This window comes from Leuciscus leuciscus (genome assembly GCF_965113295.1).
Source record: "Leuciscus leuciscus genome assembly, chromosome: 7".
In the NCBI taxonomy this organism is placed as follows: Eukaryota; Metazoa; Chordata; class Actinopteri; order Cypriniformes; family Leuciscidae; genus Leuciscus; species Leuciscus leuciscus.
In genome coordinates, this window is record NC_138731.1 from 38,399,891 (window position 1) to 38,605,685 (window position 205,795).

Here is a 205,795-nt window from a genome sequence, read left to right on the forward strand (position 1 = left end):
TTTCTAATAAAAAAAAGTATGAAATATTATTAGTAAGGAAGCAAAACAGAAGCATTTTCACCAGTGGTTTAAAAATAATGTGTGTATATAATATATATATATATATATATATATATATATATATATATATATATATATATATATATATATATATATATATATATATATATATATATACATATACATACACATACACACACACACACTGTGCAAGTCCCACTATACACGGGACTGTGCAAACAGAGAACTGAGATATGACCATGTTTATATTATTAGCAAATAAGACCTGAATGAGTCATTCATCACAGAGATGAATGCACATGAAAAACACTGGGGAATATGAAAAACATAAAACTAATAATCAAATTACACAACACTGAACTGAAGGATTTAATCAAATTTAGCAAACAAATCTCCTGCACAAATATACAGTAGAAACAGCGTAATTAAAAAAATACCTGAAAATAAATAAAATGATTCATGTAATATTGATGCATATAGTGTTTTTTTTTACTAAACATTTAATAATGAACAATAAAGATTCATGAAAAGAAATATACAGTATAAATTAATGAAGAAATCATTTAAATATATTATTTTATTGAAAATGTAGTATCTTTATGTACAGCCTCTCATACATATATACTATGGACTTAAAGAATTCTCAGTGAATGGAAACGGTTCTCTCTCGATCTCTAAAAATAAATGTACCAAATAACATACCTAGTTCTCCTCCAGCTCATAAAATACAACTAGTATTGCAACCTGGAAGGTAAACATTAAATACACAATGGAGAATATCAATATTAATGATCTATACATTATTGCATCATCAGAGAGCTGCAGATGAGTACAGTCTCGTGACAAATAAGGATATCACAGAGAGATGAAAGGCCCACGGTTTTCCTATTACACAAAAGAGAGTTTGAATCATGATGAAAACAGGCTGAACCTACTTATATGACAAAAAGAGGAACCCGAACACATGGAGAAGAGAAATGCTGTGTTTCCTGTCAGATGAAAGGATAAGAGTGAACTGGTGATTGAGCTTATTGACTACACGATACAAGACAGCACACAGGCCAAAAACTGCATCACAGGCTCCCTGACAACATCAAGCCGTTGACTGAACACGGTGAGATTTGGGGTTGTTTCTGACAGCGCCTCCAGCATGTGCTTGTCCGGGGTTGGTTGAGTCGAAAAGGAAGACCATGATAATTCAAGTCTTTCAGGAAGCAGTTCAATACTTTATCTGAAGTGTTTTCAAATGCAAAAGTCCTCACTGAGACGGAATATCCTTCCTGGGTTTTGCGATGGTGAGGACAGTTGAGGATAAAGTTTCAATAAACACACCATTGTTTCAAGATCTGAACTTGGTGTGGCATAGTTCGAGAAACGTCTCAGTAAGGCGCAAACAGGATGGAGCCTGCGGTGTGTCGGATCGGTCCCGGAGCGGCGCGGAGAAAGGAGGCCGGGAGCGAGGCCGTCTGAAAGATGGAGGTGTTGGGACGAGGGTGGAGGGAGATGGACGGGACTGTGGTGGGGGCGAAGGGTGTGTGGAGGAAAGCCTGTGAAATGGGCTTCACCAAGTCATTCTGCAGGGCGAGTTTGGCCTGGAGGAAAAGGAAAAAATAAACACTGAATCAATTTGGTGAAGGAGAAAGAACAGTGTCTACATCAATAAAGAAACGAGGACTGCACAATTAATCGAAAGGACATTGATTATAAGGCCTAGTGTGATTATTGAACCTCAAAAGCCTGTGATGTAATTAAATATATACTCTGGTCTGCATGCACCATACACATCTGAGGTTTTATGAAATTGTTTTTAGATTTGGAATGTAAAAATAGTCAATTATAAGCAGAAATTAAAACGTCTTCCTTCGGTTCATTAATCTACAAATAATAATAATTACTATTAAACATAATACTTAATTGTATACATGAAATACTCCTACTACTTATAATAATTATTATTATGATTAATATCATTATTAGGTTAAATACTTTATGAATAATATAAAAAAGAAGAATAATTGAAGGTGTTATTATTATTATTATTATTTAACACTTTACAAATAATAATAATATTGTTGTTATAATTATTACTGATAATAATAATAATATAAAATATGTTAATGCTTTACTGATAATAATAATAATAATAATACTTTATGTTATTTTACAAATTATTCTTATCATTACTATTATTATTAATTTATTTATGATGATGAGGATATAATAATAGCAAGTTTAATAATAAATAGTAATAACAACAACTATAATGATAATCATATTTAATATTTTACTACTAATATTGTTTTAGTTGTTATAATTATTCCTGATAATAATAATAATAATATTAAATATTTTAATGCTTTATTGGTAATAATAATATTTTTTTTGTTAGTCTAATACTTTACAAATGATTATTATTTCTATTATAATTATTACTATTATAATTATTAATAATACTTTATTGATGATGATATAATAATAATAATAATAATAATAATTATTATTATTATTAAGTTTTAATACTTTATGTATAATATTATAATAGTAATAACAACAACTATAATGATGATAATAATATTATATAATACTTTACAAATAATAATAATAATATTGTTTTTGTGATAATTACTACTACGACTACTACCACTACTACTAATAATAATTTAAAATATTGTAATGCTTTACTGGAAATAATAATAATAAAATACAAAATAATAAAAATACAAAAATATTAATATTATTATTCTTTTTGTTGTTGTTATTAGTAATTATTAAAATATTACAGTTCTTTTCTAATGCAAGTCTATAGACTGTAGGATCTGTGCATTTGGATACTTTCATATGCGATTTACAGAAATCCTCAAATATTTAAAAAAAAAAAAAAAAAAAAAAAAAAAAACATTAATTCTTATGTGACATTCTGTAAAGCTCGTCTGAGCTAGCAACAGTAACCAAGGGAGGTGGAGCTTAGCGAAGGGCCAACTGTACTACAATAAATAGTAAGTTGTTTCAAGCATATTTTGCATATCATTTGAAAAAATGACAGGTGAGCATTAAGCCCTTGTGATGCATTAGCATCCCAGAGAAGTATTTGTCAGCCTAGAAAGTGTGGAACAAACTCCTCACAGCACTGACACTTGAGATGCGAGAAACACTTGATGAAAGCGCTTGATTATAAAGAGAATAAATAATGCATTACAGCCAGAGAGCTGGAGCTGCGCTGCTGCTTGTTGTACGGGCTGTATTTGGGTTTGGTGGGTTTTCCAGCCACTCTGTCCTTGTGCCGCCTACTGGAAATATGCTGTGAAGAAAACAGACTTAATTAACCTTGTTATGCAAGTGATACACATTTGTGACCAAACTTAACACTGAACCGAACTATCAAAAACAGCATAATAGGAAGTACAACTCCATTTTACCCGCATGCAAATTTGGTAAGATCAAGCCACAGAATCACATTACTATTTATAGTGCTTTCATTATTCATCACTGCACACGTTATGTTTTGTTGTAACTGCATAAGTAATGATCATGCCAAATGCAACCAAAGACACATGCTAACAAGAATACATCCTCTCACACTGAAACTGAGCTGAATACCTGTTTAAGCTGGATTTCTGAGTTGACATGGACATCACAGATTTCACAATGAAACGTCTTGTTCTGTAAGCCTGAGCCTTTGTTAAGTTGTGTGGCCTGAACTTTGAGTTTGGACCCGGGTCTGGGGTACGCTTTAATGGGGCCAGCTCCATTTCGTGCCTCCAGCATCGTTTTATGCTTTGAACCTGGTGAAACAGACAAAGTAGAAGGTTTTCTCTGGCTTAAAGGGAAAAAAAAAGAAACAAATCTGTTTATTCAGTGCAGCTGTAAGGCTGTTGGCAGCATTGATCGAACTTTATATAATTTCGAACTCTGAATATTTCAATTAAGTCAGATGAGAACTTGAACTAACTTATGCTTAAATTTACGGCCTAAGGTTGTGGAATATACTAGTACACTGTGATTTTGTTGAAGGTATAATATTAAGCAAGACTGCATGTGTATTTTAAGTTTCCTAAAGACTCACTAACTCATTTTGTGATACGCCCTTGTCTCACGACTTGCAAGTATGAAAATGTCAGGACAATCTCTGATTTAAGTACTAAGTTTTATTTATTTAATTGAATCAGTTCAAACTGTCTTTAAGTGAATCAATTAAAAAATTGGGATCAGTAAGATTTTATTTTAGAAATTATTAATAAGAAATTAATACTTTTATTACATGCATTAAATTAATCAAAATTTACAATAAAAACATTTATAATGTTACAAAAGATTTCTATTTCAAATAAATGCTGTTCTTTTAAACCTTCTATTAATCAAAGAATCCTGAAAAAAACATCAGTTTCCACAAGTTTTCAACTGATAATAATAAGAAAGAGCAGCAAAGCTGCATATTAGAATGATATCTGAAGAATCATGTGACACTGAAGACTCTTTTAAACTCACTGAAATAAAAAAATATATATACACAGACTTTTAAACAGTTGTGTATATACTGAATATTGTCAAAAGGCTGGAAAATATCAAGACATTTTGTAGCTTTATCACCCGCCCGACTCTGAACACATTCTTCTATAGTACGTCTGGATAATGTTTTCTAAGCATAAAAAAGCTATTTCTTGCATATTAAATATTTTAAAGCTGAGCATAACTAGAAAAAAATGTATATCGACTACATAAATGTTCATGTCTTTTTAATATTTGATTAGTCTCAATGACTTTTCCAGGCTTTTTTAAAATCCAATACGTCCAGGTTTTCCATGACTGTGGGAAATCCGTCTACATTTTCCAGTTCTTCATACATTATCAATGATGAGCCTCACATCGCTACACTGGTTTTGATTTATGTTTTAACTGCAAGTACATTTCCACACTCCCAAGCCTCAGAGGGTCACTTCATGAAACATTTATGATAAAGAAGAAGGTATAATGGCGAGGGAGCGTGGGAAAGCCAGTGTGATGCGGAGGCAGATGTTGGCCACACCTGTGTTGTGTGCCTCCAGCTGTGAGAGAGAGTTGACAGCCACTTTACACAGCGAACAGTACAGGAGCTTCTTGGCTTTCTCGTCCTCGGACTCCACGCTGGGCTCTGACGGGGCCGTTGGCACCGCTGCTGGTTTGGAGGTGTTCTTTAGGGCTGCCGCGTGCCCTGTCGGCTCGGTGGGTGGGCTGGCATGCGCGGGTGCCGTCTTGCATGGGCTGGGCACTAATGCCACCGCGGGCGCAGCGGGAGCTGGCACAAAGGCTTGCGGGGAGGCAGGGACTTTGTGCGCAGCCAACGGCTCTGCACTTTTCTCTGGGAACATAGAGAGAGAGAGAGAGAGAGAGAGAGAGAGAGAGAGAGAGAGAGAGAAACAAGAAAAGAGCAAATCTGACAGTTAGTGGTGAAGAATGTTGTATTATGCGCTGTCACATTTTCAAATCCTTCCTTTTTTCCATTATTTTGTGTGTTAGGGTTTGATATAAGGTCTTCGCTGCAGGCGAGCACTCTAGTTTCTGTCAAATGAGTTACAACCAGTGATACCATATTTTAGGTAATGCATTCTGACTATTTGTTTGATTACTTTTGACCTAACACATATAAAATAAAAAATACATAAAAAAATACATAACAAATAATGGTTTTCTGTTTTACTATACTTTAAATATAACTTATTTCTGTGCTGCAAAGCTGAATTTTCAGCATCATAACGTCAGTCTTCAGTGTCACATGGTGCTTCAGAAATCATTCTAATCTGCTGATATATTATCAATGTTGGAAATACTGTAGTTGTGCTGCTTAACATTTTTTTAATAATTGTGATCCTTTTCTTTTCTTAAAATATAAATATTTTGTAACGCACTATCGTTCAAAAGTTTGTGGTCAGTAATTTTTTTATATAATTTAGAATTTTTATATAATTTTTCTATTTTGAATAAAAGCTGTTCTTTTGACTTTTTATTCATCAATGAATTCTGAAAAAAAATATCACAGGTTCCAAAAAAATATTAAGCAGCACAACTGTTTGCAACATTGATAATAACTAGTATCAAATCACTGAAGACTGGAGTAAGGGCTGATGAAAATTCAGCTTTGCATTACAGAAATAAATTATATTAGTATATTAAAAGAGAAAACCATTATTTTAAATTGTAATAATATTTCAATCACAATATTAATTTTTATTTTCTGTATTTTTGATCAAATAAATGTAGGCTTGATAAGCATAAGAATGTTTAAAAATAGTAATGTTTTCAAACTTTTGACCGGTACTGTATATCCAATTACAAGTCCGCCATCTTTTGGAATCTGATTACGTAATCCGGATTTTACATATAATCAGTTACTAGCCAGCACTGGTTACAACGGCTTCCTTCAAACACCAGTGACTGCTCGGGTCCCGCGTGCTGTAATGTGATAGGACGTGACCCCTGGATCGCCCACCACCCTTACGCCCTTGTCATAGCGTTACATGCCGCGGGAGGATGCCTGTACTCTCCACCCACTCGAACAGGCTTCTGAGGGAATATTCCTCTGGTTTATATGAATGTTGCTTTCTGCTCTTGCTTTTTTTTCTCTCCCCGAGGACTCAAAGCAGCCAGAACAGTCTAATGTTCCCCTATACAGTGACATTACACCCACTGACACTAACCTGAACCTCTAGGCTGGAACTGCTGCTCTTTTGCATTTTTTTTTCTCTCTCCCAGTTTCAGTTTATATATCAAATCTTCCAAAGCGTGGTAGGTGGAGACATATGCCTCTTTGTTCTTGTTCTCACTATTTTTTGCGGTGAGTCATAAAGAGCGTATTGTAACCGAATAAGAAGACAGATCAGAGATAAAGTACTTTTTGGAAAACTTTTCAAAACTAACAGAAATCATAGACACTGTAACAAATCCAAGTAACCTGCCTCACTGTCTCTACATTGGCAGCTGCTAATTTGAAATACCCAACATAGGCAGTAAAAAATCTAAAACACACTGACTCGAGTTAGAGTTGCTGCTAAGCTAACAGTGTGATACTTTAATAAGCATAAAAACATGCAGCACACACAAATAGGTCATTTTTAATTAGATTAAACTTTTATAATCAAAGTTTTTGGTTTCAGATGATTTATAGGAATATTCTACAGTAGCTCAAACAGCAGTAAGTGGTGTCAAGGTAATGGATTTGATTCCCATGGAATGCATTAACTAATAAAAATGTCTTGGATATACCTCATAATAAAATGCATATGTGTAAACTGCTGCAATAAATATTTATCTAGCTTTTTTCAGATGCAGTGCATTATGAGATTGCCTACTTTCTGAAGGACAGTTGAAAAGGTTGGGGTCGGCAAAGCAGCATTTATTTACAGTAAAAAATAAAATAAAAAATAGGGTAAATCAGTAATATTGTGAAATATTTGTACAATTTAAAAGTAACCGTTTTCTATTTTAATATATTGTAAAATGTAGTTTATTCCTGTGATGTCAAAGCTGAATTATCAGCATCATTACTCCAGTCTTCAGTGTCACATGATTCATAAATCATTCTAATATTCTGATTTGGTGTTCAAGAAACATTTCTTGTTATTACCGTTGAAAACAGTTGCTTAATTTTTGTGTGGAAACTCTGATAATTTTTTTTTACCAGATGAATAGAAAGTTTAAAAGAACAGCATTTATTTGAAACAGAAATCTTTGTAACAATGTAAAAGTCTTTACTGGCACTTTTGATACATTTTAAATGTAATATTGCTGAAATTTTTTATTTCTTTACAAAAAAATAAAAAAATCTTACTCACCCCAAACTTTTGAATGGTATAAAACAATACCAACTTAAAATTTGGCTAAACGAAGCAATCCACCCTTTGAAACAAAAGTGTTTATGATGCCTTAAAATACAGTAGGCAGCTCCCTAGGTCTTGGAACAGAGACACAGTGATAATAACTGGCACTTCTTGTTTAAATGCAGATCAAGCAGTGAACGCAATGTTGAAACGACCTTGCTATATCCTTTCTGAAAAAGTCTGGATCTTAAGAAAACAAAAAACAAAACAAAAAACAAAAAAACAGAGCAATTACCGTGCACACACATCCCAGAATAATCCAACACATGGAGTTCTAAAAAATTACATAAAGCAAGCTCTTACGTAAAGCACTGGCGCTAGCAATTTTAATGATTTAGTGCTTGAAGTTTTCCCATGTAAACTAAAACTGACTGAATTGTGTGTTGCCAGGGTTTGGTTGAGACGGAAACAGCAGCCCCCCTCCCGAGCCTCAGTCCGAGATCAACACCGCACTAATACGACGGCATGACAGTGAGGACCCATAAGCCATCTGTGAATCAGGCTGACATTCATTTGGCCTGATTTGTGCAAAGACACTGCATATCAATGAGGACCACCACTGCCTAATAAACGAGGCGCACCCAAATCTGTCTCAGAGACTGTAGCTAGAGAACGAGCGAATTCGGAAAGTATGCACTGGCTCTGATTTGCACCCCGTAGGGCATGTGTCTTGGTACATCCCAGTCTTAATTCTTAATCAGACACAAGGGCCTGGAATTGAGTGGGTCACAGCGTGAAGCAAAGATCAGATGATTATGTTCTTTGAAATGTAACACAAAACTAATTCAGTCAAATCAAAGGCCAGAGAGGATGAAAAAAAGAAAATAACAGCATCCCAGCACGCATCCTACCGCCTGTTCCAATTCTGTAAGCGTTTTCCAAAATTAAACATTTAAACGCAACACAAAAAGAGACAAAAAGGTCATGTGCATGAAACTCAATATGCAGGTAATGATGAAAGAAGCAAACAGAGCTGCAGGAAAAGTGTTCTGTTGTTAGCATGATAAAGCATATGGCGTATTACTGCCACAGCAGGGCTGCTGCTTACCTCGGCACATGAACAACCAGAACGCCCTTGGTCACCCTAAAGTAGACTAGATGCTTTTATGAGGAACTACGTACAGTGCACACAAACACAAGCACATGGAGTGTGTAAACAGTGGCAAGGGTTTAGGGTTAGAGCGGCGGGAAGAAAAGCATGGAGTTAAACGCACATGGAGAGGGAAGGACAGGAGAAAGAGGATGGGACAGGTGATGTGGAGCAAGAACAAAAGGAGCTATTAACCTGGTTGGTCAGAGCAGCTGGCAGTGACTGCAGTGCAGGAGGAAGTGGTGGTGGTGTTGGTGGTGGTGATTGTCTTAGCACCGCTGTCCTGGGCGGCTGCACTTTTCTGCTTATTTTTCGTGGACTCCTGTGCTTTGAGCTTCTTGGCATGTTTACTGCCTTTGTAGTGCGCCTCGGCTTGGCTCTACAAAGGAGAACAAATGAACCATCCAATCAGGCTCATTTCTAACAACTAGCATCTACCATCATGGACCGCAATCACACACACACACATTTCAGACATGCTTTCAATAGCAGGCACTGTTCAAATCAAGGTAAGGATGAGAGGATGAGATTTGGGTGAGCACATTTTCCAGAGCCTAAGAAATAGAGACGATGCCGTGTTTAGAGGGGATTGATTCTCAATAGAAAAAACTAAATGGACATCGATAGCTGGCACTCATTGAGGTTGTTAATGGAGAGTTTACTCGTATCTTTAGTTGTTCAACTTTCAAGTGGAGATTTAAAGGGAAAATGACTACTTCACACTTAAATAGAATGAGAGGGAGTGAGAGAGAAAGAGCTTATGATGGATTTGGATCCCTTTGAATATCTGACTGCTAAGAATTAGGGGCTTAATTTCTCAATTTTATGACATCAAAAGTGACAAAGTCCCAAAAGACCTATGGATTTCCTCTCCAAATGCTGATACTCTGTCACATTCACTAACTGCAAGTTTAAGGGATTTCTGACAGTGCAGGAAGAAGCCAGACAACACCGCTCACTGATGTTTTTCCTGCAGATTATTCAGAGGAAGCCTGCAGTTTCCAGTTTTCAAAGGTGTTGAAATAGCAATTACAGGAATGTAAGGACTTGTCACTGCTTTGTTCTTGTATTCATTATTGTCCCTCCATAATGAGATATAAATAATAGCATTACATTTAAATCATTAGGATTTCCATCACAAATCAAACAACAAGCATTTCAGGAAAGGGCCATTCACACTGACAGAGATTGTTCTCAACAAGTGCTGCTAATCTTTTTATAAATCTTTCTTTTATCTTGTAATTGTATAACATTTATAATTATATATTTCATATTTTAAATAAATATGTACATATATAAAATTATATTTAACTATAAAATCATAATATATTATTACATTATTCTATTACATATATATATATATATATATATATATATATATATATATATATATATATAGTAAAAAAAAAAAAAAAAAAAAAAAAAATTCACTCTCAGTGTGAACCTTCACCAAACCTGTATTTGGGGACTTGGATATAGGGACGAGTTTTATAAATTCAGTGATTGCAGAACAGTATTGGATGTGCCTCTATTGAAAGAAACATATTAACTTTACTAGTTAATACATATATACATTTGATCAAAACAAACACACGAACAGACAGACAAAAGAATATCTATTACAAAGCATGCGGCTAACATCATGTAGTAAAGGTGCTGGGATTAAAGAGGGGTCAAAGTTCTTTTGTTTCTTTTTTCTGTCATAAAGACAAAATGGCTGCCGTTCACTTGTGATCTTGTGAATGTGTGTTGAACCATCTGAGTCAGAGCTGAAAAAACATGAAATATGATAAGAGAGAAGAAAGACAGAGACAGACCAAGCGAAAATGAGGTGCGTAACATCCATCGCACCAACAGCACAGATTGCTTGTTCAAGTGACAGGCATGACAGTCATAATGACACACAGGACGCTCCTGCAGACAGTGACAGGAGAGAATGATGTGACGACCTGGGGTGTTTTGTCTTCTCTGCACTGTGCAAATGTTAGCAGCGTCTGTGACCTGGATTAAGTGCACTTGACATTCATAAATTGACTTTCTCCCAAGCTAAGTGTGAGCCCATTTCAATATTTACAAAAACATTAACAACCGGACCATAATTTCAGTCTTTATAACATCAAGTGTCTTCCAGCTTAGTTCCAGCAATCACAGGGCCTCATTCTTGGAACACGATCAGCAGAAATTTCTCTGTAAATTGTTTTAAACATAGAACGGGCTTACAAACCCGTTTATGTTTTGTGAACATTAAAGGTATAGTTCACCCAGAAATGAACATTTTTTCATAATTTACTCACCCTCATGTTGTTCCAAACCTGTACGCATATTTCTTTCTTCTGCAAAACACAAAAGAGGATATTTTGAAGAATGTTGGGGTCCAAACAACATTGGACTCCATTGACTGTAACTGTATGGAACTGTATGGGGAGGGGGAAACACTGAGGCATTTTTTTTTGTTTTTTTTTTAAATGATCTTCTTTTGTGTTCCACAGAAGAAAGTCACCAATAAATTCACATTTCCAGATTTTAAAAGCACAGTAGCTAAACAATATCTTAACATCCATATCAATCATAAGAGTAAAGTATATATTGCACTGTTTATTTTAAGTCCTCACTTCACTCCCCTATGAATTGAGAAAATGAGTCTGGAATTGCAATTTGGAAATTAGCTCCATTGATTAAAAAAAATCTGGAATTGGAATCAAAGCTGATTCCAAAAAATTCTGGAATCAAACAGCCCTTCGATTTAGTCTACCATTCAAAAGTGGTATCTGTAAGATTTTTTGAAGTCTCTTATGCTCACCAAAGCTGTATTTACTGTATTTGATCAAATATATAATTACAATTATTTTAATATTTTAATATATTTAAAAATGTAATTTATTCCTGTGGTCAAAGCTGAATTTTTAGCATCATTACTCCAGTCTTCAGTGTCACACGATCCTTCAGAAATCATTCTAATATACTGATTTGATGCTCATTAAACTTTTCTTATTATTATCTATGCTGAAAACAGTTGTGTTGCTTCATATTTTTGTGGAAACCGTAGTACATTTAGAAAATACAAATGCATCCTTGCTAAATAAAAGTATTAATTTCTTTAAAAAAATCTTAATGACCCCAAACTTTTGAACAGTAACGTACACAGATTATCAAAATCAACCATCAATTTATGCGAGAATGGTTTGCACAACGATTTAATATACAAATTCATTCTGCTTGTCTTGAATGAAGTCACAATGCTGCAATTTATTTGAGAATATTTTTTCACTCACACAGAAATTCGTTCCGTTCGTGTATTATCAATGAGGACCATTGAGCGTATATGGCATTCTTCAGTGAACAGTCAGGCACATACACACTTTATTAATAGCTATGTTGCAAAAAACGTCTTTGCAACAAGAGCAGGACACGAACGAGCAAACATAAAAAGACTTGCATAGGCAATAAGCACCAGTAAGCCTTTCTGCTGATATTTGCAAATACGAGCTGCCAGCAATATCAGTGCATTACCCTACAGCTGTCTCTGTATCCTCCCGTTCAGCGCTCATGTACTGTACAAGAAACCTGTCAAACACATACACACCTACACATTGTAACAGCTTGATGTATGAAAGTACACAGTTGATCTTTTAGGGAGTCTATTTTCTCATGCATACAGGCTTTGACTTTGTGGTTTTCACAGGCCTGGCTGATGCAATACACAGACCGGCCTCAGATGGGGCATCACTGTCAGAAATGTATTTGATTTCCTATTTCTCATATGTTTTGTTATCTTCTGTTCCCACTACAATGTGTCTTATAAAAGTGGCTTGTACATATTTATTCTATGTTAAAAGTCCTAGTTGCAGAATGCAACTGAAATGCCTATCCTATCTGAGCCATCTGCAATACTTTAAACATAGCTCCTTTTTTAGTAGGACTACCTGTTTTTCCAAACAACTGCAGATGGATGGAAAATATGTAGGTCGTTATATGTCATATTCTTGGTTTGGTGCTGCTAATGGCACAGAAATTACACACTCCACCTTTAAACGCATGTGTGCTTGCTAAGTTGTGCATGCAACAAATTTAGTCTTACAATGACAATCTCAAATGATAGCCAATTATGCAATACAAGCATTATTAGTGCCAACTTCTGTTGTTTTTCTGAGGCCACAGGTCCCTGCCACAAAACATCTGCTCACAAAAGTCACACAGCAATTATTACCTATTCTTTTCCCTCACCCCTCATTTCAGCCTTTTAAATAATTTTTAAGCACAATAACAGCCTTAATTTGATGAAAAATACAAGCCAAACGTTAAGGCCTGATTATTAGCCAATTTCCAGACTCCAGATTTTTATTTTTTTTATTTTTTTATCATCTCAGAGCAGATAAAAGTGTTTTAGTCCAGCTTATAATAAATCTTTTTTTTTTTTTCATTTCCACCTCCTACTCAAAGCTCAAGACATCAGAAGATTCCTTACATGTGTGAACCTTCAGATTAATCTTTTGGCAGAACAGACCCTGATCTGAACTCCCTCTGGTAATAACTTCCAAATAACTACTTTTAAAAAGACAAAAGAATTAGCTCTTAAATAGAGATTGGAATTGCAATACTTGATTCCAGTTCCTTAACGATTCCATTATCGAAGATAAACGAAGAACACCCATCCTCATAATTAGTCCTAACTGTAAAACATTAAAATATGAATGTTTTAGTTTAATATTTTTGTTTGTTTCTTATTTATAATTAACTCTTTCCCAGCCAGTGTTTTTTTTACGAGTTAAAAAGTTTTTGACCATTTTCACAAAAAATGCATAGCCCCCAGAATATTTTGTTTTATGAATATCTGAACATGCTATTTTTAAACAAAGGTCTGCTTTTAAACAACAACAACGACAACAACAACAACAACAACAAATTATATTTTTTTATCCACACTTGAATGTAGGTAAGTGTAATAAAAAAGCAACATTTTTAGCAAAAAGCTCAGTCCTGTAGCAGATCCTGGGTCCTAATCTGTAACATTAGGCAGTTTTGATTTATATGCTGTTTAGTGTTGATGATCGCATTATTTTTCATATGCATATGATTATTAAAGCCTGAGAATTCCATCAATAGTGGGGGAGCAGTTTCTCACAAATGACAGATATTTTCATCAATGGTGGGGAAAGAGTTAAAGAGCTTACAACTAAATTCAACATTATTAATTTTGCCGTGATGCTGGATTCAATAACAACACCTGTGAAGATATGATGCCAACCCCTGCGTGGACTTCAGATGATGCCAACTCTGAATCAACAAACACAACTGCCAAATTTTCAGATCATATGATTATAACTTGTAATAACTGCTTCAGTGAGATTATTTTTTTCAGCCTAAATGAATACATGATGCTAGCTAACTGTGTGATTTGTATTATCTTAGAACTGTACATTTCTGAAATATGGACATTACATGGACACAGTCACCTCTGATGTAGAAACATGCATTTTCTGTAAAGCTGCTTTGAAATGATATGTATTGTGAAAAGCGCTATACAAATAAATGTCAACTGAATTGAATGCAGCCCTGTTTTTACAGTACTAGTAGCATATTTTATTCTCAGAAATGCAGATTAAAAATAAATAGATTATTTAGTAACAGTATTAAATGGAACTGATTCTGACCCACACAAAGTTCACAAGAACTGCTCCAGATCTCAAAGTATAGTGAAGGATTCCAATTTCCAGTTTTTTTATATTTTTATCTCCTCACATGTACTGTAAGGCCGATATACACCAGGTATTAAGATCTGTCTCAGTGATCTGATCAGTCATCCCAAAAATATCACTGTGTACACCTTTTAGTACGGATTAAATTGAGGTTTTGAAGGTGGAAAAACCCTAAAATCTGGCAGGTAATCTGATGCCCTTCGACTCGACATGATACCATGACGACGTACAAAAAACAAACAAAAAACAAAACAAATTATACTCTTCAAAAGCATGGGGTCAGTAAGAACTGCACTAAGGCTGCAATTATTTGACCAAAATACAGTAAAAACAAACTGTACTGTGATACTGTGAAATCTACAATTACAATTTAAAATGAATCTTTTCTATTTTAATATATTTGAAAATGTAATTTATTTGCTGCATTTTCAGCATAATTACTCCAGTCTTCAGTGTCACATGGTCCCTCAGAAATCATTCTAATATGCTGATTTGCTGCTCAAAAAACATTCCCTATTATTATCAATGTTGAAAACAGTTGTGCTGCTTAATATTTTTGTAACTTTTTGATGGATGGATGGATGGATAGATAGATAGATAATTGTTCACCATCTTAATAGCAGGTGTAAATGTTGACTAAGTTGTGTTGAAATTTGAAACCAAGCTCGCCTTATGCCACTGAGTAACGTTAGTCAAGCAACGACACAACAGTTCAACAGAGACACGTGTTGCGGGGGTGTGATGGCAGTAATGACACAGCATGTATAAGCGACCATAAAGCTTTAATGAGATATGCTGGTTATCTGCCATATAGGCTTGTTCTCACATAAGGGCTGTTGGTCTCTGGGGGGAAGCCTCCACTTCACCTAATGTCACATCACAGCAGGACACACACCTTTAGATCAGGTAACTTCAAATGAAATTGCCGGGGCTTCTCTGTTACACTAAGCGCAAATGGAGATAAAACAGCTCATTTACAGAAGATAAGGGAAACCTAAGAGCGTACTCCAGCCATTATTCTCATTTCTTTAATGCAGTCTTCAAAAGAACAACACACGGCTGATTCACCTTCAAAACAAACCCCTTACGAAGGAAAAAAAAAATCAGACAATGTAATGTAGCTGACAAAAGACAAAGCCGATGGGAGGAAAAAGTATAAACAGTTTATAAGTTTTTGAAACAGCCAGTGGAGTAAAAAGCTTAAAAATTCAGCAGCGATTTTCCCACAATCGCAGAGTTTATTCAGGCCACATCTGCAAAAAATTATTTTAACAGCTAAACCGAGGGCCAAGATTTCTGAGACAAAATATAAAATAAAAAAACCATATCAAACCAAAAACAGTTTATAGAACTGTCAGCTGCCTGTAGGCCTTGCCTGAAGTGTAATTACGGCATTAAAAAAGTTGCATTCTACAGAAAATGGGAGCATGTTTAGTTTGTGGAAAGAACATAAAATATAATGCAGAACACATTAATGGTAAGGTCATTTATATGAGGCATTTCAGAGGCTGGAGTTGAACTGTAAAGTCGCACGGGGTCAGTAAATTGCGTGATGGATTTGAATGGTTAAAGACCGTAATTATACGCCTGGCAAAGTTTCATAATGGACATAAATGCCATTTAAGGTTTGGCTTTTACACACATTGATCTGAGCCATTAATTAGAGCTAATCTATAGTGATTCAGGGAACATGTACTGCGTGTGATCGGTCTGTCCATTTGAACACATTAGCCTAACAGCATTGGTGACGCTCACCAGTCAAATGCTCAGTGTGACAGCAGTTACACGACGTACTGTTCAAAAATATCTTATGCTCACCAGGGCTGCATTTATTTGATCAAAAATACAGCAGAAACAGTGAAATTGTGTAACATTATTACAATTTAAAAGAACTGTTTTATATTCAAATATATTTAAAAATGTAATGATGGCAAAGCTGGCAGTCATGTGGATTCTTTGTGGAAACGGTAATATATTTTAATGATGAATAGAAACGCATTTATATGAAATAGAAATTTTGTGTAAAACTGTAAATGTCTTTACTGTCTCTTCTGATCAATTTAATGCATCCTTGCTGAATAAAAGTACTAATTTCTTTTAAAAAAATGACCGCAAACATTTGAATGGTGGTGTAAATTGTTTGTATTTTGTATACATTTATATTTAATACAAAATTTTTAAAATATTGGTAGCAAAACACGCACAAAACACCTGGAATTCCCTAAAAACCACATAGCAACAGTTTGGAAACCACCTTAAAGTTTTGCACAAGCAAGCACCACTTAATCAATTTATTCATAACATGCATTCATAAAATGTAAAAATATATGCAGAAATAATAGAAATAGCAGAAACGTACAACTAAATATAAATACATTCTAATATTCTAGAAAATATGTAGAGAATTACATAAACATGCACTGTTAAAAAAAACAACAAGTCGCTAGACAGCATTTTTTGAAAACCACTGATCTGAACGAATCTGAATATCATTGTTATTTTACGCTACTATGGGAATATTTTACAGTACAAGAAGGGAGGTATATCACACCCTATTTATCTCATCTGTTCATGTTTCATAAAATGCCCATTAGATACTTCACAGCGACACACTTGCACTAATTATGGAAAGAAACGCACTTAGTGGAACTGCTTCCCTCGAAACTTCATTCGAGCTTGGCCGAGGATGTGTTCAACCTTTAGCCTAGTTGCACAATGATTTTTTCCCCTCTGGCAACAGGATTGGATGACACAGTGAGTCCAGAGCGTGCGCTAAAGTATGGGATTAAATTACATCGCAGGACTGTGGCAAAATGAAGAGGTGTTTATTTAAAGCTTTAATAAAGTCGAGGATAAAGTTGGTAGCTTCCGAGAGTGAAGGCTAATCTACACGAGCAAGCTGCGAGACCAATACGAGCCATTTTGCCTGTGTATAATGTGTGCAGATCTCTGTTCTCCTGGAACATGAAATAGTAACAGCACAGCGCTTGACAAACAAGGCATCTTCAGGCCTGCGGAGAACGAAGGTAAACAGGGGACACGGGCTGATTCCTTCTGACACGCAAACCAGAGCATCACTTCCACTTAAGCAAGATGTGCTCTGGACTGGGCCTGCAGATGAGCATCTCCAGGGAGCGCAGAGAGCAGGAGAGACAGCTCTATCGGTGGAGATCACAACGTGGCAACACATGCACCCCGAATTAGCATCAAAGCGCTTGGCAGTCTGGGGAACATCCGTTGACACTTCTGCTCGCCCCATGCTAGCTCAGATACGCCGCTTAATCTTAAAAGCATTGCTCAAATGGCCGATTGCGAGAGAAAACTGTTTTAAATTATCGCAAGAAGGGCAATCACACTTTCCGCTTTTATTGTGCTTGTTTGGAGCACGTGAGAGAAAGAGAGACAAAAGGGGCAAAACGATAACAGCCAAGACAAGTTAATCTCTAGCAGTCGCTTCAATTCAGAAGCACATAGGCTGTGTTGGAAAACAAGGGTTTCAAACTCGATAGCAATTACGCACCGCGGGAGGGAAGAACAGGCCGGCTGGGACACCCAGCGGCCGCCCCACAGAGACAACAGAACCACATCTGCCTTTGCTCAAAAGTCCAAAGGGGTTCCCCGGGTTCCTGTGCTGCATTCCTGCCTGTTTGTCATGAAAAAGATGAAAAAGACCTGAAGGAGACAAAACAGATGCACAATGGTGTTCCTGCGTCTGTTTTCAACTCTGAGAGAAACCTTTTCTCAATTACCGCTCGCAGTGGGAGCCCTCTGTCATCCAGGGCTTATTGCCACCCTGCGCCATTCATCTTGAATTAAATGGCTTAATCAATGCCAAGACAGAGTGGAACAACATGGCTGTACAGTAAGTAATTACCCCTCTCCCATAGAGAACAACACAACACAAGCCTCTGCCAGCTAACTCTGCGCAGAGCCCCACACCTGTGTGTGCACTCGTAAACACAACGGTACTGTTTAGTGCAACCGCTGGGATTTTACTGCTCTGCCAGTGAGTAAACAACGCCACATTTTATTTGGGACATTATGCATGAAAATCTATTACTATAGGTTACAAAATGTAAGGGAACACATAACTAGCAGCTAAGTGATATACCAAAACAATCTGATAAAACTGATGTAAACTGTGCAATAAAAAATAAATACATTTTTAAGCTCACCAAATTATTTGATTATAAATACAGTAAAAACAGTAACATTGCAATATACAATATAGAGTGGTACAAACGGTAAACAGTGCTGATATTGGTGGAATATCTCAGTCTTTCTCTTTCATAATATTCAATATACTGCAAGCTCACACCCAGAGTTATGCAAAATTCAGAATGAAGAGGATTGGCTGACTTTTAAAATTCATGAGTGTGAATATTAAAGGGATATTTCACTGCTGGAAAGATGAATGTGTATTTAAATTGGGTCATTTATGTAGTAGAAATGTGTAATTATTTTAGAAGTTGGTGCATTCTAGACTGAGAAAAGCCAGAAAATGTATTTTTGGCTCATGTGGATGAAAGACAACAACTCCCAGAATGCACTTGCTTCGCTGTATTTTTAAAACGCAAAGTTGAACACCAAGATTTGTATTTGAACTGTACACCAAATGCTGCGCAAAAAAATAAATATTGCTGTATTTTAGATTTTTGTTTAAGACCCTTTGCCCCTTTATTAAAAATGTATATATTCACAAATTAATATGGAGAAAATGTCGATTTTACTGGTTTTCTAAGGCCAAATTAGAACCCGGAAAATATATATTTCCCCACAGTGCTGAATGAGAAGAGCCATCTCTGGAACCATACAGAGAGGTGAGTTATAGGTGATTTATAGGCTAATGATAATAAATGTGTCTGAAAAAATAAGGCATTTTAATTGTTTTTTAATAAACTAGTGTTTTCTAAATCAGTGTCGGCTGCAAACATATCTCCATCCCCGCTGTAAAGCGGATGCGCCTTTAGAGAGAAATGCACCTTTCATACAGATTACATAATCAGACGGTATTTGCTTTCGATGATAGAGTTTTGTTTCCACTGTTGATAGGAAAATGCAAGTGTTTGCGCCGGCGCCTCCGTGCCATGCAGTGCGCGCTACACACTGCACAAACCCTTGGATATGAGTCAAAATATTGTGTTTATTTGTGATAATCTTAGCCCTGTATTAATATTGTCTAACCTGCATTATGACAGACATTTGACGAATTGCTTTGTTCCTTTTTTGGATAAAAGTGTATTCTAAATATGTAGCCTAAATGTAATAATAATAATGATAATTATTATTATTATTTGCGTTTATAACTATAAACAAGTTCACTTAAGACAGTAATATGTTTAAAATAAAATAATTTATGAATGTTTTATTTTTATTTAACCTAACCTTTTACAGTTTTGGAAATGTGTTTGTGTTATATATTTTTTTATTTATAATATGTGAAGTCTTTTTTTGCTTATTCTATTATACTGAGCTTTTTCCTCCCAAAAAATGGACTTTAAAGAAGTAAAAGTCGTTTTTTAGAAAATTCTAGAAATTATCCATTTAAAAAAATTAAGTTTAAACACAATGCAATGCAACCCGCGATGAATCAGCCGGCACAGACTAGGGGAGGGGCCACACATCCGTGAGTACAGTTTACAAACCCGTGGGAATGGATTGCGAAAGCATGAGCATGATTTATGAATTTGTTGGTACAGATTGCAAAAACTGAAGGCACGGTTTACAAATCTGAGAGCACGGATTAGGAACTCGTGGGTATGGTTTATTAACCCGTGGGCACGATTTGTTAAACTGAGGGAACAGTTTAAGAATTCGTGAGTACGGTTCATAAACTGAGGGGACAGATTGCAAAACCGCCACCACGGATTTTTATTTTATTTTTTTCACAGGTGACTTCCCGGGCTCCGTATTATCTAAATGTTCCGGGTCAACGCAAATAAAAAGCAGAAATCAAATTTTGCATTTTTGTAAAACAGAAAAAAAGTTGGATGTCAATCATTTGATTTTCAATTAAATAAGCATTCTATATAAGGAAAATAAGCTTGTATGTGAATATTTTTTCACCAGTCTAAAAACGAATAAAGAAGAAAGCATGTTTTTCGTTTTTCAATTACGAGTTAAAAAGGGAAAAAGGAATGGACGCAAAAGTACAAGGACCAATCAGGCACACAACCCTGTTCACAACTTAGTTAAAACATAATTTATTTTGCCATGGTTTTTATTTGGCCATAATTCATTATGCAGAAATCAAGAAGAATTAATAGGACCGAACATCAAGAACCTAATTTGGATTTTCATTTTCATTCATTCCAGTTTATTTTTTTTATTTTTTTACATAATTCAGTTCTGAATAAGAAAGATTCTTGATTCCCAACCCTATGTAAACCCTTAGGCTTTGTGTATACAACTAACAACATCAACAATTGATTACAAAGGCGTACTTTAGTCTCTGTGCTAAATTACAGTGTTTATTATGGGCTCAATGTCTTAGCGTGCAATAAACACAGGTAAAAGAAGTGAATAAGATAGAGCACTGAAAAACAGCAAACATAACAATTGATTTAATGAAACGATTTAATTGATCCAGTATGCGTCTTGTCGAAAATGGCTGAGAAGTGGTTCATTAAAAGCTGGCTGAGTGAACTGGCAGCATCACGTCTGCTAAAATTACCATACATTAGCGCACTTACCTTGTTTTGTATGATTAATGAAGAGCGCTGCCACTTGCACCCTAAACGGCTGTACTGGGGCTAGTTTTAATCAGCCATCAGCGTGCACAGCGAAACACAGCACTATATACCACTTTTACACAGGCAGGACTGGAATGGGCTATGATAACTCCTCTTTCCATATTTAAGAGAAAAGGGAGATGCAGAAGGAGATGCAGCACATGCACACACCAAAGACAAACATTTACACGCCTTCATATAAACATTACACATAAATAACCAGAGAGAGTTTTTGTACTCACATCTGAATTAAAGCGAAGCTGACAGATGTTGCAAGAAATAACTAGCTTTTTCTTGGGAGGAATGGAGACTCCAAATGTGTGGTTGATTACAGCTTTCTGGACAGGGTCCATCTGGAAGACAAAGAGCAGAGGAACATTTAGGGTGCTTTCACACATTGTGGTGTGGACCAGAGTCTGTTTGTCGTCAGAGTGTGAATCGTTTGGCTGATGTCAAAACACATAGATTTATTTGAATAAAACTTACAAAAATATATTAAAAAGTTGGTTTGGGGTACAGTTTGCAATTGGCATATAAAGGTAATATGTCCAATTTGTGGATATGAAATGCTATTAATAATGTTGAATTTGCATATTTTCATGCTTCTGGTCATATTTACTATCATACATTGCTCATAACCAGCAAGTATGCAATAAATTGATCAAAAGTGACAGTAAGTACATTTCTAAAAAAATAAATAATAATAATTAAGAAAAACTCTATTCAAGTCAAGTCAAGTCAAGTATATTTGTATAGCGCTTTTTCATAATACAGATTGTATCAAAGCAGCTTCACAGTATTAAATTAAAATAATACAACAAGGTTTGTTTCAAGTGGAATTTATTGATTGATAAAATTAAATTAAATATCCCCAAAATATCCCCAATTCATCAAGGAATTCTGAAAAAAAAAATGTTTACTGAAAATTATTAAGCAGCACAACTCTTTTCAACATTGATAACACAAAAAAAAGGTTTCTTGATCACTAATACTGCTGAAAAATTCAGATGTGCCATCACAGAAATAAATTTGTATAAATATATATGAATATTAAAATACAGTTATTTAATAATATTTTACAAAATTAGTTTTTACTGTATTTCTCATCAAATAAATACAGCCTTGGTGAGTGCAAGAGACATTTAAAAACATTACAAAATATTACCAACCCCCAAAATGTAATTATATATAAATAAATAAATAAATAAATAATAATTCTCCTTGTAAACCTAAAGACTCTAATTAGGAGCCCAAGTCAATTGCCTAAGTTGATAAGTCACAAGTCAATTTTGTGAAAAGCGCCACTAAATTTAACTTTCCATCTCTGCTCAGGAAGCAGAGCACCTGTGTATGTGAACGTAAAGTTTCGTAACAGTGAAGCTGGCATCTTCTTGTCCAGAGTCATTACGTAGTTACAGTGGTACACAGCTGCTGCTAGTACTCACAATGCTCTTACACCGATGAACGTCTGGACCAAAAAGTATAATTTGCAAAGAGACAAAGAAAATGAAGTAAGTATGAAAACAGCATTAGAATGAAAGTTAGAGAGACGTGAATCAGACACACACAGTGTCCTCTGCATTAGTCAGTGTCCACGGCCCTGAACGCTAGGTGGAAATGAGAGCAATAAGGATCCCAAGCTGAAGGCAAGACAGCTGTTTAACGGTGAGAATCAATGACAGCCTTGCTGGGCTCTTGGGCTCAAACTGATAGAAATAGATACTCTGATTATAAGGAGAATGAAGTCAGGAAAGCAATATGAACATCAGCACAGGAGAGCAACCAAGCACATTTGTGGCCTTGATCGATTGCAGCTCCTGAAGTTATGCCAGCTTGTTATCCTTTAATCAAACAAATAATTTGAAATCCAAGCAAACAAAACCCTTTAATAAACCTTTACAAATATGCACTCATTTTCTCCAATTAAGTCCTGAATGCTCATAATATGACAGCAAAAAAGCAATGGAGCAAACTGCAAGAAAACACGAAAAGCTTAGAGTAGGTTTGGTTTTAACATTCGCATGCATGTTTTAAAATCAAACAAACACATTATTCTCATAAAAAAACATCCTGTTCAAACTCAGAACAGTTGTTATTTTTATATTTTGTCTTCAGGAACTTGTATGTTGAATAAAAACCTCCAAACAAGCCCCACCAAAATATTCATCCAAAACAGAGGCCTCTAGCCTATATAAACTCAATCAGTAATAAATTGTTAATGTGTTCAGCATTCTGCAACAATTAGTATTAAGATTTTCTAGATTATTTTAAGTCAAAAAGGGAGCTGATTTGGTGCTCAAAAAACATTTCTTATTATTATCAATGTTGAAAACTGTAGTGCTGCTTAATATTTTTGTGGAAACTGATACATCAGGATTCTTTGATGAATAGAAAGGATACAACATTTATTTGAAACGGAAACATTATAAGCATTATAAATGTATATACTGCCACATAATAAAAAATAAAAAATTCTGTGAATAACGACTGTAAAAGCAAATAGAGTAATTTATACATAAAATACTCTTATTCAACAAATAAAAATATGCCAAAAAACATTCAATGCTTAAAAGCAGAAATGATCAGAAATATTGGTAAGGATTATTCAGTAGTTTCTAACTATGGTAGCGACACGTTCCCATTCTGTCCCAAATCTATGCTCATGGATCTGAGAATTTAATGAGACAAGAAAATAAACGGACAAAATTTAACAAGCTCTAAAAAATGTGCTGTGCAGCATCCAATAGGATTACGCACAGTGTTTCACGACTTCTCGAAGCCATGCATGAAACCCTGGCACGAGAGAGCTGACTTCTGAGTTTGCCTCCAAGTCATTTAACCATTTCACACACTCACTACAGCCGTCTCTCTCTTAGCAGGAAGGCATTTCATAGCTTACTTGAAATACAGACAAAAGGACAAAAAAAAAAAAAAAAAACTATTCAACTTGAGACACAATTCTGGCATATTTTACCTGGAGCAAATGGAGAGTGTCCATAACGCACTTTTGTGTGAAATCACAACTGAGAGAGGAGTCCAGTGGAGAGAGAGACGGACAGAGATGTGGTGTGGCTTGCACTCCGGCAGAGATGCACTGGAGGTCTGTTCTCACGGCAACACCTCTCTCTCTCTCTCTCTCTCTCTCTCTCCCCATCTCTCAAAAACACACACACGCACGCTCGCTCGCTCACTGTCACCCTGCCTGCCTGCTGATCCTCGCATCTCAGGCTGATTAGCTCTGAATAACTGATGAGCTTGGGTAAACAGGAGTCAACTCTACACAGCCAATTCTGTTCACTCCTGATAAGAGTTCGCATGAACTCGGTCCATTAAGAATTTATGACAGTCACCCTTCGAGTCGGATGGATTGCACCCAAAGCCTTGACTTTATTTAACTAAAATGGATTTTTTGAATTCCGCCTTAACTAGCTAGCTGTTTAGCTCAATGTCTCAAGCCCCGTTTACCGTGAGAGCAATGAAATCACTGAATCACTGGAGGTCTGCAAGTGTCTGTGCTACTAGTTTCCAGTATTGACAGCTTTGCCAATGTATAGAAATCAATATCTGCATTTTTTTTCAGGAAGTTATTTAGAATCTTATTCAGAAACTTATTTGCAGTCATTAAAATATTAACATACATACATACATACACATTTGAGTAAATACCCTTTTTTCATATGATTAATTATTTTATTTTATTACAATTATTTCAACGTATATAATTGAACACATAAATGTATATATTGATAAATTAATTTATTACTACATTTAAAATTTTATATAACTTTTATATTGTTTATGTGACATGAAAAAACGGACAAAACCTTGACCGGATGACCGGAAACATGCAAATGATGTCATCAGTAGCAGTTCACCTCTGTGAGTCAGGAGAGGTTGCTTTTACAGTAATTGTGAGTTCACATAAATAGGACCCCAGACTACAATTTCAAGCGGACTTGGGTGCATTTTGCTGATGCCATTTTCTCCTTGGGTAAGAGTATAGTGCTCTCTATTTGATTAGGAGACGGTACAGTGGACTAGCAGCCATCCATTCATGCCCTCTGCGGGTCACTAATGCAGTTCCTCACCGCTCCGCTGCTAACTCTCCAAACCACAGTACAGAAACCTCCCCATGTCATTTTTTTAAAGAATCCAAAGTCCAAAGTTGCAGTCTGTCAGTTCTCTGACACGCTACCTGTTGTGCATGATGCTGAACAGCAGTAATCTGTAATTAAAATCTCGCTCTCCCACCACAGCAAGCACAACTGCTATCAGTGCAAGGAAGTTACAGGCTAAAGATATAATGACTGTGGGAGATGGAGGGGTCAGGAGAGAAGATACAGCTGGTGGGGTGTCTGTGCTCTTCCACAGCATGTGGCTGGAGCGTCCTGATGTGTAATCAAAATCTGGTGTATGGGACACCGCTCGGCCTGCAGTGTTGGAACAAGTTCTACAGAGGGGGGAAACTGAAGACGGATGGGTTGCAACGTCCCTACGTGGCCAAAAAAAAAAAGAGCTCATGAATATTAATTAGTCTGCACTGACATTGCTCAGAGATTTCAAAACTGAAATGTCAACAATATGATTTCACATTAAATGGTCAATCAACTTTTAAATGTCAAACGTCAAAATACTATGAGATCAGAAATAACAAAATAATAAATAAATGTAAATAAAGGCTAAACCATCAGAACTGTAAACTGAATTGCTTTTTAATTAATAAGTTCATTTCATTCAATTCAAGGCATCAAATGAACATGACCATTTCATTTTATTCCATTTGTTGATTTCATTATTTTTTTTCCATCTTTACACCAATCAAAATAAGCAAATTCAAATGTAAAGGTTGCTTTCTTGTATTTGATCTGTCAAGATTTAACACATTTTGTTTTGGTTAATGTTAATGGTTAGAGAGTCAGACTGGTAACCTAAAGGTTGTGAGTTTGATTCTCAATACTGACAGGAAATGACTAAGGTGCCCTTGAGCAAGGCACCTAACCCCCAATCACTCCCCGGGCGCCACATCAAAAATGTCTGCCCACTGCTCCGGGCGTGTGTGTGTGTGTGTTCACTACTCACTGCTCCTAATGTGTGTGCACTAACTTTGATGGGTTAAATGCAGAGGACAAATTCAGAGTATGGGTAACTATCACTTTACTTTCATTGGAAATGGACCGCCCGGAGGCCATCTGACTGACATTTAAAGATCCAATCAAAGTTTGCTTTGTTCAGCATCATGTTTAGGGGCGTAAAAATGTAAACTCGATGTCCCTACAACGTCACATACTTTTGGAAATCCAACGTTTAGTTGATCCTGATAAGCACTCATTGTCAAAGATATAAACATGACCGTTTTCTTCTTCCATGAAGGGGTTTGGCGTCACAACAGATTTGTTTCCAGGTGGACCGTTAAAGAACGCAACGCACACATCTCCAAGAAAACCTGTAAAATTCAACCAATCAGATGATGACTTTGAAACACCTGAAGAGTTTCCAGTTTTGTGTGCCATTTGCATTAGACGTTCAGCCAATGGTCTGTAGGCATGATGCCTGAAGCTGAGACTACATCCAGAGGCTGCAAAGACACATGAGCACCCTTCAAATCATTTGAAATTGCCCAGATCAACATGACTGTCTCAATCAGTAACAGTTTACCTCCTATACAAAAATATACAATGATATCACAATGTGTAGGCGGAAACCAATCTCTTGAAAGCTACCTGTCAATCAAGCATTGTTAATCACATTATCTTGAGTGGATGAGACCCCAGTCAGTCACTGTCGAATCAATTTAAATTTACGCTTCTCTGTCATTCTGATATAATTAAAAATCTATCAAGTAAACAAACATGAAATTTGATATCAAAATATTGATAGAAAAAACATTCTCTGTTCTTCCTTTCCTTGTTTCTCTTCCACTGTCTGTAAACCTATTTACGAGCTCCCTCAATGATATCTGTAGCTCTGTAATAGCAAGAATATCTTAAAGTGAGCCGATATCTGTGACCTTGCCAAGGCTGGAGACTGTCTCTGAAGAACAGAAAGCACAGCAGATGGATAATGTGGTGATTCTCTTCATGGCTGAGAACACCTGGCTGAGCACAAACCGGCCTCAGTCTGTTGTGACTCTGGCAGCATTGATTTCAGTCATAGAGAGAGAGAGCCGTGACTATGCACTCGCTGTAATCACACTGGGATCCTTCATCGGGCGCAGTCTTCTCAAGCACATAAACACAATCACACTGATGACTAACTCCTCTTTATCCAATGTTGCCTCAACTGCCGCAATCGCAGATATTTATTTTCAATATATTTCACAAATCATGAGGCAAATTAGTCCATTTCCACTTTCTGTTGTTATCATTTGTGTTCATTAACTCAGAATCAGGTTCTTGTTCTGAACTGGTTTGAAAAGCCAAACTGTATGATTTTGGTGACAATGGGGTCTGTTAACATTTCTTAAACGTTTATTCTGCCAATGTGGTACAATAAAACATTGGGGGGGGGGGGGGGGGGGGGGGGGAAATCACTAATACATCACATCAGTACATCTTGCATGCAAAAAAATGCAGTTTGATTCGTAAATGAATATGGCTCCTATGAGTCGGGTCAGTTAAAAAAACTGATCAAAACTATTTACATTTAAGTCACAGCAGACAAACATGTTTTTACATTACTTAAAGGGATGGTTCGGAGTAAAATCAACCTAGGGTCCTTTGCACTATGACCTCGAGCCAAACACACCCCCAGAAGCCTTTTTTCCCTTGGTCGAACATTATTAAAGTTAATCCTGGCAGAAAGCCAGTAAATCCAACATTTATGGTTTTCCCCCCCCCGAAGTGTTGACAACTTAGTGTTAACTAGTAATTGTAGCAAACTGGTACTACCAACAAAATATTAGTGCATTCCTGGAACTGGGCGTCGTTACACTACATCCTTATGCATCGCTTTCTGCCAGGACTTTTACGTGCTTTTCCCAAATCACTGAAGTAACCTCGACGTCCGGGTTAGCAGTAGCATTAGCCATCAGGCAAGTGTTATTTAAATAAACTCCTGATGTACTTTCAAACTTTCCAATGCCTCGTTTTATGAGTACAGAACCTATTTGTACTACTGTAGAAGTTTGGTCCCATTCCGGGCATTATTAGTGGGGTAATTTACGAGATACAGCCTAGGATCCATTAGCGCCTGCACTAAGCCATTCGGCTGATATCTCTAAATAAGCTCTAACTTTAATAATGTTCGATCAAGGGAAAAAAGGCTTCTGGGGGGATGTTTGGCTCAAGGTCATGGTGCAAAAGACCCTAGGTTGATTTTACTCCGAACCATCCCTTTAACTTACATCAAAATATATTAAAGAGGGAGGTCAGGTGGGGCAAATGAACCAATAATCAGATAACAAGCAGGGTGAGGTTAGACAATAGGCATGAGAGCACGCTCACCATGACAAGACATGACAAAAGGAGTCTCAGAGCTCCGTCACCAAACCAGGAATAAACAGACCGAAGTGACAGAATCCTGACAAAAGGATTTTAGCTGAATAAAACTATTATTCTTTAAAAATTCTCACTAACCCCGAACATTTGAACAGAAGTGTATTTAAACAAAATATAGTAAATGGAATAATAATTGTGATGATTTTTTTGTGCTTTTAAATAGTTAATGGAACCATTGAGTATATTTGGAATTAAAATTATTAAATTTGCCATGATTCCCATCTCTAGTGTAAATCATTTTGTTATCACTTCCAAAAGGCAGAATATGTGTGTGTTTTTTTGAAAGATATCGTGTTCAGTAAGAAGGTGGCCTTGTGTTAATAGCAGCTTGGGAGGACTTGCAGGCTTCTCTGCATGTGGAGTGGAGGAAGCACTAATTATACATAAGGACACCTGCTCATAATGTTCCACAAACAGTCGGCTCTGACGGTGTGCCAGGAGAGGCATATGTCAGGGCACACACACACACACAACTCTTTGTTATTATGACACAATGGCAGTTCTCTTTTCTCTAACTCTCTTCGTTGAGGTTATACAGTACTTTCAAAACTCTGTAACTTAAAATAATAATAAAAATATTTATGCTAGAATTTAAAGAAATGTAAAAAAAAAAAAAAAGATATACTAAACATTCAGAAATATGCCTTGTTGAAAAGATGAGGCTGAGAAGCATAACACTGAATAAAGAGCTAAAGTTGGGGAAAAACGGAAGGACTCACTTTGATATTTTGTAACTTTCAAAAGGATGACATACCAATTTCTGTGATTTTATCAAACAGGATAGAATTTTTTAGATAAAACAATTAATCTCACAAAATAGTTTCTGGAGTGACAACTGCATTTAAATACAGGAGTGAATCTTGTTCTTGTTCACTGTTTTTCCAGCAAGATCTGGCAACACAAATGAGTCAACGCTCTGACCACTTGTGGTTTTCCCAGTGGTTTTCTTGCACCGCACACATAAGAGAGACACATCTCTGATGTGTGTTTAAATACGCCATTAACAACTAGTTGTTTAGTTTGGTTCTGTAAACACTGTGTATAATTTTTTGTAAATGCGGTTGTCACTACTTGCATTTTTAGGTTGCAGTTAATTCAGTTGTAGAATGCGGATGTCACTCTCGAGAATTACTGAACTGTGTGTGTATAGAAAGGAATTAAGCACTAAAAAGCTTATTTGTAACAACATTACAGATATGCCTAGTTTGAAATATTTCAATTAGAATGTTAGGGTTAGGTAAATGTTTTATTCACTTATGGAAAAATGGTAATATACGCTCAAACCAAACTGGTGAAACTGATTAAAATTTAAATCTAGATTTAATTAATTGTGATATTTATGGAGCTAGAATTGTGTCTTTATTACATGCGAGAAAATAAATGATCTGAGAGAAAAAAAAAGTTTGAGAGAAAAAGTTATCACACTGATAGCAAAAAAGCATTTCATGAGTGAAAAAAGAATACTTGAGAGAAAAAGTTTTCATACCAATAGCAAAAAATAATCATATTTGAGACTAAAAAAAGTTTTGAGAGAAAGTATTTTCTCATAGAACATAAAAAAATATAAATGTGACATTTTTAAAATTATTTCTGAGAAATTTTTTTTTTCTCAAAATACTTTGAAAAAAAAACTCTCAAATATATATTTTTTGCTATCAGTGTGAAAACATTTTCTCAAAAAAAAAACATTTTCTCTCAAAACGCTTTTCTTTGCTCTCGATGCAATTTCTTGCTCTCATGTCAGGATTTTGCTTTCGCTGTGAAAATTGTGTCATGGGCGGGGCCACGTTCCTATTGGCCAGTCGGGTGAGCATCGTCTTGTCTTGGGAGTCGAACTGAATCATTACACCATTGTTCGGTTCACCGGCATAGATGCCGCCTCTGCCTTAGTTGAGCACGGACACTCCAATGTTTTTGGAGTGTCCAAAACTCCAAAAAATGTTAATGAGATGGGCATGAAAATGTACTGCATAGTAGGAATGACGCAGCTGAGAACCTTAGATGTTGATTGGAGGGGAGTCAGCATGACAAGAGGTAGAAGAGGTGAAATCAGTATAAGAGATAAACAAACAACAGCGCTGATCAAGTGATACCTCCGAAAATACACGCAAATCGTGTGCACCACCAACTATCATTAGCCTATGCAGTTCCTGGGAAGCTCAACAGAGACTACAGTGATTAGCTTCATTAGGAGAAAATAATTCATTTGATGGCCTTGTAGGGAGACGGTATAATTACGCTAATTTTGCGGTGGCGTGATTGCAGCCTGGAGAACCTCTTGATTTGCACCAACAGTCAAGCAGTAATTATGACAGCTTCTGCCGTGTTTATTTGTTTATTTTTGGAGCAATCCATTGGGTGCTGGGCCATAAAAACAGTGCGGTCAACTGCAGACAGATCTGTGAGAATTCAACTCAAAAGCTGGAATTAGAATTGAATTAGCAACACCACACAGGAAGTTCTCCAGGCTGCAATGACAGGAAGAAGAATTTACTGACTTCCAATTCAATATTATATAACTACAATATATATTTACTTTCTGTAGGATGATGGGATTAAGGAAGTGCCTTTTGTTATGTATAAAATTGAAATACTGCATCCTGTTTGGTATCTAAAATGAAATCGAATTTAAGAATTGAACTGACATTTAAAAGACATTGTAATTTAATTCTAAATGGCACACCACCCTCGTGTCCCACTGACCCAAGCCTTAGCCTCCAGTAACCGCTTTAAAGAGCACTGTCACTTTGAATCAGGGCAGGACAGTGCACAGCAGAGAGTGAGAAGAGTGACAAGAAAGTGAAAGAGACAGAGGGAGAAAGTGAAAAGAAAGAAGAAGAAGGTTTTGAGTGGCACAATAAAACAGCGGTGGTTAAACAAGCCCCAAATTCAGACTGAATTTCTTTCTATTTCAGATCCCATCAGCCTCTCTCTCTCTGTCTCCCTTCATTGCAATCACCACAACAGTCTGGGTTAGGGGAGATAAAAGCACAAATCGATTTTACTCCTTCATTTTGGGGGTTGGATCAGGGGCTAGAATCAATGCGTGAGGGGTCGACACGTCTGCAGACTTTCCCTCAAACACACTGGTGACTTTCAGAATGGAATATACTGCAAAGAAGGGCTGCATACTTTGATAAAAAACAATAATCACTAATTAAACTGCCATTAACTGATATGATAAGCTGAACATATGATACTGCTACATTTTTTAATATCAAGGTAACAAGAACAAAAGGCAGATAATAAAACTGAAGCAGCAGATCTCGTGTTGAATAGAGTGAGCAAATATGACCAACTTGCCTGCAATGCTTTTTGTCATTTTTGCCCACGCGCTAGGAATAGAAAGAGTCACTGCTTAAGGATGTTTAAACAAACATAGACCACTAACAGTTGATCCAGAAGTGAACTAACACTGTGTCTACCTTGGATGCGACAAAGCGATCGCTGCAAATCTATTTGTTCTTCGTGTCAGAAATAATGCTAGTGCTTGGAATTAGCACGTTTGCTGAAAAAGAACCCAAATGGCATTGAATTCTCACTGAAATTTATTAATATTGCCACTAACTGCATAGGTCCAACAATACTCAATTCTGTCAGGACCACTATCGTCAAATACGACTGACCATTTGCATATAGTTAGGATTGGCGGTATGGTTCTGTTCAGGGCAAGAACTCCCTGCGCATCCATGCAGCCTAGCATGGATAAGAGCAGGGAGAGCAGCAATAACCCCCCTTAGGGTTAACAGAACAGAACCAACATGAATGTATTGCAGATGTCATTAATGTCAATATTTTAATGAACAATATCATTTGAGAATTTAGTCTGATTCAAAGGGGAATCAGAAGGCCAAATCCTGACTGGACGAGAGGAGTTGGGGATGGAGGAGGGTAATAAGCTCCTGAGAATGTGATGGCTGCTGATAATACTGAAGGAGCTTATATATGAACACAGTGATAGGTGTCATATTCCTATAGGTAGACGTGGATCAGCTGAGAGTCTTGATTGACTGGCAAGTTTCTAAGTTTCTGCAAGCCACAAAATTAAAAATGGCAAAATACCCTTTAAACATCGAAAAGCCAGTTTATTTTGCTGTCCTAACTATGCATGGTTTATATGACTAGTTGAATTTTGCTATTTGCATTCAGCATTGTTTTTCCCCTGCTGTATGCTAACCTCATTTTTGGCTGAGGCTCCAGTGTAGTATGCCATTCTAAATAGCCGCTAGCACACAATTATTGGACTCTCTTCCAAACAACCTCACAAGCTGCAGTTTGTGAGGAACGATATACATTTAACATGAAAAACATTATCTACCCATACTCAATGTTATTCTGAATCTTCAGAGAAGGTTTTAATTCCATCAGTGTCAACCCACACAGGAACGAGGCCAACATTAAAGAGGCAGGCGGCCAAAAGAAAGGAGATGAAAGCAGGCTTGCTTACCGTATTGAAATTAGGGAACAGGCCGACCGGAGAGGAGCTCTCCACAGGGAAGGTCATGAAAGGCTTCATGTCCAGACCGGACTGCATCATTAGAGAAGGAGTCCGAACCAACGCGGGGAGCGTGTTGCTATGACAGGAACTTCCTGGAGTGGAAAAAGAAGCAGAGGGTCAAGACAAAGAAAAGACAAAACTTTCAAAGCTGTAGGGACTTTTTCCTGCACTCACTCATGCACAGATGAGGAGAGCAAGAGAAGGTACGTTAGAGAGCGGGAAACTATTGGAGGAAACTAACTCATCATCGTCGGCCAAAGAAGCAGAATACCTGAGCGCTCTGGGGAGGAAGACTGGTACAAAAGAGATAGAAATGAGTGAGAGGGCGATGAGAAACATATCAGGAAAGTTCTGAACCTAGCTAGTTCACTCAAAAATTAAAATTATGTCATCATTGACTCTCCTTCATTTTTGGGTGTACTATCCCTTTAAGACATCATAGGCACATATATTATTTGCGAGAAACCTATCCCATAATAAACTCTAACAAACGTAATGCAAAAAATGCATTTAATAATGTGGATTATAAAAATGCTTAAAATATAATATACTTATTTCATTCTATACAACATTGTATTAATAAAATTAAATATTTTACCCAATATTTGTGTGTGCTAAGCATTTGTTTATTAGAGTGTGCTAACACCAAAACAGTGTTGTTATTGTTAACTGAAACAAAAACTATTACAAAACGTTTTTATTAATTAAAATAAGGCTGAAACAAAATTAGTTGAAGTGTTAAGATTACTAAAACAAATTTTAAAAAACTAAATAGAAATGCATTAAAAACAAATAAAATGACAGAAGAATATAAAATGTAAAAATAAAAGTTAATTCAAGACATTATTAAATACTTTAATAGATAATAATAACACTTAATAGATAAAAATAACACTTTACCAAACTCTATTAAGATTAATTGTAATTCGTTTCTCCTCATGTAAGGAGTACTAGTTGTACAATTTGGTGTCGTGACGTAGTGGATAATGAATACACATTTGTTATAAGTAAGATCATTCATTTAAGTAGTTTTTAATTCAAGACGGGTGTACACGGTACGACTTTTGTTGTCGTACAAGCTTGCAGGAGATTTGATTCTCTCAGGAGAAATCGTGTGGAAATCGTTGATGCTCGTATGGTCGCGGCTCAAACTGTGTGAGAGGAATTACGAACCAAGCCAAGTTATGAGCACCTCTAGACAATTTTTAAACATGTTAGCTGTCCCCAAATCATGCACAACCTTGTCACATACACTAGATCTATGAATATTATGAATATTATTATAGCCCAGTGAGTGACACACATACAAATAGACTCTCTAGTTGTCTTTCATTTTCTTTCTTTTTTCTGTCTGAAGCTATAGCAGAAACATTGAAAGCTCCAGTCTCCGTGTTTAGCATGAATTGCCGCCGTGCAGTACAGTAGTGCCATGTACCTTTGACACAATTATCTGTTAACTGATTATCAATGGCTCACGACCTCCCGAGTGTCTGTACTCGCACAGTGTACGCCCGCCTTAACTTAGTCTCTATTCATTTACTCACAGTTATTCATCCTGACTGGAGATCTGGATCACATACTTCTTCTATAATAAAACCGAGTCGTAATGTTAGTGAGACATTGCTGAATAAATTGGCCCCTGATATGATTTGATAAGCGTGAGCAGTAGCATGTCCATTTATATGACACAATGACAGCTCCAATCGGACATGTAATGAAGAAGGATCTCGTGTAATGTGCCACGGAGATATCTAATCATGTATGTGACGAAAGGAAAAGGGTCATTTCCAGTTCGCTGCTCAATTAAGAGAGATCCGAGATCCTTCGTTGCATGAATCAGAGGTCAAGCTGAGAAACATAATCAGCCTGAGTGCGGCCAAAAAACTGCAGACCATGGCTGTGTCGACTTAGTCTTGAATTTCTTTATGTAATGGTTAACAAATCCTTGTAATGCTGGTAAAAATGATGGCAACAGTAAAGCAAACATGCTTTTAGCATGGCAGAGGAACATCTAAAGCTGTTGCACGGCACTCCGGGAGGTATAATGCACACTAAAGCTGCTTTAATCATAAGCTAGTGTGGCACATTTGTGCTCTTTGCAGGAAAAAGAAAAAAACATGCTGCAAATGTGCTTTTTCTCTTGTCATTTGGTCTGTCTGAACAAAAGTACGAAAAATAAAACAAGGAATCAAAGGCTGTCAGTGTGAGCTAAACAGCAAAACAGCAAAAGGAGAAAGGCAGAGTACTTTGGCTCCCTTTTTAGATGCCATTCAACAAGTCAAGGCTGACTAGACAAGCTCAATGAGGCGTCTTGTAGTATGTTTTGTGGCTGCCTCTCAAACATTGTTTGGTTATATAAAACTGCATTTGTGGTTGTAAAACAAAATCCAATTATGGAGATGAAAAAAAAGCATGGTTACAGTGTGTTCAAAACAGTGTTTTTGACACTATCAAAGTCAACATTTTCAAGAAAATCTCTTCTAATTTAGGCTACGTGTAAAAGATGTTTTTTTTTTGTTTTTTTTTAAACATCACTGACTGCAATGCACAGGCCAGAACAAGTCCACTTCGTTTCATTACAAATGCACACACTCCATCGCTAGACAGATGTCTCCCTCTCCACCTGTACATCTGAGCGCTGAAACAGACATATTTTATTCCCATTTGCCGAGTTTAATGAGAACCACATGTAATAACTGAACTTGGCCCTCCGACTGGCATCAAAATTCATAGCCGTGATTTGAAGCTCTGTGGCCCGACCAGAACATTCAGTTTAATAAAACAAGTGTGTTTTCATGGTTTCAGATGAGGCAAAACGCTGCATATTTCAAAGCTTAATGAAACCATCAGAGATGTGCTGATTCAGATGGGTAATGATGGTCCTCATCATTAAGGTTTTGACACACTGAATTAGTTTAACCGCTTTGATGCATGAATTGTCTAATCACAAAGTAAAATTTTCTCAGGGATTATTTTGACTTCCAAATAAGCCAATAATCATTAGCAATATGTTTTTTTTTTCCTGCCAAAATGATTCATTTTAAGAGTTATACATCTGGCCACTGCAATAAAATACAAACGCATTATCACGTTTGTCAGCAGTTTGTATGTTGTCATAAAAACAGACTGCATCCGAAATAACATACTTCCCTACTTGCACTGTATGTGAAAAGAGTAGTATGTCCGAATTCACAGTATTCATTAAACATAACTGTGCATCTGATGGACACTTTACTATCACGCAATGCTGCAGCTAAACTGGTAGACAACATGACAAATGTAATATGACCGGATTACTGCACCCATTCATACAATATAGAACATACTTTTTTAACAGTCACAAAGTAATTACTTATTAAAAAGCAGTACTTAAGAGAATGCGATTTCAGACACAGCCACTGTGATATAAGAAAGACAACAGTCATAAAATTATGGCTAAGGGTCAAAGGTCAACATCCATGGTGGTTAGGAAGTAATATTATGCTGCCTTCGTGTGCTCTCAGAAATTTCCTACTTCCCACTTCTGAAGTCTGGATTACGAGCTTATCGCATTCAAGTGCTTTGTTGTAGGAAAGAGCAGGAATCATGGAGGACACCAGGTTTATTCTTGCCTATTTATTGGGAAAATCTTTTTAAAGCCAAAATGATATTTAATGTCCCATTCATTGACAGCTATATGAACATTTGCTGCACTATCTAGAATAGTCAGCTTGCTGACAATTCTGGAATTTCTGTCAAATACATGCTATTTTCGCTGTGTATAAAACATACAATACGCTTCATAATAATATAGGCTACGTAAAATATATTAACACCAAGACAAGGTGATGTAGCTGTTATGGAAAAAAATTAAAACTAATAAAGAATACCAGTCACAGAAGCAATCATTCTCCAGTCAGACATGTTTAAAGTTTATGGCACGACCAACTCGCGATCTCAGGCATCAAAATTCTCACTGAGATTCCCTGTGGTAAATATGACTTGAGTTAATTTTTTAACTATGAAACTTGTGAATTTCCTGTATTTCCTGTGGATTGTTAAATTGGCTTTGAAAAGATCTGGATTCCATGCATCAAAAAAACAAAGTAAATGTATTTCCTTAACAGTTTCTCTTTTTCTCTGTACTTATTTAACCACTCTTATACTCTACCTCGACACCAGGCTAAATTGCAGGGAATAATACTAGCGAACCATTACAAAAAGACAAGATGTTGTGATGCAGGGCAGACATGACTGTGGTCAGGGCCAATCATTAAAACCAATGACAGGATAAACTGTGTGTGTGAAATGGGCTACAGTAATAACTGTTCTTCATTATGCACTCTGCAGCCAAATAGCTGTGTTTGGCCAGATCAGGTGTAATGAAGCAGACAAGCACATACAGAGCATGGGAGAAAACAGAAACAGAGGCAGTGATTATTTATGATGTGCATTGTAAAAAAAACATTTATAAAAAAAAAAAAATATATAAAACAATAAAAACACTAAATAATATAATGGGCACCTTACATTTAAAATTCACTGGAATATCCAATATAAGCATTACCACTTTGTTATCTAATATAAATTAAATATAAACCACATCTTTATGATTCAAACAAAAAGCAACACGAGCAATCATTGTTGTTCTGATTATTCAGAGCATTCGGTATTGCCGTGGTGAAACCACTTTTATATAAAAAAACCCCCACAATAGGCGAAAAAACATATTCAGTAACATACACACACAAAACTGTATTTTTGTTCTGCCAATGAAAACAAACTCCATACTACGGCATTGCGCGTCCACAGTGTGACGTGTACTTCCTGAATGAAACATAGAACGAATCTCTTGAGTGAATGATTCAATGACTCACTAGTTAAGGCAGTGAGTCACTTAAAAACATAGTAATTTGTCGCCAACTACTGGCATTACTATGTTACTTGCAGAAAGATTAATTAAAAATCCTATAAAAAGGTAGCCTGGGTTTCCCTATGCTGCCGTGCGCGCAGCGCGATTTTATTCACGCTGCTAGGCAGCCTGGATTCCATGGACCAGATTTTCGCCTCAGCGAGGGGACCAATCACAGAACGGGGAGGGAGCAGCAAGACGATGACGATGTCTATGCGACACACCGAAGCAGTTTGTTTATATCCATATATACCTTCTACCCTCATGTTTGTCTTGCACAAACGGCAATAGTCGCTGAACACCATCGCGTACACATAAATCTCTGACCCATCGTCTTCTTCCTCGTCGAATTTCTGTCGCTCTACATACGTTATCTGGTATAATTGAAACGATTGGCTATGAGCTACGTACAGGCACATTTGATAGGCATTCGTAGCGCCCAATAAACGGCATTCGAAAACCACGCCTCAAATACGAGAAAATGAACATGTGGTTCCCCGACCACGTCTCAATGAGAAGAGGTCTGATGTTAGCCAGGCTAATAAAAAGGCTGAAAATAAATACAAAAATATAATAATGAATAATGATTATGAATAATTACCATATTGATATTTCCATGTCCAAAAACACTTAGTAGTTATTTGAAGGCTAAAATACAAAATGTTCATTCTCTTTACTCTGTTCAAGAAGATTATAGAATTAGAATATGAATTGGCAGTGAGCTTCTGCTGTGATTTGTTTATCAATTGCAACAGTTATCAGGAGTATCAGAGACTTGAATGTATGTGTCATTCAAATAGATTCACCATCTCTTAAACAACATCAGCATCCCGAGAATGAAACCGATGAAAGTAATGACTGTTACCTGGGAAACGGCGGTGACAGCCAGAGAGCATGTTGTGAGAAGAGATAGAGTTCAGTGTAATTTACATGGATTCCAGGTATGCGATTTGAACAAGGCCGTATCAGGATTTGCATTTACCTTGATAATGGAGAGGGTAAAAATAAACTCTTCATTTCCCTTTTTTAATCCATTTTGTTTTTGCTTATGCTGATAGTAATTCAATCTGAGGATAGGGAATGTTTTAATTTAGAGGTTAAAAAACAGGTAAAATGGGGTAAAAGCTATCAAATGTTTTTTTATATTATGCATCCGGTTCTGCTGGAATATAATGAACCTCTTAAAATGGAAAAACATCACCAAACCCTCTCCAATCAGCCACCAACAGGCTATAGAGCCTTGAACACTCACACAGAGCTCTCCAACATCTACTGCAGTCAGTTGTTGATGCAGGTAATGATCATGCTGGTTAGCTGTTTCCAAGGTTAGCTCCTCCTAACAATGCTGAAGAAATCAGCTGCAACCCCAAAGCTTGTGAGCTGCATGTCATTAGTAAAGGTAAATGGAAGGTTAAAATCATTTTCAGCATATAATCCTGAGCTGAAATACCGCAGCCAGGTAAACAACAGGTGGTTTTTAACACACACACACAAAAAAAATGTTTTCAGACTCCTGTCTGACGGCTTGTTAGCAAAGCTGAGAATTTTTCAGCAGGTAGTCTTCAGGTTCCTCAGAAAACATTTCCTTTTTTCCTTTCAACACACATTATTGTATCATGTTTTGTAAATTCATCAATTTATTGTTATATACACTTTCTAAAAGGTTAATTTGTCATTTAGCTGCAACCTGCTGGCTGGAAAAAAACTGTATTTATGGTAAATGTGAAGGGTTGAAAGGTTAACGGTTTGAGAAGATATGAGGTTTGATGTTTCAGCTTAAAAATTGTGATTATCTATGATACTGTTCAAAAGAAACATTACATTTATAATGTCACAAAAAAATATATATAAAAAAAAAAAAAAAATGCTGTTCTTTTGAACTCTTTATTCATAAAACATGCAGTTTCCACAACAACTGATTTCAACATTGATCCCATCCCAAATCATGTGACCCTGGATCACAAAACCAGTCACAAGTAGCACGGGTATATTTGTGGCAATGGCCAAAAATACATTGTATGGGTCAAAATTATCGATTTTTCTTTTATGCCAAAAATCATTAGGATTTTAAGTAAAGATCCTGTTCCATGAAGATAATTTGTAAATTTCCAACCGTAAATATATAAAACATTTATTTTTGTGAGTGAATGCAGCACAATCGCGAACATAAATGAACAACTTTAAAGGCGATGACCCAAGTTTCTCTTTCAACTCCGTTTCATCATCTAGCCATGTGTTTCTATACGATTCGAGAAATGAAACGCCTGAGCAACATCTGGTAGCGGCACTTGTCTCTCAGAGGTTCTCTTACGAGAGGTACTCTCGTACTGCGTAAATCTTACGCTAGGGGAAAATCTCTTTTCCGCGAGATACTGAAGCCAAAAAATTATCCTTAATTTTGAAATAATGTAAAACGCGTTGCGGCAGCATGCAGACACAGGCGAGACGGCTTGTGCGCCTATTGGCTGCCCTGCGGCAACTGCAGCAGCCTATCGATAAGGCCCACTCGTGACGTCAGCTCCAATGGGGGCGCTTCGCGCCCAATACGTCACGTCCCGCCAGAATGGGCGTGGTCTAGGGCTATAAACATAGCTTCGAGAGGCTAGCTCACTGATTTTTCATCTCTTCAGCGAAGCTCTCGCATCGCTGGACCCGGAGAGAAGCCGCGCCGTCTGAAAAAGCCTTTCAGCGGGACGAGTCGACACTCTGAAGCCGCTGGCCGCGCCGCCTTCAGTCGCCTTCCTGCTGCGCTATCCGGCGTTATATCCTTTCTCTGCTACTGTGTTTTGTGTATGTGTGTGTGCTCGCCGCCGCGACACACACTCTCATTGCACTAAAAGAGCCGGGCGTCTTTTTCAAGACGCCCCTTTCCTGAGGATCACGCAGCTCTCGCGCTCGCGCTCGCTGACGGCGACCGCCCTCACTGCGAGCCAGTTACTGCCTGGTGACTCTGAGGACTCACCTGGCATCCTTCTCCGAGACTGCTCCTCCGCCCCCCCCAACCCGCAAAGCTCGCCGGTGCGCCCGCTTGCCTTGCCTGCTTGGGGGATGATACCTGCTCTCCCTCTGTTCGAGCCGCGCAAACCGCGCCGTTCACAGGGGATGTCAGGAGCGGACGGTCACGGGGCTAGCTTTCTCTCTCCCTCTGTTCGAGCCGCGCAAACTGCGCCGTTCACAAGGGAGGCTGGAAGCGGACGATCGGGGTTAGTTTTTCTTTACGTTACAAGAAAGCTACCCTGCCCTTGCGCCCCATTCACGCGTCACTCACCGGCGAAAAGACAACTCAGTTCCCTGATTAGGCGACTGGAAATATCAATATTGCAGCAAACGAGCCTGTTGTAACACGCACGCTTGCAAGCAAACGCCGAAGAAAACATGTTGACGCTCTTTTATATGCTCATGCATCTATTCACCTTTGTGTTCCCCCCCTGTGGCTCAGTGGCGGAATCTTAGGTTTTTCACACGAGGGACCGGGGTTCGAATCCCGGTCTAACGGCAGATATTTTATGCCGCCAATGCTTCGCTCTGTCAGTTCCCTGAAAGGCGACTGCAGATGTGCATTTTGCAGCCAACGAGCGCGCTGTACAACCCGCTCGCCTGCACCCAAACACCGTTTCTATGGTTCCCGTGCGTCACTGGCGAAAGGAGAAAAGGGTGTTTTTTTAGCCCCGCTGCGGCCGGGCCGACCTCCACTCCTGACACATTTCTCATTCCCCTCTTAAGTTCAGGTGACTGGAAATGTCAATATTGCAGTGAGCGAGCCTGTTGTTTTGCACGCACGCCTGCAAACAAACGCCAGCATGTTGACGCTCTTTGATAATACTCGCGCTACTGATTATCTATGTGTCTTCCTCTGTGGTCCAGTGGTAGATCGTCAGATTTTCACGCGAGAGACCCGCGATCGAATCCCGGGTCTACCGGCAAAACACACTTTTTGCCGTCAATTCTCGCTCTGGCAGTTCCCTGAAAAGGCGACTGCAGATGTGTATTTTGCAGCCAACGAGCGCGTGGTACAACCCGTTCGCCTGCACCCAAACTCTGTTTCTATGGTTTCCGCCTCTGAAGTTCAGACGACTGGAAATGTCAATATTGCAGTGAACAAGCCTGCTGTAATACACGCACGCCTGCAAACAAACGCCAGCATGTTGACGCTTTCTGTTTCTATGGCAACTTCTCGCTCGTTCAGTTCCAGTAAATGCGACTGTTCCAGTGTATTCTGCAGTAAACAAGTCGGCGAAATAGCCCGCTTGCCTGCACACAAACGCCGCTTTTACGGCTACCCAGATAAATCCCATAAGAGTGTATTTTCTGGTGTCCCGGCCACGGCCGATGGTGTTACGAATGTAGACGAAATTCCTACACAGAAACACAGCCCGTCACACAGGGCTCGCGCACATGAAATCGACCCAGGTCGATTGCGCATTAAACGTGGTAAATGTGCCCACTGCCCAGTGCCCACAAACACTACGTTCCGCATATCTCAAGGTTTCTGTAAAAACAAAACCAACGTGCATTCGCTCTGCTCAGGCGAACAATGCTCTCAGTGTTGTAAATGTGCCCGCTATCCCGCGCCCACATTCACACATAGACATGACAGGTCCTACGGGACTCGCCCAGCCCTCCCCTCTCGGTTGACCACCGCAAAGGAGTCGAGCGCGGGCAATCTGCCCGCCGTTATCAGCGCGCCCCCTGCCTCGAAGCGCGACGCTTATGTTACAGCACACCGAAGCCCCTCTGTCGCTGAGCGACCAGAGCGCGCTCCGCATTCAGCCCCTAGCCATTCGTGCAGATGCATGGGCAAGGCTACCCGGGGGTTTTGAAGTGGGTGCTAGACATTATAGAAAGAGGCTATTCGCTACAGTTTCGCCGACGCCCTCGCCGCTATGTGACGCGCGTCGAAGCTACGGTAAAAACAGAAGTAGCACCACCTACTTCGAGCCGAAATTTTGAAACTGTTGAGCAAAGGGGCCATAGAGCCTTTATCTCAAGCTCAGAGTGAAGGAGGGCTATACAGCAGATACTTCCTGGTACTGAAAAAAGACGGGGGTCTCAGACCCATACTAGATCTAAGGCAACTGAACAGAGTGCTTGCAAAGCAACAGTTCGGAATGCTCACGACCAGAAAAACCCTCACGCACATTCGCCGAGGAGATTGGTTTGTGTCAATAGATCTGAAAGACGCATATTTTCAAATACAAATAGCGTCACGTCACAGGCGACGTTTGAGATTCGCCTTCGAGGGCCAGGCATATCAGTGCTCAGTCCTACCGTTCGGCTTGTCTCTAGCCGCTCGCACCCCTCAGACTACAGGGCATGCGAGTATTGAACTACTTGGACGATTGGCTGATTCTAGCTCAATCTCACTCGGTGCTCATAGAGCACAGGACCATTTTGCTCGATCACCTCGAGAATCTGGGTCAATTGGGCGAAGAGTTCTCTGTCTCCCAGACAGATAATATCTTTTCTGGGCACAGAACTGGACTCGCTGTCTATGATAGCGCGACTGTCACCAGAGCGCGTACTAGACATTCAGCGCGCAGCGAGCTCTTTCCGCTGCGGCGCATCTGTCCCGCTCAAGAAATTTCAGAGGATGCTAGGTCTCATGGCCTCAGCATCATCAGTACTTCAGTTGGGCTTGCTTCGCATGCGCCCGCTACAGTTCTGGCTGAAAGCGCGAGTACCGCGCCGAGCGTGGGCTTCCGGTCTGCTTCGTCTCAAGGTCAATCAGAAATGCATCGCAGCTCTGAAACCTGGGAAAGCAAACGACTTGTACCAATCAGGTGTTAGCCTGGGGACTTCCTCGAGTGTGAAGGTAGTGTCTACGGACGCCTCCACCTTGGGATGGGGAGCACTGCTCAAGGGCAGACCGTTCTTCGGCCAATGGTCAGAACGGGAGAAGCTTCTACACATAAACTGCCTCGAAATGTTGGCAGTAGACAACGCACTGACGCGTTTTTGTCCCTAAATACGAGGACACCACGTCCTGGTCCGCTCGGACAACATGTCAGTGGTGTCCTACATAAATCGCCAGGGCGGCCTCAGGTCCCGAAACCTGCACAGGCTGACAGAACGCCTCCTGGTGTGGGCTCAGCGCAACCTGCTCTCGCCGAGAGCAGCGCATGTGCCAGGGCTCCTGAACGTAGGACCGGACAGACTGTCCAGAAACAATGTTCCGACAGGCGAATGGCCTCTACACCCACAGACAGTCCAGCTGCTGTGGAAGAAATTCGGCAGAGCGGAAGTAGACCTGTTCGCGTCTCAAGAAAACGCTCACTGTCTGGAATTTTTCTCCAAGAGCAGGGACGCGCTGGCTCACGTATGGCCCCGCCGCCCGCTCTATGCCTTTCCTCCCGTCTTTCTCCTGCCTCAGGTGATAGAACGGATCAGAGAAGGATGCTCAGTGCTACTCGTAGCGCCGTTCTGGAAAAACCAACCCTGGTTCCCAGTTCTGATGCAGCTAGCAAGCACTGCCCCATGGCCAGTGCCAGTGAGGAGGGACCTCCTCTCTCAGGCCAAGGGCTCGTTTTGGCATCCGCGCCCAGAGCTGTGGTCCCTTCATGTTTGGGCCATCAACGGGTACCCGCTGACCTCCCCAAGCGGAGTGTTAAACACGATCACGCAGGCTAGAGCTCCGTCTATGCGACGTCTCTATTCCTCGAAATGGTCAGTGTTCTCCAGCTGATGCACAGCTCGTGGCGTGTCGCCCCTAGACTGTGGGGTGACGGAGGTTCTCTCCTTCCTACAAGAGCTGTTGGACAAGGGCAGGACCCCTTCCACGCTCAAAGTGTATGTGGCGGCCATAGCAGCGTTCTCAAAAACAACGCTGGGTCAGTCAGTAGGAAGGAACGATTTAGTCATCGTCTTCCTTAGAGGAGCTAAGAGACTGAATCCTCCCAGGCCCCCCTCAGTCCCTGTATGGAACCTTTCTACAGTGCTGGAAGCCATGAAAGGTGACCCATTCGAGCCTTTACAGACGATTGATCTTAAACACCTGTCTTTCAAGACAGTGTTTCTTCTGGCTCTCGCTTCAGTGAAGCGCACAGGGGACTTACACGCGCTCTCAGTAAGCGCGACGTGTATGGAGTTTGGGCCTAATGACTCAAGAGTTATACTCAAACCTAAGCACGGTTATGTTCCAAAATCCCTCAACACACCGTTTAGGGCGCAGGTCATTCCCTGTCAGCCTTACCGGTCTCTGACGAGGAAGGAGACGCAAGCTTCCTTTGCCCAGTCAGAGCATTAAGAGCTTATGTGTCTCGCACGTCTGTTTTCAGACAGACAGAGCAGCTCTTTGTTTTCACTCTACGGACGTTCTAAGGGACTTGCCGTGTCGAAACAGAGCCTATCCAGTTGGATAGTTGATGCTATAGCGCTGGCTTATACCTCTAAGGGCTTACAGTGCCCATTTGGAGTCAGAGCACACTCCACGAGAGGCGTGGCCTCGTCGTGGGCTTGGTCTAGTGGGATTGCCTTGCAAGATATCTGTATGGCGGCAGGCTGGGCCTCCCCGTCTACATTTATAAGGTTTTATAACCTAGAGGTTCCCGCCTTGCAGGCTAAGCTGCTTTCGGTCTAAAATCGGTACTGTCTGCCCTGATGTGTTCGGGCCAGAATACTGAAACTGCTTGAGCAAATGCTCGCTGTTGGATCGCGCAGCTCTATGGGCAGTGTGTAAGACCCACTATATTCGTCAGTCCAGGCCGGGGGTCGCCCTGACTGTACGACACATCATCAGTATAACTGCTCCTTATAAGATGTTATATTATTACAGGAATGATGCTATTCTAGCCACTCTTTCCTGGGCTCTCTGTGAGTCCATTATGATCATGTACTATATGAGCCCGGGCACTTGCCCTTGGGACTTTGGTGCTGGATCTTAGCATGCACGGCGTTTTACACTGTTTCCCCTAGCGTAAGATTTACGCAGTACGAGAGTACCTCTCGTAAGAGAACGTACTCGGTTACTAACGTAACCTCGGTTCTCTCTAGAGAGGAAACGAGTACTGCGTATCTTGCCGTGCCTGCACACGCTCTGGTTCGCTTCGGCGATGAAAAACCAGTGAGCTAGCCTCTCGAAGCTATGTTTATAGCCCTAGACCACGCCCATTCTGGCGGGACGTGACGTATTGGGCGCGAAGCGCCCCCATTGGAGCTGACGTCACGAGTGGGCCTTATCGATAGGCTGCTGCAGTTGCCGCAGGGCAGCCAATAGGCGCACAAGCCGTCTCGCCTGTGTCTGCATGCTGCCGCAACGCGTTTTACATTATTTCAAAATTAAGGATAATTTTTTGGCTTCAGTATCTCGCGGAAAAGAGATTTTCCCCTAGCGTAAGATTTACGCAGTACTCGTTTCCTCTCTAGAGAGAACCGAGGTTACGTTAGTAACCGAGTACGTTTCCTCTTTGTGCAAACGGCCAGCAGACTTTCGCTCCATTAATACAATTGCAACATACAGTAGCCAAAAAACATTTTGACACATCAGCAACACTCAAAAATGTTTGAACATCACTGCACTGTATCGTAAAAATATCAAAGATAGACAGCACAAGCAGGGTTTTAAATGATAAAACAATAGATATACTGCATGTGCAAAATGAAAACAAAGGGTAATTGGAAACTTTCTGGTTGAAAAGGACACATATGTGAATATACATCCACTAAAAATTATCTTCAAACCAGATAAGTCAAAAATAGTGAAAGTTGTCTGCAAATACTTTCCTATTTTGTTATCTAACACAGTGCCATTTGTCCAGTTATAAGTGTGCCTTAAGTGCCCAAATCCTTTTTGGAGCGATTGTAGATCAGGACCAGAGTGCTTATCAGTACTTTGCCTTGTCGGATGGGGCGCCGTGACATTTGCAGTGTTGATGGAGCGAGAGGTTGGACCCTCCCGCAGAGCAGGAACGAGAGCTGGCGAGAGCCCCTTGGCTCACCTTCACCCTTTTGCAATTTTGAGTCCCTCCGTCTGATTGTATTTGACAACGCCATATCAAATAGTGTGCTGTGTGAGGCTGCTTTTTCCCCAAAGGTTAGCCTTACCTCACAGGGGCACTCTGGGAGATAAAAATAAGTGGAGAAAACATCAGGAATAGAGACTTCATTCTGAATTTAGCCATCTTAAGAGTTCGGCAAAGGGATTTTCTACAGCAACTTTATTTTCAAAAGAGTGTTGCATGCTATCTATAAAACTTGTAAAGTTACAATTTCACAAAGTTTCACGAAACTGTATTTACAGAGAAATGATTAACTTGAAAAGCAATGTATGAAAAGATTAAAACACAAAGTTTTCCACACACAAATCTTAAATATTTCACCTGAAATAGACTGGTGAACCAAATCCAAATTATCCTCCAAAGCACACAATGCAAGAAATATGATACAAATACCTTCTGATGAATCAAAGAAATATGACAGCGTAAAGAACCCTGCAGCACAAAACACAGGATATGTGTCCTTGAACAAAGTCCAAACAATAATTCAGTGGATACAGAACTGCCAAAAATTCACACTCCATAATCACGATGACTGAATTGTAACACTTTGGAACAACTCATGGAATCAAGCAGAGCTTATGGAGTCAAAAGTCTAAGTTTAGGTAACCTTTCTGCATGTGTTAAATTTGGAGCCTACTAGACAATTTTGTGAATAATAATCACAGCTATACATGAACATCCGTTGTCAGTGATGGGAATTCTGACTCGCTGCAAATCAGTGGCCGGTTGCATAAACTTCTTAGACTAGTCTTAAAAGTTAGCCATCTAATTTTTTTCTTCAAGACATTTTAAAGTCAGTTACATCAAAAGGCAGAATGATGTGTACTGAAAGCTGGCTATTATTAAACCTCTAAAAAAATGCAACTTGATCCTAAAGAATTAGTCAATTACAGGCCGATCTCAAATCTACCCTTTCTGTAAAAAATACTAAAGGCAGTATTCCTCACAACTATGTTCCTTTTTAGAAAGAAATGGAATCTGCGAGGATTTCAAGTCAGGATTTAGACATTATCATAGTACTACTGAGACTGCTCTCCTTAAAGTTACATGATTTGCTCTTATCATCCGATCGTGGTTGTATCTCTATTAGTGTTACTGGATCTTAGTGCTGCATTTGATACCATCGACCACAACATTCTTTTGAATAGACTTGAAAATGATGTTGGCATTAGTGGAATTGCATTAGCATGGTTTAAATCATACTTATCTGACCGTTATCAGTTTATAGCAGTAAAGTCCTAAAATTCACAAGTTCAGTATGGAGTCCCACAAGGCTCAGTACTAGGACCGTTGCTTTTCACCCTGTACATGCTACCCTTGGAAGATATCATTAGGAAGCATGGCATTAGTTTTCACTATTATGCTGATGATACTCAGCTCTATATTTCTTCATGCCCCAACCAAACTTACCAATTCACAAAATTAATGGAATGCATAGCTGATTTAAAAAAACTGGATGACTTGTAATTTCCTACTACTTAATTCTGGAAAAATTGGACAAAAAACCTCCGCACGTAGTAACCTAGAATACTGTCTAACTGTCTACTGCTCTGTCAAGACTTCGTCGTCAGTTAGGATCCTTTTCCTATTTAGCACCTAAACTTTGGAATAGTCTTCCTAGCATTGTTCGAGAAGCAGACACACACTGTCAGTTTAAATTTAGACTAAAAACACATCTCTTAAACCTGGCATACACATAGAACATTATACATTTCTATTATTCAAATCAGTTAAATGATTGTTAGGCTGCAAAAACTAGGTCAGCTGGAACCGGGAACACTTCCTATAACACCTGATGTACTCGTTAAATCATAAGAAGAATGGCATCTACTGTACGCTAATGTTAGTCTTTCTGTTTATTCTGAGGTTTACTATAGTCAGCCAGATCTGGGCCGTATCAAGATCAGATGGTGGACCAGCTCCTAGACATGACCACAACACATGATGTAGTCAGCTGGATCCCGGCCGTATCCAGATCAGATGGTGGACCAGCTCCTAGACATGACCACAACACATGATGTAGTCAGCTGGATCCCGGCCGTATCCAGATCAGATGGTTGACCTGCACCTAGACACGACCACAACGCATCCCTGAAGTGTCAGCAGAGATTCTGTCAACTAGATTCTCCCCTGTGAAGGCCTCATCGACATGACAGCCATCGGCACTGATCCTAAACAAACCTGTCTCCATACCGGTGTGATGACTCCAATCTTCAACCAGATGGAACTGGATAAATATTCGGAATGTTCTGATCCAATCTGACTTCCGACCTATAATGCTGCCTGAATCATAATTATACACCTCCTTTTCGTTGGTCAGAGGAGGACTGAGCATGGTTTCTCCCAAGGTTTTTTTTTCTCCATTCTGCTACCTGATGGAGTTTTGGTTCCTTGTCACTGTCGCCTTTGGCTTTTGGCTTGCTTAGTTGGCGACACTTAATATTCAACAATATTATTGATCTGCCTGCATTGACACCATTAAATGAAAACTGAAATGAGCTGGACAATGACATCACGTTTTTTTCCAGAGCGGCTAAATATATCTATAAATGAACTAAATTAATAACTTTTTTACAACAAAAATGAACCATCACTGAACTTACTTAAGCTGGAGTTACTTTGTTGCATTATTTTCCTGTTATCACTGTAAAGCTGCTCTGAAACAATCTGTATTGTAAAAAGCGCTATATAAGTAAAGGTGACTTGACTTGAACAGTCTCATTTAAATTGAAACGTAAGACTGATCATCTCTTGTCTTACTGCTAGTTGGTCAAACTAGTTCTTAAGACACAGTCTTAACAAAGTGGCTAAGTTTATGCAACTGGCCCCAGTTCTTTTGAACAGTTTGTTTCAATGAACTGTCTCAAAAAAGGAAAAAGGAAAAAAAGAAATGTTTCTCGAGGGATAAGGAATAAATTACATTTTTAAATGGTAAATATATTACAATAGCGAACAGTTATATTAAATTGTAATAATATTTAACAATAGTAATGCTTTTACTGTATTTTTGATCAAATAAATGCAGCCTTGATGAGCATAAGATACTTCTTTCAAAAACTTTAAAAAAATCTTACCAACCCCAAACTTTTGAACGCTAGTGTTCATTAAACAAAGTTAATTTTTTTTAACTAAAATTAATGATGATCTCTTGGCTGAAAATGTTTTGGCACATTAATAAATAAATACAATAAATAAAAAATAATAAAACTGAAATTAATTGAAACAAATATAAATGTGCATCATACAGTCAGGTCATATTTCCTGTATATTTTATTGGTAAAATTTCAGCTATTAAAAAAAATGTGCTTTGTGAATGATTCATGAAAGAATTATTTAAATCCACAAACTGATTCAACCGATTCAAGTCAAGTCAAAAGGAACATTTCATTAACAATACTGTGTGGTCTCCGAGTTCAGGCTGTTTGTTGGGTCTGGATTTTCGCTCCATCTCTCCCAGGTGGGAATGGAAATGTTGAGGTAGTTTACCTGGAAGGGGGTCTCTGTGGCAGGTGGGATTTAATCAGTTTAATCCTTGTACTGGAAGCAAGAAACCAAGCTGAGAAAGAGAGATAGAGAGAGCGAGGGAGATCTTGAGTTGTGGTCACTCACTTGCACCCTGCAGGTCTCTAGCCACCTGCTGCAACAAATGAGCAGCATAGAGAAATCATGTTGAACCTGCACAGGCTCAGATGTCATTTGAAACCTAATCTAAACCAAGCTGCAATGAAAAACCACATCTTTTCACTACAGTAAACACTACAGCAGGGGCATTCCTAGAGATCATAAACATAGCATCTGTTTTTCTACTTAGTACTGCCTTGATTTGGCAGATATTCACATCCACAAGACATAATAACAGCTGAATTTATGCAATTATAGTATAGTACAGTAAATGAGGGTGGTGGTGAAGCTTTTCAGATCAAGTTGGAAAAACAAGCAAGACCAGTACTTTGAGTAAATTAAGCCCTCCCAAATTTTGATGGCGTTCCAAACCCAACTGTGAGAGTGACTTTTCCTTTTAAATGGCCATCAGAGAATGATTTCATCACTAATTCCTAAAAAAGGCCTTTCCAAAGAGTGTACGTTATTAGACTGGGGTAATGTTGCTTAAGCTTTTGTACAGGGGAAAACAGATACTGTGGTTATGACTTCATATTTTTTCTGGCTGTTACCATTGGAAGCATAGAAACCCACTGAACGGGAAACTGAAAAAAGGCTGCGGTGATGCAGCTTGCAGAATTAAACAACAGGAGAACGCTCTGAATCACAGAAACACTCATTGCTGACAGTTTGAGGACAATTTCCTACGCCAACAAAGGAAAATGTTTGGGATTAAATGAGCACGCATCATGCCCGGTATAAATGGGGTTTTTCATTCTTGCCATAAACGATGAACATTCATTTTTGCAGAGCACAGACGAAACCCACACACATGAATTTAATTCTGCTCGAATACAGGAGATCTCGAAGGAGTGAAAATAATTCAGCCCAACATCAGACTGTCTCTGTGATCTACAGTGTTTAGAATATTCACGAGCAGGTGCACGATTAAACTCAATGGTGGTTTGCTTATGCTGTTTAAAGGAGTAATTCAGACAGAAATGAAAATCCTGTCATCATTTACTCACCCTCATGTCATTCCAAACCTGTATGATTTTAGTCCAACCATGGAGTTACAAAATTATTCATCAGAATATCAAAGCGGTTCTTTTCCATACAGTAAAAGAGAATAGATATAAAAGTGGTCCATTAGACTGACACACTTTAGCATTTTTTTATATATATTTTTTTTCAAATCAGTGGAATTATGGCTTAAATTTCAGTCTGTTTCTCACAAAAATCTATCATGACTTCAGAAGCCTTGGAATTTAGTGCACAAGCCACACTTTTATGGTATATTTTTATAGTGCTATTTTGTCCTTTTTGGAGCTTGACAGTCCCAGTTCACTTTCATTGTATGGAAAAGGTCAGCCTAGCACCTCCTTTTTTTTTTTGCATTTCACAGAAGAAATGAAATTGTATGGGTTTGGAACAACATAAGATAATGATGTTTTAATTTTTGGGTGAACCTTTAATATTTTGTGATGGCCACTGTCACCTTTGGCTTGTTTAGTTTTAAAAGACACTTAACATTCAGTAATATTATCAATTTGACTGTACTGACACTATTGGATGAGAACAAACTTGTACTAAATTGAACTGGAAAATGACAATTATCTTCTCTTGAGCTGCTTTGTAGCTGAATCCCATTTTTCCTTCACCTTTCTGTATGGGTTTCTTTCTTCAGTGTAACACACAAAAATATATTTAGAAACTTAAAAGGGTCCAATATTTCAAAATATCTTCTTTTGTGTTTACAGAAGAAAGCCATACAGGTTCAGAAAGACATGAGGAAGAGCAAAGGATTAAAGTCCCTGTAAAGGCAAAAAAAAAAAAAAAATCTAAACACATTATAAATGTTAGAAATGTATTGCTAAAACATATTACAAAGACTTTACAAAGTTAGACCGTTAAACAGTTTTTCACCATTGCTGTGTTCCGGATTTTTTGGGCGGGGCTAAAACGGGGGCTTGATGATGCACTGGAGCCCCTGAGCTCCTGGACACGCCCCTACTTGATGACACACTGGAGCCACTGAGGCTGGCCCCTCCCCTAACAATATAAATAGAGCACATTCACATCAGTTTGCTGATCGCGAGTTACTGTCAGTACTATTAGTTACTACAGCCTACAGTTTGCTAGCTAGCTATGCCTTCGTCACGGAAATGCGTACTACCTGGATGCGATCACGTACAAAGCAGATCGGTGTCCTTATTTAAATTTCCGAAAAACGATCACATCAAGAAGAGGTGGATTAATTTTGTGAAGAGCCACCTTGATGGAGAGCTGAGGATCACCGCTCAAACCCCTCCTCTGTAGTGATCATTTTACACGGGATAGTTTTATAAGCTTTCGTCGGAGACAACTGGGATTCACTGATAATCCGCTGTTACTGGTGAATGGGGCCGAACCGACTATCTCCCGCCTCGGCCTTCATCCTCCCATCGCGCCGACAACTGGTGCCATCATCGGCAGTGTGTGCCAATGAGTGTAAGTTGCCTTGTGTGCTTATGTTATAATTATAGTAGGTAGTCCACAGTAACTCTACTAAATTCTGCAACCCTCTAACGTGATTTATTTGTTTGTTTATATGCATCAATATGATTCCTTAGACAAGTAATTTCAACTATGACCTGTTCACAAAGCAGTCCCTTCCAACCACAAGAGAGACAGAGTGCCAGTGTGACAACATACAGAAAGTCACCCGAGAAGTTGAAGTCAGACCAATTGAGCTGCTGGGAGCATCCATTCCGGCTGTAGCGGTGACAGTTGAGTGTGGCGACGACAGCTTTCCCACGAGTGGGCGTGGTTTCAGCACGGCCAGCGGACACGCCCCCAGCGTTTGAGAGCAGCGACTACTGCTCATTTTTTAAAGATTTTATTAGCTTATTTTATGTACTTGCCGGCTTATCATTCAAATTTGGCTGGGTGGCTAATAACACATTTTTCTGTGGTGTGACAAACTCACAACACATACTTAATTTTGACTTTACAGGGACTTTAAAATAGGATCGGACTTACTAAAACCAAGGTTGCAGGCTGAAGAGTTACTGAGCGCACAATCCTATTCATTCATCAATGAGCCTTTTGAGGGCAGCACTTAACCCTGAGTTTCTCCAGAGGGATTGTCCGTGTAATTAGTGCACCATAAGTCACTATGGATGGGAAGTGTCTGCTAAGGAGAGCAACTTCCTTCCATCACTAAGATATTCATTAGAAAGACGACAGCAGGTCAATGATATTAGCTTCAGCTGATGTGAATCCATGCAGAGGAGAGTCTAAGAGAGCGACAGAAACATCCCAGTGTGAAATGTACTGAACTGAACAAAAAGAGCATAAAGACACAGTGCTATTATATTGGCGTTCAGCTCTCGATCCACCACCACACAACAAGTTTACATGTTAAAAAACTAGCTGATGCACTGAGTGTCTAAAAACACTTTTTCATAGTTTAATTATATTAAAAGAGAACTATGTGTTAGAGCACTGCACTATACAAATATGTTTAAATGAATTATTTACTTGCTGCAAAACTGCTCACTGATGCAAAAAGAGTATTTTATTTTATAATTGGCAAAGGCAAATATCAGGTCAATAAATAAAACAATAACTGAGATGCTCTGAAATCACATACACATTATCTATTTTTATGGATAGTGGAAAGATCAGTAAATGTTGCAAGTCAGATTCAAGATTGTGCACTAGGTCTGCTAGGTCACAGCTTCAACGACTATGTTAAAGTCAACATAAAATGCAATTTGCAACCCGTTTACTTCCATAATCTGAAATTTCTAAATGATAAGAACATGCAATATGAAAAAATAAATAAATAAATTCATATGGATACTGCCTTACTGAGATTTGAGAAAAAGGCACACTGTGACATTTAAAGTAACAACTGTCTAAATTTGTAAGATATAGACTACCATTCGAAAGGTTTTTTATTTATTTTTATTTACATTTTATTCAGCAAGGAAGCATTTAATCAAAAGCGACCCTAATGACATTTATAATGTTACAAGAGATTTCTATTTGATTTTCTATTTAGTGAGATATAATGCCACATTGTGAGATTACAACAATGAGTTACAATTGTGTGAGATATAAATTACATAATGACAAAGTTGCAATGGTGCTATATAAACAAAAAGGTAAATAGTATCAATTTTGATTTCACGTTGACTTCACAAACATATTTTGGGATTTAATAAGTCTGGCCTTGATATTGCCTGACTGTCTAGTGTAAATTGATATGATACTGGAATAGACTAACAATTAGCCGGCTTACATGGCTTTATGAAGTCAGTCATGGATCATAAGTGGTGCTGAAAAGTAAACAGAGGCCATAATTCTGGCACATTCTCTGTCAAGGCAGATGACACAAAGAGTGATATTGCAGGCTGTCCATCGCAGCTAGAAGCAGGTATGATGAGTGACCACAGTCGGATGAAACTACTTAATGTGACACAGCTGCTCAAAAGTGTGTGTGTGTTTTTGTGTAGAGCCGGTCACATGTAGACAACGCACGCGAAGCCTTCACTATTTCAGGCAAATCTAATAATGTCCTAAATTCAATTTAAATGCAGATTTACAAGCCAGTGCTTCAGGTCCGCATCAGAGCGAGACAGAACGGGCTCAGTCTGTGCCTTTAAACACAATTTGTGAAAACGAAGTTGGTGTGGCTTCTAATAAAAATCTCCTGACAACGGGGTAAATGAAATCATGCCTCACTGCGAGCGTGTGTCCTTGTGCTACAGGGAATGATTACATTGCCAGAAATTGGCAGGTGATGCAATGAACAGCTTGGAATTACAAGAGCATCCACAGGTCACAATGCAGCATTCTCACGAGGCACTGTTTTTCTCACCATCTTTCCGTGAATACACAACCAATGGTTTTGGAAATAGATTGAATAGTTTGTGGGAAGATCTCTAAAAAACTTTAACTAGCTACAGGAATAACAATTCATCCGGTATCTCATTAGCTTAATGGCCATTCTGTTTTTTGCCAATCAGTATTAGGGCTGCAACCACTTATCATTATGATAATTGATTAATTTGTCAATTATTTCTTCTATTAATCTGAAATATATTTGTACTGATGTTTAAAGTTTTGGGGTCAGTAAGATTTGCCCTTTTAAAATAAATTGTAACTTTTTTTCAGCATGAATGCCTAAAAAGTTACAGTAAAGACTTTTACATTGTTACAGAAAAACAAACAAACAATCAAATGAATGCTATTTGTTTGAACTTTCTATTCATCAAAGAATCCTGTATCCAGTCAGTCACATTTGTCTTTGCATTCTAAAAATGTTTTCGGCTTTAGTTGAATGAAAACAAAGATAATGTAACAAAACCCATTCTTGAATTGTCTACCATCTGTCCGTTTAGTGCACTCAAAGGGTACTTCACAATTAAATGGGTTCACTTATCTCAAATACAGTTTTTTGAGTAATAAAAACACAAAAACCAGACCGCTACAGATTGTTTTGTAACACATAGCTGTGAGAGATGATGGTAAAGTTTCGCCCCCTCCTTCAGTTGTAAGCGCACATTTGTGTGCGAGAAGAAGCTTGGTGTTTGTTCTCCTGAGAGGGGGCGGACATACTAAAAGTGAGCGTGCAAATGGAAGCGAGGTCCTCGAGTGAAAGTGCAAATAAGCAGATGTATTTCAGCTATAGCTTGGAAGGTTACTCTCGCTCTCTCAATCACCCCGTGGAATAGTGGGTGGTGAATCTTTTACTCTTATTTTACTCTGTATATGTACACAGGAGTGACTCATCGAGATTGACTCAATCCACCTGCAAGAGATGACGGATGGAAAGAGAGATAAAGGCTAGAAGAAACAGAGGAGGAGGAGGAAGAGGAGGAGGAAGAATCATAGGGCAAAATCTGAAGCCAACTTCTTGTGTTTGGATGCTTAGAAGATGCATTGTATCCCACTGCCAGAATCCACAGTTGTCAGACCCTCACCATCAGAATGAAGTGCAGGAGATCTGCGTGTCCAGGGATTGATCGTTCAGTGAGATATACTTTTGTGTTGACAGAAGGATTAGAGGTTCTCGGGAGGATAATAACTGGAGACAATGCACTGGGAACGTTCAAGAGATCCATCACCTGCTTTCTGGACACCTGTGAACTCAATGCACTGAGACGTGCCAGCAAAGGGACCGCAGCTAAATCTGTGTTCACTCTGGGGAGGTTGGGAAAGGAAATATTCAGCCTGGTGAGAGACATGAATCAGCTACGCAATGTTGGCGAAAAACAGCATGAAAGAAATACCACCAACAATATTAGTCCCATGGTCTTCACTTCACAGAACAATAAAGCATGGCACACCAAAGCAAAACCACCAGAAAGATAGAAAGGAAGAAAGAAAGAGAGAGTGAGAGAGATAAAGGAGACGTTGTACAGTTATTCAGCCACAACACTTCAACAGAGAATGTCTGATATGTTGGCTGCTTGTCAATAATATGATTACTAGTTTCCCTAGGCATTCTCGGAAGACTGTATATCTAGACAAAAAACATTAATTCCTCCCAATATCACAGTAAACTGTTAAAAGCTGTGATGAAGAAAGGGGAAGAGTAAAATTGAACCACATGTTTACACTTCCAAAAGAAAATGTGAGTGGTTTTGCTTTTGCAAAATTTCCTGCCGCAATCCAAACGTCTTCTGGTTGTTTGTTGCTATGTGATTGATTGCTATAGTGCGCTGAGTGGAGTTTAACATGGTCGAGTGTTCTACATGGGAATGGTTGAGTGTTCAAGGGTGTTGCCACTGAGCGGCCCAAGTCATTAGAGCCCACCCCCCAGGACCCACTTTCAATTTAAACCCATGGTCACACAAGACCTTACTCCACTCAATTTTATTCATGTCATATGCATATGTATGGGTATACTGGAAACGCAAGATTTTTTATCTTCCAAAAGAGGATCGAAACAACAACAGAACAGACAAACTCAGAAGCTTTGGAGCCCACGTGATTTATAAACCCAGAATGACCCAGCAAAATTCTATGGGATCATACCATATCGGATAAGCTACAACCTGAATAAAAAAACAAACAACAGAAAAACCTAAAACTAAACCTTAAGTATGAGCAACAATAACGGTATTTTTTGGCTTAGCAAGCAGCTATGATAATTAAAAGCTTACACAAATGCAAATAGATGCAGCGCAAATCAAACACAGAGATTTACGGGGACGGTAATGCTTGGAAAAAGGGGGATCAAAAAACGTGAACAACGGTTAAGTCACCAACATCTGTTCTGCAAAGAACAATAACAAGATCATTAAAGCGTGCTGTCACAGGATCTCTGGCACATGACAGGGGGAGCTTGTTTCATTATTCACACTAAGAACGAAATATGTCAGATTCAGTGTGTGACACAAGGCCCCCTGAAAACTGATCTGCATTTGCAAACCTCCCGTAAAGTGCGAGCGATAGAATAAAAAATAAGCATGTTCACCTGATTGCCATATAAAAGCATCAGCCAGCTGGGATTAAATGACACACATTTGCTCTTTTCATGTGGCTTGGCGTAAGTTAATGCGGTATCCAAGTGGGCTGTCTTTGTATTTAACACGCAAGAATGGTCAAAAAAAGGAAACGTAAATATCACCCTCTTAAGAGTACGCTCATGTTTGCAGCCATTAACGTGGTTGTATCCGAACGCATCACTCTTGCTGTGCAAATTACTTTCATAAAGTGATTTTACCAGCGGCAGTACTTGTTGTTTCAGCTCTGTGGTTTCCATGGAGACTAAGGAACAGTAGGAACAGTAGAACCTCTTGTCACGCTTGAGCCCAAACTCCGTCCCTAATGCTTGTTTCCAAGCGAGGCTCTCTCTGGTAACAACATCCCTTGAGCAGACAGACATAGACAGACAGACCGCCCCCTCCGGCCACCCGTGCTAATGTGCTTTAGGCTCTTTTTTTTTTTGGTCAAAGAATCTCAAATGTTTGCTAAAAGCCAGCTCTTAGCGTTGGCAACATGGCACGCCGCTACAAACCCCCAGGGCTGGTTTGAAACGTACCTTGCATCGGCCCCGGAAGGTTTGCTCTCGCGACGCGTGGGCCGATGCTCTAAGTGACTGCTCTCTCTCTCCCCAATGTATTCTCTGATTTTACTTTATCAAACAGTATTGGGCATTAATATTCAGTGCAGTGTGAAGCATACGAGGGCATGCAAATCAAATCCTGTTGAGAGGATTATTGCATCGCTCAAAGCTACGGCTGACATATTGGCTGTGTACGTCTGCCGTGCCGTTCCTCCTGGACAGGAGATACACTTTTGCATCAGTTAAAACCAAAACGGTGGCTGTATTAACCTAAGGTCAATGAGAGAGGCCTGTAGATTTATCACTGTACTGCTGACAGAGTTGTTTGCTATAACAAATGTTTGCAATTACGATTACTTCGCAGTGAAGCGTGGAAGAGCGCTTCGACTCTAATTAAAGATAAGAGACGAGAGGATCAGGTCCACAAATGGTGACCAGGGTAATTGTCATGCATATCAGTGCAGTCTACCATGGCAACACAAGACAATTGGTACCTGCAAACTTATTTCCCTTAATGATTTGGAAATATTTTAAAACAATGGACCTCAAAGTCTCACTCGTTTTGCATACTGATAGATCTGAGCTTAAAGGGATATTACACCCAAAAATGGTTCTGTCATCATTTACTCACCCTCATTTCGTTTCAAAACTGTATGACTGTATTTCTTTCTCCTATGTTGGAGCTCAAAACAACATTGGACCCCATTGACTTTCATTGTATGGCATTTTTCAAAATAGAAGAAATAGAAGAAATTAAGTCATACAGGTTTGGAACGACATGAAGGTAAGTAAAGGTTATTTAAAAAAAAAAATTGTACAGAGTGCTAAATATGGAGTATGAATTTGTAAATTTCTGTTCTCAGTAAATGCGTCTCACCAAAGTAATTTAAATAAGTCATACAGTCAAACCTTTTTGGAAGAAATTATTTACTGTATCTGACAACAGAATAGTATTTCCAAGTATTCCAGAGACCCGTGTCATCAAGTTAAAATTGTTTACAGCATCGGTCAAAAGAAAACAATGTGATCACAGCAATAGTACGGTGGGATGTACGAAACTAAACACTTGTCATTAGCCTTTATTTATGGTTATTGTTCAATTATTGTCCACTTAATTTTGATTTGTTAATCTTTGGTCACTTTCCTACTCAAAAAAAAGAAAAAAGTTTTATACTTGGCATGTATTAAATTGATCAAAAGTGACAATAAAAACTTTTACAGACTTTAAATAAATGCTGTTCTTCTGATTAAATAATCAAATAATCTTGAAAAAATTGTATTACATATTCCAAAAAAATTAAATAAAAAATAAATAAAAATAAGCAGCACAACTGTTTTCAACATTGATAATAATAAGAAATGTTTCTTGAGCACCTTCATTGAAATAAGCATATTAGAATGATTTCTGAAGGATCGTGTGACACTGAAGACTGGAGTAATGATGCTGAAAATCAGCTTTGCATCACAGGAATAAATTACATTTTAAATCATAACAATATTTCAGAATATTATTGTTTTAATGAAGTTTTGATCAAATAAATGCAGCCTTGGTAAAAAATAAGAGACTTCTTTCGAAAACATTAAAAATAGTACCGACCTCAAACTTTTGAATGTAAGTGTACATGTAGATAAGCGATTATGAAAACACATCTTTCCACTGTGTACCAATGAATCTTTCTTTTCACGTTCTTTATGCAAAATACTTATACAGTAAGTCAGAACAGGAACATTCAGAACAGGAACATTCCTGAACATGCACATGCATTTTTTATGATTTTAAAGCATAACATAATTGTGCAACTGGTCAAGTGGGAAGCACAACTGGATTGGAGAGTATGAATCATAATTAAGATGGTCTCAAGAAGGCAAGTATAGCAACCCAAAGAGCATTCCTTAAGCTCGGCTTCTAACACTCAACTATCAGATTCCTCTGTCAGAAAGAGAAAACGGTGAGAGAAAAAGAGAGCAAGGGAGTGAGAGACCGAGGGAGCGAGAGAAAGAAAGAGCGCTTTTAGCTTTTCCCTAAATCAACAAAACCTCATTTGCTCACAGGGGATGATGCTCAAATACAGTGCTTAAATATTTTATCACATACACACCAATTTAAGAAACCTGATTATGCAAATGCCTCCTCAATGAAGACATTACGTTCTGAAATCAAATGATGCAGAATCTGCTTTGGAACATTATTTTGGGCATGTGTAATGTCGTGAATGTTTAAATATATCTGTGTGGGCATAAATACTACTAAAAATGGTAGTAGTGGGTGAGGAAGAACATTCCTGGAGGACAAACTAAACCAATTTTCGATTAGTATTCCGTATCGAGCTACTGACGAGATCAGAAGTCATGTACTACACCTCCACACTGTGAACAGAACATGATGCACTTGTCAGAAAGAGAGAAAAAGAAACAACATAATCAATAATAGAAATAATAATAATAATAATAATCAGGGCTTGACATTAACACCTGCCAAATGTGAGTGTATTTCAGCAGTGATATGTAACGCAGTCACTCAGTTTTATATATAATACATACATTTCACAGTTTTAGTCTTTTAAAAAGGCATCTGAAATAATAAACTGCAATGTAAACTAAAGTGCAATGTAGTGTTGTCAAATATATAGATTTTTCGATAAATATCGATACTAAAATATATCTGAAACGCTTACTCATTATCCGCAGAATAGACACACGATACCAGCTGCGGTTTCTCACTCTCTCATCTCTCTGACAGTGAGTTGACCCACAAACCCGCCTCCCCTCACTCACTTCTTTCATTGGCTCCGGATGAATATTGTTGGTGTTACAGGGCTTGAATTTCGGCGTGGGATTGTGCGTATTGCGCATCATTTTACTCATTCCCGCAGATTTTGTGCTCACTGCTTATTGCGCTTAAACAGTCAAATACATCCAAAATAATGTAAAAATTACGGTCTTAGCGAGTATTCACGTAAACACAGTCAATTATGTTTTAAATGAACATAAACAGTTGAGAAAGAAAATGCATGTGTACAGGGCTGCCAACTCTCACGCATTGAGCGTGAGACTCACGCAATTGACACTTTTCACACGCTCTCACGCCACACATCCATTTTCTCACGCACAGAAAAATTGCGGAGCAAAGAGGTACTTTTAATATTAAACTAATTATCAGCTCTTAGATTCCGTCAATTTTATTACGAAATTCAGACAAAAATACGTTTGGCGCTTGTAAATGTGACGTGAACCGATCATCTGTTACTTTTTTATTTAAAGATGCAGTACAACTTACCGAAAGTATACATAAATAATATCGACCAATTCGTGTTTTTCAACCACGGAAAGAGGTCAATATATAATAGCAGGAGAACAATTATGTCACATAACGTTACATTTACCTCTGGAAAGCCATTTAATGACCATAGCATGTTAATTGAATAGAAAAAATAGCTAGAGAGGAGATTTTGCAGAGCACTATATTACATATTTATTATATTTTTACTTATGTCATTAAATAATTGTTATTATAACAAAAACTGCATTATATTTAATTTCATTTGTTATTTTTAACCTTTAATAATACCAGCAGATTGGGCCCTCTATGTTTACAGCATTAGGTGAGATTATTTTTTTAAATAAAATGTAAAATAAACATGTATCCAAAGTAGTCAATATTGAATCAAAATCGGAATCAAATCATAAGAATGGAATTGAAATCTTGACATTTTTGTCAAGCAATAATAAAAACTGTATCCTACCAGTCATTGAACAATGTAAACATTGTAACATGTTGTCACTAAACTTCATAAAATTCTATTTAGTTACCAAATGTTTTGACAATCACAATTACACTTATTGTGATGCAATATTTGTATATAATACCCTGCCCTGATAATAATAATAATAATAATAACAATAGATAAAATAAACAATGTATTAAAAGTTTTATTTTTATTAAAGTAAAGTAAATTAAAATTAAAATGATTTCTGTGCCACTATCGTCAAATATTTATGTTTTCCCTGAGTACTCCCACCTTCGTTATCCAACGGATAGTCTCGCCCCAATCTCAAGCCATGCTATGTCGGGATCCTTAAACAGGACAATGTTTTGATATACCCACAGAGCCACAGTGTTTACTCTTTTCGGTCAAATCACCCCACTTATAGTCACTTACTTATAGGCTCACTTATAGAACAAACTGGGGCGGAAAAATATTTTTATATAAAAAATTAATCTTGCACTGAACTCATTTCCTTAAATCACTCCATTAGTGCAAAGGAGCTGCAAGCTTAACGAAGCTGCTAAAGTTCTGGCAAAGGCTGAGCCCCCCAGGTCTTCTCCACGGGGGGCTTCGGGAGACTGGCAGACGGCCGCGCAGCAACCATCAACAGCAATTTCAAACCTCCGTTCCCCACAGACACGCCTGATTATTCCAAGTCGCACTCCTCTGGAATCTGACACTGCATTAGTACTTCATCGAACGAGACGCTCCTGAGAGAGGCTTTCCATCTCGCTCGTATCAATGAGCTTTTGAAGGAGCCCGATTGAACACGAACACCCACACGTAAGCAGCAATGTCACGCTACGAGGGCGATCAGCACACGCACTCAGCGGGTAGGTGTGGGTTACGTGAGCAAATTCTAGATACAATATGTTCAGAGTGAAAATAATATAGGAAAAAGTCAAGTGCTTAATCTGTTTAGTAACAATTCAAGACTTTAAAATGTAAAAAGAGATAATTAAATGCCTTTTGTCAAAGACAAAGCTATTAATAGAAACATCTGGTCATACTGTAAGCCATCAGGTACAGTATAATATCACATTTCTGATCTTTAACTGAGCTATCGATTGTCTTTAATGCTATAAGGATTCAGCCAGTCTGTTCAGTGAAGTTGGTGTCAGGCGCACTGTATTAGTATTGGAACAAACTTAACCCACATAAACAAAACAATGGTGCTGACAGGATCTCTTACATAAATCCAGAGCACAGTCGTATTTCAAAGCTCAGCTCCCCTGGCAAACACACAGAGCAAAGCGAAACAGAACAAATCACAAGCTGCTTTCAACTATATATCTGGAATCACGGCAGGTCCAGTCCGACACATTCTTTAAGATGTTCACCGCTGTATTGCATGGGAAAAGAAGCGTGCAGACAAATCGATGCCGCTACCCTGAGTGTAAACCGTACTCACCTAAGAGCATGGCTGAAGCACGCTGTGTGTTTAGTTCTTCTGGTGAGGGTTTCTGTGCCGGTCAAGCTCAGTGATGAAGCACTCGTGCAGGAGCAGTCCGTGCGGTACAGCGCTGACAGAGAGAGAATGCACTCTGAACGCGTGCTGCTCTCAGCTGAGATGAAGCGGAGAGGAGAGAGAGAGAGAGAGAGAGAGAGAGAGAGAGAGAGAGAGAGAGAGAGAGAGAGAGTCTACCCAGAGACGGATTCGGCAGATGCGGCTCCCACAGTCCCTCTGAGTGTGGAGAATAAGGGAAAATCTGGGTCGCTGCGCTGTGGATGTGGCACGAGAATCTGTGTAAAATCAGCGAAGCAGCTGATCGGACGGGTTTTTGGATGATGTGCTTTGGAAATCGTGCACCTGGCTGTGATTCAGCTCATAGGAATCTGGATCTCGTAAATCAGGGGCAATCCCAGGCTCACTTTGTGAACGCTGGAACACAGACTGGTCACTCAAATAATATAGAAAGATTCAGCGTTGGAGAGTGAGTCCTATAAAGGCTACACTTAAGATTTGAAAAGAAATGTTAAGCAAAATGTCCTTTACAAAAGTATGGTGAGGTGGTGCACTAATAAGTAGAGAAATTAGTTTCTGTTGCATATTAATATGATTCTCATAATATTAAACTTTTTTTCAGTCTGAATTGAATGTGATGATATAAAAAGACTTTGGGGCTGTGTACACGACAGTTTTTTAACTAAACAACTTGTAACTTTTTTTTTAACTTTTTTTTGCGTTTTGGCCATTCATTTACATGAGAATGGCGTTTTCGGGGCCTGAAAATGCAAACTTTTGAAAACAGTTTTCAAAGTGCATTTTTTTTAAACGATAACACTAAAGTCTCAGTGTAAACTACAAAAACGCGAATTTGTGAAAACTGTGACATCATGAGCATGCGTATTACATGTTCAGTCTGTAGGCGCATAGCGTTTCTTTACGAAGTCACCGACAAATAATGGACTAGCAACATAATGCAGTGTTTTTAGTCGTTTTCGCAGATCCGTGTGAATGGCGATCGAAAAACACAAAGGATAAACGTTTAAGTTTTTAGTACATTGTTGTCATGTAAACGTATACTCTTAAAATAAACACGCCTGTCTATTGAGTGGTCCAATTAATTTGAGGGTGAAAACAAACACACTGACCAGTGCAGTTCGATTCATGAACAAATGACTCTAATGAGTTGGTTGTAATAACTCTTTCAAGTTACTGGTTTAAATTGGTTTGACGAGTCCTTCAATGAATTAGTTACCGAATCAACATCTGACTTGAACTGAACTAAAAATTATTACAACTGACTAGTTGTTCATATGACAATGCATAGTTCATTATTTGCAATTATTTATAAAGCTACAAGATTCTAAGATATACTGTGGCAGAACACCTGTCCTCTGTGTACAAAAGAAAACCAGGAACCTTGACAAAGTAAAATAGACACAGTAAATAAAACCAAACAACAGAAACCTTTGAACAGATCTGCACATCATCCACCAAGATAAGCGACAGTGCCAACAATGAAAACAAAACAAAATCGTGACTGAGCTGCAGCGATGTGCCGCATATGCAGAGAAATCATAATGTGATTCTGTCACAGCAGACCCTGCGTGTGCAAATATGCCAGGAGCGTTAACAAAACCAGATCCACTCGCTGAGAAAACAACTGACCACAGAGTGACTTCATAAAGGAAACTCTCTGATGGTGTATATATAAAGACACAGGTGGAGAGGAGGTGCAAATCTAGGGGTGAAACATCTGTGCATGGGCTTTTTTTTTTTAGGTCTCAAAGCCCTTCATCTGGTGTTGGGTTTCCCATGGAACATTTTGAAAGAAATTACACAGAATGCTCTAGGATCAAGTTACTCTTCTGGCTAGCGATGAGTGCAAGACCCCACATCCAAGAATACAACAGTTCACGACATGTAAATCCGACGGCTTACAAAGGAGAGATACACTATGCGCCCAATGCGTCATGGGTGCAGTTGAGGAAGGGCAGAGAACAAAACGGCAAAATGTAATTACATTCAACCACTCCTCCTTTCACACAACCTCCTTTTTGAAGTGTCCATGTAATGCCTAGATCTGGTTTCCAACCTACACGTTCGGCCTGAATGGAACTCGTAATCACAGCCCACTCGGACATACCATAAGTATTACTTTAGTGTCTTAGATTAGGTTGCAGAGTCCATAAAAGTTACAATGAGATGACAAACCTGTCATAGCAGAGGCAATTTCCGTCTCATTTTCTGCGGAAATCCGCTTCGGAAAACAAGAGTTTGCACAACAACGCTTCGCGCTTCTCTCAGCGCCGCAGTCCCGATCATCTCGACAAATATTCCAGTCCAGTCGGTGCCCGCGGAGCCTAGGAGGTTATAAAGGGTTATCGCACCCTCCCCACCAGGAGGTGCTGATGTGATTTACAGGGACAGGGACAGCGGCATCTGTTTGCAACATTTCAGCAACTGAAAGTTTGTCTCCTTCTCTGGTTACAGTGTTGGATAGAGAGGCCTTACAAGCGCTGATCACTTAGCAGACTGCCTCCATTGCGTGCCGAATACTACTCTAACCTTTCTCTGTTTACAACAACATGCAAAGCTAAGGGGGAACTATAAATATATGAAGCATATCAAGGATTCTTTCCGATGACAAAACAATGCAGTAAGTGCGCCAATTCTGCCCCAAAATTTTTATTACTTAAAGGGATAGTTCACCCAAAAATGAAAGTGCGGTCATCATTTTTCTACCTCACGCCATTCCAAACCCATAAGACTTACATTTTCTAAACAAATCTTCAATTTGTATGTCAAAAAATGTCATAGGCGTCGTAAAATGAATCCATATGAATTGAGCAGTCATATAATCCAAGTTTTGTTAGAGATACAATCGCTTTATATGAAGGACAGATTTAATTTAGATCTAAACAAAGACCGCCACACGCACTTAAAGCACATCACATATGGTAAACATGGAAGCTCAGACATGCTCAAGCACAAGCTTTAATGTTTACCATATGTGATGCGCTCTAGTTATGCATGTTTGTGTCAATAAAAAGAATAAATTAAATCTGTTCATCATATAAAGTGATTGTATCTATTCTCAAAACTTGTATTAAACGGTTCAATTCATATGGATTCATTTTTACAACCTTTTGGACATAAAGGTGTCATCAAAGGATACAGGATCTGGACCTTTTGGATTTTTGGTTGCCTGAACTTTCAATGGTGGGACAGAAACTCTCAGGTTTCATTAAAACTTGCATCTTAATCTGTTTCGAATTTGTGTTAACCAAAGTCTTATGGGTTTGGAATGACATGATGGTGAGCAAAACATGACAGATTGGTCACAGTTGGTTTAAAAAAAAATGTAAATGGCACACTTCACTGTTGAAGGTGCAGTAAGCGATTTCTGAGAAACGCTGTTGAAAGTGGATCAGACCAAGCACCAAAACACACTTGTAGCCAATCAGCAGTAGGGGCATACACTTTCATGATGAGGGAGAAGAGAGAATGAGCAAGAGAAATATGAAGAAAAAAATGTATCCAAGAAATATGTGAAAAATGTCAGTGGTGCCCAAAGTTGTTTTGGACCCAATTAACTTTCAACAGCCCATGCGGCAAAGTATAGGAGAGTGAACACTGAGGGTGCCATTTGGGACATTTCGTAAACTGCTCCATTTCACCTTGGTGCTGTCAAAGACATTAATTTGAGAACTGATGCCCTAAGCGGTTGTTTGGCCTGCTGTCATTGTCTAAGATAATATAGCATGTGTGAACAGTCTGGAATTACAGTAAATAATGGCGTCCTCTATAAAGATGCTGTCAGGCTCAAAGAGTTGTAAATAATCTTTTTTTTTCTGGCAAGCACGAAAGGTAAAGGCACGGAGCAGTTTGTGTCTTCTAACAGGGAGTCAAGTGCTTCAGATGGACATAATCTGTTTTATAATATCCAGATATCAGCTGCCATTTCTCAGGAGACATATCAGTATGCTTTCAAAAAAAGAACATATATACACACATATATATATATATATATATATATATATATATATATATATATATATATATATATATATATATATATATATATATATATATATATATATATATATATATATATATAAATAAGGAATGAGATGGAAAAATGCTAGCCAGGCAAAATAATAAAAAATAAAAATAAAAAAAGTCTTTCAGAAGTATCCAGGAATTTTTTTCACTCATGCATAAGAGACTCTTTATTTTTAACGTGAGGAAAAGAAACAGCAGCCATAAAGCAAAAAAGTTACATTTAGTTTTAGTCTGAAAAAAAAACTAAACTTTTCACTCAGAAATTGCTAGCTAATTTCACAAATAATTACAAAGAAACGACAAGTAACACATTTAATTAAACATGAAATGTTGAAGTAGAACGTTTGAAATAGTATATGTAGTATACACACACACACACACACACACAAACAAATAGGCTATACTACGCAGTTAACTTACACAGCACTCATGGTATAATGCAAGTTTACCCACAATGTTTCAGAGCATACTTAATAAAACATCATACAGCTGTGAGAGCCATACAGTGTGTCTGTATTTCATTAAGATATCATTAAGCAGACGGGAGGATGCCAGACCTTTATAGGTGGTGAAAAACACAAACAAATAGAGCCTGTGGCAACGTTTCGCTAATGAGTTAGAAGAAGACATGTAGAGATCCCCAGTTTGTTACTATTGTAAAGGCAGAGCACAGATAAGGGGTAGAATTGAGTCAGTCACACGAACATTATGGTTAGATTAGGTTCAGAGTGCACTGAGCCTTGAGACAATGGCACACTGCGCAAGTTAATAGACTAAAAGGGGGTTTGTGTGCAGCAGATGCCAGACAAGCACACAAGGACAAACCTGTGATGATGAATGCATGTAGCTTTTTATGATTTTTTTTTTTAGCTGATATGAAAATGAAAGGTCCACTTCACCCAAAAATTACAATTCTGTAATTATTTATAATACAAAGCAATGGATTGTATGGAATACAGTTAGTTTATTTTTTGCTTTTTTATTCCACTGAAAAAGAATTGGCAAAAAAGTTAGGAAACTGTGCTGCGATTTACAATCAAATCATGAAAAATGTATCCAAGAAAAAATGATCTATGAAATATTGATTTTATGGCTTACACAAACAACTGTCTAATTTGCTTCCATTTGTTTTTTATTTCCCCTAAATCAATTTAGAAGAAACACTAGAGACAAAGAGGAACATCTGAGCAATGGTCTTTCTGGAAGTGCAGTGATTGTGTTTCTGCAGTGAAAATTCTTCTCTCCAGAAAGCATAATTCTTCAATGCATGTTTTTAATAATAATAATAATCATAATAATAAATGCTAAAAATATTATTATTAATAATTCTAATTTATTATTATTTAACAGAGGAGAAGAAAGTAATGAATACATAAATATAATATTACTACTATTATTAAAAATGTAAAACAATAACAATAACAAAATGCACAGAGGAATTACGCACATTAAGACAAAGCATGTTAAAATAGTAAGCAGATTCAATTATGATTTCATGTCGACTTTATGGATGGTTGTGATCGAGTATGAGGTGGTTCTCATTAAAAGAAAAGCTGTAGAGAGACAAGGTAAAACTTGTGCATGCCATCCTGTGAGTCAGCGAATTAGCAAAATCAGAGGCGATCTGGTGTCTGACATGTCACATTTCTGGAACACACATGGAAAACCCTTTAGGCCTTCCAATTTCACACTGTTCAGAATTAAACAATATTTTATCGTTTTCTCACCAGGCATTAGATCAGGATGACAACCATTACAAAGATTCCACTTGTGGAAGTTCACTTTTTCCCAATTTGTAGATTTATTCCCTGCTGTCTTCACGCTCTTGGACACATTGCACGCTGCGAATCTCTGCAGCGGGACACAAATACTTCACTCAACACGGCTGGCCGCCTCTACCAGACCGTAAATCAAATAAGCTCGCGAGACAATATAAAACCTGCTTAAGAGAGTCCAAATGAAAGATATTAGACACATCGCACTAATGAACTCCGGAGTGAATTGTGTACCTTGACGGGAAAGCCCAATCCCAGGATCACTCGATGCTGTCGTTGGCTCTAACAGGATTCTTCTGCACATTAGTCATCAAAACACGTTGGAATGTGAACCGCCTGTTCTGTCTCAAACCCGGTCCTCTTTCATTTTATTTCAGCCCTCCCCTCGGGCCTGTCTCTCACTCTATCTATCTTTATCTGTTCTCTTGACCCCCTCCACAATCCTTCACCTCCCTTTGTTTCTCCTTAAATATCTTTATGTTAGGACTTCCGAGGAGGACCTTATCAAAGGTCCCGGGCCAATCTCGCTGTGAGAGCTCCTTCTCATGCCGGTAGAGTGCTGATTGAATTACCGCTCGAGTTCTGGTTGTTTGTCATCGCCATCTGAGCTGCAGCCCCATGGTGACTGGAATGATCACTCGTGTGAGGTGTGGCACAACTGCTTAATCCTGCTGTGACTTCTTCAGGCTGGGGCCAGGGCCAAATACAATCCCAATCGTGCCCTTCAGGCAGTGGAAACAAGGGGCATGAGAATAGAAAAGGCATTCAAGGAGGAATTGACAATTTGCAGAATTGCCATGGCTGCGTGATACTGTAAAATCTCTCTTCTAGTCTATTGATGAATATAATTATTCATTTTTTTGTGCAAGATTTGGGTGTTCACTGACATTTAAAGTGGTCGTATCATGCATTTTTAATCATTAATTAAAAATGCATGATATGAAATACACTTACAATAATCTCGCGTGCAGATCTCAACAATGTCTCACCGATTGCCAAGATCAGAAGTCTAAAAGCAAAAGTCGAATCAAGTCAAATAGCAAGTTATCAAGAGTTACAAAAACATGTTAAAGACATATGTAAATAAATAAATGTTAGTCTTGTTTTGATAGTTTTAAGTCTTGATAAATTGGTCTGTCTCTGTTGAATTAAAATAACTAAATAACTAAATAAATATTAGTCTTGTTAAACAGGCTTTTTTTTTTCTTTTTCTTTTTTTGCTGTGTCTTTCAGACTTTTGTAAACACTCTATTCGCATGTGAATTGAGAAACGCTCTGCTGCATTCAATCACAAAAGAGCAGGTTGGTCCCAACAGCCCCATCCTTCAATATTAGCCTCTTTTCATAGCCTGACTTACACAGTGAAAGATCTAAGGCATGAAATTATCAGTTGCTTAGCTTCTCACATCAACAAATATGAGAATTGGCAGGTGCTTAATACAGTCAGGAATATCACAAGGTTTGACAACTTTCCTATATGTGTTATATTATTACATACAATATATTACATACAACATTTATCACTGTGGAGAAAGTTTTGAGATCTGAAAGTTTCAGTGTTTTCGTAGTACAATGAACTCTTTTATCTCAAAAGATCAAGGAAAATTTGATCCCTCATGATATGACCACTTATAGATTCTCATCTGATTGCTGAGCTCCAAAAATAATTATTGGTGGCTTTTTGAAAATAATGACTTGCTGCATTATAGTATATTTGTATTCATACTGAATACCGCCTGTCAAAATCTAAATGAGGTTAAGGAGAAGTCTCCGAGTCTCAAAGTTAAGCTTTATTGACAGCATCTGTGGCATACACTACAATTCAACAGTTTAGGGTCAGCAAGATTTTTAAGAAGTCTTTTATGTTAATATGTTAGTGTACACGAACTGCATCTTCAAAGTAAGTCTTAGTGGCAAGGTTTTCACGAGAGTTTAAATGCAGAAATGCACTGCAACATTTGAGCTGGTTTAAATCATCCTTTAACGGTGAAACTACTATTCTAGGAGGATGAACATCTGTGTTACAGTTGTTCTTTTCTGGCATCTTTGTGCTATTGTGAAAGTTACTGGGTTAAACCGCTCACCGCTTTAGGTTATGAAGTGATTTTAAAACATTTTAATCACATTTGTTTTATGTGTAATGTCTTTTACATTTCAACATTTACCCTAGTTCCACAGCTCTCAATTTTATGTTAATTACTGCAAACACATTTTTGTTTGTTTTTGCAAACTAAGGAATGAGTTGAAATTATTTGCCGTGGTAAATATAGCTTAACTTGTATTGCACCCGGAACGTTCCTTTCATCAGTTGAAAACGGAATAATACAGCTCTAATAGTGTACACATTTGAAGCTTTTGAAGTAAGAATATCAAATACTTTTAAACGCCTCGCTACATCACTGCTTATGTGTACCAGAGGCCTGCTGGGAAATTCCCTGAAGAACAGTAGCAACAGGCCCATATTGATACACCACAAAAATACCTCAAGAGTGAATGGTGCTCAACTCACCGCAATTTACCCATCTGACTGCATTTGATTACGCTTGTATAGTTAACTTATTCAATAATTGCCTCTCAAAACTGTCAGTCTACCCAGCTGCTACCTAGAGGTTTCTCAGGGAGAATTCCGTCTGATGTTGGAGGGGCGACACCATCACAGCATCAGAGGAAGCTCATCAAAAATAGATGACAGGGTCTTCAGATCAAGTCTTTTCCAAATAAAGGCTCAAGTACGCCTTGAAGAGTCTAGCACAGTCATTCCCTAAGAGCAGAGTACGTCTTATTCTGCATTGCCAGTTTCAAAAATTAGGTTGCAACTCTCAGGGGAATTTGCATATACTTATCTTCGCTCACAGCATTGAGAAACGGGTAATGAGCGGCGTATGTGGCCAGTCATAGTCTGGAGGAGCATACGAGGCCGGCCAATCAAAGTCGAGGATTTATCTTCTGCTTGTGAAGAACTGGGTGTACTTCACTGCACAATGGACAGACCAAGCTGTCACTTTCCATCTGGACTTTCCTTCTGCTGAAGCTTCTAGCAAGATGTCCTTCATGCTAATCCTCTACCCCTTCAAAATCCCCTCCTCGAGTCAACCACGCCATTCCACCCCATATGCCATACCCCTGCTGAAACTCTGTAATTGGCAACTACTGGCAGGTTCATAAAAGTTCTTACGGTCATGTTTACAGGTTTTTATAGAGGTTTCCTGATTTGTGTCCTCTTTGCTCCTAGGGATCCAACAGCTAAATCACATCCTTAAAGGGACACTTAGTGAAATATTGTCAGCGTTGCGTCAGAATGAATTAGTTTGGCAATGTGGACGAGTCGGGCCCTTTAGAAGTTAAAAGTACAATGACTGGGCCTACCTACAAAGGACTTCCACTGACCTCTTATAAAACTACATGCAATTCCCAGTTTTAAGGACCGCAGAGCAATAAAGGCTAAATTGCAACCTGTAATGAACAGGCAGCTCATTAAAAGAGCTAATAAAAGGAGCTTCCAAGATCAATTTACAATAATGACGACAATATGATTTCATTTGAAACATTTTCCAATTCAAATCATGGCTTCTGTGAATCAATGGTCAAAATAGTACAGGGCTCAACAACAAGATTTTTTTTTACATTTTTAAAACATGTTCAGAAAGTAATACAAATATAAATACATACGCACTTCTGAAATATGAATGTATATAATTTAGAAATTGTTCTTATTTTAATTATAGTTGTTACTATATTGTTTATATGCAAAGTGTGTTTGAATTACCGCTCGGTTACTGGCTGACTGATGTGTTTATACAAGGAACAACTTTTCCACAATCATTAAAATCTACAATGCACAATATTTCAAAAATCTAATTTGTTAAATTTTTATCAGTGAATACATACCACAAAACGTGGGGAGCTATTCACCTTGCATATTCAAAAGTTAAAAGCACAAGTATTTTCAAGCATTTAAGAAACTCTAGAAATAAATGATTGATTGATTGATTGATTGACATGATCAACAAAAGTATGATTGTTGTAATGTAGGAACATACAATCGGACCAGAAAGAGCATCTTTATTGTTAAACCCCATAGTCTTCATCTAAAAAATAAGTGTAACATCTCTAACCTGCCACAGTTGGAAAACTCATGTCTCAGTGGGATATGCGCATAGACACAATCCTAAACATTAAAGAGATGTCAAATCAAAATGACACAAAAGAAGACAAACTGTGAGGAAGTTCAGAGGCAATTGCCTTTGATGCCCTGTGCTGAGAAAGAAAATATGTGCACAGACAAACTCTGACTTGCTACGTGGCTCTGAGAGAGGACTTGCATATGGAGCGTATCTGTTATTTAAAGAGCAATGAAAATGACAGTCTGGGGGCTGCATGATGCGGTGCTAAGAGAGGAAATATGCAGTATGCACATTTTAACAGCAGTAACGTAACTCTCATTAAAGGAACACTTCAGCCAAAAATGAACATTTTGAACTTTTTCAATTTGAAAATGAACTTTCTTCAGTGGAGCACAAAAGGGACATGTTTTGTACATGCGTATATATTTAAAAAGTTCAATAAATGGAGTTATTCTCTGCCTGAAACCAATCATTGCATAATGCCAGGCTATTTATTGGCTGCTCGTGAACAACGTCTAGTTTGACCCGCCCCCAAACACTGTATTTGTAGCTGTATCATGGAAGAGTTTGGTTTATGTTGTTGAAACGTAGAGAAGGTGCTGTTTTCTGCGCTGCAAAAGCAAATCCACCATGCACTTCCAAAGGATATGGACTCAGTCTTGAAATGATATGGTAAAACCAGAGCCATAGAGAGAGAGAGTTGAGACACTCCCATAGACCTCCGTTGTAAATAATGGCGGCGCTTTTAACCGCCTACTTCCGGGATATGAAGATCGGAATAGTTCCAAACACTGTCATTTGGGCGTTGGACACCATTCACTTACATTGCTGCGCGTCGAGTTGTTCCAGAGTTAAGTTGCCGAAATATCGACCTCTTTTGAATTGTCAACTGTCTATATTGTATCAGAGGCCCTTTGCGATGCTTATACTGGTCTTCATTTGTACATGCACAGCGTAATTATTTATATTTTATGTTGGTTGTTTCAACCAATTTTCAAGCACTGCCTGCTAGCTAACGTTAGTTAGCTAGCGCGACTTCGTCAGCTAAGAGTTCGGTAATGAATCGCTACCACCTTTATAGCAACTTTTATTTAATTTAATTTTTTGGGATATACTAACTTTTCATTATGTTATTATTGTCTTGAGTGAAGCGGCTTGTGAGAACAATGCTGGACCTTTAGGATTGTTATGGCCATCACCAGTCCTGTCTGTTTCATGGATCATCTGCCCCTGGTTTTTGTTTTTCTTGTTCACACACAAGCACACATTTTTGTTGTCTGTCATTGTTTAATAAAAAATATTTTATTTGAAAACCTTCATTTGTATCAGCCATGCTTAAATTCGTTTTTAATCTGTTATAGTTTTGATAATGTGTATGGCCTTAGTCTTAAAATAATATTCTTAGTCTTAACATGATCATGTTTCACGTTGTGGTCCTGGGGATGGCCACTTTCATCAGAAGAAGTGAGCTAGCTTCTAAGCGAATTCTGAACGGACCGCCACGGCAGACCTCTTTGCGTGATCATGAAGGTAGGCTAATGGCTGAATCAAAATTTATAAGCAAAATCACGGGAATCAATAGCCTAATACAGCCCAGTTGTGCTAAAATAAATATCATGAGACGTCCATCATCAGATGAATGATATGGAAAAGTTAAGTTAGAGCCGCTAAAGCCAGTGCTACTACCCATGCGAACATGAACACTAAGCTTTTCCCTCCAAAAATATAGCTTAAAACTTATCTCCAAATGCAAAACTGACATTAACAAAATGCAATAATGCAATAACAGCTGAAAAAGTACTTGGGTGTGTGTTTTATTTTATATTTACCGTTCAATAATGCAATCGCTGCTGTCTGTCCCATAGAAGAACATGACAGCCAGCGTACGTTTTGGAACTATTGGGGCTTACATGAACCACGTGACAGCCATAGCGGCGACATCAAAGAGTGTCGCAACTCTCTCTCTCTATGGCTCTGGGTAAAACCAATGCCATACTGTTTGGATCACTGTGTATCAAGTGCTGAGGAAGATCCAGAGCTGACATTTAGATATGGCAATGGGCGTTTCATTTCACAACAGACTGGGCAGTCTGACCAATCAGAGCACAGTAGGCTCTCGGAAAGGAGGGGTTTACAGAGAATGGATCCTTTATCGAACCATTTCAGATACTGTGAGAGAAGAGGTGTTGCTGCAATGTATATCATGAGAAAATTCTGGATGCATGTAAACTTATTATAGGAGACCTCCAAAATAAAACAAGAAGCCTTTAAAATAGCATAACTTTGACACTTTGAAGTATCACAAAGTCTATGACTTCTGAAATGATGCCAATAGTTTCATTTTTGGCTAAACTATCCCTTAAAAAACCCAACTCTATTGTTTCTATTAAACAGCAGATCATGGGAAATATGTTAATGCTATACCACAAAAGTATAACCATATACTAAGTGATTTTATATTTAGGCTGCAAAGCTACAAAGGAAATCAATCGCAGTGGACGGACACATTCCCCGGAGAGTCAGACGTTTCATTAGACTAATGGTACAATAATTACTTCCCACTTGAATCCAGCAAGTTGCAGAGGAAAGCTTGGAGACCAAACAGCAATGGATGGAAAACAGGTGCCGATTTGGTGGGCTTTTGTCTTCTTTTTCTATTACCATCTCCCAATTCTTCAGCTAACCTAATCCATGTGTAACACTTATTGGAAGGATGAAAATGAGTTTTGACGTGAGGCTTGGAAATTTGATTCAGAGCCAAAAGGTACAATTCTCTGAACTCCAGAGTCCAGCTGCAGGTTTTCACCATGACATCATCTCCGAATAACATCGTTTTAGGAAAATTGATTCCAGATAACCCTTGGAGTGAGTTTCCAAGGGAAACCACAACTATTGGCTTTCTCTTGTGGACTTTGATTGGAATTTACATCCAAGAATTTATTATACACCTCTCCAGCATTCCAGAGAGTCAACCACTTATTCTCAGAAACATTCAGCATTCAAGAGCATTTAAAACTGGATTAAGGGTCAGGCACCTATTTTTGAGGGGTTTACCAGTGGCAAACTGGTAAAACTGTACCTCACTTGGTTCCATAGACTAGACTTTACCAACAACTTTATAACTTTAATATCCTTGCAGTTTATTACTTAAATGTGCTCTAGGAACTTTGGCCTCCCTGTTGCCATCTGTAATTGAAATGTGTTATGTCGTTCCAAACCTTTTTGACTTTCTTTCTTCCCTGGAACACAAAGATGAAATAAAAAAAAATAACAAGGAAAGTCAATTGTTTGGACCCCATTGTGAACCATCCCTTTAAGAATAAGCATAGTCTAGTCATGCCTGCTAAATCATGCATCTATATTTGCAATCATGCAGAAAGCTCATGCAAAATGGTATTACTCTGGAAGAACTCAAGCTCTGGTTCAGTGAACTGCAACTTCCGGCTACATTCAAATTCACCGTAGGGAATCTGAAGTCGACACAGTCTGACAGCCAGAGCTTCTAATCTAGATGCTCAGATGGCGCTTAACTCATTTTGGATGGCCACTCCTGGTAAGCAGTAACACAGAGAAGCAGAATATGCGAGTCTCAATAGATATTGATATAGTAATTTTGCAAGTTATATGCACATTATCCTTTCTTCCTGCCTCCAGTCTTCATGTAGGCTATTCAGCATTACAACAGAGGCGCTTAAAATGTTCATTTTATGAAAATGATAAAACAGTACAGCTGCAGTGCTCATAATGCCAATGTATAAAAAAGTATTAGATCTGCATATAATGTACATGATTAAAGGCAGGGTGGGTGATTTGCGCCGGATTTGTTTTTTGTTATGCTAGTTGAAAGTCTCTTCACATCCCGATAGCAATCACTAAATTAAGTGGTCTTAATGTGATTATATGTATTTATATCGTCTGTCGAAGGTGTAGGACCATGAAATGTTCGTCCAATCATAGACTTCGTTCCAAGGGCTACGATAGGATGTCCTACCTGCCTGTCAACGTTTTTACATACCCTCACATCACACGTCATCAGCAAGATACACAGATGTCAGCGTCAGCACCGCAACTGCAACCGCAACCGCAGCCACCTTTTACAGTTCCTCCTGAACCAAAACAACATGTTGACGCTCTGTTCATGCCATAACTACTGTAATTTGAAAGAGGTGGAAACCCGTGAGGTTATACTCGGAGCGGTTCGTGACTCGAATTTATGCGTTTCAATGGCAACACTATCAACGCCGAAATGAATCTCCAGCAGTCAGGTGGTACAGGTCAGTGCTCTTTAAGTTATGTATGTTCATAGTTATTTTAATGTTATTGCTTTGAGACATGAGGTAGTTTAACACCGCCTCTCGTGACGCTTTTCTTTGCTCCCTGCTGTACGCGTTCATGCGTTTTGAAGGAGGCATGGCTTTGGAGACGTTCTGAAGGGAGGGTGGGATCTCATGCTTTCATCTCGCTATTGCTAGCCTCTCTGAAAATTACATACCCTACCTTTAAGTCAGAAATTTCTGATTGATTTATTTATTTTACAGAATAAAGTTTATTTCATAAATAACATGTTACTTAGAGACTGATATGTTTGGCTTGTCAAAAATGTTTACATTCAGCTGTCACAAATTCGTTGACTTTTAAAAGTCAAGTTAATTTTTTTAACATGGTTTTGATGCACAAAGTTTTTTTTTTTATTGTCTCGTATAACCTTCTTTTATTTAAACCCATGCAAATGCAGATACTGCTGTAAATAATAGTGAAATTCCTTCTGATTGGCTGATGATCTTCTGATTGACTAAATCCATAGAGGTTATAAAAGGTGACAGTAAGTGTTATGAATAGACCCAATCTATTGTATCTGTCAGCTGAGCAGCCTATTATTCAAAGCAGCTGGTCAGGCAGCAAAATCCTTTATTATTAATTCACCAAAAAAAAGAAGACATTATCAGCTGTTCACATCTATTTCTGAAATTAAGCCTTTTAAATTGAATACATCCAATTTAAGAACATGAATATCCTTTCTTTGCATCTGAGTTTTATCGCTTTCTCTTGAGGGTGAAAGTGAAGGAAACTCATTAACAAAAGAGGTTCATTTCTCACAGTGATTTCAACAGGAACAGTCACTGCTGCAGCACCAATCAAATATTCAACTTAAACTTTTGTTGGAGGATTATGACTGAAGTTGACTTTTATAAGATTAACTATTCCAGTAGTGCAAACTGTTTAACTTGGAATTTACCTCAGAATTTAGTTCCAGGTTTTGGAGTCTAAACAAAGGTCTTAAGCATAATAGGATTGCAGGGGTAAGCAGTGCGTCACCAAAGCACACTTGAACAATGCTTTAGAGGGGAAAATGAATTACATGAGCCAAGACTTGCATAACAGCACACTAAATGAGAGAGAATGAGCTCTTCTAGATCATAACACACATTTTGACTCCTGAAAGGGATGCAGACAATCACTGAGAGCTTAATTATCTCAGCAAACCAACACAACTACTGAAAATCCCCACAAATCAGAGAAATCTTCTGGAAATGTTTAGAAAAAAATCTAATTTAAACTAATTCTAATGAAAAACATAATGTGTTTTTAGTTTACTAGTAGCTACAATTTTTTTTTATCATTATTACTGGCCACATTTTCCAATAAGGCTATTCATTACAGCGATACTACCACAGTTAAATCATGTCATGGTAGCTTTTTCACAAAGGAGACAAACTGAAAACCATGTTAACACAAGCTTTGAAATGACATGAATCAAATGTGATTCTCTAATCCAAGGGCATCACAGGCTCTTTCAGGCATCTTGTAGAGTAAAAGCTGACAGTAATGGCTCGCATATGGCGGAGGTCTCTTTTGACCAAGAACAAACCACACAAAAGCTTGGCAAAGTGCATGTGAATGAGCCACCAGCTGTTTCTCACCATAATTCCACAATCAGGCATCAAGAGAAGACATTTGTGGTGAGGATCAAGCCATAATGCCTATAATAAAACGCAGAGAGGATGTTCATCACACGCAGGTCTCAACCTCCATGCTGTGGTGAAAAGATTCATGTCAGATTTAACAGTTTATTAAGTATTCTTCAAATAGCACAAGACCAACATTGCAGTGTCACTGTGACATAGGCTGCCTTCATGTGCCATCGGAATTAACTCGTAAATATGAGTTTCCTGTAGGGGTGGAACGGTACATGTATTCGTATTGAACCGAGACGGTACGGGCGTCACGGTTCGGCGCATGAATACACACGGAGAATACACGGTATAAAAATAAATAAAACTCGCGTGCAAATTAATTAATGTAATGCGGAACTACTGTTAAATACGCAGGTTCTTTAGGGACACCTAATCTGTAGCTCCGCCTTAGCTCTGAAGCTCCGTGGCTATAACTTATGGGCTATAATCATAGACATAATATCTATGGCTATAATCATAGACAGGCTATAATGGACAGGCTGCGATGTCAAGTTTGCAATGCTGGAATATGTTGTGTGTGTGCCTGCGTGCGTGCGCGCGTGTGTGCGCACGTGTGTGTGTGTGTGTGTGTGTGTGTGTGTGTGTGTGTGTGTGTGTGTGTGTGTGTGTGTGTTCAGAGAGGCGCGGGCGCGATCGAACAGTGGAAACATAAAAACATACTCATTTTGTTCATTGGACATCATTCAAACTGCAAAGTGTTTACTTATATTTGTGTACACTCGTAATAAAACACAACATTGTGCTTTTGTCAAACTGTAAACTCTTGTCAAACTGTAACCTACAACTGTCACCCAACATAGCAAGTTACACATTCTACATTGATTAAAAGAAAATCAAATTTGTTTTTAATGGTAGTATTATTTTATACAGAAATAAATTATTTATAATTCAGATATGAATAAAGTTAGTGTTATTAAAATTTTAAGGAAAACAAATATATTGATCTGAAATATAGCAAATGAATTTTAAATTCATTCAGGTACAATTACCAATCATATCTCAAGGTCTTTTTGTCTTTTTATTAATTTAATTAATAAACTAATTATATAAAACTATTGGCAATGCACTACAAATAAACTGGTTCTATGCCTTTACTTTATTAATAAAACTTATTTTAAAAAACATTAAAACTTAAAACATTTATTTTCCTTTGGTGGAACAGCCTACAGACATGCACAATAAAAAAAAAATTGCCTTCTACATTTTTGTTTTGCTTTTCCCTCCATTGTACCGAACTCGTACCGAACCGTGATGTCTGAACCGAGGTATGAACCGAACCGTGACTTCTGTGTACCGTTCCACCCCTAAAGAAAATTGGATATGAAGGAACTCTCATGTCGTATTTACCACTGGAAAGCTCGGGATAATTTTGATACCGGAGTTCCCGAGTTGGGCGTGCCATAAACTTTAAACATGGCGGAGGGGCGAACGATCGCTTCTGTGACTGGTATTCGTATTTCCACAACAGCTACATCGCCTTGTCTCGTCAATGGCTGTCAATGAATGGGGTGCTAAATATAATTTTGGCTTTAATAAGATTTGCCAGTAACCCTTTACAATAAGGTTTTATTAGTTAACATTAATAACTACATTAGTTAACATGAATTAATAATGAACTCCACTTCTACAGCATTTATTAATCTTTGTTAGTGTTAATTTCAACGTTTACTAATACATTATTAAAATTAGTTAATGCACTGTGAACTAACATGAACAAACAAAGAACAGCTGTATTCTTATTAACTAACGTTAACAAAGATGAACAAATACAGTAACAAATGTATTGCTCATGGTTGGTTCATGTTAGTTAATACATTAATGTTAAAAAATGAAACATTATTATAAAGTGTTTCATCGATTCTCTTAATAAATAGGCAAGAATAAACCTGGTGTCCTCCATGATTCCTGTTCTTTCTGACAACAAACCTTTAATGCGACAATCTCATAAAACACAACTTCAGAAATGGGAGATAGGAAATTTCCGATAGCAGCAATAATACACAGCTCATTGAACTCTGGGTAAATCCTCACATTTGACCATTTATGTCAATCATAAAGTCACCATGAAACCAAACATTGACTATTCTTATTTTTTATGGAATATTGCAGCATTTATTATAAATGATTTATCAATACACATCATTCTAAAAAATATATATAAATGAATGTGCCCTCTTAATATTTAATCAAAATAACTCATCAAATCATCTATTCTCTTCTGATGACGTGTGTCTGTCATGAGATCACAGCATTAGCAAACCAGAACAATTCAATGATCTAATCAATTTCTGATGGACAAAATCAAGTCCCGTCCTACATTAAAAAAAAAATCTTGTTCGAGAAGCTGTTTAACTCAGATAAAAAAAAATAAAATAAAAATATTGCAGCTTACATTTCATGCCGACTTTAAACGTCTTTCTCAGTCAAACCTAAATACAGACATTGAATTATAAAACGAATAGTTCTGGTTCTGCAATCTGATTCACATACAGAAAATCAAACCGGTTTCTGACACCTTATATAATAAACTCTTTTTAACCACCAATGTATTTTACCATATTGCTGTTGCCGCCATTTAAGCAATAAGTCAATAAGGATATTTGTTACAGTGATTTTACCACAATAAGTCGATTTTAGGTGTATTTGTGGTAAAAAAAAAAAAAAATAATCACTATAATTTATGCCCTCAAGCGTATTGAAACATGTTTACACATGTTTGTAAATTCTTAATAATCAAGAGACCGTTATATTTGCTCACATTTATAATGAATGGTGGAAATCTCGATCGGTACTCCATCGGTAATGTGCATGTGTGCAAATGTCCAAATCAATTAACATCAGCTGTGATCTGAGACGACTGAGACTGCGTGCAGAGCGGCTTAGAGTAATGCATCAGTAACACTGGTGCAGCATCTGTGTTTGCCGACTATCAATGCTGAAATCTTAATTGCTGCAGCACTACTGCAGCAATGATGAAGTAACAACATTAGAGATAGTTTTCTCCAGAGACTCTGCAGATGAAAAGACAGAGATACGAGCTGACAGGGGCCTCGTAGGACCGTGTGGCAAACAGATCACAGCGAAAATAGAAAAGCCCTGTAGAAATTCGACATGCTGGGGAAATCATATCTCGCCATTATTTTCTAAGTTGAGGATATGTGAAATGAAGTGATTTCAATTGATGAGGCTAATCCAATTTAATGAAACTGAAAAGGTGGATAAAGGCTGCTTTGAAAATAAATGGAAGTAGAAAGTTGAAGTGAATCATCAAAGAACCATTCTTACATGAGCCACTATTGGATTAGGGCGATAGATGAACTACTGCATATTTACTTTTTTCGGCAGCATTAATGGCTATATTGACTCACATTTTATCTCATGGCCAGGGTGCTTTTTTAATGATATTTCTTCTTACAACTGCTGATAAGATGAAAAGAAGCAATTATAGTGGAAATAAATCGTATGAATGAGTCTACAGAAAGGTCATGGGAAAAAACTGCCCAGCTTGGAGCTAAAACATTTGAATTTGATTCACATGAAGCAGCTGAAATTTATCTTAAATCAACTCACTCTATATTCCTCTCTATATTCCATATCTACTCGTAACGAGTACTTTTCTCAGTGAAGATTCATGAGCCGGACAGAAAACAAATTAAAGAGCAAAAAGGGATAAAAACACCTGCCACTGTCCTTTCAAAACCAATCTCTTTGAACTTTTAAAAAGAACAATTCTCTACAAAAGTTGTCCTGGGTGAACCACATTTCATTTGCATTTCACAAGACTTTATATATAGTTCGGAAGCCATGCAGACTGTATTTTTTAGTTTTGCTTTATAGATTTTTATGGACCAACATTTTTAATGTTTAAATGGCTGATAACCAATTTCCACAAACATTTTTAACATATTATTATTATTATTATTATCTATTATTATTAATGTAAGGAATAATTGACAACAGGCCGTTGAATTATTAGAAAAATAATGCACACCCGAGGTGGTAATGCGGTCACGACGCGAAGCGGAGTGGCCGTTACACCTCGGGTGTGCATTATTTTTCTAATAATTCAACGGCCTGAAGTCAATTATTCCGCTTATACTACAGTTACCACACCTCGAAACATTGTTCAGATTATGTATTTCAAGACGTTTGTAAAGTTTTTGTCATTAAAACGCTCTTGTATGTAGGACAAATTTCTTACGCATCTAATCCCATGCCTCCGTTACTAATTCCAAAACGTCATTTCAGAGTTAGTAACGGAGGTTTGAGCCGCTGATAGCAGACTAATGCTGGGGACACACGACTCGCTGACACATTCTCTGACTGTTTTCATCGACTGCAGCAGATTTTAAACACCGACTTTGAACACAGACTGAACGCGCTGAACACGCGTTTGGTCATGATCAGTCATAAGTATCAAATTACATTCATAACCGGCCTTAAAGTGTGTCCCCGGCTTTATGCAGTTATTAATGCAGTTATTAGAGAGAGATGTTGCAATAATGAGACAGAAAAGCATGTGCGTCAATATTATTATTTATTCATTAATTCAATTCGTTTGAATTAATTCGTTAATTCTTTTTTTTTTTCTATTATTGACAGATGACAGTAGACTAGCAAAATAAATGAAACCCAAAGCCCTTTTAACAAGTAGGCCTATCAATAATTATTTATTTGTTAAATTATCTGCAATAAATATCCGTGCTGCAGGACTATCCATTTATTTAGCCTATATTCAGGTTAATTTTCTATTGATTATAGATAGGACTTTATAGTTTATTTATTCAAATTAAACTGCATGTTTCTATTGATTGTGAAGCTAGACATTGAAAATTGCAGATCAAGCGCAGGGGGCGAAATGCTTTTTCTTGTTATGAATTGTATCCTATTTTCCGTTATTACAGTGGACTACGCGAAGTGATATGGAACTGTAATGCGGTCAAGACCTGCCTGGAACTACTTTAGCCGTGCGTTTCCCTGAAAATAATGCACACCTTAGAACGTTCGTCAACCAATCAGATTCAAGCATTCAACGGCCCTGTAGTATAAGCAATAATACTAAATGGTCCCAAGTTTATTGCCATCTTTGTTTTGAGCTAACTGTTCAAAAACAGTAAAGACATTTATAATTCAACCCTGGTTAAAAAAAACACAAAAAAACCCCGATTTCAAATAAATTGTGGTACTTCAATCATCAAATAATCCTGAAAAAAAGTATACTTGTTTTCAAAAAATATTAAGCAGAACAATTAAGCACTCCAAAATGAATAGATGTAAAAAGGCTAAAAAGCAGTTTATGCTAAAGGTACAGTATATTAAATAAGCAAGGGCCGCAAAACACCAAGCCAATGGTCGGCCTTGGGCCAACGTTGGGCCATCGGTGAGCGTCTGTCGGGCTAGTTTGTTCCACACTTCAGCTCTAGTCGTGCTCACATCAGTGTGTTGAATCGGCGTCGGGGCCATCAGTGAGACAGATCGCTCTGATTGACTGCTCAGTTTAACAAACAAGTCAGTGCACAAGAATAAAAGCGAAAGTGAACTAAGAAGTCAAGACGGCACAGACAGAAGGCTGTTCTAATGTTACGTCATCTTAACGGAGCACTCCAATATGCAAATATATTCATGACAACATGGGCCGCCTGGAATGAAGAAAGTGAACAGCATGATTGATATTCAAAATGCAGAGGACAAGGATTGAGGACACGCAACAGGAACGAGCGCAACTGACAATGAAAGCACACTGTAAGTGATTAGTTGATTTATCAGCGTTTTAATATGCTCTCGTTCATAGAGATTTTTAGACGGATACCGAGGCTTTTTAGGTTGGGTAGAATCTGCAATCTCTGACCCAGTTTGTTTGCTGGCTGCAATACGCTGTGTTTCCTGCCAAATGTCATCCCGGGGTGTCGAAATACTATTGGGTGAACTGGCAGTGGGCGAGATCACACAGACCAAAACAAAAACAGACCTTCCAACACGGAACGCACATTTCAAAGTAAAATAACTGGCTGTAGAAATGTTTTTCAGAGAAACGAGTATGTGAACTCAGCATGTTTCCTAAATATCTGCAAACATATTATGGTATTTTTATGCTTTAGTCGAGTGAAAAAGTTACATACAGTACCTTTAAGTTACTTTGGTTTACGCAAGAACCATTTTCAGGTATAGAAACGTACCTGTTGAATACAGTCGTTGGACACTTCCCTAGATGGTGCTAATCATAACCTTTAGACATTTTACATAACTGATTTAGTACAGTATAAAAGTATGAATATGGGTGAAAACGATTATCGGACAAGCTCTATTTGACAGCTGTAATGACTATGAAACGTCCTTGAATTCTTTTTGTGTTCTACAAAATATAACAACATACAAGATTGGAACAATATGAGGGTGAAAGTAAATAATGACATGATTTTCATTCTTGAAAGTGTCCTTCAGTCAGCTGGGGATCAGAGTTCTTGTGAAGGGGAAAAACATAAGGACTCAGCGTGCCAAGCGATTACGGAGGAAAAGAGGCAGAGATCGGTTTGAGGCGGCTGTGCGGTCTGAAGGGAGAAATCGATTAGTGGAGCTAATAAAATCATGCTCTAAAAGCCGGCCGACTCACCGCGGCTCTGCTGACAGACAGCACCTTTACGCGGAGTGCTTATTGATCTGCCAAGGAAGTTAAACTTCATGTGCATTGTCAGCCACACACACTCACGTGATGGTTGTAAAACACTCTCACACATAACAGCGGTGCATTTCAGAGACAAGTGCACACACATTCATGCTGTGTGTTTCCCACATAAATACAAAACTGTGCACGAAAAGCCATTATATGAAATTAGATGGCGGTAATGAATCGTGCATTTCTCAGCACTGACAGTGATTCCAGAGAATTAATGCAATAATGCCCTTGGTGTCTCGGTTGGATGGTTAGCCCGCTCTCTGGTTGTCATTGTGGTGTTTTATCTCACACAGACACCTTGGCTTTTCCGATACTGCATCAGGGCTAGAGAAAGAAAGCAGCCAATCCTGGCAGTGAACCACAAACTGACCATTGCAATAAAAGAGCCTGTAAACAGGGGAAAGAGAGCAGGGATCAAATGCAATTTCATGCCTTCAAAGCACACTTCAAAAACCAAGAAGAGCTGTTTGGAGTCCAAGAGTCTGATAGGGAAAACTTATTTATTTCTGTGACACTCGTTTGATCGTGCCATCAATAAACTAACCTTTTGAAAGAGATTCTGATTTTTCTCCATTCATCCGTGTGCCAACATGAGCGGCCTGAAACTTGATTGACCACTACAAATGCAACCTACAACTGGACATCTTTTAATTCAGAAGCAGGAGCTTCAATAAAATCAGATACAACCATTTCTGCTTAAATCGAAGTGGGAAGAAAAGTAAATTTTTTTGTGGTAGTTGTGGTTCAAATCGTACGCTCTTATCCTTTCAAAAGCAGGTAGATAAAACACAACTAAATGTTTTTAACAGTTGAACTTGATTTAACTAGCCATCTTAAATGTGATTCTCAAGACATGAGAATCTAAAAAAAGTAAGAAACAATGCAACAATTAAAGACTTATATGTAAATATACTAAGAATAAAAAACAGATATATACCAGAGGTTAATTAATTTGCAAAATATACAAAAGTATTCAAAATGTTTTGATTTCCCAGGGAAATCAAACCCATTACTTTGAATTGGAATTGTTAAAGCCCTGCTCGCTACAGATATAAAATATTATAATGATAAAATATTATATTATAATATGTAAATACAATATAATATTATCAGGGAAGTCAGGCTGTACCACCATGTGCCAAACATACACCACAAGTCTCCAAATACCACTTTCTCTTGCCATTTAAAGGAGGGAAAAATCTGTGGACTGGATTACCAACATTTGGCTGGTTAGCATGGTTAGTAATACCATTCTAGCTGCGAAAATCATCTTACTCCATTGAGAATCATTAAAAAGTACAATAGTTGAGTATTGTGATGAAAAAAAATATTTTGCACACAACATACAAATTTCATATATTTCATTATATTATAGTAGATGTTTGACCAGCGAAAATGTTTTCCCCTAAAAGTGTGAAATAAAAGAATATAATAATAATAACAATAATTTCTGTCTTTTAACGTCACAACTCAAAGGGGAAAAAAGGGTTTCAAACTGTGTGTGTTACCCAGTTCCAAAAACTAGTTAGCATTATCCTGCCACTTCAAAGTGGTTAGTCACATGGCATTCACAGCTCAGATGATTGGCTCAAAGATGCCACCGAGATGGCAATGCTAACTGAAATCTTCCTCCATGGTATTATAAACCTCTTCTTGTGGATTACCTCCTCATCTGCATGAAGTGAATTGTACTATAATCTGCCTCAAATCCATGATTTGCTTCATATTGAGCGAAACAAGCTGAATTCTCTCTCTCCCGTTTCACCTGATCCCAGCATCCTTCTCTCCATGTCACACTCCATTGCCTCACACACACACGCACAAGAGTGTGTCTGCTATGCCTTCCAGATACAGACAGAGACATGGAAAACTCCTGCCCCCTCCCTCGTCTAGTCCCCACGCTGCCCTGCCACTGACCTGAAGGATGGAGATGACTTATGGATGAATACGCAAAAGCATCCACAACTCTGTCACGATGCTGTGTTAAAAACAGGGCTTCCGATTTAATTAAACAAACTTGCCTTAAAACATTATTTACTACATTAGAAATGCCACAACCAATAATCAAGAGCAGAAATAAAATGCTACACTGTCACTTACCCATGTTTAGGTTTCATTTAGGTATCAACTTTGTCTCAGATGCCTAAAATTCCATCAGCTCAGATAATGCTGTCTTATTCAGTAAGTCAGTAAGTCCATATTGAGATTCCTCAACTTAGATGGGGACTTTTAGTGTCTGGTGACAAATCTGATCTTTTCTGAAACTCTAAAGACGACAAATATGAGATTACTGGGGAGAAGAGAAACATCTGAGACACAAAAGACGTGTGCAAAGTCTCCATTTGCTCTCCATTTAATCTCACTGCGGTCTAGGAGAAACAATTGAGACATTAGAGAGATCTCCTTTGCATTTTTCTTTGGCACACATCCTGCTGCTAGAAATCATTAAGATTAATCTCAAAGTACTTTGTCTACAAACAACATCCAAATGTGACCACAATGTCATCTTTTATTTATTCTGCAAGTGATAAGAACATTAATACGTGAAAAAACACTGCAAATTTGTAACGCAAACTGGATTGCTCACCTCTGTTGAGAAAGCTGGTCCACATTTTCACAAACAGTGATGTATTCAAATGACGACAGTCAAAAAACAAAACAAAACCGTGAGCGTGAATCCCACAGATTGTGCGGTGCTTTGAGACCTGCTACAGCGCCTCAGTCTCGTGTCTTATAATCTGTGTGACAATAGTCTTTAAGATCAATAGTCCCCCTCTCAGTGGACTCCCAGAGTCTCTGGCACACAAAACACACACAGGTTCATACACCCATGAGGTGGAGGGGAAGAGAGAAAAACTGTGTCAGCCGGCTAATTACCTCGGGTCATTGATGCTCATTCACTGTAAAGGTGCAGACCACATATTTTTCACCATAAGGCATAACACATGAGAAAACACATAATTTTTCAGTATATTTTCTTCCTTTAGACTAGCAGAGGCAGCAGTATGAATAATGCTAAATTACTATTTCTTCATATATGTAATGAATAACTCATTTACATGGGTCAATGGTTGGTTAAAAAGCCACCAAGTTCTTAGAAGTGTAATATTTCATTTTCAACAAAAAGTGATTTAATGAAAAATGTAAATATGCATATGTAAACTCGATTAATCATTAAAAGATTGCAATCTTGATTCAAACACACACGCGCTCTTATTCCTAAATGACAATAATGATTCCGCTATGTCTGTGTGTGATCCGCATTGTCTGGGTGTGATTGTAATTTCATAGGTTTAAATATGTGGTGCTTCTCATCCAGTGTCCAAGTTCTTCAAACCACTTTTAGAACCCCCACCACAATCACCTCAAATAGGTATGTTCCACGCTCCATGCATTATAATATATGAATACATTAAAACAAAAGCAAATAAAAACAACAACTGAAACAATGTCACAGCACTGAAACTATCTAAGGAGCAATGACAGGCTTCTGCTGATGACTGTACTAAACCAAATGACACTTTCATCTCATCCCTGTCCCTCAGAAAGGGCCTTGTCACAAATCAGAATGATTGGCGATCTGAAAGGACCCGGGACGTGAGAGAGAGAGAATCAGATGGACGGGCCCTGCCATTGGAGGTGACAAAATGAATGGAGAAGTGGCTAGCACAACCTGACACTCGTGAGTAAACGGCCATGCTGGCTAAGATAAATGTGTGAGTATATGTCACCGGATGAGCCCCGTTACCCCACGGCTCAGAAAGCTTCAAGCAGCTGCCAAACGACATTCTAACACAGCATGTAACTGAATATTTCAGCCCTGTTACACGAGCCACCAGTAATGTCACACTGGGCTATCACGGTTACATCTAGTCATCGTTTCCAAAGGCTAGCATCACCTGTTTGTGTGTGCTTGTGTGTTAATTACAGAACAGTGACTATGTGTTCCACTGATGACCACTGGCTGAATGAGATGGATGTGGAAATAATCTTTATTTAAGCCGCACAACTACAGAGAATTTGATGCAAAACATATTGAGTACATGAACAGGCTCTGTTCCAAAACAAAGTGGACTGCATTGATGTATACTGTCTTCTAAGACAGCATGCTTTACTATAACTGAAATAGAAACAACTCTGTGGAAGCTCCTCGGTTTCACTAACTGTTTGTGTTAGCGTATTGTTAAGCAAATTATGTGGTATACTAATAAACACAAAAACACACAAAAGACAAAACATATTTTTAGAGTTTTTGAATCACGAATAAGGAAGTCTTCTTGGGGTTATTATATTTGAGAAAACATAAATTAATGTTACCATGTCAATTAAAATGAAAAAAACATTTGATCACCTGTGATATAATTTGCTGTTATAATTTCCAATTATGTATTCAAAGTATTCCATAGAGTATATTTCTGGCTTTATTCCTGAACTGCACATACTCCAGCTCAAGAGCTCCACATAATCTAAACAATGAACTGCCTAACAACCCAACTCATAGACAAATCTGCCGGAGCATAAGAGGAAATTATTCATGCAATCATCCGGTGAAATGCCGAGGGTAAAGCCATTAGGCTTAAATCCATTGTTAATGAAATGTCACACCTCTGGTGTGGAGTCCTGCTGTGTTCCTCATTTACGTTCCTCTCCATCTCTTCTGTATCTGTGCTCAGGTCAGGCCAGCTCACTGCGACAGGAGTCAGACAGGAATACTGAAAGGGTCTGTCGTTTTATTTACAACGCAATAGAAACCCCAGGAAAAATAATGATTCAATAAACATTCATCAACGCACACATCGGTTATGGTAAACGGAAGCTCGAGCATGCTTGCGAGAACCAATGAGGTCCATTCTTGTGTTACGCAGCACGCTTGAGCTTCTGCAAGAACCAATGAGGTTCATTCTCGTGTTACGCAGCACGCTTGAGCTTCTGCAAGAACCAATGAGGTTCATTCTTGTGTTACGCAGCACGCTTGAGCTTCTGCAAGAACCAATGAGGTTCATTCTTGTGTTACGCAGCACGCTTGAGCTTCTGCAAGAACCAATGAGGTTCATTTTCGTGTTACGCAGCACGCTTGAGCTTCTGCAAGAACCAATGAGGTTCATTCTTGTGTTACGCAGCACGCTTGAGCTTCTGCAAGAACCAATGAGGTTCATTCTCGTGTTACGCAGCACGCTTGAGCTTCTGCAAGAACCAATGAGGTTCATTCTCGTGTTACGCAGCACGCTTGAGCTTCTGCAAGAACCAATGAGGTTCATTCTTGTGTTACGCAGCACGCTTGAGCTTCTGCAAGAACCAATGAGGTTCATTTTCGTGTTACGCAGCACGCTTGAGCTTCTGCAAGAACCAATGAGGTTCATTCTTGTGTTACGCAGCACGCTTGAGATTCTGCAAGAACCAATGAGGTTAATTATTGTGTTACGCAGCACACTTGAGCTTTTGCAAGAACCAATGAGGTTTGTTCTCACGTGTCAAGCAAATACGGCTGCGCTTCTGTTTATGTGCGCTTATCGATGTCTATATGTGAAAAAAAGCCTTAATTCAATCTGTTCATAATATAAAGCGATCGTGGACTGTCAATGGAGGGACAGAAATCTCTCAGATTGCATTAAACATATCTTAATTTGTGGTTCTAAGATTAATGAAAGTCTTATGAGTTTGGAACGGCATGAGGGTGAGTAACTGATGAAAATTTTTCCATTTTTGAGTGAAATAACTAACAAAGTTATAGTACAAAAGAGTTCTCTGTTTCTCTCGTCCAGTTTGTGAAATGGTGCTTGCTTTTAGATGTAATCACACAAAACAGATTTAAGCATAACGATGAGCATGCATCTGAATAACAAACAACAATGAAAATAATTTAAATATCTTTTGTTTACCTCCAAACATATGGGCCAATTTTTCTGCTTCAAAGGGAGAGTAAAGGCTGTTTTCAAGAACAAGGCACAGCATATTCAAAGAAAAAAAAACACACCAAACTAATCCCAGGCTACTTATTTTACAATGCAGAGCATCAGGTCATGGCGGCAAATGAAGATAAGGTGCCTGCAGCATATAAACAAACAGAAAGCAAGAAATTCATGCAGCACACACACTCTCAACAACCTCACAGCCATAAATAACTTTTCAAACTGTGTGTGTGACCCAAACAATTTCTCTCCAGGATATATTTTGAAGGTTAATCTAAAGGAGCTGGACGGGGCAGGCAAGTTCGTTCACGGACACACAGACAAATGTAAACCCACATGGAAAACAGGCCGACGGGAAGGACGGGCCATCTGCTGGGAGGCGTGCACTGGCCGTCCTAGACTCATCAAACGCCTGTTGGGTGGGTTGTCTCACCCTCTGTCTTTGTGACAGAAACATGTTTGATGGAGTTTGAATAGCAAATCGTCCGTGCAGAGTTGCACTCACATGGAAAATTGGATCTGAACATTTGCATAATTTTTCTTGCTCAAACAGGAGGTGATTATTATTTTTTTGCGTTGTTTGTTTGCAACTGGATGCTTTTCTCATATGTATGACCTACTCTACACCTGGAATTATGCATGCTTCACAATCGGATAGAGCTTTACCACATTAAAGCCAGGTGTAAATGCACTTTAAGTAAGATGCATTGCAGTTAGACCACTGAATTCAAATGTGGTCAGTGATGGATTCTAAATTCAATGAAGAAGGTTAAGAAGGAAGAGAAGAAGAAGAAGAAAAAGAAGAAGAAGAAGGAGGTGAAGAATAAGAAAAAGAAGAAGATGGAGGAGGAGGAGGAGGAGAAGAAGGAGGTGAAGAAGAAGAAGGAGATGTATACGTTTTTTTATCATTATTTTGTGCGGGGAAGTTAGATCAGGTCTTTATCCAATGGACATGCATTGGATTCTAAGGTACACTTAAGAAAATCCACATACTGTACTATCCGGAAACATGATGCATGTTAATGGTATGTGTAAAACGCATATGTTCATGAGGGAAGCCCCCAGGGCGACAAGCTCTCACAGCTTAACTCTGAGAGCCTAATTTTCCCAGGTTGAGGTGAGGGCCGTATTCAAAACATCATGTGAGAACGCCGCCTCACACCCCTGCTGCTCTAAATAGTATAAATCTTTCAACAGGGACCATTAAAGTTTCATTCTGGCGATGGTCGTACCTCACGAACACGTCATGACTCATCAACTGAGACTACATCACTGTGAGGCGCCCGCATTTCACCAGACGGCAGACGACTCTCAAATGATTTATGGCATTTATTCATCAACACGCTGCATAATTCAAGCAGTTTCACAAATGAGTTTATTTACAACAACAAAAAAACGTACATTTTTGTCTAAAATCTAATGTTCTTTTGTGAGGTTGTTTACATTACCTTTTAAATGTGGCCTATAACACCAGTTTGAACAGATGACCTAAACTGACCCGCCTGCATAAAATACCTTACACTGACACTTTCATTGGAGGTAAACAAATACAGTGAGGCAATGCCCGTGAAGCTTATGTGCACATTGTGCAGTGGAGGTTGGTGTCAAATTGCATGCTGATTAATTATGAGGGCGGGAGGCAAAAAAGGGGCAAAATTTAAATAATACATTCTATGGAGCCTCAAAAGTACAGGATGGATGGAAGCGTGATCTGAACCAGGAAAAGTGGGACGATGTAAAAGCATTCACACACAATGAATTTTACAATTTGACTATGTATGTCAGCATCTTTCTGCAAGGCTTATGAATCATGAAAATGTTCAAGTTAAACTGACATAAAATGCAAACAAATTTCAGCCTGACTGTTTGCATGAGTGATAATTTGGCTTGTCTAAACAAGCAACACTTCTACTGTTCACTGGTGAAAGGTTTGGGGTCAGTTCTGTTTTTTTTTAAATATACTTTAATTCAACAAGGATACATTAAATTGATTATAAACGACAGTAAAGACATTAAGGCCTGGTTTCACATACAGGGATTAGATTAAACCAGGATTAGGTCTTAATTCAATTATAGGATACTTAAGTAGCTTTTATAAAAATATTATTTTTTGCAGCCTTGGTGAGACTTTCAAAACATTCATGATCTAAAACTTTTAAACAGTTAAGTATATATGTAAAATTATTGCATTCAGAATGAAGTACTGGCACTAACTGTTTTATAATTAAATGTTCATCATGTTAATCTACAAATACTGTACATTTTGCACCATTCTGTGTAATAAAAAATTAAAATTGAATTGATCAAAATTGAAAAAGTCAGACTGAAGGCAAACATTTTGCCTTTAAGGTTACAACAGCTTGTCACTAAGGCAGTAATCTTAAAAGGGACATATTTGTACCATAATTACTTCTAAAAGGTTCATAGTAGTACCTTAATGGTACATACTAATATGCACCTTTTAGGGGTAAATAAGGTACAAAGATGACAAGTAACCAGTGGCAAGCTAGTACCCCTAAAGGAACAAATTGTGCACATTTTCTTTTTCTGACAGTGATCCACAATATCATCAGAAAAAGCCCCCGGATCTGTGACACATATGATGAGGGAAAAACACATTTGAACCGCACTCGGCTGCGCTGTGAATGTAGCTTATGTTTGTTTTAATCTGAGGTAGTTCTGACAGAATCAGAGTAGACAGGCGTGAGCTATGATGATTCAAAGAACAGGAAGAGGGAATTTGTCTGGCTTATTCATGTCATTAGTCATTATACTTTTTGGCCACTTTATCAGTGGGAGTGTCAAGAGTGGAACGGAAATGATGGTGAAAGGGAACAGAAATTGGAAATATAACTCTGCAAGACTTTGACAGGTTATTATGTTTACAAATATCATTAATCTTAGTTAAAAATATGATCATCTTCACCTGCAATGAACTCTGCAGGCCATAATGATGAAAACGTTTTCAAGATGATAGCACTGCCATCTAGTGGTCACTAGTGCTCTGACCACAACAAGAGCATGATACATGGTCACACACATGCACAGACTACAGAAATGTACTCAGTATGTAGTGAGTAAATGAGGTGCCACGTTGGCAGAAATGCTCTCAATAATCCATCAAAGTCAGCGCACAGATGTGAGGAGCGAGCTGAGCTTCTTTCTTCAACAGACCTGATCTACTGTCAGTCAACAGGACACCACAGTAAAGCGCAGCACATCCTCCCTGCTGTAATTACATATGTCCGGCTCAGACTACAGCAAATAATGAGCAGCCTGCTTAAAGATTCAGAGCCACTGACACCAGTGTCCAACTCAAACGGGCTCAATCAATCACAAACACAGACGCTCTTCTGACTTCATTTTACAAACACAGAAGCTATTCAACAGATAAAGTGAGCATGAGAGATTTATGCAGGATTCCTTCACATTTTCCATTTAAAAACTCCATACTTTTTCAGACTCAAATTTTGACACATCAGTTTGATACTGTAAACGTGGTTTAGTGTTGCACGATCACCAAATAGCAAAGTACAGTCTGATTTAGATGACTGTTTGCTCCCTTATCTATTGCTGGTTTGAGTGGCACGAGCACAATCGTTTTAGTGAAGTTTAAGAGAGACTTGCTCAAGGTAAAGACAAACAGTTTTGGGTAATGAAAATGTGCGCTTGGAATTCATTCATTCTGATTCTAAAATCACTAAAGGATCACAACATTTTTGCCACGAAAACACACTGCTTGTATGATCAATTTATTTTTTAGAAATTCCTCATTTTATATTTTAGAAAACCGAATATGTGCAATAGTCTTGAAACACATTTTTTTCCCATACTGTTTTTACCCCCATGCTTATCCAGGCCTGGAAATTACTTTTCCAAACTGCGTAGGAACCATGTTTATGTTATGTTAGTATGATAAATAATATAATATAATATAATATAATATAATATAATATAATATAATATAATATAATATAATATAATATAATATAATATAATATAATATAATATAATATAATATAATATACACACACATAACTATTTATACATAAAGGGATACTCCACCGTTTTTTCATATTAAACTATGTTATTCCCTTAACTAAGACGAGTTGATACATACCTCTCTCGTCTCAGTGTGTGCACTCAATCGCTCTGGTGCGCGGCGACACTTTCATAGTACTTAGCTTAGCCCAGTATATTCAATGGTATCTAACAGCAATGAATTTAGAAGTGACCAAACACATCAACGTTTTCCCTATTTAAAAACAGTTACATGAGTAGTTATACGACCAAGTATGGTGATACAAAATAAAACGTGCCGCTTTTCTAAGCGGGTTAAAAAGGATAACTATAATGTATGGCAGAATAGCACTTTTGGGAGTAATTCGACTCGGCGCAGTAAAAAGTCACGCCTGATCCTCTTCCTCTCACTTCTGTCAATAGTGTCACCATACTTGGTCGTATAACTACTCGTGTAACTTTTTAAATAGGGAAAACGTTGATGTGTTTGGTCACTTCTAAATTCATTGCTGTTAGATACCATTGAATATACTGGGCTAAGCTGAGTGCTATCAGAGTGTCACCGCGCACCAGAGCGATTAAGTGCACGCACTGAGATGAGAGAGGTATGTATCAACTCGTCTTAGTTAAGGGAATAACATAGTTTAATATGAAAAAACGGTGGAGTATCCCTTTAAGATTGTTACATTGTTTTCCTACAAAAAAAAAAAAAGCATAAAAAAAAGGAATATATTGCATATTGGGGGGAAGGGTGCAGGGGAGTACTCAGTTGTTATAAAACAATGTCTAATAATGTCTAAATAATGCTAAAAATAGCAATTGTCCTACAAAGCTTCATTTTCTTTATGCAACATGCAAATTCTTTTGAAATATTCAAAATACATTCAATATGATCTGTGTGCAACATAAAAATGTAGAAAATGTTTTCATTATTTTAAATGTGCTTCACGACAATTATATATTTTTTTGTCCAAATTATGGCTTTACGGGCAAAACAAGAACAAAAATATTTTTAAGGTTTTAAGAAACACATTAAGGTTCTTTGGCACAGTACTAGCTAACCTATTATTTTAAATAGCAGTTGAGGCGTTTACAGATGACTGCTTTAAATACACCAGCCCCTGCAGCTCTTATTGCTGTTTATTGAAGCTCCATGGAACACTAGAGATGCTCCCAGAGAGAGAGAGAGAGAGATGAAAACACGTGACATCCCCTGAGCAGCAGCTGTGTGGGGAAGATCAAACATCACCTCTGCTTTTCACACACCCATATATTTAAAAAGATAATCTAAATAAATCACTATTACATTCACACGCACATATGGGCTGACGTACAGTACATAACACCAGCTAAAAGTATTAGCTGACAAACGAAAATTGATGACACACTTACAAACACAGGCAAACTACGCACTTGCATCAAGTTATACATGACAATCTCCTCATTTCGAGAGAAACGTGATGGCCATATTCACACTGCTGATAAATATGCTTGTAAAACCCCTTCTGAGTGCTTAATCGTGTTCTGTTCACACAGAGTTTGGTTATGAGTTTATTTATTTACAGGAGTGGAAATTGCATTTGATAACCAAATTCATTACAGAAAAATTGAAAACTGCATATTAAATCTGAACAGAATTTCACTATACAGCTACTTGCAAATGCATTGATCGCACTCTCTTTTGGACAGTTTCTGGAAAATCAAAGAAACTGAGGGGTGTGTCTTGACTCATTCACAATTTGATATCAGACTCCACCATAGGTTCTTCCACCAGCAATAACAGCAACCCATACATCATAGTTGACAGAGTGTATGCAGCTTAAAAGCATAAACAAAACACATTGCCTATGTTGATTTACCAACGGTTGACAAATATTTATATTAGGGTTGGGGAGGGGGAGGGGGAATCAGTTTAAAATATTGTGATATTTAACCTCATGAACCTCATATACATGTATCTATCAAGAAACACTAAAATCCAATGCAGATGATAAAAAAACAAGTTCACAAAAGCTTGCAATATGCTTCGCATAACTACACTACCATTAAAAAGTTTAGGGTTGGTTATGGTAAGATTTGTTTTAAATGTGTTACATCTCTTATGCTAACCAAGGCTGCATTAATCAAAAATACAGTACAAACATTAATACTGTAAAATATTATTGCAGTTTCTATTTTAATATATTTTCAAATGTAATTTATTCCTGTGATGAAAAAGCTGAATTTCCAGCATCATTACTCCAGTCTTCAGTGTCACATGATCCTTCAGAAATCATTCTAATATGCTGATTTGCTGCTAAAGATAACATTTTTATTATCAGTATTGAAACAGTTGTGCTGCTTAATATTTTTGTGGAAACTTCTTTGATATCAAAAGTTCATTAGAACAGCATTTATTTTAATACATAACATTAGATCAATTAATGCATCCTTGCTAAAGAAAATAATAAAGAATTCACAAACTTTTGTGAAGTGTAAATATAAACAATCATGATAATATCACATTGTGGCTCAGAAATGTCAATATAATATCATGTGGCCAGATTCCCATCCCTACCAGTCTCTAATTTCTTATGTGAAAAAATGTATAGCCTAGCTAACATCAAACAGACATTCATGTTTCTAATTTATATTAGATTATCAATTCATCAACCATCACAAACGGTATGATAATTTAGGGGATTTAAAAGAAGTTTTCACTCCCCAAAGATTTCACTGTCTACACTTCTCTTACGTTTAATAGTAGAGTAACGTCATGGTGGGAAAATACCATATCTGTGATTCTTCATAAGCGAAAGCACACAGATTATTTTACCAGCATTCATAAAGTCATGAAATTCACTATGACATTGTAGACCTTCTAATAGTGCAATAAGCTCTTCAAACTGAACAAAAAATTCCATTTTGCTTAGGCCGCCCCTTCAAAAGAGGCAAAGTTTTCCCATGGAGTCCAACCAGGTCTGTCTAATGTCTGTAGCCTGTATGCTACTTTTCCACCAATCTAATGAAAGTTTGGTCACCACCGCTCTGACACTGCACTGGAAGCCACAGTCTCGCCTGCCAGTCCAGCACCAACTTCTCACAGATCCTCTGCCCATCTTGCATCAAAGCAACCCAAAATGTTTCCCAGGTAACATGCAAAACAAGAGCGTGTTTGTTTAAATATGAAGAGGTAACCTGGTATGCATCTGGATCCTATTCATAAACTGAATGAGCCATTAATACAGGTTCTTTTTCTTTTTTTAGTCTCAACAGTTCCACCCACCAACCAGACTGTGAACACACTGATAAACTGTCACTTACTGGTCAAGTGCAGTTGCTGCCATTCGCACCAGTTACACATGCCAGCACCACCACAGGCCTGTTAAAGACACACATTATCCTTGAAAGTCCACGTGAAAAGCATACTTCAGAAAAAATAAATAAAAAATCCATTATTTGTCAGAGACTCCCAAGAGGTTACAAAAATGATGCACAAGCCTCAGTACTGCTCCGGGACAAAAAATCCCCAATGACTGCAAGAGTTATTTTAAATGTTCTCTAGCTGAGTGTTTTTGTGTGCGTATGTTTGTGTTATGATATTTTGTGCATAATTTACATATAAAAAATATATTTGAATATGATGTTTTTCGTATGTAACACCCACAATTGTTCAGATTTAGAATGTATTTAAGTTCAAGTGTTTGACGAATTGTGTTTTTTTATGAACCAAATCAACGAAGTGGTGTAAGTGGTCTCTGTAGTGTCTAAAGTTCAGGACCTGAAAGTGGAAGGTTGCCTGTTCAAGCCTCACAAAAGACGACCGTGTCACAGGTGTGCCCCTGAGCAAGACACTAAACCTGAGGTTTCTTCAGGGAGATTGTGCCTGGAATAAGTGTGCTTCTTGCTTTACTAAATGGTAGCTTGGATTTGGAAGTTATAGTTCACTCAGAAATTAAAGGTTGTCATCATCATCATCATCATCATTTATTGTTGTTCCAAACCTGTATGGATTTTTAAAAACATTTTTTTTTTATAAAAACAGTATCCTGGCCACTATTTTCAACATAGTGAAAAAGGACTGGACCTACAAAATTACAAAAAAGCATAATAAAAGTTTACCGAAATCATGACTTGAGAACTATGTTGCGAGTTGTGGCAAGCAGGGCGTGGCCGAGAGTTATGAGGATCTCCTCCGTGAGGCTCGAGATGAGTGTGGTGTGCAGGTGACACCCATTAGCACTCACACCTCCGGCCCGCTCCGTTTCCACAGCTCTCGGCCCCGCCATGCTTGCCACACGAGTCTTCTGAAGTCATTCAATATTTTGTGTGATCAACAGACCATGACCATAAACATGACCATGACCAGACCATAAACATGTAAACATGCGATTCAGTAAATTCGAAATCGAGATTCAAATCAGTTTGATTTGTTCGTTAGCATCATTAGCCAACTATGGTAAAAAGTTCTGTCGTTATCAACATAGTTCAATGATTCTGTGCTTCTAGAAGCCATATTTCCAACGAACATTCACAAACAGCATCGCAAACTTGTGTGGTTGGAACTACAGCTCTCGACTTGTCTGTTTACAAGCATAGTTTCTTGTTAGTATGACTTAAATAGATTATGCTTTTGAGGAAAATAATGCCATGTTCATTATTTACAGCAATAATATGATGTCAAACCAATTTATTTGCAGAAGCTTTTAATCCAGCAGCTGTGTGACATCATTATCAAAAATTCTATATTGTTGAACCAACATGGCACGTGTGACAAAGTTATTGCGGGAAACATTTGTGACATGCTAGTTAATTTCTCCAATGCAATGCACCGTACTATGATAGTTATGCCAACGAGTTATGCTATTTTATGGGAAACACACACCAGATTGCTCTGTGAACTGGATCAACTGATTCAAAATTGGTTGTTCATTTTCAGTGAATAATGATTCCTTTGTGTAAGGAACAGAACGAAATGTATGACTTCAGAAGTCTGGAAATCAAAGTCAACATGTCATTATAGACTGTTTTGTGGTACTTTTATGAAATCTTTTTGTAATTTTTGAGCTTGACAGACCCAAAATTTGGCTTATTTTGTGTTTGACAAAATAAATTAAGTCATACAGGTTTGGAAATTACATGAAGAGGAGTAAATGACGACAGAATATTCATTTCTGAGTGAACTATATGGCTTTAATAAAGACACCTCTTTAAAAATGCCACAAGAAATGACAAGCTAGGCCCTCTGAGTCAAATGCTAACTCAGGGCGCATTAACATCAGAGCTGTTTACGCCTGCATGGAGGAAAGCATTGGAGGATTCACTCCCCTGGGTTAAGGAGGTCTTACCTTGACTGCCACCGCTGCTGAGAGAGTGTAGTGGAGTGGAAGCCGAGCTGACGCTTGCCGTGGGCAGCTCTCCTTTATTCAATTGTTTGACCCTCTTGAGGTGAGACTTGCCATTGTAGTGGACCTGGGCCTGCGTGGCGGAGTGCAGCTGGATGTTGCAGACTTCACAAAGCGAGTAGAGCAGCTTCTTCTTCTCCTGATGGAGCTGCATGTCCGCGTTTATATTGCTAGGCTCCTTTACCTCCATGCAGCCTGCGATGGCGAAGCACAGCTGTCCATTTTCTATTAGCTGGGTGGGACTCAAGGGTGTCTTCATACCTGCGGGAGAGCAAAAGGATGAGGGTTAGAAGCATGGAAAGTGTTTAATCCAAACCAGGACTGGCGATGACTCACCTTCTGAATTCAACATCACCCCACACAGAGCTTTTTGAATACCAGGTGAGGAGAGTTTACATCCTAAAACCACCAAGGTAGAGAAGCGGGAACGTGTGTGATTGTGGATGTCTGGAGCGCTTGTGTGGGCTACACGGGTGGCTGAATGTTCTCTTCTCGCTGAGCTCTGACTCCTCCCCTCTGTACACTCAAGCCAAGCTTCCCCACTTGTGGAGCGGGCACAGAGCTACGGACTGACCTCCTGTGCCCATCTGTTGCCTTTAGAAGAGACCCGACTCGCATACCTCGTGCCCACGGGTCTTACACAACCAACATGGATGGGAGGAAGAAAGTCGGCCCAGGGGGGCACGAGCAGCTAGGAGGGGCTTTGCATGTCAGCGGAAGCTATTGTGTGTTTGGTGGTCTGCAAGAGTGAATAAATTACATAAAGCCTCCCCACGAGCCGTGACCTCTTGAGCTCTACAATTAAATGGCCGGTGTAATGGATAGCTGCAAAAGGAGAATGATGAGTTCTGGGAAACGGTGATGTTTTTAATCTGAAAATTGCAAAAATTGCATTTCTGGTCAGTCTGCACTAATGCCACGGCTGCAGGGTTCCTGGGCTGGATGATAGAGGATAAAGAAGCATAAAGATACCATTTGAGTCAGCTCCCGCACTTTTAAGAGCACACTGAGGATGAAATATCCCTCGCTGTGCTCACGTACAGGTGTTTACATGTGTGAGAGAATAGAGGGGTGAGATTTTCTTTAAGTAAATAAAAATTCCATTTCCTTTTCATTTTAGGGTGAAATGACCCAGACACGTATGCGAGTATAAAGGCTGCACACATCGAGCATGTTTCGGTCCCTGTCCAGTAATCCTCCTGACACTGTCTCAGTAATCTCTGTGGGCAGATGCACACTATAATCCCTGCAGATAAACTTCCTCTAACTTCCCCTGCCTCTCGGGCCATTCAGCTCCTCCATTCCTTAACACTTTCTCATGAATCTATTGTATTCAGAGAAAGAAAAACTGTAAGTGGAAATCCCTGATGTTAATCACTTTCTTTCAATGTTGTGAATCTATTTCTCTAACTCCTAGCTATTACTTAAGCTTGAGCTTTGCTCTACTTTGTGGTGGAAATGAGGCCAGTGAGAAAAAAAACGAAGCTGCAGTGATTTTGGTGACCTGTATACGCAGGCAGGATTTCCAGATATGTGGTGCGGTCCGTGCCCTGGGGTTTGGAGGAAGTAAACCGACTGTGATGCTCAGTTCGTGGCTGTTCACATCACATCTGTTGGTTTAGCGGTCAACTAATCAACCAGCCAGGGTCCTCTACTTTTCCCCAGTGGCATCTCCAACACTCCTGTGTCACATCAATGTGCAAACACATTGAGTGCAAGCTTACATAATAGAGCTGCACGATTCTGGATACATTTAGAATCACTTTTTTTTCTTTTTTTTTTTTTTAATAGAGATCACGATTCTGAACAGACAACTAAACTAAATAACGTAATTTACTATAGTTTCTAACAAACATTTTATTTAAATTTTTAATCGGTTTGAATGTATGTTTCAATGATTCACTCATAAAGACTTGACTTGTTTCATTGCTGGATGAAAATAGTATTTTTGAATTAATCTCTTGAATGAATGATTCAATGACAGACACATTTTTTAACAGTCACTTGTCGCCACCTACTGGTGTAACGATGTAATCGATACAATCTTTATTTTAAGCCTCAAGTTACTTTCAAAAGGTGTTTTATACTATTTTGTTCACTACCATATACATCAGTATTTATATCCGAGCTATAAACTTTTAAGCCAGTACTTCTATGATAATCTGAATTATTTTAAGACAGAAATAATTATCCAGTGCAGTTAAAAAGACTGTTTGTGAAGCTGTTTCATTGATGATAAATGCTCTGTCTGGCTCAGTGGCAGCACCAATGCAGATCTGAATGTTCCGCTGTGATTTTGTCGAAGGTTTAATAGACACAGGCAAATTGTTATTTAGGAATAAGATTGCATGGGGGTTTGAATCGAAATCGCTATCATTTAACGATTAATCGTGCAGCTCTATTACTGTACATGCTGCACAATATGCACTGTATACCGCTTTTTAATAATAGCATGTGAAGGTATAGGTAGCCAAGGCATTATTTCACACAATAAACATTAGAAACCAAAATTGTATGAAAAAGACTGCTGATTTTCATTCTGGTTGAATCTCACTCACATTTGTCACTCTGGAAATAGAAGTCAACGCATTGCATTGTGAGATATATTATTCCATGCAATGTGCTCTGAAGTTATACTACATATTAGGGCAATTATAGTAGGTCATCATGGCATTACTGTACATGCAAACAAATATGTTTTTTTGCACAGTACACATGCTATACTCTGAAAAAAATAGTGTGTTAGTATTTCGAACATAAGAAATAAAATAAAATGTAGGTGTTTACACAATCCTAGTAAGTGTAATAGAAAAGCTTTATAGCTTCATAGCTTTAAAATATTTAAAGATAACTTCAGGCCAATGCGGTTTTATTTCTTTAAATTGCACACTCCAGGGAATGACCTTCTGTACAGGAAAGTTTTTGTAAAACTGCCTGCCTTAAGGTATAAAAAAATATATAAAATTAGATATGACTTTTTTTGGGGGGTAAAAACCTTTATCATAAACCTGTACAAAATAACAATAGTGATGTGAATCTGACCCATGACCTAAATGAAACAGCCGATGCATTTCAGATCAAACAGACGATATAATCAAGACAACATAATTTGGACCAAGAAATTTAAAAGAATGAATTACTAAACTCTTCTGTACACGTCCTTGCTATAATAAGGCCATAAATGTGTTAATCTTGAAGCAGATCACAGATCAAAGTAGGCCAAGAACTATAAAACGTTATTATCGTGACTGATCAGTGAAACGGAGTGACTTTATGAAAATGTCCTTTTGAAATTTACGAAGCAGTTCTACTGTGTGACAAGTGCAAACATTTCTCAGACATTTTCTGAAGGTCTTTCTGGAAAATGGATATCGATACCATACAGCAAAAATAAAGAGCGCTTTGACCCTGATACTTCACGTGTAGTGTAGCAATTTCCAGAAAACATCCATTACAGCACTCCAGTACAGAGAAATATAGACTGAAGTGGACCATTTAAAAGGGGGGAAGAGGTCAAAAACATTTGATTGTTCTATGATAAAGTTTACCTTTGCACGAAATTGTGAAAAGTAAAGTTTCACTTTGTAGGAGAGCAAATGCAAATTTTAAGATATGACACACTGAGAGGTTTAAAATAGCGTAAGAACCTTCAATGCAAATGCACTACTGTATATTAGCATGCAGAATGTGGAAGCTGAATAAATTAGATCTTTGACTAATTTATCTGTTAATTTCATTGCAAATGCTTAGTAGTTAACGGTTCTCGAACATTTATACCGTCAATTCATTTCCTAACACATCCGCATGCTATTAACCTGTCTCTCTCTCTCTCATAATCTACCTCTTAAAGGTCAGGTGATTACTGCATTAAAACAAATGTGATATGATAAGTGTCATGCTGTGGTCATGTCAGCTGTATGCCTGAGGGTAAAGGTGAGACTGTCGGCTGAGGAAACCCTTATTTTCATGTTCAAGTGAAACACACTTCCAGCTACAACCCCCCACTGTTCTCCTCCTTCTCCTCCAGCTTTAAGATGGAGAGCTGTGCGCTCAGGCATGCCATGTGCAATCAATGGTGAGATTCTGAGGTCCGACAACAGGAAGTTAATCAGGTGCTCACAGGTCATTCCAGTCAAGTAGGCAGTAATGCAGGGAGACACATGCATGCAAAAAAGAAAGAAAAAACAAGGAAGGAAAAAGAAATAGAGGAAGAGAAAGGAGCATTGCTCTTTAAATCAAACTTATTTTAATAATACAATACCTACACTGAAGCTAATAAAGAAGGCTGTGATATGAATAATACATAAATAATATGAAATATTTGTACATTAATTAATATAATATTAGGCTACATCTATCTATCTATAAAATTCTGCATTTCTGCATCCCATTTGCTATCTCATTTCAAAAATTAAGTAAAGAAATTAAGCAACTGATAATATCTTATGTCTATATTAAGATATAGTTTGATATATATCTTATATTATTAATAATTTATAATGATATTTAATATTATATATGTATTTACTGTATATACAAACACATACATTTGATGTATTTATTCCAATTCAGAGCAGTACATATCTGCAGTATCTATGTAGAATAGCTAGAGTCCATTCATTAACTGAAGGCACTTCGCCTTGTGACATGATACGACAGAATTGGTGCTCCCAGTCTAGACAGCTTCGCTGATTATAATGGGAACGATCTAGTTTTTTTTGCAATGCACTGCACTCACTGAATGTACACAGGAAAAACTCATATCAAATATCAAATGAATCAGAGTGAAGTGTGAAAAAAACAGAAAACAGTGAGAAAATATATCTTCTCTGTTGAGAGATGCTAATATCCAATAGAGGCACGTCTGTGGTTCAACAGTGAACCAGGAATCAGCACAAAACACAAGTCTCAAGTATAATGGTTTGTGGCCCTTGGCAAAGAGCTTGTATGGGTGACCTGTGTGTGGGCAGGTGCTGATGAATACACTGCAGGCCATATTTAAGAGCCACAGAAGGTAAATGTTAATGCTTTGGCACCCTTAGCTTCTATAACAGTTTGGTCTTAATTACCAGCTTTACCCAGATATTGAGTTCTATGCCAGGTTGTGGGAGTTGAATAAAAATAGCAACATTAACAAAAAACCACTGTTCATTTAGAGACCAGAGAGAGAGAGAGAAGATAGAAGGTAGAAGACAGAAAATAGAAAATAGAGATGGAAGGAGAAAAATAGAGATGGAAACGAAATCACACCTGTCTCTGGGAGCATCTCAATCAGCTCCCTAGTTCAGTAGTCATGGCACTGATCAGGGAGTTGGTCATTTTAAGGGATTTCTCAATAGCAAAATCCTTCCAGTGCACTGGAACGTTCGCACCTTGAAAAATCCCACAATGCACCGCAAAATAACAGGGAGCCTCGACACTCACTATGCTCCCTTTCCGGAAATTGCATCACATTTTGGTAGCGAAGGAACTAAGGTTTGTAAACATTTTAGCCAATCAGAAACCCTCTGTCTTTGCAGGCTGGGAGATAACAGTATTTAACTGATTGTTTAATCATTGAATCCTTGCAAATGATTTGTCAGTGAACCTTAAAAAGTAATGCCACAACTTCTTATAAAAATTGCAATCCTGTGTATTAACAATAGTAATATGCTTTAATTAGCAATTACTGCTATTTATGCACACCACTAATTACAAAACACAGAATATATTCAAGACCTAGAAACCACAGAAAGATCGAGATTTGATTTTAACAGATATTTTGCATAATTACAAATGGTTTAATGAATAATAATAAAAACAATTATTCAATTATTAATAATAATTTAATTGATATATTCATAATGCAGATTAAGTTTTCATTATTATTTATTGCTTAGTCAAACAGCTGAAAAAGATCTGCATATCCATTACTGAACATAACATTTGTCTTATAAAACTGATCAGCCGTTTAAAAAAATGTTTTTAGTGGTAAATTAATCACACAGACACAACTACAGCAAAACCTGTTCACATTTAGCCAGGTTAGGACACAGAATAAATGATAGAAAGCACATCAGAAAAGTAAGGAATTACTTCAAAGCTCTCTTTGGGATCGTATGGAGAGATGCTCCTGTCGCACCCGGTCAGCCGTGCCTATTTCAAACTTATGGCCCATTACAAAACCCACAGCGAGAATCTCACAGATGGAAAGGTCGCTAACGTGTTTCTGCAGCCCAATTCCGCGCTAATGCCTTTCACTGGAAGCTCTTAGCAGAAACACAGAAAAAGAAAATGAATGTGAAAGTTTTCCACTCCGTGTGCGTCTGTCACACGCAAGGGGGGGCTTGGCACTCACATGCGTAACATCTGGACAGGAAGAGCTCTGTTAATGGACGGTCGACAGCTTACAGCAGTGTCAGGTAAGAACTGGAGAGTCTCAATTGCTAAGCTGTTCACAGATGTCCTCAATGTGCCTTTGACCAGAGCATGTGGATATTATATATAGCCATTTACACCAATCCACTATATAAGCAGTTTTGTACAGAAAATACTTGCGCTGATAAGACTTTGAGCTGAGCAGACATATGTCGGCATGTGTCTGACCTTGTGGCATGATTCAATGTTGTCAAAAGAATATCCACTGGCCCTGACAGAACAGACATACAGGCAGTTAAGTGGAGCATCGGATAGGTTGTGTTGATGGGGGGTCTTTGACAATGCTGAAGTGTGTGGAAATACAAGAGGAAAATCTGCCTACAAAGGGCTCTGATATCACTGCACCTGCTCCGCCGGTTACATACAGCCGCGTTCCCGATGAGTGACCTCTCAGATCCAGCACAGACAAGCTAACTATGAGGAAAGGAACATTTCCTGCTACATTATCCATCTCAGCTTCACAGCAATAACTCAATAAAGCAGAACATTCATAATTAACCTCTTATACGGATGTTTCTACCCAAAAAGTGTTGTAATGAGAGACTTACTGATGCTTTTTTATTTTAGGACTTTTAATTTTTAACTTGGTAACGGTACTTTCAACTTCCCTAATTCCCTAAAAACAGACAACATATCATTGAAGAAAAACTAGCCAAGAGAAAATGAAATAGATTATCGCATGAACACACTCTCTCAGACAGACTATAAATAACGGTGATGAGACATGACTGTATTTACCACTCATTACCAAAAAGATCCATGGAGAAGAAAGCTGATAAAAGGCAGAGACAGGGAGAGTGACAAGGGAATTGAAGAAAATATGTAAAAAAGGAGGAGTGAAGGAGATTGAGATGAAAAAAGATGACAAGTGAGATGGAGATCAGAAGAGGGATAGATTGAGAATAAGAAACAGAATTAGAGAAAGAGAGAATCACTTATGAAAGGGTACAGGCCCATGCTTGTCCGCACAGCTATTCTTAGGTCTACATTACATTACACAACATTACATTGGGGCGGCAGTGGCTCAGTGGTTCATGTAGGTTGTCTACAAACCGGTTGGTGGTTCAATCCCCGGTTCCACCTGACCAAGGTGTCCATGAGCAAGACACCTAAACCCAGTTGCTCCCGATGAGCTGGATGGCGCCTTGCATGGCTGACTTGCATGAATGAATGGGTGAATGTGAGGCTATATGTAAAGCGCTTTGGTGGCCATAGGTCTGTGAAAGCACTACATAAATGCAGTCCATTCAAAAGTTTGGGGTTGGTAAGATTTCATTTTTATTCATATTTAAAGAAATAAATAGTTTTATTTAGAAAACTTAGCAAAGATGCATCAAAAGTGACAGTGAACACATTTAGAATGTTACAAAAAAATTACAATTTCAAATAAATGCTGTTCTTTACAATGTTCTATTCATTAAAGAATCCAGAAAAAAAAAATCCACAAAAATATTAAGCAGCACAATTGCTTTCATCACTGAAAATAAGAAGAAATGTTTCTTCAACATCAAATATTAGAACATTACAATGGTTTCTAAATGATCATATGATTAATGACACTACTGTCTGTTTTCAGATTTGCCATCAAAGGAATTAATTACATTTTGAATATATAAAAATAGAAAACTTTTTTAAATTGTAATAATTTTTCACAATATTATTACATTTTACTGCATCTTTGATCAAATAAATGCAGTCTTGGAAATGAATGGGAACTGTAAGGAAACTGAATCTGATTCTGATTCCAGTTAACTATTCACGATTTAGTGTTTATGAATGAGTCAGCTGAATGAATGAGTCAATAGCCGCGTTTCCACTGTCGGGCCAGGGCCGGGCTAGGGCTAACAGCGAGCCGAGCCGGGCCAGTGGCCTCGGGCCTCAAGCACCGGGCTTGCGTTTCCACTGCCGGGCCATTAGCCCTGCAGCGCTGCCCTAAACCCCGCCCTTAACACGCCTTCCTGGATCAAACGTCATACAACCTCACCCATTTCAGCGGGAATTATGATGTTCATTCAGGCGCATAGTCTTTTGCATCACAAACACAAGGCATTCAAACATGAACGCGAGTTAAATTATTTTAAAAGTCTTTAATGCTGACAGAATTATCCGGCGCTGCCGTCTCTCGACTCAGGTAAACTCCGCCTCTGTTCGTAACCACTCCTCTAGCCCGAGCTGGCCCGCTCTGGCCCAAGGTATTCGACGGGCCAGAAATCCTGGCCGTTGGCCCCGAGTAAGCCCCGATCAAGCCCCGGAAGTGACAGTGGAAACGCGACTGGCCCTGGCACGCACTAGCACGGCCCGGCCCTGGCCCGACAGTGGAAACGCGGCTAATGACTCACTCAAAAATACAGTAACTGGTTTCATTCCAAAAGAGTGTTTTTGAACGATTCTAGGGGTGCACCGAAATTTCGGCCGAAAATGGCATTATCGGTTTCGGGCCGAAATAAAAAAGCCAGCCGAAAATATAAACCGAAAATGAATGTCAAGCGCGCCCCTCCCATCCATGCGCAAGCGCTTGGGTTTCACTCACGGTCGAGCTGTTATCACGCGTTTGCCTATCAAAGATTGTCAGAGGGCTGTCACTTATTGCACAATCGATCAGACCGACCAACACAAGTTTCGAAAACGAAAATAGGGAATTATGTCCATCTCGTCACGATACGCTCGCAGCGAACGCGCGTCACACAGCAGCTGCAGGTTCTGACAGACACTCTCTCTCACACACACACACACACACACACACACACACACACACACACACACACACACACACACACACACACACACTATTTCTGCATAATATAGTGCATAATATGTAGCCTTCAGTAATGTTTTTCATTGATGTTATGGCAGACTTGTTGTGCGCGTCTCAAGCGCCCTCTTTACATTCGTCCTAATGCCTGTTTAGTTGTCCGTGGATTTGCCTATATTTGTTGTTGAAAACGGATCAACGCCAAATATAGGCAATTTAATCAAAAATCGAACAGGATTTTTTCCGGTGCATCACTAAACGATTCGATGAATCACTCATAATCATGCTACTTGGTGTAACAGTGTAACCTGCAGAAAGAGTTACTGCTAACTAAACTAACACTAGTAACACTATTAACATAACTTAACTTTAAATTATTTTGGTCACAGTATTTCTTCAAAAAAAGAAATTGGTTTTCGATTCCCAACTCTATGATTGAATGTGAGATGAGCGGCTGAAGCACACAGCAGGCCTTTGGGCACCATGATGCCAACTTGGAAACACAGCTCATGCGCCGCTTATAAAAACCATCTCACACACCATTTCCATGTAATCTCACCCTCTCACTGCAGACTTACTGTGTAAAGACTTCATCTTGGTCCAAACAAAGTATGTATTTTTATGACTAGCTGCCTGATGGTAAAGCAGAGTAATCGTGTTTTCCCACATTTTGTGACTAAGTATCAACGCACTGGGCCGTCTGGAAATGTGTCTGGTGCGTTTGACTAATTTAGACTTGGTTTTCCTGCTGTAGCTGGCATGTCTGAGAAAAACAACAACATTTGTGGCTGATTCATGCAATAAAATCTAAGGAGAGAGAGCAAACAAGAGGAAAGGACACTACTGCTTTGGACACCTACTGACATTTGTCATGCACATGTTTCACCGTCTGAAAGGAATGCTCTTAAATAGTCTAGACCTCAATAAACCTTTCTCTTGGTTCAGCTGGCACATCTAAGGAAAACAACAACATTTGTGGGTGCTTTCTCAGAGGGCAATCTGAATGGGAAAGTGTGACATTTTTGACATTTGCCAGAGCATGGTTAGACTCAACATAAGACTGGTCTTTCCAACCCAGATGAGGTAGAAATGCATTCAGAATGTTCAAGAGGAAAGTACAAATGAAATTCATGAGAAAACAGGGAAAATTTGAATGATTTCTATTACCTTGATTTAGGGCAACATTCAGACTCTGAAGTTCAAGTTTATTTGTATAGCGCTTTTCATGATACATACTGTTTCAAAGCAACTTTACAGAAAATGTTTGTTTCAATGTTATAATTTAGGAAATATTCTGTTATCAGCCAGAGGTGAGTGTATTAAGTTTTGTTATTAAGTATTAAGGAATATTCTATGTTAAATACGAACACTGTGGATCATCAGATCAACAGATGTTCAACTGTTGTTTTGTTAAAGAAAAAACCTAAACTGAAAATGAGGTGAAGTTGTATTTTAACCAGTTTTATTTATTCTGTCAGACCAAAGCTCATGTCCAACATTCTATTCAGACCTCACAGTGTGCCAGCTCTCCCCACACATTAGCCGCATTCATAAACTCACACAAAACCAAATTCAATTCCAGGAGTTCTTGCTTGACTGTACACAGAGAATGAACGTGTTGACCTCTGACAGGGTGAACTAGTCTACAACAAACCAGCGAGAAAAGAAAAAGAAAAGGAAAAATAAATCCACAAAAACGTTGAGCAGAATAACTGTTTTTAACATTGATTTAAAAAGAAAAAAAATCTAAATATTATCATGATTTCTGAAGGATCATGTGACACTGAAGACTGGAGTAATGATGTTGATAATTCAGCTTTGAATTACATTTTGAAATATTTTTACAATAGGAAGATTGTACAATAAGAAAAAAGACAAAGCAAACGATACAGTCGAATTTACAAAGCCGGACCTCACAATTACAAAAACTTCACATTTTAGAATAGGTGCTATTTTTATAAATAAACCACAGATTTGAGGTTTAGACCACTACATTCTCGCCTGAAAACTCTTAAAACTACATTCCGTGACACAACAACAGTATTTTGAAAATTATTGTGGGTTTAGTCTAGAACGCGCAGACAAAACTGAAACATTACTAAATGAAAACGGTTCGCCTGTGTCTATTAAACCTTTGACAAAATCACACCAGAACATTCATATGAGTTGGTGCAGCCACTGACCCAGAGAAAGCAGATGTCATGCGTAGGTATGAAACAGCTTCACAAACAGTCTTTTCAACCACACAATATCGTTATTTCTGTTACAAATATTCATCATATCACAGAAGAACTGGGATAAAAGTATATAGCTCGGATACACTGATGTCTACGGAAGCGATCACTTTTTGAAAGTCATTGCCGATTAAAATAAAGATTGTATCGATTACATTGTCACGCCAGCAGGTGGTGACACGTGACCGTTAAAAAATGTATTTGTCATTGAATCATTCATTCAAGAGATTCGTTCAAAAATGCTGACTCACCCAGTAATGAAACAAGTTTACATTTACATTTAGTCATTTAGCAGACGCTTTTATCCAAAGCGACTTACAGATTAGGACAAAATTAAGCGAGTCAAAAAACAAAGTTCAGGCATTATTCAGAGTAGCATAAACCCGACAAGTGAGGTTTTAAAGGGAAGGGGAAGGATTTTTTGTTTTGTTTTTTTTGTAAGGTTAAGTGCTCACAGAAGAGATGGGTTTTCAGATGTTTTTTGTATTTCAGATGACTAACTTTCTAATGACTAAAAGTTAAGTATTTAGTCATTGAATCATTCGTTCAAGCAGTTCTTTTAAAAAAAAAAAATCTGATTAATATTCTGTTTTTTTTTTATAAGGTTAAGTGCTCACGGAAGAGATGGGTTTTCAGATGTTTTTTGTATTTCAGATGACTAACTTTCAGATGACTAAAAGTTAAGTATTTAGTCATTGAATAATTCGTTTTTCATTAAATAAATAATGAAATTATTAAATAATGAATTCAGATGAATATTCTGTTCATTTCCTGTTTACACTTAGTGTTTGGGGTCAGTATATAAATACACACACACACACACACACACACACACACACACACACACACACACACACACACACACACACACACACACACAATAATGTATCTTGTGTGAACTGCCCTTAAGATCATCACCCATGATGGGGATCCAGATGCACTTAAAAAAATAAAATAAAAAATCCCCTGAAAGCAGATTCCACATTCCCCAACAAAACAACCACATCTCAGGCCTCGAAACTAGAGCAGTGTGAGATACAAACATTTCCAGTTTACACCCTTAGAGTCCCCACGGCATTCACGTGTGTGCTGTAGCAGCATTGAGTTTACAGTCTTGAGTTTACTGTTGCAGGGAGCCGCTGCGAGCATGCCTGCCCTTGCAGTTGTGGCCACGTCTGCCCAAGTGTGTAATGGTATATGTGTACGATGAGTTCTGTTTCATAGGCTGGACATCAACTTGACGACAGCATCCGTCAACTAGTTGAACGTCAATATTGCTGAGCTATTTAGAGCAGAAGGTGATGATGACGAAAATGCAATGGTATATGAGCAAGCTAAGAAACATTTGTAGTTGAACGCTGCATTGTATTACAGAGGCTAGCTCTGCATTTGATGAGGGAAACGACAGTGCTTGCAAGGCAGCAAAAAAATAGTGTTAAAATACATAATGCCATTGTCACAGCACTTAGTATGTGCCTTGCGTTGTGAACAAGACTCAATTAATGGGCCACACAGGATTTTGCATTCCGGTCTTCGCTTAGAATGTCAGAAGTACCAGTTATTTGTCAATAAAATAATCATTTTTTTCATTTTTTTTTATTATTTGCAATTTACTCCTACATAAGACCCTCAAGCAAGGCTACATGCTATTGTGTTCATTTAATATTAATATTTAGATTATTAAATAAAGAAATATGATCAATAGAACCAATCACGATTCATATGCATGTTGGTAGTTGCAGCATGAGTCACTGCTTATTTCACTGGACACGCCCACATCCTGTTTTCAATTAACTTTAAATAGAGTCTGTAAGTTTACTTTGTGCTGAATTAAGCAGAATAAAATTGTAATTTTTGAGTAGTAAAGGAGAAAAAGTAAATAACAAATATGCTAATAGCTTAATCGTGTTTATTTGGCCACCACATCCAAGACTGCATTTGGCCAGTATAGTAGTGTGGCTGTTCTGCCAAAGTGCCTGACGCAGGTCAAGGTTATTGTATTTAGCCACGAAGCTCACAGTCTGCTTAAGACAGGAGAAGAACGTGACGCCGTTACAGATGAATAAGAGCCACATATGCTCTATGAGCAAGAAAAATGAGAAAAGACTCTACCTGACAGTTCATCGCCTGACAGAACCAGGCTGTCAGCTCCCTCACTGAGCAAAAGTAGGAGAAAAATGTCTCCTTTTGCCCTACAGTGTGAAGAAAAACCACCCCATCACGCAAGGAGACGGCTCCGAGGAACATTAATGGCACTTCCTGTTACTGGGGTTGGAGAGCTGGGGGGGGGGGGGGGGGGGGGGGGGGGGGGTAAAGAAAGAGGGAAGACACACACATACACTTGCACACACACATGCATCAACAAAGATACAAAACACACAATTCAGTCCCCACACTCATGGAAAACCTGGAACTATCAGATGTTTTTCAGGCCTGGAAAAGTCATGAAAAAAAGGTAAAAGTCACTGAAATGGGTATTATTTAATAATTTATTTCTGCTTTCATGTTCTGCTCAAAAATATTTCATTAGCTAGATGCTATGCTAAAAAATTAAAAAAAAAAAGAGGAAAACTGGTCACCAGCAAACTAGTAAACATCAAATAAACAAAATTGTATTAATATTTTTCATAATGAAAAACAAAATTGATATTAGAACTTGTTTCCAATAAACTACACTAAATTCTTAGATTTTTTTCAAAATCTTTGACTTGTTTTTACGTTATTATGCGTTAGGAAGCTCGCGCTGCAGACTGTCGTGAACGCGCTCTGATTACAGGTAATAAGCTTGTAAATATGTTCAGTTTCTTGCACAGGCCGATCGTTTCGCTTCATAAGAAGTATCGTCAGGAGCCATATTCATTTTGTTTTACCTGTATATGTTTTTTTGACTCTCAGAGTGACAGTAGCCATTGATTTGCATTATATGAATCACCAAGGACCACGGTTTCAGCTACAAATCATCTTTACTGTTCTACTAAAAGAAAAAGTCACCTACATCTTGGATGGCCTGAGGGTGAGTAAATTAAGAGCAAATTTTCATTTTTGGATGAACAATCCCTTCAAGTGAGTGATCGGGAGAAGCAGACGGAGTCTAAAGGAGCGAAAGATTTCAGGTGAAATGAGAAGGTTCGGCTCACCTTGCTGTGGGACATCCTCTAATGAACCTGGTCTGACTATACGTGCCGTAAGCAAAGATGACAGATTAATTATTAAAAAGGGTCCAAAGGCAGGACAAGGTGGACATTTCCTCAATAGGCTTACGTTGCTGCAATATAAAGAGCTCAGAGGCAGGTAGAAAATGCTCAAAGTTTGTCTAGAAAAGAGTAACAGTGACTTGATGTAAGTCACGCTGTGTCAATACTGGATGGACTGCGGACAGCATGTTAATAAGACAAAGCAATAAAAACAGTTGAAAAACAAAGTACAGAGAAAACTGAGGGGGGAAAAGGGAAAAAGGAGGCAAATTTCACCCTCAATTTAATTATACAATTATTTAATTTTGTATAAATAAATACATAAATCCTTTCTTGGTTAGATAATACACAGCCAAATCCCCTCAACTTTGTTTTCCCAATATTTTATAGGTGGGTCAGGAATAGGGCATTTGATTATAGGATGAAGCGTAGTGCAATACCACTCATATTTGTGTACTGAAAATGCAACTGGATTACCAGTCATAAGAGATTTACAATCATACCATAACACAGCAGGAGAGGGGAAAAGGGGCTGGAAGTATTTTCAATATCATAACAGCACACAAAAAAAAAGCCCATGTTTGTCTGTACAGCTGCTGCATATTCAGGATTTGGGATTTACCAGCATAATTATCTCCGAGTTAGTAATCCATCGCTGACCAATCAACTGAGAGATGGGGCTTACAAAGGCCGGCTGTTACCCTACTTGTGTGGCCCTTTATGCTATAATTTGTACCTACTATGCAATCAGATTACTCCAAATCTAAATGACTTGCGTCCTCACTGGACAGATAATCTTTAAGCTTCATGTTCCAAGAACGAATAAACATGGGACTCCACGTAAAAATAAGCAAGGCAGATGATAAATGAAAGAATTCAAGCATTTCATTCTTTACATGCATTCATAAAATATCTTACAGTAGTAAAATCCCTGTAGGATAATTTGATGATTCATGAAAAATTTGGGCTAATTTATGACAATGACATCCTGTGTCATTGGGACAAAGTGGGACAATTAATCCATATGGGCAGCAGACATTTTTTAATGAAATTAAAAGGAAACTGTAGCAATATTATTGTCCATTATGATTTATAGGAGACGATTAATGAAAAATGAACAAGCAAATCCACAACCACACTAACACCTGACAGTGAAAGAGAGAGTAACTCATGGTCAGTCCAGAAGTTACTGTGGTTGAGGGCTTCATAAAAGTGGTGTACACTACCTACAAAATTACCCATTAGCATTATCAGTTGCTTAATTCTTCAACTGGAATTTTGAAATGAGGTATCAAATGAGATGCAGAATTGCAATTTTACAGATAGATAGATTACCATCATAGTTTGTGTGCTTATCAGATTAAAAAAACGTTTTTTTATGCATTTTTAGAATTTATGCACATCTTGGCATTTCCATCCAGTGTTTTTATGCAGTATCCCAAAATTTGCATAAAAATAGGTGGTTGGAAACAGCAACTGACAGATAAGCCCAGTTCCAAATGGCACACTTCATATGCACTTATGATCTTGTGGACTTACAATGGTCGCCGTGTGCTTGTGTCCGTTCAGTCCACAAGACCGTAGGGTGTCCCATTTGTCATTTTAGGATTAAGAAGTGTGCTTGCGGGAACCTCCTTTTCATATTATTATAAAGTAATTCACGTGTTGAGTAGATTCTGCATAGAGAACAGCAGTATGTTTGCCATTGAGGCTGAGAGGCCGCTAACATTAGTAGTACATCAAACAGATAAAATAATGTGTACAAAAAGACACTTCGTTCTAAAATAGATGCAAATAAAGTAAGAGAGTATACATACAATATCTAATTTCAATGCTATGACCATTGAGTAGATATTTAAATATGGGCATCTAAGCATTACGGTTTGGATTTAGCCAACATGAAATGGTAACATTTTACAAAAACACTTTACTCATTACAATACAATCCATTTGTAACATTAAGGTTAATAGATGTTGTTGAAGCATTATTCATTGTTTGATTGTTAATTTAAAATTTTAAGTTGTATATCATAAGTTAAGTTAACATTCATCATCATCATCATCATCATCATCATGCACTATGAACTAACATGAATGATAAAGGTATAATTAATATTTATTTATATTTAAAAAGTAGAGTACATTTTCATGGTTCAGTAGTTTTTTTCTTATTTTGTAATAAAGGTCAGCACTATTTTACTTGGAGTGTTATGTTTGTTTTCATGGTTGTAACAAAAAAAAACAAAAAAACGGGCATTGTTAACTCTTTCCCCGCCAGCGGTTTTTACATTTTCAAGGCCCCCAGAATATTTAGTTGTATTAGCCTAATATCGTAACATGCAATATATCAAAAGAAAGAACAGACCCTCTGCTATTACACACACACACAAAAACCCATTTTACTCTATTTTATTTTATTATATTACTTTATTCTAAATCTTCACAGTGCTATACCTCATCCTGGGTCAACATTTCATTTGGTAACATTAGGCAGTTTTGATTTATATGCTGTTTAATGTTGATGATCGCATTATTTTACATATGCATCATATGCTATCACTTGTTTCTGCTTCTTGTTTGCCTGTGTTTTGATCAGTAGATTTAGTACTCTTTCAGAGGATGCGTATAGCGCCCCTCTACCATATAACAGTGAAAACATGGAAAGCCGGAAATTTCTGTTAATGGTGGGGAAAGAGTTAAATCATCTACTTCTGCTTACAAAAAACAAACAAACATTTGATTCATTTCAAAATAATCAATTTCATTTGATTAAACAACAACTTTTGAATGGCAGTCAATGGAGAAAGATGCTTTTTGCCCATCTTATGGTGTACATCTACCAGCAGGGGTAAACTGGGTCACCAAACCTTGACCTCTTGATAGAAATGCATTAACTCTGCCTCCAGTGAGTATATAAAGGTGCACTGAATGCTCTTGCTCTCTATTCAAACAGAGCAAGTCATTGACCCATGCAGCAGTTCTGCTCCTTCGCTAGCTTTAAGAGATATTCGGCGCAAGGTCTTCTGCTTTGTGTGTTGGTTCCAGGCGCTGTGGGTGTGAGTTACCTCTCACACACTCTGGTGTCAATGTTGAAAGGATTAGAGGAGCCCTAATGTTTCCCATCTGTCACTGAGCCAAACCATCCCTCGGCTCATCTGATCCACAAGCTGCTTTCTTCCTCAAAATCACATTTAACAAACGATTCCTCGCTCTCTGATTAAAGCCTGTATCCCCAGTTCTGTTATAATATATATATATATATATATATATATATTTATTTTTACACTTTTTGGCCCACATACTGTACCACTTGTGCAGATCTATAAAAAGACACAACAGCTCTGTTCCAAAACCTAGTACGTAAGCAGCATTTTAAGGCATCATGGGCACACTCCTTACATGATTATTTTGCCTTGTAAGATCAATTAATTTGGCAAAATTCAAAGGCAGCATGTGTACTTCATGGAGAAGGCATTCATATTCCCTACAATGCATTATAAAAAGCTTAGTTTAAAAAAAAATCTGAGAAATGTTGATTATAAATATAATTAATTAAATATCGTAGACCACAGGCAGCAAGGCAGCCAGTCTGTTGCTGGATCCGCTCTGATTGAGTTACATGCATGCCGTTATCTAGGATTGGGTAGGTGGTGAAATAAAGCTACACTCATGACTTAAATCATTAATGCACATGTTGAAATATAAATAGAGATGAGGGGCTTTTTATCAGATTTTTGCAGGGTTACATATAACCGAGGGGATGCTAAATAAACCACTACAGTTGGGGCAGCCGTTGCAGTTCAGTTCCTCTCTTAGGTCCATTACTCAGTCCTGGATATCAGGGGTGGGAGGAAGGTTCCATCCCACTAACCACTGCTGATTTGATGGGAAATCTAAAGAACTTAGAAGTCTAGGTGAGGAAAGACGCCTCGTGCCAGCAGCCAATCAAAATGAGATCAGCGAAAGCCCAGTTGAGCCGAGAGTTTTAAGGGGCAGTGCTGTGTGCAACCTGATTATAGTAGAACTGAATTAGCAGATGCAGACTCAGCACTTTACTTCAACTGCTTTCTAAACGTTAAAGAAATATAAATTAGATATTTTATTCCACATTCATATCATATCCTATGCATCAAGGAAAAATTTAAAACATATATTGGCAGGACCAATGACATCATGAATAAAAAGTAAATAAATATTGTATTGTATATACACTACCATTCAAAGGTTTGGAGTCAGTGCGATGTTAAGTCTACCAAGACTGTATTTACAAATAACTTTCTATTTAAAATGCTGTTTATTCCTCTGACGCAAAGCAAAATTTCCAGCATCAGGAGGATCCTTCCAAAATCATTCTAATATGCTGATTTGGTGCTCAAGCAACATTTATTATTATCAATGTTGAAAATCATGATAATTTTTATGATGAATAGAAAGTTCAAAAGAACATCATTTATCAGAACAGCATCTTTTGTAACATTAAATGTCTTTCCTGTCGATTTAATGCATCCTTGCTAAATAAAAAATATACTACCAGGCCTAAAATTTTCAAACGATAATACAAGCATATTATAAAAATAAAATATATATAGTAAAATATATATATATATATATATATATATATATAAATGGTTGTACTAAAAACTCCTGACTCCAATGTCTCCAATGTTTTTGATGACATTGCAGGCAATTTCAAATAAGCCAGTTGTCAACTGAAGTGAACTACAGATCCTCTGCTCAGTATGACAGGAGCACTGAATCCTGTGAATCAGTACAGAGCTAAACTGTGGGACTCAGCATTTGTCACCCATTATAAAGCTCGAAGTGGGTTTTTTCCCACTCTGTCCTCGCTTCCAGACTAGGACCAATCACGCGGCCTGTAGGAGCTACTGATGTAAGCTATTTTGACATCAGGGTTACAAGAGTCACATCCCAGATTTTGGAAAAATATAAAAAGATGACTTCATAATAACTGACATCATTAGCACAAACATCAACAGTTTAAGTGCGGAGTAAAGTGTTTGAATGAATTCAGTTACGGTCAGTCAAAGAGGTACGACTTGGAGTGTTAATTGATTTCAGCATGCACCACGGTGAGAAATCTGTAGCCTACCTCATTTTGCTGATGCAGAGTAACAATCTAATTGGGTGCCGTAGAGGGATCGTCTGAAATAGCTGACTCCTTTACCTTTAGATTTTAAATTTCTATTATTTTAATTTTTTGCTTTGTATGATAGTGGAGACAAAACAATGGGGAACACAACTGAGCTGCACACTGGATTAGAAGTCAATCATTACTTTTATAAATGTTCACTGTCATATTGTGCATAATGTATGGCTAGTAGGTACATGCAATTACAAATACAAATTCTTGTTACAATACTCATACACAATACACTGTTTTACCTCTAAAACAACTATCCTTTTTGAGTTATGTCATGAATCTCTCTTACTTTTCGGCCCTTCCCTTCACTTCACTTAACAGTCACTTTACACAATCCAATCAATTCCTCTGCATAAAATCAAGTCTTACTCAGCATTTTTCCCAGTGAACATTTTCGCTGTTGAATGTTGAATGTACATGTTGGCATCATCCACGGGACTTATGCAGTGAAGGCATGATAGACATTGCTTATTATGAACCTGCCCTTCAAAATCTGCCAATGATGTAATGTCCCATCAGTCCCTGTATTGCTCTCATTCTCATAGCACTCATCACATCCATCCCTTGGCATCAGCACACGGTGTGAATCGTCACAGCTACGTTACATATATAAACGCATGTGACAAACGGGGGCTTCAACAAGCAGAAACTGGCCAAATTAGAAAGAGCTCAGCGGGACCTCTACAGTAGAGCAGCATTTAACTTGGGAAAGCAACACACACACACAAAAAAAAAAAACCACTCACAAATTAATGGACATTAATGGTGTTAAAAGATAGATGCACACAGGGACATCTACATTGAAGCTAGGGAGAAGTAGAGACTGCTGTGTCACGGAAAGGGAATGAAATATTCAGAGAGTATGTGGTTTATACAACACCATAGTGATGCCCACTCTTTCAGTGGCCTTGGTTTCCATACAGTGCATCCGGAAAGTATTCACAGCACCTCACTTTTTCCACATTTTATTATGTTACAGCCTTATTCCAAAATGGATTAAATTCATTAATTTCCACAAAATTCTACAAATAATACCCCATAATGACAACTTGAAAGAAGTTTGTTTGAAATCTTTGCAATTTTTTTTTTTTTTTTGCAAAAAAAAATAAAATAAAAATCACAGAAGCATTCACAGCCTTTGCCATGACACTCAAAATTGAGCTCAGGTGCATCCTGTTTCCACTGATCTGATTTGGAAAGGCACACACCTGTCTATATAAGGTCCCACAGTTAACAGTGCATGTCAGAGCACAAACCAAGCCATGAAGTCCAAGGAATTATCTGTGGGCTGGGCTGGGCTGGGCTGGGCTGGTTTGGAGCCACAAGGATTCTTTCTATAGTTGGCCGCAGGGGAGGAGGGCCTAAAGGCGGCCGCACACCGGACGCGCAGCTCAGCGCCGCGTCGCGCCACGTCTAGGACAACTTTCACCTGAAAATCCGATAACATCAGCAATTTTCTGATTTCTGTAAATAAATATAAAACTAAATGTATATTGCAGCACAGGGTGAAGTCCATATATACATTAACTACGATTTGAGACACATAAATGTAAATTTAATATAAAACTACGTAAATGGCGCTCTGTGGCGCAGCAGGATTTTGAACACGGTCCTGAGCCGCCGCGGACAGACGCCGAAAGGCGCCGCCGGTGTGTGTACTCTCATAGAGAATAATGTGTTCGAATTTAAAAGACGTGGCGCTGCGCTGCGCTGAGCTGCGCGTCCGGTGTGTGACCCCCTTTAGTCAGGGAGGTGACCAAGAACCCGATGGTCACTCTGACAGAGCTCCAGCGTTTCTCTGTGGAGAGAGGAGAACCTTCCAGAAGAACAACCATCTCTGCAGCACTCCACCAATCTGTATGGTAGAGTGGCCAGACGGAAGCCACTCCTCAGTAAAAGGCACATGACCGTTTGCCAAAAGGCACCTGAAGGACTCTCAGACAATGAGAAACAAAATCTGATGAAACAAAGATTGAACTCTTTGGCCTGAATGGCAAGCGTTATGTCTGAAGGAAACCAGGCACCGCTCATCACCTGGTCAATACCATCCCTACAGTGAAGCATGGTGGTGGCAGCATCATGCTGTGGGGATGTTTTTCAGCGGCAGGAACTGGGAGACTAGTCAGGATCGAGGGAAGGATGAATGCAGCAATATACAGAGACATCCTTGATGAAAACCTGCTCCAGAGCGTTCTGGACCTCAGACTGGGGCGACGGTTCATCTTCCAACAGGACAACGACCCTAAGCACACAGCCAAGATAACAAAGGAGTGGCTACGGGACAACTCTGTGAATGTCCTTGAGTTGCCCAGACTTGAACATCTCTGGAGAGATCTGAAAATGGCTGTGCACCGACGCTCCACATCCAACCTGATGGAGATTGAGAGGTTTTGCAAAGAAGAATGGGAGAAACTGCCCAAAATAGGTGTGCCAAGCTTGTAGCATCATACTCGAAAAGACTTGAGGCTGTAATTGGTGCAAAGGCTGTGAATACTTTTTTTATTTATTTAATAAATTTGCAGAGATTTCAAACTAACTTTTCACATTGTCATTATGGGGTATTGTTTGTAGAATTGAGGAAAACAATGAATTTAATCCATTTTGGAATAAGGCTGTAACATAACAAAATGTGGAAAAAGTGAAGCGCTGTGAATACTTTCCAGATGCACTGTATCTTTGTCGAAAACCTTCAAAGGTTTATGTTATTGTTAAAACAAATTCTCTGTGGAGAATATAAAATTCCCAAGGATTTGATGTTAAGTCCCTCAAAATATCCCATCCTGTCAGGAAAAAATACAGTAAGACTGATTCATTACTCCCTTCAAAGAGGAATCTTTCCCCTCTCCCTCTTTCACCTTCCATCTTCATCCCTCCTGCTAATTACTAGAACTAGCTGACCTTCCCAATATCCTAGTTTCCCAGCTTCCTTATCATTCGTTAAACTCCGCAGAGACGCAGGAGATGTGGAGGCAATTTATTTCTGCCCCATTCCATACCCAACCAGGAGCAGCAGCCCCCTCCTGGGCTTTTCCGTCAGTAAAAATAAATGCAAGGTCAAAAAAGCTACGCACACAATGATGAAGGTATATGTATGTGTGTGTGTATATATTGGAGGTAATATGCATGCTAATTCAGGTCATGTTAGATGTCATGTCACAATTGCATGTCACTCCACAGCAGTCATGACCTTAACAGCAAATGAGTTTTTATATAATTCAGCTGGTACAAATGACAAATGACTATTACACCAACTGAGACATAGCCTATGTTAATAGACATTACTGATGAGATGACGGTATAGGCTATACTGTGTGAAAAATATTTGCAACGAAAAAACATGGGATGTCAAAAAACAGAGTCAGAAGAGCTTTTGATCATTCTGACCATCCTTAGATATTATTAAGGATTGATTACAGATATAGCCTATTATTATGGTAGTGACAACGTGGAACCAAAAAGGCCACAACATACAGTATAGGATCAAATTTAAACATGCCAATTAATGGTTTGTACTAAGTTAACCTAAATAATTTGACTAAAATATGAAATATCTACTTGCTTGTGTAGAAGGACTGCCTCTTTGGCTCATGGATCACTTGAATGCATGATGGTGAGCTCCATAAATCACTGCAGACAGAATGGGACTAATTACCAGTCACCTATACAGGCATCTCCTAGCTGCAGGGGGGACAAGCTATACCACAAAACCAGTCTTTTGTGAAACAAGGCTTTTGTGCAACACACGGAAAAGATAGCGACCCACAATAGTGTCGGTGTCTGAAAAAAGAAAAAAAGAAACCCGGGAGGTAAACAACAACATGCATGTGGAGTACGAAACAAATTACTGAGAATGATCCATGTGAGTCTGTTTACTGTAAATAATGCGCAATGTGTGCAACCGATATTGGGTAAATATAAGGGAAACATAACAATTTTCTGGAATTGTCTGTGGGCGAACTCTGTAACTCATTTTCCAGTGATCATGACAACATGTTGCCATTTGCAACCCATTTTATTGACATAATCTGATGTATGTCAGAGTAAAAAAACAGGACATTCAGTGAAAAAATGTAGGACAGGACTTGATTTTGTCCATCAGGAATTGATTGGATTGTGTAAACTGGTTGATATACACTGCTATTCAAAAATTTGGGGTCAGTTAGATTTTTGGTTATCCTTCATTTTGATAGTCCACTTTAGATATTCTACTAACTATAAGTAACTTTGCAGGTGAACTAACTCATTTATTTGCAACTACATGTCAACTAACTAAATTAGCAGACTGTTGGGTTCGGGCTAGTAGAATAAGTTGACGTACTTGCTAAAATTACTTATAGTCAGTAGAATGTCTGTTAGGGGAGCATCAAAATAAAGTGTTAGCAGGTATTAAGCAGACAGTCTACACATACTTATACTGCAAAGTTTACTTATACTGTTAGTAGAATGTCTAAAGTGGACAATCGAAATAAAGTGTTAACAGATTTTTTTTTATGATAGAAGTCTCTCATGCGCATGTGCTCACCAAGGATGCATTTATTTGACCAAAAATACAGTAGAAAACAGTAATATTGTGAAATGTTATTACAATTTAAGACTTTTCTATTTAAATATAAAGCCTATTAGAAAAAGTAATTTATTCCAGTGTTACTCATTATACATCTTTACTGTCATTACTCATCACATGATCCTAATATGCTGATTTAGAGCTCAAGAAACATTTCTTATTATCAAAGTTGAAAAAGTTGTGCTGCTTAATATTTTTCAGGCAACAGATTTGTATTGCTACTGGTAAACTATTTATCTGCAGAGCAGAGAGATATCATACTACAAGATGAGACAAGCTCAGTTCTCACCAAGAGGCTTAATTCCTGATGTAAATCTGTGACTTAAAACATTACAATTATCACGCTATCTCCAAATCTTCAAATGGACCCAGAAAAAGTATGATGGCAACTAGAGACATCATATTTAGTGTTTATATGCTTCCTTTGAGGCAAATAATTAGGAAATATGGTTTGGGGTATCACTTTTATGCTGATGATACTCAAATTTACATCAGCTCCAAATCTGATCCTACTGTCACCTCTCTCTCGGAGTGTGTGCAGGAAATAAAAACGTGGATGCACCATCATTTTTTAAAGCTGAATTCGTCCAAGACTACTCATTCTACTCATTGGCACACCTGCGGCTACTCTCAAAGCGAGACATTTTAATTTGAATATGGATGACAGCGTTTTATTTCCATCTTCTCATGCTCGTAACCTTGGTGTGATCTTTGACACTCACCTAACCCTAGACTCACATATTAAGAGTATTACAAAATCTGCATTCCATCATCTCAGAAACATTGCAAGACTTAGGCCCTACATTACGCTGAAAGGCTTATTCATGCATTTGTTACTTCCAGGATTGATTATTGTAATGCACTATTTGTTGGTTTACCAGCTAAATCAATCAAACGGCTGCAGTACATCCAGAATTCAGCAGCACGTGTTCTTACATTCACTTCACCACGTCAGCACATCACAGGTGTGCTTTATAGCTTGCATTGGCTTCCTGTTTAGTCACGTATTGTTTTTAAAACTCTCATACTAACATACAAAGCTATGCATGAAATCACCCTTCTTATATCTGTGACTTAGTCAGCCGCCAGTACACGCCTTCCCGTTCCCTTCGGTCAGCTGATTTGCTTACACTTCAGCAGCCTCCCTGTAGATTACAATCTATGGGGGAGAGAGCTTTCTCTGTTGCTACACCCAGATTATGGAACGCACTTCCTCTTATTGTTATGCTCCCACATTAGCCAGTTCCAAGAAGTTGTTAAAAACTCATCTTTTTAAAATTGCTTAAAATAGATGCTATGATTAGTATTTTACTTGGTTGTACTCTAATGATTATTTTTGTATTATTCTTGTACTTCTGTATTTTATTTGCTTTTACTGTCTGTAGCACTTTGGGTTTGAGAAAAGCGCATTACAAATAAAATGTATTATTATTATTATTATTATTATTTATCGAACCAACCAATGACAGACAGTTCCAATCCATTGAGGGATTTTAGGAATGCAGAAATGAAACATTTCACCAAATTACTTATTCTCGTTGACCTCGAATATGCTCCAGTATTTCCTTAAAAGACATCTATGAAATTGCCAAGATGTTCTTGTTAACCTTGTATAATCATTAGCAGAGGCGGGGAGGTTAAATATTGTGCAGATAATCATTTTCTCTCTATTTGACAGCAGGTCTTCTGTATGACTTGCAGCAGCATGCTGTTGATTGAGATTTTATGAGTGTGATTATCACGGATATTAAATAGCGGCGATGAGACGGTCTAACACTGCCGTACAGAAGGGAAACTCTTTGATTTTACACTCATTGAGAAACCAAGGGTACATCACCAGCTCATATTTCTAACAGAGACAGCAGGTATAATAACAGCCCTGTGAACATTTGAGAGCTCTGGGTTACAATTTTGTGCTGAGCTGAAGAACAATCTCAAAGTTCAATTAGGCAGGCTCTCTTTACTTTAAAAAATGCATGGATCAGAGTCCCATAATACAATGTTCCAGACTTATTAAACATTCTAGATTATCTTCAAAGAAGAAAGGGTATGTGGGAATAATGAAATGCAGGAGGAAGATAGAGTGGAAGGAAGGAAGGAAGGAAGGAAGGAAGGAAGGAAGGAAGGAAGGAAGGAAGGAAGGAAGGAAGGAAGGAAGGAAGGAAGGAAGGAAGGAAGGAAGGAAGGAAGGAAGGAAGGAAGGAAGGAAGGAAGGAAGGAAGGGAGGGAGGGAAGGAAACGAACATGTGCTCTATTCTATGCCTGCATATGCTTGCTTATTGTCACTATGGGTACATTCATCTTATGGACGTCTAGAACAAAGGTGGACTAATATGCGTTTATGTTTCAAACCAACCCATTTCCCAAGATGCCTTAAGCCTACAACTTGTTTTGCTTTTCAAGGCATGACGCAATACTGCTGAACAAATTAGTCTTGATGAGTAAAGGACATAAGTGCTCTATTAATTATGTACAGGTAGATGACACTTCAGTGAGAATATCTGAGAAGCCACTCCTACTGCCGTATGTTCACATTACACACACTGAGAGAGAGAGAGAGAGAGAGAGAGAGAGAGAGAGAGAGAGAGAGAGAGAGAGAGAGAGAGAGAGAGAGAGAGAGAGAGTTACAAAACAATATACAACTAGCATAAAAGGTCAAATTTCCAAAAGCTCTGACAACATTTAACCAGGTAAATTTGGTTGAAATAATGCATGAACACAACGCTTTTTGACCAACACTGGATTAAAGTCCAGGGCAACCATATTCAACGGTTTTGTATTTCCATTTAGGATATTTCTAATATTTTTTACAATTATGAATGAACAAAGGTTGCTCAAAGACACAAAAGGCCAGAGCTTAAAGTGAGCATAAAGCCTTTTAGGTTGCTTAGCCTAGCCTATATTATGAGGCTTACAAATATGAGAGGATTATTTGGTCCAAGGACAAATGCGAAATTATGGCATAAAACTGTTAAAGACACACAGCAAGCAATCCCGTATTACTGGTGTTCCTACATGCACTTCCATTCCACTGTCACCATTTTTTGCACACATACATCAATATATATATAAAATAGCTATAATTCATAGCTAAGGCGATGAAGATGTCTGATGTTGAACACCTGAGAACACCCAAGAACTACGGATACATGCTGACAATGAAACCATATTGTGTAATTAATTTCATTCATGAATTATTATTATTATTTTGTTTTTTCTGTTGTTATTTAATGGAATGTTTCACTCAAAATCAAAGATGCCAAAACTCAAAAAGGACGCAAAATCACCAGATGAGACCAGATTATTGAGAAAGTGAGTAGAACTGGTAGAGCCTGATCGGTTTGATTCGTGAAAGAATCCTTCGTATTGGTTTTATAAACTGGTGATTAATAGAGAAGATCCGATTCAAACGATCCGATTCTACTTCTCAAATGACAAGGGCGCAACTCAAGATTATCAATTTAAACTGTTCATCATCCATAAAGCTGTCATATGGCTTCCGAAAACCTGGAATATGTAATACGAGTCATATGGACTATGACACGTTTATGATTTCAAGTCTTTTGTAAAGGCTTGACATAGCACAGAAAATATAATACAGTGCAGGACATTCTTCATACTTTCAAAGAAAGTAAGCCATATGTTTGGCACTGTATGAGGATGAGCTTTAATTTCTATGTGAACTAACGTTATACCTTTAAGTATTATGAATGTCTGTTATAAAGAGAAACCTACCAGAATTTTTGCCATAACTAGCGAGTCGGTTGAGGTATGACTATGATGCCTTGCAGGACAGAAATGACAGTAAACTACTTTAACGGTTAGAAAGCGGTGCGAACAGATAAGGTGAAAGTGTTTTGCCAAACTTAATTAAACATACGGGAAAAAAACTGAAGAAAGACGCGCTTCGAGAGAAAATACGCAATATTTCTACCTAAAATACTCATAAAATCACACAAATGAGTTGAAATATCAAATACTGGCTTGATGCTTCAAGTTGTTTTTCAATCACTAAAATGAAGTTGGACGGAGCGGTACTGAAGTACTGAAGCTGTCAAAGCGCATTAGCATATGAATTCTCCTGCGGTTCACTTACCTGAACAGCTGATGTTTACCGGTGAAGTTGAACAGACTTGGCTTCACTCTGAGTTGCAGGTTGCACGGCGCAAACGGACTGCGAGGCGATGCGCCGCATCCTGACTGAAGTTTACGAATCCTACTATGGCGAAGGCCTCTTTGGTAATATTCATCCCACAAGCCTTCGCCATTGGCAGGTTCCTAAGCAACGTCAACTGGAACTAATTAATATTCATCCCCAATATTTCGCCATTGGACAGTTAACTAGAACGTCAGCGTGATGTAATTAATATTCATATTTTGAGCATTCCCTATTGGATGGTAACCACGCGACGTCAGCACTGTGCAAGTATTATTCACAAACTGACGTCGCCATAGTATTTGTATAGAATTCGTAATTTTTTTCCGATACCTCAGGGGCAGCGCTACCTGAGAGTACATACTGTATGCCCTACTTTCACTGCCTGTACACTCCCTTCCTCTCTTTCTCCCTATGGGAAGAAATCGCTTGGCAATTATACGCCAATAAAAATACCCCTGAAAGTTTTCTCTTCTTGCACATGAAGTTGTTGTTAAGCAAATATTGCACTTAGTTTATAATTTTGCATCCTCAGGGGAAATTAAGAAGAAGAAGAAGAACGTTTTTATTTTATTTTACATTTATATTCATGCATTTAGCAGAAAAAAAAAACAACGTCAAAGAGCAAACAGTAATGCACAATGCAGTAGTATAGACAATTGGTAGGCTATGCAAGCAAGCTATTGGATAAAATAATATTTTAAGAGTAAATTTCCATATGATTTTAAACTCTAATCAGGTAAAGAATATCTTTAAAGGGATAGTTCTGGTTCACCCTGTAAATTCTGTAATTTACTCACCCTCAAGCTGTTTCAAACCTGTATGAATTTCTTTCTTCTGCTGAACACAAAATAATATATTTTGAAGAATGTTTGTAACCAAACAGTTGATAGGCCCCATTGACATCCATAGTATACATTTTTTCTCCATAAGGCCTATCAACTGTTTGGATACCCATAATAGGCCTACTTCAAAATATCAACCAATTTTTTTTTTTTTTTTGTTCAGCAGAAGAAAGAAATTCATACAGGTTTGGAACAACCCAAGAATTCACTAATACAACCAATGCCTCCCCTCCTTTAGGCAGGGGTAGCTTGAGCCAAATTCGACTTCGGTAACACAAGGTTTAAATAATGTTCAAGATGTCTGCTGTGGCGAGACGGCCCGCCACAATGTATAGACCCCTAATTGCACGCTACAGTAATAGTGATCTACAAAAATTCTATTTTAGAATTTAAAAACAGGGTTTGAGGAAGCACCCACACGGAACTCCACCCGTTCACTCACTTCCTGTGGTGACGTTGGGCAAAGCTTCCATTCATGGGGTATTTCCAGGCATTCACAGAACTGCCCATTCTCACACCAACAGCCATCAGCATGAACATGAAACGCATGGGCCGCATGATGAGACTGGTGGCAGGTGTAAATCAATTTCCACATTAATAGTCATAAATACAAACATGCATGCACAGATATTAATGGAGATGGATGCAACCATCTTAAGTGCACCAGATGTTGATGTCAAGTCTGTCCCGTGTCCCAGGAGAGACTGGGGTGTACTGAAAGCTGCTATTCCCACATCCCTGAATGTGCTCGATTATCTCACCTCATTTCTCAGCTTGTGAACTATGAATACATTCTATAATGTCAACAGAACAGAAGAAGATCTGACGCATAGTCTTGCTTAATACCACTGAACGAAAAATGAAATAGCAGCATCCTTGTAGCATCATCAGTTGAGCACGGCGCTAGCAACGCCAAGGTCATGGGTTTGATTCCCAGGGAATGCATGGTCTGATCAGAGGTATACATTAAATGCAATGTAAGTCGCTTTGGATTTAAGCATCTGCCAAATGCATAAATGTAAAAATAAAGAACCACATGGAGGAAAAAAAAGTGATTCAGAGTCAGGCGTGCAAATTGGCAGTTAGCTGTGATTGGAAGGGGTTTGCTTCCAAAAACGTCTTGTGATACCAAAGTGTCAAATTCCTGCAGAGATGCTGGTGACGCTGAAAGAGCTAGGGACTGTGACAGTGTGGTGTCGAAGGAGTAAGAAATAACAGGTCTATCTCTTGAGAATGTTTTCATTATGGTAATGAGAATTGTGTGGAAAATAAGCTTTATTTTTTTTTAAATATGCTTATTCTTAACCCTAAAACCAGCTTAATTTTTTTGCTATTATATATATATATTTTTTTTTTATATTAGAAAATGTATATATATATATATATATATATATATATATATATCATAATTAAATAATTATAATTCACGCAATGCATCGTATTCTTCATTTCATATCATATATATAACCACAAAGCAAACCTGGGATCCTTCCTCTTTAAATTGACTGCCAGCTCTCAATTGATGACCTTTAATTCAAATGAGTTTCGCTGCTTTACAATCCCAGTGGGCTTGTCCTGCGTCCCATTAACATCAGCTACAAAGAAAAGGGCTGTTTCTATATCAGGCTTCACGTATGCAGTCTCAGTTACCCCTGAAGGTCACGGCAGATGTGAATCCTGTTGGGCAGCACGGCAGAAATCAGTGAAAGCAAAGTAGCTTCATGTCCAATGACGGGCATGCTGTTTGAAACACATGCATTTCAGTGCATCTGAAATGAGATGTGACAGAAATCACATTTGGTGTATGCGCAACAGCGAACATCATGCGTATACCACAGAAATGTTACTTAAGCTTTACCACTGACACAAGGAATTGAGATGGAAAACCTCTCGAGACATAAAAATCCCCCCAGATTTTTCATTTTCAACATTTAATTCAAAATCAGAACGGAGCAAAATATATTTTTAGTTTGGTGTTTGGTCTGAATTGGCTTATGTTTTTCAATCAAAGAAACCAACATTAAATAGTCACCAAGATAGAATGAATATAAATGCATTTTTAATTCAAAAGCAGTATGATGAGTAGATGTGATGCCACAAACAACTAATATTAATCAATTAACTGAAATGACAAAAGAAAATAATCTACTTTAAAAACACCATATTTGCTTAGGGATGCACAAATAAAAAATAAAAAAATAAAATAAAAATTAAACAGCACAACTGTTTTCAACACTGATAATTAAGAAGTGTTTCTTGATAAGCAAATCAGCATATTAGAATGATTTCTGAAGATAAAAAATCCACTTTGCCATCATAGTACTATTAAAATATTTCACATTATAGTTTTTACTGTATTTTTGATCAAATAAATGCTGCCTTGGTGGTGAGCATTAAAGAGATTTCTTTTAAAAACATAAAAAAATCTTACGACACCAAACTTTTGAGCAGAAATTTATACATTTTATATTTCTGGTAAAATCCTCACAAAATATCTTGATATATTTTTAATTGGTTTTAAATCATATGCAGCTTCAATAAGCACAGTAAACCTTTGAAATTTATAGCAAATGTTATCTTTAATCTTGCTTTTCTCCCAATTACTTCCAAAACAACATCAAAAATACAATTGGGTCAAGGTTACACAAAATACAAAATATTTTTGAACACAGCCCTGTTTAACCGCGAATTGTTTCAGGAACACCTTACACACCATAAGAGTGTGTACGGTACATTTCCACCATCAGAGTGTGTATGGTACATTTCCCCATGAGTCCTTTCAAATGGCAGCTCACAAACGCTATGCTTTACTGTATAACATAAAGGCTAAGCAAAAGCACAGGTGAAAGTACATTGAACGAGGAACGGCTCAAAATTGGTACATGAAGATCGTAATTTGATTTGTGTCTTCCTTCAGGCGGCTATCTGCGTCTCCTCGGTGAGCCATCCCTGCTCCTCTCGTCTTTCCTCCTGTCAGAATGCCTGTTCTCTTTGTCCGCCCTCTCCAAGCCGTTCCTGTACGAGTCCCTGGAGTCGATCTCTTTGCGGCTCCTCTCTCGTGACTTTGACCTGTCCCGGCTCCGCCGCAGAGGCTCCTTCTCTCGGCTCTGCCGTCTATCTTTGTCCTTGTCCGCTCGGGAGTCGTTTTTGCCATCGTCCTTGTGCCTGCGTGAATCTGGCTGTCTGTCCTCATAGTCCTGAGCGTGTCTGGGATGCTGCTGCTCTTTATGTCCTCTTCCACGCTCCGGTTCTCCTCGTTGTCGAGCAGGGGGCGACTCGTCCTCGTGTCCCCGGCGGCGAGAATCTCTTTGGAGTTTGTCGGGTCCACGGCGGTCCTCGTTGTCGCCATCTTGCCGGCGGTTCTCCTGCCTCTTGCTGGGCCGCTCCTCCAGAGGAGATAGCTGGTTTGCTGCCTTGCTGGACTTCTTCTCCTTGTTCTTGTTCTTGTCCTTTTTCTTGCCTGAGGCCTTCTTGCGCCTCGAGTCAGAGTCTGTGAAGGAAGAGAAGAATTGCGTAAGTATTTCAAGGGTCGAATCAAAAGTGATGTGTTCGGTTTGGAGGAGGAGTTCATTCAGTAACATTTGAAAAGGATAAGGAATCAAAAGGAATTCTAGTTCGGTTCCACTACGATTGCACGCTAGCCTTAAAGTTGCGATGTAACATCATATTGTGATGTACCTCCAAGGGAATCGGATTATCGCAAAGACAAAAAATTTAGGAAAAAAAGCTGCTTTACAGTGATCAACAGGAAAATAATGACCAGTGATGCAAACAGAATTCAATTCTGCTGTAAACAAGCTCTAAAAAGACAATAGTGTCATTATTCAGCTGAAGTCAGTTCAGTGTTGATTCAGTTCGGTTCAATAACAGTGAAAAGGTTCATCAATTATGCAATGAGTTCAGATTTCAATGCAGCTTGTATTCAATTGTAAGAAAGAGGCGGGGTTTAAGCCGACAAAATGATTGGAGAAGCCCAGCGTACGTCACCAGAGAGAAGTTTGTCATATAGCAGGAAGATGACAATTTAATTTATTTTTGAAAAATGAAACATGAATCATTCACAATAATATCAATAACATGCATTTAGAAAATAGGGTGAATTTCCATTTAAAGGGATAGTTCACCAAAAATTGAAAATTAACCCATGATTTACTCACCCTCAAGCCATCCTGGGTGTATATGACATTCTTCTTTCAGACGAATACAATCGGGAGTTATATGAAAAAAATGTCCTTGCTCTTCTAAGCTTTATAATGGCAGTGAATGGCCGTTTCTGATTTTAAGTCCATAAAAGTGAATCCATCCATAATAAAAGTGCTCCACACGACTCCAGGGGGTTAATAAAGGCCTTCTGAAGTGAAGCGATGTGTTCGTGTAAGAAAAATATCCATATTAACAAGTTACAAAGTAAAATTCTAGCTTCCGGCCAAACGCAGTCTACTTGCGCCTGAAGCGCAACTTATGCAACTTGTGATGTCAGAAGTAGCGTAGCGCGTCAAGGCGTAGCGTAAATATCAGCAGTGTGTCGCATTACTCGTGTAAGTTTCGCTTTACGGTTAAGTCGAATCCGTAAGTTCGTTTGGCCGGAAGCTATTTATTTTAGTTTATTAAGTTTTAAATATGGATATTTTTCATACACAAACACATAGCTTCACTTCAGAAGGCCCCTGGAGTCGTGTGGAGCACTTTTATCATGGATAGACGCACTTTTATGGACTTCAAATCAGAAACGGCCATTCACTGCCATTATAAAGCTTGGAAGAGCCAGGACATTTTTTATTATAACTCTGATTGTATTCGTCTGAAAAAAGACTGTAATATACACCGAGGATGACTTGGGTGTGTAAATCATGGGCTAATTTACATTTTTGGGTGAACTATCCCTTTAATGTCGATGTTAAGTAGATAAAACTGTGCCAGTTCAAAACAACTCAAACCGATTCAGTGAGTGAGTCATTAGACGATTCAAACCGATGAATTGGGATTGTTGTTTTTAACTGATTCATTATAACAAATCAACTCATGAAAGTAATTTGTAAACGATTCATGAGCAATGTGTGTGATTTAGACTAGAGAACCCGCAGCACTAAATTTGCCCTATTTTCAATAAAGTCAATATGATCAAACCACTAAAATGCAGTGTTAAAGTCGACACAAAATGGAAGTTGCAATAGTCTTATCTTCGTTATTGTGACAGATATATAAGTGAAACGGCTTCTTGAATGAGAAAAATGTAGGGCGGGATTTGATTTCGTCCTTCAGAAACTGATTGGATCGTAGGAAGTTGGGTGTTGCTAATTAAATTAAAGGCAGATGTGAATGCCAGATTGAAGGATATTTAACCTCACCCTCCACAGAGACACACGTCATGAAAAAACAAGGGTAGGGGGGTTAACGTTTTTGATTAAAGATTAAGAGGGCATTTGAATTATGAAAAAAAAAAAAAACACAAAAAAAAAGATGTGCACAGATAAATCTCGTATAACAAACATTGCCACATTCTATAAAAATAAATAAGGATTGTCCATTTTGATTTCATGGTGACTTTAAATGTGTTTGTGCATGTACATGTTTGAGATAACTGCAAGTATATCCTCCTTGAAAAGCAGCAATAAACATCAATTAACATTCATTAAATGGTAGCAGAGGAGATGATAGAGGCCTGACATCACATCTCGTCTAAAAATGTAACTTCATTAACAGCCTCAAGAACAAATTACAGCACTTGAACGGCTGAGACTCTTAGACTCCTGTCAGAATCTGCCTGTTCTCAAATCTAATTATATTCTCTTTCTACACATTGCTGAAGCCATAAAAAGAGTCTATTTGCATGCAGATTGGGAAGGAGAAGTGTTTATCCACCTTTTTCCTACGTCCTATGACGCTTTGTGCAAATGATGGGAGTAACTTCTGTTAAACTGTAAACAATCAGCGAAAGGTTCACTATGAACGCAATAAGCATTTTAAAAACTGCGTACAATGAGATGACATTATTCTTCTCACCCTTCAACCATCAAACATTAAAAGGACATTTAAAAGTGTAAAAGCATTTACAAATTACAACCACAGACCATTAATAACCCCCGATTTTTTCCGCAGCAATATTACGGATGTGTTAAATATCACTGTAGTAATATGTCTGTATTATGTAACACATTGTCTTGATAAAAAATGTGTGATAATAATTCAAATTGATTCAAAGAAAATTTTGAATAGTAATTCAAAAAGTGACAGACAATAAATATTGTATTTACCTGCTTTAGAAACATTCCAGTAAACACTGCTAATAGGGAGTAAAAGTGAAAATGGGCGACAATTACATTTTAAAGCATCCGTGTGAAAACAAACTGGGAAAGAGACGTGAGGATTTAAGGAGAAAAAACTAGAGATTCTTAGAGTATTCCAGTGAATTATTAATGGTATATATCATAAATGAAATCAGAAGAATTTCGAAAAAGAATGCAGCGACTGAAAAGAGCTCTTGCCATAGATATTGTTGTCATCCTACGTCACATTAAAATACCAAGTGTTACGTTAAGTCTGAACACGAGAACATGAAGAAAATTTTACAGCCCATACAGTCAAACTGATGGATAAGGATTATTTGTAGCGCAACCTTATGATTTCAAATGATTTGATTTAGTCTTTTTGAATAAAACTTCCCTAAACTGGAAGTGCCGCCCATAATCTAAAACGCAGTAGTCTCGTTAGGAAAAAAGTGGATTTTTATAATGCCGTAATTTAAAAGGAACTATTTATGGTATCTATTCCTGTTTGGGATGAAGATATTTCTTCCATGGAAAGTTGATCTATGAAACAAATTAGGGTTTTAATTAAAGGTTAAAGATGTTTTCACTTTTATTTTATATAAATATGTTACATAATTTTTATAAAAACAATATAAAAAAACTTTAAAGCCCTGGGTTTCCATAACAACAGGGATCCTAAATAGCTGAAACTGGAAGGATTCTTGTCAAAATTTTAGCATTTGTGTGATGGGATCTACAAAGTGGACACTCCTAAAGTCCTGAAGTACAGGCTGGTGATCATCAGGGCTCAGGAAGGGAGGGGGGAACACTCCATAACAAGCAGAATAATTAAGGAAGAAAAACAAAAACAAACACAAAACTGATCGCATGTCAAATCCAGACACGAACGGCATGAATAATTAGGCCAATGGCCGCACTTTCAGACAAGAACGGCATGAATAATTCGGCCAATGGCCGCACTTTCTTTCACATTTCATCAAGTTACAATGGGAAACCGGATTGTCCCTGCTCTTGTTCATTACGAGAGTAAACCCACTGCAATGTCCACAATTAAAAGCTTTCAATCCAATCTACACCATTAAAAATGGGACATTTAGTCATGGGTATAACAACACTACTTACAATTCAGTTGGGAATTGTAATTAGGGCTGCATGATATATCAAAATAAATTGATATTGCAATATGGCTTAGTTCGATAGTGAAACTGTAAATTAATTATAATATATGCGCTGCTGGTTTCACTGAGGCTGAAATACTGTATAATGAGCTGCATGTGTGTAAAACAGCTCTGTGCTTCATGACAAAAATAAAAACTAGAAAATGAATTTGAAAATGAATAAATTATGATGTAAACATTAGCATTGTAATTTTACAGTGTTCTATAAAAAATATTTTTAATTTTATAAAATAAAATGTATTGGTGTATTTTACTATTTTACAATATATTTTTATTTTAAAATATTTGAAGAGTTTTTTTTTTTTTTTTACCCTGTTCACTTTATGGTTGAAAGAGGTTGGAGTTTTGAGTTCTTTGAAAGAGTAAAGTGTGCATAATACATTTTTGAAGTTATTTCAACCAATTCTAGAATGATTCAATCTTTCCAAATAGCTATTCTTGTCATCTCGAGAAAAGTCCTGTTTTTTCATTCACAATATATAGTAGAAAGAGCAGCCCTAATTGTAAGGAACATTTAACTTGTTTAATCTATTGTGGTTCTGATTCCACTTTATGATCTGTTTCCTCAATGATTCCCTAAATTATTCCTTTAGTACTTCAGACAAACAGGCTAGCCAGTCATAACAAATGATTTTGTTGGAGAAAAGGCCCCTTTTTAAACTTAAATGACAAGTGTTTTGATACCTGAAGAGCTGTCACTGCTGGAGGAGGAGTTCGAGCCGCTGGACGAGTCCGAGTCGCTATCACTGCTGTCACTGTCAGATGAGGAATCTGAAGATGAGGAGGAGTCTGAAGAGGAAGAGGAAGACGAATCAGAATCAGATGACTCTACGTCCTGTTTCTGGGTCATGATTATCTTAGGAGCGTTCTTCAGATGTTCTCTCAGCTCATCCCTGAAAAAAAAGAAAAAAAAAAAAGTTTGATGAGCATTATTTCATTATAATTGAAGTGGCCCAACAAGAGAGGTTTCACAGGTTCTTACGTCAGTCCTCCAAGGCCGATTGATGTGAAGAAATTAATGGCAAATCTTGTGTTCCTCGGGTTGTCGCGTGGGAACAGACCCTCGAAGAAAGGCTGAAGAGTCCTGAGGAACAAACAAATGAAATGGTCTGCTATACGGCTTCATTTTAAAGTTTAATTTTATTCAATGAAACCGCACAGTACACAAAGAAAAGCACTTACATGTCCTTCAGTCTCTCGTTCAGTCTTGGCAAACCCATGTAAGCGCAAAGTTCCTGGAACAAAATCTTCACAAAGATTCGACTTGAGGATGTCGTTGTGTCTTCGCTCATTCTAACGCATTCAAGGACCTGAGAGAAAACATTGTTTTACTGCATCAGGAAACCAATAATGTGTCCAGCCATATTGATGTGTCTTTGTCTGAAATGTAATTACAGCTTTGCGGGATGCTAAATGCTGATGTGGTGAATGTAAAGGAGGAAGCAATAAAAGTACCGTATTTTCCGCACTATAAGGCGCACCGGATTAAAAGGCGCACCTTCAATGAATGGCCTATTTTAGAACTGTTTTCATATATAGGGCGCACCGGATTATAAGGCGCATAGAATAGAAGATACTGCAGTCAAACGTTTGACTGGGTTTGCGTTATGCAGTGGTCACCAACCTTTTCAAGCCTAAGATCACATCCAAAGTCCAAATGTAAACCAAGATCTACCACTTGCAAAAAAATATGAAAAAACAAGTGGCTGAGCTGTAAAACCTTGTTTATACTCGACGCGTCCGCATGAGCGCGAAGGTAATACAAAACTAATATCCGTCTGCTCGGGCAGATTCGGCTCAAAGTCGTGCATCTTTGGATGCGGAGGCGCGCGCGCGGAAAAATGACGTCATTGTGACAGCGCGCGCGCCTCCGCATCCGAAGATGCACGACTTTGAGCCGAATCTGCCCGAGCAGACGGATATTAGTACATCTCATCACACCGGCACCCAGTTTGCGCGTCTAAATCAGTTGTATGGTCTGGTGTTCAGTCTAAAACAAAACAGTTGCGTCAAGTATAAATGCCTCGTCTGTTTGGGGAGGTGCGCGCGCAGTCAGCGGAGGCTCGCGCTCCGGTACCAGGCGAAAGTATAAACAAAAGGTTTAAGTCAGCGGTTGTTTTACAGACATTAATATAAGGCGCCAGATCCATATATAAGGCGCTCCGGATTATAAGGCGCACTGTTGTTTTTTGAAAAAATTAAAGGCTTTTAAGTGCGCCTTATAGTGCGGAAAATACGGTAACTCACACTCCATGGAACAGAGTCTGTGTAAAGGAGATGAGCAAACAATCGGGCAACATTGCGAAGTTTGTTGGTTTCAAGCCGGTGGATGGTTTCATACTGCTCCTGGAAGATGGCCTCAAAACTCTCCATGTATTCTTTCTTCAACAGGCAAAACCTCTACATACAAGATGAAGATATCAGACGGAGAAACAAAAACAACTGTTGCAATCTCTTAAAGGGTTATTTCACCCAAAAATTAACTACTCACCCTCATGTCGTTCACCTTCGGAACACAAATTAAGATATTTTTGATGAAATCCGAGGTGTTTCTGAACCAGCCATAGGCAGCAACGCCAGAATGCCGGCTCATTATTGGCCAGCTCATGCGTCAGCATCACACGCATGCTCACGTGAACAGCGTCGGCCAATAATGAGCCGGCGTTCTGATGTAGAACCCAGAAGCGCTGCACTGTGTTTACTATGTGATCAGCATAGGAGACTGACACAGAAGAGAATAAATTGTTGAATAAAGTCGTTATTTTTTTGTTTTTTTGTGCACAAAAAGAATTCTCGTCGCTTCATAACATTAAGGTTGAACCACTGTAGTCACATGGACTATTTTAATGATGCCTTTACTACTTTTCTGGGCCTTCAAAGCTGCCTATGGCTGGTTCAGAAACCTCTCGGATTTCATCAAAAATATCTAAAGGTCTTGCGCGTTTGGAACGACATGAGGGTGAGTAATTAATGACAGAAATGTCCTTTTTGGGTGAACTAACCCTTTAACAAAATCAAAACAAACCAACCAATAAATATTTTAAAAATGAACCTAAAATAATAAAAACAAAATAAGGCTTCACCTTATAATTAAATTGCCATACAAACTCAATTTAAATAAAAATGATAAATAAATACAAAACAATAAAATTAAAATAAAAAACAAAAACAAATGAATACGCAAGTATTTAAAAAAATAAAACTACAAACTAAAAAGTTTGTAATAAAACAATGAATTTTTTTTTTTTTTTTTAGGTGTCATCTTATACTTTATTTATTTGTATTTTTTTAAAATAAATAAATAAAATGTTCGTAATTTCAACACGACGTGAATACAGCATAACAGTAACGGGGGAAAGACAGGCTCACCCCAGCTAGGAGACCAAAGAACTTCTCGTATGTTCTTTGCTGGGCACAACAGTCCAGGATCATGTTGCACAGCTCTTTCTGTGAAGAGAAACAGATGCACATGAGAAAAGAAAATCTCAGAAGCACACTGAGCATCAGTTTTGCACTTTAAAGAAACAAAGTGAAGGTGTGGAGCTGATCATCCATTCCCAGCACTTCTTCACTAATGTCTATTGATTTCATAACCTCATATCTTCTGACCGCATTATTAGATTTGATGATCTAAAACCAGTTCATGTAAAATCTCAAGGCTCTTTCCTTCAGCGAGCTGGACACCTGAAACAGTGGACTTCAATCCAGGAGCATGAAGTGTTGAGCACTTGAGATGCAGATTAATCATTAAATGTTTTGTGAACTGGGAAAAAAAAAATATAAAGCTATCATATGGCATAATGCACAGATCTGATCTTTTGACCATTTTTTTTTTTTTGTCCCACCTGTTTACATTCACATAAGACACGACTTGTATCCGATATCTGCATTTACATGAATCCCCGCCCAAACCAGAATGATTCTATTGGTGATCACTTTCAGCTACATGTGTGACACTCAGGTTTTGAATGGCTGTATATAAAAATGAATTGACGTCAGGTGGGTCTTTGACTTTATTGTACACCAAATGTGATTACCTTGCTTAAACCATATATCCCATGCCAGCATGGTCATTTCTTTTTTAAAATTAATACTTTATTCAGCAAGGACACACTAAATTGATTAAAAGTTACAGAAATCTTTTGTAACATATATTACAAATGCCTGCACTAATTCAAAGAAATTATGAAAACTTCAGAATAATGTCACTCAAGTTCATTCATGAAGCTGTGGCATCCGTGTACGTCCAAGCACAAGCGCACTTTGGTCCGAAATAAACAGGCATGTCAACACCTCAATCGCATTATTACCATATAATGTGATTGAGCCTGTTTATTGCGATTAAAATCAGCATATAATATGAGTATGGTTACAATACGATTATGAGATTAATCACATTAAAGGAGAACTTGGTAACTTTTTTAACTTAATAAAACTGTCTAGAAATCATTTGGATGGTTAAACAACCTGTTCTGGTGATATTGGTGACTTTCCCAGCTCCCCCCAGCGTTCCCAGGCGGAAAACCAACCTTGCAACTTGGGGACTACCGTCCCGGCAAGATAGAAATTGGAAGTCTCGTGAGAAGCGAGAACTAGAACGAGAACGAGCGCGAAACACGAATTGCTTTACGGCAATTAGACATAAACACACACGCACGTATGATGTATCACCAGATTACCCACCTCGGTAGACATAGCTCCACGCGATACAGTTGGCTTGCTCCGATCAAAACAAACGCACATGAGAAGCGGTAGAGAGGGGGAGGAGGCCGCCGCAAGTGAGTTTTTACGACCTTGTTGTGAAATATACGCCCCCCCACAGCTGTAGGGGGAGCTCGTGGGGAAAACATGCGACAACAAAAGGGAAAATCAGCGAAGAAGTGACTAGAGTTCGCTAGAGTTGCCGAGTTCTGCTTTAATTTGATCAAAGTATTGCGTTTACATGAGGTACAGTTTAACTGCAATATTGCCAAAATACCTTTATAATCGCATTATGAGGGTGCATGTAAACACAATGATAATAATAAGAAATGTTTCATGAGTATCAAATCAGCATATTAGAATGATTTTTGAAGGATCATGTGACACAAAAGACTGGAGTAATGGCTTTTACACTTACAATGTTACTGTTTTATTGTCTTTTTTATCCAAAAAGGCAGCCTTGGTGAGCATAAGAGAATTGCAGCAAAAACTAAAAAACTAAAGAAATAAATGATTAACTTTTGAACAGTAGCACATATGAGCCAATCAACAGCCTAACTGTTAGACTAACTGTGGCAAGTTCAAGATGCTTGGAACATCTTATCATACCTGCAAACTAACAGTACTGTGAAAACTTTTAGACACTTTTAGCCAATTAAAACATATTTTCCAAGGTATACACGCACAGTATTTAGGGCAGAAACATCAAAAAGTCTGCAGTGACTGGGGGCATGCAAAGAAAATGATGTCAGGTAATTCTCTGAATTCCCTTCCTCCTGCCTGGACTGGATGTGATCCTACCTACAGATGCTCATTCCTTCCCTCATAGGAAACAGGAAGGATTCTATGCTCCAAAAAGCCATTTAGCTTTTCAAGCTTCACACCTGCGACTCAGCTGAGCTCCACGGCCCCTCACACACAGTAGGTATAACATCTCATCTTACTGTATGAGCTGCAGCACTTCTCTACTTATACCCTATAATAACACTCCATAAGCTTATTGATTTCATGATCTACCTACTATATATATATATTCACCAGGGAGCTCAGGATTATGAGGAAGAACGGCATGCTTGTGATCAATTTAAGAGGTCTTAAAAATCACCTGACACCTGCAAAAGAAACCAGCGCTGGATATCAAGAACAGTGTCCAAGCAGATAAAGTACTGAGCACTTGAGGTCCAGTTGAGATGGCATTAAGCCCTGATGAGATCATTTCTGACTCTTCTAACAGGTGCCTGCAGGCAGAGAGCCAAATGTGCCAGGTGTGATGTTAAGGTGTTCTGATCACAGGACAGTTTGAGAGCAAGTGCGGAGCGGAAAGGTGGCTCAGCCCTATGGCACTAGTCTCTCAATATATATATTGACAGATATATAGACCTTGACAGAGACCCCATTTATATTTGTTATATGGCAGATCACTCTAGATATTCTGCACACACACACACAAAAAATTATTATAATAATTTGGTCAAAAGTTTGGGATCAGTAAGATTAAAAAAAGAAAAAGATTTTCCAAGAAGTCTCTTATTCTCACAAAGGCAGCATTTATTTGATTTAATACAATAGAAACAGTAATATTCAGAAATAACTGAATAAAAATATCAATTTAAAACAATTTAAATTACAGTTTTCTATTTGAATATATTTAAATTGTAATTTATTCCTATCAAGGCAAAGCTGAATTTTCAGCATCATAACTCCAGTCTTCAGAAATCATTCTAATGTGCAAATTTGCTGTTAAAGAAACATTTCATATTATCAATGTTGAAAACAGTTGAGCATCTCAGAAATTGGTAATACAGTTGTCAGCAAAGTTTCCAGTTCTAGAAGAAGTCTGACTACGGTTCTCTGACTCAGCTAATACCTGTTCTTCATGTATGAACAGGGAAATCCCTGTTAATTAAACTGCTCTATGACACTGGCAGCATTACTGCGCAGCAGACCAAGCAGGAGCACAAATCCAGGCTTCGGCATTGGTTAAATCACTCCCTGATTCCCTCATTAGCATCATCCCCATTGCCTCAAGCAGAAAAACCATGAGAGATTCTATCAAGGGAGATGTCAGGTAAATCTTTTCAGCCCGAAGGGCTGGAATCCCATAGTGACCCTTTGCGGCGATCCTACCCACACAGCAAACCAGAGGGATTACATGGTCAAAACAGCCATTTTAGCACTTCCCTCTTTGCACCTGCGGCCCAGTCGAGCTCCTGCATGCCCTCACTGTAAGTGCAACATCTCATCCCACTCCACTCTGCTTTCACTGCTTGGATACATTATAGCTAGAGGAACTACAGAATGACGGACGGATTGTGATTGACACGAAGCTGATAGAAGCTTTTCCCTCAGGGCAGACTAGAAATATTTGAAGAGCGATATGAGATGAAGGGAGCGCAAGAGAGCGTCCGTGAAATCTGCATTCGTGCACAGCAAGACTGTTGCCACAGATGACCAGCCATCTGCTCTGCAAAGACTGATGGAAAAGCCATTAACTTTTATTAAAGCTGCAGAACATGAAGAACATAAAGAAACAAATGAAGGGCTTTAACCATCTGAAGTAACTTCAAAACTGCACCAGCCTATTTCATTTCCCCTGAAGAAAAATTGGCAGCGGTCAGATCGAACAAACAGCACAAGGACTGAAACCCAGACTCACATTCAGACAATCAATAACCACTTACCTCCAGTATATCCACAACACAATAAAACTTCTATATTGAGAGCAACAAAAAAAAAAACGTATCACTTCTCTTGCTAAAACCCAACTGAAACCAAAAAAAAAAAAAAAAACTGCTTGACTAAAACACTGGCACATGTGGGACATTGAGTGAACTCAATCAGAGGCAAAGCAGCATTCCCTAAGTGCAGTGGGGTCAGCATGAAGACCTTCTTTCTGCGTGGATGAGTACGGCCCAAGTTTTACGCATCTACGTCTGTGGGACAGGCAAAGAAAGTCATGCTGAAGATCTGCCGTGTAAAGAACAAGCAGGAGCATTCAATCAATAACACCTGAAGTGAAAGTTCAGGTGAAGAGCATTGTGCAAAAGAAATGTGTTTTTCATTACCCCCGTATTGGGTGTGAAATGTCGATCCAACAAGAAAACAAAAATATGATACCAGTTTTCCCAATGGTAGTCACAGCTCAATTTGGTACCCACGACTTCTTGCTCGGTTGAGGTTTCAAGCGAGCCATTCCGATACTAAAATGTTATGTGAAAAGACTGCAGATCTCTGATTGGTCAGAGAGAATCGTCACTACCAGCACCATTGGATTTGCGACACGAAACGCCAAACCGGCTAGATTTAAATAGCCAGCAACAGCCAACACAGTAAGCACTTATTTACTTTTAATGATAACTTATTAAAATCTAACTTTGCTCATTTTAATTAATGGACCTAAGCTAACATTAACTAACAAAGAACAATTTTTATTAACTAACATTAACAAAGATACTGTTGAAATGTATTGCTCATTGTGAGTTAATGGTAATGCATTAACTAAGGTTAACTAATGGGACCTTATTGTAAAGTGTAAAGAATTTAGTTCTCTCATGAGCATGAGACTCAACATTGTTCTAAAAAAAAAAAAAAAAAAAAAAAAGACACTTAAATTTCTTCATTTAGAGATAATCCGAGGCACTTGTACTACATGAAAACAGACCACAGAGGAAAGCTAGTTATACATACAAGACACCCCAAGTACACAAAATGAACGGTCATCCATATCCCTATCTGCACTTAATGCTTTCTCGCTCAGTGAAAAAGGCAATGGCAGCAGAAGCTTTTGAAATAAATCATCATTCGATTAGCGTCTCATGCAGCTGAATTATCTATCTGCTAACTGAATGCAGTTGTGATTCAGCTCGATGCACTCAATCCATAAGTTTGTACTCCATGTGGCTGAGGCAGGCGGAGGCAGAAATGTGGCTGAATAATGAACAGGCCATCTGTGAAGTCCCATGATTCATTCCGCACTTGTGATGTGTTTATTGCTCACAAGACTAATAATCGCGCCATCAACTCCACTGCCAGACAGCGGCTGCTCCGCATCAATTGTCATTGCCTTTGCTAATTTTCACTTGAACCTCGTCGAAAGTGTGCACTATGAAACGTTTTACAATCCTCTTTTGAAGGGGAAACTTTGATGTGTCGACACGGAAATTATGAGACTGGCTGTAATGTTTTCAATCATTTCTGCACTGGCATTTCAGTGCAAACATCAACACAGCAAGTTAAAACATTTATATTTTCACACGCCATGCTTTGGCCTTCACATCTCCGAGGGTGAAGTATTAAATGATCCCTATAAAATGAAGGCTGAATAACTGTGAATCATCTCAGCTTCATGGACCTCAGTCAGAGTTGACAGCATATTTAATGTGATGTGAATAATGATGAGGCTTCCTAGTTTTTACAACCCATGATGTTTTCTAAAAGTTAACTGGAAAGATATACACCACTGTTTAAAAAGTAATGTGTCAGTAAGATTTAAATTGATCGAAGGTGACAATAAAGACATTAATAATGTTACAAAATAATTATATTTCAAATAAATGCTGTTCTTTTGAACTTTCTATTCATCAAAGACTACTGAAAAAACATCATGGTTTCCACAAAAATGAAGCAGCACAGCTGATTTCAACATTGGTAATAATAAAAAATGTGTCTTGAGCACCAAATCCACATGTTATAATGTCAATGAATTAATGATTTCTGAGGGATCATGTGACACTGGAGACTGGAGTAATGATGCTGAAAATTCAGCTTTCCATCACAGGAATAAATTACATTATACAATATATTAAAATAGAAAACAGTTATTTCAAGTGTAATTGTAGGTAGAAAACATTGTATATGTTAAATGAAGCTGGGAGTACTATACACTCTCATTGATAACTGACGCACACAACCAACAAATTGGACAAACCGTTATTAAACGCACAAGTGGCAAATGATGTGTAGAACTTTGGGAATGATGGAAGTTCCAATTCCAAAGAAGTTCTATGTTGGTCTTTGGCTCTGTAATGCTGTTCTCAATGTCTTGTGTGGAAACTGGAAACCAAACACGTGGTAGACTTCTTGCTGCAGACTATAAACAATCTCCACCCTAACAGAAACACCTGCCAATCAGCAGCAGCAGCTGTACGGAATTTAAAACAACATTCCACCTTTTTATAGCAACCTTTAAACACGCAAAAGCTAATGACCTCATCTAGAGGGATTTTCTTAAGACAGAAGAGTTCTTGCCACAAATGTTCAGCTTGGAATTACAGCTATGAAGGTTGGACAAATGGGGTGTTTTGCTTAACAGAGTTTCTTACATCAATGAATGTCCACTAGAATGAATAAAAAAATAAATGAAAATAAATAAAAACATTCAAATTCAGATCAAATTCACTAATTAGTCTTTCAGATGGACCAGTTCAACTGACTCAAAAGAATGATTTGCTCACAGCTGTACAATATTTTAAAACAAAGTCCAGAAAACGACCCAAAAAAATAAAGTATATTTACTCCATACATTTCCATGCCCTTCATGACATGATTATCCCATGCTTTTTGAAGGCCTGGAAAACAGTTTTAAAATGCCCTTATATTTCCAGGTTTTTCATGACTGTGGGAACCCTGCATTTAGGAGCAAAGCCAGATCACTAGGCAGAAACGGCAATAACCAAAGACTCAAGGACGGTTTATTCTGGTACGGAAACTCAGGAGGGACAAAACGCAGTGGGTTCCAAGGACGTGAACCCATATGTGTGAAAGAAACACAGCGCATACCGCAATGTTAAAACGAGCTCTAAACGAGGCACAGGGTTTGCAGTACACCACAGTACATCAATCATACGACAAAAAAACAAAACAGGCTGACATTTGACGTTTTATGTTACATTATATGTTAATGTCATTGAGACGCCTATAAAGTGTACACTTAATTGGATGAACGAAACCCCCGTCAAACTTTCAGATTACCAGTTTCAGATGTCTTGTTCCAATAATAACTTATTTATCAAACAGTGCTGTTAAGGAAACCAGAGTATTGACGCGTTTCCTCATGTTGCACAGAGATTGGGGGGATTGAGGCAGGCTCAGGTGTGTGTGTGTGTGTGTGTGTGTGTGTGTGTGTGTGTGTGTGTGTGTGTGTGTGTGTGTGTGTGTGTGTGTGTGTGTGTGTGTGTGTGTGTGTGTGTGTGTGTGTGTGTTTCTGATGACGCAGAGGACTGTGGTAGGTCTGGATGTGAGCCATGTTCTGCCAGTTCTGGCTTCAGAGAGAGATCTGAGAACGACCCACCACCAACAAACTGGCAAACACGAGCACTTCCTTGCAATGAGGTAATCATTTATATTGGTTTTATATTTAAATCACTTAAAGGCTCCACTATCAGCTCAAAGAAACAGCATTGTCAATTTGCTTAATGTTTTGTTTCTGTGTAAACAATGTACAAAAACCAGCAACAACAAAAACAATATAGAATTTTGACAATATTCTAAATATATGTATATATACATAAATAACATATAAACAGAAAAATTGTCAAATAAGAATTATATAGTATGAATACAAGTCTAAATATGAATGTATAAACATTAAAAACTAATAACAATACCTACGTATATTAAGCATCTACAATTCTTACATCACCAATTTCAACTGAATGTTTTTAATTTCAGTTTAGTTACTTCATACAAAAAGCAAGACTAGTTTATTGTGCTTATAATGTTGGATGTAAGATAATAAGTCAAATAAATATATGGAAGTGTTCATGCCAAACATATAAAGACTAAATATAATATAAATTATATCTACTTACTGCTCCTATATATTTTTTTATTTAAATGAAAGTTACAACTTTTTGATGCGGAGCAAATTAAAATATTGGCAAGAGAAGTGCAAAACTGAACTACTGGCACCAACAGAAAAAAAATCCTTATTTTTGAGCCAAAGACATCCCAGATTTATGTGGAGATGATAGTAGGTGGATGTAGAGATGTCACCCACAACACAGCTGACATATGTTTGTATGCTAGGGAGCGAGTACATGCCTCTCCCCTCCTGACCTGCTCCTGAGCCTGTGAGGAGAGCTGGAGCGAAGCGATAAAGAAGACATTTGTAGGATGCTACCCCTGTTACACAATCTCCCGCAGGCCTGCAAACACAATGTTTCCATCTTGTGCACCTCACTGACTCTTTTCTCAAACGGCCAAAAGCAGCAGATGTGGTGGTGGGGGTGAGGGGCCTCTATTCTATTTCGGGACCTTTTACAATCCCATCTTATTTGATACAGATCGTCTTAGTGGAAGTCATTTCAAAAAGGGGCAAAAAACATAATGATCCCTGCCGTGAATGTTGTTGACATTACATATATGCTCTGGGGACAACATACAGCCTTATCTGAAATGCACCAGCTAAACAAGACAGTCCGTATATGGAATAAGAAGGCAGAGTGGACCAAGGGGATCGAATCCGGTTATCATCCTCATCTCTCTTAAAAGGTCAAACGGACTGATTAACAGGCTGAGAGCCAAGAAAACCAGTGTGTTCAGAGTAGGGCTTGAATATATATAGCTAAAAACACACCTCTCTCAATATTCATCAGACTTTTGGTGACATTTGATATATTGATATTAGTATATTTGTTCTGAAATGAATTTTTTTTCATTAAACAGATGAAAAATAATTTTGCTCCATTGCAGCTAAGGGTGAAAAAAAAAAAAAAAAATTTAAATCCTCTGTTTGGAATTCAATAGGCCTATATTTTCAATACACAAAACTAACTCAGACGGCTGTTTTCAAATGATTATGTGTCCTTTGTGAAGAGCGCTCGCGGCTGTGTAACTCCATGTAAGTTAAATGCACTTGCATCTCAAAATGCTTTAATGACACGAAATTAATGTAAACAGTCAGTTAAGTCTTAAAGGGATAGTTCACTTTGAAATTAATTTTTGGTATGTTTTAGCTTACCTCAAGGGCATCCAAGATGTAGGTGTCTTTTTTTCCGCAGTAGTTTCAATTTTGATATTTTTAGGTCAAACCGTTCTTGTCTGTCAGTCATATAATGCAGGTCTATGGTCATTGTCTCAAAGAGCATGCAGAGAGTCCAAATTAAAACAATTCCCCGTCGTCCAAATTAAACAATTCCCCATCGTAAGTACACATTGATGGCCTAAGACACGAAACGAGCGGTTTGTGTGAGAAAACGAACAGTATTTATATCGTTTTTACCACTTATACACAGCCATGTCCAAGTGATCTGATCTGACATGTACGCAGACTGGTGCATAGTATATACACACTAGATGTCGCCTTGTCTACGGCAGTTCATTGGAACGAATGTCTTTAAGGCGACATCTAGTGTATATATCTATGCATCTATCAACGGTTTGACCTAAAAATATCAAAATTGAAACTACTGCGTAAAAAAAGACACCTACATCTTGGATGCCCTTGAGGTAAGCTAAAACATACCAAAAATTCATTTCAAAGTGAACTATCCCTTTAAGGGATTAAAAAGACAGGATAAAACATCTGATATGTAAAAATAGATCTGTGCATTACTGTGAATGCAGCCTATTAGATCTCCCGCTGTCTATGATGTCTTCAGTAAGAATCAAACAGCAGTAAAACAGCGAAAAAGAAAAATCACTCACTGCTCTTGACTGGAAAACATTCAGATAATTAAGCATTAAATTAAACTCTTTGAGTATTGCTTGTAATAGGTTTAATTGTTCCTCTCTCTCTCTCTCTCTCTCTCTCTCTCTCTCTCTCTAGAGAGAGAGAGAGAGAGAGAGAGAGAGAGAGAGAGCTCTAAAACATAAAAGCAATAATAAGGAGGAATATATATATATATATACACACACACACACACACAGACAATAATTCGCCTGTGTCTATTAAACCTTTGACAAAATCATACCGGAACATTCAAATCTATATATACATATACACACACACAGATGGAAAAAAACAAACAATTATCTTTTTTCTCTATATATTCTCTAGGTTGTCTAACAGTGGTATAGTATAAGTTGTGGACAAAAAAAAAAAAAAGTGACAGCAAACCTCAAAATCCACCTTGCAGACAAAAACAGACCACAGAGAACTTTAGAAAGCCAACATCCATGAAAGAGCTATGGCTAAAGGTATCATGGTGTCATGATTGTGAATTTTCAACTTATAACTATGCCCTAGACTAGCACTTATGCCACAAATGTGCTGACAAATACAAGACTTTCCATCACTGAATTTCAGTTTGATTCGTGAAACAGCAGGGTGATAATCACAAACGGGACATTTCTGGAGAAAGGCATTTGATCAGTTAAAACAGGAGGGAACACCCAGTTACCATTAGCCAAAACAGACCTTTTTTCCCCACTGTGAAACTGCAAAACAAGGATATTAAGATGACAAATGCTTCCCAAGTGACCACAAAGGCACAAATTACCTCTGAGACTGAAAACAAATATTTAGATAAAAAGCTTCGGATAAACAGCTGTGTGCAGGGACACAGAAAGCAACACAGATCTGCAGGATTTGAGAGAGAAGCGTTTATTTACGTACCGTCTGGCTATCGGGGAAATCCATTTTTATCAACTTGTGGGCGCATTCTTCGAAGTCCAAGCTGTGAAGAAAAAACATGAAAATGTCACCTCCTGCATCTCATGTGCTAATGAAATGTATTGACATGCATATAATTTTAATATATTACATGCAACTGTTCCACATAATAAATCAAATGTAATGAAATGTGTTGAAGCTTAACAAGGTTAACTCCATGATCAGAATAATAATACAGCCCTAAAGCCTAAAAGAAATTACAAAATATGTTCACTCTAAGGAGAATTGAGGCTTTCTATCTTAAGCAGGCAGACCCTTTTGCCTGTCCTGGGATTGTGTTGGCTCTCCAGTACTTCATTTAAGGTCAGCCCAAGATTCTATCGCTTTGAAGCATATTTGGACACATTTTGGGTCAATGTTTACAGTGGAGCTGCTGGATCTGTAGCAGCATGAATAAAGACAAGATTGTAGCTGAGCTGTGCATTTGCAGTCTAAATTGAATGTGATGATAGAGAAAATATAATATATAAATATATGTGTGTGGTTTGAAAATGATTGGTTTCTCAATTTATGAACCGACATCAATTCCTAAATCCCAAGAATCGATCTTCCAGTCTATGCTGTTTTAAGTTTATTAAATAAAAACCATTGTAGCCTGCATCCCATCCAATAGATAGCACTAGGCTTTGTGTTGTTACTTAAGATGTGAAACAACGTCTCAGATTTCAAATTCTGTCCATTTCATTATAAAAATTCAAACTATAAATTCAGTTTTGGCGCTGTTTAATGTGGCATGACAGATCTCTGTTACCGCCTTAGACCAAGCAAAGAGGCAGCATGCGTGAACTGACCATATCTTCCACTTTACTACTTGTTACAGCATGAAACAACATGAATGAACATCTTTTTCTTCAATATTTAATGTATGTTTGTAATGAATCCGTCAAGTTATGACAGCCACCATTTAAATGTTGATATTTAAAAAAAAATATATATATTTTTTTTTTTTTATTTAAACAAAAAAAATGTACATAATTGGAGTAGAAATAATTATGTAATTAAAGTGTTTGTATACAAATCAGTTGATTTTAACCTTCAATATTCAATATAATATAATCAAATTGGCCAAGCACTAATACTTGAGGTATCTATAAATGAATCAGTTGAACAGAACTGAATCGGTATCGAATTTAAATCGAACTCATAACCATTTGTTTATAAAGCATCACTCAAGATGACAAGAAAATAAACAACATAAAAATGTCATGCATGTGCTAAACCCATAATGTTTGACTCAATACTGGCATTTTAATTAAATTGTTGTTTAAATCAAAGTCTTTCAATGCTGTCAGTGGTCATGAGCTTCACATCTCTTTTAGACATTTCTGCCAGAATTCTGCATCTATCAGTTAGTTTCACAAACTGCTGACGAACGCAGTCATGTGACGCTCGCAGATACTAATCTCCCCTGTACACAAACCAAAAGCTAAATGCTTTAGTTTACAGAGTGGAAGCGTGGTTAAGTCTGACCAAACTACAATCTCGATTTTTATTTCTGTTCTAAATAAAGTTTACTCTGCTCTACTTCTTTACTGTTTGAATGCTGTGCCAAGACCACTTCAAAGGGCAAGGGCAGCCAAAAAGAGAGAGACGTGGTGGCTAGACTTGACACTACAGGTCCCATGGTGCACTGTTCGCCCCTAGGACAAAATCCATATAAATGTCACTCAACACAGTCCCTATTCACATCAACCAAAAGACAGGACATTTCAGCAGTACACAGTGAGCACAGCACTATACACTGCACACAACTGAATCAAACAACACTGTCAACACCATCACCCTCATGTCGTGCGAGTATGTAGATAGAAATGGCTCATTCTAAGATAATAAAAACATAACGGTTCATTATGTAAGGTCTGAATACACCACTGAAAACATAGTTATGTGTATGATATTGCATTTCTGTCAGCAGATCCTCCTAAATATGACACAATGCAGCTTTAAGGACTTTCCATTCATCAAAACATCCTGAAAAAAAGTGTTTTTCTCAAAAATATTAAGCAGCACAACTGTTTTTCAGCATTGCTAATAATAAGAAATAGTTCCTGAGCATCAAATATTTTGATCAAATTAATGAATCCATGTTAAATAAAAGCATTAATAAAAAAAAATTTAATAAAAAATCACTGACCCCAAATGTTTCAACGGTAGATTATATATATTTTTTTAAATGGATGAACTTACAGAGGTTGTTCTCTGATCTCTCCATCATTTCCTCTCTTCTCTATATAAAAAGAAAGAAAACCTCACAATGGGAATCACAGGGTCGTGCCACAAAACGAATACACTAGATTTCAACAGAAAAATAGCTGAGCTAATCTAATTTCCTGATGGGTCATACTTTTTCCTGTCCATACACGAGATTTGTGGGCCAAATCAGTTTCATCCCGACCTCAAAGGCAGTTTGTAGAAAGGGAAAGTGAGAACCATTGTACTAGTGCCTCTCTTTTTTTGTCTCTGCTCTCTTTCTGCAGACACCAGGTTTGTTTTAAGAGGTCAATCCAGCTGCCAGCGGGCAAGTTTAAAGACATTAGGGAAGCCAGTCGACACCCAGCTGGTATAATATTTAAAGATTTGTTACATATACACAAACATTATGTTTGATGTGGTGCCATACATTTGTGATCAAAAACAGAGTGACTTAACAAAAAAAACAGGTTAAATGAAGCTCGTATGCATTCAAAGCCTGTTTTCGACCGCTAAGATCTTAATCCAAAAACAGCCTCAGCTGCATCTTTGACCTACGAGTGCTCGGCAGCCTCGAGGCGCTGAAAGGTTTAGTACTTTCAAACATTCTCCATGAGGGAAGACTTTTTCAAAGCTTCAGGTCAATAGAAGTGGAAAAGGGAAGCTGTGAGGCTGCCTGGGAGTCCAGGGCCATAAACACACTCGCATCGGAGTGTGACCTGGTGCCAGCTAAGGATAAATGAATATTCATGTTGAATTCTACTTTTTATTCAACCATTAAGTTTCCTTAAGGGTCATTAGGCTAGTTTCACAAACGTTCCCTGTCAAGACTCACAATTTAGAGAGAGTGTGAAGTCAGATGTTGTACTAGATGTTATTTAAACTTCAGTGGCAAAAACAGCAGTTTGTAAGTTGTTCATTTACATGAATCAGTTGAAACTGTCCAAACTCCTATTTTTTTTGAGAAAACTCAAAAATTCTCTCGTGTCAATTTTAAATGCACACTATAAACATTCACAAGACTCTGTGAGACCATTTCAAACTCTGAATAAAAAATTCACTCACATTATACTTTAAAACGCATGATATAAACGCTCATGTCTTTGTGTGTTAATTATTAATGTTTAAGGAAAAATATACAAAAGTAAAATTATTTATTAAAAAAAAAATATTCTTCCGTGGGCTTCATTTGATGTAATATTGATATTTATTTTAAATTAAATATTATTCCTTCCTCATTTGATGAAATATTGCACCTATAATGTTTAGTGTTGTCACAATACTGGAATTTCAAACTTCGATAATATACCATGAAAAATATCGATTTTCGATTACATTTTCGATACCACAAGTAAACAGTGAGTAATAAAGAGCAAATAAACAAATTCCAAACGATAACACAAATAAATACAACAGAATAAAGTAGAGCTGCACGATTCTCCCACGATTCTGAACAGTCAATATAACATGTAATCTACTAGAGGTTCTGACAAAATGTTAATTGCTGCAGTCTATTTTAATTAATTTTATCAAAAAAAATAAAAAATTTAGCGATTTGAATAAATTATTCAATGACTCATTCATAAATACTTCACTTGTTTCATTACTGGATGAATCAGTGTTTTTGAATGAATCTCTTGAACGAACGATTCAATGACAACTATATTTTCTAAACACCTATATAAGTCACTTGATGTAATTGCCAAGTCACTTTCAAAAGGATTTGCTCTATTTTGATTGCTACCATAGACATCAGTGTTTATATCAGAATTATAAACTTTTCTCCCAGTACTTCTGTGATATTATGAATATTTATGAACTGATTTCTCTGGATCAGCGGCAGCGTGAACGCAGATCTGAATGTTCCAGTGTGATTTAGTCAAAGGTGTAATAGACATAGCCGAATCGTTGTCATTGAGGAATGAGAAACTTGAGCTGCTGTCACTTTAAGAGCTTATGCACGGATTCAATTTACTGTTACACAACATGCATTTTCTCCCAACTATTTACGTTCTAAAACTGACTGTGTTTACTTAAACTCGCCCAGAGTTGACATTTTGTATGTTTTTGAGTGCAATAAGTCATGAAAAAGAAATCAATTTGGTTCTCGCAAGCTGTTTGAAAGGCGGCTTTATGAGAGCGCCACATATAGATCAGTGGTGCACGCGATTTTGATCTGAACATGAAACAAGCAGGAATGAGTAAAATTATGTGTAAAACAGAGCGAATGAGACAAGTGAGTGACTGGAGGCAGGTGTGTGTCAATTCGTTATCGGAGAGAGTGAGAACGTGAAGCTGGTATCAGGTGTATCGATACTGCAGAAAAGAAGTATTGGAACCATTTCAGATAATTCAGTATTGATGCATCGAAATATCAATATTTTTGACAACAATAATATTGCTACATTTATACTTTATGTATATATAGTTGTGCAATAACTATGTTAAACAAGATTTGGCCAATTCTTTTATAATCATTATTCTTGTAATTATAATGACTCTTTGAAACTAAAACAATTAATTGAGAGACTACATGTAATGTTTGCGCTTATAAAAATGTAGGTATAAACATAACATAACAGGGCAAAAAGGTGAACAGAAACTAACACACACTTGTCCTTATACATTCAAAATAAATTTCTAAATACCTTAAATTCATATTAAAAACTGATTTTTGATGATAAAAAAAAAAAAAGCTCATGGACATGTTATGCATCAACAAACCAAATTCCAATATCAAGATATATATTAAACAAACTTCAGCTCCATGCCCATGAGGACAATCATACTGTGAAACGGTCCAGTGATGCCAAGGGAAATAGACTCATGCTGCCTTCCTCCTACAGTCAATCAGCCCCTGAATTGTTGTTTAAACAATTTTCAAACACTCTTGATATCAAAGGATATCTAATTTTGAAGTCTTTCACCACAGCCATTTCTGATCTGTGATGGCACTTCTGCTGCTCTGTGCCGGCAAAATTCAATTAAAAACAACTAATCTGAAACGTTATTAATTTAATCTGCATGCTGGGGCCCTCAGGGGCTTTGGTCTCAAAAAACAAGAAAAAACAGCCTCATCTCTTGCACATGGGATCTCAAATGTAGGCTGTTTTTCAGTTCCAGCCAAAACAAGCCTTTCTTTGCACATACTATTTCTGGTGGCTTTTAGAGCTGCTCCCATTCTGCTGACGGAAGCTAGGAAGACACGACAGAGTATCACTGGATCACATGACGCACCATACACACTCACCTTGACTGGATGGCGAGGTAAATCGTTCGACGGAACGCGACCAAGTTCACCTCTGTCTGGTCGAAAATTGTGACTTTTTCTTGTTCTAAATAAAGAGAAGAAAAACAGGAAAGAGAGCCAAAAAGATAAAACAGTCTGGCTGAAGTTTTTGTCATATGATATGTCTCCCTCCAGAGGTCAATAGTACTTGTTCTTTGCAGAGTGATTTTAATTCACAGGCTCAAAGAAGCAATTAAGAGAGCTAAGCTCATCTGATCACAAGAACAAAACTAAAGAACAGCAGAGAGAGACACAGCTTACACTGTCTGCCCTCAATGACAGGGAGTACTTGAGCCCTTAAATTATAATCAACGAGACATCCTACAGAAGTGACACATTCAGGAACATCTAAAAACAAGAGTGATGTGTTCTGTCATTTTCTTTTTTGGGAGGGGGGGGGATATAAATTTGAACCAAATTTAAATTTACCAACATAGTCAATTTAAACTGAAATACTACACATCTCAAGTAATAAATATTGTAGCACTTTAATAAAAAAAATTAAAAAATCCAATTATTATAAATTTCAAATGGCCCGCAACTTGTCTATCACAATACATTATATGTGGCAAATCATGCAGTTTCACAGTCAACAAAAGGTGACAGCACTAGATTTTAGGCAAGGTGACGCAGTAAACTGTGAGTGAAACAACATTTGATAACTGATAAGCGCTGCCATTTCAGTTGCTTATGAGAAATATTAAATGCGCCACACCATTTATTAGCTCTGCCCAAAATATAGCGCAGCATGAGCTCAGAACAAATGCTTTTTCTCTCTGACCATCTCGATCACGTGACCAGTAAACAGCACAGTGGGATCCAGTGAGGCGCATTCGAGTGTGTGCAGAGGTCTCTGATACAAACACAAATGTCTTGGTGATTTAAACTAGTGTAAAGCCAGATGAAACCAGCGCTGACATTCTGAACAACACTGGAAAACAGTCCACAGATCACAAACATTTATGGATTTACTGTAGTAACACTAACAGTAAACACGGTATAGTGGCAGAAATGTGGGATATTCATATTTAACATTTTATTATATTATTATGTAGGCATGTATTAAATATTAAGGGAGTAGGCTAATGAAACATATGGCAACAGAAACTTTTGTTATAAGATAGTTTTGTGCTTTTGTATCTATACTAAATGTGTTGACAGACTAAATACCATAAAGCCATTCTAGATAGGCCTACCATAGGAACAATGTTGTTAATTTTAACAGGAGTAGAGTTCTAACTCAGTAAGAATATTTAAATTCTACCCTTTAAAATTGTATTGTTTTTGTTAATGAAAATTTTATTAGTTTCTATTAATAAAAAAAAAATACAAAATTGTGTCCACAACAACGAATTTAGCCTCTTATTAAAGAAATTTGGACACCCCTGCCTTAATATGGTCAGTTTTCTTAGTCAGATCAGCTACTTTCATGACAGTTTGAAGATAATCTTTTTGAAGTCTGGTGTTTATAGCATCTAAAAGTAACCATCAGCCACTTGCGTACTGAGGTTTGTTACTGCCACAATAATGTAAATGTTTAACAGGTCATTGGATTGCCCAAGCATCTGCATTCTTCCGTAGAGCATGTTTCTGGCCTAAAACTAAATTATGACTGTTTTAAGTGCAAGAAACATTGTTAGTGGACCTTAGAAAAAAAAAAAAAAAAAGATCCCTTTAATGCCTGAAACAATGTGCTACACTCTGGAACAGGCAGTCTCCTGATGGCCATGGCGTTTTATGCAGTTTTCCTCAACACAAGGACCCAAGGGACCATATAAGCAGGATTATCTAGGGGAACTAATGCAAAGCATTGTCCCCAAACACCCGCACTCGCATAAGAACTCAGACCAATGAGAGGATAGCACCACTACCACTCAGTCATATAGTAACACTGAATATTAATACAGTTGTGCCCATTTTTCTCAAAGTATACAGTAAAGCATGAATATTTAAAATGAATACCTTCTCGAGCTGCCTCCTCTTCATCTTCCTCCTCATCGTCTTCATCTCCACTGCCGCCAGCGTCATCACCAGAATCGCTGCTTCCTTCGTCAAGAATTTCTGAGGTATGAAAACAAGACAGATTAATTTCATTTTTAATAAAAAAAAAATATATATTCTTTAAAATAATTTAAATGTTTTTAATTATTAAACACACAAAAACACACCAAACTGTGGTTGGTAACTTCATATGTTGGTCAGTTCATATGTTGGTCAGACGCAGGGTTACTAGTTTCACTTTGTATTTAGGTTTACAATTTCAATTTCAATTGTGTTTTAATATTAATGGTGCATAAATAGCTTTAATTTCATTGGTAATTTTGAAAATATTTGTATTTAGTTTCCATTCATTCACTATGGATATGAATTACATCAGATCATCAGGGATTGAAAAAAAACCCTGCATTTCTGTTTAGGTTTCATTCAAACTGACTGCACATTTATACCTCAGTATAGTTTGTTTTTGCAAACTACTTTGTTTTTATCTAACAAAAATAACCTTGGTTTTCCTAACTGAATGGTTCTGGGCCAGAATAAGCTGTAAAGTAGACCAGACTTCATGCCGATAGTTTATTTGTCTTTAATACAGAGCCAGACAAGTTGCATTACTGTAGAGAACTCCAGTGCTGTCTAAGTCTCTATCAATTAAAATGTCATCATTCATTTGAATTTGACTTTAGGAAAAAGTGACAAGCGTAACAAACACACTCTGGTCTTTGCCCAGGTCCCCTGTTGGCATCTTAGGTCATAACTATGTACTGACACTTCCTCCACTGCTGAAGGATTCCATTGGCTTTGCTTCTCAAGCCGTAAACGGAGTAATCATCTTCGCATCAGAGAACAAGTATCTACAATAGTTGCAATCAAGGGACAACATTTCAGCTTCCTGTACCATATGGCTGTCTCCTGTCCTTTGTACAATTAGTACACTATTAAAATTCAAATGCGCTAGCAGAGAGGGCTGCATCAGAGGGCATCTCTTTTAATAGGCGGTAATGAGAAGAATGGAATATGCGTATAGCTAACGAGTCATTAACTCACCCCGTTTAATTGCTTTGTACTTCTCCTCATTCTCCAGGAAGTTGGGATCCAACTTGAAGACATCTGCAAAAGGAATATTGTTGATGTAAAGCAGACATTTGTTTGCAATTACACGTTTTGCAGCAATTAAGTCAGTGCCAATGAGATGTAATCAGAGGCAATTACCCATAAAGAAAAATTTGCTGTGTATTAGTCGCATTACATGAAAAGAGCTTAATGTGATAATGGCTGTTCATGCTCCCCGAAGGCCCGCTAGTATGGATTTTCAATTAGTGCACTTTGTCTCAGAAGCCTCAGAAAAGATGCTTATCCGTAAACATCAGTACAGAGTACAGACAGAGGCTAAATATATAGAAGTGAGAGAGCAAAACCCTCAATTACACACAGACAGAGCAGGAACTGCAGCCTCTGGTTTGAGAACATGCGTTCCATCGTGGGTGGCTTTAGAGAGAAGGAAGTCATCCATAATGATCGTATCAAGGTAATTAGCTGCTAAACATGAGAAATTGAGGCCTGGCAGGTTAGGTGAGTGAGGTAGTGAATCTTACTCACTCGACACATTCAGTAGCAATGATGAAAGCAAGAACAGGTTTTAAACAAACAAAAATAAAAACTTGAAGCATGCATTTAATCATGACTGACACAGTTAAGAATTAAAACTAGACTATAGTTCAAAAGTTTGGGGTCAGTAATAACTTTTTAAAGCAATAATAAATGAATGCTTTTATTTAGAGGGGATGCATTGAATTGATCAAGAGTGACAGTAAAGACATTTATAATGTAATTTCCATTTCAAATAAATGCTGTTCTTTTGAAATTTCTATTCATCAAAAAATCATGAAAAAACGTTTCATGGTTTCCACCAAAATATTAAGTAGCACAATTGTTTTCAACATTAATAATAATAATAAATGTTTCTTGAGAAGCAAATCAGCATATTAGAATGATTTCTGACAAAAAATCTTACCAACCCCAAACTTTTAAACGGTACTTATTGAAATCCAATCCAATCAGTAGTTTACTGGAATTTCAAATCATTGGTTGCTGAAACTGTCAAATTTACAGTTTACAGAATTTTAAATAATTACTTTATTGAAATCTCAAAAACAATATTTATAAAATTATATTTAGCAAAAAAGCCCAAATATAAAATCAGTTGTAAATAAACATCTTAAACCAGTTTTAACTGAAATATCAAATCAGTCATCTATTCATTCCAACTCCTTATATGAAGAAATGGAAAAGGTTTAAACACTCTGAAATGGCATGAATAAGTGCGGCTGATCTTACTTAAGATGTCCTCTGTGTTGTATTCGTCCTCCAGAGGAAGCATGTGTGTGAACTGGTCCTCCTCCTCCACTAGGTCAAGCCCTTCTGGGACGATGGGGTGGTCCTTAAACCCATCCTTCCTGATGGCAAACATCACCTCAATCATGTACTGTACACGCTTATCTATCTCTGACTCATGCAAGATGTTCCTCAGACGTTCAAAGATGGCTGGAAAAAAAAAAAATGACAGTGTAGATATAACGTAAGATAAAATCCATTCAATACTGATAACTAATACAAATAGTTTAGAATGTACCATTGATGCCTCGGGGAGAGACCTCTGTCAACTTGAGACCACACTCTTTTAGAAAGCTGATGGCAACCTCCACACTGTCATCAGTGGGTCTTTCCAACAGCAGGGTTAACATCTCCAGACACAGGACTTCATGGGCCTTAGGAACAACAACAAAATTACAATACAGAACATTTAAACACCGCTACTCAACAGTCTAAACAAAAATCTGTTAAAGCTCAAGAAGAACATACCACATTCTGGTTGATGAGATGAGCCACGAACTTGGATGCTGTGAGACATTGTTGCTGAAAAGATACAAGAAAAATGTGAACATTATTTAAATCACTGCTCTTTTTAGAAACCCACAGCCAGCTTCCTAAATGCTTACTTTATCATTCCTCCTGTAACCTTTTCGGAAATTGAGGATAAGTCTCTTGAGGATAAGTTCTCCGATCTGAGGAAACTTGGAGTTGATGATGGCCACCACAGCAGAGTACACATGGGTGAAGATGGGAGAGGCAGCCTGGGCCTGAAGTGTAGACCTGGCCAGAAGACCCCTGGAGAGAGACACACCAGTGTTTTGTAGCTGTTCTGGTGCAACTTCACAAGATCAACAAGGTGTGTGGAAGAAAAGCGAAAGAAGCTTTGGGAATCTACCAGCAACACTTATGAAATGGAGAGATCAAAATAGTCAGAAAATGGAGCTGAAAAGATACAACTCTATTTCGCCAACGCGTTTCGACGCACAGGCCTTCATCAGGGCTAAAAAATTACAGGCGCATAAAAGCTCAGTTTTGTCCACTGCACTTGTCACATGCATTTTGGAATTGAGCATTTGGCCAAATGAAGATATCTTAGGAGGTAGCATAATGCTGCCCACTTTCTGAAACAGACTTCAAGCTGGGATTGTGCCTATGATGTCTTTAAACGCTGCCTATGTAGAGACAGCACACTAGGAACAAAGCCATAGATCAGTAAAGCACAAAATCAGTAGTCATTACCTGCCCCTCACAATATTCTCCTGCAGCAGCTCTTGAATAATGTTGGCAATGTTGGAAACGTTCACTTTGTTGATCAGACCATTGATGGATTTCTTCAGGGCTTCCCAGCTCATCCTCTGATACTCAAAACTGTGAAATTAAAAAGAAAAGAATGGATGAAAAACCAACTACCGGTACACTGATCCCATGATGCTGTATCTCTTGAAGGAGACATGTTCAGCCTGTTAACACGGCAGGTAATCTTGAATTTCTAATACTTGTCTTTAGTGCACCATAATAGACCATTTTAAAGGTCACAGTTTGTACAACTGTAATAGCAGGACAAAACCCTCAACGCTGTCTGCTCTCCAGTCTGTACTTCAGCACGAAACAGCATGCATGGAAAACGCTGATGGCGAGTCGTACTCGGGTTCTTTGAGAACAGCTACTCCCCCTCCCCCCCCATCTAATTTCCTGCCCTTAGCTGCTCTTGAGACTGATCTCTGATGTATTGTCTCGATCACCTGTCTTTCAGTGTCTGGCCTCAAGCACACTCCACTCCTGCTATAGATATCCCACATCCCTAAGGGACACCTCTTTATTTCCTGGCTGGTGACCTCTATTCCCCTGCATGAGGATATTTAATCGACCCCTTCATTGAATTCATGTGGATGTGTTTCCCACCATCAATAAATCACAATCTATTCTTATCACAATGTCTGAAAAGACTCGAAAATCAATATAGTTCAAGATGGACCAACAAAGACCACCTATCTTGCCTGATGATCGCTCCTCATTAGAGCTGGGCAATAAACCTAAAAATTATATTTCTATATTTTTCAGCCTTTTGACAATATTCAATAAATACTTAAGTAATTTATCTGCTCTAAAAAGGGCTTAAAGAGCTGATCATTATTAGGCATTTGAAGCCAATTAAATAAAAAATACATCCAAATGTTTTAAAGGTGCTCTAAGCGATGTTGGGTGACGTCACTTCTTGTTGACGTTCAAAGTATTGTCAAACAAAACGGAGGCTAGCTCGACCCTCCCTCCTCCTCAACCCATCCCCTCCCCCTTCCTTCCTTCTTTTCCCTCTTCTTTGCTATTTGTTCATCGGAACGTCGTCTCTTTGGTCGTGTGTCGGCCATATCAAAATTCAAGAGAATATAATTCTAACGTTAGTCATTGTCTAGGACATCTGTCCTCTAGTTAACTTCCCTCTTCATGCTTCTCTCTCCTCCACTCCCACCCCCAAATCATTATTGTCGGTTATTGGTTGGAACACTGTTTGTTATGTTTCGTGGTCCAGGCTGGGCCAGTTTATTTTTGTTGCCGTTTGTGGAGCCTGGGCTGTCTACAGAGACCGCGTTTTTTTACAGTGTTCAGGGGACAGACAGCTAGCGGATAGTGAGGAGATGTTTGCTGTATGTGAAAAAAAAATTTTCAGCCTAAAAAGCACTTGACAGCGCTTTTAATAAAAACATTTAGCTATTTTCTCACACACAGTTTTTCACAAGAACACCAGGGAAATTGAATGAATAATTTATTTATAAACACTAAAATAACAAATCAAAGTAAAAAAACTGGATTTACCTACATAACCTACTGGTCAAAAGTTTGGGGTCCGTTAGATTTGTTTAATGTTTTTGAAAGAAGTCTCTTATGCTCAATAAGACTACATTTATTTGAACAAAAATAAAATAAAACAGTCATATTGTGGAATATTACAATGCAAAATAATGTTTTAATATATTCAATCAATGTATCAAACAGTTGTGCTGCTTAATATTTTTGTGGAAACCATGAAACGTAAACATTTTTCAGAAATCTTTGATGAAAGGAAAGTTAAAAAAACTGCATTTATTTGAAATAGAAATCTTTTGCAACATTATAAATGTCTTTACTGTCACTTTTGATCAAATTAATGCATTCTTGCTGAATAAAAGTATAATTTTTTTTATTTTATTTTATCGTACTGACCCCAAATTTTTGAACGATAGTGAGTATTTTTACAAAAATATTTTAATAGGAAACATTATGCGCTGATTCAAAATAATTTCCATTCCCTTTAGAGTTTTGAATTGATTCATTGCGATGGACAGTTTGAAATAAATAAATAATTTAATTTAAATCTACAAAAAGTGAAACCAACCTGCTCTTGTCAGTGATCTGAGCCTGCATCATACGCAGTTTGGCCGGTGGGATGTAGGCCCCACCGGTGCGGGTCAGGATGGGGTCCAGTGCTTCCTTCCTCTTCTTCACTGGAGGCTGCTCGGTGGGAGGTTTATCATTTTTGTCTGGGGAGGCTGACCTTCCCCTCCTCCTGTGTTCCCAATCCCTCTCTCTGCTGGAGCGCCGCTCGTAACGATCCCGATCGCCATAGCGTTCTCGATCACGCTCACGCTCCCTGGATCTGATGCGAGGATAGCGGAGAAAATGTCATAACTGAAAGGTGCAATTTTTTACATTTGGATGAAAAAGACGACAGCCAATTTGTCAAGAATATAATCACCCGGACACCTCACCTACGACCCCTTCCGTAACGTTCTTGAGGAGAGCGAGATCTGGAGCGAGATCTAGAGCGGGATCTTGACTGTGACCTCTTTTCATCCCTGAAATAGAGAAAAACAGTCAAGTTTTAAGAAAGGTCTGAATTCTACATAGATTTTTCCTAAATCAAGAATAACACAAGTTTTACCTCTCAGGTGAGGAGCTTCTTTGTCTGTTTTTGCTCTCATCGTCAGAGGCACGCTGAAACAAACAAACACATAGAAATTTTAATTGGATAGCACTGTTTAAGGTACATATAAACTAGGGCTGCACGATGGATCGCAATTTCCATGTAATCGCACTTAAACCGATTTGGCTTATCGCTATTTTGAAATCGCAAAGGCTGCATTGTCATTGATATATGGCACAGTAAACAACTTGCGTAGGCCGTGTGCCAGAAGCTAGATATTTAGTCAATAAAGTTTTAAATATGGATATTTTTCTTACACGAACACATCTTCAGAAGGCCTTTATCAATGCTGTATGACTGTAACTCACCTTGATATGCGTGACACTACTCTTTATTTTGTGCCATACACCATCATCACTGTCATCTTCACTGCTGTCGCTGTCTGAACCGCTGGCCCCCGCCACAGGACTGCCTGCTCGTGGACTCCCTGCTCGTGGACTACCATCTCTGATGCCAGAGCCCTCAGGTTGAGCTGAACCAGAGCTACCCTCGTGTCTACCTGCTTCAGGGTTACACAACATTAAGAACAGGTTTTCAGACAGCTGCCACCATTCCAATTAAACCACAGTGATGAATGAACAAAGAAGATAAAGAGGGTCTAACTTCTCTAACTTCTAACACCACAATTCTTGGCCACACTTTGCTAGTACTGACAGTCCTCAAGTATTCCGTTACTGTTGCACGGTACGCATGCCATCAAACCACCCAGGGGTGCATTTCCCAAAAGCTTAATTAGCCATGAAAGTTCTGTCTTTACCAGCATAGTTCAACAATTCAGTGTTTACCAAGAATATAGCGCCAACGAACATTCGCAAACAGAATCGCAAAGTTGTGTGGTTGGAACTACACCTCTCGACCAGTGCTTTGAAGCATAGTTTCTTGTTAGTATTGTAAGGGAAACTATTCATTAATTTATAGGGAATTTGAAAGAATCACTACCTTTACTTAAACAGGCCGTAACTATCTCGTTGTGTCTGCATTGATGTCTTGGGGGCCAATCACGTTGGCGTGTTGGCAGATAAATGGGATACGGAGTCTTTCTCGTGGCTGAAGCTTTTAAGGCGTTTAAAGGTTGCTGCTAAACTTTGCGGCAAAACTTAACTTAGAACACGGGACTCAATGGAAAAAAAAATAAAACTAAGTAAAAGAAAGAAAAGTGAGACGAGAGTAGTTAGATGGCTTGAATGAAGCTGTTAACCCATTTTCTCTGATCTTGCTCTGCGGTCTTTGTCTACTCATCTAAAGCTTTGTTCGTGTCTTAAGATTCAGAGGAGGTCTGACCAATTAGACTCGGTCTTTAGTTCAGAGATTGCTGTTTCTCCTCCTCTCACCATAAATGACATGTTATCTGTGGTCTCTTAACTTCCTGCTCTAAGCAGAGAGTACAGTTTAGACATGATTCCTATTATAAGAATACAATACATTTTACACAGATTTCAATCAAGTCATCTTCAGAGTTATGAACAGACTACACCCACTGGTACCAAACAAGGCACTAGGGCCGGTCCGAATACCATTTTTTGAGCTTCGAAGCCTCGGTAGTAATGAACATCGAATATTCGAAGCTTCGGAGAGAGAGGGCTGAACATATTCTTCTCTCTAATAAAGGCAGGAATCTCTATGTGTCTGTATGTCCGTTTGCATTCTTATTATTTCGAGAACCGTTCATCCAGTCGACTTCACAAGGGAGTGCAGTGTCGCATTTGGTGCAATACAGATGGACACCCGAGATGCGACACATTCAGAATTAATAAATTAGTAAACTACAGAACAGCGCGAGCGGGAAGCGGCGCACCTCACGCGGGCAGGGCTTATATGCTCCGAGAACGGACCGGAAAGGACACTGCACTAGTGCTATAAAACGCACACACACAGGTCTGTTAAATTAAGCAATACTTTTAAGGTAGTCTAATATTTTTCTGACTAACAAATTACTGACACAGTAAAGGGTAGATTTAAATAAAGAAAAACAAAATTTAAATAAAGAAAAACGAAATTTAAATAAAGAAAAAACGAAATTTAAATAAAGAAAAACCGAAATTTAAATAAAGAAAAACGAAATTAAGTTAAATTAAAAACGAGATTAATTTAGATTGATAATAACGGGTAAAAAGCCTAATACATTTTGTTTCTATTATTCTATTTTCCACAATGTCAAATCAACGCAGCTTAACCCAAAACACAAGCTCAGGCATGCACTTCGGTCCATACAAACTCCACTGTTCTGCGCTCTAGCCAGAGAACACGTTTCCCGTTGCTGGAACACTTTTAGGCGTCGGTTCTATTTCTAGCATGCACGCGTTTTCCGCGTGGCTCGAGCCGCGCCTGAGACGCGTGTCTCACGCAGGTAGTGTGCAAACTCCAACCTGTTAACATGGGAGCCGAAATAAAAACGGACACGCCACGCAGCCAGTGTGTCGCCGGCCTTATTCAAGCGCGAATGAGAACCGTTTCGCGGGGGATCCCAGGTGTAAAAAAAGAAAGAAAAAAAAAGAATATTCGAATGGCAAATTTTCAAATCGAATACCAACCCACCGAACGAATATTCGGGTCCAGCCCTACAAGGCACCCTTTCAATCAACCATTCAAAAGTTATAATAATTGCGTGAATTATGTGTGATCTTAGCATCATATTGTTGTACACATGATATAGAATTATGCAGTTGAACGATGTTTGATTATAAGTCCGGCTAGCATTGTTTGGAATGATGTGATGCATTTTATATGTAAAAAAAACTAAAAAAACATCTCTTTTGCTTTTCCTGTGGAATTTGATCATGTGGTAAAGGAGTTCATTCAAAGGTCTTTAAGAAGAAAAAGGTCTGTTTTGGATCTTTTGTCTTGGGGATAGAAAAAAACCTCTGGCATTATCTTTGTGGGGCTCAAACTGTTCCATCTCCGAACCAACCCATCTTTTACAAAATAACTAACGTTGGCAACATTCTTCCTTTTGCTAGGCTCATCTCTTTGAAGCTTGCATGGCCATAAAGTACTTAGCTGGGGGTTTCTCTAGTTGGGATTATCTCTTCACAAGGTTTGTAGCTTCGACTGGGTGGCACCCACTTAATTTATGGTCCTAGATTGTTCTGTTCGAAACGAATCATCTCTGTCCGATCTGCTCTCATATCCTACAGTATGGCATGAGGACTCAAATCGATCATGCTCGAGCAAATAATAAACTACCATAAGCTACAGTTTCTCCAATGATGCATCATACCTTTGTGGTTAAGCAGCGAGTTATGGCGGTGTTCGGGGAAACGCACTCCAGGCTTGGAGTCAAAGACTGATTTACATTTCTATTTAAGAATGATTCAGTCGATGATTCTCCCAAATCTGAAGTGACATTCAAACCAACAGAAACCAATAACTGAGGACTGAATCAGTGCCGGGGAGCATAAAAGCCCATGAAATAATCATAAAGAGCAGATCATTCTGCCAAGCTCACGACTGGGCCTGTGACTCAACACCTGCTGTTTTCCTGCAGATCCTTTTGTCAGTTCAAACACAGGCACCAAAGAAAGAGAACAAAAACAGTGAAGCTTTTATCAATGCAGTTTTCACTCTTCTTTCGAAGGCATTTACGATAATGACTTATCACAACACGCACACAACAGTGCAGAGGTTTAAAAATGAATGATGGGAAGATTATTGTTAAATGATCTTGAAATGCGTAATTGCTGCAGTCGCAGTGTGAAATGGCTCCCAGACAGCTGGTAACATTTCCCAATATGGAGCTCAATCTCTGCGGCAGCTTCGCTCTTAATGTCGAGCACAAAAAGGTTGCGATTAATCACGATTAAAAACTGTAATGTACAGCCCTAAATTTTATATATTTTCAAATGTTATGTATTCCTGTGATGGCAAAGCTACACTTTCAGCATCATTACTCCAGTCTTCAGTGTCACATGATCCTTCAGAAATCATTCTAATATGACGATCTAGTGCTCAAGAAACGTTTTTTATATTACTATTTAACCCTCTGGAGTCGGAGCTTTTCTTTGGGCCCTGGGGGTGTTCTGACATGCTCTGACATTTGTGCTTTTTTCAGTTGCTTATAAACATATTAATGGCAAAGGTGTAAATTCACTCTATATAGCACAAACAGGACTACAATAATATGTGAGCCACATGTATGTACATGTTTTCATTTTTGAGAGAATAATGTTTATGCGTGGTTATCGGAAAAACTACAAATTAAAGTTTTTGAAATAAGGCCACAAAACACATACTAAATATGTGGCAATAAGACTTTTGACTAATGGATGTCGTCGCCTATAGTTTTTTCTTCAAAATTATGTGAAAATAGTCTTGCTTTATCGTTCACATAAAACCATACATTGATTTAAATTGATGTAAAACAGGTTTTGCTTGGAAAGCCAATATGCGAGGGGGGCGTGAACGAGGAGTGGTTTACACCTTAGAATACAATGTCCCACCCACTCTGCATAATGATGAGCCATTCACTCAGGTGTGACACTGACTGAGCCACAATGCAAGGACAAAAGATATATTTAGAAGAAGACTTATATTGACCATTTAAGATTTTGCTTACATCTATCTTGTAAATATGTTTAGCTATTTTATTAAAACGTTTTCAATTACAATAATAATTACAATTTCAACAATATTTCAAGTGTACTCTTTCTTTGTAAAAAAAAAAGATTATAGGCCTACATTTTATCTAGGCTATGTATTCATTAGTTTGAATATAGCCAACATTGGAACAGCTAACATCTTAGTTGATGACTTTATTTTTGACAAAAATAGTATTTTATATATAGAAATTGCTAAACAAAAGCTTATTTGATGTGGCAGTATATTCTACAGTAAAAACTGTACCCAAATCTACTAAACAAAATGTTGTCTTTCATATTTCGTCTGACTGTAACGTTTTTACTCATCTCAGTATAGCAATACAGTTTGCTAAAACATCATCATTCATTCACACACGCGATTTAAATTTAAACTGTCTTTGCCAGCTGTGGAAAACAGCGCGCATCTCTGCCATTTATTCATTCATAAACAGAAACCCACATGAAGAAATTCACGTGAGAAGGAAAAAACTTACTAGTATTCCTCAGCTCGCTCCTCGATATACCCGCACTTCTGAGGGACATTTTCCATTAGTATTATTCCTCACACCGCTGCAAGACGGTGTAAACAATGATCTAAATAAACTTGTGTGTTTTCTCGAGCTGATGGGGGCGTTCACAGGATTGCCTCAGCCATTTGCGTTTGAATAGCGCGCGCTCTCCGTGGGCGGAGTCACATTACATCTGAATTAGCTGTAATGAGGTCGACTGGAATCGCTCTCTTTTAATACAGATTTCACAAGATGAGAATATTTGTTTTTTATATAAATTACTTCATTTAAAAGAAGAGAATTCAAGCTTCATGCCTGTGTGTCTGTATGCCTGTTTGACTGAGCATTCGCTGAGTTATTGTTCATTTTCGGACGCGTTTCAGAATGGACTACACTGGCAGAGAGAAGGCAAAACTCGCTTTGTGTTTATTTTTCTTTATTTGGCAAAAAGCACAACACTTTGTTTTTATTGTGAGTATACACAAAAATAATACACATTTAACAGAATCGATTGATGTATGAAACTCCTATGGAAAATCAAAGTCAACAGAGTATTTATGAGTTTCTTTTACACTAATAAAAAAAAAGCGAGCTGGTATCGCCGGCGATACCGTAGACCTCAGGGGGTTAAGTTTATAACAGTTGTGATGCTTAACATTTTTGTGGAAACTGTGATAAATTCTTTTCCGAAATCTGATGAATAGAAAGTTTAAAATAGAAATCTTTTGTAACAAATGCCTTTACTGCACTGACTTTGACGTCACAACACGCTGTACAAGTACAGTTGAAGTGAGAGATGCTGCGACCCTGTGGTCTCCTAGACAACTGCTTTTCCTATTGGAGAGACAAGTCAGATGTGACATTCTTGCGGTTTTGTTTTTCAATATTACGTTGGATAAAAGAACACACTAAATTGCATGCCAAATGTGAAATGTGCTGGCCTTATACATATTGACCACTGAACAACACAGCTTCCTAATAGGTGACGTGTCCCTAGGTTTTTTTAGGACAAATTATAAAAATCAGACTCATACGTGGGAAAGTATCCTTGTGCAGGTTTCAGGAGGCTGGAGGACGCTTGTGTTGCTTTCGCTCGGGCAGGTTTTGGATGTGCAACAGCTCAGCAGAAGGGATGATTGAAAGCGTTTTATGGATGATAACACGGACTATGAGAGCTAGTGAAGTGAGACTGTTAGTGATGAGCTCCAGAGACTAGGGAGCAATAGATCAGATAAAGAGGCAGGAGCAGCGAGGTTACACGCGTCTGCAGCGCTACTTTGAGGCCGGATGCAGATGAGCCCTGAGATAAAGAGACCTCTATGGGAAAACACTGATTATTGACTTGACATTGTCGTAGAAGAGTGCTTTTGGAGACACCCGAGGCATATAGTAGCATTATATTAACACATACACTACCGTTCAAAAGTTTGGAGTCAGAAAGATTTTTTTAAAATAAATTAATACTTGTATTCAGCAAGGATGCATTAAACTGATCAAAAGTGACATGAATCTTTTGTAACATTATGTCTATTATTTTAAATAAATGCATCAAAGAATCCTGGGAAAAAAATTATGACATTTTCCACATAAATATTAAGCATATTAATATTAAAACTGTTTTTGACATTGATAATAATAATAAAAGTTTCTTGAGCAGCAAATCAGCATATTAGAATGTAGGGCTGTAACGATTCCTCGATTAAAGTCGAGTACTCGATTTAAAAAAATCCTCGATTGCAATTTACCCGTGTCGAGTAACCGGCAAAATACCGGAAGTGGCGCATTCCACAGACGAGAGTCCATGAACCGCATTACACAGTTTTCTAAGGCTACGCGATATATTTAACTGTTTACAATCATGATATTGTGAAATCACAAAGGCTAAGATTAAGTTAAATAAATATATGCGCTGTTTTTTTCTCCCACAGAGAAGCATGACGGTTGAATTATTTACATGCGTGCAGATTGTGTTAAAAATAGGCCTACCTCAGCTCCGTTCACAGTAAACGCTGCTCCACACGTATACTCAGTCTCTGCATGTGCTGTTTGTTTAAGTTTCCAATAATGTGCATTTGGGAACGCAAAACCCCGGACGTGTGTTTCATAGTAACTTACTGTCATCATTTATATGCGTGGAGCGTCTCGGGTTTCTCAAACTCCATCTTTGCATGCTGTGAGTTTGTGTGGCTTATAACGTTCATCTGCACGCAGTCTGCGCCGTTTCACAAGATTCGTAATGCAGCTCATTTATAAATCTTCGCCAACACAGGAGAATACATAAGTATGTTTCTGAATATATTCAGAAATATATTCGCAATCGCATATATTCTCATGTGCGAATTGTTGTTCATCGCGATTTCAAAATAAAAGTTTAACCCTTGCACTGCTTGCATGTTTTGACGTGCACATGTTCTTTTCAAGAAATTACGGCAGCTGTTGCATTTCTATCGTACAGAAGTGACCAAATATGAAAGATTAAGTTGACATTTGAATTAAATGTTATGTTTATTAGTTATCATATATTTTACATGGTGTATTTTAACAGCGTTGTTCAATAAAACCCATATGATTACTTTGATACTTTATTTGAACCAATAATTATTGCTTGTTATTGTTATTTGGGTAACACTACAATAAGGCTCATTAGTTAACATTAATGTATTAATCAACATGAACTAACAATGAACAATAGCTACATCTGTAACTAACATTTGTTCATACAAATAAAGCTGTTCATTGTTTGTTCATGTTAGTTCATTACATTAATGTTAACAAATACAACCATTAATTTTAATTATGTATTAGCAAATGTTGAAATTAACATGAACTAAGATTAATAAATGCTGTCGAAATAAATATTGTTCATTCTGAGTAACTAACAAACCATATTGTAAAGTGTTACCTATTTGTCTTTAAGTAATTTTAAAGGCTGTTGTTCACTTGGATCTATTTTTATTACCACAATTTTTTATCCGATTACTCGATTAATCGATGGAATAATCCGTAGAATACTCGATTACTAAAATAATCGATAGCTACAGCCCTATTAGAATGATTTCTGAAGGATTGTGTGACACTGAAGACTGGAGTAATGATGCTGAATAGGCTAAATTACATTTTATAATATACTAAAATAGAACACTGTTATTATAAATTGCTAAAATATTTCACAACATAACTCTTTTTACTGTATTTATGACTGTATGCAGCCTTAGTTAGCATATGACTTTCAAAAACCCGTACTGACCCCAACATTTTGGAAGGTAGTTCAAAAGTTCTAACATGAAGTAATTCAACAGTAGCATTGTTTTCCACACCAAAACGCAATGTCAGGATGTAATGTAATATATTTCATAACAATGAGCATAAATATCTTTACAATTCTGAATCTTATCCATCACAAAAAGGAAAGGCGATTATGACATTATGGCTGGCAATGCATTGTTTTATTTCCTTAGACACTAAAAACTAATATCGTACAGGGTAGGCTGATGAATAAAATACTAATATTTTCCTTGGATACTTTTTTTTTCTTCTTCAAAAATGTCCATTAATGTACTTTCTGAATAAAAACATTGCCAAATATAATTTAAAGCAGGATATTCCAATAAAATACTCTTTACAGTCAAGGAAGACTTAAAGGCAATCACCTAAAGGCAATTCTTCCCTTTCAATAAATATACATGAGTAAATCTAGTGTGACCAATTCAGTCTGATAAAGACAGTCGTTGGTATAAACAAGCCTTTTGTTTGAGGTCATTTTTCACATCAACTGAAACGTTCTAGCTACACAAACCGCATGTTCACCCACAACAGGTGCGTCTACAGTGAAGCATTACTTTGTCGCCGTATTTGTCCTTGTGCTGACTTAGGGAATGTTGGAAGTAGGTCTCAGCTGTGAGGTAACAAGCAGGCTTATGTGCCAATTTAGTGCTGAGGCAACAGTATTCCGGTCATCAGAAGTACGGTTTGTTCTACTGGAGCTAAACTTTGGATTATTTTTAACCATAATATTCAGAGGATATAGGGTCAGTGGCATTAAGATTTAAAGGGACAGTTCAGCCAAAAAGGAATTCTGTCATCATTTACTCACTTTTATGTTGTTCCAACCCTGTATGACTTTGTTTTTTTGTGGGTTTTTTTGTCCATATAATGAAAGTCATTGGGGTGTAATGTTGTTCTGGACCCCACTGGCTTTCATTGTAAGGACAAAAAACAGTTAAAATATTGATAAAGAAATGTTCTTTGGTGTTTTACAGAACAATAAAGGTGAATACACAACAGAAATGTAATTTTTTGGGTAAAAAAACACTATAAAGCATGTTGTTGCAATGCTGCTTAGTATGTGACTATTGCTTGAATGCTACAGAACCAAATAAAATCAAAAGGACAAGCTCACCAACAACCCTCCTGCGTTCATCACCATCACTGTCTCCATTCTCAGATGAACTTGTGCTGGCCTTTCTCTGTCGCTGCTCCATTTCTCCTGGGCTGGGCGGCTGGAAGAAAGAGAGAGGACATAGAATAAGAACTAGTGCAGTAAAGTACAAGTACAGTAGGTCTAAGTGTACGTGTGTGTGCAGTAGTAGGAGTTTGCTAGAACAGAAGGACAATGGCAGAGGAATGATTTCTAAATAAAGCCCAAAATCTGTGTCATTGTACAGCCCTGCTTATACCTTGTACATTTGTCTCAGGTGATCAGACAAGAAGAGAAAAATATTGCTATTCACATCTTGTATTAACACGCATATGTGTCCTGTGACCGCTTGAGTATGAATTTTGAGTTGATGGTCTCGGATGACTTCTGAATGTGGTTTGAGCTAATGGGAAAATATTTTGGACTCATTTTACACCTCTATTTAAGATGAATATCTACATAATTATCGCACACTAATATTACTACTATCTATTATTTTACTGATTATTAAATGGGATATTGTGGAAATTTGATTAATCATGGAAAGGGAAAATAAAATTTGTTTAAAAACATTTTTTTTATAAACCAAAAATTATTTGATCTTCATGATTGTTCTTGCTAACTAAAACTATTCAAAATAGTTTTTATGAATGTAATAAAGCAGAAAAAATAAAAAATAAAATTAGATAAAAAACTTAAACTCAAAGACAACAAATGTTGCCTTAGCAACTGACTGAAAAAAATAAGTTTAAGTTACTCAAATTAGAAAAAATATATAATTACAATAAATTAAAGCTAAAAATAAATGTGAAAAAAAAATGACAAAGAGACATACAATTATTAACATTTCATTTTAAATAAATATTTCTGCAGAATGGTCTGCATTTTTTTCCCAGCTGCAGCTTAAAAACATTGATCACTCTCCAAGCCAATCAATTGTACTATCTATTGGACCAGTATGGTTTTATATAACATAACTGCATAATGTTATTTTTGTATTATAATGATGCATGTCTTATTTGCATGTCTATGCACTTTGTGGTGAATTGTTTTCAGTCTGTAACTCTGTATTGATATGTATTGCATGGACATTTGCTTTATTACTAAGTGCTTATTACAAAATGCTATATTATAAAAACAAAATGTATTTAAAGGGATGGTTCACTCAAAAATGGAAATTCTAACAATTGTCTCACCTTCAGATCATTCCAAACCTTTATGACTTTCTTTCTTCTGCGAAACATAAAAGAAGATATTTTGAGAACCTTTTTTTCCCCGTCCATACAATGGATGTTAATGGGCTACAGTGTTTTCTGGTTCCCAGAGTTCTTCAAAATATCTTCTTTTGTGTTAACAGAAGAAGGAAATTCATACCAGTTTGCAACAACATGAGGGTGTGTATATGATGACAACATTTTCTTTTTTGGATGAACTATCCCTTTAAGAACTGTCCAGTTGTGACCAGAATAGCTTAGCCTTAGATGTTAATATCAAACGAGCATTATTTTACAAAATAACCAAGATCAAATGACAGCATTTACTGCAGAATTGGTCATGCAAAACACTTCTGACAGTTATACAGCATTTTGCAGTAGAGAAGTAAACTTCAATTACAAGCAGCACTGAGGAATAATCAGATGATCTATCAGTGAACTAACATCTGGATCTGCAGCAAAGGCATGACTCTCTCCCAGCAGCCGTAAAGCATCGCTCTCTCAATTCGATTTCCCTGAATATGCCACTCACAGCTGCCACTGTCACCGTTTCAATCAAAATTCAATTTGCTGTTTCAGCAGGACGGGCTGTGGGCAGGAAGCAGATTTGTTTTCTGGGGTGTTGATAATGCGAAACTCTTCATGCTGTTCCTGCATCGGCCTCAGACGGATGCGGGACACTCAAAGAATAGCCATGAGCTTGCTTTCCTCCATATAAAAAAACAAAAAAACAAGTCTCACTCGACATCCTATCTGTTCCCACTGAGCCTAATCCCAGGCCGAACGCAGTGGGCGGCTCGAGTGATTTCTGCAAGCTTATGGGAAACTGGTCTTTCAAACATGGATCTGCCATTCAGCAGGTAGGCTGGTATTTCAGAGTTACACATACACTGAGAATGCTGAGCGCTCGAGGAATAAATCATTCAGAAACACAGTGCCTGTCTTACATCAAAAAAAGGATAATAAGTGAGAGAGCCGACTGAGAGCCATATCAGCACTTTGTATAAACCCCAAAAAAGCTTGACTGGAGTTTCTTTCAGTGCCAATTTCTTGATATTATTGCAGGAGTAAATAAGAAAAGAAAAAAGAAAATCAGAGCAACTAATCAATAGCTGGATCATGGTTTAAACCAGGGGTATCCAATCCTGCTCCTGGAGGGCCAGTAGAGCTGCACGATTAATTGTTAAATGATCGCAATCTAGAACACCTCAATCTCATGCCTAAATGACAGCGACTCGGCTATGTCTATTAAACCTTTAACTAAATCACACTGGCACATTCAAATCTGTAGTGGCGCTGCTGCTGACCCAGAGAAAGAGGTTTTCATGTGTAGTTCTCTTTTCAACCACACACAATATCATTATTTCTGTCTTACATATTCATATTATCACTGAAGTACTGTGACAAAAGTTCTATGGAAGTGATCAAAATAGAGCAAATCACCTTTTGAAAGCAACTTTGATTATTGATTATTGATTACATTGTCACACCAGCAGGTGGTGACAAGTGACAGTAAAAAATGTATTTGTCATTGAATCATTAATTTAAGAGATTTGTTCAAAAATGCTGATTCATCCAGTAATAAGTCATTGAATCTAATCTTTTTTTCATTTTTTTTTTAAATTAAAACATTTTAAATTGTCTGCAGCAATTAACATTTTGTCAGAACTGCTAGTAAATTTAAGTAATTCTGTTTGGCTGTTTGTTCAGAACCGTGACGTCTATTTAAAAAAAAGAAAAGAAAAAAAGTTTAGCTCCAAAACAGTTGCCTGAAAGTTTCTAGAGATCCTGAAGACTGTGACTAGCTGGTTCATGTGTGTTGAACTGGGGCAAGAGCTAAACTCTAACCCAATAAAGAAACAAAATAACATTAAAATACAGAGCTGGATACATCCTAAACAAGTCAAGAAAAGGAGGAACTTGTTCTTAAAGGGTTAGTTCACCCAAAATTGCAAATTCTGTCATCAATTACTCACATTCTTATTGTTTCAACCAATAATTTTAATAAAATCAGAGAAGTTTCTGTCCCTACATTGAAGTCTATTCACCCAAAACTCTGACGCTTCAAAAAGTCAATTTGAATCCATTTTGGAAAGACATAAGAGTGAGTTAATTGATGACAGAATTTTCATTTTTGAGTGAACTAGGCTAACCTTTAAGAGTTGTAAAGCTAGTTTAATTTAACACAAATAAATTATGCATTATGCAATTACTTTTAATGTTTCAAGTCATTTTAGTATCATTTAGGCCTATGTAAAAATAATATTTTTGTTATGTTTACATCTAGCTCCAAATACAGAGAGAGCATAAAAAAATGAGGTGAAGTAGTCAAGTGAAGTCACCTTAATTTATATAGCGCTTTATACAATAAAGACTGTTATTCAGTTAAGTGTTGATTCAGTTCTGTTGTAAAGATCATCAATTATTAAATTAGTTTAAAAAAAGCAGTTCTGCAAAAATTATGTCATCGTCTAGCTCAGTTCAGTTCTCATTCAACAGCGTCAGTACAGTCAGATCAATAATACTGCTGAATATTATGTAGAATACCTTTCATTGGTCCAGTTTAAGTACTTAATTCACTGGATTATTAGACATTACCACATGAATATTTAACATGTTCTTTCATTATAAATGACTATATCATGATATGTACACCACTTTTTTTATTACATTTATTTTTAAAGAAATATTAATATTTGTATTCAGCGAGGCTGCATTCAACAAATCAAAAGTGAAAGTAAGGACACTATAACCATACAAAATATTTCTGTTTCAAATAAATGCAGTTTTTTATTTTCCATATGTCAAAAAACGATCACAGTTTCCACAAAAATAAGCAGTTTTCAACACTGATAATAAGAAACGTTTCTTTAGCTGCAAATTATCACATTAAAATGATTTCTGAAGGATCATGTGACACTAAAGTCTGGAGTGATGATGCTGGAAATTTAGCTTTGCCATCACAGGAATAAATTACGGTTTAAAATATTATTTGTTATAATAATAATTATTACAGTTTATTATTACTATTTTTTATTTTTTATCAAATAAATGCAGCCTTGATGAACATTAGAGATGCATTTCAAAAATCTTAACCTTAAACTTTAGCACTGTAGTGTATCATTACTGTGGAACAAACACAGTCATGATGTGACATAAGATAGTCTCACTGTGGACCCCTAGTTTGATGATGTTTTTAAGAGCCCTACAAGAACAGTGTACAAACAAGCTAAATTAAAACAATAAAACACTTTAACATAGTCTGTGCCAAGCTATTAAATTAAGGGCATTCAGTAGTTTTTTAATAATATAAGGACAATTCAGTCAATGTCTGTTTTTATTCACATGCAAACAGTGAGTTTTGTCAAGTCAAAAGGCTTTGAAACGACATGAACTCAAAAGTAAATAAAACACTGCGTGGAGAAGTGCCAGGAAAATATAAGGACGTTTGGATGCACAAATACAATAACGTATAAATGGATCTTCTCATATTAATGAAGTATAATCTGCAATATGAAAACATTCATTTAAAAAGACCAATTATTTCATCAAACCCTTCCATAACTGTCTACGATTGTAATCTGATTGTTTTCAAATGGATTTCCACTATATATGAAATAATTAGACCTAGTTAGTTAATAAGATGGCTATATGTTGCTTAACAATTTTTAGAAAACACAGAACATGTCTAAAAATATATGTTTTTGTGACTTGACCACATGTTATGGTTTATAACCTTGTCCTTTAAATAACTAGTCTAGGGAACTTAGCTTAACTTCACTAAGAGAGATTCAAGGGACTCATTAATGACTAGTGTGTTGCTGTATGAAACAACATACGTGTTTATTCACTGTTTATAACCATGTTACACACAACTGATCCCACACAGACCAAAGCAGCGCCATCTGCTCCATGTGTGCAGGCCTTCCTCGTAAAATCCAGCTAAACATACCCTTAGCCCACTTTAAACGGTCTTTCGCAGTCAAACATACATACTACTGTTTTACCGCGGTTGATTGATGATGTCCCTACCTCGTTTCTGGATGTAGGACTCATATTCAACACCGTCTTGGACTCGTTTGCCTCGGCTGCCATCTTTCCCGCCGTCTTCCGGAAGTGATGCTACGGATGCCCGCGAGGTTCCAAAGGGGAGCAAAACGCGTTTTCGTCAACAGCCACACTGCATTACTGAGCATTATGCTGGATGATTATCACTGATGGGAAAAAAAGACTAAACTCCAGGAAACAGATGTCTTGATATTATTTTACATTATATTAATGTCTTGAGGCTAATTTAATGGTTTGTCCAGGCCAGGGAAAAGTAACAGAAATGTAATGATTAATTAGATTAATTACTTTTTTACAAATATTGTTTCCAGGAATCACAGGTGTATGTCTGATTTCTCAGTTAATGTCACTGGTGACTACTTCATCTTAGAACAGCCATCAAATTAATATTTGTGTGTGTGTGTGTGTGTGTGTGTGTGTGTGTGTGTGTGTGTGTGTGTGTGTGTGTGTGTGTGTGTGTGTGTGTGTGTGTGTGTGTGTGTGTGTGTGTGTGTGTGTGTGTGTGTAATATGTAATTTAATGGTGTAGTGTGATGTTTCTTAATCAAAATTCTCAACAAAAATAAAATAAAAAATAAAATAAAATATTTTTTATTTATTTTTTTATTTCCTTTTTAAAATTTTTTTTTGACAAATTGTATCCATTTATTATGGGGAACCTTAAAAGTAAGTTACAAGCCTAAAACAAAGGGATTTAGTTTAATTTACCCTTTACAAACTTTAATTATAATTTATGATTTGAAACTTTTTAAAATAAATTCTTCCAAAATCATCTAATCATGCTATTGGTGTTATTCTGTTTGTGTTATTCCCTTTTTGTGATGACACCTCCTCTGTACATTTTCCAAAAAGTTAGCAATACAAGCATAGAAAAAATCATCAACCATTATGAACGTCATTCTCATTAAACTGATTTTATTGGGAATGATTGTGCTCCTTTTTTGAAAGAAAACATGAATATATTGTTATCCTTTGTAAATTAATCTGAAATTTAAAGCCATTGTGCATAAATTGTGTGAAGTATAAATATACTATAATGCCCTTCTCAATTCTATTTTTGTGGGTCACCTTTGCAAATCACATCAGTAAGTGCTTTCTCACAGAGACATCACTGACCTGGATAATTTCCTTTCTCTCATCATAATAGCACATGAAAAAGTCCCTTGAGCAAAACAGAAGAAATGCTGTGTATATCCATGAAGAGAAAGTGTCATTTAGTTACAGACCATGACACAATGCTCATATTTTCCACATGCTCTGTACTATACTCTATAGGCCTACTTATGTGCTTGCACTCTGCAGAATGACAATAACGTTGAATCTAATCTAATATCATTGTTTGCATGAATCATTGAAAAGGTTGCATTCTACAAACTCATGCGTCTATTGACACTAACCATAATCTCTGGCTCTGTAAGCACAGCTTTTGCACAGACCGTATGTTTTCTAATAAGCATTATTCTGTTGATCCATCAGATGCTCACATCATGAGTCATGAAGCTTGTGCTTTTAAAACACATGGTTTCAAACCGTGTGTTTGACTCTGTAAACAAGCCGCATTTATCATAATATAATGACATTCAACAACTACATGTGAAGCATTCCTGACCCATCCAGCTCTTGTTTCTAAAGGTGAAGACAGTGGTTTTGTTTAAATATTATTCCGTCCCGGAGGGGGGTTATTTTCCCTCCTTTTTTTGTTTAAGGGCTTATGTGACATTTTCTTTAGCTGAAACGACACGTCCGTTGTGAAGTGACCTGAACTGCCTCCCTGCTGCTGTTGTTATTTCCACCTCTGACTCTCTCAAAGCACTTAGTCTGCAAAAGCGTGAATGTCAAGGGGCATAAAATATCTGTGCCAGCTTCAGGCTACTGGGCATTTCAGAATCAAGTGTGAGAGGGCATATAAGAGAGCTGTAGGGACTAGTCACACTTTTTTTTTCTTTGTAAAATGTATACAGTAAAACAATTATAAAGCAAAAAATAATTTATGACATAATTACAATAATAGATAAAGGGTAGGGTAATATGTAACAAGTAAAATGTACCAGAAATGTCAAACCATTATTTTGGGCAACAGATACGGCAATTCATTAAATATAAGTCTTGCTAACTGAAAAATAATAATAATAAAAAATATAACTTTTCACATATTATTATGCTGATAATAAAATTGGTTAACAAACAGGTAAAATGTACCCCAAAATCTCAAACAATTATTTTGGACAACAGATAAAGCAATTTGATAACGTCATTTATATGGTTAGATTTTATTTGTAAAAAAAAAAAAATGTAAAAAAAATAAATAAATCTGCAAAATAGTTTGAGTGAAACATGATTTTTTTTTTTTTTTTTCATTTTCAATTAAACAATTTTTACTTAAAGAACTATAATGGTAATAGCATTTGTTAACAGATAAAAAAATACACCAAAAAGAAATCTCAAACCATTAGTTTGGACAACAGATAAACCTCAAATGATTATGCTGATAATAACATTTGATTTGTTAAAGGTATAGTTCACCCAAAAAGGAAAATTCTGTCATCATTTATTCACCCTCAAGTAGTCCCAAAACCTGTATGAATTTCTTTCTTCTTCTAAACACAAAAGAAGATATTTTGAAGAATGTCAGTACCAAACAGTTGACCGAACATTGACTTCCATATGGGGAAAAAAACATGGAAGTCAATGGGGTCCATCAAGTGTTTGGTGACCGACATTTTATTTTGTGTATAAAGAAATTCATACAGGTTTGGAACAACTTGAGGATGAGTAAATGATGACATCATTTTCATTTTTGGGTGAACTATAAAAAAAAATTATTTGGACAACAGATAAAGCAATTTATCAACTATTTACATAGTTATATGGTCTTGCTTCCATTGGGAATTATTATTATTTTTTTTTCATTTTCAATTAACTTTTCACTCAAATTAATATGCTGATACAATTTGTAAATAATGTTTTTTTTGTGTGTTAAATTAGAAAATAATGCAAACAGAAGCATTTTCACTAGTGGCCTCAGTTTGATAGTATTGTAAACTTTTCATTATTTAAAGAGTTAAAAACCAATGTGAGGTCAAGTGTTTCCCCTCTATTTCCATTCACATGAACTGAATCTGAAAGACAACACTGCCATCTACTGGTACTTCAAACAATTCATTGACTCTACTTTACACATCTCATTCAAAATTAGAGCAGAAACAAAGTACACAATTCATTTAAACAATTAAAATATTAAAATGACAGTATTCAATACACGATGGACCACATAACGTATCTTATATAGCTGTATATTACTGCCATATGAACATCAACCTATTTTGACACACTTATCTCTTTCTCATAACAGAATACATTAACCTGCTTTAAAACAAAATGTATTGCCAAAGTGTAATACAAATCAACTTTGTATTGTTACTAAAGTTTTAAAATAAAATAAAATGTAAACTGGTGAAACCGTAAACGGTAATAAATGTTTTCTCTGTTGAACACACAGAAACATAATTTTCATGAAAATAAATCTTTCAGAAAGCTCAGCCGTTTAATACGACGTTTTGCTTTCAAACATCTTTAAGACAGAAGTTTAATTCATCATTTGAAAACATGTTCATTTTTGAAAAGAGGTATTCAAGTAATTGTCTTTAGTCAAATGAGTGTCCTGTCATTGACCCCGAGGCAGCCTCACTTTGAGTCATATTATGTTTAACATGTGCAACTGCAAAGTCTCTTTATTCTATCCAGAGCCATCAGAAGCAGCAGGCACAGAGCTGAAAGATTAATGCTCCTGCTTAACTTACCATACAAGTTACATCACATTTAATGTTCCTTAAGTGCTGTTGAATGTGAACTACAGGGTAAACAAACAGCATAATGTAGGTTCCTTTAATGTATCTACATAAAGAGCTGATCTGCTACATTTTATCATTGTATAAAGTGCATGAAATGTGTTCTGAGAAATATACTTGAATCCAATGCAGACCAAAAACAAATATTAAATATACTTTCATCGCATATACACTGATCAATCAAAAGAAAAACAAGAATATGATACTACCATTCAGAAGTAGTAAGTATTTTTTTTTTTTTTTTTTTTTTAAGTAATGCTTTTATTCTGCAAGGAAAGTTGATCAAATATGACAGTAAAGAAATTAATAAAATAAAATAAAATAAAATAAAATAAAATAAAATAAAATAAAATAAAATAAAATAAAATAAAATAAAATAAAATAAAATAAAATAAAATAAAATAAAATAAAATAAAATAAAATGAAATAATGAAATGAAATGAAACGAAATGAAATAAAATAAAGTTCTTTTGAAGTTGCTGTTCATTAATCCTGAAAAAAATGATCAACATCAGCACAACTGTTTTCAACATTGATAATAAGAAGAAATGTTTCTTGAGAACTAAATCATCATATTAGAATGATTTCTGAAGGATCATGTGACACTGAAGACTAGATGATGCTGAAAATGTTAATATAAAATAGTAAACAGTACTTGTAATATTATTTCACAATATTTTTGATCAAATAAATGCAGCCTTCATACTTCTTTCAAAAACCTTTGTAAACATCTTACCAGCCCAAACCTTTTGAACGGTGGTGTACTTTGATTTACAGAAATACCATGCACATGTGTATTACGTTTTCACAAGTTTGCGTTTTTGTAGTTTACACGGAGATGATTATGGTATCGTTTTCAAAACCTTGCACTTTGAAAAAGTTTGCGTTTTCAGGCCCCCAAAACTCTGTTGTCGTGTAAATGAACGGCCAAAACATAAAAAGTTTTATGTTTTTAGTTGAAAACGGTGTCATGTAAATGGCTACTGTAAAATTATTTTGAAATTAATTTTAAGCACCTAATTCTCTTTACTGGGAATTACAAAAAGTTAAAGGGCTCAATTTTCAATTTTCTGTGAAGAAATGCAATTCTAATGTAATAAATCCTTTTAAAAAGTCAAAGCAGTTTCTTGCAGTCTGGATAAAGGCAGAAACATTACGACACTGCCTTAACAGATTCAAAATTGTATATTCAAGCCAATCCACCAGTGACTTCACAGTTTACAGCACGCCATGTAGACACAATAGCTGAAGTCACAGAATGTGACCCAGAACAAATATCCACAGGATGTTTGCAGAAATGCTTTCACAGCACTGCAAACACAGATATGAGATGGATATTAAAAACAGAAAGGGTCTGTTGCTTTCTAAATGCAATATCACATAGTCAAATCAAATAATAAAAGAGGTTGGATGTTTTTCATGTAGTCCCCAGAGGATATATGAATAAACGATTCCCCCGTTTTATCTCCTTTCTGTTCCATTAAGTGTGACTAATAGGTTTAAGCTGACACAGGTTCAAGCCATTACCACAGTCCTGCCATGATGTTATGAGACACAATATTGTTTAGAAGGCAGGTTATCACAGCTGGGAATTTTATAAGTTTGAATGTGAAATCAAAGAGGACTCATATTGGTTTCACCACAGGAGACAGGAAGGATAACAAGAAGTATTAAGAGAACAGCGAAGAGCTGGCCTGTTAGAAAGAGTCTCTAAAACCTAATGTGCTGCAAGTATGACTGTTCCAAATGTAATTATGCAGCCTTCTATTTTTTTATGATATAAAATGCATTGCAATTTAATTCACATTTATTTAGCGCTTTTCACAATACATATTGTTTCAAAGAAAATGCATCAGTGGGAAAATATAAATCTATGATATAGTGGACAAAGCAAGAAAATTGTTAAATATTGCGGCTGCATGGGTCAGTTCTGATTTTCTTTCTTTTTTTTGTCCCAAATACATGCAAAGACTACTTGGGGTTGTGTTTTTAGTTTAATATTGCACAATGTGTTGCAATTGGTGAGCTGTATGGTCTCAGAAGTGCAACCTTATTTAATTTTTGTTTTAAATGTTAACCTAATAATATGTAATGCCTTATATCATAATTATAAGTCATTCAGTGTCAATCAATCTTAGGTGAAGAAAGCGATTTCTGAGAAACGGTGTTGTAAAACACCTAAACACACCTTTTTGTGAATATTTGCTGGATGTCAGTTGTGTGTGTGTGCTGAAAAAAAAACGTGTTTTTACATAGCCCTGGATGTGTAAATATATAGGCCTATATATAAAAAAAAGAAAAAGTGGAACAGACTGATCCACAAAGCACCAAAACAATCTTGTAGCCAATCATCAGGCCTGTAGGGGGCGTATGCGGTCATGATGGGGGAGGGGAGAGAGTGATAAAGAGGGAGGCTGCACACAAAAATGCCTACTTCTACTATACATTAGGTGAAAAACAGTGTGTGACAAATGAAGTGACCGAATTCACAGTACTCATAATAGGCAAAAAGTACCCAGATGGCATTCTTATTCTGATTCTGATTCTGAAGTGTGCATACCATGGACACTTTACTGAGGCCACGGGAGAGGTTCTCTTACGAGAGGTTCTCTCGTACTTGCGTAAGTATCTTACGCTAGGGGAAAACCTCTTTTCCTCGAGATATTGAAGCCAAAAATTATCCTTAATTTTGCAATAATGTAAAACGCATTGCAGCAGCATGCAGACATGGGCGAGACAGCTCGCGCGCCCATTGGCTGCTCTGCGGCAACTGCACCAGCCTATCAATAGAGGCCCCTCATGACGTCAGAACCAATGAGGGTGCTTCGCGCCCATTACGTCATGTCCCGCCGAAAGCGGGTGGGGCTATAAATACGGCCCAGAGAGGCTGGTTTGGTCAGTTTTTCATCTCTTCAGCGAGCCTACGCATCGCTGGATCCTGAGAGGAAGCCGCGCCGTCTGATTCAAGCACTCAGCGGGATTTGTTCTGCATCTGAAGCTGCCGGTCGACAACTCGCCGCCTTCAGTCGCCGTTCCTGCTCACGCTTTCCGGCGTACATATCCTTTTCTCTGCTACTGTGTTTTGTGTATGTGTGTGTTCGCCGCCGCGACACACACTCTCATTGCACTAAAAGAGCCGGGCGTCTTTTTTCGCCCCTTTCCTGAGGACGCGCAGCTCTCGCGCTCGCTGACGGCGACTGCCCTCACTGCGAGCTAGTTACTGCCTATGGTGACTCTGCGGACTCACCTGGCATCCTTCTCCGAGACTGCGCCTCCGCCCCCCACCCCCCCAACCCGCAAAGCTCGCCGGTGCGCCCGCTTGCCTTGCCTGCTTGGAGGATGATACCTGCTCTCCCTCTGTTCGAGCCGCGCAAACCGCGCCGTTCACAGGGGATGTCAGGAGCGGACGGTCACGGGGCTAGCTTTCTCTCTCCCTCTGTTCGAGCCGCGCAAACTGCGCCGTTCACAGGGGAGGCTGGAAGCGGACGGTCGGGGTTAGTTTTTCTTTACGTACAAGAAAGCTATACCCTGCCCCTGCGCCCCATTCACGCGTGTTTATAGTCCCGCCGAAGCTGGACTGACCTGAATTTTCTCACACATTTCTCAGTTCCCTGATCAGGCGACTGGAAATATAAATATTGCAGCGCCTGCAAGCAAACGCCGAAGAAAACATGTTGACGCTCTTATATGCTCGTGCATCTGAAAGCCTTTGTGTTCCCCCCTGTGGCTCAGTGGCGGAATCTTTGGTTTTTCGCACGAGAGACCGGTGTTCGAATCCCGGTCTAACGGCAGATAAATTATGCCTCCAATGCTTCGCTCTGTCAGTTCCCTGAAAGGCGACTGCAGATGTGCATTTTGCAGCCAACGAGCGCGTTGTTCAACCCGCTCGCCTGCACCCAAACACCGTTTCTATGGTTCCCGTGCGTCACTGGCGAAAGGAGAAAAGAGTGTTTATGTCCCGCTGCGGCCGGGCCGAATTCTATTTCTCATACATTTCTCATTCCCCTCTGAAGTTCAGGCGACTGGAAATGTCAATACTGCAGTGAGCGAGCCTGTTGTAATGCACGCACGCCTGCAAACAATGGTGAAACATGATTGGATGATTGCAAGCACCGTTTCTATGGTTTCCGTGCGTCACTGGCGAAAGGAGAAAAGAGAGTGTTCCTAGTCCAGCGGCGGCTGGATCTACCTCCATTCTCACACATTTCTCTGGAAATGTCAATATTGCAGTGGACGAGCCTATTGTAATACACGCACAACTGCATACAAACGCCAGCATGTTGACGCTCTCTGTTTCTATGGCAACTTCTCGCTCGTTCGGTTCCAGTAAATGTTCCAGTGCACTGTTCCAGTGTATTCTGCAGTAAACAAGTCGGCGACACAGCCCGCTTGCCTGCACACAAACGCCGCTTTTACGGCTACCCAGATAAATCCCATAAGAGTGTATTTTCTGGTGTTCAGGCCACGGCCGATGGTGTTATGAGTGTAGACAAAATGCCCACTGCCCAGTGCTCATTCCTACACAGAAACACAGCCCGTCACACAGGGCTCGCGCACATGAAATCGACCCAGATCGATTGCGCATTAAATGTGGTAAATGTGCCCACTGCCCAGTGCCCAAAAACACTACGTTCTGCATGTCTCAAGGTTTCTGTAAAACGAAACCAACATGCATTCGCTCTGCTCAGGCGGACAATGCTCTCAGTGTTGTAAATGTGCCTGCTATCCCACGCCCACATTCACACATAGACATTACAGGTCTTACGGGACTCGCCCAGCCCTCCCCCTCTCGGTTGACCACCGCAGAGGAGTCGAGCGCGGGCAATCTGCCCGCTGTTATCAGCGCGTCCCCTGCCTCAAATGTCATAAGCGCGACGCTTATGTTGCAGCACACTGAAGCCCCTCTGTCGCTGAGCGACCAGAGCCGCTTCGCATTCAACCCCTAGCCATTCGTGCAAACGCATGGGCAAGGCTACCCGGGGTTTCGAAGTGGGTGCTAGACATTATAGAAAGAGGCTATTCGCTACAGTTCGGTCGACGCCCGCAACGCAAAGCGGCGCGAATCGATACTACGGTGAAAAAGGAAGTAGCACACCTACTTCGAGCCGAAATAGCGAAGTTACTGAGCAAAGGGGCTATAGAACCCTTATCACAAGCTCAGAGCGAAGGGGGCATGTACAGCAGATATTTTCTGGTACCCAAAAAAGACGGGGGTCTCAGACCCATTCTAGATCTAAGACGACTAAACAAAGCACTTCTGAAACGACAGTTCAGAATGCTCACGACCAAGAAAATCCTCTCGCAAATTTGCCAAGGGGACTGGTTCATGTCGATAGATCTGAAAGACGCTTATTTTCAAATACAAATAGCGTCACGTCACAGGCGATTTTTGAGATTCGCCTTCGAGGGTCAGGCATATCAGTACACAGTCCTGCCATTTGGCCTATCCCTGGCACCTCGCGCATTCACGATGTGCATGGATGCAGCGCTCGCACCCCTCAGGCTCCGAGGCATACGAGTGCTGAATTATTTGGACGATTGGCTGGTTCTAGCTCGATCACAGTCAGAGCTCATAGAACATAGGACCATATTACTCGATCACCTCGAGAATTTAGGTCTCACAGTCAATTGGGCGAAGAGTTCGCTGTCTCCCAGTCAGAAAATATATTTTCTGGGCACAGATCTGGACTCGCTGTCTATGACAGCACAGCTGTCGCCGCAGCGCAGACTAAGTATTCAGCGCATGACAGAGATTTTTCGCCACAGCGCTTTAGTCCCGCTCAAAAAGTTTCAAAGGATGCTGGGTATCATGGCTTCAGCATCCTCAGTGCTTCAGCTGGGTCTGCTTCAGCTGGGTCTGCTTCGCATGCGCCCGCTGCAGTATTGGTTGAAAGCGCGCGCCGCGCAGAGCATGGACCTCCGGTCTCGCGCGCCTCAAGGTCGATCAGAAATGCGTCGCAGCTCTGAAACCTTGGACAGTGACCGACTGGTACCGGTCAGGAGTAAGCCTGGGGACTTCCTCGAGTGTGAAGGTGGTGTCTACGGACGCCTCAACCTTATTCAGCCAGTGGTCGGAACGGGAGAAGCTTCTGCATATAAACTGCCTGGAAATGATGGCAGTCGACAACGCGCTGAAGCGCTTTTTGTCCCCAGATAAAAGACACGGTCCGTTCGGACAACATGTCAGTGGTGGCTTATATAAATCACCAAGGAGGTATCAGATCCAGAATCCTTCACAGGCTGACGGAACACCTCCTGGTCTGGGCTCAGCACAATCTGCGCTCGCTCAGGGCAGCGTATGTGCCCGGCCATCTGAATGTGGGACCAGACAGACTGTCCAGAAACTATCTTCCGGCAGGAGAATGGTCTTTACACCCACAGACAGTCAAACTGCTATGGAGGACATTTGGCAGAGCGAAAATAGACCTATTTGCGTCTCAAGAGAACGCTCATTGTCAGGAATTTTTCTCCAAGAGCAGGGATGCGCTGGCTCACGTGGCCCCGCTTGCCCGCTCTATGCGTTTCCCCCTGTCACGCTCCTACCCCAGGTGTTAGAGCGAATCAGGGAGAGCGGATGCCCGGTGCTACTCGTCGCCCCATTTTTGGACAAACCAAGTCTGGTTTCCAGTCCTGATGCAGCTGACGAGTACCACCCCGTGGCCGATACCGGTGAGGAGGGATCTCCTCTCGCAGGCAAACGGCTCGATCTGGCATCCTTACCTGGAGCTTTGGTCCCTACATGTGTGGGCCATCAACGGGTACCCGTTAACCTCCCAGCGGGAGTGTTAAACACGATCACACAGGCTAGAGCTCCATCTACGAGGCGGCTCTATTCCTCAAAATGGTCTGTGTTCACTAGCTGGTGTACAGCGAGTGGCACTTCACCCTCGCGCTGTGGGGTGCCGGAGGTTCTCTCCTTTTTACAAGAGCTTCTGGATAAGGGCAGAACCCCATCCACGCTCAAAGTTTATGTGGCGGCCATAGCAGCGTTCGCTGAACCACCGCTTGGCCAGTCATTAGGAAGGAACGATCTGGTCATTCGCTTCCTTAGAGGAGCTAAGAGGCTGAACCCTCCCAGACCTCTCTCAGTTCCCATTTGGGACCTTTCCACGGTTCTGGAAGCCATGAAAGGTGCCCCATTCGAGCCAATACAGTCAATAGACCTGAAACTCTTGTCTTTCAAAACAGTGTTTCTTCTGGCTCTCGCTTCAGTGAAGCGCATAGGGGATTTGCAAGCGCTCTCAGTGAGCGCGACGTGTATGGAGTTTGGGCCTAATGACTCGAGAGTCATACTCAAACCAAAGCACGGATATGTTCCTAAACCCCTCAATACACCGTTTAGGGCACAGGTTATCTCCCTGTAGGCCCTGCCGGTATCTGAAGAGGAAGGGGACGCAGGCTTCCTTTGCCCGGTCAGGGCGTTAAGAGCCTATGTGTCTCGCTCATCTGTTTTCAGACAGACAGAGCAGCTCTTTGTTTTGTTCAGCGGACGTTCTAAGGGACTAGCTGCATCAAAACAGAGTCTATCCAGAGAGATAGTTGATGCTATAGCGCTAGCTTACACATCCAAGGGCCTGCAATGCCCGATAAGTGTCAAAGCGCACTCCACAAGAGGCATGGCCTTGTCGTGGGCTTGGTCCAGTGGGATTGCCTTGCAAGATATCTGTATGGCGGCAGGCTGGGCCTCCCCGTCTACATTTATAAGGTTTTATAACCTCGAGGTTCCCGCTTTACAAGCTAGGTTGCTCTCGGTTTAATTTTTCAGTATTGCCCGCCCGATGCTATCGGCTCAGGATGCTGAAACTGCTAGAGCGTCGATCACTGATCGTCTGTATACTTCTGTGGGCAGTGCGTAAGTCCCCCATATTTATCAGTCCAGGCCGAGTTTGCCCTGGCTGTGTGGAACACTTGATATAATATGCTCTTATCTGAGCTCTATATTACAGGAATGATGCTATTCTAGCCCATCTTCCCGGATTCTCTGTGAGTCCCTTGTGATTAGGCACTGTATGAGCCCCGGGCACCTGCCCTTGGGACTTTAGTGTTATGTCTCAAGCACGCACGGCGTTTTACACTGTGTTCCCCTAGCGTAGGATACTTACGCAAGTACGAGAGAACCTCTCGTAAGAGAACGTACTCGGTTACTAACGTAACCTCGGTTCTCTCTAGAAGAGGGAACGAGTACTTGCGTATCCTGCCGTGCATGCGTCACGTTCTGATTCGCTTCAGCGATGAAAAAACTGACCAAACCAGCCTCTCTGGGCCGTATTTATAGCCCTAGCCCCACCCGCTTTCGGCGGGACATGACGTAATGGGCGCGAAGCACCCTCATTGGTTCTGACGTCATGAGGGGCCTCTATCGATAGGCTGGTGCAGTTGCCGCAGAGCAGCCAATGGGCGCGCGAGCTGTCTCGCCCATGTCTGCATGCTGCTGCAATGCGTTTTACATTATTGCAAAATTAAGGATAATTTTTGGCTTCAATATCTCGAGGAAAAGAGGTTTTCCCCTAGCGTAAGATACTTACGCAAGTACTCGTTCCCTCTTCTAGAGAGAACCGAGGTTACGTTAGTAACCGAGTACGATTTATGAATGGCAGTGTAACTTACGCTGGTTGGTCACATGATAATGACAACATGCCGAGTCCAGATTACAATCATACTACAAACTCATACTATTACGTACTTTTTTAGCGGTCGTGGAGTAATTACTTATTCAAAATAAGTACCTACTAGAGAGAGTATGCGATTTTGGACGCAGCCATAGATTTGAAGAAAGAGAGAGAGATGGCCGGGGAGAAACTAGCAGGAAGGCCTGGAAACGAATGTCGAGGTTTTCTTGTTTCTGCTTGATATGTGAGTAACATTGTTTTCTTGCTTTTTCACAGAACCAAGATATCCTGTTGTTGTTGTTGGATGTTGTCTGATGCCCTGCCAAATTATTACCCACCCTTGTTGAAGTCAGTACCTGATTGCCTAATCCTAACCCCAGCCCTAATCCTAACCCCTCCCCCACAACTAATCCTAAACCTACCAATACTAGGGGGGTAATAATTTGGCGGGGCCCGGGGCCGGGGGTCAGTATTCGGCACAACACTGGTGTCGCATAGCTTGTTCGTTATTTTGGGGTCGGAGCAATGAAGGGAGGGGTTTATTTGTTTTGGAGTCAATTTCAATTATCAACAGTGCTTCTCAGAAATCACTTCCTGCAATTGTGAGTTAAGCTTCCTGTGTCCTAACTGACCTATCGGTAAACCTTGTCCCAAGATGTTTTTGATTCATTTTGGACACAGAAGGACCACCTCTCATCGAGGAGCATTCGAGTGGGACTTAAAAATGGCATGGATGGATATATAAAAGATTTAGATTTTATAATAAATATGGTGGGTAACAAGATTAACAAGGGGGGAGAAGCCATTTTACGGTTGTCAAAATCGCAGGTGACAGCATCCAGGATCAACACTGTTCATATGCCGCAGGGTAAGATTAAATTAATATACATTAACCAGTTTAATATGGAGAGGCACTGAAATGTAGACCTTCATTTATGTGTTTTGAACTACACTGTACATGACGTGAGAACAGTTAGCTATTTACATTTGTACGTTAGCATGGACTCAACTTTAATTGTAACTTAATGAGACAACCAGAAAACGAAAGTTTTCGTCTTCATTGGGGTTGAATCCTTAGGGATCCAGGTTACTGTGCCCACATCATTGATAAATTAACCAGGCTTCAGTCCTATTGCGCAGATCTTATCACACTTTTGAAACACACTGGTAAACGAGCACACAGTAATTTAAAACATGAATACCCATGCCCATCCTCTCAGGATACCTGAAATCAGTGTTACAAGTAGGCCGACCCCACAGGCACATAGTTTTACCATTTTTGTAGCATAAACACCATCAAAACAACGAGAGCATCGGATCTTCCAATGTTTCTCTGTGGCGCTGAAACCTAAAGATGTCCGAGTTCCGGTCCCCGTGCAACTGATACTCAACTGCCATTGGCTCATCTGCGTTCGAGGGGAGGGGCTTACCAATAGGTCAGTTGTATGTGTTGTTCCATATGAAGAGCACTCCAAATCCGTCACTTCTGCTTCTATTTAAGTCAAGATGTTCCCTTAAAAAGCACCTGTCTATAGGCAGTAGACAGCAAGGCAGCTCGGTAGGTTTTGGAACAGAGCCACAGTGAGCCTTTGGGAGAGATGAGCTCTCAAAGTAAATAAATGGCGTGATACACAATGTGATTGTTGGTATTCATCCCAGTGAATGTTCTCTGGGGTTCCCAGAGCCAACAGAGTAACTGATCGACATGCTCCTGGTGTTCCATGAAAAATCACAGAAAATCTTACTCTTCCTGTCTAAGTGGGCGATTTATGGCTAAATCAGTGTAGACTTGCCATTTAGACAATAATCCATATCTAGCTCCGTCTATGTGAGATTAGACACACCCGAAGATTTAGTTCACAATGCTTTTCTTTGAGCGAGCTGTCGAGATGTTCTACACTCCATTAAACATCACAGCATCTGAAAGAGGTGCTGCTGGATACGTGATCCTGCGAGGCAGACATCTAATGTCGGTCTGTCATTTACATCTGACAAAGCTGTGTTTGAGAAGCGGGAGATCTGACAATTGTTGTAACCCCTGCAACCTTGTGTTTGTATAAATTGAATAGTGGGCGATTGGACCAGAGGGGATGCAGCTGCTATCTGAACTGAATACCAATGTTTATTTAGAAGTCTACCTCTACTCTGTGGGCAACCGCAGCGCTTCTCTTCTTTCTAAATGAACAGAGGACATGATAAAGTGAAGCATACGGGGTGAAACTGTGGGTGGAACAGGCCAACATTTAGCAGATATTTTAATTAAATTCAGAAAACAGCAGCTTTTTGAAAAAAAATTTATAGTCAAGATCAGTCCATTCGAGTCCAGGCCAAGATCTGAGTGGGTCGATTCCGAGGCAAGACTGTGACCAGAAGAGGATCGCGTCCGAAATAAGACACCATGCGGTTCAAGTCGTGCAAAAGAAAATAATCAATCATTGATTAATATTGGATGTAAATCAAATCAATTGCAAATACATTTTGTGAAAGTAAGACTGTTGTTTTATTGTGTGCAGATTTCACAATTCAATTCTGATTCACAAGCTCTCAATTCGACATTGACACATTTGTAAGTATTTCAGGAATATGCCCCCCCCCCCCCCCCCCCAACTATTAAATGAAATTGCTATACTTTAGAAATGATAATCAACACTAAAAGAAAAAAACGAACTTGTATACAAACATTCTAATTGCACAAACTTATGAAATATATAATAGTGCTGTTAAATTGATTAATGGCGATTAATCACATCTAACATAAAAGTTTTTGTTGATATAATAGCCTACCATATATTTTATATCTAAATATAATACCTATGCACATATATTATATAAACAAAAACTTATATGTTAGATGTGATTAATTGTGATTAATCAATTTGGCAGCACTGATATATCTTGGGTATTCACAAGCTGTTTGAAGTTGAACATACCTGCTGTTGTTCATTCCTGTTTATTTTGTGCTATAACTAGAAGTAAAGAGGAGAGACGACAGCAATTTCTCACATGACACTAAAGAATGTCAAAATGGCATTACTGATTGAATTTCATTATACATTTGTCAGAATTTGAAATCAGAGACTTTAGCCACATTTCCAACGTCGGGACGAATGGTTCTAAGAACAGTAAGGAACGGTTACAGACAGTTATTTCCACTATTTCTCAGCACGGTTGGAAAACTGTGCTGATAGAAAGCGTGTAGTGACGTCGCCACTCAGAATTGGTCACTTGTCTGTTGCCTGGCTACCAGTTTCTCTATAACTGGCTAAGCTCTACTGGCTATTTGAGCTAAGTAAACAAATTCATAACAGAAATATATGATCGCTATTTACATCTCATAATGTCTGTAAACTCTTGTGTTACCAAGGCAACGGCTGACGCATGGAAAACGTACCGGACGGGCTTGATCGGCACGGAATGAAACGGTTAAACAAAAGTAAAAAAGCTCATTGTGATTATTGGATAGGAAGCGTGCTTTAAATAATGCATAGTAATGCATTGGTCATTGAACCTTTGAATACTCAGCATGTTTTGTGGCTTTCGTTGTCTGAAAAAGAGCAGCACTGACATTTAGTGTAATGTTAACGTGTTTTGCAACAACATGAGGGTGAGTAAATTATTTTCATTTTTGTGAAAATGGTTCATTTTAGGACCAAAGAGGCAGTCGAAACGCACACAACAAAGAACACCTACGACTAGCTAAAAAGACTAGACTAATTATATTATGACAGGCAAGTGTGTAGATTGTAAAAAACCTGAATGGGAACAGTGGGCAATGGAAGAAAGAGCTTATTTTATCCAATTCTAACTGGTATTATACCCCTCTGAGTAGTTGGACATGTCTATCATCAGCTCATTATGTCTAAGCTGATAGGTAAACAGCAGAGAGGTTGATTTGAGAGCACCTGCCCACCTTTATATGTTGCCAATTTTACAGGAGATGGGAAAGGCCGATAAAAAGAAGCGCTCTTAAAATAAAAGCCTTGATCTGCATTTCCTGTGAATCAGAGCATGTATATGCCTATAGGCATGCATGACAGGCCCAGCACAATGTAATGTAAAACCAGCAGATTGCTGCTGAAATGGGCCAGTAGCCCATGATGCATTTTGTTTTTCATTTTCATATATTATAAAATGTAGCCTAATGACAAAGCTGAATTTTCAGCAGCCATTACTTCAGTCTTAAGTGTCGCAGGATCCTTCATAAAATCATTCTAATGCTGATCAATATTGAAAACAGCCGTGCTGTTTGCTATTTTTATGGTAACTGTGATCCATTTTTTTCAGGATTCTTTGATGAATAGAAAGTTCAGAAGAACAGCATTTTTTAAATAGAATTTAGGCTATAACAGCGCAGACGTCTTTACTGTCACTTTTGATCAATTTAAAGCATCCTTACTGAATAAAAGTATTAATTTCTCTCTCTTTTTTTTTATTACTGACTCCAAAGTTTTGAACAGTAGTGTGCTTTCCATTTAGCATACTCACACTTACATGTCTTAAATGAAATGAGTACTTCTGATTGAAATAGAAAAAAATAGAACAATTTTAGAAGGATTTTACCCATCGAGAATTGATTGTATTGTGAAATAGTGGTGCTGGTATGACGTCATTTCATAGGCCAAACGGGAGTTCGCATCACACTGATTCCCTTGACAAAAAACCCCCATTGACTTCGGGACGATGGATCCGGAAGTGCTAAAATGCTAACTTGTTTTCGTGTTTTGGCCTACACATTTACGTCATACCTGCACAGGTGGTTGGAGGTGAGGGTCTGAAAAGTTATTCTTGATGTCGGAGCAGTTTAGATGAAAGATTCTGAAAGATTTTGTTTTACCGACAAATTGTGCAAAATGAGACTGGAGACATTTATTGAGAAAGTAAATGGGGTCAGTTTTGACTTAATGTTGATTATTAATGAAAATCTGCAAAGGCAGAAAAGCAATATTGAGAAAGGATGATAAATCGTTGTTTGTTTTCTGGGCCTTTCATCCCCTGAGGTGTTTGTCTCCTGGTGTATGGCGTGTGTGTTGCCGCTGCTGTGCTGATGCCCTAGTTTCCTGTAATTATGTAATCTAACTTGACTGCCTTGCGGAGCTACCTTTTCATTAAACATGATTTAACACAATTTGTGGTGTCATCCAGCAAAGGTTTTTCTGGAGGGAGTATCAGCTTTGCGGTTAAGCCCCTGAGACTTCTCTTATCTGCATTGTGTGTTCAGATGCAGTTAGCTTTTTCACACAGATATAAGTGTCTATTTATGTCTTTTCAGGCGGCACAGCCTTGCCTGTCAAAAGCAGGTTAGATGATTGCTGTGCTTTAATCCAGCAACACACACTCAGCTGCCTCCTATATTGCTTGTGACACTGAACACAATGTTAAATTCAGCATAAATTATTTAAATGGTCCTTTATGTTGATATCTAATTCATAAAATGTGTTCAGGGAGATTCAAATAGAGAGAAATGTTGCAAAATTAACAGCCACTTGAGGACATGGGTAACCATGATTTTTCCACGGTTAAAGTTATCATGATTTTACCATGGTTAAAGTCACCATGAAATCAAGATGGAGAATTCTTTTTTTTTTTTATATATATTTTTTTATATTGCAGTTTTTATTATAAATACAATCTGTGCACATCGTTATTTATTTAAAAATCATGTGCCCTCGCAATATTTAGTCAAAATAACTTCCTCTCCCTCTTCCAACCACTTCTCTTCTCTGATGACATGTTTACTGGCACGATGGCGGGACAACCTGTCACTCACATGAGATCAACAAACTCCAGTGCCGCCCTACATTTTTTCTCGTTCAAGAAACCCTTTCACCCATATAAGTCACAATGGGGAAGAAAAGACTCATGTGACTTTAAGATAATATTTCCCCTCAAAATGAAAATTCTCTCATTATTTAGGCTATCCTCATGTTGTTCCAAACCCATTTTCTGGATTTGTTTTTAACAGAAATTGGCCTGATTAGCACAAAGGCTTCGCTCCATCTTATGTCTGCCAAATAAATTAATTTAATCAAATGGAACGAAAACCACTTGTTAACATAATTTGGCCCCAAAGCTCTGTTTTCATCAATGAAGGGCCCTGATCTCCAGGCTCTGGCATTCAACAGGCGCCTTTAGTGCCCCTCTGAATGCCTAAAGAACTTTACAGATTTTTGTCCATGATTGTGTAATGCTGAGTAATGGTTTAAGTGGAAAGAATTCAATGACTCGGAGGTCATCGTGAATCATCAGGAAGAAGAACCACGGTTAGAAGAGAGCAGATGATGGGGGTCTCGTCATTCCAAACCCTGACACATGAGAAAGAGCAGGGTGCTGAAGAATGCAGATCTGTTTCTGAAGGGTCACTCAAGGTTTCTTCAGTACCAAAACATATGCTGGCGTCTGTGAAAATGAATTATCAAATAGCATGCGAAGCAAGTGAAACATTCGTTTGACATTTATGCAGAAGAAATGAGAAATGACAGAAAGTGAAACGTGACAAGTGAAGGCCAAGTATGGTAACCTATAATCGGAATTTGTCATCTGCATTTAACCCATCCAAGTTAGAGCACACATTAGGATTAATGAGTAGTGAACACGCGTACACACACTGCAAACCGTGGACACACACACCCGGAGCAGTGGGAGCAGCCATTCACTGCCGTGCTCAGCATTGAGTCAAACCAGCAACCTTCAGGTTACCAGTCTTATTCTCTAACCATTAGGCCACGACTGCCCTGAAATTAGATGGTGAGCAGGCATTCAGCTCTTCAGTATTTTTCTTTTATGAGCTGAAAGTAACGGCGCAGCACGTTGTACACTCACGAGGTGGCTTTCAGTCTGTAGAGGAAAAGATGCTGACGATCACACGAGCAAATATAAATAAAATACATTTGCGTGCTATTAAGGTGCGAATAACGGGTAAAAATGAACGAGTATCTTCATATTTACTTTTAAAAATGAATAGGCCTATACATTTTATAGCTGTGACTGATTTAAAGTGTAATTTGGCCGCCACTAAAATGGGTCATACCATTAGTTGAAATACGATAGAAAACCTTGTTCATTTAAGAACATGCATTTATTGCATGACCGGAGCAAGAACGTAATGTAAGTGTATAAAATACATATGCATAGTTCAGTTGAAACCTTGCCCTCTTTGCTGTTGCTGTTAAACTGAATGTATGAGGCAAACTGTCTTCTTAAATAACAACACTGGAATAAAAATTCCAGTTATGGGCCATTAAAGCAGAACGCGTTGTGCGGTTAAAAACACACTGTCAGTGCAGGTCTAGAGAGGTGTAAAAGTTAAACATACTTTAACTTGAGCACTGCGTTTATAGAACCATAAAACGCTGCAAATGTATCATGGACGTTAAATGCGAGTCTAGCACGTTTACTGTACATTGAAAAACAATGAAAAAGAATCGAAGTGGAATGGGAAAACGCGTTCTGTGTGAACAAGTTGTGTTTGTTAGGAATATTCTTTTCCGAATTGACACTGCACACCCCCCCACCCAGGATATTTGCCAGCCAACCATTATATAGCTGCCAAGAACTGAGCCCGATAGTAAATGTATGAGGAATAGATGTGTTCACTTACACTATCACTTATAACAGCTTTTGAATGAAGGTTGTCGTCTTTTCAGTAGATTGCGGAAGCCTTTTTCTCAATTGTAGGCTACTTTAGTTGCTAACCATGTGAATGCGCACCACCTTATTTAAAGAAAAACAGCAGATTTATACTTAATTCCAGCCCACATAAAAAGAATATCCATCTATTTTTACCACTTTATGATCACTCGATGCCAATCGAGCTGACATGAAAATTGTGCTACTCTCAGTCAGAAATGTCCAGTTCATTCATTCCCATGGACCGTACTAAAGCGTTAGCAACACTAACCTTAGCGGTTAAATTATCAAAGAGTGCAAGCTTGTGGACCTTAAAAGGTGCAAAGTTTTTCTGTAACGGCAGCTGCATTTCAGTTGAAAAGAACAAAGTCTGAGTGTGTTATCCATCATCATTTTTTAAAGGTTAAATTTAGATTTTCAACTAGAGTACAATCTGTTTAAAAGTGTCCGGCCAGTAATTATCCGTGAAAGAGGTAATTTTAGCTTTGTCATGTACTCGCTGTAAGAATCCTCATCAATATTATCTTCATAAATAACCACAGAGTAATTGGCGGGGCAATCTTAGTCTTAACCGACATGCAACCACCCTCAAAGTGCATTACTATCCATCAGCATAATTAAGATGACAGACAAGGCTGCCGCGTTAGCTTCCCCGCTCTGAGCGGTTGTGACAGGGGGTTTATTTCATGTCAGTAAATTCAGAAGCATTACAGTAATCTGGCTATAGATTTCATTAGTTTTGAATAATAGCGTTAATGACTAGGAACAGAATGTTTAATCCACTTATGACGACACAGGCTGATAGATGATTCTGCCCGATGAGCTGACTTGAAGGAAATCGCTGAGCAGGCTGAGGAGCTTTTCTCACTGAAACCTCTCAATCATTCACACTCAGACATTCATTAATGCAACAACTGTTATGTTATAAAAACATGATTTGTGTATTTTGAGGTCCTGGAAAGCATATGATGTTTTGCAAATATGTCTTTAATACAACCATGGATTTTAATTAATTTAATAAATGTAATTAATTTAGTACATGACAATACAGGAAATCTGCGCAACTGTAATGAAACAAAAAGCCAATCAGTGTTGTCCTTGAAAAAAATATTTATGTACTTTTAAAGGTATAGTTTACTCAGAAATGTCATTAATCATCATTTTGTTCCAACCTCGTATTCTGTTATTTTCTCCAATGGCAGCAGGTAACAGCAGAAGCACGATTAGTGGTGTTCCTGAATGAATCAGTTGAGTGAGCGATTAAGTAATTCACTCATAAAAGTCACTTGGCTGCGTTCGAAAGGTTATAGGCAGCTGACTTGTTGCCTTGCTGCCCTATCAAGCAATGACTTTGCAGGCAGCGTTTGCGCACAAAGGTATCACATGAAACTGATTTTGGACAGGCTTCTGAAGCAGCGCAACAATTTAATGATCTACAACAAAATAGAGAGAGCTTTGGTGTTAACTAAGCAAATATTTAATTTCTCACTAGAAATTACATCAAAAGTCGAAAAAATTTAAACCTAAACTGACCCCCCAACCACAACTTTCAGATACCATCTTTAACTTAACTGTCATGGAATGAAAATGCACAGGATTGTGGGATATCAAAGGCAGCTTAAGGATACATCTATGCTGTCTTCAAAAATCGATCAGATGAAGGTATCAGGAAGTGAAGCTAACGCTGGATTCGGACATTCCTTGATGCCTTCCCACCTTGGAATGCATTCTCCGAAGGCAGATTTTCAAGCTTTCGGACACAGCCACTTGTTTTGTTTCTAAAGCCCCTTTCACACAGAGATTCCGGAAAATACACGGATAAAGTGACCCGGGATTTGACCCGGGTTCGTTTGATTTTGGTTCATTCACACTGCCAGTGATTTTCCGGAATCAGAGAGTGCGTTCACACCATAGACTGTAGGTTCACACACAACCCGTAAAAATGCCGTAAAGACACGTGACATCGATGTGACTTGTAATCTCAGCAGTGTCTTAAGATTGCTTATGAGCTGCGATCATAGACAGTATAAGAAGATCTCTCTCTCGAGAAACCACGCTTGTGCATTTTTTCTCTGATTCGATCATAAACTTGCGCATTATGTACCGTTTCACAGCTGGCGAACGATCCCGGCTTCAGCGTCATCACTACGACACGGCATTATTACGGCTTTTGTTCACACAGCGCGCGTTCCGGGGACTGAACACGGCAATGTTACTAGGTCCCGACCCGGCATCGATCCCGGCATAAATCCCGGGTCGAGTTTGCGTTCACACAGAAGGCGCTCTGGCAATTTGCCGGCAATTTCCCGGCAATTTCCCGGGTTCAAAGCGCTGTGTGAAAGGGGCTTAAATGATGCATTGTTTTTGAATGCATCAGTTGAGTGAATAATTCAATGATTCACTCCTACAAGTCACTTTTTTTCATCGACTGTGATTCAGTGACTCACACATAAAGACAGTCACTTGTCGCCACCTACTGGTGTATCAGTGTAACTTGCATGAAGATTTGCATAGAAAATTCTAATTAAAATCGAGGGCCTGAACTGTTGTGTTAAAAAGTACAATTAAAAAGTTTTGTCCTGAATGTCCTTATAACCCTGTCAGGGTTTATTTTGTCTCAATGACCAGGTGACTGTATGTTATCCCTTGCATACGGGTTCGGAAAGACATAATGATGGGTAAATAATGACATTATTTGCATTTATGAATTAAGTATTTAATTTTAAATGAACGTTCACAAAACGTAAAATGCTACAGCTGTTTGTCAGAACTGCATGTTTTTGTACAGATGGGTATGCCATCCGAACAACTTACACTGTACACATATTTGTGCATTCCTATCATCCAACCTATCATCAAAGAAGCCTGAGGCTTTAATGCAGGTTGACACTTATTTCAAACATCAGATCTCAGTACAGCTACTAAACACAAACACTGTGTTGTCGGCCAGTGTCCAGGGCAGGAATTAATTACCTTGGAATAATCATACATTGTGCTCAGCTTGAGTGAACTGTGCAGGTTCTGGTTGGAGCTTGCTCAGCACTCCACATGCTTCTAATTACGCTGATCAGGTTTCACTCACTTCCATATCTGATAATTGTGCTGAGAGAGGGAGATATGGATGCCAAAAAAGAAAAAAAAAAATGTAACTGAGAGATGTTCGAGACGTTACACATTTGCTTTGAAATTATTCATTCAAGTTATCCACCATAATAACATAATTGACAGGATGTTATTTGGATACAAAACTAGAAAGGTTTGTCAAAACAAACTTTGAATTTTAGATTTACAAATCCTTGCCTGGAAATTTGAAGGTTATATATTGGGGCCTAATGGTTAGAGAGTCGGACTTATAAGCCAAAGGTTGCGAGTTTGATTCTCAATACTGGCAGGAATCGACTGAGGCCCTTGACGCAGTGAATGGCTGCCCACTGCTCCGGGTGTGTGTGTCCACGGTTTGCAGTGTGTGTGTGTTCACTACTCACTGCTCCTAATGTGTGTGCACTAACTTGGATGGGTTAAAGGGATACTTCACCTCTGGAAAGATGAATGTGTATTTAAAATAGGTCATTTATGTAGAAGAAATGTGAAATTATTTTTGAATTTGGAGCTTTCTAGACTGAGAAAAGCCAGAAAATGTATTTTTGGCTTATGTGGATGAAAGACAACAACTCCCAGAATGCACTTGCTTCGCTGCCCTATAGGAGGCCACTCCCAAGCCACGCCTACCGGTTAGAGAGCGCAGTTGAAAACAAGAAGGCTAGGCTACTAGTGAGACTCCGTGACGAGTTTGCCCGGTATTTCGAGATCGCCCAAAATGTCCGGGATTCGGCTTTTGCGTTCTACAGTCGCCATTCATTATGTTTACTGTGGCGAGCAGGACGAGGCTGAGGGGTGCGGGAGAACGGCGCGAGGCCGGTGGCGTGATTACTGAGACCTGAGATTACTGATCGGTGCGATCTCGTATCTCTCACT

The 205,795-nt window shown here is 38.3% G+C and overlaps 2 protein-coding genes and 1 long non-coding RNA gene across 8 annotated transcripts; 1 reads left to right on the forward strand and 2 right to left on the reverse strand.

Moving 5' to 3' along the window:
• Positions 1–580: 580 nt before the first annotated feature.
• znf385b (zinc finger protein 385B) lies at positions 581–130,595 on the reverse strand. Of its 5 annotated transcripts, none has more exons than XM_082176686.1 (10): positions 130,486–130,595; positions 102,011–102,328; positions 33,332–33,474; positions 21,631–21,741; positions 11,256–11,294; positions 9,157–9,340; positions 5,045–5,356; positions 3,619–3,803; positions 3,218–3,319; positions 581–1,613 (listed from the first exon to the last, which is right to left on the reverse strand). In XM_082176686.1, exons 2-10 carry the CDS (start codon positions 102,324–102,326, stop codon positions 1,401–1,403), a joined length of 1,605 nt encoding a protein of 534 aa, XP_082032812.1. In that variant the 5' UTR covers positions 102,327–102,328; positions 130,486–130,595; the 3' UTR covers positions 581–1,400. The 5 variants fall into 5 exon arrangements, with proteins under 5 accessions (XP_082032812.1, XP_082032813.1, XP_082032811.1 ...); XM_082176687.1 differs by lacking the exon at positions 130,486–130,595 and adding an exon at positions 125,385–125,429; XM_082176685.1 differs by lacking the exon at positions 130,486–130,595 and adding an exon at positions 102,404–102,802.
• A 3,348-nt stretch (positions 130,596–133,943) lies between these two features.
• On the reverse strand, positions 133,944–181,857 carry cwc22 (CWC22 spliceosome associated protein homolog). Of its 2 annotated transcripts, none has more exons than XM_082176677.1 (21): positions 181,703–181,857; positions 176,439–176,538; positions 167,265–167,455; positions 166,915–166,967; positions 166,742–166,828; positions 166,369–166,629; positions 164,238–164,366; positions 163,625–163,793; positions 163,488–163,541; positions 163,258–163,393; positions 162,963–163,169; positions 161,673–161,735; positions 160,593–160,691; positions 158,592–158,676; positions 153,095–153,155; positions 142,207–142,284; positions 141,085–141,237; positions 140,020–140,147; positions 139,820–139,921; positions 139,522–139,730; positions 133,944–134,880 (listed from the first exon to the last, which is right to left on the reverse strand). In XM_082176677.1, the coding sequence occupies exons 1-21, from the start codon at positions 181,763–181,765 to the stop codon at positions 134,312–134,314; spliced, it is 2,997 nt and encodes a 998-aa protein (XP_082032803.1). In that variant the 5' UTR covers positions 181,766–181,857; the 3' UTR covers positions 133,944–134,311. The 2 variants fall into 2 exon arrangements, with proteins under 2 accessions (XP_082032803.1, XP_082032802.1); XM_082176676.1 differs by having other exon boundaries at positions 167,265–167,458.
• Positions 143,757–151,212, forward strand: LOC309503860. Its single transcript, XR_014207901.1, has 2 exons — positions 143,757–149,868; positions 150,565–151,212. It is a non-coding gene; the product is annotated as an uncharacterized lncRNA (long non-coding RNA).
• Positions 181,858–205,795: the final 23,938 nt, after the last annotated feature.

Bases quoted from the DNA above. Each gene is read 5' to 3' on its own strand.
- znf385b (XM_082176685.1), bottom strand. The intron at 3,804-5,044 runs GTGTGGCCAACA...CTGTTTCACCAG, and splicing joins GCTGGAGGCACACAACACAG to GTTCAAAGCATAAAACGATG. The intron at 1,614-3,217 runs GTAATGCATTAT...CTTTTCCTCCAG, and splicing joins GCAGCTCCAGCTCTCTGGCT to GCCAAACTCGCCCTGCAGAA.
- cwc22 (XM_082176676.1), bottom strand. From the start codon at position 181,765: ATGGCAGCCGAGGCAAACGAGTCCAAGACGGTGTTGAATATGAGTCCT. The intron at 161,736-162,962 runs GTAAGATCAGCC...TTCCTTTTGCAG, and splicing joins CAACACAGAGGACATCTTAA to ATGTCTTCAAGTTGGATCCC. The intron at 158,677-160,592 runs GTATTCATTTTA...CTCTTTATTTAG, and splicing joins AGAGGAGGCAGCTCGAGAAG to AACAAGAAAAAGTCACAATT.